Source organism: Pararge aegeria, chromosome 1 (assembly GCF_905163445.1).
Source record: "Pararge aegeria chromosome 1, ilParAegt1.1, whole genome shotgun sequence".
Classification (NCBI taxonomy): domain Eukaryota; kingdom Metazoa; phylum Arthropoda; class Insecta; order Lepidoptera; family Nymphalidae; genus Pararge; species Pararge aegeria.
The window spans coordinates 14786096-15074453 of record NC_053180.1 but is presented as its reverse complement, the minus strand read 5'-3'; the positions used below and the strand labels follow the sequence as shown (position 1 = coordinate 15074453).

The 288358-nt window shown below is 34.3% G+C and overlaps 2 protein-coding genes across 3 annotated transcripts; one reads left to right on the top strand and one right to left on the bottom strand.

Moving 5' to 3' along the window:
* Positions 1-49428: 49428 nt before the first annotated feature.
* LOC120626688 (zwei Ig domain protein zig-8-like) lies at positions 49429-243567 on the bottom strand. Of its 2 annotated transcripts, none has more exons than XM_039894309.1 (8): positions 243290-243567; positions 130331-130497; positions 86147-86280; positions 76866-76943; positions 75831-75963; positions 54874-54993; positions 52589-52786; positions 49429-50450 (listed from the first exon to the last, which is right to left on the bottom strand). In XM_039894309.1, exons 2-8 carry the CDS (start codon positions 130437-130439, stop codon positions 50317-50319), a joined length of 906 nt encoding a protein of 301 aa, XP_039750243.1. In that variant the 5' UTR covers positions 130440-130497; positions 243290-243567; the 3' UTR covers positions 49429-50316. The 2 variants fall into 2 exon arrangements, with proteins under 2 accessions (XP_039750243.1, XP_039750252.1); XM_039894318.1 differs by having other exon boundaries at positions 54874-54990.
* A 14405-nt stretch (positions 243568-257972) lies between these two features.
* Positions 257973-263309, top strand: LOC120633724. The gene is made up of 3 exons (XM_039904089.1): positions 257973-258612; positions 259102-259494; positions 259765-263309. The coding sequence occupies exons 1-3, from the start codon at positions 257973-257975 to the stop codon at positions 263307-263309; spliced, it is 4578 nt and encodes a 1525-aa protein (XP_039760023.1).
* Positions 263310-288358: the final 25049 nt, after the last annotated feature.

Sequence of the window (288358 nt, the reverse complement as noted above, 5' to 3'; positions counted from 1 at the left end):
AATTATTGGGTTATCGATTTAACATGCACCAGTCTAGTTACCGGTTACCGAATTAGGTCACCATTGCTTAGCGTATGCTGACTACACACAGATTCTGAGATTGACTTGCAAATGTGAACAAATTTGCTTATTCCCATAGAACATACAACAGCTGTTCTCCACTGCAAAAGTGTGGCCTAGGAAGTTTGTTATGCCGTTTACCTTGATTTTTAACAACAAACTTATCGCGTTTGCGACAACATCTTTTGCAGGCTTAACTGCAATCTTATCTAACGTTAAGTTACGCTGCATGCTAAGATAAAAATTAACCTGATATTTTACGTTAAATATTGACCTATTCGGTAAACCATCGTGTTAATTGTGGGGATATTCTTTGAACATCCTAGAACCTGTTGTTGTAGTCTGTACAAAATAACGTTTTATTTCATTTATATTCGTATCACTTGTAACACGTATTCCATAGATATTGAACATAATACCCTCATATCGGTAGTAGAGTCGCTACACACAGACAGACTTGACGTTTCAAAAGTGCTTATATTAGGCCTACTTAAAATAAATGATTTCAAAGGTTGTATGAAAATCCTTCATGTTTTGAGATGTTCTAGCTGGATCCACAAAAAAATGTAAACACACGGATTTAAAAAATTATACGTTGATGAAGTTGTTCGTACTCGCTACTTGATTATAATATATTTATATTTATTTATATTATAATTGTGAAATTGTATTTGTCAGTTTGTTCTTCAATCACGGTGCAACAGAGCAACGCATAGAAGTTGTTTCGAATAGAGATAGCATAAATTTGCATAGGCTGGAGAGTGACATGGATACTTTTTATCCTGGAAAAATTCACATATCCTTTTTTATAAGAACAAAGCGCAATTCTGATATAGTCTGGTGCACTTTTAAATTGATAGATTTTAACTTGTTCAGTATACTTTGATTTTTTTATTTTATCACCTGATGACTAGTAGTCCTATTTATTTTATTTTTGTACCTGTTTGCTATTACAATTTGTAGTTTTTTAATAATGCATAGTTTTATTATAATACACCATGCTAATAATATATTTTAATAAGTATAGATAGTTCAGGGAAAAACTTTCACACTATTATTACAAATGCGAAAGTTTTATGAGCGTGAAGAGTATATTTATTTATTTATTTAAGAAGCATCCATAACTTCTTAACAATATGAATATGTAACATTTCATAGTAACACTATGAAATGTTACATATTATGTCATTGTTTCATCATACTAACCGGTAATTTTGTCCTAAATGTTGCCTGCTTTTAAAGTGGCTCGACACAATGATTAGGAACATAATATTATAATTTTTCTAACCATTCATTAATCCTTTTCATATAATATGTATTGTAAAGAAGCTGTTGATTTTTTCAACAAATAAATAAATAGCCTCTATGCAATCATAAAACTTTCACATCTATAATATTAGTGGGAAAGTTGGTCTCTGAACTCTTTCTAAATGGCAAGACCTATTTTGATGTTTATTTTTATGTATTTGTGTGGAAAGTGAATGGTTGAGATTTATTGTGGTAGGTGTTGCAGCAATCACATACCGTTATTTCCATTACATAGACGCAACTTACATTAATTGTATTTTTAGTATGTTCTTCGCAGAATGATGAATTATATTATGTTGCGTTAACTGTATTTTGTCTACAACTTGGTATTATGCAGTACACAGATGGTGCAATAAAAAATACTTTAATTTTCTCCTGTAACTCATAAATAAGTATATATGAATTTTGTCTTACAGAAAATGGCTTCTATTTATTAATCAAATACTTTAAACTCGCAACAAAATTAACTTCGCATTCGTGTACTTGAATGAACAATTACTTGGATAAAATATGTAACGCTACATTTGCGAGCATGTGGTGTTTGGAACCACTGGGAGGGCTGAAATTGTTCTTTGAATAATTAAAACACGCAAGAAATGCGTCGTAGGCAACTTTCTCGCTGGAGAAAGCCCAAATAATGTGTTACATTCAAAATAGCTTTTAAGAAATTAAGGAAAGTTTTTGGTGGTTCATATATTTTATACTGTATCTGGTAGGCCTATATTTATATCATTATTTTCATTCCACCAATAGAGGTCTCACTGATGAGCGCAGGCCACTTCTCTTATATAGGTAAGAGGGATCTAGACTTTGATAGGAGTCTGTTATTATTTATTTATTATCACATAATGAAGCGTGTTAGCCTTCGAATTCGAATTAGAATTTCAGCACGCACCTTTAACTTTTTTTAGTTTCGTGCATTTTAAGCACTTAAAAATATCACTAACTGCAATTGTGAAGGAAAACATCGTTAGGAAAGATGTATGGAGTACACAAATCCGCTCTGGGCCAGGATGGTGGACTACGCCCTTAACCCCTTCTCATTTTGTGAGGAGACCTGTGCCCGTAGGGGGCCAGCAGTGGGTTGATCACATAATAAATGTAACGACCATTTAGTGCTCTCCAAGGCACAAATTTGGACACCTTTCCAAACTTAGGGCTGGTACTCAAAATTTCTTGTCAGAGAAATCCAATACCTAGCAAATTCTGGTCTGATTCGGATTTTAAGCCTTGTGATCGCAAGACAGACTGCTTTAACGAACTCCCTGGTGGAGGGGTGGGGCGGGATTTTAGGTCCAAGGTTTGATCGCTGGTATTTAATTTGGGAATTTTTTTTTGGGTCTCGTGGGAGGCTTCGGCCGTGGCTTATTACCACTGAACTGATAACGACATGCCGCTGAGAGATTTAACATTCCGGTACGATGGAGCGTAGAAGCCGACGTGGGATATAGGTTTACTGCCATACACCTAGCATCTTAGACTGCATCATCACTTAGTAATAAAAAAAACTTAGCTGGAGGGGTCGATTTGCGAGACATTTGCCAAAAGTTATCATCATCGACAGCAGAGTAATTAGGATAATAGAATCAATTAAGTGTGCGGCGAAATCCACTGTGTGACTTCCACAAGGTGTTTGTATTGTTCTAGATCCAACCCATTTACTATATAAGTGATATGGTACATATTTGATTAGTCAAATAAACTATTTATTTCCAAAATCCCGTACTAGAATAAAGCTTACAGTATCATATGCTTTCTGTGATGAGCATATGATACTGTAAGCAGGTGTAGGTTACGTGTGTTTTAATTAATTAAAATATCACTTGCTTCAACGGTGTAGGAAAACATCGTGAGGAAACCTGCATGACTGAGTTCTATATAATTTTCTCAAAGGTGTGTGTGTGGAGTCCACCAATTCGCACTGGGCCAGGGGCCAGCGTGGTGGACAACGGGCTTAACCACTTCTCATTGTGGGAGAAGAGCCGTGCCCTGTAATAGTTAAGGGTCTCTTCCAACAATGAAAAGTGTTCATATGATGATGATGATGATGATGATATATTAGATTGATCGCACACGATACACACCTCATACAAATAATAGAAGTGACTAGAAAAGTAGTCTGATGACGAAATCACGAAACGAAAGAAAATCAAATTTCGAATATTCACCGCATTCAGTTTCGGATTCGCAACGAAGTCTACTTTTTAAACTTATACTGGTATTTTACAAACCCAAGTTTTTATAAATTGTTATATCTAGTAAATCTGTGACCTGTTTTCTTAATAATAAAGGATAAAATAAATGTGAAATCCAGACTGGAAGATCCTTTTCATAGCAACTTTGTAATAATGATTACAGCGATTAAGTATACCGTAAACGCTGGACTGAATGAATGAATAAAAATGCTAAAAACCCTGAATTATTTGAAGAGAAATCTAGGATAAAAGTTCAAGAATGAATAAAATAAAAACAGAATACAAATTTCAGAGGCTTTCGAGATTAGCGTATTCATTCTTACTGAAAGCAAGCAAGGAACTTTTTTAGATTTAAAGATAAAATGGTGAGGGAATGAGTGCGCAAGTTTTTTTATTGTAGTACATTTTAGGTAGTTATGTCAAAAAAAAATATCTTAAAATTCGTGTGTACGATGTCCCTATTTCTTGTTAAACGAGTATTACGTGCTAGTAATAATAACCGGGACCGAAGGCTTAACAGGGGCTTAACTCTTCGAGGAATGGGGGTTGAAAGCGCCAATTTTATAACTCCGAGCTGGTACTATCAATTTTCTTTACAGAATCCAGGCTAAGTCCTCACAGTCTGTAGTTCAAGATACATACATATGACATCTGCACAATACATAAATATAATAATACAAGATATTTATCCCTACCTAATGAATAATAAATCCATAAATATAATTCGACAATACACACATCGCCATCTTGCATCAAAGAAAGCGAAGCTTGTGTTATGGGTACTAATATGACTGTTGAATATATTTATGAATTATATATTAAATACTAATAATATACAATTAAACACCCAGCAACTGAAAAACATTCATGTTCGTCACATAAACATTTTACAGTTGTGGGAATCGAACCCACGGCCTTGGACTCAGAGAGCAGGGTTGTCCATTAGTTAGTTAGTTTCTTCTCGGTAGAATCTTCCTTACAAACCTTCCATACTAATGGTAGAGTTACTACAAATAGACAGACTTGACGTTCCAAAAGTGCTATAAAATATAAATTTCAATATAATGTGCTTTCAATAAAAAATATATAAATATTTCACTATTTTTGGTGGCGGTTTTGATTAACATATTTTCGTCAAACTGTCCCGACTAATTCATCTTTCAAACATAAAACAAAATCAAAATCGATTCGGGAACTACGATGCGCCAGAAAGACAGACGCTCTCACACACCGTCGGTTTTACGGCTTCGGCGTAATGAAAATAAATACATTTTGAATTTCGACTTGTTTTAATTTTATGAAAAAATATTTCAACTTATACCTTGTCCCATCTTAAGAACGCAAGACTAACGCAATGTGTTAAAGCAAATGTGATTGCACCGCGCTATTTTCTAGGGTTTGAAATATAATACTGTTACTCGCTAAGGTTTGGATATTGGAATAACGACACGAATGCTTGGAGCCTGTACCTTTATTAGTAAATACATATAAATATATAATATACTACGACAATACACACTTCGCCATCTAGCCCCAAAGTAAGCGTAGCTTGTGTAATGGGTACTAAGATAGCTGATGAATATTTTTTATGAATTTAATACACATAAATACGTATAATATACAGATACACCCAGAAACTGAAAAACATTCATGTTCATCACACAAACATTTTCCAGTTGTGGGAATAGAACCCACGATCTTGGACTCAGAAAGCAGGATCGCTGCCCACTGCGCCACTCGGCCGTCAAATACACATACAACATTTACATACTAGCCAGAAACTTCTCGACTCGTATACTTCACAGTATCCACAAAGTTCATAACTTCCTAATATTTCTTCTCTTCCACTATTGCTTATTTTGGTCTTTCCTGTCTGCGCTTTTAAATTATAATTATAAGCTGAACATGTCTTTTCAAGGTCACCTATTTTAAATTACACGTCAAGGCTGAATTTTATATTTAAACAGAAATATTTCGTTCTGTATTTAAATTACGAACGTTCTCTGAGTTTTCTCGAAAAACCTGACAAATTATTTCTCCCATTATTATTCTTGTTGTACTTCACACACCTTTGAGGACATTAAGAACTCTCAGGCATGTAGGTTTCCTTACAATGTTTTCCGTTACTGCTAAAGCAAGTGATATTTTAATTGCTTTAATTAAAATAGATTATGTTTTTGAAAAACACAATATTTTTCCATTATAAACTTTAATTGTAGGTATCCATTTATCGCAAAACTAAAAGACTCCCGCGTAGTTTTCAAGAGATACTTACAACATTTGTCACTTTAACAGCGAGCCCGCCGCTATTTGCTCTATTGTAACGGCAAAACCACTCATAAAATTAATTTAGAGCTTCTATTTAGTACGAGAATAATGTGAGTGAAGAGAAGAGTTATTGGAATCTTAACACAATGCGTGTTTTGTATCCACTTAAAACGGTACTACTAGCTTATTCGTATTTGAATCTTCATTGAAAAGAAATGTATCTATGGTGTCGTTACAAACCAATCCAAAAATGTATTTAAGAATTCAAACGACGGTCACTGTGGGCTCAGAGTCAATGAGGGAACAGTGAAGAGAGTGGGGAGAAAAACAGAGCACGGGTCTCCTCCCAAAATGATAAGGGGTTAAGGCCGTAATCCACCACGCTGTCCCAGTGCAGATTGGTGGACTCCCCACACCTTTGAGAACATTAACCTGCACAGGTAAACGCAGCATTTGTCGGCCCAACGAGGTGGACAGACGACATCAAACGAGTCGCTGGGACCCACTGGAAACAAGCGGCCCTGGACTTGGATTTTGATAATCGCTAAAAAAGACCTATGTCCTGCAGAGGACTTCAATCGGTTGAAGTAGCGATAATGATAACAATGATGTCAAACGTCTATTGTTCCCTAATTATAATAACGAAAAAAACGTATGTTCAAAAATTAATTCACGTGTCTTGAAAAGGCCCCAAAAAAACAAGAGTATGTGGGAATGTACTTATTGTCCTTCATAATATAAAAGGGCAAAGGTATAATAATATATGACTACACGTGAGTTCACTGTGAAACGGCAAAGAGCCACTTGCTCAGACCAGAGTGCTCTTAAGCCTCTTCGAGCTGAGCAAGGTCACAAAAGCTTGAGTGGTGTTTGTGAATGCTATTTAAATTTAACGGATTTACAGAGTTAAGCCGGTCTTAGCTGACTGGATGATTTGAGTGGCCTTTCAGTTTAGTCGTTTGATGTCCAGTATCTGGTACATTCGTGTGTCAAATACTATTACAGTTTGTTGTCAGGGAGCTAGTAGTCAGGTAGGTGGGTAAAAAAGCTAAACTTAAGTAGGACAGTTTTTAACATTAATATTATTTAAAAAAGACGATATAAAATAATATCTGAATTTGGATAGAATCCGGCAGCGGGGAGAGTTCGAGTCACAATAACTCAGTAGTTAAAGGTTAAAGTTTTCAAATCGTTCGTGTTTGCCAGGATGACTTATAGCTCCACAAGAAGAGCGCTAACTATGGGCCTTGTTAGAAAGTTTAAGGTCACTCGATGGGGGATGCAGGGAGCTATGCTCGGTTTTTCTCTGCGTGAGAGTAACCTATGGACAGCGGTCCATCGGTTTATAATATGATGCTGATGAATCGGTAAAGTGTAGCGGTGATAGCTTAGTGATTAGAACGTCAGCTTCACTTTTGTTGGACCGAGTTCAAATACCAGCACGCACCCCTTACTTTTTTAAGTTACTTATATGCATTTAAAACAATTAAAATATTATCGCTTCAACAGTGGAACAAAACATCGTTAAGAAAACCTGCATGCCTGAGAACTTTCCTTAATGTTTTCAAAGGCTTGTGGAGTCCACCAATTCGCACTGAGCCAGCGTGTTGGACTACGGCGTTAACTCTTCTCTTTATATGAGGAGATCTGTGCTCTGTGGTGGGCCGGTAATGGGTTGATGTGACGAGCTATGTCGGTAACTCTGGTTCTTCTACGGATCTCCACATTTCTCCCTACATAGCTCCTTGTATTAGGAGACCCGTGCCATGTAGTGAATCTATAGTACTATACTATAGTGTAGTACTATAGATTGATATGATGATGATAAATATCATCATCATATCAATCTATAGTACTAGTCTTATAGTCTTGATAGTCTTTTACTGAAGTAGAATTTATAATGAAGAAACTTTAAGTTTTATCAAATACCTATAAAAAATTCCTACCTGCTCTGGAACCCCCAAACCACAACGCGTTGCATTCCAAACATACTCCTTTGATAGCTTTTGTGCTCTGAACGTGCGATAAAAGTATTTTATGAATTGGTTTTTTGGGTCCGCGGTTCTGTATTTTGGACCGAAATAATTGGCAAACCCTGTTCAAATTTCGAAATTGGATTAGAGCTAGCTAAAGGTTGCTATTTATTCTTCTTAGTCGTGCACTCTTGGCAGAGTGGTCGTGGCTGCTGAGATGAATTTCATGGCGCTAGACATCACTGGATTGCACGGCTTCACGCGCGAGTCTTCTCCACTTTTGGCGGTTGGTAGCATGTCGAAAACATTCTACCACAGTTTACACATTAAACATTACACGGAGGAGTAATTCCTCTGAGAATAGGGCTTGGGCCAAGGGTCGATTAATAAACTCCACACGCCTTTGAGAACATTCATGACTCTAACGCGAGTAGGTTTCTTCACGTTGTTTTCCTTCAGCTATGCTTATTCTACGTTACGATGGTACCACGATATTTGGATGTCGGTTGTTTTGTGTGTTCTCTGCATGGTTTGCAAAGCGCTGCCCTTGGCGATTGTTTTCCACTATCATATATTATGTATAAGGTAGACCATCTGGTTGTTCCGTTAATTAATACTTAAAAATAACCCTTATAGTAATTACCAAATGACATAGTAAAACTAATAAGTTTTTCGTTCCGCGGGTTCGGAACACTAAAATCCACAATTTTTACCACTCACCACTGCCACTTCAGCGTGCTAGACCTAAGAGTTCGATTACGTTCTTTGGCGAATAAAACAACTAAATTTAATTACCTATTATTACCTTAATAGAATTCTTATTGTTATATCTATATTAACTTAATATACTTATTATTGTTAATTTTTTTTTTTTGAGACATTTTAAAAAACCCCTAAAGTTGTGTCACTAATTCTTTTTTTTTCAAATTATTCCTCCATTTATCGTAAATAAAGGCACTATTCTTTTACTATCTTTAGAAATTCTCAGAAAAGGAAAAGTGTAGATATCTTTATTTCTTTAGAAGCGACAGATTATACAAGCATAAATACGCTAATCCCAAAAGCCTCTAAAATCCGAATTCGTTTTCCATTTTAATTCTTAAACTTTTTGCTATCTTGTAGCTTTTTCCTTTGAACATTTAAGTTTTTCAGAATTTTTATTCATTCCACTGTATTTACGGTAGTACTCTCATAATAAATGTGTTCATTTTTGTAAGTTGCTTTCAAAAGAGATGTTCAGTCTGGTTTTATACAGTTTTGTATTCTGTTCTAGAAAACAGTTCACTTTAGCGAATAAATAGGGAAGCATGTTTTACATTAGTAGCTATTAATTTTTCTTTATTGACTACATTCATAAAACTGTGCCGGAACTAAAATAAAAGTATATTACTTGAAAATGTAAAACTATCTATGAACTAAACAATTGATAATATATACCATAAATAATTATTTAATAAAATAATTTATCGGTATTATTTTATCTCTTTTAGTACTCAAAGGAACTGCCGAACAAAAATTTTTTACCAAAAAAAACCGACTTTGTGAAACATCTAAAAAGCAAGAAATAAATATTTTCTACAACATTATTAAGCCGGTGCCAAGTGAAATGTAAAATTACCGAGTTTAGATAAAGTTTTTATACGGTTTCCTTTTTAACAGTACCTTTCCTTTTTTACCTTAATTTTCTACATTTTACTTGGTGGTGTTGTTGAGGAGTTCTCCCAGCTCGTGAAGTGCTGCTTCAGCTTTTTTATCGTGTCGAGCATAAATGGCTTCGCAGCCATAGACCATAATCGAAACACAACCCTTGTTATACTTATTATTTTATAGTTCCGGTGGCCGTGCATGATCTTGATCATCAGTTCCACCAGACCATATGTTGATTTTGAAAGAAAATGTATGAGTTCTTCAAAGTATTTAAGCCTAAACGGCTCAAGTTCTTTAATTATGATTTAGCTTAAACGGATTATGAGTGTTTCGGAAATTACTATCACCTTATATGTTAGAGCATTTTTTGCGTGCACTTAATCGCCCGTTTCAGACAATCTTTTACATTCAAATTCAAAATGACCCAAATAGCGTTGAAAAGAATTCTTTGCTAATGCAAAAATAGCTTCCACAATGTTTACAGTCAAGTGACCTGTTTAACAGTAAAGGATACAAAAGTGTATAAAAACCGGGTTGAAAGCTTTTAAAAACAACATACAAAAGTGAATAAACTTATTGAATACTGAATGGATGAACATTCAGTTTCTAAACAAGATAAAACCTGCTTTTTTGATATCTACTATTTAATATTTTATCACAATATTTTAATGAATAACTAGGAAAACAATTAAGAAACTGTGCTGTGTGGTGACAGATTAGAATAGTACAGTTGTCACCACCCCTCCTCTTTCCGCGGGTGTGTCGGCAACTAAGGAATATAACGGATAACGGGCAGCGTTCATTGTACTACTAATGCCGTCTAATACTTTATTGACCTCGTGCTGCGGTGAGCGCTGTGGTTTTAAGTTCGAGGTCTCGCGTTCGAATATGGGCAGGGGAGATTTTGGAATGTATTATTTCCAAATTTTCTCTGGTCTGGTCTAGTCTGGTGGGATTCAGGGGTCAGGTTTCGGCCGTGGCTAGTTACGCCACTGACAAAGACGTGCGGCTAAGCGTTTTAGCGTTCGGTTATGATGGCGCGTTGAAACTTATGAGGAGATTTAACCTAGGTATAACCTCCATACTCCGTAACAGGTTAGCCCGCTACCATCCTAGACTGCATCATCACTTACCATCAGGTAAGATTGCAGTCAAGGGCTAACTTGAAGTAAATAAAAACATCGTAACCGTTTTTATTTATATTCAAATCCAACCCAGTAGGTATATTTAAAAGCCACGATTGCTTTTACCTTTTATTTGCAATCTGCACATCAACCTTACACATACCGTAATATATATGATACTATAGTTGAGACAAAATATACCACTAAACACAAGTGGATGTGCGTTTAAAACTTGGTCTTGGCGTTATTATAGCATTATGGATGTGAAAGTGTGACCATACATTTGTTAGTTTGTTAGCTATGTACAGCGCAATCGCTGCACCGATTGTAATGAAATTTAGCATAAAAGTTGTTTGTTCCGGATTGGGATCCCGGGGATGGACATAAAATACTTTAATACGAGAAAATACCGAGTTCCTACAGATTCATAATGATTTAGTCAACATTGATTTTGTGTTTTTTACTCGTATATGTTACCTATTTTGTTGTGTTGTCAATGTTACCCATGTTTGGTTCTACTGCTAAACAAATCTTTACGTAATTTAGTACAGAGACAGTTCGCATTGTGGAGGCCGATAAAGCATACTTTTAAACCTCATAAATTAAGCACAGCTACACTTTATGCATAAGTTATTTTTTTTTATTTACAACAATGGTTAACACTTTTGCTTGCTGGTATACTAGTCTCTATTTATTTACGTAAATGTCCTTCTTAAATAAAATGTCCAAATGCAGGATAGATAGCCGGCAAGAAGGCGAATCGGACTTCTAGTTGACTCTCACGACAAACTTTTATTGTATTCCACTGTTACAAAGCTGAATTTACTGATATCACGTATGCCTTTGATCTATGTATGCTTAGGATCAAAGTAAACCGGAAGATATATGGAATGGAAGTATTGACCCTTTTGCAATTTTCTCGGTACTTAACGACATGAGAACTTTTCTGTTAAATAACCTTAAAGGAGGTTTACCACAAGAGCTGTCTATAGGTTAGTAGCGTCCCCTGTGCTACTACAATCATCTAATGCGATCACCAACTGTGCAAAATGATTATGGGCAAATCATCCCTGTAGGAGAGGCGTACTACTAATGCCAAGTTAAGTTGAGTGGATAGGACTTTACTTTCGGGAAGCGAGTTCGAATCCCATCACGCATCTATAACTTGACTTATTTAAATGGCCCCACTGAGCCCTATTATAAAACACATATCCCTAATCTGACATGACACTAGTGACATGGTGCTGGAATGCTAAATTTCTTGGTTTGTTGAAGTGAGACGAAGTGTAGGTAAAGGAACTGAACTGAACTGAGTTGAGCTGATCTAAGCTGAGATGAGATGAGCTGAGCTGAACTGAGCTGAGCTGAACTGAGCTGAGCTGAGCTGAACTGTGCAGTGAACTGAAGTTGAACTGAAGTGAACTGAAGTGAATTGAAGGGAAGTGCAGTAAAGTGAAGTGAAGTTAAGCGAACTGAAGTGAAGTATAGTGAAGTGAAGTTGAACTGAAGTGAAGTGAAGTGAAGTGAAGTGAAGTGAACTGAAGTAAGTGAAAAAAAATTATGTCAGATATTTGGATATAGTGTAGAAACATGTTGTACACAACCAATGCGCCAGAGTTTTTCTAAACAAAGGCACAGGTTGATTTTTTAGAGCTGCATCTAATTTATTGTAGATTTTAACGCACATAGCAAAGGGGGATTTTGCGGTTTGTTTTAATCTATATTTAATGTCGCACAACCGAATTTTCTTCCCCGTTTTACAATGCCTAACATTCGAGAAAGTTTTAAATTCTCCATGTGGCGCTGAACCGGTAAAAATACTCATCGCAATTCCAAAATAGCATTGAAAGTGTCAGCTTTATAGCTTTAGCAAGTGTAATGAGTAGTATATACCAGCAAAACTTTAACTTATGAAGCTTGTTGCTTGCTGACGTCGCACTTGCTTTTAGTTACAACTCATTAAGATGTCTCACACCCTTGTACGGGCACAAGTTATAAGCCACTTACTTTAATGAATGTGTTCAACGTATGTCGAATGCTTGTATTCCTGGACATAGCACAGCACATAGCATAAGCACATAATGAATACATACCCACATATCTGCGCAAGCATGCATACACTGATTTATGGATGAAAATCGAGGGTCATGGTTTTAACACTAGCACTGCGGCTGGAGACAATTATCCTTCGAGGCGAAGGATAAGAATGTATCTTCTCCCACAGCTTTATCAATTCTCAGAGCATTGGCGCACCAGTGGAAATAAAAATAGTCATAAAGTCATCATCTCCTGAGGATGCTTCCGTTTTGGAGCGAAACGTGGGAAGAGGGTACATTGCCGAAGATCTGTTTGATGTGGAGTATAAAGATATCGATATAGAGAGTATACAGATTCTCTTGTTCTTCGCGGTGTAGGTATAGAAAATTGAGCTTCATTTTCATAATAGACAAAGCAATATAAATTAAGTTACAAAAAGCTAAATATAAATTCAGATCGTAAAAATAAATGAACAAAGTATCACAAAAACAAATTCATAAAAAATTGCTTCGTTATTGAATATTCATGCAAAACTATTCAAAATGTGATTTTCCATATTTGTTGATATTATCTTTATCTTTATCTATATTTGCGTACACGATATTTTTATGCAGTGCGTAAAATATGTCATGCGATACCGAAGACGTTTTGTCCTGACTGATCTATAAATGCAAAGCCAAAAAAATAACAAAGTAAAAAGTTTAACAGTAGGACCTTTGAGGTCTGAGCAAGTATTTTTTGAGCTACCTACCGAACCCCCTAGCCCTGTTTAAATAGGGGTGGAGAAGATTTGTATTTCATTGTTATTTATGCATGGATCGAATGTAATTCATGACATTTAAAAGTGTTACCAATTATTATATAATATTATACGGATTTGCTTGTGTTTTGGGCCACAAAATGAGCCTCACGTGCTCCTGGAAAACGTCTCACTTATAGCACGCGTGAGCTTTCAACAGTGCATAATACACGTAACATGTGATATTTTCAGATTGCGAGAAACTGCACTGTAGGCAACATGGTGAGCTACAACGAGGTAAAGAAACCTGTGTTTGTAACTAGAGTAACTGGTGAGTTACGAAGTCCGATTTTGGCTTTAAGATTTCCAGTAAGTTAATCACAATTATCATCATCGTCATCATCATATCAACACATTACCGGCCAACTACAGGAAACGGGTCTACTTCCACAATGAGAAGAGGTTAAGGCCATAGACAACAACTTATGCCAAGTGCGGATTGATGAACTCCGCACATCTTTGAGAACATTATGGAGAACTCTGTAGCATGCAGGTTTCCTCAAGATGTTTTCCTTCCCCGTGGAAGCAAGTGATTTTAATTGCTTAAAAAATACGCACATAACTTTTTATACTAATAATTGAAGGACCAAGCAGATCGTCCACCTCGTATGTGAGTAAACATCGCCTATCAATAGCTATCATTCGCAGGGCATACAAGTAACACAATGTGCCACCTTGTGTCCATTAACCTAAAGCGCAGGTGTTAAGCCTAATGTGCTTATAATTACACCAGCAACTACGTCCTTCAGACCGCAACAAAGCAATGTAGCAGCATTGCTTTGTTGGGAGGAGTAAGCCTGGCGTTAGTGCTTCCTCGGACTAACACTGTCACAAAAAGCTCTACCATTACTGTATCAGCGGAGACCTATTCCCAGAAGTGGGATAGGTATCAAGGCAGAACAGCTTAGAACAGCACTGCCAGTCACAACTTACAACATATATATTACTACCAGTGGCGTGCATAGAGGATATGCACAGGGTATGCATATGTATATAAAATGCAGAAAATCCCCAGTACGCGTTCTAACTACTTACTACTTTAATTAAAATTGAAAATTCTTATCTAATACAAGTAAAAAATAATATCGTCAATATCATGTTTAAACCCACAAAAAGCGAGCTGTAAAGATGCTGGTAAGAACATAAAGATATACGGTATTTTAAATCCAACGATATTCAAATAAAAATAATCAAACCAACAGCGAAGTAGAGGAGAAAAGTAGATCAAATACAGCTACAATGTTCACAGGAGCGTGCGGCCAACTGTCCAATAATTCTTACAAAAAGCGCAGATATCATCGCCGTGTTATCTCCTTGTTGACAGAGTTTTCTCGTCAATAGGCTATTTTTTGTAGAATTTTCCGGATCTATATTTCTCCTTTATCTCTCCGTCCGTCCTTCGTTACGGCTAACTGGAGAAATAATAAAATTTTATTACGTCTAAGGATGAGGCACAGCCATTTTTGTTATTGCAAATTGAATAGAACATTTTTGTACGGTATCGATAGTGTAGCGTTTACTAATTTCGAGAGATTAGTGGGTAAGGCTTTGGCTTTTCTTTCGGAAGGACCTCTAACTTTTAGGAGTTATGTGCGTTTTTAATTTAAGTAATAATAATCACTTGCTTTAACGGTGAAAGAAAAGATTATGAAATCTGCACCCTTGAGTGTTCTCCATAATGTGGCCCGTGCCTTGCATTGGCCAGTTTTGGGTTGAAAAATCATGATGATGAATTTCGATAAAACGAGTAATGAACCTGATATTTTTGCTTCATAATGCGGTAGTGGGTGAATTTAATTAGAATTTATTTCAGAAGAATACCATAGAAGAGATAGATTTAATGTCAAAGGATAGTGAGATAATAGAAGATAGTAGAAAAAAGAAGAACACATGTTGTGCAGATCGCACGCACTTAGCGTAGAGTAAGGGTAAGAAGAAGATATCATTATATAAACATTAAACTCCCAGATATCTGGAAAATATCAATATTATCTGGGAATAATAGTGTGTATATACACGCAAAAATAAGAACCATTTCCATTTGGTCGTGGCTCAAAATAGAATATCGCAATTCGATTGTTTTGAGGGATATGCAAAAGTTATTGAAAGGTTTTTGATAGAGTTTTTTGTTTGTAAAATTTTGCTAGTATGGATAGGATTTTCCTATGTAGTTTATGGGGACTAACGATCAAACAGAAACGAGTAAAGTAAAATAAAAAGACAACAGATAACTGGCGACTATAACGAGTATACGTTTGCAGCAGTTTGATACCAATTACACAAAACAAACACACATCTTGTTAGGAAAATCTACAATTGCACTAACATATTGGTAAGGTTGATACTGCAATAGTCATTATCATTTCATTTTAGCAACCCATTACAGGCCCACTACAGGGCACAGGTCTCTTCCTACACCAGCTGGCCCAGTGCGGATTGGTGGGCTTGATACGCGTATGAAAATTTTATGGTGGTTTCCTCACGCCGTCGCTCAAAGCCCACATAACTTAAAAAAGTTAGAGTTCCTGACCACTAAGCTAACTCCACTACCTACTGCTAAAGCAAAATTCTGTAATCTGTACAATCATAATATGAAGTCGAAGCATGGTGACGGTAAGCAGTGTGGTGACAGAAAACAGGTGTTACTAACCCTTTCCGCGGGTATCGTATGCTAAGTCACCACGTAGAACATTAGAATGGAACAGAACGGAGAATGGACATCTCACTACCATGTAATTCTCATGTCATGTACGCATCAAAAGTGCCATCTATGGACCGGGCCTACTTGAATAAAGATATTTTTGTCTTTGACTTTGAATTTGGACAGCAGCGTCTCCTATACTGCTACTTAGTGGGTACCAACAGCAATCACCAACCAGTCTGTCAAGCGTGGTTATGATGGCTCGAATTACGTTTTTAGTCGCGTAAGTTTGTAGGAATAGACCATTAATGCACTGGTCTTGTCTGTGTATGAAAGTTTAAAGTATTTATAAACTTTGCCCTAAAGTTTTTTTATATAATTTCTGATTGTTTTGTACGTACCTTTGTTTGTAGTTTTAATATTACCTACAAATAGATAAGTTGCAAATATTCTCATTGAGTGAAATTGAGATGAGATTAATTTCTTTTGAGGAAATAAATGTCTTTAAGCACATTATTGCACTGCACTGAGAGCTACGACAGTTCACAACCAATAAAAAATAAATTGAATTGTTTAGGGTTACTTAAGGATGTACTGTAAAAAAATGTTTTCCATCTACGAGTATATCAGGAAAGGTCGAGAGTCACTATTTACTGGGCCAGGCTGATCGAATAGCGTAAGGGTGATCGTAAACGAGACGTACGGCCCGATATAAGAGACACATAGCTCCTTAATGTTGCCCTTCTGTATTGAAATGCGTTTCAATCTAGATTACACTATAATATATTTAAATAAAATCTTTATATACATATGTATTGTGTGCGGGTGTATGTCGCTGAACTCCTTCTAAACGGCTGGACCGATTTAAATGAATTTTTTGGTATGCGTTTGGGTGCGTGCGTGTGGGTCATCTCCAAGCGGCCAATAGGCCGGTTGGGGGTACGGGCCTCGAGGCAACGCCTCCTTACCCGGGTCATATTCGCAGGGCAGCTATGCTGCCCTGGTAATTGTTGTTTTAGCCCCTGTCTAGGGGCTAGGGCCCGCCATCATTGGCTTTGGGCCTGTTGGTTTGTCTTGTCCGTGAAATGTCGGCGTCACTGTCAGCGTAGTCGTCGTCGGCGCGCGCGGGGATGTTATTAATTCCGATGCGTTTGGGTGGCACCCTGGATGGTTTAGATTCACAATTCAGCCCGACAGATAGCGCTAGTATATATATAAATATAAAGAGAACATATATGTTCCAATTCTGCTGTAAACAAATCTGTTAACTGAAATAAATTGACAGGTCTAGTGCTCTTTTCGCAATGTGTGTTTGAAGTTTGTTTCGTAGAAATGGTTAGCACTAATTTTAAGACGTGTCAAAAAGTAAAATTCAGAGATTTATGTGCAACAAAATTGGCACTAATATCCCAAGGTGACGTAAGTTGAGTTAATTGTACAATTCTGAAAAATAAAGAAGACTTTTGTTTTGTCTCTTTTCTACATTACAAACATATAGATGAGCTTAGGAGGCGTTAAGATGCTTCTAGATGTGTTTGTGTAGTTGTTTCATCTTCAAAATAATATTATTTCGTACTTGCTACAGTTAATTTGTCTGGGAGGCTTTGGCCGTGGCTAGTTACCACCCTACCGGCAAAGACGTGCCACTAAACGATTTAGTGTTCCGGTGAGATGTCGCGTGGAACCCTATTAGGGGTATGACTACCATACTCCCTAACAGGTAAGCCCGCTATCATCTTAGACTGCATCATCACTTAACACCAGGTGAGATTGCAGTCAAAAGCTAACTTGTAATGAAATTTGAAAAAAAATAGAAACAATTTTTATATTTATTCTATTCTGGCTCGTTAGTCTAGTCGTTAGGATGTTTGAGTACGAATAACGAAATACTGGGTTCATTCTTAGGTGTAATGAGTTTATTATCTTCTTAATATTAAAAGTTACTACTGCCCATATTGTTTCCTACGTTACCGTTAAAGTTATATGCATCGTTGCGCTAGGACGACGCGAGAACGGCAAACTTGGATGTCCGCTACAAGAAATAACTTGTTCAAGTAATTTGTAAACTAACTATTTAATCATCAGCTCTGTAAACACGTTCACTTAACATAGTTAAACTTCGTGATAAGCTACTACTATCAATCCCTATTAAGGAACTTTAAGCATAATACGTAATTTGAAATGTATCCTTGTTTAATAACATACCGTACAGCTATCAAGTTAAGGTCCATATTACAAAATTGGTGTAGCATCAAACGTTCCATTTAAAGCTTATGAAACTATTTGGTCTATATCACACGAACTATCATGAAGTTTTTGGTCGGATATGAGGAAGATTATATAATAAGATAAGTTAGTTGATATTGTGATGTCTTATTAAACCAAATGTAATGAATAAAAAATTATTTAATTTATGTTTTTGTATTAGGTACGATAACCATTTTTTTCATGTTTATAAACATTTTTCTTGGGATCTCACGTTAGAAGCCTTAGTAGGTACAAGATTCTTTCGCCCTCAATGGAACATTCGTTTTCGAGTATAGAAATACTTGAACGTCAAAGTAAAATTGGTCTTATTTTTCATAGCTCAAATTTATCTTTAGCGACTATCGATACCGTTTGTAAAACAAAAATCAAATTACTGCGACTCTATAGTGAGTGAAAATAGATCTATTTTACTTTGACGATACAGAGTTTTATAAGCGAAAACTTTAATACTTAGAGAAATTACAACATTGCAAGGACACAACTAAAAGAGCTTACGTTAACCAGTGTTATTTTTTTTAAACTGTTTACGTAGTTTTTTTATAAATTATCTGTAAAAACCTGTTATTAGTTTTAAGTTTTTTCATTATTAAGTTTGTCATTATTAAGTATTAACAACTGTTGGTTTTCCAATTAAAGCAAAAATGAAATTAAAGTTACAATTTAGTATAACGGTGTCTGACTGTCTGCAATCAAATCTTACAAATATTACCCACATTGCGGCTTCCGATGGAGCTAGAATTTCGTATGCATAAGAATGACTATATGTAGACACTAGACACGCTCTTGGTTGTATAGACCTATCTAAAAAGTACTAGAGTAATATTGGGTCATCCTGGGTAGTTGAATGCCTTTCCTCAAATCAAATCCCCTGCCTTTTGTAATTGCAAAAGAGCATCTCACTCAATCAGTCCCAAAATAATGTGACCCATATCTATTGCGTTCTTATACGGATCCCTTAAGGATTTTGCAGATACATGTATTCTAGATATGTCAATTTTTTTTATTTAGTTTATAATATAAATAAAATCGTTAAAAACTATCGGCAGAAAGTTCGTCCACGTTTTAAAAAATTCTTAGTAGAGTATGTACTAACGTAGTAACCGGGATAAAAAGTATCATATGTGCGTGACCAAGATAAAACTCTATGCTTAGCCGTGCTTAAGTTAGAATTTTAGTTACGGTTCTCGAGGGCTTTCGTGATAAAATAATCAGTTTCGCAATTAAAAATTACATTTAAAATAAAATTAGATGCTTTAGTTGAATGGAGATAGTTATAGAGCTCAATGATTAGGTAAAATATACCATCCCAAGAGAACTAATAGAGCGAGTATATTGAGCACTGCATTACTAGATACTTACTTAACCTCTACTAGTAGCATGAATAAATTTTTAATTTAATTTTCTTTATTTTTTAGATTTCGTAAAAATCGTTATATTCGCAGAAAGGGCCTCCTTTCCTATGTGAATTAACAAAGCCAACTTTACTATTTGGCCGTGAGGGCTGTACTGGATTACTTAGCAATAAGGAAACCTTAGTCATGTTTTCTGGCACAATATAAATAATCACTACAGACAGATTTTTCTTTTGTACTATACCTTTTTTTCATCCTAGTGTTTCCCCTGTATTGGTGGTTGACCGTCGTCTCGTCTAATAATTTTCTGTCTTTTGCCAAACGGAGAGGGTTATACTAGATGACCTGGTGAAAATTTGTAAACACCTAAAGAACACCCATTAAAATAAGTCGAAATGGCATTTATCAAAAAAAAAATTGTTTTTCTTAATTTTTCTTTATACAAACAAAATAAAAAATCAATTTAAACCGGTCCACCCATTTTCTAACTTTATCGAAACACACACACAACAATGCATTTAATAGGTATATTTTTAAAGATAAACCTAAAACCCCTAATCTAATTATTAACACCCACTATTTCAACCACATATAAGATAGTTATCTTAATAAATAAACGTAATAAAATATAAGTAATTACTTATATTATTTTTATTTGACACATCTAGTGAAACAATGTTAAGTGAAGCGAGCGGGTTTCAGCTATCAGTGGTGCGGACAGGTGAAATAGTGCGAAAAATTGGTCCAAGGTCCCAGGGATGAGCTTTATAATAACCGGCTGTGTGTAATTGATTTTGACGCTGAACACTTGGCTGCATACTATTGATGATGATGTTGCATCATATTTGATGTTCTCCATGACGTTTCCATCAACACCGACACTTTGACCGATATGGCTAGCGTCGCCAAATTTAGATTTAAAAATTCGATTGCGCGACTTGCAGTATAGTTGACCGCTATATGAATATATTATATTATAATTATAACTATAGGTAGGCTTTGGCTCTTTTCGTTGTGGCACTTTGAGTCAAAAGTTTTACAATTATCACTTATCATTTTGAGTAATGATAGGTACGGAGTAGTAGGTAGGTACTTTGCTGGTCACAATTTTGAGCTGGCGTGAGTGGTCCTCTATCGTAAGTGAGATTGTTCGAGCCACGGCTGTAAAAATTAGAATAACTTGAAGTTCGTAATAAATTATAAAATCGAAAAACATCTGTCTGTAAACGGTCCTACTTTTCATAATAGTTCAGTTTTTATAGGATGGCAGGATTAAGTATTTTTTAAGTTATCATACACATAACAAACATAATGCCATCTAAGGGTTGTGTGAAAGTTCTATTTGTTTTTTTTTTAAACCTCTTTTGTTAGAATCCACATGAATTTATTATGAAAGCTTTAGTCTTTTTTTTGTTTTGGCTACATATACATGTTTACGAATAAACTATGAACTGATCTTAAAATCACACACCGATAAAGTTGCGTAAGTAATAACTTTAAGCTAAATAGAAAAAGTAGTATGATTATCAAAAATGTATTCTGGCCTGTGACATTAACTAAGTTATTTTTTTAAAAAACACTAATTTGAACCGTTTTTTAACCAAACGTGCATGTAATAATTATAAGTTGCCTTCGACGTATTACCTAATGTTACCTAACGATACGTATTGCCCGTCTTAAAAGTATACTACCAGAATGCAAGCTATATTGAAGAAACATGTTGTCAAGATAATTAATTCAAGTAATATAATATAAAAAAATACCAAACAAATAGGTACACTTTCGTATCTTTAATATAAGTATGAATTTCTATATTATTTATTATTAATATAAAATTATCTATCTCTTATCTCCCCTCATGTAGGATTGGTTATTGGTTGGTTGGTTGATTTGTTTCTTTTGGTTTAGGTTTTGGCATATTTTTTACTGGTATTAACAATGGTGTAATAACTGCCAACTATTAGTTTAAAAGGTGGATTTCGGAGTTCATTCAGTCTTCTTGAGCATGCGCATAATATAATTTTTTTATTTTGAAAGATTTTCGAGATTCAAAACAGATTATTTATCTATACTTATCAAAAGTGTATTTGCTTGTCCTTACTTTACGGCCTAATTAAGCATTCAATCGACTTGATTTTTGGCATAAAACTAGTTGAAAGGATAAAAAGTGACCTAGTCTAGAAAAACCAACGGCTCCCACGGGATTTGTAAAAACGTGAAGAACGCGAACAACGAGTAATTAATTTAATAAATAATGAATAATAAACATAACTATTCCGGAATATGCCCGTCAAATGTCCCCCCATAATATTCAATGATCATAAGATGTCCGTTGCAAAACGTCCATGAATAAAACAGTGTCAATTTATCATTCAAGGCGCGTTACCGCCTTATTATGTAGATTGAGTGCAAGTGGCCATTTCCATACTTTCCTCTTTTCCCCAGTGAAATACAACTTATGCTAACACCTTGCCTCAGTTTCCAGAGTCGCAATTTACGAAACGAAAGAATTTCTGTATAATATAGCCCTTATTTCATGGGGAATTGACCATTTGTTGATTGAAATTTTAGCGTCTTAGCACTGAAAAGTTTCAACTATGTCAGATGAAACGTTTACATACGTAAGAACAGTTCAGAGAACTCACCATTTGTAATATCCCACTGCTGAACACAGCTCTCCTCTCGTATCGGCTCGGACTTTCTATGCTGCTGGCGGGAGGGTTGGCAGGCGTGACGTGCTCTCGAGGCATGGAGTGTAATTTTGCCAAATTCCTTAACTCCCGACTGGTATTGAGAATTGGTTGTCAGAAATCCTATCCCTATGTAACAATTTTTGGTTTGAGAGTCCAATCCAAGACCTAGTGGCTAGACCGATGAGGTCATTACGGTAATAAACAATGTTTGCTGGCTTAAAGTACTTAACAAAGTACCTACTGCAAGTTTCTATTGAGTATTGAGTACCTGAGAAAAAGTTTACCGATTAGTAGCAAGTAACTTACGAGCTTTAATTCAAACAAGATGGAGTACCTAACTAATGAAGCGGAACCAAATCCATCGTTGTTAACCAATCAGAAATTGTTAATCCTTTGATTGTTTTGTTTGACGGCCGATTGGTGCAGTGGGAACGACCCTGCTTTCTGAGTCCAACCGTGGGTTCGATTCCCACAACTGGAATTTTTTTGTGTGATGAACGTCAATATTTTTAAGTGTCTATATGTACCTATATTATAAGTATTTACGAATATTATTCATAAAAATATTCATCAGTTATCCGACTCCCCATAATAAAAGATACGCTTACTTTGGGGATGCGATGTAAATTGTCGTAGTATATTTATTTAACATCTCTCTCTAGCTCTCTCCATCGCCCGTCCCATGAGTGACTCTGAGCCTTGAGTTAGGAGTATCTCAACGTGATCAAATTAGAAATGAGGAGATCCGTAGAAGAACTAGAGTTACCGACATAGCCCAGCGAGTCGCGAAGCTGAAGTGGCAATGGGCGGGGCACAGAGCTCGGAGAACCGACGGACGTTGGGGTCTTAAGGTGCTGGAATGGCGACCCCGCACCCGTAACCGCAGCGTAGGTCGGCCCCCTAACGAGGTGGACAGATGACATCAGGCGAGTAGCTGGGAGCCACTGGAGGCAAGCGGCCCTAGACCGTGTATTGTGGAACTCCCTACAAAAGACCTATGTCCAGCAGTGGACGTCAATTGGTTGAGGTGATGATCACAGCATAGCGGGTCTATGCTCTAAAACCGTCTCGCCTAAGAGACGAGGCCTGAGCCGAGCAGTGGGGTAACGTCGCTGTAATAAACGTGTTTTAAGACATCGTTTATACTTATGCATCGTTAAGTCCAGAATTACCTTTGAAATTATGTTATAAAGGCATTTACTCAACCCCATAAAGGACTTAATCTCCTTTTACAGACGATATTATTATGCAGATATCACTAATCTGTACCGCTTTTTTTTATTCCACTATAAGTTAGTGCAGTAAGGTGGTAGCGGGCTAACCTGTTAGGGAGTATGGGAGTCATACCCCTAATCGGTTTCTACGCAACATCGCATTGGAACACTAAATCGCTTAGCACTAAACCTGCGACTACGCCTGTGTCGGTATTTTATTTTCAATAGGTTTGTCATTAGTAAACACTTATAATGTTTTAAAAAGATATACAAAACCTGCTTAAAGAAAAATATAATATACCTAATAATTACGTTTAATTTCAGGCTTCATATTTTTCTATATAACTAAAAGATAATTAAAAATAATAAACAAAAATTAATGCAAAATCCATTTGAAATAGCACAGCAGTGTCTTAAATACCCGCGGTCCAACCTGCCAGCGATCATCTTCAGGATGCTATTGCTTCTTCCCTGGAACCTTCGCACCAGGGAGCCACATCTTTTGCGTATGTGGCATAGAAACAGTCAACTCTCGCTTCCGCAATCATCCCTGATGCGCTACAAAAGCGGGGCAGCTTCATCCACACCCTGAATGCATTATTATATTGTAATCGAAGAGCGTTTCGTGCGTGTAAGTTTTCAGAGCGTACTTGACCCACAGGCAGCACGTGTAAAAATTAGTGCAATAGGCTCTGAACAGTAGAAAAGTATAACAAAACAACGTATACAATTTGGCGGCCTTATCGCTACATAGCGATTTCTTCCAGGCAACCAATGGCGAAGATAAAAAACAGTTACAAAAAAAAGTTAGGTGGTGCATATTTACATATACCCATAAAAACATATTTCATTACTTAAATATATACATATAATATATAAAAAAACAATATTTGTTACTAAAGACAAATAAATAAATAAATGACTACAATTATATATATTATATAAAAATAATATAATAGATTAAATATGAAACAAAATATATTAAATAAATAATTATCCTCAAATAAAAATTATGCAAAAATTAATAAAGAGAAGAAGGGAGCAGTGAACTATCCCGGAACATCAGTTGATTGAGACATAAAGTGATCTTTCACAAGATTTGGATAGATTGTGCCTCTCTAATGGCCAAAGGCAAGGCATTCCAAAGCTTAACAGCCTGAATAGTGAAAGACTTGTGGTAGAAAGAAGAATTATGAGAAGGCACCTTTAGGATCAGTGTCCTTGCAGTACGGAGAACTTCACCTGGGCGACCTTACAATGAACCCAACCATGTGACTTTACAATAGTTTGCTTGGTATTAGAAACCTGCCTGTCAGCATATTTGCTCTCAGTGATAACTCCACTCAGTTTTATATATTAAGTTGTTTCCGATTAACCATAAGTGCACAATTTGAAATTCAACATAATATTAGTTCGGGTAGGGTTCTTTCGAATAAAAGAAAATACCCACTTTATAGCAATTGGGATAAAAATAAGGGATAATGTATTCCGGGCTATACGTGTCCCGTTAACGGACAAACGGACCTTTTATAGGCAACCGTCGATAATATGTGGGATGTATAATGATCGGAGTTTTTCCCTCGTGTTAAGCGTACATTTAGATTTTTATGAAATTGGAAAGCACTCAAAACAATATTGTTATTGATGAAGACAGTTCACCAATCAATACCAATATAACAGTCAAATCAAATCAACAATAATCCATTGTAAAGTCAACATCTCCTGAGGATGCTCAGACGTGCGTAGAGGGTACATTGTCGAGGATCTGTTTGGTGTGGAGTATACGGATTGAAGTAATTATAAATTACACCATACAGATTCTCCTGCTGTTCAAATCAAATCAAATCAAATCAAATACACTTTACTGTACGCCAAATACAAAGCATTAAAAAAAATACACAATTAAAAAAAGAAGAACAGGTTCCATAGGCGGCCTTATCGCTTAAAAGCTCTACCAGGCAATCTACAAAATCAAATTGAGTACATGAAGTTACGACTTGTAACTTAAAGCGAATTTTTGATGGTTTGAACATAAGCACAACGCTGGGCAGACGGGTTGGCGATCGATGTGATCAGTTAGAGGGTTTACACGTTCTTCGTGATATTTATTAAGTCGCCTCGTACGACACCCTCCTCCTCCTCCTCGCCTCCAACGAAGAGTTGCGGTGGCAACTGAATTCTGATCTGCTGTTACCACAAGGCACCATAGACAGTGGAGTGCATACACGGTATGCACAGGGTATCCACTAAGCGGGCTGATAATATAAAATGAAAAAAATCTCCTGTACGAGTTATAAAAAACTTAAGTATAGGCTTTGTAACAGTTATAAAAATTTGTTATTTGTGTTTATAACTCCTTCTGAAGATTTCCTTCATTTTATATCATCTGCATACCCTGTACGTTACCTCTATGCACGCCACGGACCATAGACTGCCACCGCTCCGAAAAAATCCAATCATCAGCATATTAACCCATTACCGGCTCACTAAAGGGCACAGGTCTCCTCCCACAGTGATAAGGCCGTAGTCCACTATGCTGACCCACTGCGAATTGGTGGACCCACACCTTTGATTACCTTTTGACACCATTATGGAGAACTCTCAGGTATGTAGGTTTGCTCACGGTGTTGTCCTTCACCGTTGAAACAAGCTATTTCAATTGCTTAAAACGCACATAACTTAGAAATGTTAGAGGTGCGTGCTAAGATTTGAACTCTGCCTCCGAAACTGAAATCCAAGTCCTACCCACTAGGCTATCACCGCTTCAAAAAAATAAAAAAATCAAATCCAAAAAACTACTATATTTATTGGCCAGGGCTGGGAATCGAACCCAACGAAGCAGTTAGTAGTAGCCAATTTAGTTTAAATCAGCTAAACGGATTGATGTTTAAATTTGTTAGTTATTCAGAGTCATTTATCATGACAATCCGGATGTGCGTCCATTAGCGTTCGGTTAACCATCTCATTAGTGCCGTTAGATTTGGACTTATGTTGCGTCCAATGATTAATTATACTCTAGATGGTATTAAGCTAGATTAAATATCTACAATCATAGATGACATACAGCTTCATTATACTAGTATGTAGTAGTAGTACTTAGTAGTAGTATGCACCTAATAAATTAGAACACCTATGAATTCCTCTCGCCAAAAGTTGTCTGAAAGAGATCGCTTTAGCTCGGACCTCCTTTGCACACGAAATGTTTTTTTTTATCAGTACTAAGTATCAAATGGATGTGCAATAGTTTTACAAACAAACATCGTCGTAACAGCAAACAATGGACGCCCACGGGTTGGGTCCAGCGGCTCCCTGCGACTCCTTTGATGTCATCTGTCCCCATCGTCGCGGGTCTACAAGTACCGACGCGTTTACCTGTGCAACGATCATCTTAGACCCCAAAGGTACATCGGTTCTGCGGGAAACATGACCGCTCGTTGCCACTTCAGCTTCGTGGATCGCTGAGCTATGTCGGTAACTCTGATTCTTCTACGGATTCTCATTCCCAATTTGATCGCATAGAGATACTCAAAGCATAGTTCTTATGCCAGCTGAGTGACTCTGAGCCTTTACAAGACCCATAGTTAGTGACCACATGATAATAGTTATATACAGATGATAAAAGATTTTACAAAAGTACTCTTACTACGAGTTTGCGAGTATGAAAATACTTGGAACTCAAAGTAAAATTTATCTAGTCAAATTTACAATTCCTCAGTAAGGGTTTTGGAAGGAGGTTTGTGAAGTAAATACCATAAGTACAGGATTTGTGACTCTGAAAAGAGTTACATTATAAATAAATAAATAAATAAATATACTACGACAATACACACATCGTCATCTAGCCCCAAAGTAAGCATAGCTTGTGTTATGGGTACTAAGATGACTGATGAATAATATAATATATAGATAAACACCCAGACACTGAAAAACATTCATGTTCATCACACAAACATTGTCCAGTTGTGGGAATCGAACCCACGGCCTTGGCTCAGCAAGCAGGGTCGCTGCCCACTGCGCCAGTCGGCCGTCAAAACCTATTTTACTTTGATGGCATTACTTGATATGCCAAAACAAAACCTCGATTGCAAATTTTGTTCTAAAAGATCAATAAAGACTTCTTTATTTAACAAAATAACTCGTTAAATTACCTAAATAAAATGGTACGAACCTATGCTGCTTCTAAATAAAACAACTAAATATATTTATTTCAAATAGGCCTTATACAAGCGCTTTTGAAACGCCAAGTATGTCTCTTTAATGGCTTTACCACCGGTACGGAAGGCTGATTAAATGTCAATTTACAACTTAACTAAAATTTAATTTAATGTTCTATCCTGTTTATGAGATGTATACGGAGCCTGGGACAGCCTGCTTCGGAGCAACCTTGTCATTAAGAAATTCATCAATTGCATAGTGCACCTTGATGTATAAAATTTTTATACAGCGTACTGAAGCAGTGGTCATTTACTACAGGAAATAGTCATTATATTGTCCAGTCAAAGGAATATATCATGATATATTGAGATTAGTAATTGACTTTGATAGTAATCGGAAATTTGCCGCGGAAATTGACTTAGTAATGGTGTAACAGTGTAATTTAATTGATACTACGGAATGAGCGATCTCTATACATATATCACACGTTCCGTAAGCGTTGGCCGTTAATAAGTTTGCTTATTTTACGAGCAAACAAAGTTATTCATCATTATCATCATATCAACCCATCACTGGCCCACTACAGGGTGCGGATCTCTTTCTCTCTCTCTCTCTTTCCTAGAATAAGAAGGATTTAGGCCGTAGTCCACCGAGCTGGCTGCGTGGGGATTTGTCAAAAACACAAACCTTTGAAAACATTATAGAGAACTCTCAGGCGATATTTGAATTGCTTAGAACGCACTTTTAGAAAAGTTAGAGGTGCGTGCTGGGATTCGAACTCGGTCCTCCGAAAGAGAAGCCAAAGTCCTAATCATAAGGCTATCAATTTACAAATTTATTACTGTCCACTTTCTATAGAAGTGACTATAATATTTGAAGAGTTCCCTCGATTTTTTCAAGATCCCACTAATGATCGTAACCCGATGACAATGGGACTAGAACCGTTACTTAGAAGCACCGTTTTAAAATCGGAGAAGGTATGTAAATGACAGAGCTCTCAGATAACAAACAAAACAAACAAATGAAATGATAACATATCTCTCTCTCCTTCTTTTGAGCTCTTTGTTTTTTTTTTCATAAGTCTATTAATTCACAAACAAACTTATTACCGTCCAATTTCTGTAGATGTGACTATAATATTTGAAGAGTTTCTCGATTTTTTCAAGATCCCACCAATGATCCCAACCCGATGACAACGGAACTACCTTAGAAGCACTGTTTCAATTAGGAGAAGGTATATAAATGACTGAGCTCTGGGATAACAAACAAAACAAACAAATGAAATGATAACATCTCTCTCTCTCCTTTTTTTTTGAGCTCTTCTTTTTTTAAGTCGTTTGAAAACCGACACGAACGAATGATTGATAGAACTTGGTCTCTACAAAAGGGATGTTGAAGTGTTAGCCAAAAGGTTACCATCTCTGATGATGATGATGATGATAGGATAGAATTCGTATGATGTGATAAGTATTGTCTGATGGCCACAGCAATCAATTAGGACAAGTAAATTGCATTGTGCTGCCGCAATCAGATTCAGATTCCATGGCAGGTGTCCGTTGACGGCTGAAACGTCTATTAATCATCACCGTAATAATTATATAGTTCACAATGACCTATGTAATGATGTTTCCATCGAGTGATACAATGAATTACGGTTTACTTGAAATGGTTAGTCAATTACTGTCATAATTAAATTTTTATATTCGAGCCAACGAATTAAAGGTATTTCAACATCACCATCAGATACTCATCCACGACATGGCTAAATTAGGACGATTAACCTTAACGTATTCAAATATTTGTGGGTTATAGTAAACCTTGTTTTTATGTAAATTAATAAAAAAAATGTGGATTCGATTCCCACAACTGGATTTTTTTTGTGTGATGAACATGAACGTTTTTCAGAGTTTATATGTGGTGCCAGCATGGACTTAACCATCTCATTCTGAGAGCAACCCAGCGCCCTTTTGTGTAACGACAATGGGTAAGTTATAGCTTCTGCTGAGCACCCAAAACGGTGTGGGTCATTAATACCAGTAAAATAACCTCGCAGAAAGCTGAATAAATCGTGAATTAATAATAAATCAGTAGACAATCTTGTACGATATTTGAAAAGAGGATATACTATACAGTGAAAAGTAGAAGCGACTTAACAAGAAAGCGGAGTCTGGCGTAAACCGGGATAAAACAAAAGGACACCTAGGAACAAATTAAAAGAAAAAGAGTAGATAGGTATGAAAATTTGCGCGTAGGAATTTACTGTAGAGATTCGCTTATAAACTAGTTTTAAATAAGTATATTCATTATTACAAACAATTGGTTGGTGTTTAGCTGTATATTATAAGTATTTATGTATATTATTAATTAAATTATTCATCAGTCATTTTAGTACCTGTAGGATCTGCTGATAGCGTCCCCTAGTCACTGGCTCGGCCATGCCCACGACCAACTGTCACACGTCTATTCTCGCCTGCGGCTCGGGTGATACTGACGCAGTAACATTGCTCAGGATCACACGAGACAGTGTAATCACATACCACAAGCTACGCTTACTTTGCGGCTAGATGGCGATTATTTATTATTTAATTGTAATACAGTAACTAATATAAGTAAACAATAAAATAGAATTATGATGAATAAGCGGTTATAGGCTTATTATTGGGACCTATATTTTATCACTTTACCGACAGTCATGCAGCTAAGCACTATTTAGCTTTCAAATACAACGTCACGTAAAAACTGATAAGGTGTATGGGCTTAATACAATAATTTGATAAACCGGTTAGCCAGTTACCAGCATAGGACTGCATCATCACCTACTAGCAGGTAAGATTGCAGTAAAGGGCTAACTTATCAAATGGCATAAAAATATTATGTAATACACAAATCTCTAAACTATACTAAATTGACATGTGTTAAAACAAAAGAGAGAAAAGAACAGCTCTACATTTAGACATGCTAATTTAATTTTAATATCTGAATTTAATAACGCTAAAAAATAATATTAATAACGCTATAATTATTGTCCGAGTGAATTGTGGCAATATGACTGACGTGCTGTATCGCCGATATGTCACTTCTAGTAACACACTAATTTGATTGTGTAGCTTAACTTAACTGTGATTATTATAGTTACTTATAGTTAACGACATAATTACCGAAGTGGTGATTAATTGACGCTACACCAGTCAACGTTTACCTGTCACGGACGCTGAATCTGTTTCTAGCGATGACAATATATTATTAGAATCATCTTGTTTGATAAGGCGTACGTAGACAATAATATTGTTGACAAAGCATTATATTGTGTTCCATTCCGAGCAGAATAGTATGCTTATATATATAAATAGCTTTTCTATGATTTTAATGTCACAGTAAAATAAGAATGCATTAGTAATTAGTAACTATAAGTTTTTTTTTACATACCCATAAACAACTCATTACCGGGCTACTACAGGTCACGGGTCTCCTGTCAGAATGAGCACAGTTTAGGTCGTAGTCTACCACGCTGGCCAAGTGCGGACTGGTAGACTTCACACGCCATTGAGTACATTATGGAGAACTTTCAGGCATACAGGTTTCACCAAGATTTTTTCCTTCACCGTTAAAGTAAGTAGATATTTAAACTGATTAAATTAAAAACGCACATATCTCCGAAACGTCAGTGGTGCGTGCCGGTTTTCAACCTCGGTCTCCACGAAAGGAAAGCCGAAGCCTTACCCACTAGGCTATCACCGTTTTTTCAGAGACATTACAATTTCCCAATTCGTCTCCTCAAGCCAACGGCGTTCCTAGGGTTTTGAATTTGAGCAAGCCCAGTTACCTAAAGGTCAAATTTAACTCGTCATGATCTCTAAGTCACCATTCTTGTTGTGCTAAATGACAAACCGTATCAACAAATCTTTGAAAAACACTACGGTTAGGGTCAGCACAAGAATTATGATAAAGAAGTTTCTATGCAATGTTTGCCAAAATTAAAAAGTAATCATAGTAATCCCAAGTGTTTCTTTGAGTTCTGCTCTCTTTAATTCTTATGATGCCTGGTAATTTATGTCGTAACCAGCCGCGTTCCAACCATTATTTCCATTAGAAAAAAAAAAATGCAAATATTTACCTGTTGTTCGCCAATTATTTTTTGATTTCGCCACAGAAACAATTTGCACACAAATTGAGCTCATATTTAACAATATTTACTATAATTTGTAAGAAAACAAACCAGTAAAATGCACTATACAACTCAAAAAAACAATAATAAACTCCTAACTAAGTAGTTACTAATCAATAATAATGAATCTGTCAAGTGTCAACTAGTTGTAACGCAAACAATAACACGCGTGAAGTTGTTTCAATTCGCTCGCTGGTCATCTTCACTAACTTCAACTAGCAATCAGGCATTTGATCTCCATACTAAATTATTAAATAATCTAGATTGTCTCTGCTAAATACATTGAAATTTCTATGAGAGGGAGCAGTGAAATAAAAGCCCCATATAAGCAAATGAGTGTGAGCGAGACAAAGCGGGGCCTCCGGTCGCGTACGAAGACCCGCGAAGAGCGCGATAGTGACAGTTCGGCGCGGCGGCGCGCCGTTCGGCTGGTTGCTACCACAGAGACTACCTGCCAGAGTAACGTAGTGCTTGCAGTAAAGTAGACAAAGAGTATATACATTACTAAGCAAAAGTTAAAACATTGTATTTATATCCTCATTGCTATCAAGTTTTAATTATTTTGTTAATTTCATTTCGGAATAGTCGAGAAAAATTTTAAAGATATACTTATTGTAACGCAAGCCCGGCTTTTCAGCTTGTATGGTAGTACCGCCACTGCCTCAAGCTACACAGAATAAGCACCACATTATAAAAAATATATAACACACTAAGTAAAAATAACAATTAAAATACATAATATTACTTTATTTTTAACATTTCTTTGATTTTCTTCGTGAGCTGAAGTTATAGGTAGAATTTAAGCTAAATCATTATGGCACAAGTTCTCCACCTTGCGCTGTGGTAAGAGGGATAAGTGAGAGATCCTAGGTTAGAACACTGGCCGGAGAAGTTTGGCAATTTATAATTTCTGATAAATCTCTCGTCTGGTTCCGTTGGAAGCAACCGTGGCTGTTTACAACCCTACCGACAATGCTAGGCCGATATGGCGATATTACGTTTGTATAACACAGATCCTCTCTTTGCTTGGACTCTTTGTACCCCTCTATGCCTTTGACAATTTATTAGGACTTTCTTGAGACAGAGCTCGTTCTGGGAAGAACTACAGCCATGCTTATGACAGCAGATGGCAAGCAGCATTGCTATGTTTCGGTCTGAATGCCGGTGTAATTACAGGCACATGAGCATTAATACCGACTCAGACCTGATGGACACAGAGCGCCCCTTTGTAGAATATGGTCCTTGAATTCCCTGTTGCCATTACACTTTGTGTTGCTCAGCGATGGTTTTTAACTTACCATCGGGTAACTTACAGGTGGGCACGGTGGGTTAACGGACACTGGGCGGTTCGCTGCAGAATGTGTTTCTTGCAGGCCCTGCTATGTGTTGCTCTGTTTTATAACTTACCAAATACTTACTACATGGTTAGTCCTTTAATTAATATATAACTATAAATAAAAGAAAATCTGCAACGAAGTGCCCCGTATTATATATTTTTTAAATGGTTAGTAACCAGCGACAACTTATAATTTTTATAAAAAATTGTGGGTAAAATAGGATACAAGCGATACTGTCAAATAATGCGTATTGTTTAAATGTGATCTACAAAAATAAAAATTAGTCCATAAATACTACAAAAATGAATGATGAAGTGGTGATGAAGAGCGTAGCTATAGTGAAAAAAATATAATTTCTCCAACACTGTTTTCAATGCTTGGAAGCGTAAGCCTCTAGAAACTTTTTATAAAAAAAAAAAAAAATTCAATCACCGCTTGCCAAAGTTTCACAAGAGAGATTGTTCGTGGTTAATAAAATGTAGATGAAGGAAATACGATTTTGAAGCGGAACTTTTTGCGAGCATGGCCCTCGCCGTGGCTTATTACACTTTTTTGTGCAAATTATTAAAAATGCAGCAGAGGTGAAAAGTTTGGGCACCTTGGAAGGGAATAGGTAATGATCTTATACTCCACTGTCATATTTTAAGCTCATTTTGTTCCTATCCCAGCTTAACTTTGAACTAATATTATTAGGGAGATTGGGCAAATCATTTTAACTTTTTGTTGTAAAACAACGGAATTATTACCAAAAATCTTTATCTAAATAAATACGACTACAATGCAGTTTAGCATTTTGCTTTACGAAATCCAAATGTTTTAAAAGTAAATCATTTTTATTTCATTATTCACTGTGATATAGTTTTTTATGTGTCAATATACTTATTCATACACCGCATAGTGTATAATGACCGTTTTCACTGAACCTAGGCATCGTCTAAATCGAATGCCTCATGCCTCACCAGGTGATTACCATCTGTGAACGGTAGATGTATGCCTAGGAATCTCCTTAGGTTAGCCGTTACTTATTTAGGCATTACTCATATAGGGGATATAGCTATGACGTGATTTTTTAAGTGAAACATGTTTAGCACGTCTTTTAATACACATTGTTTATTGTTACAGTAATTTTATAGCTCAACACATCATGTTGGTGCGTGATTTACGGACAACGTAAACGTAAGCGTATCTTCCCACGTATCTTAAATTTTCCCAGGATATAAAGTAGCCTATATCACTCTCCGGCCCATAAACTATATTTATGCAAAAATTCCCATCAATCCATTGCTCTGTCACTGCGTTATTGATGGACAAACAAACACACTTTCGCATTTATAATATCAGTATGGATAGTATGGATTTGATGGCCAATTGACTTCTCCGGACGAGCTAGTAGAGTATTAATGTTTTATGTTTTAGTTTTTTTTTTTACATATCGTCTAATTATACTTCGACAATATACGCCCGCTTCCTATATTTATTTAACTACTAAATATACGATACAAGAAAATGGGGAGTAAGGCAATTTGGGCAAGGCCGAGAACCTAAATCTTTTTAGATAAATGAGGACATGCGGCAATTTTAATATCTCAAAAATTCACCGAACAGTGGAGAACAGTGTAAGTTATGTACAGCGATTTGACCGCTTGGAGGACTGACTTGATTAAACTTTAATTATAATATTTTTCATATCGTACAATCATCCAATCGTACATTTAAAGAATCTAACATTATAAATGTGAAAGTGTGTTTGCTATGTGCTCCTAAACTAAAGCGAAGCGAAGCGATATAGATGAACTTGTCGTGGTAAATTTTGGTACAGAATTAGTCAGCATCCTGAAAACAGGCATAGAATAAATTTTATCCCGGGAAAAATGTGTTTCTGCGGGATATTTAAAAACCCAAAATAAATGCAGACGAAGTAGCGGACAATAGAATCATTTTCACAACAACAAGCTGTTGTTAATAACGGACGGAACGAATTCTATTTGTTCGTTACCCAAAGCTTAACTACTGTACCTACCAGTCTTCATAGAATTCAACAAACTTATACCTTATCCAGGAAATTATACTGTATCCAGGAAAAGCTATCGGAAATTTTTCTCGATAGCTTTTCCTGGATCTACAAATGGTTCGTGAGGTTTTTTAATGAATAAATAAATAAAAAATATACTACGACGATGCACTCATCGCCATCTAGTCCCAAAGTAAGCGTAGCTTTTGTCATGGGTACTAAGACGACGGTTCAATATTTTTATGAATAATATATATAAATACTTATACTATACAGATAAACAACCAGACACTGAAAAACATTCTCCAGTTGTGGGAATCAACCCCATGGCAATCAGGAATCCACACACAGCAGGGTTGCTCCCCACTGCGCCAATCGGCCGTCGAAAAAAAATCGAAATATTAGAAATGATCTTAGCCTAGCGATGTATACGAAGGTATTATTGCCCCGCGTTGAATACTCTATTTTTCACGCCACACACATGTATTGATAGATACTAATAGGATGGCAGTAGATATGTTAGGAGTTACCTATTACGTTATTTAACCACATGAAATTTGTACTGTAAATAATATTAGGGAGGTTTTAAGACTCAAGCTTAAATACTACATTCAGCTCGTATTGCACGAACCCTTTTTCGAGAAAAGTTCATAAATAATTGTGCGTTGTGTAGTCAATATCTCCAGAGCAAGCTCGAGTATTGTAGCGAAACGTGCCTAGATAGTCTATTATAGAAAAATCCGTTAAAACATAAAATCATAAATGGTAGTTATAATATTATATAAATAATAGCTTTTCTTTTTCTCTGTTTAAACTACCTTATGTTCAATCTAAGAAAAGGTAAACAATAAATTAAAAGAAAATATCATTCTTTTGTTCAAAAATGCAGCGATAGCTTCGGACTTATTTTCGCGGGGACATAGTTAGATATAATTCCCTGCACGCACCTCTAACGTTTTGGAATTAAATGCGTTTTTAATTTAAACAATTAAAATGCTTATCATTTGCATTAATGCTGAAGGAAAACATCGTGAGAAAATGCATGTCTTAGAGTTCTACATAGTTTTCTCAAAAGCGTGTAATTTCTATCAATCCATACTGGGCCCGCTTGATGCACTACGGTCTGAACCTTTCCTATTCTAAGAGGAGACCCTGTAGTGGGTCGGTAATGGGTTGATAATGATGATAGTTACGATAACTGGAGCAATATTTTTTTTTTTTTTATTAGTGTTTTTACCTACACTTGAATTTTTTTTATATGCATTTTAAAATTTATAAAAATTTATAATTCCTCCAAGCATAGGTAAAAACACTAATAAAAATAATCTCTACTAATATTAAAAATGTCAATGTAAGTTTGTTTGCTACCCTTTCACGCAAAAACTACTTAACCGATCCTCATTAAACTTTGTACATATATTCTTGGAAGTGTTCGAAGTAATATAGGATACTTTTTATCTCGATATTAAGCTAGGTTCCTTTGGGAGAGGGGATAAGTGTTTGGCGATTTTACACCATAACTCCAATAAATTATAACCGATTTAAATAATTATTTTTGTACTAAAGAGGTTATAATATGTGTTTAATTTTGCCCAAAGACAGACAAGCGGACAGCAGCAAACCCCTCATGTAAGGCTTAGCGATACTGTAACTTAATTTTTTTTTAGATCTACAACTAAATTTAATGCCACATCAGAAAACGAACGCAGACGAAGTCGCGGGCAACAGCTAGTAAAATTATCTCTTGTCGTGTCTCATTGTAATATGGACCTTTGAAATAGTAGATCGAAACTGCAACGTTTCCTACTAGATGACGCTACAAAGTAAAGGCATACAAAATTTCAAAGTCCACAATTATACCGTTTTGGTACGAAACCCGTAATACTAGGAGAGTAAAATATGTTGGGGCATAGTGATCTCAAAATAAATACCTACTTTTAAACAATAACAACAAATTAAATCAACCTTACTGAACACACACGCACGCACGCAATGCCACCTCAGCTTGCCCTACTAATTAGTAACTACCTACTTTTTCTTGGACATTGGAATGAATATTCGGCCATACAAATTTTTATATTTTAATGATGACTCACTTTTCTAAAACTTCCTTTTCATTGTCCGTTTTACTTCGTTTTAATTTAAGAGTGGGTGACGTAGCTCTAAATCTATAGTATTTCGGCATATTTCAATACAAATTTAGAAAAATAAAATAAAATTTCATTATTTTTGTGGTTCAGGTTTAGGTTCAATTGGGTTCAGTTATAAAATGAGACTATTTGGGTTTTGACTTCATTTTACTTTTTTATGGGAAATCAGAGCAACCAGTATTGTTGATTAAAATAAGGTGTTTGCAGAAAGTACGCTTGAATGCCTTGCATGCTGTGTCTTTTTTTTTGTTTTTTTCATGTCTATAGACGAACGCTTGACTGCAATCACACCTGATGATAAGTCTAAAGTCTACCTCTGAATATTAAAAAATAATAATAAACATATGACTGATGTAAAGGCATATACTAATTTCGGCATCGACGGTAGGAGAGCCGTAGCTTAATTGGAGAAAGCGCTCAGGCGGCGATTGCCAGAGAGTCGCAGGTTCAAATCCTGTCGGTTCCGAAATTTTTTATATGGATTTTGAAATTTATAAAAACTTGAGCAATGATTATGACTTCTACCTCTAGGTCATTAGGAAGTTAGTTTAAAATCAGTTACAATGTTTAACCTGAACATACGTAACGTTCTTTGGTCTTCAAAACAAATTATTAAAAACGTGGTAAAAATGTGGTAAAATGGTTTTAAATTAATATTGGAGCAGAATAAGAAATAATATTAAAGACAAACGTCAATTATCTGAGAAAATAAAGAGGGTGTAATTAAATGAAAGAACGTCCTTGTCTCGTAAACGTAAACAACAGACACTCTGAAATCAGAATTACGAGGAGTGGCTACATTTATAATATTCTTTCTACATTTTAATTACATACACGATGTACTTCGTCAGTATAAAAAATATTATGAAATAATAGTTGCTACATCTTAGATGTGGGGTAGGACGTAATAACTATAAAATATAGTCTCAACTAGTGAACGGTTTTGTTTATTATTACACGCACTTCGCTGTTGATCTTGGTATGAACATAGCTTTACTAAATTACTTATTTAGTTGCGCGAAAATCCTAACTTGAATTTAAGTTACTCAATATACTATATATTGAGTAACTTAACTTAGTTGCCGATTTGATTAGTTAATATGAGTAATTAGGGGTGGACTAAAATCTGAAAAAGTTTCAAATCGTGCTTTACCCTTCAATCTTCTATACCTACGAACTGTACACTAAGTTTGAGGCAACGAACACTATAGAGTACTATTTATTTAATATTACATTTGGAACATATGAACCATTATTTAAAAAGACCTTCTAAAAAATAGCTGTTGTTATCGTAAGTAAATAAATATGCGTATTACTCAACCATCCGCAGCTTTATTACAAAATTGAAACATGTAATAACAACTCTATACAATTATAAATACAATATTTTGGATTTAAATAAATGAAAATTAATTTTTGTTTTTCCTAATTTTATAAAATTATCCTAAATTAATAAATTTATAACTTTCATTAAATGTAATTTGTGAATTACCTCCTTCATACAATTAAATTAATATTTAGAAAATAAGAAATCTTCAGATTTTTATTAATTAAGTTGTTTTTAATTTAACCTCAAAAGCTTCATCTAGGTATATTATTCAAAGTCTAAACATAATCTAAACCGATGGGGTTAAAAACTTGGAATTGTGGCAATAGATTTCATTAATTACACGTGCATACCCCGCACTAAGAAAGGACTTTTTAAAATCCACTTTTTGAGTTCAATACAACTGAAAAATTTGCGCAAAGCTTGGGCTGCTAATACTAGAAAAAAAAAATCGAGGACCTTTATTCTTTATAAAGTGTAGGTAACTAAGAAAAGATGTTTGAAATTCCACCCCTAATGAGTGAAATGGGTGGTTGAATACTTTTAATAAATCACGGGAAGCTTAAATCTCGGTTTTTTTTTAATTTAAGTTCAATAACTAAATTTAACTTAAGTTAGACACTACTCCGGGTTTACATTTAAGATGTTTTATATTGATGTGAAAAACAATAGGGTTTTTGAGGGGTAGGGGATGAAAGATTTAGACGACTTTATACAATAACTCTGTCATATCTCTACTGATTTCAAAGATATTTTTCTATTTGAAAGGATGTATCATAGGTATAGCTATGCCAAAATTTATTTAAGATCTGTTAAATATTATTAGAGATAGTGAACAGAACTCCTCAGTAGACATCAGTAACCCACTGACTTAAGACTTATCGTTTCTTTATACGCACAACATATTATTTGGGGGCGTGACCGCTAACGCTTCATATAAAATAGTAGGAATATCCCTAGCTTACAATTTGCATCAGATAATTGCAGAATCTAAATTTAACAATAACTGTTTGTCGAAATTGACATACACTAAATTCTCCTTCTAACTAGTAGAAGTAAAACTATTTGTGACATCTCATCCGGGGAGCTACTATTATTTTTATTATTAGGTAGTAAATTAAAGATTAGTTAAGTCGTAATACTCACTTTTTAGCCAAGCATTGTACGGGTAAGACATACGCTATATTTCACCAAGGTGAAGTGTTATCTAGCCCAGTCCTGTATAGTCCAGTACGGTTCGCGTTCAGTCTTGATCTTGATCTAAGATCTCTCCAGGCAAAATCCACTCAGAAATAAGTTTCCATCCACTCAGTAAGATGAAATTAAGGTCACTATTGAATTTTCTTTACAAAACTAGTTGAACTTATTGGCTTTCTAAACATAATATAGATCACCGGAAAATTATTATGATTCAACGCTTAAATGTCAAACCTGTTAAAGAAAAAGTGATAAAAAAAAATACACAAACCTCTAAAGCATTTCCATTCTGCGGGACTTCGGGACGAGTACCGCCGGAAATATTTTAATATTGGCAAAACATCTTTTGTGTGTTTTCAATTTGTGGGAGTAATTTCACCTTTTAAAAGGTTCTATTGTACTTACCGCATTGTAAGATTGGATTGCTGTATTGTTTTGGTCAAATCAAATTTTAATTATAATATAATATTAACTTAAATTATATTTTGTATGAGGAAAAAATACGAGAAACTTTACTTTAACATATCGATTTTCAATTTAAATGGCTATACTAATAACTAGACTTACATGACTAACAATACCTCCCAACCGACAATAAACAGATGGATCTTAAGGTAGCGCGGAAAACCTCTGCGAGAAGGTGAAATATGCAAAGGTGGCAGTGCTTCATAGGGAAGTCTCATCAACGTTCTCGAGGGAGTCGCACTGAGTGCCGCGGACCAAACAGCGTTGGCCGGCCTTCTCACGAGTTATCGGATTGTGGGATGAGTTTGGACTTAGAAGGTTTCGTCGCTGTTAAAGGGCAGCGTTTTCTTAAGTGGCTTGGCTTAGGCTATGGGACCCGCTAAAACCTGACCCGTGGGTCAAAACCTATCAGAGCGGAGTGACTATACTAGTTTATCCCGTAGTCAGGCTATGATAGTATATCAAGGAATACATAACGTTTTAAGCCCACCTAACCACTGTTTCCCTTATCAGGGCCGTATGCTTGAGGGAAAAAAGGTGGAATGTCTCTTATAGAGATTCAAAGAGAAAACATTTTAGCTTAAGTGTAGCAAAAATTACGTATTGTGTATCACTTTTCTACACTTGATTTACCTCAAGGGCACAGAACTACTTGCAAGTTTGAGTTGAATTATCATCGTATTTTTAACAATCCGCACATCCAGCACCCATATGGGATTGTTGTCCCAGTATAAATAATTGTTTTACTGAAGCATATTATAGACCTTGATCATCATAATCGTCATATAATACAGGGCACGAGTCTCCTCCCACAATGAGTAGGAGTTAAAGCCGTTATAGTATAGGCCCAGTGAAGATTCGTGTACTACACATGCCTCTGAGATCATTATCGAGAACTCTCAGATATGCAGGTTTCCTCGCGATGTTTTCCTTTACTGTTTAAACAAGTGATATTTTAATTGCTTAGAACGCACATAATTTAGAAAAGTTAAACCTCTGCGTGCTGGGATTCTCGAAGTTGAAGTCTAATTCCACTGGGTTATCATCGTTTCTGTTTAGACCTGGATATTGTATCTGAATTTTGTCTGATGAGTCCGTCCCGTGTTTTGGTGCCTGTATACGATTACAAAAGCTTTAAAGGGCGGGGCTGTACGTGTTGCCTGACGGTGTAGCAATGTATTATTATACAATGGGCTTTCCCCTAACGAATATTTGACTTCCACTTCAGAGTCAAAGCTCGTTCAATACCGTGGAAATAATTTGGAAGTCCAATCTCACAATGGTACAGGTACAATGGGGCTTTTTAAAAAGGTAAAATTGCTTTCACAAATTGAGGAGTTATGACAGATGTTTTATATTAAATTTTTTCCCCATTGAAAGCGTCTTTCATTAAAATAAAATTATTGTCATCAACGTATTATAAATTATTGCATACTGATGATGATGGTAAATGGAATTTCATCTCTGAAACTCCCAAGGATAAAAGCTCGCAATTTGTGTTTAACGCTCGAGGTTAGCTGTCGGAGTGCTAAAATTAAGCTGCACTCCCATACCTTTTGAATATCACTTTCTATATTAGTTTACAGAAAACCGTTAAACGGAGATTACACAATTCCTATCCGCGGTTAAGCGATTACGGGAGCGGAAGCACTGCCATCCCAGCTCGAACCTCTTTCTTAAGTTATGTGCGTTTAAATAAAATAAAATAAATAAAATAGCCTTTGATTCCACAATGTCTCTTCATATATACTAATAAACATTTTAATTCTTTTAAATTTAATAAACATTAATATATTGATTCGTTAGGTTAGGTATCGTTTTACATTAATATTGAGTTAAAATTATGTACTTAAATTATTAATTTATATTGCTACGCGTTTCGGATTGCCTGTTGGCAAAGGCCTCCTTTAGCTACCGCCACTGCTTCCTGCCGTGCGCTACTCTGCGGCAGTTTGGTGCGTTTAAAGCAATTTAAATGTAGCTTGCTTCAACGGTGAAGGAAAACATCGTGAATGTGTGAAACCCAATGAACTCATTTGCTATAATACGTGTAAACTAGACAAATCTGTGTGGATTGTGGATGTTTTTTTTCATGTATTATAATGACCACAATTAAGAGCTGATCCACCGATTCAGTCTGGCAACTCGGTGTGCTACGCTTTGAGAAAATCTTGTCGGTGACTAGAACCCGCGCGTGCTTGCCGGCGAGATGTTGTCAACTTGTCTGGGACTTATTTGCGATTTTCCGCTAACACATTGGCACAACTAATAGGCTCGTACAGTTTTCAAACTTATTCACAAGACCTAAAGCCGTCAACAAACAAACCGAAAAAAGCCGAGGCGGCGGGTCGGCGGACTGTATGTAGACTCCTTAACATTGAAATAACATAAAAGTATATTCAGAATAACTCGAAAAGATTTTCATAAATATATTTACATTGTGTTACGCAGAAAATATTCATAATATTATAGTTAACACCCACACGTGGAAAATAGATTTTCAACTAATTCTAATAATAATAAAATAGGTACACAAACTTGAATATGTTAAACGTATGCAAAGCTAAGTGGGATTCGAAATTGTAATTTGCGAACACCTAAGCATGACGTATATATATGTATTGAGTATTTTGCATCGCATAATAATATGGTAATGTGTTATTATTATTAATGATATTTGATAACAAAAATTATATAAATCTTTCATTATATAAGTAGCACTATATATTTTTAGATTATCAACGTTACTTCTATAAGCGCTATTTGAAAGGTGGTGAAAAACTGCAGTTGTGCAAAGCTTTTTTCCCAAAAAGATATCGAGCTTAATAAGCCCACAATGCTTTAATGGAAGTTTGGCTAAGTTTTAGTAATATAAACTGGCCGATTGGTGCAGTGGGGCAGCATGCTTTCTGAGTACAAGGCCATGAGTACGATTCCCACGAGTGGGAAATGTTTGTGTGATGAGCATGAATATTTATCGGTGTCTGGGTGTTTACCTGTATATAATAAGTATTTATGTATATTATTCTTGAATTTATGTTTATTTTCATCAGTCATCTGTCACAAATACGAGATATGCTTACTTTGGTTGGCTGGCGATGTGTGTATTGTAGTAGTATATTTATTTTATTATTTATTGAAACTTTAAATGAACTGATTGCCACAGATAAAAGGTAAAGGTCGGTTATACAAGTCACCCATCCAGTTTCAGATTAAGGACTCCATGGCTTTACCATCGAAATCACTTAACTTGCAAAGTAACGAATATTTATTTTTTGATGCGTACAGTTATAAGAATTAACTAGCTATTACGTTAGTAGTGCTAATTGTAGCTTATTGTGCCAGAGCTTCTCCGGGGTCTTGCTTTTTCCTGCTGCCAGTCAACATTGCTGTGTCTCGATCTTAGAGGGTTGTTGTCTACGTTATTACAGGTATATAAGCCTTAACACCTACGCCTCAGGTTGATGGACACGAGTGGTACTTTATAGACCGTGTTCTTGCATACCCTTAAGTGTTGCTCTGTTATTGGCCATAGTTTTTTTACTCGGGTCACCTGCTTCGTTCATTTATCATAACTATAAAAAAATCCTGTGCAATTTATTTACACACGGCAGAAGTGTAACTTCTGCAAATCGCCTACGAGAGATTGAGGTGGATGTAGAGAATCATAACTATTAGGATAAACGTAAGGTTTATTATTTAGTTTCTATAGTAACTAGAATAGTAAAAAAATGTATATATGTTTTCTATCTCACTCTGTCCTATACATTTATGTGTTTGTTTCTTTATCTGGATTTTATTCGGTTTCATTGGTAACTTAAATACGAAACAATATGTGTCATGTATTCTATCTCATTCCCCATACATGTGTCTATAAATCTGTCTCTTTCTTGAAGCATTGCGTTACATCTAGTTTAATATCACAACAGTTCTAATTTCCCTTCAATAATTATTATAAGATAAAGCAATACAATATAACTCAATAGTGCATTGCGTGCGCGTTTTTTTTTTTTAACTTTAGTTTTTTGTATAATTTTAAAGTTCTTTTATCAAAGATATGATTGACTCAAATAAAATTTCATGAACAAACAACACCCGTATACTAAAACTTTCTTCTTTCTGGTTCTATCTCACTCTCTCGCCGACTGAATCCTATACATTTTTGTATTTGTGTCCCTTACCTGTAGTTTTTCCGTTGCATCCGGTTTGAAGGCACAATGATTCTAAAGAAGTTTCACTTCAAAAACAGGTATAGTTATTCATAACTAATGATTACGTTGTTTTATACTGCTTCATGATGGCGAGACACAAGTTCTTAATATATATTATATGAGTTTATGTTCTCGTAATACTATACCAGCTACTACTATAGCAGCAGAGTACGTTAAACGAATGCATAATCAATGTTAAGTGATCTGAGATGGACATTTATATGTATGGTGTACGTATGATATTCAGATTGCATGCAATTTGTGTAATAATATCTGTGATTTGACTGCATCGATTTGCCGTCCCTTCTAGCGCTTTGAAGTGCGCTCTTGTAAGTAGGAGGTTATTGAATTCAATGACAGCTAGACCCAGCTTTTGAATTTGGAAACATATTATTATGCTTTTATTATATTAGCTTTGCCTATTATAAAAATTGCCTAAATATTTTGTTTTTTACCTCTAACGCAAAAACTACATACTCATTGTTATTTTGATGTGTCTGTGAATGTGTGCGTGTGTTTTTCTGTGACATCGTAGCTACCGATGGATGGATCGATTTTTAATAGTTCAAAGTTGTTGTTAGCTATGTTTAATAAAATTAATTCAAGATAGTCGCATTTTTATTACCATATTTACGCCTTTGGTTGCCTTGAAGAAATCTCTATGTAGCGATAAGGCCACCAAAATATACTCTCTTATTCCGTATTTATATCTCTGTAACTACTTTTTTTCTTTGGTGCACAATAAAAGTGTATTCATTCATTTATTCATTAATATTGAACTAAGCAATTACCACTTTATTAATAAACTCAGCTTTTGGCAACCTCTTTATGGGCAATTTTTCATTCTGCTCCAATATCAAACTGAGCAAATAACAGCATCGCCCGTTGCGTTATTTTATAAATAAATTAAAAGTTAGGAATTTTAATTAAAAATTAGAAAACAAATAAAAAAAAAGAAAAAAAACAAACGAACACAATTAGTACATATTTAAGTACTATGGTAAATCTAGACAAAAAGAAAAACAACTAATAATTGATGAACTGCATTCAGTTCACCATCATCGAATATCATCACCGCTCTTCGTTCCGCGGGTGTCGTACGAGACGACTAAGAGAATATAATGAAAAACGGACAGCAGCGTTCTTCTACTACCATCTGCCCAGCGTGGTGATTGGGCCAACCCTCTGGTTGGGAGAGGTCTTAAGTCCAGTAGTGAACTGTTATAGGCTATTGATGACGTATGTACTTGATTTTAGAAGTTCCCTGTAGAACCAAGCTGACTGTTTAAGATTCCATATTATTCGGCATTATATTTTCAAATAGCGTACGTAGCTTATCGGATATGGGGACTATATTGAGGGTTTTATGATACTATTTTATTACGAGACTTTGCTGTCTTTTGAATATAAATCCGTATATATTTGCCTATATTTTGCGAATAGCATGTATTATATATAATAGCATAAACTTGCGGTTTTCAGAATGCGGCAAACAATAACTATAACATACTTAACTAAATCTTTGATATTGTAATTATTGCCATCTTAAAGCTTTAATGTTGTTTACCAACCAGTAGGTAAAATACTGAAGAAAATTCTAACAGCAGGCCTTTGAAACACTTACCTTGCAGTATTTTTTAAAAAATAATATCTCTGTTTATAGTTTATATCGATGTCGGTATTTTTTTTATTAAGTTGGCAACGAACTCAGAGTACTATTTGTTATAAGTAGATACTGTGTATTTTTTTATCCGTGGCCGAACCCGCAATGTTTCAAGTATTTCGTCCCCGAATATATTTTTTGTATTTTTTTTACTTCGGTTAACGAGATTAGAGTCTACGAGGTTAAATTAGAGACTACTCTATTATATATATATATATATATATATATATATATCATAGATCGGTCATATATTCAGAGCGGTGATAGTGTTAAGGGCTTTAGGTGCTTTTCGGGGAAGCAAGTTCGATCCCCATCACATACTCGTATCTCTAACTGCGGAGTTACGTTCGTTTTTAATTTAAGTAACTAAAATATCGCTTGTTTTAACGGCGATGGAAAACACCGTGAGGAAACCCGGAATACCTGAGAATACTGTGTAATATTTCCAAACGCATTTAAACTCCACATAATATCCGCACTAGGGCTGTAATTAGTTGTAAAAGATATTTTATAATTATATTTTTTTGTTATTTATTTATATGTAATATATACATGTGTATGTTTCTTGTTTTTATTACTGTAGCAAAAAATTCTCTTCCTCTCTCAAACTCTACTACTGCCTAGAGTCACTGGTAGAGATCTCTTAAACTCATTTAAATGTTGCGTTGTAATATTTTCGCAGACCTAAGCGGCTGCCTGAAGCTTACTCAGTTTATTGTTTTGGTATTGCTATTTTGAACTTAACATTTTTATTTGTGAATATACGTACCTTTTCACAATGGTAATTATTGTACTTTAAATAATTAATTAAGTATGTAATGTTATTTAGTTCAGCTATACCGCTTGATAGACTATCGAATGAATAATAAAAGTCAGTAAAAATATTTACTATATTTATTTGTCAAAGTTTACCTTAAATCTATTTGTTACATAACCCTTCTCTGTTACTGCCTACTTTATTTTCATAATTAAAATTTCCATTTCATTCGATGAGTGCAAAAACAATGTTACCGTAAATTATAATATTATATTATTAAAAATTTACTATGTACATTATATTTACAAATTATCTTACAATTTAATAAATAATTCTAATAATAATCCTCTAGCAAATTAACTACAATTAAACTTTGGTGCTATGTTGAACAGTATTCAGTGGTTTAATTTATTAACATTGTTAACATAGATAATATTTACAGAAAATTCACCTTTATAATTTCACTAATTTAGTGTAAAATACTGCTTTTATAATTTGGTTTTATTGTTTGTGAGTAGGTCCATAATTTTAATACTATTTTATGTTATAAGTTTTATGATTTCTTTATTAATTAACGTGTGCAAATTTCTTATATAATAAATTTTAAAAATAATAGATTAAAGGCGCATTTCAATAAGTCATCATGTTCTAAGTAAGAGCAGCGCGGCTTATTCCAAATATAAGAAGTATTTAGAAGATGAAAATAACAATTGTATACCAAAATTGCCAACTACATATATTTATTATATACGCCAAATAAACATGTCTGATGGGTGCAGCACTACGGCCACGCGGTAAGGTATTTTATTATTTGAGTAGGCCCTTACCCATGACGTCTGATGTGAATGCACCTTAAATTATATTACCGAATACTTATTACATTATTGAATTAAAATTCATTCAAAATGATAGATTTCTTTAAGCTCATTCGAATCGGAATGTGTCTATTTTACTTTAAACAACGGGAATAATTTCAACGGTTATATTTAACTGTAATAATAATAAATCATTACTGCCTGTAAAATATATTTTGACATTACTCTTTGCAAAGAAACAGGATAAAGGAAATAGCGATTATTTTTAACCATGCTATCGGGTATCTCATTATTTTTATGTTCATCTTACCTTTTGTTTCATAAATTAAAATAATACTTTGAATACAGTCGGTAGACAATTTCAGTTGTTATTAAGTATGCCTATGGCTGTACAAGCAAATACTCTTTGAACCTTCTTCCTTCTTTTAAAGAAAATTTGGTTAAATTTGGTAAAAAGTTCTGACGTATTGTGGATATAAGTACAAAAGTTATATTCATTATTGTATTTAAACCTTATTTAAATTACCCAAGTCACCAGAATAATCTAAATTAATCTTAAAACTAAAATAATCATACCTACTATAGCTATCTATAAAGTGTAAATAATACCTAAAAAGTGATTAACACAACATGGAAAACGGAAGACCCTATCGCGCTAGCTAAGTTTAAACACATGAGCGCATTATATACGACTTCCGAAGTTGTCACAACACCAGCTCTAAGGAACATAAGGTCGAGGGTATGAGTATGGGCTTAGCTCCCGAACCCATTCAAATTGAATCCTTCGTACTGTTTTCGTTTTGATATAAAAAACATGCCTGAAAAATTAAATAAACCTAACCTGAAAATACCATATAGATTGACTTTGGCGGTTGAACTCTTATTGATCCGTCTTTGGTTACCGTTAAATAATACTTAAGTAATTTTAGTGTCATGTTTATATTTTACGAAACCAAATACCAGTAAATATTATATGGCTTATAATATCTAGGACACCTGATGCTTTATCAGGTTGGGGTTCATATAATATTTATTTCTTTTGATTTAAGGCAGCTTCTAAAGTAAATATTCAAGACCCTTTAAATGGCAGCATCAACAAAGTATATTTAAAAAAGTAACAGAAATGGTACAAGTTATGGAGTAAGAAAGCTTAAGAGTAACAAAGCTTATGATCGAAATTAGGAAGTGTGTTGTTACTCTTTTTAAGTCGGTTAAATATATTTCGTAAGTGAACGGAGAAATCAGAAATTTATGATTGAAAAAAAATTGAGACGAGGTCAAATTATACACAAATTTCGATTCTAACTTATTATTATACTCAGTCTGATAAGATTCGACCATGAAAATAATGAAAAATCTATTAAAATCTATACCTATATCGACTGATACTATAAATTATCATAACATTATTTCACTTCAATATTTATAAAATTATTTCATTTTTATGAAATCATTTTCATTAAATCATTTTCTATTTTAATATTATTGACAATCGCTTTTAAAATCACTCGCGTACTTAAGACAGAGCCGTACTTCAGGAAAAGTATAAAACATTTGATAAATAAAAATAACTTATAGATAAGAAGATTTCACATTTTTTTTTTCATTCGGAATTTGAATCATATCTATTTGTCTGTTGCGCGCCTTATCATTGTATTTAGATAGACGGCTATACTTTAAGCGATTTAGTTGGGATGTTATACCGATTCATATGAAACATGTTATACTAAACACGGTGACTATTTGTTTGTCTTACATCGGCAACTTTTTCAATCCATCCAGTTTTCAGTTTCGATCAAACAGGTAGAAATGAGCTGAATGCATTAATATTTTCATTAGTGTTACATAATACAACTTTCATATTTAATTTTTTAAAGTCACTTTTCTAAGAGTGTAAAATGTCACCATTTCCAGAGATATTATAGTTTTTCGGCTTTGCTTGTATTTAAATAAAACCAACAAATCGTCAGAATAAGAATGACACTTGGCAGCTGTAATCAAATAAATCCTAGCCATACCCTTCTCATACATTTTATTTTAATAAATGGTAATCCTCTGCTTGGGTATTATATCACAGACAACGCCAACATAATTAAAATAATATAATTTTTTAACACAAGATACAGACAGACGTTTTGACAGAATCATCGTTAATTAAATCGTCTTGTATAAAGAATAATTTCGAGTATGGCTCTGCAAGTTTTATTTCCATACAAAATGTTTTTTTTTTACAATCTGACGTCGATTCAATGCGAAACGTTTAATGTTTAAAATGAGCATTTATATTTAGAAGTTTGTGCTGTATCGTGAACCTGTTTTTTTGGAACCCTCTTGTGAAAATTGTTCACAATCTGTTGTATTAACAATTAAATTCACAACTGTTTACGGTTATTTTTAGTTTTTTAACACTAAACGTTTCACGCCAAATACTAACGAAATAATCTATATAATTTACAATTTTCAATTTATTATTTTATTTAACTTTCATCTGAAGCCGTCCACTGTGTTCGTGTAGAGAGTAGCAAGTGTGCAATACAGAGAAATGAGGAGATTAACTGACAGTGCACAGGGTGAAGCGGTGTTCGCATTTCCATGCTGCATCGCAGCTGGGTGTTCACCTGTGAAAAAACATTTTAAATATTATCTACTTTTTCTATTTTCATTCTTTGAATAAACGCATGAGCATCGTCTGCTTATTAACGCACTGCTGGCCCAAAGGCTTCCTCTTTCAGAGCATCGAAACACCGATTTAGCATTTCAGATCATAATGCGATTTAGCATTGCATAGCACTGCTACCTTATTCCTAACGATTATAGCTAAATCTTTTGCAATAAAGTAGCAGTTTGGAATATCAGCCCGCCTCATTTTAATAATGACCTATACCTAATCTTCATTTAGTATTTAAATAGAATAAAGTAAATTTCGCTCATCAAGGCCAATTAAATGAAACTTCACAAAGAGCTAAAAATTTACCAGGATCCTGTAATTTGATTTTTTTTAAATAAGACTGAACGAAAACTAAAACTTAACTTTCAATGAAGTTAAAGATTTTGAAGTCATTTGGATTTTCTCCATTTATTTTATTATAATCTTTCATTTTTTTCATTTAAATTTAAATTTTCTAGCTGAGAAGCGACTTAGGGAATAAAACGGAGAGAGGGCAGCATTCTCTGTGCTACTACTACTAGCACCTTCTGCGATCACCAACCCGTCTTCCGAACGTTGTGATTATGGGTGAACCCGTAGAGAGATGACTTAGTCCAGCATTGGACTGTTGATTTATTGATTAATTGATTGAACAAATTTTAGCACGTTGAATTTCCAGTTCTAACGTATGGTAGTTTACTATACTTTTGATGCACAGGAATTTCGGCTCAGGTCTTTCTGGGAATTTATAATTTGGCTCTCAAGTCAACGACTTCATAGATGAATATACGAGTAGATGACATTATTCCATCCATCGAGATATTGGTATATTATAAGTTGTCATGCATGCTTGGGGTTAGACACGCTTCATAACTTGACATCGATCAACAATTAAAGAGAAATTATATTGTAATTAAAACGTTAAATAATTTGGGGTGTTAATTGCACTTATAAGTAGTATTTATAGACTGTGACATGGTAACAATAAAACCCAATCGTGTTTAAATCTTATAATATTGAGTAAGATTTTGGATGGCGGTAAAGTAGTGAGCTTTGAAGTAATGTAGGTTGATTAATATCGGTACACGAAACAACAATTTTAAATTTCGATTTCGACCAGCTACGACTAAATAAAATGTTGTATTGTGCAATAACATCTCTATAATAATATATTTTCTACCAAAACAAAATCCATGTTACATTCATAACTATTATTTTATCCGAAATAAGCTAACAAAAACTAAGTTATCACGTAAGCCCATAATATTCCATAGCTGGAATCCGCTTTCCCATAATATCTCTACTATATTATCTATACAAACTTTTCCTGAATCTCATCGAAGAACATAAGTCTTTATACAAAGTCCGGGCAAAAAACCGAGTTTTCGTGTAGGTAACTTTTCTGTACATATTTATCATCCTATTCACAATAGGTATTGATGCCTTTGAAGATACGCCGTAAGTAGATTTGTTTTAAGTGCTATTTACTTACACAAATACATTGAGTAATCTATCATATTTGTAGTAACCCTTTAAAAGCAATCTTAGTAATTTCAAAATACAAGTGAGGAGTATATTAAAGGTAGTGTGATATCAAATATCTAATAGGCCAAAAGCTAGGCCATATAAATCCATGTAATAAATATTCAAAACAAAACGAGTAATTTTGTGTGCTCGGATTTTTGGTCGGTCCTCTACACCACGAAGGCTGAACCGACTTGGCTAAAATGTAGAATGGTGATTGGCTATATCAACTACCGCACTATTATCATTGCTGTATTATTATTTTTTACTATCCTCACATTTTTAGTTCTCTCTCAAAACGCATACGAAGTTGCAGGCTGATGATAGTGGAACCATAACTATACCGTAGTAGTTACTTCAACAGCAAGAATTCTCTTTATTTTTTTATCCACTTACAAAACTTTTACTACTAAATACTCTACCAGTACTACGCAGCATTTATACGCATGCATGATTATTATACATTCCAATACTTCGGAATACGATATAACATCGGTGAATAACGTTCCTGCTAAAATGGCACAACAATAAATGCCTACGTAGTAAATAAAAAAAAAATTAGATAATACGTCGAAGATACTCTACCGTTTATAACATGTACATTGACGGAGGCGGCTTCAGCCATGGTCGGCACGCAGCTATAATTCCCGCTGTCAGTGGGCAGAAGCTTGTCGATCGTTAATCTTGACGTTAGTTGCTCCGTCCACTCTGTCTTCAAGCGAATTCTCGGCTCTTCAACTACTTCATTTGCCTCCACTTCCTTATATTCTATTAATTTTGATCCTGTGAAATTTCCCCAATGTTACACTCATGTTCTCAATTTTGTTTCATTTTATACAGAAAACCTACTTAATAACTCAACGATAAACAATCTACATTTTTAAAGGTTTGCCATAAACACGGTACGGCTAAACACGGTAGCGTCAAGTGACGGGATACAACGGCGAGATCGAGCTCGTGGCTTAGATACTTTAATATCAACAAGTTATCCCAGAAATGCCTCGTTTGAAAAACAGCTGGAAGAGAAAATAAAGCATACTACTACATAAAACTACTCCTCGTCGTGCTAATAACTAATTCCAGCACGAGAAGGAATTTTCATTCCTCCTCATTCGTCTGAGTTCGGGTACCAATTATATATAACATTTAAATAATAATCATTATCTCGCGCTATTCTTATCAAACTTTATACTGTGGAATTTTATTATTTTATGTACATTTTACGCTGATATTTTTTGGCTGTTTTTTTGGTTTTAGTAAGCAGGCGCAAGAAGTAAGAGGCACAAGTCTAGAGATCCAAAAAGTTTTATATCAGTAGATGAACAGATAAATGCCAGTTATCGCTTGGTCAAATCCCGTTGGTTTTGACTTTGGTTACTTTACCCAATTTCTCTTGAGTGACCTGTCGCGTATCTTAAATGACAAGTTGTAATTAAATAGTCAGATATTGGCTAACAGAATTTGATGGAAATCCCGACGTAAAGGCGGACATCGAGACATAATTTTGCTAAAGGGACGATAGCCCATTTAACGTTACATAATAAATTAATGAAGTTCATGTTGACGAAGTAAAATAAGAATTATAATATCTATAAAAATTAACCAAAATAATTAACACAAATGCTAAAATTGGAAACGCTTAATATAGCAATATTTTATTGTTCCAGTGCAAGCTCGCTCATAAACCGAACAGTTTAAATGCACTTAAAACGCCGCGACTGTAATGGGAAAGTTATCGAATCGGAAATATGGCAGACAATTGAAAAATTGTTCAGTCTGGTTAAAGAGTAATAGAGAACGGATAAAGGGACATAACTACCAGAACGGTACACTTTTACACCGATAGTAACAAATAGGCAATATGCCAGATGATACGTGTTCTGTAACAATTAATGCTTTAAATTCACCCCTTATAAAAGTATTAAATGGATGAACATTGTGGTATATTGAATTCTGTGCAATTCAAGAAATAAAGTAAGTCTTAGTTACAGTAAAAAAATACTATTTCAGGTAAACGAGTCAAGGTAAAAGATCAAAGAAATATTTTTCAAATGGAACACAAATTTAATGGTATTTATTCATGTTACTTCTCAAAAGTTCTTACGATTTATTTAATATCTACTTAAAATTATCAAACTTCTTATCCATCTATAACGACATAAGTAGAAACCGGCATTGTGCCAGAAGATTCGTGTTCGTATAAAATTAATGACCAAAAAACGGTTTTGTTAAATGGTATAAAAATAGATTATAGTAGTTCGAAATTGGATTGCCGCAATCGAATAAATTTAAAAGGGTTACGTGCTAGCGGAAAAGATTCTCTGAAATAGAAAGTGGGCCGAAGCAATTAGTGCACATTATTTTTTTGATAAAAAGTTATTTGGTACAGATAATTGGATCCGTTTGGAAAGAAAAATGTTATTAGACTTATTTTTATTGCCCGAAACGTTTTTCTGTGGTTCGCTAATGAAATATAGAAATGATATTTTTTCAACTCGTGAAAATAATTTAACTTTTGAACTACTAAATAATATTTGAGATATATTAAAACAATTAAATGAATTAAAATAAATTATACTATTTTAACTACGTCAGTCTAAAAACTACGTTTATAAAATTTAAAAAAATAGCTTGGATTGCCAGTTCATAAGTTTCTCTTTTGTTTTAACTGGGAAAGAGATCTAAAATGTGAATTAGGTCGAACTGATTAGAGCATAGACATTTACCGTTAAAGGATTTGAGACTAATGGCTGTTGCTACAAAAGGATTTTTGAAAAATTACCTTAGCAATGAAACAGAAAATGGTTTAATGGTAAAGCAAAAGTAAAATAAGATTTGGTTTACTTTATAAATTCAATTGCATGACTTACCCTTATACCAAAATATTGTCCCCAAGTCGTGTGGGCCCTGACTCAGGATACATGTGAGAGATAGCAGGCTGCCAGTCTTTACATACAGGTCTGCGGGTCCGAGGACTTTTGCTTTTGCTTCTGCACAAAAAAATACCTCGAGTTAAATGAGCAGAGTTTTATGAACATTTTATATCCAAATTAAGTTTGCACTGTCAGTAAGAACAATGAAATACTAAGTAGCGGATAACTAAGGCTGGCCAGTCTTTTATTAAACTAAAAGAAGCTCGTTATTTGATGCTTACTATATATATATGCTATACGTGATAAAGCGATTGACATCATTCCTTTTCCTTATATAATTTTTAACATTGTTCTCAGGGTGGTTACATTTTTGTTTTTTTAAGATCTTCACATCTAGAGGATAATAAACAGTAAATCACTTAAAGTTAGCTACATATGTAGTGACACATGCATAGCGCAACACTCCTGTTGCTGATACAGCGAGTCGTCCGGCCGTGGCCGTTTATTTTAATAGTAAAAATTTATCAAGCTTAAATTAAAAACGCGCATAACTCCGAAAAGTTAGTGGTGAGTACCGTGGCTCGAACTCGGTCTCCACGAAGGAATAGCCGAAGCCTTACCCACTAGGCTATCACCGCTTGATGCGATAATGTATATATTGAAGTTTATTGTCAAAATATTATCTTATATCTTAAAACGAGCAATTCTTGTTTATATATAATTGGGATCTCGGAATCGGCTCCAACGATCTTCATGAAATTTTGTATACGGTTGTTTCGGGGGCGATAAATCGATCTAGCTAGGATTCATTTAAAGAAAATGTCATTTTATTTGTGTTTTCCGGTAATACCCGATTTGGTGCAACGACGTTTGCTTTGATTGCACCTTTTGTATAGTTATCAACATGTTCAGTGTAAATTACAATATCCTGGTTCGATTCTCGGTTTGAGCTAGAAATATAGTTAATTTTCAGAACCTACCAGACAATAGTTTAGCTCTTTGGAATTTTGTCTGGTGGGTAGTGGAAAATTTTATATTTTTACACGAGAGTTGCAATCGGTACACTGCGATGTACATACGGCGAACACGCAGATTGAAGAGAGTTATAACAAATGAAGTGACTTCATTATTACCCTTTACCCGAGCTCCTAAACATAGTTCAGTAAGCTAAATACATTTCAAACATAATTATATACATAAAGAAAGCATATTACTATAGAAGTTTTCAATATTCATACTAATGTGTTATATTGCATTTAAACAATTCTTTCCCCTCATTCGTTGTATATTGAATTAACGCAACAATATTAGTGAGCTACAAATAATTTCTTTGTTGTTTACAATCAAATGATGAATCATAGCATGCGGAGAAAATATTTCACATCATGCAACACATAGGTAATGTTCTATATTTGTATTGATTAATTGATTTGTCCAATCCAGGGAACAGCCAAAAAGATTTAGAGCTTTCGATAAATATTTCTAATTAATCTTTCGCCGCCTACACCGAAGATTAATGACCTTGCCAGAAGTACACCTCTTTATTACGAAATTGCTTATATTATGATGCTTTTGTGAGAAGTAATTTTGGAACTTTTTGTATACTGCAGCTTTACTTATATAAGCTATAAAAGAGTCAAATACTATCTACTCTTTATTGCACATTTCTTTACCGAGTAGCCATAATCCAATAAACTAGCAACTGATCATAAGGCAATTGTAAATTTTCCTGTAGCTTTCTCTCTGGAGAAGGGCATAGGCATCTCAGGGAACTTTCCAAACTTACGGGAAATCATGAATTCCACACAGATGAAGTTGCAAGCAACCGATAAATTCACGTAGTGTACGTACTAATATATTTTTATGCTGTTTTTAACAGTTTTTTTTTACAAATCTAGTGTGAGTGATAACTTATAAATCATGGAACTGATTTTGAGGTTCTGCTGGGGATAGCGATCCCGGGATTTCTTGAAGCAGTGACGCGTAGCCTTGTAAACGAAGGCAGGACGCGTATCCAATCCCTACCAAGCGACCACTGGGGGAACCCGCTACGCAATGTAAGCTGAATAAACCACATGGAAACAGAAAGTTATTATTATTATCGCCCCATCACACCAACCCAACAAAGTATAAGAAACCTGCCCTACGTTTATCATGATATTAAGAGCGGCACCTTATTGGTAATAACTAGGTTTATTTATTTAACTAGAACATCCAGATTACTAAATTCTGCCTTCAATTTCGGGGAATATGTTTACAGCTGTTTTACAAGTAGATAATTTTGGGCTGGTTAGTTTTCAATAGTTAAATAAATTAATCCATACTAATGTTGTAAATACGTAAGTGTGTTTGTAATAACTTTACGCCCTTACTAAGCCTCCAACTTACTAGTAATTTTTTAGCAAAAAGTTAGTTGAAAAAACTGAGTGTAACATAGAGTACTTTTTATACCAGAAAAACAAACGTTTTCTACGGGATTTGACAAGACCGCAATTGAAGCGGACGAAGAATGCAGGCAACAGCTATTTGAGGGATAAAGTTGAGAAGATACCTTTTCCACAAACCGGAGATAAAAACTGTCAACACGGTAAGTTCGTTTCTCAGTTATATAACATTATTAAGTGATTAAAAATCACTTCGCACATAAAATACCTAAAAAAATAGTTAATATCGCTCCTAATTTTATAAATGTCAATCAAAGGACTCCGTTGGAATAAAAATAGAAGGTTCAACGTTCTTAAATTCAACCATAATAGTCCTTTATTATGCAGAACAAGTAAAGTATTAAAATAAACAAGACCTCCATAAAGTATTTGAAACAAGGTGGAATAATAAACAAAGAAAAAAAATCTCATAAAACGCGTACTTTAATATCGTGAAGCACGTATAAGCGCAAGATAGAAAGTGAATAATACCCTCAAACAAATTTTGGATTAAACCGAAGCGTATTCTCGCGACCTTCTCAATATTTATTTTCAAACTGATTTAGCACATACCTAGTCATACAAAAACTTTTTGTCTTGTCACCAGTTCTTTCAGCACACACTCAGCCGATAAAATTATCACAGAAACTGCAGGAAACATGAGATCATCATCTTCATATTCATTATCATCACCATCATCATCATCATCTACATCATCACCATCATCATCATCATCATCATAATCATCATCATCATCATCAACCATTACCGGTCCACTACTGGGCAAAGGTCTTCTCTCAGCATGAGAAGTATTGAGGCCGTAATGTACCACGCTGGCCAAGTGCGGGTGGGTAGACTTCACACGTCGTTGAGAACATTATGGAGAACTTTTAGGCATGCAAGTTTCCTCACGATGTTTTCCTTCACCGTTTAAAGCATGCGATTATTAAATTGCTAAAAGAGACTACGTCATGTGTTATTCACATTTATTATCACCAAACCACCGTGTCACCGTTTCCGTTCGGAACAACGGTAACCAGAAGTGCGACAACATTGCTTAAATTAAACTTGCTTAAATCAAACTTTCGCATTATTGGGCAAATATGACATAAAAATACATAATCCAAAAGTAGTATTAATACAGGTACGCTGATGGGGTGTAAATGGTGAGGCTAGTACGAGTCAGCCACCCAAATTGCTCGTTGTACACGCTGCTGTGCACGCTGCGCTGCGCACGCTGACTTGTACCGACGAAGATTTAGACTCAACAAATGGCAGAGACTGGTGCCGGGCAGCAGTGACATCGGTGCGAGCGGTCAAGATCGGCGATCACTAACCTGCCTGCCATGCATGGTCATTATATTATTGGACATAGCTTTGATGGGAAGTACAAAAAAGCTACAGCCCCTAGACCACAGTGGCCTCGCTGTTCCTGGGCCTAGCAACGGTTAAAGTAACGGCGGGGCAGGGGATGTAAGGCAGAGATTCCGCTGCCAAACGTAAATTAGTAACTATTACGCAAGTAAGCACGTATTAAATATGGGACGTAGCATAGTTTCCCTTGATGAAGCAGATGTTTTAATGCAATAGTATTTCTTTCCACTCGTTCGACAATGCCTTATTACTAGACCTATTTTCTAAAGGAAAAGTACGGCTTGCCGGAAATGTAATGTTATACTGAAATCCAATTAACTATTTGAAATGTTATTTGTATTAAAAAACATTATTATTATAGCACTTCATTTCTACACCACATGAAAAATTCCTAAAAGAAACATGAAGAAAGAAGTAGTATACAAAAGGCGGTCTTATAGCTTAATAGACATATCTGCCAGGCAACCTAGAATTAGATGTTAACACCAGAAGAAAATTCTTGTCATTCTAATATTGCTTTCTCGTTTTGACTTACCTCTATAGAGCGTCCAATTAGGCCAAAAAATTCGCGTTATTTCATGTTTAATACCTAATTCCTTAACATTATGTTAAGGAAGGCCTGGCCTTGTAAGATTTTTTATAAAACTGTAACTTCATCTGGTTTTATACAAGAATATGTCGAGCCGTTTGTCAACAGTGTGACCCAATATCGTTATTTTCCTAGTGGCTTTAAGGGTGTTTTTCTTGTGCCTTTTAGTAATACCCCTAAGTCGATAACCAGTGAGACTGGCACTGAGCAATCTTAGTTGGGATGAGACGAAATTGGTTTTCTCTTGTATTACTTACTTTACCGCCTACCGGTCACCTTTTTTTGTCACTGATTGAATAAGTTACCAGCTTTTTCTTAGTTTTATCATTTTTTGTCATTTGATTGAATTGTTATGATTTGAGAAACTAGTTATTCGTAAAGTGTGTTCGTAAACAATGAGTTTTTAAACTTTTATACTAATTTAGTTGGTAAAATAAAAGTTTCAAAGAAGTTGTAGACTACAAGTCTATAATTTCTGATTAATAAAATTAATATTTCCTCAAAGTGTAGGTAAAAACACTTTTCATTGTTTGATAACAACTACGAAGAGCATATGGGTAGGTAACCAAAATTATAATAGTTCGTTTGCTAAGTAAAAGCATATTTTGCGTAAATAAAAATATACCGAGCAGAGAAAGAGAAAGATATATATTAAAGTAGGTATTGGAGTAGGTAGTATAATAATGAGTAAAATATATAAGCTGTTATATAACTTTGTGCTTAACATGAATGGTAATCAACAATGCATTGTTAAAACAAGACCAAGTATATTTTGCTTATGATGCAAGTACACACACTACTATAACTACTCTACAAGGGTTATCGAAACTAATAAAATCATGGGAAAAAGTAGGCAAATATGCCTTACAAGGTTTAAGGCCTTATAAAATAACGTAAAACATCGTACGTCGTATCGTAAAGCACGTAAAACTTTTATGGCAAGGTAAAATAGGCACTATGAATACTTAAAAAGGTATTGGAATAATTAAAATACAGGAGTATACTAATACGCCGAGGGTTCGGTATATCAGGAGTCGTATTAATCATTTGTGATCGAAAGCAAGTCGGTGATTTCCCAAACAAAAACGCATTGCACTAATTAATTTTTTGATTTTCTTAAAATACTTTTCCAAAATGGGACGGGATATTGTAGTTTATTAATGATTACTCACAAATTATATGTTCAAATAAATGAAGCACTTTCTTGATTATTATGATGTGCTCTTTACTCTTATAACCCTATTTTAAAACTTTTATTGCCAGTTTAGGCTCCAAAAATGAAAATGATATGATATGTTTCTTAAATTGTTACCAAAGTTAGACACAAGTATTAATATATTACTCTTGCAAATTACAGTTTCTAGTAAACAGATATTTAATTCAATCGTAAGACATACAGACGAGATGATTAGACGGGTTTTTTTACCATTTTTGTACCGAACCTTAAAACAGTAAGTGAATAATAAAGTAAGAAAAAACCTCGTAAAACCTGCACCTTAATCTCGTAAAACATGAATAGGCAAGATATAAGGTTAATAATACGTTGAAACAAAGTCGAGATTAAATCTGTGCTTATTCACGCGACCCCATTGACTGTTTGATTAAAAGATTAAATCTTTCCAGTGCCTTTATTACTTACTACGTATTACATTGATAAAAAAATAAGAATCCACAAACTCTTAGTAAAGTATCGAAAATATAATGTCTATGCATAACTCCCCTATCTTTATTTACTTATACTTATGATAAAACTGTAACGTCTGTCTTTCTGTACCTATCTGGGCCGCGCATCAGGCTGAAACTACTGAATAAATTCAAATTAAACTTCGAACGATTTGAGGTCATACTACGAGGTAGAACATAGGATACTTTTTATGCCGAAATTCAGTTCAGTTCCTTTGGGAGAGGGGATGAAACTAACATCATTTGAATGATAACCGATTTATATAATTATTTATGTACTGGATAGGCTATACTATTAGTTTAGTTTTACTAAAATTTCATGTAGATCTGAGGAATATGATTGGAGAAATCCTCAGCAGACAGCAGCAAACCTCTCACTTGAGACGATAATTAATAAAATAAAATAAAATTGGTTGTCTGTAAAGTCGGCTTACTGACGATATTTGAACGTAACAACGTCGTAAGAAAATACTGCTGGAATGATTGCATTTTTCAAAAGAAAATTTTAATTTTATTTGTTTGATAGATATTATCGTTGCTTTAAACAATTGACACCACATTCACTTTTCCCTGCACTTCATCCTTGCCGGAAACATGTAAATGTATTATTGTATAGAAGCTGTCCACGCGGACGCATCGCTCACTCAAGAAGGAGAGAGACCGATGTCGAACGCGGAGACCGACTGTGCCTCTTTGTCGCTCGTTCCGCGCTCTTGTTTGCACTTCAAGCCTTGAACGGAACGCCTCAGAGCGAGGTAACGCCGCATACGTCATGTTTTTTCGTGCAGCCGGCTCCATCAAATTATAAGACGTTGTCACGTCAATAAACATTATTAATGCAGGCATTTACATATGTAGGGAACTCAAAGTATTTTAAAAACGGGAGTAGGGCCTTGGGACGAGCACTCGCGATTTGCATTGTTTACGTCCACCTCAGTCGTTTATTTAAATATGTTAAAATATTATCTGTACTTAATATCATAGGTTTGTACATTCGGTACTTTCAGTGCGATTGAAAAAACTTTACGTTTGGTATCTGATTTATTTATGTAGCAGTACGCAGCGACCCGTAATTAACTCGGGCGAAGACGCAGGGCACATCTAGTATATGCGAAGGACTACTGTTATACTTGTGGTTTATTTCATACAAACTATTGAAATAGTAGGATGTCTCGTATGTATTATTGAAATTCTAAAATGAATTCTTTTTTACAGTGATGCGAATTGTATGTAACAGCGATGAAAAATACTCAAATCGGCTTGCTATCTTCTTTAAATTATCTCTATTACAACGATTTTCTTAGTGGATGCTTTGCCATGTTTAGTAGGTAGATACAATAAATAATACTGAAAGCAAACTGGTAAGCTTAAATTTCAAAATTCAATGTTAATTTTTTGTATATCAATGGCATACATAAGTTTTCCTTGCGAATTTCTATACTTATCTCAAGTTGATAGCCAGTGAGTGCTGAGTAATCCAAGTCGAAGAAAAAGTGAATTGGTTTTCTCTTGTATCGTTTAGTTTCAATATTAAAACCTTATTACGTTTTTAACTGACAGAGGAGGTTCTGTGTTGTATGTTTGACTTTAGGTACTACTTTGAGTTACTTCATATATACCGTCGTTCGTAAAATTATGTATATATATATTTTTATGTTTGTTCACATAATTGTCTGTCAACCGTCGCCCCATTTTAAAATGTATTGAAAAATAGTACGATAGGGGTGGTCCCAATGTTACTAAGTAAGAATCTAATGCGGCGATCCTATGGAAATCAACGCAAATTGTATTGGAAAATAAAACTACAAACCATTCAAGTGTAAGAGTCATTGTTCATGAATACTATATTTGGAAACTATTTGTAAAAAAGTTGTGTTTTATTAAAATTTGTATTGTATGTTTGTAATGTTTTTAAATTGTATTCTTAAAATACTTATCGGTCATTTTTTAGTAAAATAGTGTCATCGTCTATAAATGATAATATCAAACATTTCCTACTACTATTGTGAATGAATTGTTATTGTTCCTTTAAAAAATAAATACATAAGTTTTTTATTAATTAAATCACAATTCTTATTATTTAGAAGTTTAAGAATGACATTTATTTAGAGCTTGAAAATTTCACAGATCGCTTGGCGCGATGACATTTTTTCTATAAGAGAAGATTCCAGGCGAACTTTAAATACTTACTGAAGAAGGGAGCAAATTGCAACGTAGTGTCGCCGGTTAGACTGCAATTGGCGCAAGTTTGCGACAGTTTTCCGAACAATGAGGTTCAAGATTAAGACCGGAAGTTTTAATTATGAGTTACTATAGCTTTTGCATAATGCTAAACGCAGTAATAAAGTATTTAAGTAATAAAATTAATTCTAACTTCAGTTTCTTAATGTTACATGTAATTAAATGTGTTAATTTGATTAGGCTGTAATACTGTCACCACTTAATAAACTGTCTCAGACAAAAATACACAACCAAATAAACCTTATTTTACAAGTTGTGATTCAAAGTTTTCTTTGCTAAAATTGCTATTTCTATCACTTAAAGATATCCCTAATTAGTATGTTATTGTATTTCCTAGTATACTATCTGTAATATTCCTTAGTATTTATCTCTATTTCCTATAACTTTTTCATAATATATATACATATATTTTTGATCCTTTTCTCTTTCTTCTGTAGGTTATCTAATTTCCTTCACTCACATATATTGTTTGCTGTGTTTCAGGGCGAAGTGCTATGAAATGGTGCCAACAATGCTAACCAGAAGAGCGGCTGCATTGCAAGAGCAATTAAAACTTAAAAATGCCCTCAGTGAACTAAAGTCACTGAAACAACTAAATGCTGATTTAATGAGGGAACAAGATGACAGTGAAGTGGAACTGAGATCAATTATTGCCAAGAACTCCCAGCTAAAGGGTGAACTAGCTGAGCTACATAGCGCTCACACTCTGGTCTTAGAGGAGCGCAACCAACTCCAGGAGGCAGTGCATTCTTTTAACCAATGCATATCTACTTATGATGAAGCTTTAGGAAGAATTACTATGTTGGAGGGTGAATTATGTAGCGCACATAAAACTATTGATGACCTTCAGTCACAATTACAAAATGTTGAAATGCAATCAACAAATAACTTGTATGATGAACTACTTACTTCATCCTCAACAATGCCAGTGTGCATCGATCTGACTTGTGATAGCCCTTGTGTTAAAAAAACCAAGCCTCAAATAGATCTCCCCTTTTTAAATAGCCACAATAAAATAAAAAAATACATTAGAATTAGTAAAATAATAAGAAAAACTCAAAAATTAGTAAAAAACCAGAAGAAAAGCAGTGAAAACCTGATACTAAGAAAAGAACGTTCAGTTTTGTTAAATAAGTTAAATACCTTTTCTCTTTCTTTTCAAAGTAGCAGGGAAAAATATGAGAGTGAAATCCAAACCTTAAATGATGTTATTCAACAGCTGGAAGACTCACTTAAAACTATGACTATTAAATATGAGCTGTCAAAAAAGCAGATTGATGAACAAATTCTGGCAGCTGATGAGTTGTTAGCTCTAGGTACCTACAATATGGCTCGTTTTGAGTCATTGGCAAATAAATGTCAATGTTCTCAAGATATACCTACGGCTAACCTAGACTTAAGTAGTAGTATTTTGTCCTCTAATAAGCTAGAGACCTGCCAAGAGCAGTGTGAAAGTATTATTCCTGTCACTACATCCTTAGATTATAATTTATCAAGTAAGCATAAAAAACACACTTTAGTAATTTCAGACAAGCTAGGTAAAGGTTTTGGTCCTATTATGAACTGTTACCTAGATCACTCAGTGACTAATAGATGTTCACCGGGGGCTAATTTAGACTATCTTATTGATAGTTTGAACATAGACAGTTTAGATGTAAATAAAAATGTTATATTTTTGTTAGGAGACAGCTTAAATGTAAAAAAGACACAAATTATAAGATGTGTAGAAAAATTGCTGGCTTTGCATGAAAAATCTAAATGTAGATTTGTTATGTGTGCCTTTCCGTACTGTGGCACACTTAGTTCTAAGCGAAATAAGCAAATTTATAATTTAAATTTATTAATTTATAACTTGACATGCCGTCATAGTGAGGCAGTTTTTATTTTGATGTGAATAAATTTATTTCACCACTGTTATTGACTAGGGATACTTTTTATCTGTCAAAAAAATGTAAGCAACATATAGCCTCATTATTAGCTTACAATTTAAATGATACAGTTACAAGTGTTGTAACTAAGTCTATTGACAACTTTACAAATTGTACTTTAGGTACCAATATTTCTGATAATGACCCAAGTACTTGTTCAAGTACTAAGAAAATTTCTTATAATTATTTAAACTAGATAGCCAGACAATGGAGAAGCTCTCCAATATGAACATTGTACATCAAAATATACAGAGCTTAACCGGCAAAGAAATTGAAATAGAACTGTTTGTGGAAAAACTCAATATACACATTCTGTGTATTACTGAGCATTGGCTCACTGGTGCACATCCAGCAGTTATCTTAAGGAATTTCAAAATGTCAAGTGTGTTCTTCAGAAGGACTGCAATTCATGGTGGGTCCTTAATTTTTGTACACAATAATATAACTTGTAAGGAGCGAAAAGACATAGTTAGTCTTTCTGTTGAACGCACTGTAGAACTATCTTGTGTGGAGCTGGAGCGATTTATAATAGTGTGTGTATATCGTCCCCCCTCAGGTGATTTTAGCCTTTTTGAGGATGTAATGGAAGATGTGCTTAAGCGATTGTCTGTATCCACAAAAAAAGCAATAGTATGCGGGGATTTTAATGTTGATATTTTACTTAGTAATGCAACTACGACTAGGTTGCTAAACTTATTTAAATGTTTTAATTTAAATTATGCTTTTAGTGAACCTACTAGAATCACAGCAACCTCAGCATCGTGTTTAGATAATATTTTTCTCAACTGTGATATCTTAGGTAAATCGATAATAACCAACTTAAGATCAGATCATTGTGGCCAACAAATTACTGTTTTGAATAATATAAACAAAGATAAACATATCGTCAAGTGTAGGCCGATAACTAAGAGCAAATTGACGCGATTCAAAGGTGAAATATCATCCAAAATTCCTGCCCTTGTCTTTAAGAACGGTCATCCTGACAGCATTTATGGTACGCTCTTTAATATTATAGAAAATGAATTTAACAAAATATTCAATTTCAAACATATAGATTTCAATAAAAAAATAAAGTTTAGCGATTGGGCAACTATTGGCATATACAAAAGTAGAGATAATTTGTATGAGCTCTATGGTGAAAAACAATATAACCATACTCCAGCTTTCCTACAACACGTAAAAATGTACTCTAAAACGTTTAAGAACGTTTGCTTTCATGCTAAGTCGCTATACTTTAAGGATCAAATCATAAAATCGGATAACAAAGTACAAACAACCTGGAAAATTGTTAATAATGAAACTGGGAAAGCTAAATCTCGCAACGTAAACTTTGAATTAATTATTAATGATAATAAAGTTACCGCTGACAGTGAGGTTGCAAGTACCTTTGAAAACTTTTTTCAGAGTGTTCCTATTTTGTTGACTGATTCACTTAATTCTTCACCTACTGCAGGTCAGAGTTTATTGAGGAACAACGTTAATGAGTGCAACGTTTTATTTAATTTTAAACATATATCTGCATATGATATAATAAAGAATTTTAAGTTGTTGAAACAGAAAAAAACCGGTGATTTATGGGGTATGTCTGTAATGGTAATATCTAACATTATAGACGTTATTGCCCCTTACATAGCCATACTTTTTAATGAATGTGTTGATAGAGGTACTTTTCCAAATTTAATGAAACATAGTAAACTTATACCTCTATTTAAATCTGGCAATAAAAACGACATTAACAATTACAGACCCATTTCAATCTTACCAGCTCTTAGTAAGGTCTTTGAAAAAATTATATTAAATCAACTTTTGAATCACTTCAATGTAAATAACTTACTACATCCGGAGCAGTACGGTTTTACTAAAGGTCGTAGCACCACGGATGCAGGCGCTAAACTTTTAAAACATGTGTACGATGCCTGGGAACGTTCGCAGAATGCCATTGGTGTTTTTTGTGATCTATCCAAAGCATTCGATTGTGTCGATCATAAAACCTTGCTTCTTAAACTAGCCCATTATGGTATCAAAAACGTTGCACTAAATTTGGTTGCCTCTTATCTCAGTGACAGAACCCAAAGGGTTTGCATAAAAGACATTAAGTCGCAGGGGTCGGCTACGTCAATGGGTGTCCCACAGGGTTCAATCTTGGGTCCCATTCTATTTTTGGTGTATATAAATGATCTACCACACCATGTCAGTGAAACCTGTGACATTGTACTGTTTGCTGATGATACATCTCTAATTTTTAAAACTGATAGAGGTAGAGACAACTCTGACGATGTAAGCCGTGCTATGTCGCATGTGTCGCACTGGTTTACTGTCAATAATTTACTTTTAAATGCAAAAAAAAACTAAGTGTGTGGAATTTATTTTACCAAATGTAAAGAAAGTTAATAAAAATATAATAATAAATGGAGAATCACTAAAAATGGAAGATTCCACAGTTTTTCTGGGCATGACCTTGGATTGTAAGCTTCAGTGGGGTACCCATATAGATACACTAGCAGGTAAACTAAGCTCGGCTGCCTACGCCGTCAGGAAAATTAGACAGATTACTGACGTAGAAACAGCAAGACTTGTTTACTTCGCGTACTTTCATAGTGTGATGTCTTACGGGATCTTATTATGGGGCAAAGCTGCTGATATTGAAACTATATTCATATTGCAGAAAAGAGCTGTACGGTCAATATATAAACTTAAATCACGTGAATCCCTCCGTGAAAAATTTAAAGAAATTGGTATACTTACGGTAGCCTCACAATATTTTTATAACAATATAGTATTTGTAAGACAACATATTAGTCTTTATAAACAAAAAGTGGATATAAACAGTCGACTTACAAGAAATGGTCATAAATTAGTGACATCTGCATATCGTCTGCGAAAGGTGCAGAAGTCATTTGTGGGATTGAGTATACGCTTTTATAATATGATTCCTAAGGTAATTTTGGACCTACCAATCCATAAGTTTAAAGAATGTGTTAAAACACATTTATTACAGCGAGGTTATTATACAATTGATGAGTTTCTTAATGACAAGGTTGCTTGGAAGCATCCGGCTCCGCTTTCATCTCTCACAAGATAGAAAAATGAATGTTAAAATATAAAATGTAAATTTTTGATGTTGGAAAAGAGCAACTGCTGAGTTTCTTGCCGGCTTCTTCTCGGTAGAATCTGCCTTCCGAACCGGTGGTAGAGTCACTACACACGGACAGACTTGACGTTTCAAAAGTGCTTGTATTAGGCCTACTTGAAATAAATGAATTTTGAATTTTGATTTTTTTTTGAATTTTGTATGCTTGAACTATGACTAAAGTTGATACGTCGACAGAGTATTGACAAAAAATCCGCGCCTACTCAGGTACAAGTAGTTTTTGACGGCCGACTGGCGCAGTTGGCAGCGACCCTGCTTTCTGAGTCCAAGGCCGTGGGTTCGATTCCCACAGCTGGAAAATGTTTGTGTGATGAGCATAAGTGTTTTTCAGTGTCTGGGTGTTTATATGTATATTCTAAGTATTTATGTATATATAATTCATAAAAATATTCATCAGTTATCTTAGTACCCATAACACAAGCAACGCTTACTTTGGGGCTAGGTGGCGATGTGTGTATTGTTGTAGTATATTTATTTATTTATTTATTTATTTATTTATTTATTTATTTACTGTATGTTGTGATAGATTTTCTAATTAAAGAAGATTCTTTAAATTTGCAAGTTGAAGGACTTAAAAGTTACTTTGAAACTTATGTAATGTGACTATTTTGTTAAACCTAGTACAGTTGCAGTAGGTTTAAAGTGGACTCATTGTTTTTCTCGTGGTGCCTCTGCAACAAACGACTCATCTTTCGGTAACTTTTGATAGTTCGAGAATCGTGGGCAAAGAATGACAGACATAATATTGTTCCCATATGTATCTTTTCTTAGTTATATCAAGTATACGATGATTTTGATCATCTCTGAGTCGTTTCATAGGGTCAAAAGTTGTTAATTTACTCCAAAAGCTTTAGCAACTGTTCTGTTTCTCAGTCTACGAGTAACAAATTGAATATATATATATTTTTAATATAAAGTAAACAATTTAACTTAATCAAACAGGGAAGACATTAGAAAAGCATTAACAACTAAAGTCGCGAATAAAATTTGCATCGTAATGTTACTATTAAGATGCAATTGTTTGCCACGACGACAAACCTTTTTAATTTGTAAAATAAAACTGGAAACGGCAAGTTTTAAAGGCAGAATCTTGCATGAATGGGGATTGGGCATGACCCCGGATAATAGATTACAGGGGGTGGCATTTTGGTTAATAAAAGTCAGCTGCCACAATTGGAAAAACAACAATGAGAATATTTAAAATATTAAATGTTTTTTGTAGTAAAACTTCTTTAGGCGCGACTAGGGAGGGAGGTCTTTAAAGGAAGTAGCGCTTACGTCAGACGTCCGTGTAGTTTCCGCTGTTTAAAAATAATAATTTGGATTGGTCGTAAGAATATGTCATATACTCCGCGCTACTTGACTTATACGCCAGCTAGTGGCAAATATCATAATCAATTAGGATTATTTATTGCCAATATATTCAAACGGATCAATTGTGAATAGCAAAGTCATTAAAAATTCAACGTTTTAAAAAAAAAATGTTTAATTTGCAAAGTTTTTTGAGAATCTCTAAATATACTTGTTTATTTATTACTTTTGTGATAAATAAATTGTTAAAAAATTTCAGACGATTGCGACATTCTATAATATTCAATAATAAGTGCTCATCTAAACTTCAATTTCCAACTCTCAATTATTCCATTTTAAAAAATGAAATATTTATAAAAATGTGAAAGTGATATTAATGAATTTTAAATAGAATATAATATGAAATGGCGGAGTCCCAGGAACATTTTACTCTTTCATCAGTAAATAATTATAAAAGTTTTACTTCGATCGCTCGTAAAAGTTAAACGCACACACTTTTTTATCATCCATTAGCCATTGACTCTAATCTCGTAACGGGTCTAAGCTGGTAACAGGATAACGAGGCCAGATAAATTGAGAAATTATAAATTCCTGCCAGGGGTCAAATCTCAAACATATTATATGACCACAGACTTAGAGAGGATATGAGAAGACTATTTTCCTTTTATTTATTTTTGTTTGAAATGCCAACAAAATTGGCATCTTTATAAATGCGAAAGTGCTTTGTTTCTTTGTTTGTCCTTCCTTCATGCCCTAACCAAGCAATCAGTTGACTTGATTTTTGGTATAGAGTAAGTTAAAAGGACGGAAATTTTATCCCAAGAAAACAAAAGCGGTCGAAAAACGCGCCTATTCAGAATGTATTTTATATTAAATTATAAACTGTTAATTATAAAAATGTAACAAAACTTTAATACTTTTAAAGTTTTGTTACATTTTTACAAGGAAGGTTAAAACTTAAATTTTTCATGTCTTTAAAGAGGCAAGATGCCAGGCAAGCATAAACTACTAAGAGAACAACCAAAACGCAGTGTAATGTCGCCGAACAGTCTGCAGTTGTCGCGAGTTCACGTTAACTTTTCGAACAATGGGGGCTCAAGATTAAGGTTGGAAGTTTTAATGATTAGGAAATTCCGTCCTCATTTATGCATCACTTGATATAAGTAAACTTATTTTTTTTAATTTATCACGGCAATCAGCAATCGAGGTATAAAAATATCCCTATCCCTATCCCTATCCCTACTAATATTATAAATGTAAATGTAAGTTTGTTTGTTACGCTTTCACGTAAAAACTACTTAATCGATCCTCATAAAACTTTGTACACACATTCTTGGAAGTGTTAGAAGTAATATAGGATACTTTATATCCCGACATTAAACTCGGTTTTTTTGAGAGAGGGAATGAAATTGTTTGACGATTTTACACCATAACTCCGACAAATGATAACCGATTTAAATAATTATTTTTGTACTAAAGAGGTTATAATATGTGTTTAATTTTGCCCAAACTTTGTATAGATCTGAATGTGGTTGCAGATAGAGGACAGAACTCCTCAGTGGACGGCAGCAAAGCCCTATTTTAAGGCTTAGCGATACTGAATACTTTAAATTTTTTAGACTTATAAATTGAATGCATAAAATCAAAAAACAAAATCAAACGCAGACGAAGTCGCGGGTATCGCATATTTTCAGTACAAAGTTTGTTGGAATATTTAACAAATAAATGTGTATTAAATTACTATTTTCTATTAAAATAATTTGGATATCTTTTAACCGATAAGCACAATATATCTCTTATATTCTTGTATGGACAAGGCAGTGGATATATGAGTTAGTTGAAAGTACGGAGAGTAACATAGGTTGTTTTCCCCAAGAAAGCAAACTGTTCCCACGAGATTTTTTGAAAACCGTAATAAACGCGAACGAAGTAGGCGGGCAAAAGCCAGTTTTTAATAATTTTCTAGGCCGCAGAAAAATTAAGCGCCCCGCTTCTTTACTAGTACTCAATTATAGTGGCAAAATTAATGTCACGATTAAATTTTTGTTGTCAGAAGTTATAATTATTCGGATTAATAGAGTAACAAGAAAATTATAGCAAAAAATAATAAGAGTTAACTTAAAAATAAAATAAAATTCATGTTGTAATAATTTCTTAAAGTTTGCTGGATACAATGAGGCGTAAGATTTAGACTGGAAGTTTTTGCGGTGGGATGGTTCCAACATAATTTATGCTTGCAATCTTGTTAAAATTACATAATTTTATCATTTTTTTATCTGGTTACCTACTTAAAAATTTCATGCTGAAGCAATGGCTAAGACCTTTTGAGCAATAACTATATTAACGGAGCGAAATATAATCGTTTACTGACTAAGTGAATGTAATACGTAAATACAATATACTATTAAAAGTAGGTCAAAAATAGAGTAAGTAGTAGGTTTATATACCTTTCATCGATAACACACAATAACGCCTTTTAAGTCATTGAATAATAATTCTTATAATGAAGTTATTATAATCGTCAAGACGATGTTATCTAGATAAATCTATCTTATGTTGTTTGGTCACATAGTGTAGGGTATGATGAAAAATTAAGGGACAGAGTTTACGTCTATGAGTGTATATATCCTCATGGCCAATTTAATAACACTTGACGACGCTTAGTCAACTTGGTTGACACCGCGGGGACCAGCTGGCATTGTTATATAATATCAGTGGTAATAACTGGAACTGATGGCCACGGCTATGGAAAGCGACAATAACTAACTATGGGAAGAGCTGGGAATCGAACCAAAGAGCTGGTAAAGCGTATTCAAATTGTTATTATTTTTTGCGTATTGTATATGTATAGTATTATAGCAAAAAAAAAAAAAAAAATATTTTAATTTTTTTCTCAAGTAACAGTATTAAATACTGTAAGTTCTCCACCACCATCTCAAAACAGAAAAAAATATATATGAACGCTTCTAAAGTAAAGGAGTATTTAAAATAAAAAAGGTTTTACTTTTTTTTAAGAAAGCCAACAAAATAAGGCTAGATGATATTAATCTAAGACTCAGCCATGAGTGTCGGCAAGACGCCAGACAGCATTAATTACGGAGAACGCGACAAATTGCTTGCATTGTCACGACACAGCCATGATATAAGCCAAGGTTATACAAAGTAACATTTTTAAAGAGTAATATAGAGGATTTTTTAAATTTAATTTCGCTGGCCTAATGACATTGAAATGTTTACTCCTCACAAAAACACAAATAAAGTATTAAAATATCTAAAAATGTATGTTTTAAAGTATGCTAATATAAGTTTGTTAAATATTCTTTATCTATGTAGGCCACATGCAAGTGCTAGCGATAGACTTATATAGCATTCATGCATAATACATGTTTCCATTATTATAAAATGGTTGTTATAATGAGTTATAATATATGTTTCCATTTCATTTTATGGAAACATGTACTACTCATGAACGCTATATAAGTAAAAAGAATTGCAACTTAAAGCATAGCTTATGAGGGTTCTCTATGCGCCCTAGTCTAAGAAGAGCCCACAACCAACTTAGCAGGATAATTTAATTTGTTTAATTTTATTAAAATCACCAGCTCACAGTTCATTAATACTCATCTATGAAGTTAGAGCATTTCATACCCCAGTTTTTTATCGTTTAAGTAATTATTTATATCATTATGGGATTTCTTTAAGTTTACGTTTTATTTAAACTTTTAGCTAACTGGTTGGTCAATTTGTAAAACAATTCAGTTTTCCTTGAAACGATTATTAATTTTATGTAGCCTATTAAACTGTACTACAAGTTTATTTTTACTTCTAATAATTATAACAGTCCAATTGCTTTTCAAATTTTGTTGAATTTTATAGATAAAATAATTATTTATGCCATGCTTCATTAGTTCAACTACTTTGGACTGGAAAGGAATGAAGTTCTTCTATTTGTAAAGCTCTTATTCCCCTAATTAATTAATTACAAATTACTGCATTCTTGCGGGAACATGTTCGGATAGTGACAACCGTATGCATTATCCCTATACTACTGTATATTACTTGAACCCATCATTGATGTGATACAAATCAGCAAATTAAACTCAGCCATGACTATCCTCAGGAAGGTAAGGAAGCTCACTAATTTAAATGAGAAACAGAAAAGGTCCTGATGCAGACCCCTCAGGGACACTTATTTTCACAAATAACCCGTTAGACCGCTTTCCATTCACGTCAACTTTTTGAAGTCTATCGTTGAGATAAGAATTCATTTAATCGAGATTTGTACCCCGAATGCCATAGATTGTAATATTCTGATTAACTTACAAAATTACAGTAGAAGCTTCAAATATATTCTGTATTAACTCAACATTAGCGCCGCTTGTTGAGCGATCGCGTGTAAAATTCCTTAGGGTGCATATAATCGTTTTCATTAAATTGGTTAAGTATTTCATTTAATATAAGTTTTTCAAAAAATCTACTTTAATCTTTATTCAGAGTTGCCTTAGTGATCGCTTCGAGTTTCGAAAGAAGGCGGCACTTAAGGAGAAGAAAGATTTTACTGAAAGTGGGTAGTACAGATATTGGTCTAAAGTTAGAGGCGTCGGTAAAACTATCCGATTAGAACCATAGAACATACTGCAGTCTAAATTTAATTCGTTAATAATTAATTAGTTCAGGATTTAGAAAATAAATAAATTGTAAGATATCGTACTTGACAGAATGTAAAGTTCAGGAATACACAGAACCCATAAAAAAGTAACAGTAGTAATGTATTTTAGTAAATTTTATAATAGGATGCAGAACCTTCTCTGTTTCACTGGAAACGTTTTACAACAGAAAAATAGAAGTGAAAAATGAAATAGGGTGAGAAATAAGGCTAAAAAAACAAGCCACTATAAAGCTTCTTTCTATAAATATGTCAAATGCGACATCAACGAATCAACAAAAGGCATTATAATGCAAGTAATGATTATCCGTAATACTCGTACATATGGATATAGGACCCTGAAAAGGCTTGCTTATAACTCTGTCAGCATTTTTTATTGATTTATTATGTAATATGGTCACATATTAAAAGTTAGACAAATAAAATTATTGTTCAATTAACTCGATAAAGCGTTGAAAATAAACCATAAATTATGGACAATTTGAAAAAAAAAATATAGGAAAATAATTCAACAATAAGGGTGCTTCTAAAAAGGTTAACCTGAGTGCTGGCGTTAATTATAAAAGCTTTCTGTCAGTGTGTTTTTGTTTTTGAACTTTTTTTATTACTTCAAAGCTCATTATGGTATAGCTCAGAACAATAATACATTTTTAAATAGCTGAATAGGTACAGGTAACATAATCATAAGATCATTTAGTAATTTAGTGAAAATTACACTTGCAGTTTTAATAAAAAATGCATTTAAGTCATAATATTCATATTAGCATATGCATTTTAGAAAAGAAGTCAACCAAATACCCTTAATACCAAAAAAATCTTAATTCATCATAGAACTATAATACTTCTTTTTTAAATATATTTTCAATTTTTTCCTTTACAGATTTGCACTTTCTAGAGGGTTATACAATTCAGTTTTGATAAGTTCTCATGCCAGCTGCCTTATTAGAGATAAAATTGTTTTCTCCGTTTTCCACACAGGAAAATACGAAGCTTTCTCCAGTACGTAATTATGATGTACGCAAGAGATTATAATTACGCTTTCTTTCATTTAATGATACATTTTTCTTATTTTTCTGTATGTTCTTTATAACTTACCATCTGTTTTGATGTTTTGATGTTTTGATATTGTATTTTATTTTATAAGTATATCTTAACAAAAGGTTTTCATTGAGTATGTTATTTTGTTGGAATAAATGGAGTGTCAGAAAATACGCTAAATGAGATTTTGTATTGACGTAAATTTGTGCGACGTGACGTGAAGCATTTGAAATCGTATTACTTTACAAAACAAGAAATTCGCTTTTAGAAGCAAACGCAAGAAAAGGGGATTTTGTTTTAACAACAGGTAGGTATCCAATTGTAAGAGGTTTTAAATATAATTCAACCTTAAATTATTTACTGACTGTAAGTATTATTTAACTAAGATTGTTCGAACGTTGTAAAGTAAAGTAAACAAGTGATAATAAATTACTAACAAGGAACACTTAACTCCGAAAAGTTAGAAGTGCATGCCGAGGATCGAACGCGGTGCGTCAAAAGGCGAAGAATATCGCGGCCTAATATTTTTAATTCTTGCATTTTCACTTACCGACAACATTCAGTTGAAAAGCTAAGGACATCTTCGGTTCAGTGTTCACTTGGCATTCGTAGATTCCAGCATCCCTTTCTTGCGGAAACTTGATCTGCAAAGTCCAGTTCTCTGATTTGTCTGGCCGGATAACCTAGAAATGAGATATTAATTGTACGAATGGCTACAAGTTTACCCAAAATTTACATTTGGGATTCTTGGATCAACTTGATGTTAATAAATGGGATCTATTAACATACACACATACACATTTTATTCAATACATTTTTGCCTTAAAAATATATCAATAATACAGTTTTATTTTAAGTATAGAGTTATTTTAAGATATTAGTCACAAAATGAAATGGCCATTGAGCTAATAGCATTGCAAATTGCAATATTAGTATTTTATATTTTTCTGCTACAAGCACTCTTCTATAAAATTTCAATAATATTTTACTATGTTAAAATCTTTCTAATGCAGACACATGTACAATAAAATCTTTGAGAAGTTCAATAGTAACGTAGTGACAGTAATATCATAGAATACATCTCAATATATATAAATCTCCTGTCACGATGTTTGTCCGCGATGGACTCCTAAACTACTTAACCGATTTTAAATTAAATTGGCACACCGTGAGCAGTATGGTCCAACTTAAGAGATGGGATAGCATAGATCTTTAATTATAGTCGCAATTTTATTTTATTGCAAATTATTTGTCTATAATTAATTTACAGTCACATGTTTTATATATATACTACTATGCTCATTTAAGGTACGATACTGAATACTTTAAAAACAAAATCAAACGCAGACGAAGTCGCGGGTAAGAGCTAGTTTATTATATTTCCTTATTGGGGGAGCATGGTAAAAGTATGCCTATCGGAAGACATTTTAATTTTTTTTAAGTATGTTACTTGTTGGCAAAACCACAAAAGATTTGCTAATCAAATAAGCACGAAGCGTAGAGTAAATTTTGTTTTCAAATGAGTTACTAAGCTAGAGTTTTACATCGACTAGAGATTGAAAAATTGTATGATGTATTAACTTACTTGAAACCTCTGATCAGACGTGTATGTTAAAATTCCAGCAGTAAGTATATGAAGATCTCTTTTTCTTATCCAAGATACCTGCAAATAATATAAGTAAATTAACTTATTTACATGAAAATATTTAACCGAAAAGGTAATGTTCCGTTTTCAGGCGTTTGCTATAAACTTATTTACGCGTTTACAATTTTCATAGTATTTTTTTTATATAAAAAATATTGTGACGTAACTCCAGATCAATGGAAAAATTAACACGTGGATGCGATTTTAAATAAACCTCAAAATCTAAAACTTTTTACGTTTATGCTTTGGGTTATTGAGTGATGTTACATATCCTTAAATATTTTCCTTACACATTGGATATCTAATTTTTACTTCCGTGCGTAATATCATAACCAGGACTTTTTTTTTGTTAATATGTACCCGGTTGCTCCGAAAGTACTGGACTGATTTTAACAATTTCTTCCCCAAGCAAAATGCGAAACTATCACGAAGTAACAAGCCAAAATTTACTTTCAAAAAAATTGAAGATCCTTTTAAAAATTGCAATAATGTAAACCAATGTAGCAAAATGTTGCTTATAGAATTTATTACTTGGCAAGCGCTGAAAGAACCAGCTGATAATACTTTAAAACTATGCATTGCACAAAAATAACAAGATTGAAATACTCATCATACCTTCAAAAAAGACTGCGAGGGAATATATCTAATTATCACAGTTGTGGCGCATTAGTAAGTTTGTGTTCTAAAATTTTTATAAGATCGCTGTGTCTACACAAACCGTTATATTAGTATCGCAGTATTAATTCTTATTCAAATAAATTGATGGTATTTATATACCAGTAAAATTCCCATTGATTTCGATGATTCGATTTGGTTATTTATTTACTGCCATTTTTAATTTTATCATGTTTTTGTAGTGTTGATTATAATTTAATTTGACATTTAATTAAGGTTGATTTTTAATATCCTCGAACCAAATTAGCGCACCATTAATTTAGTAGAATGCTCTCTAAACTAACTATATTGTTTACCAACATCTTGATATTCAATGTATCAAGATGTTGGTAATATATTTAAAAAAATATTTTTGAAACTACGCCCGATTTTTTTAACAAGAATATACAAACTATAAATGTCAGTAGTCCTACCGACCTAAATTCTTAGTGGTGATAGCCCAGTGGCTAGGACTTCGGCTTCGCTTTCGCGGTGCCCAGTTCGAATCCCAACATTCACCTCTAACTTTGGTAAGTAATGCGCGTTCAAAGCAATTAAATATCAATTGCCCTCACAACGTTTTGAGGGAACCTGCATGCCTGAGAGTTCTCCATGATGTTCTCAAAAGCGTGGGGAGTTCACCAATCGGCACAGGCGTGGCAGACTTCGAGACCTAAACTCTTGTTATTGTGGGAGGAGACCTGTGTCCTTTAGTGGGTCGGTAATATGTTGATATGATGATAATGATAACGTCTTTCAAATAATCTGTTCCTAAGGGATGCTTTCATCTAACTTTTTAATCTCTATGCTGAACTAAACTGTCTGTTTCGTCCATGATTTAGACAGATCTAAAAGATGGTTTGGAATATCATGCAAATCTCGAACAAACCTAGGAAAAAGAACCAAAAAGAAATCATAAAAATCGATACTGATAGTTTTATATTGGACTATATAGCAGATTACTATAAAAAAATCGTTATCTGAAAACTAAATTTAAGAGGGATCCTAACGTGAGAGTCTTCAATGATAATACTACTATAGTGACGGCCGATTGGCGCAGTGGGCAGCGAGCCTGCTTTCTGAGTCCAAGGTCGTGGGTTTGATTCCCACAACTGGAAATATTTCTGTGATGAAAATGAACGTTTTTCTGTCTGGGTGTTTATCAGTATTTTATAAGTATTTATTTATATTATACGTAAAATATTCATCAGTCATCTTAGTACCCCAAAAATAATCTACGCTTACTTTGGGGCTAGAGGGCGATGTGTGTATGGTAGTAGTATATTTATTATGCATCTTCATATTGAAGTTCGGAGGTCAGCAGGTGGAAAATCGTACGATGATGTGTCGTCTCCTTCAATTCCGAATAGGTTTGGTTAGGTAATAGGTTTATTTATTATTTATATTTATTTATTTTATAGATGACGTTCAATTATTATTAATAAATAATCGCTTATGAAAATTATAACAATAACAATTTTTGGTAGTACGAATTTCGTACTATCAAAAATTTCGTCCATGATTATATTATAAATGGTAACGTCTGTTATTTTTAATTGTTACATATATGTTACGCCTGGAGCCAAAAAGCACACAGTGGTATAAAAATAACAGAAACAGCAAACCCGATCTTGAAATAAAGTTTCGCATACACGCTCTATATCTTGCATCGTGAAGAATACATAGGAAACCACTAAACAAAATGGACCTATGGCATAAAGGCGCGAACAATGTTTTTTTTTTATTGAAGAGTAATTGTTTAGAAAGGCAGCCACAGAAGTTCAAGAAAAATTATGAATCATTCAAGCAAGTTGCCAACATTTGTTCCAAATGGTTATAATGTATTTCCGTTCTGCTCTATAGCCGCAAGACATTGACCCCTCTTTTGACGATCGCAACTAGAGCGTGAACCACCTACCCACTTACGTGACTCGTGTTTGTATGGAACACAGAGTAATATGTTTTATTCATTCTTAACAACATATATTATGTAGATTTAGATTTTATCGTTCTATTTTTTTTTTTATGAACAAAAGTATTTGTTTATATTCAGTTATGAGTTAGACCTTGGTTGCAATCACCTAGTGGTTAGTGATGATGCAGTCTAACACAGTGGAGGGCCTAACCTGTTTGCGCTATGACATTTATATTTAACCTACGCCCCTTATCGCTACTTCGCTTGGCTAGTTCTGGGCTTCGTAGAACAGTTTGCAGTTTAACATGATTATAGTTAGACTTTTATTACCATCTCGGTGAAGCGTTGAAATGTTTGGGTCAGTAAAACTCAGTACATTATCTATTTTTCTCAAAATTTGCATTTTCCAACTAATGTACCTCGGAGAGCAAGCTTAGTCGGTCCCGATTATTATCACAATCCATCGCATAGCGTAATTATATTTGTTATAAGCCCGCCAACCCACATTGGATCAGACTGGTAGGTTTACCTCTACTTACCTCTCTACTATCAAAAAAGAGTCCTGTGCCCAGCAATGAGTTAAACACACTTAATCCTTTTTAGTTAAGTAGGTTATATACTAATATTATAAATGAGAAAGTGTGGATGTTTGTTACTCAATCACGCAAATATGGCAAAACGGATTTGGATGAAATTTGGAATGCATGTAGCCTTTGACATGGAAAAGAACATAGGCTACATTTAATCCCGGGCGGACAGCTTTGAAATTTGGTATGCATGTCTTCTATGCTATGGAAAAGGACATGTACTTTCTATAAATCTCTCAAATTGTTCCTGTGGTGTGATTAAAAATTGTTAACGAGCGAAGTTTTAGACGTATTTCTGAAGTCGAAGGCAGAAGTTAGTATATTTATAATAATGATAATATAAATAGTATTGTCAAAAGCGGATGTATCCCTCAAATTGAGTTCTTACAAGCAAAATCGAACTAGCCTCCTAATTTGGTTAAGGTATTTTACGGGTCGGATTGACAAAACAAAAAAGACAAAATATACATACAAAATGAAGGCTCCAAATATCACAATATTGAATTCGAAAAAATCCTCTTCTTGGCTTCAAACGGTCCAATTGTCGTTGTTTGTAAGCGCATTGAAATTTATTTCCTCTTACAAAGCTTTTTTCTCTCAGATATCCTCTGGAGATATTTCACTAAGCCGTTTCAAATAATAAGTATCAATTTATGGCAAGCGACATACAATAATCATTTTTGCGGCCTTTCAATTTATTGAAAGTCAATTCGTAATTTGCTTGTTTGTTTGATTTATTAGTACGATGTACATAGGAGAATATGTATCTATATAGGTAAATAAATAAATAAATATAGTGGAAGGTTCTATAATAAAGTGCAACATAATGAAGCAAGAAATTAATAAATGAAAGTTCAAAATGATAAAAAATTATATGACTTGGGTAAAAAATAAAATAATATATAAATAAATATACTACGATAATACACACATAATTCATCATGTAGCAATTGTAAAAGTCATACTATGGGATGAATCTGCTCCATTTATTTATCCAAATCGGGGGTAAATGAAAAAACAAATGCGTATAGCATATTTTTTAAATAAATAAATTACTATTACGACAATGAACACATTGCCATGTAGTCCCAAAGTAAGCGTAGCTTGTGTTATGGGTACAAAGATGACTGATGAATATATTTATGAATAATATTTATAAATACTTATAAAATACATATACCACCCAGACACTGAAAAACATTAATGTTCATCACGCAAACATTTTCCCGTTGTGGGAACTCAGAAAGCAGGGAAGCTGCCCACTGCGCCAATCGTTCGTCTAAATTTATTACACGTATACAATAAAGCATACCTATAAATAAATACGTTATATATAAATCATAAACTAAACATAATAAACAAATAAAATATTAGGTATAAACATCAACACGTAACTTAATTACTTATTTTATGCCTAAGGAACTCTTTTTCATTCTACTCGTACTTTCGTTTTAACCACTGTGCTATCACCGCTTCATCCTAATACAAGGGAGGAATTCAGTTTTGGATCGCCACGCTCTTAAATGCTATTCAGCAGGCTTTAACCAGGAACATCGGTCTGACGGCCGATTGGCGCAGTTTGCAGCGACCCCGCTTTCTGAGCCCAAGGCCGTAGGTTCGATTCCCAGTACTGGAAAATGTTTGTGTGATGAGCATGAGTGTTTATGTGTATTTTCTAAGTATTTATGTATATAATTCATAAAAATATTTATCAGGCATCTTAGTACCCATAACAAAAGCTACGCTTACTTTGGGGCTAGATGGCGATGTGTGTATTGTCGTAGTATATTTATTTATGGTAAGCCTGATCGCCTTAAAGCCTAGTGTTTTGCTTCCAGCGTGGGGTAAATCACAAGAAACGCGCATTGGAGCAAGAGTCTTGATGTAAAGGACGTGCATGTTGGACGCGGTGGTGTGGCTTTCACTTTAATATCCAGCAGCCATCCGGTATTCAATATCCAGTATTTATTATCCATAAGCTCTCTGAGGCGCAGGGATAAGGGATAATTTAGGGCTGATGATAAAAATAATCTTGACAGAAAAATCTAATACCTTACGATTTTCGCCTGATCTGGTGTTTAAACCTAGAGCTTGTGATCTATAGCTGAACCAGGTCGGCCAAGTAGTAAGTACTAGGTCAACGAGGCAGATGTAGAGGTCTAAATCTATCGTCCAAACATAATTGTTAAACCCCCGTTTTCAATAAACCTAGAAATGTCTTATGATTTAAGTAATGCTTAGAGAGCTAGTATATAACTTTTAAATGATGGCTAACAACGATTAGGCGTAATCTTAACTTACGACACTAATTCGTCGGTGAGTATTATATATTTATTTAACTCATAAACTGACACCAGACGGATGTAAAAATTTAAATACAGTATTATTATTATTAAATTTTAAAATAACGAAAAATTAAAATACAGTATGGGCTAATAAAAACCAAAACAATATCAAACACCAGACAAAAAATGTTTAAACCTTTGGCAATAATTTAGTCTATAAATGATTGAAGAAACTCATAGCATATGGGCTGCCTCGTGAAAATTTTACTTATCAAGCATACTTTTTAAGCATATTTCTATTCGGTGAAAACGGGCTTAATTGTTTAACATTGACGCAAAATTCAGCACAAAAAATACGCGTGCACCTAACATTTATATTGTGTGTGGTTTCATCACAATCTACAACTTTCTAAGCGTCTTACGAATGCATTAGTGGAATTAATGCAGTTGCAAAATGTACGCATACAAGTGCACCATCTTCACAAAAGACACAATTTCTTTTTCGTGTAGTTTTTATGCTATTTTTCTTTTTGGTTATGACAAAATTATCGGGCACTTTTTAATATACTATCACGATAGTTTTAATATTTATAATAACTTACTTTTATCTACATCTTGCGTCTTATACATCCCAATCGATAATAAAACGAAAACAGAAGTTTAATTTAGGAAGCGTAAGAAAATATAACGGAAACACCAGTAAAAGATAATGATACTATTTTAGTCAATGAAAAAACCTGGAACATTGAAGTAGTTACGCAGTGTTTTAACGAGTTCAGACATCTGAAAGGCACTATGACACAATACTGTTGACTATTCTGGAGTTACGCCACGTTTAATAACGAACCTTGTGGTGATGGCAGATTAGAGTGCCTCGTGTGAGATTTTCTACCTACGTTAACTTATTCGATCGCGTGAATGAGTTAATGCAGGTAGGAAACCTCATACTTGGGTACTCTGATTACTGTTGTCACCACCCCTCCTCCACACGCGTATCGTGCGAGGCGATTAAGGGAATATTACGAAGAACGTGAAAATTCTATTTCCCACGAGCTATGGTGTTCTCAAGTGCTATTGGATTTTAAAGAATAAAAGTTGTAGAAGGTTTCAATTTAATTAAGAAATTTTTTTAAGATATCATCTCAAACGCAGGGCCAAATGCCAACAAAAACTGTTGACAACCGTCATACAAAGGAAGGTTTAGTTTTCAGTCACCTGTAGCGAGTTTTAGTAGTTAGCGAGAAAATTACCGGAAATAGAGCACATGGGAGACCGAGGAAGAAGTGGTTCGACGATATAAGAGAGTGGACCGGGCATACCTATTCCGAATTGAAGAAGATGGCACATTATCGAACGATTTTCCAGCGGTTGACCTTCGAACTTCAATATGAAGATGGCAACAGTGATGTCGAAGAACGTGCAATAGCGTCCTCGTGCTAACAATGCCATCTACTGCGATCACCGACCCGTCTGCCCAGCCTAATTGTGATTATGGGCAACCCCTCAAGTTGCGAGAGGCCTTGAGTCCAGCAGTGGACAGTTCCACGCTACTGATGATGATTGATGAATGTTTCTATACCTCTAGTAATATCAATGCGCTAATCTCACGAACTATACCTATTTCCAATTAAAATAGATAATTGTATAGCCTGATAATTAAAAGAAATATATATTTTATCACCAACGACACGTAGTAGTGAGTGAAACTGCGAGTTAAAACTGTAATCTAATGTAATACAACAACAGCTTTTTTATATTAACGGACAATATTTACAATGTGAGTTGGCTAGTTTTACAAATATTGTTCATGAAATATGTAATAAAAAACCTGTTTATACAAAGCTTTTTACATTTCAATGTACATATTATTATTATTATATAACAGAATAGGTATGTGTATTCTATTATATTCGACTCTGCCTTTGAACCGGCTATATAGGCAGTGCTTCAATGCCTCACTGAAAATAGCTCACAATCAATATTGCTGTATTCATAAAGAGCAAGGTTGTATAACTATACCTATAGGCACTTATTAATTTAACTTGATTTTACTTACTCCTCATTAGCCTAATTAAAGTAGCTGTCTTAATAAGGTTAAAAAAGTTTAAACTGGAGCAATTATCTGTCGGTTCTTCTGATAAAGTATCTTTTCAAAGAAAGAGTGTTTTGGTTGTCCATCTAATCTTCCCTAAGTTTGTTTGTATTATTAATACCAAGCGCTTCCTTACAACATCATTCGCCAACAACACAAAAACAAGTTCCGATATATAAAGCCTAAATAAACATTCATGTTACGACCTACCGCTTCACCTCGCCCGCCCTTGGCAGAACTTCTAAGGTATGATATTAAGTAACCTTATAGAATAGGAAGCCTTTTCAGATAACTCGAAAAAATTCGCCGGAAAAATTCCGAAAATTTTCTAGTAAATAGTAATTTTTTTATTTTTGCAGGGTGGCGCAGGAGGCCAGGAAGCACTCCCCGATACCGGACTCGTACAAAATCTGGACTAGGAGCGGCGGTGAGTAATATTTCTAACACTCTATGTTGACAGTTTATCAGGGCTATGAAGCATCGATTTAAAGAAGATGTGTCTTTCGACCGTCAAAAAAGCCTTCGAACTACAGCCTTTTTACTAGTACCGGTTTATTCTTAAATATTTAATAAACGTTAATTTATAGAGAGAAATATTAAAAGAACTTTACAGTTTAAAGTCTAAATAAGTGTGAAATATATTTCTTGGAAATCAAATTCTATTTTGTCATGTTTAGCTAGTTTATTTAAAGATGGTTGCGGGGTAAAAGGTTTTCGTTCGGCCGTTAAAGTACATACCTACCTACGTTACGACAACTTATTATATATATATATATATATAAATATATATATATATATAATATATATATATATATATATATATATATATAATAACGCTATATAGTAACGCTAAATCGCTTGGCTTTTCGATAATGATGTAAATAGAGATCAAGAAAACTCAGACTGGATTCGGATGTCGGTAGTGCACTTCTATTCAATCCCATTCCTAGAAGTACGTGACTGCTCGGAATCGGTTCGGACATATTGAATGAGCGTTCATACAAATAATACGACTGTTAGGTACATTGGTACGTGAATATATTACTCTGAAGAAGATGTTCAAACGCTCGGACTTCGAAAAACTAAACTGGGATCTAGTGCACAGTTACTCATATCAAATACTGTTTTAGTTATAACGAAATTAATCTGCTATCAGACATGCCTTCTTGTATTTTTTTTTTGTTATACATACAAGTAAATAATTCATTTTTAGATTCAGTTCTATTCTGAGAAAGCACTACAATGCTACCGCCTTTAAAAGAGACTTTCAATCCTACAATAACAGAAAGCGTTAAAAGTAGAAGCTCCTTAAATATTAACGTTTTATCGCTAAGCTGACAAATTCTGTAATGCAGAAAAGTGTAAATAACTAGAAGCAGCCCCGACCGTGCAGTTTTATGCCAAGCTTTTAAACTTCTTTTTTATATGAATTAATAAATATACTACGGCAATACACACATCGCCATCTAGCCCCAAAGTAAGCGTACATTGTGTTATGGGTACTAAGATGACTGATGAATAATTTTATGAATAATATACGTAAATACTTATAATATACCGATAAACACCCAAGACACTAAAAAGCAGGGTCGCTGCTCACTGTGCCGGTCGGCCGACGAACAAAACTTTGTAGTACAGAGGCGTGAAAGACTCACACCAATATTAACTATTTAAAATAAAAATCTTACCGCTTTATCGCCAAGCTGTTCAACTCTACAATGCAGGAAGGCGGTCTGCCCGACCACCGTAGTCACATTCCTCGGCACATTGTACTCGAAGTAAGGGAATGACCCCACGCTGTCCTCTCCGTAATGCGCCGTGCCTGCAATGTGAACAACGCTGTAATTATGTTAATAGACTCATTAGTTTACATAGCGTAATTTTGCTTTGAAAATTTGCCTTTAAATTTTAACTATTTGAGCGCATGAAAATATAACTAAATGAGAGTCGCGCTGCTCTGATGTATGACTATGGAGTTAAAAGGAAAACTTTAAGTAATAAACTCATTCCACTTTTCAGTTTCTACTGTTTAAATGGCTAACGAACTACATTTTCGTACATTAATTTTTATTTGCAGTAGTTTATTGACCGAGCGAGGCGAGGTCTTAGAGTCAACTTGGGTGAAATAGAACTTTCTACGTCCTTTCGTTTAATTATATTATCTATATACGAGTATATAGATATATTCTCTAAATACTTATGCATTGTAGAAAGTCGTAACATCCAATTGACGTATTTGAATTATATAGAATCGAATTAAATTTTAAAAAATCCTAGTATAATTGTCGGTAAAAGTAAAGTTGTCTTTTATTGCCAGATCTTAATCTTGACTGTTCTTGGTTAAATGGGGCCGAATTACTATTTCATATATATTGCAACTCTGAGTGTAATAAACATTACAAGTACTAACTTTTTTGAAAAGATTTAATCCTGCAACACTTCATTGGCGAGATATATCGTCTTAAACATTACGTAAAGATATTGAAGATACACAGATATATCTAAAATAATTTTCCGTATATGTTTGAAATCCATTCACGGGCTAATGTTTATGGAATTCTGTTTGTCATTGAGCTCAAAAGGAATGGCAAATGATATAATTAGCGTAAACAAAGGTGAGTTGATTAAGAAATTATGCAGGTCTACAACATATTGTTCACAGCAATGAGGGTTACATCTTACAGGCAAGTGTCCTACTCATAATAAGTCTGGGGTCTAACGCTCCCATTTAACATTTAAGTGTTGGTAAACTGTTTTATTTCGTTTAATATTAATAAAAGATATGTTTGTACGATATAGAAAATCCGTTTAAATATGTGGACTTTTATTCCTCTATAAGTTAGCGCTTGCCTAAAATAATACCTAACGGTATGTTAAACCCATACCTACTCCTAATCAGTTTCGACGCGTCATCGTTATGGGACGCTGAATCGCTTGGTAGCACGTGTTTGTCAGTAGGGTGCTAACTAGCCACTGCCGAAGTCTCTAACTAGACAAGATATTTAATATTTCCAAATTGCCTCTACTGGGATCGAAACCGGGATCTCCTACTTATAAGGAAAAAAAGTATATTAGTTTTATGATTCTAATTGTTTAATTGTAAAATAGTAGCTTATGTTTCTTTTTTTAATTATAAATATTTAGACGTCCGTAACGACAAAATATGAATTTAACTTTATATATTCTTAAGATCTGTATTTGTACCATATTTTTCGAAATAAAATTTGGTGGTCAAATAAATGGAGATATAGGGGTTTTTTACGCTCATATAAAAAAGTATGTTATAACTTGCAAAGAAATCGAAGAAACTATTTCTTAAATATTATAAGCTAACTAAATATCGAACTGGGTATTTTTTATAGTAACTTTTAACAATTTAAGATACAGAGATTTTTTTAGTTTGTATCTGTGATATTATATATATATATATATATATATATATATATATATATATATATATATATATATATATATATATAGGGATATTATATATATATATATATATATATATATATATATATATAATATCCCTGTAGGCAAACAACCAGATTTTCGTTTCTTCCTTAAGCTCTGAGTAGAATACGCCCTTAGGAAATCTAGATTCATTCATGCACCACCACAGCTGACATTTCATAAGCATAGCCTGTATTCTACTTAACTTTGCCCTCCACAGTACTTCAGACTTGGGCACTCGATATTGCCATTAAATACCCAAAATGGAGCGTAACCGCCACATGTGATAGAAGTCTAGCCGCCATATATCTCCTTTGTAGACACCATGTCTCAGTTACATAAAGCAAAATAGGGAGTATAATTGCTTTGTAGACAGCTATTTATGTATGCAACCGAATATCGTGAGTGTCCCAAACTTATCTACGTGAGGAGTTATCGTTTTTCAGACGATTATCATTGCGAATTGGGCACCCAAGGTTTCGTAATTATGAAACCTCCTCAATTGTCTTACTGCCTAGAGTGACTGACGTTGGATCTAATGTCGTTCCATGTGACGGTTATTTTACTACTTGGGTTTTCGCAACACTAATAACTAGACCGAACCTTAGGCACAATTCATCAAGCATACTATAAAGCATGAAGTATGCCACTACAGATGCATGAGATGGGCCTCATAAGACGGCTTAGAGTCACTCAGCGAGCGATGGAGAGAGCTATGCTCGGAGTATCTCTACGCGATCGAATCAGAAATGTGGAGATTCGTAGAAGAACCAAAGTTACCGACATAGCTCAACGAGTCGCGAAGCTTAAGTGGCAATGGGCCGGGCACATAGTTCGGAGAAAGGATGGACGTTGGGGTCCCAAGGTGCTGGAATAGCAGCCCCGTACTGGTAAGCGCAGCGTTGGTCGACCCCCAACGAGGTGGACAGACGACATTAAGCGCGTCGCAGGTAGCCGTTGGATCCAATCGGCTCAGAATCGTGGAACTTGGAACTCCCTACAAAAGACCTATGTCCAGCAGTGGACGTCTATCGGTTGATGTGATACTATAAAGCATGAAGTATGCCACTACAGATGCATTTATTCACATTGCGCGAAATTCTCATGACCACCACGTTAGAGGAATGACGACAAAGAAATGTACAAGGTGGTGATTTCGTATATCTTATGTATTATTTTATGGCGTGAGCAGTCGTTCCTAAATCTTCTGTAAATAGTTATAAACTTGCGAAACACGGCTGTAGTCGAGTATAATAGTTTATTGAATGAGTGTCCCTGTTAAAGGGTTTTGCTAACAAAATTCTCAATTTAGACGCATATTACGGTTTTCAGTGGTTATGAATAAACTGTTTTATGTTTGACCTTTTACTTTCAGAAAGGTCTCGTTGAAGTTCTTGTTCACCTAAAATATGGTGATATTTTAGAATGTGAAAATTCGTGCAGTGTTCGGCCAGAATAGTAAATTGACCTCGATTTTCTGACCTCTTCATTATCTGATAACGTATTCAAGTAAGTTCGCTCAAATATTTATTGTAATTATGAATTATTCTGTTAACATACCTATAAGATTTTCCAAATATTATTAAGTGTTGAGGTATATTTGCCAGCGTTCTCTTTTCTACTTCTACCATCTACTGCGATCACCGACCCGTCTGCCCGGCGTGGTGATTATGAATTCACCCGTTGAGAGAGGCATTTAATATAGCAGTTGAATTTTTTATGAGCAACTGATGAGTGAATTATTCCGTTAAGAATTTTTAGTAGATACCAGACCTAAGTTAGGTTATGATAGCACGCTATGTCATCAGTCATGTTTATTAACACTAAAAGTGATAATAATAATCTTCACAGCCCACCAACCCGTATTGAAACAGCGTGATGGGACTTTAAACTACCCTGATACGAAAGAGAGTTGTGGAACAAAGAGAGTAATAGACCATAGATCGCATGTTTTAGACCTTCCTCGTTGTATAGAAACATCCCTAGTTGTAACGAGAGTTGACTACTCTACATAAATTGGGGCTTAAAAGTATGCTGGGAACAGATTTTATTTATTCATACCACATATTATTTAATAATATTATGGTTAGGAATATGCTATATGAAGTCATAGTAACTAAGCAGCTTTATAAATAGCTCCCTGACCGGTATATCGGAAAAGATTAGCTGTCAACCGGAATATGTTACAGGAAACTATAGCCGCCCTCCCTCGACATTTCAAGGCATGGACAGATGCCAAACAACTTCGGATAATATAGTGTCACCGTCGCTCAATATTTTGGTATCATTTTGATGCAAACCCACATCTAAAAATCTTTACCCGGGATGTATAATTCATTATGTAAGTGTTGTTATTATATATATTAGTTTATTTTTATTTATTAATTATATTATTTACTTTTTATCTTTTTGTGTACACTAGTTTATGTATTAGCATGTAGTTATTCGCATGTATGTATTTTAATATTTGTACCACCAGCAGTCTATTCTCCTCTTCTTTTTTTTTCCTAATTCTAAGGTTGCCTGGCAGAGATCGCTATTAAGCGATAAGGCCGCCTTTTGTATTACTACTTCTTTCGATATGTTTCTGTTTTTGTTATATTTTAAATATGTTAATGTTGTGGTATACAAATAAAGAGTTTAATAATAATAATAATAATAATAATAATATCCTCAATGAAATGACGACATCGTGTACCGAATTTAGTTTAAATCAGTTGATGCGAGATTTAGTAACACACACTCACAGATTATTCGCTAGGCCATAGAGCTTTCTTAAGTTAAATTGATTTTGTCCGCCTGTCAGAGTTATCAGGTCAACCGATAGACGTCGGGCATATTTTTGAAAAACTATCTGGTTCAGTGGTGAGCGCTGTGTCTTATAAGTAGGACGGTCCGGGTTCGATCCTTTGCAGGGGAAATTTGGAAATTTGGAAATTTATAATTTCTAAATTTTCTTTGAACTGTTCTGGTGGGAGGCTCTTAGGCGGTAGTTAATTACCACCCTAAAAAGACGTGCCACCAAGCGATTTAACGTTCTGGATCGATGTCACGTAGAAACTGATTAGGGTTATGGTTTTAATATAACTGCTATACTCCTACTCCTAACTTCCGCTACCATCTTAAACTGCATCATCAGTTACCATCGAGATATAAGCAGTTAAGAGCCAACTTGTAATAAAAAAAGCAGTTATTTTGTAATACATTCTAAATTTCAAAGTCTTGTGCCATTGTGGCTACCAACGACTCAAAAATACCTGTTGTTAGAGCGTAATAACTTCTAAATTAATATTTCTATAAGCTACTAGCGCTTCTCCGCAACTACGTCAATATAAGTTCTAATAAATAATTCGTTGATTCATCATCATCACATCAACCGATTACCGGCCCACTACAGAGTACGAGTCTCCTCCCACAATGAAAAGGGGTTAGGGCCGTAGGCCACCACGCTAGCCCAGTACGGATTGGTAAACTCCACACACCTTTGAGACCATTATGTAGAACTCTCAGACATGCAGGTTTTCTTACGGTGTTTCCTTCACTGTTGAAGCAAGTGATATTTTAATTACTTAAAACGCACGTAACTTAGAAAAGCAAGAGGCTGGGATTCGAACTCGACTCCCGAAAGCGAAGTCGAGCTTCTACCCAATGCGGCTAATTAGTATAGAGTTCATATTATTCGTAGAGACTATTACTCTGCTCGCTTATCGGAACTCGAAGGTTGTATTGTTAAAGGACTGATTGAGGCCGATTGCTATCATCACGTCCCGTCAAATCATTACCTAGGTGCCGAACATAATAACTAGAAGGGAATTATTTGATAGCCCATACAAATTTGATGAAGTATCGGCTACAATAACGTCAACATCTAGGGATCATAATCATAATTTTATGCAAAAAAATGGTAACCGTGAAAACCAAGCGGCCTGTGTACCTACGCTATTTTTGATAAATTATACTGAAAGCTAGGGAATGACCCAACATTGCCCCGTAATGCGACACACTTGCAAAGTGGGCTGTAATTACGAGTATGGTAATAGACTCATTAGTTAGCATGACGCAATTTACCTTTGAATTTAGCTATACGTTAAGCGCATGAAATACAGCCACAGCCTACTCTCTTATGTAAGGCATAGTGAATGAATGCGAGATGAAAGAAAATTAATTTTACGGTTACGTTTGAAGAAATTCTGCCTTACTATTTTAACCATTACGAGAATGGCGTGGCCTAGTTGACCTAAGTTTGAGAGGACGGAGGGCCGACTTCGGCCTTTGCTTTTCCCTAATGTTTCACAAAGTATGTTAAGCTCTCTGTAATTCTCATTAACACAATGAAAATTTCGCTTTATATGACTCTAGATGAGCCCCGCGGTGTTCCGCAGTGAATGTTATTGACAACCTACCTGGCGCAGCGGTGAGCACAGTGTCTGTACATGCGTTAGAAGCTACACTTTGGCTTTACAAGATAAAAATATTTTCAAAAATTTTACCTTTCGCCTTATTCTACGTTTGCAGAAAGAACGACACTATCAATAGCAAAAAGGTATTTAATATATTAATTTTTTTATTATAACGCATTATATAGTTAAATTTAGTTTATTTAAATATTTCTACATAATCAAAGACATGGACATAATAAAACTTATTAAATTTGGAACACTAATAGACAGTTTGTTATCGGAAAACTAATTTTCACTCAACAAAATTTTAGATTTTCGTACAATTGAATCACCCGTATGAGCCCGAATAAGCCCGTAAGATGTGGCGTAGAAGCCAATTAGGGGTATGAGTTTAATTTAACTGCCAGTTACCATCTAAGACTGCATCATCTCTCTTAGATAGGGCGTGAAGGAAAGACAATATTTAATGTAAAAATACGAATGTTTCTGTAAACCAACCTTGGAAAATTTATATTTTTCCAGGATCAAAAGTCGCCTATGTTACTCTCCGTCCTTGCAACTAATTCTATACAAATAATTAAGACGAACAGTTGCTTAGATAGGGCTTTAAGGAAGGACACACTAACAAACAAAAACACTTCCGCATTTATAATGTTAGTACGAAAGATGCGTGAAATCTGTAGGGTGTTATTTACAATTTCACCCAAATCTTCAAAAGTACGTCTTCTACGCAGATTTCGCTAATTCATAATAATTGCAAAGTTTTACCTGAAACACGAACACATTTTGCTAATGCGTTTAAGTTACGACATTGAGACTTGTCAGGGTCGAAACGAAGGAAGCATGTGTATGTTTTTGTTTTTAGAGGATATAAATTAATATTAGATACAAATTATTTAGACGGCCCATTGGTGCAGTGGGTAGCAAACCTGCTTTCTAAGTCCAAGGCCGTCTATTCACACAACTGGAAAAATGTTTTTGTGATGAACATGAATGGTTTTCAGTGCTGGGTGTTTATCTGTATATAATAAGAATAAATGTGTATTATATTCATAAAAATATTCATCACCTATCTTAGTACCCATAACGCAAGCTACGCTTACTTTGGGGCTAAATGGCGATGAGTGTATTGTCGTAGTAGGTATATATATATATATATATAATACGCATAGTATAGGACAGCGTTTTAAATGTGCATTTCCGGCATTATGGCCGGACTAGTTAGTTATGCCAAATTAAAGTGACTTATTTTTTGGTAAAGTCATCACCATGTGGATTTGGGGTTTTTCGGAAATGACATTGGCAGTACTAGCCAAAAGCCGAACTCGGTCCACCCGAAAGGGAAGCCGAGGCATAAACCACTAGACTATCACCGCATTTGGTAGTAAAGTGTATCACATAAAATTGTGTCCAATTTCGTATTCGTTATTGGCACTATAAAATTCTAAAGGTAATTCAGATACCGCGTTATACATAAACAATGTGACAAAGCTGCGGTGCGAAAGGTAAATCTGAAAATAAATTTTAACATACGCGTTTGTAAAACATTTACGGGTTAATGTTTTTTGGAATTCCGTTTGTACCTGAGCCCAAATGGAATGGCAAATGATACGATTAGCGGAAACAAAGGTGACTTGATTAAGAAATTATCCCGCTCTTGACACCATCGGAGTTCTAATATGGGTACGCGGAAGGACGTATATTGACGTGTATTTTGGGGACTGCGCGACCCTTTTTAACGTAAAAGTGTTGTAACAAGTAATAAAATTAGAAAACCCATCCTGAAAACCAACTCTCCGAGCCGGCCTATAAGTACATCTGTTGACTGTAAGATAAATCTACTGTATTTTATCGAGGAGTTGGGTTCTACGTTACAGTAACCATTTTGAGAATTGTTGACTTGTGACCTTTCACCTCCATACAAAACTTGTTGGAGAGCCGTAGCTTAGTGGCCAGTCGGTTCCGAATTTTTTTATATGCATTTTAAATTTATAAAATAGCACTGTCAAATTAAGCACTTTGTATTAAGACAACCGAAGGGTGATTGATACGTATCTCACGACAGCTTTCAATAGGCGTTAATCTTTGCTGTGAAATATAACTTATGTATTTTTTTGTATGCAAAAGTGATGTTTGACAGCAATGATCGCAAGATTTACGCCTGACGCATAGCTTAGCAGTTTCAAGCTAATTATTGCAGTTGGTATTAGGATTATTATGTTTTGGCGTGTACGCCTTTGGCATTTCCTGATCCCCTGAACTACTGCTATGCAGAAATCATGTTTACTTACTTTGTGACACAATTACAAATATTTTCAAATATTAAGAAGTTCTAAGCAGTTTTTCAAAAAGAACTTCAAATAAAACCCCGCATTCTGATCGAATTTTATTATTAAGAGGTACGAAAAGAAAGCCGAAATACATAAACACATCATCATCATCACATCAACCCATTACCGGCCCACTACAGAGCACGGGTCTCCTCCCACAATGAAAAAGGGGTTAAGGCCGTAGACCACCACGCTGGCCCAGTGCAGATTGGTGGACTCCACACACCTTTGAGAACATTATGTAGAACTCTCAGGCATGCAGGTTTCCTTACGATGTTTTCATTTACATTTACACACATGAATACTAAACAGTTAAACTTATAATAAAATAATATGGGTACTAAGATGACTGCTGAATATTTTTATAAATAATATAGATAAATACTTAAAATAGACATAAACACCCAGACTCTGAAAAAAAATCATGTTTATCACACAACCATTTTCCAGTTGTGGAAATCGAACCCACGGCCTTGGACTCAGAATGCAAGGTCGCTGCTCACTGCGCCAATCGTCCGTCAAAATGAGTTCTACGAGTATATATATGAACCCATATTACGGGTTACACATATATATTAGAATCCATCTTATTGGAGTTTGTCATCATTGCTTACAACTTTCTATTAATGGTCTATTTCAATATGGACAAATATGACTTTTAATGACTTCTTAGTTAAAAGGTAAAGATAGATTTCCTATCAGTCATTAGTTAACAAAAGATGACGGGTTTGCAATAGTCAAAAAATTGTTTACTACTCATATTTATTTTAAAATCGTTCCACTTAGAACGCCGGCTGTTAAAGTGTAGACAAACTTAAGCTTTATGTTAATAATTATTAGATCCATATTACTCTAAGGTTACAGTGTTACGATTCTGAAAACCACTGTGATTGTGAGCTCACAAAATATCCAATACTAAGAATAAAGAACTCCTAGATAAAACCTTAAAAACGTTCCCAAAATACATTAGATAAAGTTTAACGGTATAGAACGCGCCTTCCCAGGAAATAAATCTCACAAAAAACAATGCCTATTATGTTTGAGTTGGTCTTTTAAAACACCTCTGGAATCGTAAAAACCGGCTAAATGAGATGTGAACCGCGCGATTTAAGTCGCGCAATTAAGCTAAATGAGGGAACCTACAGTGTAAAAGGGTCGGTAGATGTCACAAAGTTGGATGCGGTATTGTTTGTACAAAGTTAGTTTTATACATTCAATAATGAGTGCTGGGACGAGATAAACAAAACAATGGTGAAAGTAGTAACTTTTGATGTTGGGAAAAGTTTTGCCTTTGTTTTTGTTAGATATTTGATTAAATTTATCAGAATTTTCACAAAATATGACAGTAAACTGTTAATAAATTATTGAATCATCTTTGTATTCCAAGCTGTTGATCAATTTAATTTAACTTAGAATATCAAATACATTTATTTTTAATTTATTGTAAAATCAAAATCTCCTGAGGATGCTCCGGTTTCCGGAGTGAAACTTGCGTAGAGGGTACATTGTCGGAGATCTGTTTGGTGTGGAGTATAAAGATTGAAGAAATTATAAATGACACCATACAGATTCTCCTACATTTCACGGAGTACAGCAAATTAATCTTAATTTTCATAATATATCATGGAATTCCGCAAAGTAACGCCTGTTTCGACGAATACACGACATCCACATCGACACACACGCACAAACATTCACACATTTACTCGTAATTTACTAGAAAATATTTTGGATATTTATGGTCGTAAGGCTCGGAGGGCGTGGTACATGCATTTGTAATATATTGCAGTGCCACCTTTGGCATATTTCAAGTGCCTTTATAACAAAACCAAACAATGTTTTTTTTTATATTTAGTCCCTTTTTAAACACTGTTGTTCTGATATTCTGAAATGTTTCAAATCTTTGTTAAGCTTTTACCCTGCGATTCATCCTATTACCCTATTATAGTGCCTCAAAAACGAAAGACTGTAAGGAGCATGTGTGTTTACGCGACGCTTGAATACTTTACGGCGTAGCTCAAGCATGCCTCGCGCATCTTTCACACACTGCTACTTTGCACATCTCATTCGCTTTGCTTACATCGCTGAGCTGTGAAATTATGTAACCTTTTTCTTCGAAAAAGGTAAGTTGTTCTAGCTTCCAAGTTTTGCATCGTTGTTTAGCTTTAGTGGACATGATCATCTCGACCGATGGTTGCCAATTGGACATCGATTTTTTATAAGCGTTTTCATAATATCCAGGTTTGTGCCGACCCTGGCGCCTATTTTTATACTACCTACTAGAAGTTAGACCTTGACTTCAATCACAGCTGATGGTAAGCGATAATGAATTCTAATGTAAGGGATATGGCAGTTATATTAAACTTATATAAATCGATTTCTAAGTGGCGTCGTACAGAATCGCTATATCGCTTGGCGGCAAGTTATGTCGGAAGGACAAACCAACTCAAACCAGAGAAATTCTGAAATTATAAAGTCGCAAATTGCTTTTAGTGGGGATCAAACCCGGGACCTCCGCTTAAAGGACTTTAGCACTAACCACTGCGGCAGGTAGGTCGTCAAAATTTCTAGATTCTTTATATTTTTTATATTTGCACTCTATTTGTTTCTTGTATCTCATTTTGGAAACCAAGCAAGCAACAGTTATTTGATCTATGTGCAACAAACAACCAATACCGTTTTTGTGTCTCCAGTCTTTATTATATTATTTAGATAATTCTAATTAGTTCTTATCATTGGCCGCTTTTGTATTAGTGAGATCTCGTATGAGGCTCATGCTTGTTAAATAAATAAATAAACTACGACGCTACACACATCACTTCTAGGCCAAAAGTAATCGTAGCTTGTGTTATGATGACAATAATAATGGTGATGTATCAGTGCTTAAGACTTCGGTTCCAATTTTGGTGGGCCGAGTTCGAATCCCAGCACGCACCTCGCACTATACTAAGTTATGCGCGTTTTAAGCAATTAAAATATCACAACGGCGAAGGAAAAAATCTTGAGGAAACCTGCATGCCTGAGAGTTGCCCATAATGTTTTCAAAGGCATGTGGAGTCCACCTACACACTGGGCCAGCGTAGTGGACTACGGCCTTAACCCTTCTTATTGTGGGAGGAGACCCGTGCCCTATAGTGGGCTGGTTATAGGTTATAGGTTGATATGATGGTGATTAATTAAGCATATTTTGGAGCTAGTGGGTGGAGAGCCTTATTTTTGTAAAGTACTTTTAACTTTACAAACGATACGTGAAAACAGAATGACTTTTTATAACACAAGCATAATTAATAAAGAACGTTTACAAATGAATTTGCCCTGACTTTTAATTGAAGTTGTTTCCAATATTGTTTATATTGAAAACCTCTTCAGGTTAATTTTCGCTCCGTTTTATTCCGTGGCACGCAATTTCACTCTTCTACTATTATTAATTTTTAATTATCTCGTAAACATCCAAATTAACTGTCGAGATAAAATGTGATACTTTTTTCGTACTATATTGCGTTGCCGTTAACTACGTAGGTATTAGTATTTACTAGGAATTACTTAGCTTTGCGTCGTGTATGTAAAACGTTTACGTGGTTCACACAATTTTTTTCCAGCTTCTACTAAGGTATGTGAGTTTACTTTTTTTAGAGTTTTTACAACCATCTGCAACCTATCTTTGTTAGGTAAAAATTACGTGAAGATCGGCTCTATGCCTAGATGCAGCTAACCAATAAATCGAAATAATATCGTATCTATAACACAACTGTTATAATATTATATACTTGTGACTTACTTATACTAACATAGTTTATGGTGAAAATTAAAGGAACAAAACAGGTGTACTGTTCGATTATGGCTGACCCGTTGAACCGATTTCGTGAGAGAAAGCTTAAGTTCTGTAGGTGGGCTACGGGTAATAGCTAATCTGATATGTTCAAAGATTGTGTTGCTGTGCTCCCTGGCCCTGGTTATGTATACTTAGACTTCAATTTTGTGTTTCTCCGTAATATCAAGTTATGTTAGGACGATAACGTAACAAAAATAATGAAATCCAAGTACCTAACATGCGAAAACTTTGGTGCTCTTATCTGAGTACACCAATATTCAGATTTTCATGATATGTGTTACAAAAGTGGGTAAATAAATAAACTATTAAACAATATTTTATTAAATTGATTAGGATTTTTTTTTTAAATTCTTAAAAACCAATGTTCATGACATGGACTTGGTGGGCACTTCGATATAAATACGACTGCATTATCGATGCACGGCAGTCCTACATGGACTCGAACGATTCAAAGATACCTCCCGGTGTCTTAGTCGTTGCTACCTTACTATAATAGTATAATGTGGACTATCGTTATAATTTTTAAATCCGGAACTTTTGTGTTCGTGGCTCATTCAAGTCATTAATTTTGATATTTTTCACTGTTATTCCATTCTGCAACGGATGTGACAGCTTACGCCAAAACAATAGCTATAACATTTTAGAATCACAATTAATTAACAACAACAAAAATTTACAAATTAAATTGGCCGATTAACGAATAGTATGATCAATGATTAGCGTTTATTTAACTAATATATAATTACTTTCAAGAATATATTACCCATTAAAGTATGCTGAAGTTGGTATAGTTTTCGAGAAATCCTATTATTCTACTATCATAACTACTAGGTCGTATTATGTAGAGTAGAATGCGAGTACAATACGGCACAAAAAGCATAACAATAGTAGAAATTCTGGCATCTTGCCGCGTCTTGAGTATGTCAATGAATGGCTTGCTGTAAATTTGGGCCGTTTTGAATTGAGCATTACTATGAGGATTTTAAGTAGTCAAATATACGGAGATAATGCTATAAATAAATCGTTAACTTAATAATAGAACGAGTTTAGTAAGTACTCAAGTATGATAACATACCTACAACTTTCAGGAAAAAGTTGTTTAACATAATGGTTGCCATACTTACATTTCTATATACCAACCTTCAAAGGATTTGTAAAAAAAGTTACCAGGTTTTGCCATAGTTATTACGCCATATTACCAAAAAAAAAATTATAACATATCTTACCAAATATTATTAGGTATACATATGTTTTCGTATTAAATATGGATATTAACGGATTGTTGCCCAAGAGTGGCGATGATAATATTTCTTCAGTTTTTGACTGACCATAAGTTAATCGCAATGTGGGTAACCGCACAGTGTTTATGCAGTATTACTAAGTAGTTTAATAGATAGCTCATGTTTCTACTTATGTTTGTTCTTATTTGAGTGTAATGAAAACACCTACGTCATTGATTTATATGTCAATGACTTGGTACTTGCAGTTCAATTCAATATCAATCAACTGCCTACAAACGTTCACTGCTAAACATAATTAATTTTATATTAACTTATTGAAAAAGCTTTTAGAAAAATCCTATACATGTATGATGAAAAAGATTGGGTATGAATTGCTGTAACTTCATAGCTAAATATTTATTCGGCTGTGAAATGATAACAAAAAAAAATAAACCTAAGTAAGCTAAGTTTGTTGTGGGCTCTTCTTAGACCAGGGTGCGTTTGGAACTAGCTTGGTGGAAATAAGTTAATTTAAAAAGGTTTACGTTTTAACGAATATAGTTATCACCTAACATTAGTGGTTAAATGTTATATACATATGAACGCTTCATAAATGCCTATAATAAGGTCTACACGAATAAATTAATTTTGATTTTTTTGAGGTATTTCCATGAGCGCTCCGACAACACGCAGGGTTCTCCATCTTTCTCAACTTATTTTAGCCACTTCCAATATGTCGTCTGCCATACGAGCTGAAGGTCCTTGCACACTACGCTTTTCGTTAGATATGGATTTTTGTAATTTACTAAATTAGCCTTTAAACGATTTCGCGTATTCCAGTGTTATGCAACTCATAAACTAAACTATAAGTATGGATTACATAAACTGGTACAACCAGATTTGTGCGCTTTTATCTACAGACTGGCTAGTTTTTTAACATTACAAGTCTTTGCAGTCAAACAGTAACCAATCATCAAATAAAACTTCTTTAAATCGATCTTAATTGACAAGTCTATGTGAAGTCCCCATCCAGTTCTAATGAAATGTATCTAAACCAAATTCAAACTGTTTTATATCGTTAAACTTTATTTCCTTCTCACAAACAATACAAGAGCGATGCTAATTTTAAGTGTTTTTCTTATTTTCCGACACGGTTCATTTCCCTCTGGCGTTTTATTCCTTTTGTACGGATGTCTGGCAACCATTTTGTAGTACCGCTTTGTGAAGACGCTTTTTAGAGTTCCTTAGAGAGAAAGTGAACAAAAAACCTTTGAGAAAACGAAAAAAAATCCCTTTAATCTTAATTTTGGTTATTCAATTACAAGATATTTTTACGATGTCGATTCGATGAGTCCGGTGAGAGATCCGGTATTTTGATTACCTAACTTTCACAATTATCTGCCACGTTAAACGTTATATTTCTGTTTTCCTGTTTCCCTACCTACCTACCTAAAAATGACTACCTGAAAGGAAAAAATCTGTTCATCTAACTGATTCGATTTAAGTTTTTCCGCGTTAAGAGCGTAGTTGCCGTAAAGAAATTCAACCGTGTCGGGGAAAACAGATAGAGATACGTACGACTAATTTTATTTTATTTTATTATTCCTTTCCCATGAACATGTCCGTTATACATTTTAAATGAACATCTGCTGAAGATGTTTCGATCACAGTGCAAATCATACGTAAAAAATCGTATTTTAGAAAATCTGTGTGGTGTGACGTATAAGGAATAAACAACTTACTAGTTTTCAGAGATATTCTCACAATGACGCCAAATTCTATTCAATGTTATCATCATTATCATCATCAATATCACCGGTATATTACAGGGCCCTAGTCCGCCAGGCTGGCCAAGTGCGGATTGCTACACTTAACACACCATTGAGAACGTTATGGACTACTCTCAGGCATGCAGGTTTTATCACGATGTTTTCCTTCGCCGATAAATCAATTGATATTTGAAATCCCTTAAGTTGAAAAAACGCACATAACTCCCAAAAGTAAGAGGAGCGTCCGCTTATCTAACCGCTTATCTATATATATAAAAATGTTGTTGATTTGTGTACGCTTCAAAAACTCAAAAAGTTCTGCACCGATCGAGCTGAAATTTTAGCATAATATATAATCCGCATCAAGGATTGTTTTTATCTATTTATTGCAACAGTCACATATCCACGAGTCTTTATATCTACGCAGACAGTGGAAAAACGAAAAAAATATTGTATAAATGTTGCAAAATTAAACTTATATGTAATAAATTCTTTGTTTTGTTTCTCGTTTCTCAACCATTCCATAAAAAATGTGGCGCAGCGAAGCGTGGCAGGGTACAACTAGTCTTTATATATATATTTCTTGTGTGCGTTTGTATGTCACTGATCTCCCCCTAATCGGCTGGACCGATTTGAATAATTTTTTTTGTATGCGTTTGGGTGGCACCCTGGATGTTTTAGATTCACAAATCTGCCCGACAGATGGCGCTGGGATCCGCTAGTCTAATATAATATATAAACACATCAAATAATATTATAATAAAACTGTTAAGAATTATGTACATTGAAGATATTTAAAAAAACATTTGGTTGGCCATGTACAATCGATACTGAAGCCAAAACAGATTTTTTGTTTTTGTTCGTCTGTCCGTATCATGGCCGCGCATCACGCTGAAACTGCTAAATGAATTGAAATTAATTTGCACGATCTGATGCCATATTAAGAGGTAAGACATAGGATAATTTTTATGCCGAAATTCACCTCAGTACCTTTGGGAGAGGAGATGAAAGTGTTTGGTTTTACGCCCTAACTCCGTCAAATGTTACACTATTTAATTAATTATTTTTGTATTGGATTGGTCATACTATCAGTTTAGTAACTCCTAAATTTTGTGTAGATTTGATTAATGTGATTAAAGATAGAGGTCAGAACTTCTCAGCGGACAGCAGCAAGCCCCTCACTTAAGGCTTTAACGATAATGAATTATTAAGTGTTGCCACATTTATTAGAACTTTAGCACTAAATAAAAAAAGTTAAAGAATTTTCTGGGTTAACCTCGTAACTAGCATACGAATCGTTTGTAGGGAATTCAGTTATTTAATATAGGCAAAACGGGATTATGTTCTCGGGACGGGCATATGTTATTGGCAATGTTTACGTGATTGAAGGTTACAAATAGTGTGTTATTAAAGCTCCAAGAGCAAGAACAGATATATTATACGCCCGCACCTCAGTCGTTTATTTCAAAATGTTGAAATACTATTATTATTAACCAGTACTATTGAAAAACTACGTCCCGTAATTTACGCGGTCGAAGCCGCACGGCACATCTAGTATCAAATAAAATTATATCAATAGTGAAAAGTAAAAATATGTAATTTCAACATCATTAAGACTTCAATGGCTTTAGTTCATAAATATATAGGTATTAATACTGTATACAGAGGTTTACGATAAAGTATATATTGATATTTTCTCTTTACGGTCTCTACTTTAGTGTACTAATACGTTCCAGTTGTAAACATTAATAGTATGCTTGGAAAGTGTTCCCATATAAATAGGTACCTACTTTACTACCTACTGTATCTAAGCTGCTATGCTAAACTTAACTTTTAAATGAAAATGGTATTCCTTTGACTCGAGTAACTAGAAACCAGTTTCCATACGTAGTGCTTTTGTAGGTTTTCAGTTAATGTATAAAGATATAATATGCCCGTTATATTCTATGTAATAGTTAAAAGGAAACCAAATTTTTGAAGGTGTTGTCCATTAATCTAAAATAGTAACATATATAAGATAAAAATGAAATAAAAAAAAATATACCACTACGATGATGCAGTCTTAAATTTAATAATACCATACCACATAATCGGTTTCTATAAGACATCGTATTGGAACGCTAAATCGCTTAGCGGCACGTCTTTGTCGGTAGGGTGGAAACTAGCCAAGGTTGCAGCCTTCCACCGGACCAAACAAGAGAAAATTAAGAAATTATAAATACCCAAATTAGTTTCCCTGCTTGAGATCAAACCTCCCCACTTAAAAGCACAGCGCTGCTCCAGAGAGGACGTCACTGAATTCGTGGTTAGTTATTTCATTTGTGTCGTTGAGACACTGTTCAGTTTTCGAACTGTGTTACGAAAAGCTCTACTATTACAAAAAAACTTGAGGGTATATTATGTTGTTGCTTAATTATAAATCACCACTTGACACTCAGATAAAGCTATATTTTTATTCGAGTGCGTATTATTCATTAACCCTCTTACAATTTAGTTTAATATTTTTTTATTTCATATGCATGTATTTTATTCATCGATGAATTGGTTTTCAATCTGCATCCTCGATTTGCGATTAGATATTTTTAACCCATTTAATCTTTATATAAATTACTGAGAATGGTGCAACGTCTTACGCCTTATGAGTGTTCCTACTAACGTTATTAATTTAACTGGCTTAACTCTGTAACCGTACCCACTTGACCCTTAAGTAAGCTGCTTATTTTTCTACTTAAGTGAGTAGAAACTTTATAAATAATTTTAACATCTATATAGCCGCACAAAAATAACACAATTATTAGACACACATACAAACCCTCAAGTTGCTATCTAATCTAGTTAAAATCGACTAAAAGAATTTTATTTATCTATTATGATATAGTGTATGTATGTTCTTTTGTATGCTTATTAATATGTATGTTAATATTATAATTATATACATTTAACTTAATTGTATCACCGGTTGCACTATCCCGTTTTCCCTAACCTAATTCTCTACCATAAAGGGTTGTTTGGGGGAGATCGATTAAAGCGATAAGACCGCCTTTGCGCATCTTATATATATATTTTTATTGTTTTGTTATTTCTTGTTTTCGCTTTTAATTTGTGTAATAAAGACTTTAATCTATCTATCTATCTATCTATTCTAAAAGGACTGGTCAGTGATTAATAATTTTAACTATTTAAAGTGATGGAAATCATAATAAAACTATATGTATCATATAATTTTTCCTATTAATCCAAACTATTATAGACTTAATTTAATAATTTTATTAAGTGTTGTAACTCACATTTTGATGAAATCTAATATCAAATACTATTAATTATAATTATAATTATTATTATAAAGCCGACAGGTTTTTTTTTAGTTTATTAAATCTAATCGATAAACTCTGAGGCCACTAAACTTATGATGATTATTATTTTTTGTTATTTTATCATAATAAGTAAAATATTCTCAATATAATAATGTCCTGAGGCATCCCGCACACACGTCAATATTATTGTCAATATTGTGATTATTGTATTGATAATAATATCGCCTGTGTATTGAAGAGGTGAAGTAATGGTAAAAACCATAGTCAATACTTGTATTGTCAGTAATATTGACTATGTGCAGTCAGCCTATGGAATCCGCGTGGCCAGTATGACATTAGGTTATGACCTCTATAGTTAAAATTAAAACAAAAACGTCGGAATTCACAGAATTTAAACATCGTGGCCTGAGTGCTTATCCAAATAAGTCGTAAGTTCGGCATTGGATGTATTACTCGTTAATTAGTTTTAGTTCCTTGGACACTCGTATTAAAGCTATACACTTACAGCGCCAAAATGGCGTCAATCAATTAGAGAAAAACTTCTTTTGAGACGTAACATCGATGTTGATTGCATCATCTGGTGACACAAGGGCTGGCTTATTTCTTGCGCAACGGATTAACTTGGCTGTTCAGCGTGGTTATGCCAGCATTCTTGGTACCATTCAGAGCGGACATGACTTTTACAGCTATAAGTTGAACATAACGTAAAATTTTCAATAAAATAAATTCAGAATTGTCCACATTTTTATCGACATAAGATAAAAATTATTGTGCCATATTCTTCAGTTTCGAATAGGTATGTCCAGTCCACTCGCTCATATCATCGAACCAATTCTCCCTCTGTCTCCCAGGTGCTCTTTTCCCGGTAATTTTCCCTTCCCTTGAAGGGATCTTGATCCTTATCAATCTTGGAAACTCGTCTCTATAGTTGACCGAGAATCGAAACCTTCGTTTGTAAGACGGTTTGTCATCTGTTTTCGTTGGCTTTTGGACCTTTGTTACACTTGAGCGTTTGCGATGAATTTTCTCCATGATTTTATTAACATTTTTCGTAATAATCATATCTCAAACGCAATAACTCTACTCTACAACTTTCCTTCTTCAAAATCCAAGTTTCGCATCCATATAAAAGAGTAAACAAGACATAGCACTTTAGAACACGATACCTCGTGAGAAATGGAATCGGGGTCACACAAAACTATAGACGTTTTGTAAAAAGCTGATTTAGCTAGTTGAAGCAGTAGCAGCCTGTAATCGAGCGGTAATCATAAAGCTTAGTTTATGTTCTCCGCTCTCATCTCTCACAAAACAGAAAAATTCTTAAGATCGTTAAACTATAAAATGAATGTTGGAAAAGAGCAATCTGCTGAGTTTCTTGCCGGCTCTACTCAGTGGAATCTGCTTTCCGAACCGGTGGTAGTCTCTAAAAACATTTAAAGTGCTAGTTTATAACTAGGCCTGCTTGAAATTAATTATTTTTGAATTTTGTTCCTTTACCTAGATTTTTATTTTCTTGAAAGAGTTTCCTAACTTACTTGTTTAAAACTGAATCCTTGCAATATTATTTTGTATAAAAATCTTCCTTGCAACACAATCCTCGAGAGTACCGCATTTATTATTAATGTAACAGGCTTACCAAGTAAACCGCACTCCGCTTGACTTGCTCGTAGCTAAGCAGCTTAGTTGCAGGCGAGGGTTTTTTTTAACTTGCACTACAGTAAAATTTATTTTAAGGTTTCCTCACACTTCTATGGGCAAAAATGTATACCGTTCACATACATATAGTTACTTATATGAAATAGTATGTTAACGTTGTAATTTGCTGAACAACTTCACCCATATAAGCTCCACGTCACATATAAACAGAGCAACAAAATACCGATCAGTGTCTATCAAACTGAGGCGCAGGTGTCAAGCCTCATGTGCCTACACAGGAAGCCACACCTTTCAGACCAGAACTCAACAATACTGCTTGGTGGCAAAAATAAGCCTGGCGTTATTACTTTCCTGCACGGGCTGTGTCACGACTACTACCCTTAAACCTACATCTGTGCAGCCATTGGTGTGTCTAAAATGCAACCGATGTGCTACAGTGCTAGAAATTCATAAAACTTTAATTAAGTACTTATAACAACTATAAATTTGCTGTTTTTTAACAATCCTGTTTCCTAGTATCGTCTATCTCTGCGGAAACTCTTCTTCTTATTTTTCTTCTGTTCCTGGGCCTTTTCCGTACTTGGTTGGTCTGGAACCGTCCGTTGTACGTATAGCCACTGATGCGGCTCACCGCTGGATCACTCCAGCCAGCCTAGCTCACTCCAGAAGCTTAGCAGGCGCCCAGGTCGTCGAGTGCTTCATGGAGTGTTGCTGAGGAGCCAAGGTGTGCTGCGCGTTGTTCTGCTACTCCATTGCATTGGAGCATTACGTGTATCGGTGTTTCTTCCGTCTCCATGCATGCTCTGCGGAGAGGACTGTCAGTTATACCTAAAATGGAATGGTGTTTGTTTAGTGAGCAGTGCCCTGTAATCATGCGGAATAACAATGCGGAAACTCATAAAATACGAATGAAAAGTCAATGGCATATTAGACACTCGATAATACCCTCCAAAATAAAAACAAATCGTGATTAAAATTGGTTCAGATGTTGAAGATGATGATTGAGTCGATAACTTTAGAAAGTAAATTTAATAGTGTTATTTGAGTTGTAGAAGCAGTGGTTAAGGCCACACACACATGCAAAACAGTCACATCGTTTACCAATACCAAGAATTTTGTTTTCGAATTGAACACAAAAATGTTAAGAATGTATGAAGTAGAAATCGTCAAATAGTCAAAAAACTTTTAAGGAAGTTAAGCAAAAGCACTCGTATCACTCATCTCCAAATGCAATCCACGGGAACGTCGAGAGTATAATTATTAATGTAACTGGTTTAAGCAGGAAACCCCACGACACTTGACCCAGTCGCAACTAAGCTGCTTAGATTTAAACGGATGTGTTATTCCTTTGACTGAAGCAAGGGGAATTCTTTGCCGTTTTCAAGACGATGTCGCTTACTTTAGGTAAACAACAGGTTTAAAAAAAAGAGAACCATAATAAGTTTTCAATCAGTGCGATTTTTAATAAACTGGGAACTTCCATTACGTATTCAAATCCTCAGTCGGTTTTCTCTTCTTAGAGCGGTCGTGGTCGTCATTTAAGTGTTGCAGCACGCTTGAGTATCCGTCACCACTCATCACGTTATTGAAATTACTTCAGTGTTAATAGTCATTCGTTGAGTTTAAGATCGCGCTTGTTAGGAACACCCTATGTCCTTCGGGACGAAGTACGTGTCAGTATGGCCGTGTTCAAATATAATGAAAATAACAACTTGATAGTTATCATATTTAATTATGATTTATTGTAAAAGTATATTTAAAGTTAATATTAATATCCTCTCATTAAATATACAGACCATTGTTATTAGTCAACATACAATGATGTCACTGTACTTGAAGAATTAATAAAGGTGTCACTATACCCAGTGGCGTGCATAGAGGGTATGTACAGGGTATGCAGATGATACAAAATGAAGGAAATCTCCAGTACGAGTTATAAATACTTAAGGATAGGCTTTTATAACTCTCACAATGCCTATGCTTAAGTTTTATTTTAACTCTTACTGCAGATTTACTTCATTTTATATCATCTGCATACCCTGTGCATACCCTCTATGCACGCCACTGACTATACCACTGTTAATACACAACTGTCATTATACAGTTGAGTACCTAATTATATTTTAAAAATAGTATTTAGAGTAAGTGAAACTAATATAAAACCATTGTTGATAAAGTCATCATACAATGATGTTAATATACTTAAAGTATTAATATTTATTACACACAATTGTCATGACACCAAAGTACCATTATACTTTAAAATTAACGATTTGTGGAAATTAGTAAACCACGTAATGTCGAAAAGTATCAAACTAGTGTGCCTTGTCAAACAAACGACAGTCTCGTCATTATCAGCAAACAGTTGATTATTCACGTGGGTTACTGAGGCCGTCACGCTGGCCGAAATACTAAAGTTAAGTACATACTTAAATACTATATTATTTCATTTCTTTTAAACAATTCAAGTGTGTACTTATAAATTGGTAGTAAATTGGTTCATGGGATAAAATATAATGTTTATAAAACATCAAAGAAATCATTGTAATAATATGAAAACATCATATTTAAAAGATGGGTTGCTCTGGAGTTCTGCCACTATGACATATGACCCCTTTCGAAGTTGTTCGAAGTAGTTAGTGGTTGTAGTTTAAAGAGAAGATAAAAATATTAAAGAAAAGATGAGTGTATTAAATCAAAAGAATAATAGTCCATTAGTTAAATGAAAGTTCAACTAATTAGTTTATTAGTTGTTAACTAAGACCATATATAAAGACTAACCTGACTAATTAAATAAATCTTTTACGCTCGTCATATAATCTTACATCTTCTTTTTTGGTTGGGTGCACCAATGATTTTTTGAAATTGCATTATTTTTGGAATTTTTAGTTTAAAACATGCTAGTGTCGATATTATGTAGGTGCTTCACATTTATTTTCATTCGAATGTAGGAATAAATTGAGCGGATAATCTCAATACGAAATGTGTGTATACTTTACCGCTAATTTACCCCGTATTCATAATGGCGGCCTTCACAAAAAAATGAGTTGTAGTCGCAATGTAAGCTTAATTCAAAAGAATAAGATGATTGATAACTTATTCATGAAAATCCAACAAATCGTTTAAGCTACAGGGAGCGAACAAAGACTAACATACTGTACACTAATCCATACTTCCATCCATACTAATAAAATGAATAAGAATGTGCGTATTTACGTTTGTTACCTATGTTTTTTGGCTCAACTACGGCCTGCGTAAAATGCGTCTTGATAAAATTTGGCACATTTAATAATAACTAAGAGTTGAACGTATCATACTTTTCATCCCAAGAAATCACCAGAGCCCTTTGTACCTATGCAAACACAAATATTTAGTGCCGCCAAGGCGAACGGTTTCGGGATTTCAAAAGCGAAAACTTACTCCGATAATGTCACTGGTAATGAAATACATACGGGTCATCTGTCTTAAGCCTAGCATAATAGGGGGTGCGGTCTAATAGCTGGGAAATTACAGTTTATAAGCTCTGCTTCATGACCTGGAGGTAGTGGTATATTCTGTTGTTGAATCGCTAAGCCCTATACATCATTTTCCTCATCGCCACTGATGCTGATAGTGTTTGCCGTTGGTCATTGAAAACAAGTTGGAAAATATATAAGAAGGATGTCAGACATAGCAACACCAGGCCGGTTGCCGATATCCGTGGAATCGTTTATATATTTTGATTTGTATAAATGTCCCGTAGTCAAGGTGTAAGTTAAGACCAATTAAAAAACATGCTCATTTTAGCAAGAGTCTTGCATTGGATATTTTTGAAATTTACAAAAGAAATCATAACATAAAATGTAAGAAGCATGCAATAAAAACATTTTGATTTGATATTCACACTGAGGGAGTTGTGGAAAAATATGTTATGTGCCATTTCGTGGTAGCGGCCATCTTGGACCGATTTTCATCTAACATATTTAAAAACACTTCAGACTCACTCACCTTTCGAGCATAAAAAACAAAATCAATGCAACGATGCCACAGACAGACATATTTACACACCCACGGACACGTGAAACCTAAAACAAACCATCGTTTTTGCGTCGGAGGTTAAAAAACGATTCAAAACCGAAAAAAACTAAGAACATTACATTCAGTATGTCAACTGGCAGTGATCCTCTCAAGCATTATAGTAGATTACTACTTTAGTTTACATTTGCATGAAAGCTTAACATTCAGTCGAGAACATTCCACGGTATTGTTGAAAACCCATTAAAGCATGCACTTTACAGCGTATTACTCTGCTCTAGTTTACCGGATAATTTCACCTACCTACATTTTTATTCAAATAAATATCAGTTTTGTCGTCAGCACGTGCTAGATTCAGCAAACGTGATTACTTAAAAAATTATTTTAATGCGAATACTAAAAATCGTAATCAAAGTAGAACTAGTTAATCAATTGGGTTTTCCGTACTTAACCTAACTTTTATATTTGAAGGAGCTGTAATGCACATCAGCATCAGGGCCGGTGGCAGGTGGCCTAGACCATGATATACAACGTGTAACGGAATTGCGAAATACTGTTGAAGGGTTCATAAATATATTTCATAAGGAATCACCCTGTAAAAATATTAAATCAAAAGAAGCATATTTATTTTTCCATACAAACTAATTTAAAACATCATAAGTGTTTACTTATGACAACCCTATTGAAAATTAAAGTCCTACACGTGCATAGTAGCTACGCTACGCGACGCGTAACTAATAAAGTGATAGGAGTAACTTGATTTTACTTGTGCGGGTTATGTTAGGGTTGTATCTGATCTCTTTCAGTAAATCTATGGGAATGGTTTATTCAAAAATTATTAGCGTTTCGGTTTTCTAGGTAAGTCTCAGAGACAGTAAATAACCTCTAAAACCTCTGAAGTATTATTTCGGTTTTCAGTTACACACAAAGTTTACTAACATAGTTTAAAAAGTAAATTTTTACTAAAATACAAATTTTGATATAAAAACTTTATTATTATTATTATTTATAAATTCCACACATAATCTGCAAAGTATGCACAAACCATAATCTTTACATATTTACATATTATAAAACAAATTCACTTGCCGCGTCCGTCTATCTGGGCGCGAAAAACTGAAAAACTACTGAACAGATTTTCATACGTGTTTCACAAATGAATAGAGTTACTCATGCCGAAGGTTTAAGTGTATATTTATTATAATTTTCTGTCAATTGGCTGAAATACGAATATAATGATGTGTGCTAAAGATGTCATACCGACTAAGAGCATTACTGGCGAACGCCGCAAAAACAATTGATGATACATAAAAATAATATGCTAATTGTTTAAAGTTATCATTATTATCTAAAGAAGAAGTCCGTGTATACGAGTTTGTCTAACTGTTAAGGTTAAGTCACAATAAGGCTTTTCGTCAATTTGTCAATCAAAACACAATCGAAAGAAGTTAACATTATCATGATATTAATCGTTATCCAAATTATATCGTTTTGTAATTAGGATTGATTATGTACCTGCAAGTTACTTTTAAATTATTCAAATTGAAACTATAGTTTAGAAGATACGACGAGTATTAAAATGCCAAAAGCAATAAAATTCCGCGGGCCGCTCGACCTCTGGTGATAACCGATCTGGTGCAGACAAAGTAGAACTTGAAACTTGTGTTATTGTAAAATAAACGTATTCGTATATGGCTTTTTAAAATCTAACTGTGGTAGATAGAAGACTTCAATATTTCTACCCATCTTTTAATAACAACTTCAGACTCTTAAATTTTGAGTTATATGGCGTGAAAACGATTACCCGGTCATGCGAAAGCGCTTTGAATATAGAGCAAAGCTCCTTAAAGTTTAGCTCTGAACTTCAGGTGGTATAAGGGTCCATAAAACAAACTTTACCGGGAACATTCTCTCACACCGTACCGTAACCCGTAACACTGAAGATTATTGTTAAAAGTGTTGTTAAAAGTGTTGTTAAAAATACAAAATTAAAGATATTTAATTAATTAAAGATGATAAAACTTTTTGAACTACTTAGAAGGGAAGGAGGCATGTTTTTGTTTGTATATTACGCGATGTACCCGTCTTTCATACATCTTACGTCTTAACCCGAGATTGCGGAAAGATAGAGTATTAAATTATAATTTATTATTCTTCTAAATAGCAAGATATTGGAATTTTGTTTAAAAATAATATTATAAGAGATCAATAACAACTAGGTCGTTATTTTGAGGTCACAGGCATAAACTTTTATCTTATTTATTTAAAAAGAAGTAAAGATTTTTACAAATGATGTCAGTATTAAGGTAAATATTGAAAATATGTAGTAGGTATAAATTATATATTTAAAAAAAAATCACTATCTTGCAGATGCATTTATAAGTGTAATGTCTATTATTACCATTTAGCTTTGTAATAGGAGCCACTAAATAAGGTTTTGTTGCCAGATGCCTGATCATGTTAAGTTTTAACTTTATGTAATAACCTATAATCTGCATAGTTCATCCCTTTTTAAAATAAATAAATCTCTGTGATCAGAAAATGAATCAACATGCTGCAGTCAGTTCGAGAAGTTTAGGCATTTACAATGGGGAGATTTCACTGAAAAGGTTTATTCTTTGATTTATAAACTTTAATTTGATATTTCCTCAAAGCGTAGGTAAAAATTATAAATATATTCTTTGATGTCGGTGTGATAACCTAGCTACGTAATACATCTCCATATAATAATATATTTTTACTCAAGAACTATTAACTTGACTCTAAGCTTTAAAATATACGGGGTGATAACGATTAAACGCTCCTGTGAAAGAGCTACAAAGCGCTTTGAATATAGAGCAAACCACCTTTAACTTTAGCTGTGAAGTAGAGATGGTATATGGGTCTATAAAACAAACGTTAACGGAAACCGTGTCTCACACTGCACTGTAAGCTATAAAAGTTACTGCTTTGTTGATTCTGCAATTCACGCAACAGGAAAACGATCTGGTAAACAACTCCTGGGTAATAAAAATATATGACCTTGTACCACAAGAAAGTGTGCTTTCTTGACTGATCGCGCTATTTAAAATAACTACTATCAGTGTTTTCTCTTGTTATAAAAGTGTATCATATTATTATGTTTATACATATACAACGACAATACACACATCGCTATCTAGCCCCAAAGTAAGCGTAGCTTGTCTTATGGGTACTAAGATGACTGATGAATATTTTTATAATTAGCATACATAAATACTTAGTATATACATATACTTAAAAACGTTCATGCTCATCACACAAACTGGAAAACATTCATGCTCATCACACAAACATTTTCCAGTAGTGGAAATCGAAGGTCTAAGGCCCCTTAGATTTTCATCCTTAATCTTAGTCTTCGTTTTGTACTCGTATCTCAGTGTAGGCTGCTCGACAAATGACCAAGAGCTGGCCAATTTTCACTAATGACATGTGATGCTGAACGTGTACAGGATATTATTTATTAATTTTCAATTAAAACTGTTTATTATTAAATTTATTAATTTCAAATTAATTTATTATTAAATTTACTCAGTTTGAAAACATATATTTGCGAAATTGATCCTACTAAGATATAATAAAAGATAATAAATTTTTATGATATAATAAAAGTAAAGATTATTAGAGAAAAGGAGCAGTTGGATTTTTCGGCACATATGTTGTTGACAACGTATTTATAAGACTACATTTTTTATCTTGTTAAAATATTATTAAAGAAAAGGCCTAAAATAACAGATACCCTGAAATAAACAGAGACCTACGTAAACATTACTTAATTCAAACCGTTATGACTTGTTTCATGGATTAAAAAAATAAATCCTTATACGGTGTGACAAAAGGTCTGAGGATTGTTCGCAAAATTATTTCTCTTTCTCCAACATACGGCAAAATGAGCTTTCAAGTAAGCCGACGTATAAAATATTATAACACGCGGAAAATGAAAAATTTTAATATTCGCTTAAGACCGCGCAAAATTTAATAAACAAAGAACATTTTGGCTTTGTATATAAAGTAAACGGAAAAGATAACATATCTTTTATGGTAGCTTTAGCTTCCTTAAATTGCTCCTAACTTTACTATTAAAATGAATGGAAACAAACAAGGTTGGAAAGTAACTAAACCGCAAATCTTGCACGTTTGTGTTTTGTGCTAAATAAAATTTACACTTTCATTAAATCAGAAAATTGCAATCCAGCCGATTGAAGTTAATAGTACTAGGTTTGCAACGGAATACTCCAGCATTATTGAGCAAATGGATAATAGAAGTCGCTGGATAGTTGTACAATCTAACTTTTTCTTTAAAAAAAGTTTGATGTTTATAAGAACGACAGACATACAAAACTTAAAAATAAATCTTTCTGTGTTCTCTATCGATGTTTAAGATTCTCCGGGCCAAAATATACAAAAAATACTGAGCATAGGACAGAAAGTTTCAATATAAGTATTCAAACCCCATTTCACTTTATCAAATTTCAAAATATCCTTTCTTAGTGGATACCTACACTTTATAAAAAATACAACCTCCAAAATGCAGGTAATTTATTTCAGGCATTTTTCCTTATTACCACTTTAAGGGTAGAATTTTTAAAAACTGTGGCACATATTGCTTTACTTAATTTTATGAGCTAGAGCGAGCGACTTTCATACAAATATTAAACCCCGATTTAACCCCCTTGGGGATCGATTTTCAAAATATCCTTTCTTAGTGTCCGGTTATGTTATAACAGAAACCTACTGTTAAAATTAAAAGTTTCTAATCCCAGCTGTTTGGACTGTGCGTTGATTATCAGTCAGTCAGGACTTGAAATTTTATATATATACTAGCGGACCATAGCTTCCATCGCATCCAGCGAATCCAGCTGTCGGGCTAATTTGTGAATCTAAACTATCCAGGGTGCCACCCAAACGTATACCAAAAAAAAATTCAAATCGGTCCAGCCACCTAGGTCCCTTCAGTGACATACACACGCGCAAAATAAATATATATAAGATATATATAGATCATGATGCATACACTCTACAGTATCATTCAGGATAAAACACATTTTAACTAACTTCCATGAGGTCGTCAGTTTGATGTGTTTTTAACGATTCTTTGAGAAATTCCGTTTGCAATTTACTGAATAATTTTGTTCACTTATCCTAACTATTAGTTACACGTGGAAGTAAGTTTAGGTTTTTTAATTCTTTAGTAAGAAAAGAAGGCGCTGATCTATTAGTGATAAAATGACGTAATGACATACGTATTATTTTCACCTTGTACCTGATAATAATCCTACTGTGCAATCGGCTCGCCATTAAAATTTACATAAAAAAAATAGGAAAACAAACACTATCAAAAGATATGCTGTAAAATTCAGTCAAGTAACATCAAACTGCACTTAAACGGGACTACTATTGTATTTAAAAGATCTAGCTTGATAGACAGTAAAACTAGAATGGGGTCTGTTGGACCCAAGTAGTCGGTTGCATATCGTAAAACAGTTAATGCTTCCGGACAAGTTTATACGGCCTTAAAGTTTGAATGTGAAATCCATGACTTTCTGCAGAAGTTTTAGATTTAGAAGATTAAACTTTAGAAGCTTCTGTACAAACAAAGCATGATTGTGCTCAGGAAGTTCACAATTTTATTGCTCCAACGTTCTCCTATCACAGAACCCACCTCGAGGTGTGATATTTTTAGGTTGTTTATCGTAAATCAAACTTGTATGAAACATTTTTCAATCAAGTTACTCATACGAACTATTAAGCTGCGGAACGTTTTTCCGGCATCTATATTTCCTGCCACGTATAACTTGAGCACCTTCAAGGCAAGAGTGAATAGGTCTTTACTAGGTAGTCACGTCTTAACCTAGACCTCATCATTATTAGTCGTGACCTCATCATTAGTAATGCTATCTCAAATAAAACATGCAACACGTGCCTTTTTGTACAGTATTTCAAAACGATATATTATTTAATTGTATATATACTCAGACTAATCATATTATAAACTATTTATACTACAAATTTATTGGTTTTTAGAAGATCTTTTTTTTATATTTAATAATTGATGGAAAACTATCGCCTATAAACCGAGCAACGTGGCTAGTTACCACCCTACCGACAAAGACGTGCCGCTAAGCGATTTAGTGTTCCGGTGCGATGTAGCTTGGAAACCAATTAGAGTTATGACTACCAAACTCTCTAACAGATTAGCCCGCTACCATCTAAAACTGCACCAGGCATCACTTGCCATTAGGGGAAATTGCAATCAAGGGATAACTTGTAGTGGAATAAAAAAAACACTTGGGCATGCGAGAAACAAATCCTGCCAAGTGTTGCCATGTGTCCATCAACCTGAGACGTAGATATAAACACAGCATTGCGATAATACTTCTAAGTGGCAAAAATAATCTTGCTCTTCAATAAAATCAATTAATTATGAACTACGAAGCTATTTCTTAAAGATACCGAACAATAACGCATTTTATATCAAAATAAGTTAAAATTTAAAAGGGTTTTTGTGTTGTGACATATCTGATAATAATAAAGATAAAGAAGTCTTTTATAAATACCATGGTCCATCATCATTACAAAGATGGCTTCAGAAGCCTCTAAAGTAATAATTCAGAGAATAACGCACTACGTTTTTAAAATGATTGATAATTGAATGTTCTAAATATACATCATGTATCATTGATAGCCTGTAACAATCCACTGCTGGACAAAAAACCTCTCCCAATAGGTTTTGCAATCGCAGCGCTGGGCAGATTGGTTGGTGATCTCAGTAGATGGGCAATAGCAGCACTGAGAACGCTGCTTCCCGTTCTCCGTTATATTCCCTTAGTACACATACATACATATGGTTCATCATTAAATTACCAAATTTAAGGTTCACACATTTCTATGACTTGTTGCTTCGGCAATACAATAATATTATGTAAGTATTTGTTGTAATATTTGGTTTTTATTTTGTTTAATCTTAAGGATCTCATGTGTAGGTTACGATGGGGCTGGCATGTCTTCGAGGATAAAAGTCCCCAAAAAAAAGAAGAAAAAAAAAAGGTTCACACATAAATACTAACATCAATATAAAAATATGACTTTTCTATAATAAGTGCTCAATTTTCTACTTAGCTGGATCCAATTATAGTTTATAAGCTTGCATATTAACAAGCTGTCTCTCAAGCTTATAAAAAAATCAAAAAGTAGTGGTAAGGTACTGCTTTAGTTTCCTTCGTAATAAAGGAAAAGTTTTTTAATCGATACCACTCGTGAAATAATTAATCGTCTAGAGAGGTTCTCTTAGTTTATGGAGTAGTTGCTAAGTAGAGTAAGTTTGAGATGGGATGGTCGTGGTACCTACTGTTGTTTAGTAACTTACAGCTGCCTCGTTTGTATAGCTATTAGAATTTTGGATATAAGCAGGGGTTACTTTGCAGAATACCATGATATACTGTAAAAAAATATGCTTAATTTGCCATACTCCGCGAAAAACAGGAGAGTCCGTAAGTGTTGTTGTCATTTATTATTGCTTCAATCTTTATAATTCCAACCAAAAATATCTTCCCCATATAATCTCTACGCACGTTTCACTCTGACGTCGGAGCATCCTCAGACGTTGATTTTACAATAAACAATTGCTACTTGACTTGTAGTAATAAGAATGTACGTTTACGAATAACGAGATCCTGGGTTGAATTCCTGGGTTATTCCTGGGTGAGTTAAGCAATCAGCGTAGTTTCACCCTTGTGCTTTGAAAAGCACGTTAGTCGTCAGTTTCGGTTATTTTCACTAACTTAGTAATAATCTTTAGAGTTCCCAACACATTTTGGAGCAGCGCGGTGGATATAATACTCGTAACTTAGCCCTTCTTTCTAAAGAGAAAGGAGGCTTATGTCCAAATGGACATTGGGTAATAATGGCTAAAGGATTAAGATGATAAACAAATGAGTGGGGTTTTAGTTTCCATAATTATCCTCGTAAGTTTATAATTATCACCCTTATTTAGTATGGTCATAAAGTTCACAACCTTCTTCCTTTGTCGCCATTCTACCACGAAATATATAGCGTAAAAGGTAGCATCCTTAATCCTTATGCAGTTGTTATTTACGTAAAGAGTTTATTGTAAATATCAACTGTATAAGGATTATTACATGGAATGTTTCTTTCACCCACGTTTCTGATAAGGAGTGGAGTCTACCAGCATTTACCCTTTGCCACGTATTAATTCGAGTGTAGGAGTAGGTAACTTCAAGACATAAGTGAATTGGTATTTTCTAGGCCATCGTATTTCAACCTAGACATAATTATTGCTTTCCATGCATTATCATCATATCAACCAATTGACGTAAACTGCTGGACGTAGTTCTTTTTGAGAGTTTAAAATCCTGGTCTTAGGCCGCATGTTTCCAGCGGCTCCCAGCGACTCAGTTGATGTCGTCTGTTCACCTAATTTCTTTCATTTCTGTGTCCTAGTTATATTATATTTTCATCTAAAATTTAGAGTTATTTAGAGTGCTGAGTTCTTACTGGGTGAAGCAAAACATGAGCATCAGACATAGTCTTCTTAAAAGCATTTGCTATAATGACCACATCATCAGCAAACCTTAGTTGAGTGATGTACTCCAATGCCAATTAAGCTTAATTTACAGGTTGGTGTACCACAGAATTGGCACAATTGCTTATAACGAAGTTGCCTTGTCTTGGAATAATCGGCATCTCATGCACGGCCACAAGTGTGTAATATTGATAGAAAAGAAGAGATTCAGTACACGCAACGAGTACACACAAGAGAAGCCATTATTCCTTTTATTGTTATCTGAGGTACATACTTTTTAGTTAGTGAAACCAAACTGACAGTACCTTACATTTTACATTAAATTTGCAAGCATGACTACGTCTCTAAGTGCAATCCGTATTTGAAATGCATTTTGTTAGTCCTCAAACGTTTCAATCCACTCGGTGTCTATGCAAATCTAGATTCGTGTAACAAAGTTTGAAGCAGCTGCTGACAATCGACTGACAAACTAGTTACTAAAAGTTTTTAACTTACTCAAATTTCAGTAGTAATATATTAAAGCAATTTCAGTGATGGAGCCATTTCTAGAGTACGAAACTTTTCTGATACAGAATGAGCTGTGGATTTCAAGTAAAATTGCTTCGTCGATCAGAGTCGCGAGTTCGATTTTTATGCGCATTCGGATGTGGCTCATTTTGGAATTTATTTCAATTAGTTCAGTCCCATTTCACCGTTAATTCTTTACACTTAAACATTAACGTTATTTGAGACATAATAATTTAAATCTCTTGTATGATATTATTAATTATACATTTATTTTATTTTAATATATTATTATTATAGATATACACCTGGTGTTTTTAGCGATGTTACCCAGATATCAATTTTTACACCCACACTTAAGGACTTTTTTAAAACCATTCTCTAGTTACAGATTAGTTAAAGAAAAATAAAACGTATTCCAAAGAAAATAAAGTTCACTATCCATTTCAATTAAGCCTCGTTCAGAAATAAACTCTTAAAAACCTTATAACCTGTACACAAAGCAAGAATTTCTCGAAAACAATGCAACAAAATTAAACCTCGGCACAAAGTTTTGAAATTAGCCACGTTATTGTCGACTTCACATCGCACTCCTTTCAAGGACCATTGTTCAAACAAAGAGTTAATATGCAAATGGAAGTCGCAAGCGCACTACTGCGAAAGTTTACTCGATTCAAATGACTCGTATCGTTCGTGCGTAGTCATTGGCTTAACGTTACTTCCCTATTTGTACAACGCACGTAAAATGTTACGACTAAAATCTTCGCATTCTTCTTTGTATAAATGTTCATCTCACGGAAATCTGAAGTAGCAAGCGTAGCCCTGCGAATATTTGCTCTGTACGTTCGTACATTATATTTGCTTAATAAATATAAAAATAAAACCGGCTAAGTACGAGTTGTATTTGCAAACGAAGGTCGACATACCAAGGTGTATTAATGAATGAATACACTTTTACCACACAGAAAAATCATAAAATACAAACTGTTGCTACTGGTACTGGTGCAATGTAAAACACTATGTATTACTACCTATTTATATTCACTATGATTTTTATACATTTTTTTTTTATTTTCAACAGTGTGAATTATAACAGAAAAACAAGAAAAAATTTAAAAATTTACAAACAAAAACCTCTCTTCCGCTCGCGGGCTTTTGAGTACCCAAGCAACCCGCGGTTAGGGCTTCGAAGTGAGGAACCTCCTCACAATACGGCCGTTTCAAGAATTACTGCTTTGTATACTACCCTTGGTCCAACAACCAAGCGAAAGCTTCTTAAGATATTGGTCGAAGCTTTTCGCGAGAAGACCATTGACTGTAACAACTATCGGATTAATGACTGTTGACTGTCTTTTATTATTTGTAAGATCATTTCAACTATTTTAATATCATCATCATCATATTAACCCATTACCAACCCAGTACAAGGCACGGGTCTCCTCTTGCAATGAGAAGGGGCTTTAACTTTTTACTTATAAGGATAGCCTGTCGATAGAGCGGAAACTTATAAACACCTATCGGAACCATCAAAATATTCACAAACTAATGAAAAAAAAATATTTTAAACCACTTATCGACTTAAAACTGTTACTTTAGAAGTGTTTGGATTATTACTGTAGTTAAAAACATGATCACAAAATTATAATTAATGACCTTTGTAGTATTGAAAAATAAATATCGTTAGTTAGATTTTTAATAACTAACTAAGCATTAGAAGTAATTTTTCAAATTAACCGGGTTCGCGTACCGACCTAAGCACTACTTTCGGGGACCATTGTCTAAACAGGGAATTAGTATGCAAATGGAAGTAGCAAGCGAAGCTTAAAGCTTTTGGCGTTTATGGTAAGTTTAAAATTACCTGTAATGACGGTGCGTTAACTTAGAGTGCTTTTACATTAGAATTTTAACCGCACATAATTCAGCCAAGTAATAGGTATGTATACTGTGTGAAGCGATATTAGTCTGATTAAAAACGTGTGAGTGATATATTTGGATCTATATCTTGCGAATAAATAAATATATATTAGAGCTTTTTTCTTCTGATATCGGACAAAGAGCACTAAGATGAGGTAACAATCGTGCAAGAATCGCGTTTCTTCCTTTCTAATTTATTAAAACTTCTCACTGCACTATACCTAAGAACTAACTAGCGTTTCGGAATTCAACAGAAACACAACATGAAAGCCTACAGTGAAAATCACATGACTTTCTCGGGACCTTAAATTTCCGGGATATGAGACAACTAAAATTACGAATAGTCCTGGCACTTCGAGACACGAGACTTCCTGGGACGCAAACCACATGTTCAGCCTTAGCAAACAACCTTCAACTGTTGTGTGTGCGATGATGCCTGTAAGCTAGATACGATTACGAGATTGATTGCGTCTCCCTTAAAGTATTTACCAAATCATGCATACATTAGCCGTAATCGTCACCGATGATGAAGAGACTGCATCAAGCTGTGATTTTCAAAACAATATAAGGGATGTTAGATGACTCAAGAATAAAATGTTTTGGTCTTATTACATACTAACACTAACTGCAGCCGGTGACGTAGTCCAAGTTTTTTTTGACTTTATCAAAATTGCAATGTAAGCTATCTCTATGCAAAATTTCGTCAGAATCATTTTAACTTTGGAGCCTTACATTAGTTAGACAAAAGTTTATTTTCAAATGGTCCTGGAATTGCTTTTCCGGATATAAAGTATCCTATGTCCATCTCTAGGATTCAAGTATATGTAAATTTCATTTAAGAACAGAGAGGTGCAAATAAACAAACAGACACCCTTGAGCATTGTTTGTTTATTTCTGCTTTTGCTTGTTGTATGGTTGATGAGCAATAGTTTACCAGACAAGATCAGCTTGTCTGGTAAACTATTGCTCAACATACATTATATAATCATCATCATCATCATATCAACCCATTACCGACCCACTACAGGGCACGGGTCTCCTCTCATAATGGTTAAGGCCGTAGGCCACCACGCTGGCCCAGTACGGATTGTACGGATATTAATCCTTATCCAAATAAATAGTTTTATTATTAAAATTGGTTATGGACCTGCAGATTCCTCTTTAAATTATTTAAATTAGACCTATGTTTAGAAGTTACGAGGGGTATAGAAATGCTAAAAGCAAGAAAAATGCAGAGGGACACCTGGCCGCGTGTTATGTAGTTTGGAAATAAAACTGAACCCTGATGGCGCTGCAAATAGGTTCTTGTTTTTTAAAGATATTAAAACAGATAATAACCAATTTGATGCAGACAAAGTTGCGCGGGTCAGCTAGTTATTTTATATCTGCTCATAAAAAGTCTAGCATATCTAAAAAAAGATATATACCTATACAAGCGACAATCCGTATTATTTTTATATCCACATGTTTAGCTCAAATCGTCAGAAACGTAAGGTTAAAAATTATTATTTTACGTGCCTTAGAATGAGATTGCCCCTCAACAATTATGGTTTACTGTTATGATATTTATAATAAGACGTAACGTGAGGAAGAAGGAAGTCTGGGGATGCCTACAAATTTAAAAGAGCAGAAGAGAGTATTTTAAGTGTTAGATATAGTAAAAAGCTTAATGAATGATGAACTCATTTGGTATATGTTTGATGAAATAAGACGTGCGTTTTACACATGTATTTTTACTGCACTTGCAGCTTGCCAGTCGCATAGAAAATAAGACGTTCTTAGTGTACAATAATAATTGATTAACATGAGGTTCAATAAAATTATTGTCACAATGTCTTTAAAATTCTAACATAGTCTTCGGTATCCCAAGAAGATAAGTATTTAGAAATTCTAACGTAGTTTTCAGTATTCGTAAAATGGCAAAATTTTGGACACTAACGCATCAAGACTTTATTGCTGTTATAGCCAATCCTAGTAGAAAATTAAGCGTAAAAAATCTATTTGTTCCTGCGCCGATTGGGAAGTTCTACCTGCTTATTTCTGCCGCAAAGCAGCACTGCTCTGTTCCTGTCTGTGAGGTGTGTTTACTGGTGTAATTACAGGCTCATAAGGTTTAATACCTACGTTTCAGATTGATGGACCAGGACGGCGCTTTCCAGTACGTGCCCTTCGCAAACCCTGCGGTTTTGGTCTATTTATAGGTCATGGGTTTTTGGGCCATCTGCTGGGTTTTTAATTATAACCATAAAAATTGTCTCTTCCAGCAACCATATGCATGTTAACGCCCTAATGAAGATATACCAACGATACACTGTATTATCATTAATCATTTTACATTATAGTTTATTGTCCGAGTACAGTTATCACTTACAGGTGTATACACAACATTGAAGAGAAGTCCGGTTAAAAATAATTAAATTAAGTCAAAAGCAAAAATAGTAAGAATAAAAGAATTAATATTAAACAAATGAAAATAAAGATTCAAATAAAAAAAAAAGAATTTAAAACAATTAAAAATATTACTCTAACTTTAATTTCGCCTTAAAACTAATTAACGTGTCATGAAAAATGTCAATGTCAGGGTAATTTAAGTTGTTAAAAAGATTAGTCATTCGGTTAATAGGTGAAAATTGTCCTAGGTTAGTATTGGAAAATTTAGGAGCAAAGGTTTTTGACTCTGGGTATCTTGGAATACGACGGGGAACATTGATACTTGTCTGATAAAGCAGGTCAGGGGCATCCAATGTATTACGAACAATTTTATAGAGAGTCAAGAGCTCAGTCACTTGCCTACGTTTTTCTACCTTATCAAGCATAATATCGTGTTAGCTAAATTAAATACTCCGTTGATTTTCCGGACTTAACTTTTACCAAATAATTCAATGTTTATATTGTATTTCTAATGATTAAAAATTCAAACTTAGTAATTTATAAACAAGAACCTATCCTAAATAAATTGATTATGATACCAGTAAACACCTTCAATAATGGAAATAATTATGTATGAACGCTCGCTCCATAGGCATTATATGCCTGTACTTTTTTATCTACTAAATTATAAGTCTTATATTGAAGTTCCTGTGTAAATAACGTCTGGTCTTGTAGAAGGCTTCGGCCGTTTCTAGCTACCAAGTTACTGACAAAGACGTTTCGCCAATCGATTAAGCATTAAAGTATGTCCACACGTAGTAACTGATAAGGGGATGGGTTTATACACCACCGACTTAGGCTGCTTTAAGAGCTTACTTGTAGTGGAAAAAAAAACATACAACTCCTACGCTACGTTTCTGAGAAAACCTGTTTTTGCATTTTTTTTTACTCCGTAAAATTGATTTGGAATCATATTGGATGCACACATATCCGAGTAAACTCAACGAACGTGCTTTGCTTTTGATTCACCAATGTTTCTTGATGCACAAACTAAAAAAAAATTACCTCGAAAAACTCGCTAATTTTTTATTTCCACAATGAACATCCATTCATTTCATCGCAGAATTAAAGCATCGAAAGTTAGCGGTGTGCCCTTCGCTGCATTCATTTTTAACCCGGAGTTCTACCGAAAATAAATGTTTCTCTCTTTAATTTCGGAGTGACGTTATCCAATTTTACCGTAAACAATACCGACTGTAATTTTTGTATGCCATCCAATAACTATATTTTGTAAAACATACTTGAGTTTTATCTGAAATCCAATTATGCGGATATATATTTTGCGAATGAAACTTTTGTGTTTTTAACGACAAGTACATATTCCTTCTATAATCACCCTTTCATGATTTTCCTAATAAATGAGAAACAGATATCAATAAAAAATATAGTTTTAATTTCTTAAAAATTTATGGTGCATGTGTCTTTTTAATAATAAAAATTACCTACTTCTTCAGAAAATGATTTAGGTACTCTGAATTTCACTTTTCACAGAAACACACGTGGCTTTATGATGGTGAATGAATGAACGACAGAATGACACTGTTCCTTTTTAAGGTTCATAGATATATTCTTTGTTTGAAATGTATGCAGCAGTGAGCAGTAAAAATGTGGCTGTCTGTTGATTAAACCCTTTGCGCAGAAGGGAACGAAAAAAAAACTATTATAAAATTCAGTATAACATAATATGGATGATTATTATAAGGTTAGCTAGAAGCCAATGTCCTGGGTGTTTTAATGTTGGCCAAGTGATTCAGAATATTTCATAGAGGATTCGAAGCAAGTGAGTAGATAAAAGAAAACGCCTCATATTTGTCTTCATTAATCCAGCACTTGCAGATTAAAGCCAAGAGTGTGTGTATTCCTATAGTATCAAGGAGAAAAATGTATGTTTAAACATCTTGTAACATGAACTTCAGTATCAAAACTACCATTTTATTTAATGACACTGCAGCAGCCAATTATCTGACGTCCTGACATATGTGTGTCAGTGTTGCCACCTTTGAGTTTAGAAATTCCTTACAGGATATTGACTACGTGAAGAAGACTTAGGCCCTACCACCGCTACTCTGACCAAGCGTGGTATTCTAAATCCCCTATGAATAGGTCAGGTAGTATGGGAACGTATTTCTTTATGTAGATCAAAGCAAAATAATGCTGTTATATAACCAGTAATTATTATTTACCAAACAAACAAAACTTACCAATTAAATAAATTTATTGACGAATTAACGTGTTGCAAACCAAATCGCAATACCAAATATTTGACGTACTAATATTGATAACTACATATTCCGGTATACGATAAATCTATTTGCCCCAAATAATCGCATTAGTAGGACAAACATTTCTGAACAAACATTAAAATTCAGTGTATTTGGTAACGGAGGGAAGGTAAAGCAAAGTAAAGCATGTGAGAATAAAATGTTATTGAACAAAAACAAAAACGAATAAATAATTTTCCGATACTGATACAACATTGGCTATTCCATATTTTCTAATAGAAATGGGTAAAAATTTGATAGAGAGGATAACCTAAGCCAAAATAGAGTACCGAAATAATAAATAGGAAGAGCTAGTATTTGTCTAACTTCACTAGGAATTTGATACGGCTGTTGAAAATTTAGTGTGAACAGCTGCTAATGATACTACGGTCATAATAATTAACGCCAATGTTAACATATCTGGTCATGTACTGTTTAGTGCTTCCAGACCGATAATTGTAAGTAAATCAATAAATGCTTCCGCTAGAGTTCCGAGCAAACAAAGTTAACATCCTGCAGTGCGAGTAATATGAAACAATGCACATAAAGTTACGTGGTACAACCGCATATTGCAAACGGGCTTTTAATATTTGCTCCCCGCTATCATTCTTTGCTTTGCTTTGCTTTAAAAAAGGATTTATGAGAGTCGTAAAGATAAATATTATGATTTGAGTTCATGCAAATACTGCAGAAAGGGACAAAAATAATACACGTCCCTCCAAAGGTTTGTTAAAGAAAAATATCAGATGATTTGAAATGTTTGTTTAGTACAACTGCTCTTTTTCCTTCAATTAAATATATAGGTTACGTTGGTGAGGTGAATAAAGTCAGCTCAGATGTTATTTGGTCGATGTTCTTTTTTCTTTTCTTTTGGCATCCAGAGTTGATGGCAAAGCAAATGTCAGTTATTTTCTTCGTTTAAGCAACTCTCCATACGCAAATACATTGAACACCATGTTTGCTCGCATCTGTTTATTCAACTAATGCTATTACTTGGGGAAAATAGATTTATCGCATAACCGAATATGGTATTACCAAAGTTGTCATCTCAAATATGCAGTATCACGATTTTTTGCAATAAGTTTTTGAAACAGTGATATTATAACAGCTACTAGTAATAAGTATTAAAATAATTACTAATTTCAAAAGTTGTAGGAAACTTTAAAATTTTTGATTATGCTATTCAGTTAAGACTTACGACAAAATTTCAAAACCTGTTTGGTTTGAAGATGCGGATATTATTATTTTATTAGATACATATAATTGTTTCGACCTGGATCATTAAAACGCACTGCAAATGTGGTGTCTAAGGTAAAAAACGTATTCTGTACTATTTCTAGTAGACTTCATATTTATCTAAAGTTTTGGAATTTGTTTGTGTTTATTATTTTTTTGTATTTATTAATAATATAATTTCATAGTTTAACCCAATCAAAGCAAAGCAAAGCTAAACAAAAACTAGCCTTTTCCATAGTTTTTAGTTGATTTAATTTTTTTTTGTTGAAATATTTTATAACACCATAATATATTCTATATACTTATTAAGAAAATATGGAGTGATAAATGAAAATTAGTAACATGTGAAATCTTGGATATTGGATATTGGATAGAAGCAGGCGTTACTTTGCACTTACTACACTTACTTAGGCGTTACTCTTAACAATTATTCATTGTAAAGTCAACATCTCCTGATGATGCTCCGGTTTCGGAGCGAAACGTGCGTAGAGGGTATATTGCCGAAGATCTGTTTGGTGTGGGGTATAAGGATTGAAGAAATTATAAATTACACCACACAGATTCTCCTGCTTTTCGCGGAGTATAGCAAATTAAGCTTAATTTTGATAACATGTGAAATCTTTAAAGTTTGCTGACCCGCATTGAGGCAGACTGGAGGATATACCTAATAACAAGTTATGCTCACATGAGGATGACTATGGTCACATATATGAAAAAAGGCAATATGTTCGATGGAACATCAGAACTAATAAAAGCAAATGTGGAACCAATGTGCATAGTTGAAATCCATTCATAAGTCAATATTCAAATATTCAATGATTTTACAGTCAGCTATACCAAAGTGAATGTGATCGTAAAGACCAAGTAATGGTCAATTACTATCCTATTGCTAGCGTCACTAATTAGGTTTATGCGGAATATGGTAATTCGAATAATGCTAGCCGTTTTGAACGGCAAACGCTGTTTAGACGTTTTGGCGCTAAAATTAGATTTTCGCTAGACACTGCTGCTATATAGAGCTGATATTGATTTGTTTAACTCCAAAATTAGATTCCAATACAAGACAGATTCACTTAAATCTACGGTAAGCCCAGAAAAAATGAAAAATATAAATATAAATTTATTGTGATTAATCTCTACATTAATGTGGTATGAATAGAGGACGTTACAGAAATTGTGCATCCATAACAAAATAAGCGTAAGCATAAGTCGGGTCAATGTTTGCAAAAAATTCACGCTTTACTGTAGGTATTCGACATAAAATTGTCTCTCTGTATTAACAGCTATGGATTTAAATTCAAAAGTGCTTACGTATTTTATTTTAATATCATAATTATTATTATGCTCAATATGGCAGACAGCCTATTTGCTTAATCAGACAAGCAAACGTTTACTTCATGTGGCCAAAATTTGGTGCAAAAAGATTATATAAACAATATTGTATGACTTGATGTTTATATTGCTATTGATAACCTGGCCGAGGACTTTGAGATTTTTTTTACAATTGTCAAAAAGTAAATAGGCTCTAAACAATATATTCTTTAGAGCCTATTTACTTTTTCTCTATTAATCTATAACATTAAATTCGTTTAGACTTTAGGAACTTACTTATTATCTTTTTAGTATAACACTGTATTTTTACTCTAAGTAAGCTGACGATAAAATATTAACTGTATTTTACCATGTTTCGTTATGTACTTTCAATAATTATTACGTTCATTTTCAATGAATACGCATTTGGTCATTGTAATCGCAAGTTTACATGATGATTATGGATCTGTTGCTGAATTATCTGGTACAGGCAATAACTAATTGCGTAATCAATTTGCGTAATCTGAACAACTAGAATAATCTCTTCAATTATTTAGATCTGAGCCTCCATTTCATCAATAGGTATCTATTGAAACCCTTTAAATATGAAACTGCCTTATTAAGACTTTCTGCATTACGATATTGAATCCGTGCCTGGCGCAAAAGTGAGCGCTGTAGTATAAAGTTTCAAGTTCCGGGTTCGATTCCTGGCAGGGCAATTTGGGAATTAATAATTTCTAAATTTTCTCTCGTTAAATGAAGAATGAATAAAAATGGAAGATTCCACAGTTTCCTTGTTCTTGTTTTATGACCTTGGATTGTAAGTTTAAGTAGAGTATATAGATACACTAGCGGGTAAACTAAGCTCGGCAACCTACGCCGTCAGAAAAATTTGACAGATTACTGACATAGAAACAGCTAGGCTTGTTTACTTTGCGTACTTTCATAGTGTGATGTCTTACGGGATTTAAGTATGGGCCAAAGATATTGAAACTATAAAAAAAACTATATTTATATTGCTATACGGTGAAGATATATACTTAAATAACGTGAATCCGACAAACGTTAAAGAAATAGGAATGCTTACGGTAGCTTTACCATATATTTTTATCAATATAGTAATTGTAAGACAAAGCATAAACAAAAAGTGTATATACACAACCGCCTTACTCGAAATGGACATAAATTAGTGACATCTGCACCTGCAAAAGGTGCAGAAGTCATTTGTGGGATTGGGTATATGCTTTGATAATATGATTCCCAAGGTAATTTAATAAATCTTGGTTACTATAAGATTGATAAATTTCTTACGACCAGGCTGCTTGGAAGCAGGCTCCGCTCTCATCTCTCACAAGATAGAATATTTTGATTGTAAACTGTAAAATGATTTTTAAAAAAAGCAACATTTTGAGTTTTTTGCCGCCTCTTCTTGGTGGAATCCGCCTTTCGAAGCGATGGTAGATTCAATATAAACAGTCTAACTTGACGTTTAGAAAGTGATACTATATAAACTGGGCCTACTTGAAATAAATGAATTTTTTTTTTTTTAATAAATGAATTAGTAAACACAGAACTCGGAAGCGCGTTCCGAACCTCAGCCATACGTTACTTGCTTGCTGTATAGCTTTGCAAATCGCTTCGTGCGAAATATTGTTTTCTGTTACTTACCTTGACTTTCGTTGAAAAATCCCAGCACCATACTGACGATCACCACCAGAACAAACTTGAGCCGATAGCCCATGCGCGCTCGCATACCTCCTAGCCCTGACACCGCCATGCTAGCCCTGTCGCATCCATTCGTTATAAGCCAACCGAGGGTCTATGCGATGCATTGTCTGAAACAAAAAAAAAATTGGGATAAGCAGATGCTACTTTTAGGAAGTCCATCCATGAACAATAGGCTGTAAAAGTTCACTGGTAGACTAAAGGCCTCTTCCATCATCATCTTCATCCTTAGTCATTGTTATCCAATTTCAATTTGGGCATAAGCAAAATTGTATACGTTGTTTTGTTATACTTTTCATTTTTTATGTACTTTTTGTGGTTTGCAACAAAAGTATTCATTCATTCATTCATTTATAAGACTCTTTAGAAAGAATAGCTAAGTTATAATACCCATACATGGAAGGTCACTGGTTCCATTCTCGGCAGGGGCCATTTATAATTTATGAATTTCTATTAGGTTTGGTCTGGTGGGAAGCTTCGGCCGTAGCTAGTTACCACACAACCGATAAAGACGTGCCTCTAAGCGATTTCCAGTTCCGGTACGATGTCGCGTACAAACCGATTCGGAGTATGGTTTTAATATAACTGCAACTCCCTAACAGGTTAGCCCGCTACCATCACTTACCACCAGGTTAGATTGCAGTCAAGCAAACAACCTGCAACCTTATTCGTATCTCGTACAGAAGAACTAAAAAAATAATGAATATTACGATATGGTTGTTAAACATCCACACTTAAGTTATGAAAATCACCCAAGAACAATTCTATGGTTTAATAGAATAAAATAGGCTATACAGCCAATTTGCAAAATTAGGTATTTATATACCGTATGATTGTCTCGCACGAGAATAAAACGGTACTTAAGGCGTTTTACAAAACCAGAATAAAAGCAGACGAAGTCGGGAGCGACTAGTGCATAGCAATAAAAATAAAGCTTTTTAAAACAAAGAACAGGACACCATGTATAGGAATTTTGCTGACCGACAACTTCTTCTGACGTGACCTATCAGTTTTCCAAAGCATATCTTGATGGATGCTTGACATTTAAACCTCTATCAACTTTCCACTTAGTTTAATTGCCTTTGACGTGCCCTAACGTAGAGAGAAATTTGACTTAAATTTGGGTCATCCTTGATTAAATGCACTAATTTATTTTGACAATATTATGTTACAAACGTATCCTATATAGACCTAATTTGGTTATATAATAGCAAACAAAGCTATGTTAAATAAATTAATACTTAAAACGTCATGTTTTCTTAGCTATTTTGAGTAAACAGTATGTTTGAAGTTCAGGCCGGTTATTATATTGAAGTCTTAAGTTGGACTCGGATCTGACTTAGTGGCCAACTCCTTAACGCACCAGTAGCAATAGCAATAGACCTTTTTGTGACAGACTCGCCTGGGGAAGTACCTACTATCTAAGCAGCATGGTTGCAATGCTATGTTCCGGTCTGAAGAATGTGATTGCCAGTGTCATAACATGCGCATGGCTTTAAACCTCATCCTCAAATTGATAGACAAAATATAAAGAGTTATTTAATAGTAATAATATTATTGCAAATAATAATGCTCTAAATTCAGCAACATGGGTTTTTATAATAACAGTTCCACCTCACTCGTTTATTGGTGGATTTAATAAAAACATTTGAAAACATTTACCTACCTTCTAAATCTTGTGTCACCTCTAAGGTCTCTATTTTGATAGGATAAATATAGGACTGTAAAGAATATTCCAACCCCCTTTCAACTCACTAAGCAATCCTTTTTCAGAATCATCAACATTACTATATTATTATTATTTATTTTTTTGTATTTGAATTTTAGTAGATTATATTATTATTTAGGGGTAATGTTATTTAATGTATTTTGATATCTTATTTGTATTTATATGTGATACATATATTTATATATATTTATATATATATGTATCACATATAAATACAAGTTAGTATAAAATGGCAGTGTTTTCAAACAACCTTCTCAATCATATATCTCTGACTGTCCCGCGCCGGTACACCAGAAGTTGCAAATCCACAAATTTTTTTCATATACCATTTACTAAATCCCATCTCGGAAAACAAGCGCCTATTATACGTATTTGTGTGAAATACAACGAGTTATCTAAAAAGATACCTGGCATCGATATCTTCCATGACTCACCCATAGCTTTTAGAAATAAACTCACCGAACACTTATCGGTGAGTTAAATTTTGTGTTAATTTTTTTGCAAATAAAGTTTATATGACGCTTTGTCAATGCTATGTGCACTTGTCATTGACGTGCATATCAGTCCATGTGTTTGTGTGCGTGCTATGTTTAAAAAACATTGTAATATGTTGTTAGTGCTCTTAAATAAATAAATATTGGTGTAATGTATATTTCTCATTGATTGCACCACATTTCTATGTTTTTTCCTTTGCATCTTTGGTTGCTTGGAAGAAATCGCTATGTAGCGATAAGGCCACCAAACTGTACTCTATGTGTATATATCTGTATCTACTTTTTTCTTTGGTGTACAATAAAAGTATCCAAATCAACCCATTAGCGTCCCACAACAGGGTACGTCCTCATAAAGAGAAGGGTTTTACACACCTTTGGGAACATTATGGAGAACTCTCTCAACTCAGACATGCAGGATTTACTCACGATGTTTTCCTTCAACGTTGAAGTAAATGGTATTTTAGTTGCTTAATAGTGGTGCGTGCGTGCTTGTCGAATCGAAGTCATACCCACTTGGGTATAACTGTATTTTTCAGAAAAAGCGTATAATATCACTACTTGTATAACTCACAACCTGCATTTAAGCTAGTCATCCAAATTAGTTAGCAGTGCGAAGATTAGTTCGAATAAACAAACAGATTGGCACATCAATGTGTAATCTGGTTATGTTTATAACTCAACATAAATCATACGAGCTTAATGAATGTCTGTTACTTTGAAATCACAGACGTACACTTCAGTTTTATTTATTTGTATGGAAAACTTTACCGTCTCGTGTTACTTTATCGCAAACATAAACCAGCATAAGAAATAAATATTTTCGGTATAACTTTTATTCTCTTTGTGATAAAAGCTACATGTAGAGATCTAGAAAGGGCATTGTAGTAGAATTTATGTTTTCATAAACCGTTCACTTTACGAACTATACCATTGTGGTAACGCAGAAAATTGTATTACTTTTTGGCTTTTGTTAGCATTTACTTTTTCTTATGTTACCTTAATAAATGAAGTCGTAAGTAACCATCGATAGTGAGCATTTCTTAAATTAAACATAACAGAAGAACAGTATTGTAGTAATATGAAAAAATAAGGAATATTCTTTTACAATATATTAACTCACTTAGCTAAACAAATACACTTATACACTCATATATTCGGATACTCTAGATAAATCTAAACAGTCTTAACATACGAGTATCAACCTACTTAAATATAAATCTAGTGTCAATTTGTGATTTTGAAACTATCACTGACTAAACGTATATATTGTTTTCTATAATAGCGCAAGTATATTAATCCAAACACATTTTTTTAAACTGCTTGTCTGTTTTGTACCAATTTCGGAACAGGTGAACATTTTAGACTTCCACATGCAGGTAAAAAAAAGACTTTGATAATTATCTGAATAAAATCTGATTGTTAATATTTATTAGTAGATCTACTTTCCTCATATTTTTTCTATCTATCTATATAACTTAAGTTTTGCATAGCGACGACTTCAGAATTCGTAGTTTTCCACTGCTCTTGACTGAACCTGATAAGCTTCCCTTAGTCATTAAAACGTCTCCCAGGAACATCTAAGTTGGAAGTGTCCAAGTTTTAATATCTTTACAAAGAAAACTCCCTTTTGTTGCGGCCACGTTCGCAAGGGCAGTAAAAATTGATCGTACATCTGAGAGTGTACGCAAGTATCGCAAAACGCTTACAAGTCCCAACAAACTACTATATATATGTCAAGCGTAAGGAATTTTAAGTTGACTTTCAAACTTAGGAGGAGAAGATCATCATTTATACTTAGAGTATACTTACCATTTTCGGGATGTTAATTCATATACTATTGTAGTAGGATAGTAGTATAGAGCATGACATAAATATATAGCATAACATAACATCGATAGCGAATAAAAACCCACAACAGTGTCAAGTCAAATTCTGATAAAGAATATTGAAAAATGTGTCTTGGAGTAATGTGTAAGCAATTCTAAGCAATTCTTAATTTAAAGTAACATGAAAAAGTTAGAGAGATTTAAGAAATTAATATTATTATGTCATACTGTTATGGATTTGCCGTGTGGTGTTTTTACCACCCCTGTTCTTCCCGCGGGAGTCGTACGAGGCGACTAAGGAAATATAACGGAGAGCGGTCAGCAGCGTCTTCTGTGCTTCTACTACCATCTACTGCGATGACCGACCCGCCTGCCCAGCGTGGTACTTATGGGAAAATCCTCCAATTGGGAGAGGTCTTTAGTCCAGCAGTGGACTGTAATAGGCTGTTGATGTGGATGATGATTATAGGTTTATCGAGGCTAATCTTGAGAATGGCATCGAACCACTTTTCAAGTGACCTTAACAGAAGGGCATCAATGAACAACTAACATCTAGAAATACATAAAATAAAGTAAACATTGCTCTGATTTGTGAATACAAATTCATCAAGTTCATCATCTTCTAAAACCACACAAACATATTGTGTGATATGGTGAGCCAAACCATTATTCATTATTTATCTCGAACTTCTGAATTAGCAACTTTTCCGCTGGCAAGGGGTCTTGACAAATTTCTTTGAACCATCAAAACGTCTTTTTAAACACAAAGTTGGTAACGAGCAAGTTTTAATGTCTTTCAGGAAGAAATCTTTTATTACTGCCGTGGTTACAAGGGCTGTAAGAACAAATATACATAATTAATTGTTTCTGAAAAAGCTTTCTTTTTACTGGCTTTTTACAATTTACTCAGATTGGTAATGGGAAGGTTAAGACCACAGTTACGTACCACGGTTGAGCACTTTTTCTTTCATTAGAAAGGCTGTAATAACTAAATAAAAAAAATAAAAAAAGGTTTTTATAAAAAAGCAACTCGAATGGCCATGTCGGACTGTTTGTTGTACAACAAAGCAATGCTAGTAAGATAACAGTCATAAGATTGTAGTGCAGGAAAAAAAAAGTCAAGTTACCATAAATTTCTGCTTTTAACAGGCAGGTGTGTTCTTCGTGGAACGTATTAAAGATGACTTCAAATCACTTGAATTGAAATAACTCCCAACTAATTCCTAAAAAAAAATTCTTTGTTTTATAAGCTAGACATTAAGACGACTGTACATGGACTGAATAAGCTATTTTGTAATGCAGGAAACGGGAAAACATGAATTATATTCTGTGCAGACAAAGTCGCATGTATAACATAGTGACACAAAAATGTGTGGTATTTAACATTAAAGTATTTCCTATACCTAGTTGTTTTTAGCGTTCAACCAACCGAGGTTGCAACAAAGGGGAATTTTCTCCCAGAAGACATTAAAACTTGCCCGTTACCAACTTGTGTATTTCTAAAGGACGTTTTAATGGTTTGGGGAAGTTTCACAACTTCTTTGTTTGTGGTGAACTTGCTGATTGGGAAGTTGTGAATAGATAATAAAAACCTAACAACTCCGATCTGATAATTAATGGTTGTTCGGTATAGTCTAAGTAGACTTCAACTTAAATAACTTCAAAAACATATATTTCTTCATTATATAAACGAGAAAACACCTTATTAATACTGTTTTATAATATCTGGGTCACTTGGTAAAGGAATATAATTTAAAAGCCCCTAACGTATTAATGCGACTATTAACATATAAGCTGAAGGCTTTGATATTTAAATAGGTAATATTGTTTTTGGGTCACTGTGATTAGCTGTGACCCAGAAACTCAATCGACATTTTTTTTTTTCAAAAAAATTTAAATTTTTAAAACATTTTCGATAATGTTGTCGTCTTGGCTAAGCTTCAATCGGAACTGATTATGAATTTTGCTTTATTTTATTACTAATTAAAAAAAATACTATCAGAAAATCATAAGGCCTAAAATAAATTTTAAAATTATTGACAAGTGACTCAAGTTATTCTTCTTAATATTTTTCACATGATAATTTAATTTTTTAGTTCTGCAAAAATAAACTTACAGTACGATATAATATATCGGCATATTATAAATGAAATAAATAATGTAGCAATCAAAGTACTTTCACAAATGCTTAAATTAACACGCGGATTTTCTTTCCAAACTTATTTATACTAGATACTTGTAAGCAAGCACTTAAATCTCCGTGTTAACGAAGGAGAACTTTTAACTATTACATAATAAAACTTGTACCTTGGTTAAAGTAAACTTTCGTATATCTAAAGATATCGCCGAGAAAATATCGCCAGTTCTTTCGTCTTCAAAAACAGAGGAGGTGTTAATATTAGTATGTTTCTAATTAAATAGACAACATTATGAACATTCATTGATTGATACAAACTAAAAGGGTAGTAAAAATTTATGACCACTTAATTTTTACCTAACAGCAAATGTTTTGAAACAATCATTTAACTATTACTGTATTAAAATAGTGTTGTAATAAATAAATACATACACTTTTAAAGGACTCCGTAGAGAAAAATTATAGAAAGTGGATTATAAAGCACAAGGACCCGTATTAAAGATCTCACTACATTAATAACACCCCAAAACTGGGAGCAGGTATCTCTGTCTCTATAGAAAGTTTTAGAGAATAGACCCACCACGCTGCTCTTATGTGAGTAGCGTATATTCATTCCGTACCGTCTGGATTGTTTGAATGGAAAAATAATTAACGGACGTTAGTGTTCTTATAGTATAATTGATTAATTAAAATTTCTCGTTTGTGTTTGTATTAACATGTAAGTTTATTATTTTATGTTCTACTTATTTATAACTAATTGATTGTTAAGGTTTGCTAAAACAATAAACACCTAATATATACTTATCAGCTGAAAATCCGAGGTTGATTTTTCTTACTTAGGAGTCACACAAAAATACGGCCAAAAATTATTTAATAGGTAATAATTTATGCGCGTGTTAGGAAATAGGGAATTACAGCACTTTATCTATGATAAACCCGATGATTATATTAAATATATCAACAAATAATAGTTTGTATACTCATTGATAATGTATTGAAAATAGAATAATGGACTTTAGTAGACTGTCAAATAAAAGTATAGGATCTATGGCGGGAGACGCGAGTTTGACAAGTTAGATTGGCGGCAAAGAAAAGGGAGGACGGATTTAAATTAATGAATTGAGAATAGAAGATTAAGTAAAGTATTGTGGATAGAACGTTACAAATTGGGAATAGATGATTTATAATGGAAACGATAAACGTAACGAAATACTGTTGTGGCGGAACAAGAGTTGTATATACTGGTGATGGAGTTGAGATAAGTTGTTAAAAGTTGTTGGTACTATGGTTGTACCTGATGTTGCATCAGATAAGTATATCTCATCCTTTGGGTTATTTATTGGTATCATATATGGAGCCCTAGCATTATTTTACACACACAGTTTATGTAGCAGAGGTTGCTCTATACAAACAACTTGTTCCAAAAGTCCTGATGTTATAAGTGATCATAGTAGTTATGTTTTAACTGTCTTAAAATATGTCTTGTATCAAAGGGCCTAGCGTTATTACATATGATGTTGTAATTGTGTTTATAAGTTGTTTTAATTGATTGAATAAAAGAGCAACGGTAGAGTTTCTTGCCAGTGGTCTTCTCTGCCGAAGACAGCATTCCGAACTGGTAGTAGAGTCATATGAAGGTAACAAGTAATATGAATTATAGAGAAGCCTAATATACAGTATTAGAGTCAGTCTAGTTGTTTTATTTCACTCCTTGGGAAGTCAGGTTTATCTAGTACCGACCCACAACACTGCTCTAAAGCAGGTTGGTGGGCTTTAATGATGTCTTTTATAAAATGAATACTTTAATATGAGAAACTAGGTATTTAGCTTCAATAATACTGTTAATTAATGAAAGATCTAAGTGCCATCCTGAACATTGTTGGTATTGAAGTGAATATCTGAATACCTGGGCCTTTCCATTCTTTATATTTTTTTAGCACGCGTATAAAATTATTTTTTAAAACCTTGGCTGTAAGTGGGTAAAATGTATAACTAATGTGTATTTACAATAAATAAATGAATAGATATTACAATTATTAATTTTATGTAGGTGACAAAAATGTAAAGTGATGCATTCTGCTTTCGAGAATGCCGCGAAATGCGCGGGATAGAAATGGAATTTCTCTCCGGCATCCATCTTTCCTGGCACGTACTATCTGGGTCTTTCTAGGCATGAATGAATAGGAATTTGGTAGGTAAGACCGTGTTACCTGCACAGTTTCTTGCCATCAGATATATTGTGTTCGTAAAATATAAGCTTTCGTGATAAGAGGTAAATGAAAATTATTAAAAAAATCACAAAGCGCTGGCACAATGCGATATTCTAGTATTTTTATAAGTCCTAATGTCTATCTATGTTAAAATCTTGTAAGTTTAAATTTCACCACTTCCTAGTTTCAGATTGTACTGGAGTTTTTCACGCATAAGTGAATCGGATGAAAAGCATTATTATTATGACATGGAGCCGAATGGTGGCCATGGTATTTCAGTAATAAAACGACGCAGTCTTGCTCGTTTGATTGGTCCTGACAACAACATTGATTTGGCTTTAATTTTTTAATCGGAACATTAATATATTAACACACATCTTTAATGACCTTAATGAATAAAAAAATTGTTAACGTATTTTTTTTTTTATTTGGGAGTAACAAAATATTAAATGGAGCAAACATAAGCTACTTGTATTCCCAGGAAAAAAAAGGTTCCCACTGGATGTGTAAATCCGTAATTAGCGCGGCCAAACAAAAGGGGCAACTGCTAGGATTGTAAATAAAAAAATATTCACACTTTGGCATTGGTTCAGTGTATTATATGGATGGTATAAATCAAGGAGAGTCGAATAGTTGGGGGAATGGTCTAACAAGGATATATAGCCATACATATTTCATACGAACGGAGAATCCTTGAACATCCTCAGTGGCATAAAACGGTAGGTTTACATTAGTAAGCGGAACGGGCTTGTCAGCGAGCCTGTTTTTTTTTCTTTTACAGTTCAAAGCTTATGATCACAGCAATGGCAATGAATACACTACAATACTACATTTATAATGTATTTAACGGAATTATTAATTCAATGTAAATCAAGTGAAATATTTAATCATCACTATCAACTCATTATCGGACCATTTTAAAGCACGGTTCTTCTCGGAATGCAAAAGGTTTAGGACGCACCACCACCACCACGCCGACGTCTTTGTATTTCAATGGACTAACTCTGTTTAACAGTTAGTCCACTATACGAATTATCAGTATGCTATAAATAAGTATTACTATTTAACAGAAGTGGTATTTTTTCTTGTTTCTGTGTTATCCTCCTAAAAAAGTCATGGGTACTTTCTCTTTGAAAGTATTAGTCTTCTTACCAGCCTTTCAATGATGATTCTTTGAATGATGTAAACGTTGGTATAAATTTTGTTGGCCACGAATCTTTAAACTAAACTATATTAAATGAAGTCAAAGAAGGATAGCAATACTTTTAGACCTGCCCATTTAGTTTAGTTTTTGATACATCTGAATAATTTTGAAATATCTAACACTATCGATATTTCCTTAAACTATTTTTTTTTCTCTTGTTGGAGAAAAAGAAAGCCTTCAATGATTTTAAATACGAAATAAATACCCCGAATAAACTGAGTATTCTAATAAAATTTCTAATCCGCCATTACTTCCGCTTACAGAAACATCTCGTCAATGTAAATAGGGCTTAAGAGATTTAGCGCAAACTTTGTGTTCATTGCGAAGTCGATAGAGGTCAGTAGAAATAGGTCGAAAAACAGGATAATCCTTCATTTTGATCGTTCCACAATAATTGTAAAAGAAAAAGTTGTGAAAGTCGATACGATGAATATTTATGAGGAAGCTTCATCACCACCTCTACTAATGTCTTAATGTTGAACACAAATTTAAAGACAAGAAAACGAGCAAACAGGTCACCTGAATTTCAATGAATACCGCCACTCTCATGAAGATTTCTTCTCATAGGAAACGAGGTTAGAGAGCTTTAGTCAAGGAGACTGCTCCTATGAGTTTATAAGAATGAATAATGAACTTTGACTCATATGTAGCGATCATAACCATTCATTTACTTGTTTAGCTTTCTGTTGTAACCGAGAAAAGCAAAGACCGAGTTCGGATTTCCAAACACGCCCATCCAGTTTTCGTATAGTCCACTACAAGCTAGCCCTTGTTGGTAGTCATAACCAGCAACGGGCTTAGCCTGTAACCAGACCAGACTAGAGAAAATTCAATTACCTCGAGGAACGAACCCTACATATAAGACCACGACGTTTTCGTTACAAACCAGTGCAAATGACTGAATGCCTGTCTGTTTGACATCTACGTCACACAACCCAGAAAAGCATATGACATATCTTATTCAATATGTAAGGTATAGTACTTTCTGATAGGTTGATTCAATATGTCACGTTGAATATAGGAATGTCAAATAAACCTATATACTTATATCAACAGTTTCATCATTATTAACTCACCAGCTGCTGTTGGTCGCGGCGTTGTACGTTGCTTTTTGATTGTCATGAATCCTACGGGAACCGTACATATTCCTGGGATATATAGCAGCCTATGTGTTAATCCAGGGTATAATCGATCATGTCAAAATTCAGTCAAATTGGTTCAGTAGTTTTTGCGTGAAAGAGTAACAAACATCATTTATTTATTAGAAGGATGGGATTACCGGCCCAATATAGGGCATCTCCTTTCAGAAAAAGAAGGGTTTCGAACATACTACACCTGGCTGGTAAAGTGGAGCTTGGTAGGCAAACGGTAGATATGCCATAGTAATGCTGGTAATGATTACTAATTTAATACCTGAAGGAAATATTGAGAACTATGTTTATAAAAAAAAACAAAACAAGTTCATTTTAGTATTTTAAAAATAGAACAGAAAGATAACCCAGGTTTTCTTAATTACTTAATATTAAAAAGATACTCTGCGTTTCATTTCAATCCTTAATAGTCAGGTCATATCCCGTACCCTTTGTTAAAAAGCGCTAACATTTCAAATAAAGTCAGATCAAATATGATCCGGGCATATATCGGCTAGAATGCAGCGAGTTATTTCCGCAGAAACTTGACAGCGACGCGGTTTCTATTGTCAGCATTGTTAGACAATAATAGATTTTTATTTGACTTCTGCATGCAATATTCTGTGAGCGAGCTATAATATAATATTAATATCATGACACACTTTTTGTAACGTGATTTCTGAAGGATAAAATCGAAATGAAGAGATCCGTTGTGTTCCAGTCAATATAGCAATAAACTTACTTTGGTACACTCGCAAGGAAAAGGAAAGAGAACAAAGGTATCACTCTATTGAGTTTTTTATATTTGCGGAAGTATCAAACGAAATGGACCATGTAATACCAAATCATATATTTACTTTACAAGCGGAACCTTTTATACATATGGTGTTTTCTCATGAATCTCCCATGATTTGTCTTAATTGATAAACTTTCACTCGTGAATACAGATCTCTCGCATTTCTACCATTCATGACCTGCTGCTTACGTGTCCAGCGGTTCTCTGCTCTCACTCTTGTTCGTTTGACGTCGTTTTTCTATTTAGCACAATTCTACTAACCCAGCGTTATCCAGTGTGGAGGCGAAGTTAAATACACGCTAACGAAGATATGTGACGTCGTCCATCAACGAGAAATATATTTATCAGGCTTCAAAACTGTTATGAATCTTTCGACTGACGTGCAGATATGAATTATTGATATCGTTTAGGTAGTTCCGACCATTTTGTATAGTAAGGATAAAGTACTACCTGCATAACTTCAATTTCCTTTTTTTTAAATTATATGGAAAATATCGTAAACACAAAACATAATCATAAAACATTATCGGCCCTCTATAGCGCACGGGTTTCCTCCCAAAATGAGAAGGGGTTAAGGCCGTAGTTAAGCCGTAGACCACGCTGGTGGACCAGTGTGGATTGGCAGACTCCACACACCTTTGAAAACATTGTGCAGAAATTTCAGTCATGCAGGTTTACTGACGATGTTTTTCTTCACCGATATTTAATTGTTTAAAACGCACATAACTTAGAATATAAAAGTTAGAAGTTGAAATCCTAACCGCTGGGCTATCACGCTAAAAATAATATTTAATTGCTATTATTAGTTGTAATAGTATTTAAACACGCTATTAGGAATCAATTTATTTATTATCTATTTATTATTCTTAATATATTTAATAATATTAAACTATACAGAATTTCTACGCTTTATGGCCTCGCCCGGTTCTCTCTTCCAATGGTGCAAAACTTCTCTTTAACGGATAGCTAAAATTTGTCCATCCGATCTAAAGAGAAGATGATTTTTTTAAATAAAATTTCATACTGTACCAATTATGCATTTATTAGAAATGTACGGAAAAGTTGACATTTATCGCAAACAATTTCGAAGGACGCTCATTCATTTAAACCGTAAAATAAAAAGTCCTCTCATTGAAGTATTCACGATTTTCTATTCAAAAGCGAACATTCACGGGGGAGATAATGGATTTCAAAGAACTATCGGATTCGATGTAAAGCGACTTGCAGGAAATTGTTTTCCGAAAGTAACTTCTATTTCGTATCCAAACTTACTTTTACTGACGCGAATGTACTTCAGTTTTGGACGTATAGGTTTTCTTATATTTTTTTATTATCGGATTCATAAACTGGCAACGAAAACTTTTAACGAGGTGGAATAATTACAAAAAATGATTTGGAATAAAAATCATAGGATACGTTTTATCCCGGAAATACAGAGGTTACGATGCTGCGTAGAAGCAGATTCAGGCCTTGGGTTTATTATAACTGCCGTACCTTTTACTAAAAGATAAGATTGCAGAAAAGGGCTAAAAGTAGAAGAAGTAGAAAGAGAAATAAAAAGCCATTATGAAGGAAAAATACTGCTATACCAAATTTATATTTTGCAGAACATTTTTGAACCTTGCGCAATTCTCTGCGATACCATTCGTCGATATGGTTTCCTGTTTCTGTTTTCGTTTTGTGCAATTGCAATCACATAGTGTGAAAGTACCCAAGAGTGAAGGTGAAAAATGGAAAATTAAAAAAAGGTAAATTGATTTTTACTGGAGGATAGAGTAAAGCTGTCTTGACTAACGTATACAAAAAGTTTATGAGTAATGAAAGATATGAAACTCGTTTCATATAAATGTCTCTCGTTTAATTCCTTTGTCAGGTTACTCAAACGTCCACAGACTAGACTTTCTTTTTTATAACCCTATTATATCTACATCGCTTAGTACAATATTTTACTTTGCTTTCATTCTTATAACGTAAGAACCGTAAGGAATCCCGCGGTGACGATATATTTTAGTATCATGAAGCTTATTCCTTTCTACATTAGATACTTACTATTAAGTTTGCCTCTTCGAAATACGTGAGAGTTTTCTTAAGTTTTGGGAGCAATTTGTTATCCTTTATAAAGTAGAATTGACATCTTTAAGAACATAGTAGTCTGAAATTTTGGAACAATTTTTGTTTGCCTTAGAGGAGATGATATTTCTCCGTAAATAAAAAACGCACTAATTGAGAGGTATATATATAAAGGTTTTATCATATCCACTACCAATTTAAACTACTAACGTCCTAAAGTTAGGCATATGCCTCGTTTTTAATAGGAAAGAATATTGTAGAGCATAGATCCACAACGCTGATTTAATGCGGGATGGCAGGTTTTAATTACGTTAGTGATAAAAACCGGATGCGGCATCGTTCCTAACTAGGCCCACGCCGACATTGCCTACTTGCGGACTGGAACTGAGATGTTTAGAAAGAAATACCGAATACAAATTATTGGCCTGACCAAGTGAACCTCTTAATTAAAAGCTGAACATGCCAGCCACTAGACTAATGATATTTAATAAAAAAAAAACTACCTATGAAATTTTCTCTGACTTTGGAAGTTTATTATCATCGTTACAAGACGGTGAATTGTGAGTAGACACACTAATCCCGCAGTTGATCTCGGCTTTGTAAGTTAATATTTCTTGCATGCCAATAAATATTTTTTTAAACATTTAATTAGATGTTTTGTTTTAAATTTGTAGAATTTGAAATGAATTTGAAATAAAGTATATCATTGAATCTTTTTTTTTCATCTTTTTTCTTTTGAAGTTTTAAGATCATTATTATCTTGGATATTCAAACATATTACTTTAAACTTACTTATTATTGTTCTTTTCTTTTTTTTTTGTACTCTAAACTAATAATAATGATAATAAAATTCCTTATTAGACACCAAAACAAAATTAGGGTGTAATGGCAACCTTATCAATGATAGCGATCTCTACCAGGCAACCATTAAGTGGAAGGAGAACAATAGATACAAAGTAGTGGTTTGTGTTTAAATTAAAAGATACATAACACATACAATAAACTTACATAAATTTACGTATACGATAAGATACACACAAATTCACATAAATTCATATATATTAGTGTATATATATAGTATATGTTTGTATATGTACATATAAAAATTATATTTCGGGACGCTGTATATTATATACGCTTTAGATTTTAATAATAATAAATAGTTTTTATACATACTATACATTTTGTGATCGCCTTTTTCGGAACATTACCAGTACATCAATTAGGTAATATCAATTCTACATTTTATTCAAAAAGAAGACTCCCTTCAGAAAAGTTTTTTTTTTTTATACATCCAACCCCGTCTGAACGGTAAAGAGGCCCTTGCGTGACATTTCATCACAATAAAATAAAATCGCCTGTGATATAAACCCCTGAGGACCCATTTTTACACCTCGCGTTTCAGTTTTATTTTAATATCTTACGAGTGACTATAATATCTTTCTTTATATTCTACTAGCTGTTGCCCGCGACTTCGTCTGCTTTTGATTTTGTTTTTTGATGTGGCATTAAATTTAGTAGAGATCTAAAAAAAATGAAAGTGTTCAGTGTCGCTAAGCCTTAAATGAGGGGTTTGCTGCTGTCCGCTGAGGAGTTCTGTTCTCTATCTCAAACCACAGTTTGGGCAAAATTAAACACATATTATAACCTCTATAGTATAAAAATAATTATTTAAATCGGTTATAATTCGTCAGAGTTATGGTGTAAAATCGTTAAACACTCATCCCCTCTCCCAAATGAACCGAGCTTAATGTCGGGATAAAAAGTATCCTATATTACTTTTTACACTTTCAAGAATATGTGTACAAAGTTTCATAAGGATCGGTTGAGTAGATTTTGCGTGAAAGCGTAACAAACAAACTTACAATGACATTTACAATATTAGTAGGGATAACAAGTCAGATTGACTACAATGCGACCTGATGGTAAATGATGATGCAGTCTTGTGGTACCGAACTGACCTATTAGGGGTACGGCAGTTTTATGAACTAAATACCGTATTAGAATGCTAAACAGTTTTCAGCACGTCTTTGTCGGTAGGGTGGTAACAAGCCACGGTTTCTTTTACGCAAGCTTCTTCTTATTTATAAATTCCCATCAACACATCGCTCCCGACTGCGCCAGAGAGGTATTTAATAAAGTACTCGTATCCTATACCGATTTTTACCCTCCTTGAGAGTTTCAGTCGCAACCTAACCAGGTTAGGTTAGGTTAGTAGGTTCTAACCCTTTGCGTTTAGGCATCCCTGCCGGAGGCTGCGCAGTTCGGCCTCCAGCAGGGTATGTGGGACTCACTGGCTGGTGAAACATCAGCCAGAATACCCACTAAAACCCAGCGGAGCCGCCTGCGCCCAAGTTGGGGCGTCAAAGGATCACGGTCGCATGCAACTTTGACGCCCCGGCGTGCTCGCCGAAGGTACACGATGGTGTCTACGGGGGCGGCATAAGATGCGCATATCTGCGCCTAGTAGGTTCTAACCCTAAGTTTAGACATGTTGTTAAATTATAAGTATAGTATGTTATTATTATTGTAGTTAGGTACATGTTATCATAGCATCGTTCATCATCAACCTTATATTATATTTGCAGTTTCAGGTTATCTGCAAAAAACGCGAATGTAGTTAAAACGATTTTTAAACAATACAACTTGGGCCACATTATTCGCTGATCGCCATTTATTTTCAATACAATATCAGCGTATAAAATTGACAGCAGCTTTTTACGCAACCGATAAAATATATGGTAAATTTAAAAATTCACAAGGGAACTGTAGCGAAATTCACGTAAAATAAATTTGTAAGTCTCTTGTGAAAAGTTATTGGTGTATTTCTTTAGTTTGGTATAATAAAATAGTTGATATAATAAAATGTAAAAGAAAGATTTCTCTAGATTTCTGGATAATTTTTCTGTTTTCAATGCGTCCTAAGATAAAATAACCACTGTTTTATCCGTCCCCCTGACTTTCTGTCTGATCTTCTCTCCATCTGCCCTACTAGAGGGAACCCTCAAGCCAGACTAATCTAATTAATGTGAAAGTTTGTCTGTTTGTTGTAGTTGTTGTTGGGCAGAACATAAATAATAATAATAATGAATTATGTTCTGCTCAACCGTTGAACCGTTCTTCGTGAAATTAGGCAAACATGGCCAGGCCCCTGGTCATATTTAGGATAATATTTATTCATCCCGAAAAAACTCCTGAGTTCAATAAACTGCAGGACCGCTTAACTTATTATCTTGGTTAAATTTTGCACAGAAAAAACCTTGCATCTTTGAGACGGCCTTTAAGTACATTTCATAAAGGAAAGATAAAAGCCCCTAGCTATTTTTATCAACCGAAAGTAACCGTGTTGGAAGTCGCCGGTATCAGCTAGTTCATGCTTTATACACATCTAGGTGTCACTTGCGTTTTTCGTTCCTGATATAGTAGCCTTTGTTACTCTCCGTCTTTTAAACTAATTATTCTATGTTATAAAATCATATTGAGTAGTTGCTTGGTTAGAAAGTGGAGGGAGGACAACAAAACAAACTTTTACAGTTGGGATTTAGCCAATTAACTGTTGGTTTGAAGGCTTTTTGAAGTAAAACTTCTTTAGGCCCGACTAGGGAGTAATTCAGATTTTTTTTCTGACGGAAGTAACGCTTTAGTCAGACGTCTGTGTAGTTACCGCTATTTAAAAATAAGAATGTCATATATTCCATGGCCCACGCTTCATGACTTATACGCCAGCTAGTAGCGAATATCATAGTCAATAAGGATTATTTATTTCCAATATTTTCAATCGGATCAATTGTGAATAGCAAAGTGAATAAAAATTCAAGAAATGAAAAAAAAAATTAAAATGGCACAGTTTTTTGAAAATCTCTAAATAAATATTACTGTTTTAATAAATAAATTTGTTGTAAAAATATTAAACTAATCAAATGAAGATAACAATAAATATATGAATATTTAACAAATGAAAATATTTATAAATGTGAAAGTAATATTAATGAATTTAAAAAATAGAATATGAAATGAAATAGTGAATATTAAATGAAATGGCGGAGTCCCAGGAACATTTTACTCTTTCATCAATAAATAAAAGTTTTACTTCAATCGCGCGTAAAGGTTACTCGCTAACACTTTTTTTTATTGAATAGTTTTATTTTATCATAACTAGCTAGATGGTTTTATTTGTGTTTGCATTCTATTCACAAAGGAAAATAGACAGAGACAAACGTAACTCAACCGACAAAGTCATATTGCCAAGTAATTTTATCACAAGTGCAATACGTATACGTTTACGTGCGATAGAAGGCAATTACGGTTAATAGTCAAAACCACTTTCGTATACGATTGCGAAATTAGTGCGTTCCATCTCTACGTATCAAGACAGCCTTGCCTCGCCACTTATACTATGTTCCAATTAGGCTCAGTTTGTGAACCATTAGTTAGCACCCAATATTATTTGGCACAAAGCAAGTTATTTGTTGCGTCGTCGCTCTAGTTGTTAACATGTTCAATTACGGATCATAGGAGTCCTGGGTTCGAATCCCGAGTCTGCCCAAAAATTGTTCGTAGTTGTATTTTCTGTTAAAGAATTTTTATAACCAGCTTGTAGTTAAGAAATTGGTGTATTCATGCCCGTACCTCGGAGAGCATGGTGAGCTGTCAGCCCCGGTTATTATCATTTGTGATAATAGTCGTTAAAACCAACACGCTTTGTTCAGCGCGGTGCAACGAAAACATTTTTCACAGTTTGCATGTTCAAGACAAGCTTCAGATACATTATTAGGAAAAATATACATAAACTAATTCACAGGCATTGGCATACAATGGGCAAAAAATAAAATGAGGTAAGCAGTGCATTATTGCATGTAGGAGTTGCACGCCATTGTTTGGCAATAACAGTTATACCTATAATATAAATAAATCACGGAATTTGGTCCAAAAACCTCTAAAATAAAGGCAAGTACACCTACATAAATAAACGCATAGGAAACAGTGAAAAGCCAAAGCAGCTTGTATTCAAATAAAATATTTCCACGCTGCACCGGCTTCTGCGAGAATAAAGCAATATTTGACACTGACATTCTGAAACAAGCTTGACATCGCCAATGCTCCAATCTTTATATGTGTGGAAAATTGATTCTGCGGTATGACCATGAGTTTCAGTCAAGCTAGTACAGAATATTTTTATTGGCAAGATTTATTTGTGCACAAGTAACTACAGGTGTGATAGGGTAGTCGTAAGGTAAACGTTTAAATGAAAGCCTGATCAAATAAAATAAATCGCACAAAGTGTTTCTGAAAACTGAGAAATGTTAACAGTAATCGAAACACTAACGCTTTGGCGTTAGATGTCATGCTACCAACTTCAATTTACAACTGATAAGTCCACAGACTGACAGAGATTGGCCGGGGAAGTCCTAAAGCTATGTCAACCGTCACACAGCATTGCTATATTCCGGTCTGACGGACGTGGTTTCTGGTGCATTAACAGGCACAAGAGGTTTAACAAACGTCCTGTGTCCATAAACCTGAGGTGTAGGACCTCAGGTTTATGGACACAGGATGGCACTAAGTAGGACGTGCGATGTCTTGCACGTTTTATAGGCCACGGGTTTTTACTTAGCATCTGGGGGACCATCTCCTGGGTCCATCAATTATTCCTAAAGAAAAAAAAATAATTTTGGAACACACATAATTCCTAAATAAGTAGTTCTAAAAAAAAAAGATTTCATGGTATCATGGTTCTTACAGAAATACTTTTCTTTCTTTAAGTTGTGTTGATTTTTTTTTGACATTAGGTACGATGGAAACCTTTCATTATAATTCAAGATTCAGCTTCACATAAGTCTCTATAGTCATAAGTTTAGAGAAATATAGCGTATAAACCTTATATGGTGCGGTTCTTTCGCATTATTAAAGTAAGTATTTCAAAAAACAAATCTGCATTGGGGGAGTCTATTCTCCTATTAGAGAGGAGCTTAGCAGTTGAAAGATAATAGGATGCGGTTATTTACATACCATATATAAAACTATGATTTGGAATTAGTGGAGGGCTTAAACTATGTGTTACAGTACGACCTGTAAATATACTTATGTTTGTTCACCCAATTGTTTATTTCCCAGACTTAACAATACTACTATAAATATACCATAATAGTTTCGGTAATATTGTTATTCAATCGTTTACATTGCTAGCCTATCGCTAAAAGTTTTTTCCCGCAATCCCTGATTGAGAAAAAAAAAACCAGTTTACAAAAATATTCGCATTTATAACATAGGTGTAGATGCAGAGAAAGTCCTGTAACGAGTTTTTATGTGGATACCTTACTCTACAGTGCACATCTCGGAAACCTTAATAAAATGTATTTGAATTGGATTCCATTCTAAATTCTTCCTAGGGATAACATATTATATACCTGATCCCTCCATATATTAACGAATTTGTATTGTTGTACTGTAGGCATGATAATTCCAATATGCTATCTTCATAATTATATAAGTATGTGTATATGTATTAGTGACTAAATATTAAATCTACTATTCCAAACCTCTTCCTGTTCCTGAAAACATTCCTGTTTTCTAGGTCGTTTATATTTGTTTGTGTTTACAAAGTACTTTCAATATCGCATCAGAGAATACAAAATGTGTATGAAATGTTTGCAACAGTATACACTCTACAATGCACTTCAACTCGCTACAGAAAAATAAAATGATCTGTTAAAATAATACAAGAAATATATAAATTGAAAATTTACACACACACACACGCACAACATACACACACACACACACACACTCACACACTCACGCGCACACCCACGCACAAAAACAAACACAATACAAATTTAAATTCAAAAATGTTTCATTCATGTAGATCTTATCACAGGCAATTGTGAAGCGTTGATACATTTAATATTTTAACCACTTATGGTTAGGTGATGGTAATAACTACATTTGTGTTTTAAAATCTTGACGATGTAAACATATGTCTCGCTAAAGTAGTACAATGGTTTGAGGCTAATAACTTAGCTCTTAACGGAAAAAAACGAAGAGTATTAAATTCACACTACCGAATGTTAAACAAGTAAAAACCATTGTACAACTTAATAATGAGGAGTTGGATTTGGTGGATACGACAAACTTTTTAGGAATAACGTTAGATGCTAAGCTTCAATGGGGCCCACATATAAATAATTTAGCGAACAGACTTAGTTCTGCAGCATACGCGGTAAAAAAGATTCGTCATATGACAAACATAGAAACTGCTAGGCTTGTTTATTTTCACAGCATTATGTCCTATGGCATTTTATTATGGGGTAATGCTGCTGATATAGATTCTATTTTCGTCCTGCAGAAAAGGGCTGTTCGTGCGATATATAAAATGGGCCCAAGAGAGTCATTAAGGGATAAATTTAAAGAAGTTAAAATAATGACGGTGCATAGTCAGTACATATATGAAAATTTAATTTATGTCCATAAAAATATATCAAAATTTAAAAAGAAAATGCACTGTAACAATATTAATATTAGAAGCAAAAATAAACTCGTTGTGCAGTTTACTAGGCTACAAAAAATTGCAAATTCATTCAAGGGCAATTGTATATTATTTTATAACAAATTACCAAATGAAATCTTTGAGTTGTCTCTCAATAAGTTCAAAGTTTATATAAAACGTAAGCTTACAGAAAAATCCTATTATAACATTAATGCCTGTGATAGGCCTACATGAATAAAGAAATTTTGAATTTGAATTTTGAATTTGTGTACTTAAAACTAAAGCTAAGAGGGTTCGAAAGGCGCCCTGGTATAGGAAGAGTCCACAATAAACTTAGCGGGGTTTTTTTTTGTTATCAGAATCACACAGCCGAATTAATATTTAGCTATGAAACAAACTTATTACCCCCCGTAGTTTTTACGTCAGGGGTTAAAAACAAAGTAGAAACGTAAAACGTACAACATATTGCGACCAATTTAAATTTGAATCCCAAAAGTAATCCAGTTTGAGACCGCTAAATTAAGTCATCTCCGAAAAATAAGGTATAAAGAATGCAATTTTAAAATGCAGTAAAATTTTAAACTCGACATGGTATTCTAAAAGCGTGCACTTAAGCGGCTTAGTGGATTACGTATGCTTCCAAATTAGGTACTTCATCTTTATAAGTAAGCTTTTATAGCCTGAACGTGTCCTTCATGCTTAACTGCTCCTTTAATTCCGTGTCAACGTTTGTTTTCAAGATCATTTAACCTTGGCTATCTTGACTTTCCTTATTATTTAATATTTTGGTAGTTAAGACAGAAGGTTTTTTATTTTATCCTCGTAGATGGGATTAGTCTTCCAATTTAGAGAGGTCATTGCGACAGGACTCTGGATACAGTGGGCGATCTATTTCATTATTTATATCTATTAACTTGATGGCATATTTATGTTTGTAAAGTTTAACTGTGGCTATACTGAAAATTTGGTGGCCGGTTGACTTGTGTAAGTGATGTTGAGTTATTAATTTAATATCATATTATGTTTTATATTTTAGTCCGAATATATGCCATTTAATAAAACGAATGGATCGGATGTCATCTGAATCTATTTTGGAATTAACAGCAGCAGAAAATATCACTTTCTTTAACGGTTAAGGAAAACATCGTGGGGAAACCTTTATGTCTGAGAGTTCTACATAATGTTATCAAGGGCATGTGAGGTCTACCAATCGTCACTTGGCCAGCGTGGTGGACTACGGCCTAAAGCCTTTTCAATCTGAGTGGAGACCCGTGCCTAGTAGTGGGTGGAAAAGGGGTTTTTTAGTCTAATTATGGTAGGATTACAATACATTGCCTCCTAACGATTATTTAACGGATGAACGACATTACCATTGAAACAAACGGGTTTATTTGCATCAATGCCTTTAAGATATCGTCTCAATTTAAATAGACAGTGAAAAATTACTAAGCATATGATTGATGGACCGTTTAAAAAACGATTCGGATACTTAATTTCTCTGTTGTTGGACGTCGAGTGATGGATTGTGTTTAAAGTAAATAGGTATTGACTTCGGTGCAACGTGAAACTTAGTAAAACTGGATAAATAAGAAAACCTCTCATTTTATAGTCGATTGGCGCAGTGGGTAGCGACCCTGTTTTCGAAGTCTCAGGACGTTGGTTCGATTCCCACACTGGAAAACGTTTTATGTGATGCACATGAATGTTTTCAGTGTCTTGCTGTTTATATGTTAAATACTTATAAAACGTATTATACTTTGTTTATGTAAAATACTTATAATATATAGATAAACACCCAAACACTGAAAAACATTCTTTTTCATTACACAAACATTTTCCAGTTGTGGGAATCGAACCCACGGCCTTGGACTCAGAAGGCAGGGTCACCGCCCACTGCGCCAGTTGGCCGTCAAAATAAGCATGTCTGTCTATTTTCGCTTAGGAAAAGCACGAAATCACTTGCTTATTAAAAATAATACATTTTAAATGTAGTAGTATGGACTAGTTAGCAGTAGGTAAGTTTGTTTATAGTTTGTGCGACCAAGTTTCGTCAGTTTCATTTATAAACCAGTTCATATGGGATTTAGTATTCGCTAGACCACGCACATAAACCTAGTTCTAACCGCGTTCATAATTAATATACACACGCCTCTATTCGCGCGTGGAATGAGGTCTAAATATAACCGCAAACAAGTCTCTTAAACTTTCGAAATGTAATACAAGCCTGGATTATTTTATTTAATCAAAATTAAACTTTGCTACTGGTTTATCAACATACAAATAGTAGCACGTATTTTTTTTGGACTATCACTAACTATATATATTGATTATTTTACAAGTAGTACCACTAATGATATTACTATGAAAGTAACTGCGTCAAAAATGGACAAACCAATTAAATAATTTTCGCATTGATTGTACTATTCCAATACCTACTAATATACCAAATTATATACCCAAATAATATCATTAAAATAGACTCAGCTAACTTAGAATAAGGAGGTTAAATGCCAAACTTTTTGTCTCAAATACAGCTGTAAACTATATTAAAGCAAAATCATGTCAGTCCATTGATTTGTATGACGTGGTTGGAGCCAAAACATTTTCTTTCAAACACTTTCTTTTTTATAATAATAACATTTGCATCAAAAACAGTTTTTTACCGACTCTTAATACTTAAAATCAGTTAGTCTGGAACTTCAAACCTAATGTAAATTTTGAAGTGTGTAACATAACGTTTCATTCTCAGCGCACTTAATTTTACCAAAAGTAATCTCTAGACCGCTGACCAAAAGTCAGGCTCTGGCCGCATCCATAATGAATAACCTCGCACCCATATTTACGTGTAAAATTGGGCGGGAGAAAAACCGCAGAATTACTTATGTAAGCCGATGCCTTTCTGATTATAACGAGTCCTTTTTTCTTTTCATTAAAAGAATTTTAGGCATTTCGTGTTTCAGTGAATAACTTTGATGAGTTATGATGAAATTCTTAGGATTTTTTTAGTGAAGTATTAAAAGCTAAGATTTAAAAAGTAAACAATTTAAGTAAAAATAATAAATATTGGAAATGAATCTATAAATATAAAATCGTGTTAAAGAAATAAAGGAAGGAAGGTTTCTGTAGAATCAGTTATGCTAAAAAATTATTAAAAAAAAAAGGTATAGTACCAGTTCTACTAGCCAATTTGTGTTAGATGTGTTCAAGGCTCATAAATACATCACGGATTTCATTCGTTAGAGATTTTTCACGCATATGTTATAGCTTCATATGACCCAGAAGATACAATTATTAGATATTAATATATCAAACATATAATACTGGTTTTCGAAGGTTACTGGTATTTGAGATAGCTATTTTATTTATATCATCTTATCACGTCGCGTTAGGCCTTCCTTTCGGGAGGGCCGAGTTTAATTCTGGCTTTTCAGAGTTATGTGCGTTTTAAGCAAATAGAAAGGCGTGTGAAGTCGCGTGGTGGATTACAGCCTTTACCCTTTACATCCTGTGAGGAGACCAGCGGGCGGTAGTGATAATGTGTTGGTGATGTTCCATCATAATATTATCTCATTGTCATAATTAATGAGAATTCAAGTAGAAAGGCGAAACAATTTAAGATTATAACCTGAATTTATATTTCTTAATTTTTTTTATTTTTATAGGCATTCCAGAACATAGCTACTCTAAAATACTCCAAATAGGAGAGGCACCTAAATATATGAAGCATTCAATTCCTCGTAACATTTTCCTGAAATAATGGAATCGATTCACCCGAACCCAATTGGGAATTCATGCATAACTTCCGCACCTGCAATACGCTTCGTCACACTCAAAAGGGGAAATTCTAGTATTATAATGCTGGTACGTTCATTTCTTTTTAGACGTTGCGTGCAAAATAACGGTCATTACATATTTCTTCCACAATTCATACGTAATATAGAAAAAATATAAATATACCCCGGTTATTTTAATAATTAAAGATTTTAAACCAATATTTTCGTGGTTAATCAACATTTCTTAAATACAACGGGTACATACTACGATAATATTTTGGATTTGTCGATATTTAGACCCAGTTGCATGGATCGTGGTCACGACGGGACCGACATATTATCGTGGTATGTACCCGTAAAGAAATATTTAAATAATATATATTAAAAAAATCCGGTTTCGTATATTTGTGTCTGCAAAACTCAAAAGTAATAAACGGATGGATTATCGCAACGTTGCATTTCTAAAATACGAGTGTTTTAAAATGCTTATTCTAATCATATTATATCTAATAATATTTATAAGTAATATCACTGTTTCTTTGTATTATTTCTGTGTGCTTTGTTGCAATAAAAAATATCTAGTCCAGTCTAAGGTTCGTATGGAGATGGAAATCAATATAAGCTGTGAACCTCAGCAAAGTGTGGTCTGCATCTAACCGGCCCGTCTTATCATATTCTGTGCACCTGTCAACGGACTTTTATTTTAGATACAATTTATTTATTTTTAGTGATCATTCTAGACATGAGGAATTCAATAATAAGAGAAAATGATTAATGGGTAATGTAGCGGTCTCCACATTACTAGGCGACTGTCAATCCGTTGGCGTCGCTACACGACCACTCAGCACGTCAACAGCGACGGTCGATTTTCGCAGTGCTGAACACCTCAAGCAACACTGCTTCACTGGTATGACTTCCAGTCTCGGAGGGGAATACTGTAGCGGTCTCCACACTACCGAACTAGATGGAAATCGTAATCGGAAATCCTACATCGCGCTAGCGAAGTGTTCACAAAAATTTACTATATATACAACTTCCAAAGATGAATGTTAGGACCTCTGTCCCCGAGCACGATCACCCGCTCGGAGGAAGAACTTCCTATTGGTACGGTCGAGCGTATCACCATAGCTCCCGTACTGTAAACTAAGCATAGTTTACCATATATGACGCTATATATAACAGCTTTTGACAGCTATTGAAGCGACCTCATTTAAGTAGTAAGTTACTGTAAAATGTGGTTGCACTCGCACTTTTTAGCTGATACATATGCACTTGAAATTTCGACAAAACTCTCATGTAACATACGAAAACATAAATTTCTAGTAAAACAAAGTTGCGGGCTGTCGCTATTCCACAATATATCCCTTAATTCGTTGATGACCCTTAAAGACGTGGTAATGTACTGCTATAATAGTGGATTACTCACTATACTTAAATAAAGTTAGTTAAAGTGCACACAAATGGCAGTTGAATGACGAAAATGCAAATCTATCGCTACTATACAGATTTTCTTAATATAATATGCACTTTCTCTCGCTTTTTCTACTACTACCACATTAAAAAGAGAGAGTTGATCTCGTGGTAAATGACAAAATATAGTTAGAAAATATCGTGACATAGTACCCGAGTGGGGGAGGGGAGGATGTAGTAGTGGCAGAGCTTTTTATGACAGAGTTTTTGTGCCACCACGCTGCTTTATGTATTCCTATCTGAAGGGTATGGTTGCCGGTGTAATAACTGACATGATATGAGGCTTAACACCTAAAGTAGATAAACTTAGGGTGGAACTTATAGGACGTGTTCCTTGCATGCCCTTGTCAAGTATTTATTTATTTTACATCTTGTTAGTACGGCACTAGGTAGAACTACATATTTTGTAGATAACTATGAGGCAAATAAATGAAAGATGACATAAAACATTATACAAGTCATGATATTAAAATAGAGTGTACTATAGTGATACTCTGCGAATATTACAGTCAAATTATGCTGCTTAGCGAAGTATTGCTGTTTATAGGCAATGGCTTACCACTTCAGGTGTGTCATTCATTTGGTCCATTAATTATTACTATACAAAAGAACCCTTACTGGCCTCCGTAGTAAGAGTAAGGATGGATGAATTAATCTTTTGGAGACCCCCGATTATGGAATTCAACCGAAAGCTCATTGCAGTAGTCGCTCGGTTGAGAATGAAAGAACTTCTTACCGGTTAAAACCAAAATATCCATAGCCTCTACATTTATTCATCCTCTTTTCGATTATACAGAAACATGCTATTCAATTTTGCCTCAACTTCTTGTCAATAAACTTGAGCGCCTGCAAAATTTCGGATTAAAGAAATTCGACCACATCACTCCATTTCGCTTACAACTCAAAGGGCTCACTATAAGAAAGCGTCGTGATTTCTATATTCTACATCTACTTTATATTGAAAGGAAATATTTCGCTTCCTTGGTTCTGCCATCTTTGCAACCACCAGTCTCTAAACTGGCTGTAATATTCAGCTCACTCACCGTTATGATGCGTCTTTCACAGTAAAGGTTGTAAATCTTTGGAATGCTGTGCCTCGAGATATCAGAGAACCCAAATTGCTTCATTTACTTAAACGTCGTAGTACCTCTATCACAGTGGCTTCATACAAATATATATGTACGTTTAGTTTAAATATGTATTATTACAGTATATATATATTATTTTGTAACTATATATTGCTTAATACACAATATATATGTAAATTTGTGTGTATCTTACAGTACACGTAATTTTATGGCAGTTTATTGTATATGTTATGTATCTTTTAATTTGTACACCAAAAACTATTCTTTGTTAAAATTGTTCTCTTTCCACTTAATGGTTGCTCGGAAGAGATCAGTGAGAAAGAGATCAGTGAGAAGGCTGCCATTACACATTAATTTAGTTTATAAGAATTTTATTATTATTATTATTATTTATAAGTATAGATTATTAAAAAAACTAATTAAATAAAAGGAAAAATACAAGGAAAATAATTGCCATAAACATTAATTAAAATTAAAATAACTAAACTAACTTAACTAACTGAAGCAAAAGCGGCATGACTATTGAGAAAAAAACATATGTTATATATAACTTGTGTTGAAAATATCTGCAATGCAACAAATTTAATTAGGAGGCGTGCAAAGAATTCTACGTTTATTTAGCGGTAGATTCCATTAAATTCGAACGGCTCTCGCCAAAAAATCCTGCTGAACGAAATGATTTGTTTCGTCAACAGTTCCGTCAGAATTATTTCCCTCAAAGAGTTTCAACAGATTGAACAAATAGAGTTCTAACTTTAAAATTGCCTCAGGGACCGTAGAGTTGTTATTGTGATTTCACTCACTATTACTTCCAAGTGAATGGTCTGATTGTTTTTGGTGGACACTAGATACAAACGACCAGCTGAGTGCTGGTTTGACATGTACACGAAAAGTTCGATACAAGTTCCATCCAAGGGGCAATATTACTATATACTAATACATCTATATATTATTATTATCTTGTCTATATTTACTTGTAATAAAACTGTAACGGGTCAAATTCTGTACATTAAGGGCTCCAATATCCATAACTGTAGTTTTTGTTATTTATATCGTCTGTCTCTCCGTCTGTGTCTGGGCCGCGCATCACGCTGAAACTACTAAATGAATTCAAATAAAACTTTGCACGATTTAAGTTCATACTACGAGGTAGGACATTGGATGCTTTTTATCCCGAAATTCAGAGTAAATTGTTTTAGGAAATTCAAAGTGTTTTAATTAAGGCAAAACAGGCGTAGATCCTAGGGACGTTCATTTGTGATTGGTAACGTTTACGTATAGAGTATGTACAAATAGTGGGTAATTAAAGTCCACATCTCAGCTGTTGTTTGTTTAAATATATAGATATACTATCTGTACTTAATATCATGCAAGTTATGTTCCCCGCAATGGACACATAACTTGGAGTAGTGATGGATGTTGGGGTCTCAAGGCAATGGAATGGCGAGCGCGCTGGCTATGGCTAGGTAAACGCACCCAACAAGGGGGACAGACGGTGGAAGCCGTTGGGAACAAATTGTCTAGGACCCTAGATTTCGGAGCTCCTATGTCCAGAGGTGGACGTCATTCGGTTGAAGTGATGCAATTGACTGTTATAGTGGCAAAGAATACATATTCTGTCTAAATTTCAATTAACTTGCTACTTCCTGTTATAAGATACAACCTGTTCATAGACAGATAGACAGACAAATGGATGGTTACGGAATCTGTTAACGGTATTTTTGATAAATGGGGAGAATTATCAGCTCTTATTTTGTCAATATTTGTAATTGCCTTTAAAAATATAGGGGAAAATAGAGCTGATAAGTTTTCACAAAAATATACGGTCTCGTGAAAGCGAGAAGTATTAGAACTTACTGTCTGAAACTTATTGTCTAACTCATAAACTCTGAGTATAGCCTGCCTGTAGGGTAATGGGACAGTGTTTGTAAGCCACCTTTAGAGAAATAACCTAAGTACCTTCTAGTTTGAGTAATTAGCTAATCCACATGGTGGCAATAGATTTAATAACTAATCAAAGAAAAATTATGTTATTTTGCATTCAAACTTAGAATATAATGTGTGCTTATTAAATATATTTATTCTCTAAGAAACCAATTTCTACTAAATTTTAAATAATCTAATTTTGATAGTATATATAACAAGTAGGCGGCGCCGCCTGTTTGCCATTGGCGTAGGTACGAGGTTCTCATAAGCCTTAAGTGGTACTAAGAGTTTGCATCAACAAGTCTCGATGCTATGTTACCTAAAGTAAAGATACCGTAGATTCCCTAGTGCCTGTAAATGGCATAAACATGTAGCACCAAATGGAAAACCGACTCTCTTAGTTGTAATATTAAGATACAGCTGGGATATTAATAATTTGTCTTTTTACTTCACATTGCTCGGCTTTACCGCCGTTTGTTGTTCACGCAGATTCCCACTTTGTTTTAGTACGATCCTTTTTGTATTACGCTTTCCGTATCGATCACGCGTCAGTTGTTTTGTAATTTTTTATTGCTAATATTTTAAGATTTATTATATCATGTATTCGCATATTTAGGAACAGTTAAAAACTCTTATATTACATTTATCTATATGTATTATTCCACGCGGGAAATAAATCGTGCATGAACCCCGAAACCTATTTGGATAGTGTCCAAATGCGAATAAATAAGACTCAGTTCACCGTTAACGATAACAATACGTATTGCAAAGAAGTTACGGCATAAGTTTGTGCGGCAGTTTTAACGCTGACAAGTAACACTACCTATTTTGCTCACTTTAGAACACAACAAAATTATTATAGAAGCTCCCGTATAAAATAAAAAATTATGCTATGAATCGTTAAGATGACCGAAATCTCCTTCAACATTATTGTCTCCCTTGTAGCAATATTAATTTTAAATTAGTGGAATGCTTTTGTTGCGTCATCTTTCTATCTTTGATTATGTACGCCTCGACGCGCCTCGAAGAAAAAATACTTTCTTTAACAGTTTCAGTAGCTTTTCGTATAAAACAACAACCTACCCAGAACTAGTCAAGAAAATCTTACCAAACACGTTCTAACCGAAACCTACTTAACTTTATTATTGTGATGGTCGTCAAGAACAAAAATAACGATTCTGTTTTCCGCTCCTAATGAGATAGAGTTGTATAAGGCAAATCTCTAAAGTTACTCGAATAAATTTCCTTATATAAAGCGAAAATTTCTTGAACTTAAGCGCTCTTGAGATAAACGGAAGGGAGAAAACACATTAAATGGAGTTTATTTATAAGCATGCCTATTATTTCTAAGGCCTAAGTAAGATTAGGGTATGATAATAAAACTATATTTGTATTACTTAGATGTTTTTATATTGAAAAAAACGCTATTCTAGTTTATTATTATTTAATAGTGGATTTCAATTTCGGTTTGCTAAAATTTGCATAGTGAAACTGCTATTCTTATTCAAATTTCAAACCAGCTAAATTTATGAGAAAATGTAATTTAATTTCGGTTAAATTATTTACTACTAGAACTCTCTAGGTAAAGAAAAAACTTGGAAAATATAACCGGAAATAGTCCTACTAATTAGTACAGTATTAAATTTGGGGTATTGAGGAATCATTAGTTTTACACATTAGTTAGCTTAAATAAATTTTGTGTTATATTTCGGTATTACGTACTATAATAATATCGAGGCAGTTTAAATCAAAATGATTATAAGTAATATATTTTTTAGAAAGCGCTCGATTAAATATTTTACGTATATTCCTCGTATGTATAAGTGTCGTTTGTAAATTAAAAGCAGATTAAATATTACTCTACTTGATTAATTTAGTAAGCTAATAATCTAAATTATAAATATTAGTTTAGCGGGATCATTACAATGTTAACCACGTCTATCGGAGTTTAAGGCAGGTAAGTATGTAATTAATAGCACCATAGATCGAAATCGGTGGTTTGTTTGAAAGCAAAACTTCTTGAAAGCTTCTCAAATTTCAAAGTTGTTAATTGGGCAAATAGACTAATCACTTGTAGGGGGTTAAATGTAAAGAAAGGGGAACGAGGCTTTCTAGAGTAATTGTTGTCAAATTGTTTAATTAACCAGATTCAACTTACTTAACATTCGATACCTAACGCTGATTTTGTATCGTAACTAAAATGTTGTTAAAATCTTAATAGTTATATACTGTCAGTTTAGTCTATTTTCAAAATATAAACAAAATCTTGAGATATTTTTTAAAATATTTATTTAAAAAAAAAAACTTGATCCATAAAATTAAGAACAGCAATTATTGCATGCAGTGAAAACGCCGCGCGCACATCTCACTTCACATCCGTGTAATGTTGCTAGCTCAAAAACTTTTGCATTTTCCCCATGGTAAACGTTTAGAACATCAGAGGTAAAATAATTACTGTTAGCTACTAAATATAATGTAGTAACTAGATGCCTATTCAAGAAACACTTCGAAAGTTGAGTTGTTTTGATGATTAGGCGTGTACACGGTTTCTGTATATTCTTAATTCTATGACTTGAAGTTATGACAACATTTCGTATAATTAATTACATAAATTTGTATATTTTTCGTGTTAAACTAGAACCAAAATATATTTATTTCACATAATAACTAATAATAACAAGCGTAAATTAGATGCCTCAAACGGTGACTAAAAATACGTAAAGCGAAATTGTATCTTAATTAAAAAAAAAATTGACAGAACGCCATTTATCGACCCATTTTATTATTATGGGATCCAAATGACCACTGTTTCCACTATACACTAACAGGCTTTTAGCCGAGATGACAGGCCTTAGCCTTAAAGGCTTAATTACCAACACCAGGGAAATAATTTTCCCTGTGAGTATCAGCCCGGGTATGTGTACAGGCGAAGCCTCGAGGCCCGCACCCCGATAGACTTCGGCTTGCCGAGAAGATTCCACAACCAAAACCGTATGATTTGATGAACAACAAATATTCCGCATCAGTATTACACCAGGCGTAAGGCCCATTAGCATTGTATCTAGGTAAAGTGCAAAAACAAATTGCTACACGATTTGTTGTCAGTGTGCTGAAAATTTTAATAATATTTTCGGTGCATAAATTGATCGGGCTGCACGCAATAAATAATTCATATCGCGAGCCGTCACTCAGAAGATTCATTACGCTGTTATAGCTGTCCATCAATGGAAAAACATTTTCCAAGAGTCTTTGTTGTGCTATGTCATGAATATACCCCGCGGACGGATCACTGGGTCTTTTTCAATAACACTGCCCATATATCGAAAAATATGGCATCGTAGCTACAGTTTATTTCTAACTGACTGCAAAAAAGGAGGCTTTTCTACTGTTGTTTTTTAAGGATGCGGTGTTTTCAATTTAGTGCGTATTTAACCGTCTTAAACAAAAGGATGATGGTTCTTAACACACCTGTTGCATTTTTCGACCCTATGTTCGACCATAACTTTTTTGTCAATGTCACTTATTAGTGCCACAAAAGTCATTGTCTAAATATTGTATTGCCTTTTTATTTATTTTTTTCTAAGACAGAATTTAATTCCTACATTTGAAAAACTATTTCATTAGAAATGAATTTTAAAAGATAATAATTTCTTGACCTTTTTGTTCTTAGTTCTATTTATTTTTATTACTTTCTATTGGCTTTGAAAACGGTATAACGAACCAAGTCCCTATGAAGCGATAAGGCCGCTAAATTGTATACGTTGTTTTGTTATACTTATATTTTTTATGTACTTTTTGTGGTGTGCAATAAAAGTATATTTGTCGTAGTATATTTATTTCTGTAATTCAAAGCATTCATTCAATTTCTTAGATATCTTAATAATACTAAATATGGCTGCGGCTGCACCCGCACCCGCTTATATAATTTTTTTTTATTCCTCGGATTTTGAGGTATTAATTGTCGTGATAGTCGTCTTCGAGATGCGAGCAAGCTCTGTGTAAAATTTTATTAAGATCGATACGGTTGAGTCAAACATAGGTCGCAAACAAACAGACAAAGTTTCACATTTATATTATTAGTAAGGATTTTCGCTATAATCGTCCGATATTGTGAATTGACGATATAAATGGTTTCTTTAGTGATTTAATTTAGAGATGAGATTAAATTAAAGTTAAATCAAAAAGGAATATGAAGGGAAGGATAGATGGTACTGGTGTATCCGGCATATATTTTGTATCGTGGTTGTCATTCCGAAGATTCATTACGCCTTATAGCCGTCTATCAATGGAAAAATATTTCCCAAGAGTCTTTGTTGCACTATGTCATGAATAAACCCAACGGACTTATCACTGAGTCCTTTTGAATAACACTTCCCATGTATCAATAAATATGGTCTTTTAGCACTGCAGTTTTTTTTTATTATTTCGAAACTAACTAGCTGAAAACCTTTTAGTGCCTACTACATTTGCGCGGCGAAGGGATCACTATTTTCATTTGTGCTGATTATTTTAGAACAAAAACGTCTATGCTGACTAAGTTACCAGACAGCGGAAATGAAGGTAGCCAACCAGCTCAGCCAGATCTCAATAATTGTTTCAAACAAAATAATAATTTTTACCATAGTCACTACTTTTTTTTAAATTTATACACTAATGTTACTTTTTATTAATTTATTTTTCTAAACATTTGAATAAGAATTAATGAATGAATGAATACAGTTCTATTTTACACCAAAGGAAAAAGAAGTTACAGCGATAAAAAAAAATAGAACAAGAGGGTACTATTTGGTGGTACCGCTACATAGCGATTTCTTCTAGACTTGGATGTCTAGGCATAAAAGGAATAAACGTAAATAAGAGGTAGGATATGCAATAAATAATAAATAAGATATAAACATTACACAAATAAATAAATGTAATATATATATAATATATATATTAGAAGATATAAACTAACATTAAATAACTTCTTTATTAAATAAATTGATTCAAGTTCAAGCTTCGCAACAAAATCTTTGTATGTATCAAACAACCGTTTCGTTAGTATATCATTAAGTTGCACTGCAAGATAGTTTCATGGGATTATTTTGAGTATTAGAAAAGAAATTATAATATAATTAAAAATAATTTAAATTTTTATATTGAAAAATATAAAAATTGTCACTTAATATGCTGTTAAGTAAATTATAAATCATTCTTATAAGCATATTATGTAGTTTGCTAGTTTAAACTAAACATTATGCATATTGGGCCTTGAAAAATTTAAAGCTGCCTCTAAGTGTTGCAGATTCAGTGAAGCTACTGTATAATAATGACGTATCGTTATTCTGATATGAGACGCTACTCACCCCCTTATTCAGAGCGTGTATTATATTACAAAAAATTTTTTTTCCAGACACACATACCTACTAATGAATGATGGCATCAAAATTACAGTGTCACGAATGCCTCGAAATATTCAAGTTCATAATAAAATTTATAATTAATAAAATCAATAAGGAAAATATGTTTGAAAATAGTAAAAAAAGAAAAAGTTTCTTATTAAGTCAAGTCAATATATTTTTCTAACTACTCTTATTTTAATAATAACTACTGAATAATATATATTAAAAAAAATATATACGCGTATGTGCGCACATACAAAATAGGGCAGAGACGGCACAAAAGCGTTATGCCGTTTTTCGTGATGGCACACAAATCGATTTTCGCAAAGCCCGCCAGTAGAGGTTACACATAAGGAAAAGATAGTAATCTGTGAAAAGATGAAAAGATAGTAAAATACCTAAAAATTACATTCGCTTTTAAACAAACCAACACTTTGTAGGGAACACGTTTTGCAACGTTCTAACCCGTGCCCATCAACCTGAGACGTGGGTGTTAAGCCTAATTTGCCTATAAATAGACCGACAACCACGCCCTTCAATACAGAATACAGAATTATCACAAACCAGCTTGGTGGCAGATATTATAATGGCAGTAACACTTTTCCGTACGAACTCTACCTAATACTTTTACTTAACTAGATGTGGTACTTGCGGTGTCGTAAGACCTTAGCCTCAGTATGATGATTATAAAACATCGTATTTCATCTTCAAAATGTAAGATGGTTCCTCCTCCAGAAATACAACTATTGTATCATCATGACCGGTTGGCGCAGTGGGCAGCGATCCTGCTTTCTGAGTCCAAGGCCGTGGGATTTCCACAACTGGACAATATTTGTGTGATGAACATGAATGATTTCCAGTGTCCTGGTTAAACACCCGGACACTGGAAATCATCTATATATATCTATATATTCTAAGTATTTATGTGTATTATTCATGAAAAATTTTCGTAAGTTATCTTAGTACCCATAACACAAGCTACGCTTACTTTGGGACTAGATGGCGATGTGTGTATTTTCGTATTACATTTATATAATTAAAAAAAAAAAAAAAAATATTATTCGTTTACAAGGACAAATAAAATTGTTTAGTCTTCAGTCAATAACAACATGATATGAAATGCAATATGATTTGTTATATTTTAATAGAACATTGACTCGTAGTCTAACACGGGCGTCCATGCTATTGCCAAAATGCTATTGATTATTGCTTAGCACACCCAACCTTGAACTTGATAAATGATCCCCAAACATCATAATAATATGATCTGTGAACCCCCTTAATATAATAGGGGTCAAAGTCCGCGTTACTATAGAAACTTGAATCAATCAAAGAAAATGGAAAATAATTTCCCGTACATTATTTTTTGAGCGACTCATCCTGAATTAAGTTAAGATGACCTCTGCTCATAAAATCTTTGATGGAAGGGAAATGAAAGTATTTCTGAACTTACCGTCACATGTTTGGTAAAGATTGCGATAGGTGTGTCTCAAACACGAGTTTAAGGGTGCAGGAACTCCGGTTGTTGATTATTTTTTTATAATATGCTAAAGCCAAAGCGCTTTCGTGACTTCTTCTCATCTAGATTCCTTCACTTCTTGGAGACTTCATTGGGCGTAGAGCACTGCGTGTGTGTGCCCTTGTGAGCGTGGAGAGTGGATTATCTCAATATTAAGTTATCTCTACGTTAGCCCCTTCATAGAAAAGGTATCCGTATATGTATTACTAGAATCAATTACAACATCTTTCTAGCCTTAAGGTTGGCTGAAAGAGATATCTGAGCTCTTTAGCGATAACACCACTTTTGTGTTGTAACTTACTTATGAAATATCATCATCTTCATCATTAACCTATTACCGGTCCACTACCGGGCACGGGTTTCCTCTCAGAATGAATAGGGTTAGGCCGTAGTCTACCAAGCTGTCAAAGTGCGGATTGGTAGACTTCACACGTCTATGAGGACACTATGAAGAACTCACAGGTATGCAGGTTTTCTCACGATATTTTCCTTCACCGCTTAAAGCAATTAATTTTTGAATTGCTTAAATCAAAATGCACATATCTCCGAAAAGTCAGTGGTGCGGGGCTCGAACTCGGTCTCCACGAAAGGAAAGCCGAGGCTTTAACCACTAGGCTATTACCACTATGTAATGTATGTTCTATTATAACTTGTTGTGACGTATATGTTCATATAACCATTATCATTAAACCATTACCATCCCACTTCACGGTTCTCGAGTCAATTTTTTTATTAGTCGATTACAAGTTAATAAAGTTGAGAACGGTTTATGCCATAGTCCAGCACGCTGGCAAAGTACCGATTGGTAGATTCCGCACATCTTTGAGAACTTTATAGATAACTCTTATGCAGGTTTGCTCACGAAGAAAAACTTCAACGTTAAAGCAAGTGATATTTACTTATTTAAAAATTATTGACATTTCCTTTATGCATGTATTCATACAATTATAATATATGCATATATACGCATACTTACATTTAAAGCTTATAGCATGTCATAAAGCAAATGAGACAGAATATGCGGTACCTAGCTCGAAAGACCGCTGGCCGTTGAGGTACCTTGCTACTTGAATAACAAAAGAAGAATCGGTTACATTTGCTACTAGTAGACAAATATCAAATCCATTCATCCCCTTGCTAACGCTGGGAGTCACAAGACTGTAGAGTGTGAAATTAAAATTCAATTTATTTACCACACTATTCCATATCCATGTATTTTAAATTAATTTTTAATGCATATTTTTTTATAGAATGTAGCATACAAACACCCAATCCTGGCGTAGCTGCAAACATTTATATCTTATTTGGAGTCGTTCATCCAGAAAACGGCCATGAAAGCATTATGATGAGGTAAGAATCTGCTTATTCTTGTACAATACTTAGTAGCAAAACCACACACAAATCAGATTAGACAAGTGAAATACTAGAACACTGCTGCTGGCACTCGATTTGCATATGCGTTCAGTTTATGCATGTGCTGTCGCAAGCTCTCATTAATGTAGGTGCAGTTAACAATAACAATAGCGGGCTTGTTCTATAGCTGATGATGTTAGTCTTGTTAGTGTCTCTAGTTCAAACCGTATCTAACCTAGTGCAGACGAACGACTTTAGTTAGTTTGTCCGATAAAAAATACAAAAACTTATATAAGACATAAATGCTTGAGCCAAATCTAAAGATTTGAAGTAATAAAAATCCATCATTTTTCTTTTTCTTTTTTTTTTAAATTCTTAACAATGCTTAAAAAAAATAAAAAACTCTATTAAAAATGTATAAATAAACATCCACCCTCCGCTCGCGGGGCTTTTGAATGCCCAAGCAACCGGTGATCAGGGCTCCAGAGTGAGGAACCTCCTCACAATACGCGCCGTTTCAAGGACTACTGCCTTCTGTATCTGACCCTTGATCCAACAAACAAGCGAAAGCTTCTTAAGCTGTTGGTCGAAGCTTTTCGCGAGAAGAACATTGACTTAGACGGCCGATTGGCGCATTTTGCAGCGACTCTGCATTCTGAGCCCAGGGCCGTGGGTTCGATTCTTACTACTGGAAAATGTTTGTATTATGAGCATGAATGTTTTTCAGTGTATGGGTGTTTATATGTATATATTCTAAGTATTTATAAATATTATTCATAAAAATATTCATCAGCCATCTTAGTACTCATAACACAAGCTACGCTTACTTTGGGGCTAGATGGCGATTTGTGTGTTGTCGTATTATATTTATTTATTATTTAAACGGCGATCGGGGCAATAACGGTCGACTCAACATTCCACATGGCGGTAGTATCGTCCAAGTATTTAGATACTTTTTCCTTTTCAATTAAAAAAAATATTATTATACTTGTAATAAACTTGAGAATATTCTGATTCATCTAAATATTGCAGCATTTTACTGTTTTTGAAAAGGGCAACTACTGTGTTTCTTGCCACCTTCGTTTGGGTGCCTCAGCCTTTCAAACCGGTGGTAGAGTCACTACAACCACGTACTTGAGTTCCAAAGTGCCTTTTTCTATTAGGCCTACTTGAAAGAATTGTTTTTTTTAAATATGTGGTCTTTTAGTTTTCTTTAAATTTGATCGATATTCTAGTTTGGGAATCCTGGGTATTTAAAGTAACAACTTTACTTTTGGTCAAATAAAAACAATTCATTGTACTGTTTTAACTCAAAATTAGCTACTGTCCGTGACTTCGTCCGATTAGTTTCTGTTAACTTGACATACATTGTTTTTCCTGTACCAAAATCCGTGCTGAAATGAAATGAAATGAAATGAAATGAAAATACACTTTATTGTACACCTAACAGAAATTAAATTATAAACAAAAACAACACAATAAAACATAGGTACAATGGGCGGCCTTATCGCTAAAAAGCGATCTCTGTCAGGCAACCCAATCAAGGAAAGGAAAAAAACAAAAAAAACACAGACTTAAGGGTTAGGTTGTACACAAGAGCAGAGCAGTTAACAAATTAAAAATAAATATATATATCAATTACTATATCATACAAAGTACAAGCCAACAACACAAAGAAAAGTGGCTCCGAAGCAAAATAAAAAAAAAAAATTACTAATCAGGGTGGCATAAAATGTTTTTTAAGGAGGAGGAGTTAAAAATCGGTAGTGACTGCGCGCGCCTAATTTGAAAGGGGAGAGAGTTCCATAGCCGAACAGCTTCAACTGAAAAGGATTTAGAATAGAAAGAAGTACTATGGGAAGGAATTTTTAGTATAAGATTATCTTTAGAACGGAGAGAGCGACAGTGAGAATCACTGAGAAACTCAAACCGTACTTTAAGATATGGAGGAGTGGCTGGATTGAACAGAACACAGTATAAAGAATATGAATATTCCTGCGAAGGCGAATTGGAAGCCACTCGAGTTTGTCGCGAAATTCTGAAATGTGGTCATATTTACGAAGGCCAAATATAAATAAATAAATAATAAATAAATATACTACGACAATACACACATCGCCACCTAGCCCCATAGTAAGCGTAGCTTGTGTTATGGGTACTAAGATAGCTGTTGAATATTTTTTTTATGAATATAATACATAAATACTTATAACATACATATAAACACCCAGACACTGAAAAACATTCATGCTCATCACACAAACATTTTCCAGTTGTGGGAATCGAACCCACGGCCTTGGACTCAGAAAGCAGGATGCTGCAAACTGCGCCAATCGGCCGTCTAAAAATATGAACCGTATGCAAAGATTTTGAATGCGCTTGAGTTTATTAAATTGCTCCATAGTTAAATCAAGATAGCAAGTATCAGCGTAATCAAGAATTGGAAAGAGGAGAGATTGAGCTAGCGCAATTTTAGTTGGTATGGGAAGGAAATTACTTAATCGCCGAAGAGAACCTACAGCTGCAAACATCTTCCTGCTCACCTCACTGATCTGGGGAACCCAAGAAAGAAATCTGTCAAAAACAACCCCAAGATTCTTGACTGTGTCACTAAATTGTAATTGGACTCCATCAAAAACAACAGAAGGTAGGGTAGTCCAATCTATCCGTGAAATTAAATTCTGACTGCCTATTATAATTATTTTTGTTTTAGACGGATTTACCCTGAGTCCATAAGATCTACTCAATTGTACAACAGCTTCTAAGTCCTTATTTACTTGTTCAATCGCTTGGGGTAGATCTTGCAACTTAGATTGGGTATATATCTGTAGATCGTCTGAATACAGGTGGTAGAGAGAGGATAAATTCTGAGTAATTGAACTAATGTAAATTGAAAACAGGAGAGGAGACAACACGCCACCTTGGGGCACACCGGCATTTATTGGACACCATTCTGAATATGAATTTTCAATCCGTATCCGCTGCCGGCGGCCGTTCAAGTAACTATGAAACCAGTCAATGACAATAGGAGATATGTTAAGAGAACATAAAATAGTTAAAAGTAGATCATGATCAACATTATTAAAAGCATTAAGTACTGAAATCTAATAATGCTAATACAGTTACAGATTGATTATCCATCCCGAAACGGATATCTTCAGTGATTTTAACTAAAGCAGTAGTCGTACTATGACCGGAACGAAAACCAGATTGAAATGGATTTAAAAGGTTACATCGAGTAAGAAACAGGGTCATTTGTCTATGAACTATCCGCTCAAAGACTTTGGACAAAAAGGGGAGAATAGAGATAGGCCGATAATCAGAGAAGCATGCGGGATTCCGATTTTTAGGAATTGGAGTTACCTGTGCATTTTTCCAAGAACTAGGAAAAACGCCAGTATTATTATGCTATGCGTCCGTCATAGGCTGATTTTTAATCCGGGGAACCTACTCCTATATCTTTCTAATTCTAAGTCTGTCTCCAGAAGACGTCATCTTACGTCACTTATAACCTAAATCGGTAGTATGATTTAGACCTTATATTCAATGTTCGTAGATGCATACATCAATATACTATATATAGCTGCATAAAAGTTATAGAGAAAACGTAAGAAACGCAACAAAAATAACTAAAAACTAGAAAAATTACGAAATTAAAAACAAATTTCGATTTTTTTTTCTATAAGCTCACAGACCATGAACGCAATCAAACCTGTAGCTTTGTGGTATTTCAAAAGCCGAAAAAGTCAATTCATCCTCTTGTTAGGAATATAAAAAGAATGAATATTAAAAATATGAAACATATTTTAAGCTTTTATGTTTAAACATTGAATGTACACACAATGGTTGAACAGTGGAAATATAAAGATTAATGTTCCGCCCACGGCCGCCTACGCAACTTGAAACCAAACTGACCTCATAAAAGACCCGCATTTTATACAAATAAATCTAGCTCACCATAATGTTCGCAGAATGTGAAAGTCCCGCAGTGCGCATAGTGTATCAACGTCAATTTATATTTTATCGACGGCAAGCAAGCAAGGTGCTAAACAATGTATTGTGTTTACGGGTGACATGAACTATGAAGGTTCTTTTTGACGTCACATCCCATGGAGCATATTTGTGGTGCGCGATATAGGTCAAATTTAAGTGAACGTGCGACGTCACACGTACCTACACGTATCGCGTATGAAGAAATTCAAGATAATTTTTTTTTTCATTCTGAACTTTGCGAGTAATCTTGCATGATTCAGACTACGATTCAGTGGCGTGCATAGAGGTTATGTGCAGTGTATGCAGATATATAAAATGAAGAAAATCTCCAGTAAAAGTTATAAATACTTAAGGGTAGGTAAGGATAGGTAAATACTTTTTAAAACTCTTACAATGCCTATCCTTAAGTTTTTTATAACTCGTACTGCAGATTTTCTTTATTATATATCATCTGCATACCCTGTGTATACCCTCTATGCACGCCACTGGTGATCTAGGTAGGAGTCTTACGCCAAAGAAGATACAAACACTAAGCTTTAGCTGAAAAACAAATTGACATAATATTAATCAATACATTTGCATAGAGTTTCGTATTGAAAAACCATACCTACATAATAAAACCTACATGATAAATAATATATCAACCAACAGCGATTATTGCTTGTTAATATTACTCTTGTGTGATGACAGGCCAAAGTGACAGGTTATGCAAAAGCATACTTATAGCATAGGCAGTAGCAGATACGCCTGATAGTATGTGATGAAGCTGGTGGAGTTAAGCAAACTCCAGAGAGAGCCTAGAGGATGCCAATTCATTCTTTATTTAAGATAATCACGACATGTAATATCCAGGGCACAGACTCTTTGCATGCCTTGCGGTTTGACAGTTAATTGTAGGTATGGTATATGCTTCTGAGCATATAATCCAAAATATATTATGTGGAATAAAACTAGATAGAGTTGCTGAATATGCTATACACTTACGGTACGTCTCCCACGTGTCGTGGTTTCACGCTACAAGCGCTAACCATTTGACCAAGCTCTGGGCTATTGAATTAAATATACATAGATTCCGCTATGCGATAATACCGCATCTATTATTTTTTTTTATTATTATTGCTATTATACAGTAGTAAGTATCAGGCAGCACGGCTAGTAGGTATATATTCCACTTCCACTGACAAGGGATAAAATTTACTTGTCCAAGTGAACGGCAACAGGTAAATGATTTTAAACTAATATTTTCGTGGTTAATTAACATTTCTTAAATACAGTTCAACGGGTACATACCACGATAATATTTTGGATTTGTCGATATTTCGACCCAGTTGCATGGATCGTATGGTATGTACCCGTTGATCTATTCTATTTAAGAAACAGGTAAAAGGATATGTTACGTACATGAGATATACAAAATAAGTGCAACAATATTTAGTTTTTAGATTTTCTGGGAAGACTACTTTTACACATAAGAATAATATATATCTTTTTATCACACAAACCATTCAAGTTTCCACAACAAAGCTTACTTATATTAAAATAGATCGTCCAAAAATACTAGCCATATAGATGGTGAAGACACACTTTGTTCAAAGAAAAGATATATAAATATAAGTTTATAGAACCATTAAGAACATTTTCCGATATAAAACACAAAGAGGCCTAACGTCTCCACGACATTACAATCCAAAGTTATCGACGTATTCCGCGGTAGTACATTTTGTAAGATACCGAAATTAAATTACAGACACCTGCGGAATTAACAACCGGAATTCCGGAGGGTTTTAACAACCGCTCGATATCGGTCGACAGTAAGGCTAGAAAATTCACGTCTTGTTCCTCTGAGAGTCTCGGCGTGTATCCAGAAAATGCACTCTGATATGGTTGCATAAGTATTGAATTCACATATGCTTACTTACACTAAGAGCAGAGTTGCTAAAAAGTTTCTGTGGATATAACTCGCAGCATTCTATCCGGATAGTCCCGGATCATATTTGATCAGAGTATATATGAAAGTTGGCAGTTTTCATCAAAAGGATTGGATGTGACCTAGCGTATCGGGATTGTAATATAAATTTAAATCGGGTCAGGCAAATAAACGTTCAAGAGGTTATATTATACGAAACTTAATACATATATATATATATACATATGTTTAAGATTTTTTAATGTTTATATATATACATCAGATCAGAATACAGTTGTCACCATCCCTTCTCTTCCCGGGGGTTTCATACGAGGAGACTAATGGAATGTAACGATTGACGGGCAGCAGCGTTCTGCTACTACTACTTTCTACTGAAATTACCCGTCTACCCAGAGTTGTATTATATACCCAGCTGTTATAGGCTGCTGATAGTGATAAAAAATGGTTATTAAAATACTCATATTTGCTACTTATAAGAAGTCATATTTCTACGGAGTTAATAACAAAAGCGATTGGTCAGGGTGTATTTTGTACAATAACGGAAAAAAAGTTTTCATGGCAAACTTATCAGAACTTTTACGTGCACGAAGTCCAGTGTACGGCTACTTCTCAATATGTCGATTAATATAATTAAAATAGTATATAAGGTATGGTAATGTAATGTTAATATAGGGTACATACTTCTGCAATACCCCTACTAATTTAGACCGTAGCGGGCTTAGACTACTGATTGCAACAAGGGCTGTGGAAGTAAAGCAAACATGTTAGGTATATTCTTGATTAAACTAAGTGCAGCCGGGTATACTCTGGCTGAAGGCCCTTCCATCCAATACCGCCAAAATGTTAATGCTGAATCAAACCTCCATAATTACCTGCAAAAGATATAAAATAATGGTATTAAAATTTTCGGACGTAATTTGAATATGGAAATCCTATTTTAGGATTGTAATAAAGAGAGTAATTTACCTTCCCAAGTTGTTAAAATATATCGTCACCTAGGGGAATCTTAAAGGCTCTAATTTTAAAAGAATGATAGCACTGAAATATAAAGTTTTTAATAAGTAAAATACCGTACAATAGTTGGTAAATAAGGTATAAAATATCCACTATGAATAGCATACTGGAATTGATGATTCTAATAGCCATGCAATGTAGATGAATCTTCATATAAATTAACTACGTGCTGCCTGCGATTTTGTCCGCGTTTTTCATCTTTAAAGCATTCATGTAAAAAATAATCGGGTGTAGTTTTTAAAAATAACTTTTTAAATTAAGTGTTTCTCTAAAAATAACTTTTTTGTTTAGTTGTAATTGTATATTTTTTAAACTCGTGATAACTTCTACATTAAATGTTCGGTTGGAATTATTAAAAAACGTTTTACTGCTATATAAAAACCCTTGATGATAAAACTATTTATATATAAGGAATTAATACTGCTATACAAATATAACCCAGTTTTGTTTCTACCAGCGATCTAATTAACTTTTCGTCGTCCTCTATCTGCAACCACATTCAGACAAAAAGTTAAGGCAAAATTAAACACATCCTAACCTCTATAGTATAAAAATAATTATTTAAATCGGTTATAATTTCTCGGAGTTATGGTGTAAAATCGTCAAACACTTTCATCCACTCTCCCAAAGGAGCCGAGCTCAATGTCGGGATAAAAAGTATCCTATATTACTTCTAACGCTCCCAAGAATGTGTACAAAGTTTCATGAGGGTCGGTTAAGTAGTTTTTGCGTGAAAGCGTAACAAACAAACTTACATTGACATTTATAATATTAGTAGGGAGGATTGTAGAAGTAATGATTATTTATCTATAAAGCGGAAGCGGTGATAGCTCAGTGGGTGAGTGAGCTCGACTTCACTTTTGGGGGGCGAGTTCGAATCCCAGCACGCACCACTTATTATATTACCAGCTTATATAGAGTTCTATATAATGTTCTCATGGGTGTGGGGAGTCCACCAATCCGCACTGGGCCAACGTGGTGGACTACGGCCTTAACCCCTTCTCATTGTGGGAGGAGACCCGTGCCCTGTAGTGGGCCGGTAATGGGTTGATATGATGAATTCATGAAGAAAAATACATGATTTTTACATCATTACACTTCTATTATAGAGTGATTATTGTGTTTTCCATCGCTTTGAATACCATAACGGAGGAAGCTCAGCCTGATTTAGCGAATCTAAGTTGAGATCAGCCAGTTATAAATTTAAAAAAATAAAAAGGGAAATCCGTTATATACCGGGTTGCTCTAAGTCCAATATTACAATTGTTTAAAAGCATTTTCTTTAACTATGATAGTTAGATATACGAGTATTCCCATGCGAACTTTTTTGTAAGCAGTAATAAGTATTATATATACTTTTATCATGTAATACATATTTTTTTATGTATCAGCAATAGTTTTCTCAGTGCAAGGCAAGTAATGAATTTTATAGGAAAAATGTTGCTACTTCTGAAACTGTTATTTTTTGAAAAAAGGAATGATATTTGTATAGCCTATGTAACTATATATATGATAGTTTAGCTTTCTTTTATATAAAAAATGGTTAAAATCGATCCAGTGGTATCGAAGCCAATTGGGTGCAAACAAACAAAAAAATCTTTACTCTTTATAATATAAGTACCCGTTTCATACGACATATTTAGTTTGATATATGTGTTACTGGTAGATACAACTGTTACTGGAAACGTATTAGAGATGTAACTAAGAAAACATAAAAAATACCGTGTTTCACATGTTATTTAGTTAGTATTGTCTAGTGGGAGGCTTCGGCCGTGGCTAGCATATCGGCGAAGACGTGCAGCTAAATGTCTCGTAAAAATAGATAATATTGGTATATTAGGTATAATTGCAGTTTAGCAAGCTAACATCTCAAATTTTCAAGGGTTTACTTATATCTGCATAACATATAGTGTAAAAGAATACCTTAGTGACAGCAATATACCTACTTGGTTAACTTTTATAACTGTATAACAACATTTGTAATTGTATTATTTGCCTAATTAATTTAAAATGACATTATTACTTATTTCTGAATATTGTATTTTTATTCTTTAAATTGTAATGTAATTTATATATAAATATTTTTTTAAAAAACATTAGCACACTGTCTGTGACAGTCGATTGTGAAGGGTCTGTTTAATGAAATGTGTTCTTGTTATGTACCCACAATTTGGCAAATAAATAAATATTATTATTATTATTATTTTAAAAAATAAAAATAATAGGTGACTCTGTGAAAAGTATACCTATTTTAAACTATAAATGTAATATTAAAAGTTTTATTTGCCTGATTACGAGAGTTTTTTTACTAATGGGCATCAAATGTCTTCATCCTCATCACCGAAGATCTTAATCAAAAATTCAAAATTCATTTATTTCAAGTAGGCCTAATACAAGCACTTTTGAAACGTCAAGTCTGTCCGTGTGTAGTGACTCTACCACCGGTTCGGAAGGCAGATTCTACCGAGAAGAAGCCGGCAATAAACTCAGCAGTTGCTCTTTTCCAACATCAAAAATTTACATTTTAACATTCATTTTTCTATCTTGTGAGAGATGAAAGCGGTGCCGGATGCTTCAAAGCAACCTTGCCATTAAGAAACTCATCAATTGTATAATAACCTCGCTGTAATAAATGTGTTTTAACACATTCTTTAAACTTATGCATTAGTAGGTCCAAAATTACCTTAGGAATCATATTATAATAGCGTATACTCAATCCCACAAATGACTTCTGCACCTTTCGCAGACGATATGCAGATGTCACTAATTTATGATCATTTCTTGTAAGTCGACTGTTTATATCCACTTTTTGTTTATAAAGACTAATTATATGTTGTCTTACAAATACTATATTGTTATAAATATATTGTGAGGCTACCGTAAGTATACCTATTTCTTTAAATATTTCACGGAGGGATTCACGTGATTTAAGTTTATATATTGACCGTACAGCTCTTTTCTGCAATATGAATATAGTTTCAATATCAGCAGCTTTGCCCTATAATAAGATCCCGTAAGACATCACACTATGAAAGTACGCAAAGTAAACAAGTTTTGCCTTGTTTCTACGTCAGTAATCTGTCTAATTTTCCTGACGGCGTAGGCAGAAGAGCTTAGTACCCATATAGATACACTAGCAGTTATCTGCTAGTGTACCCCACTGAAGCTTACAATCCAAGGTCATGCCCAGAAAAACTGTGGAATCTTCAATATTTAGTGATTCTCCATTTATTATTATATTTTTATTAACTTTCTTTACATTTGGTAAAATAAATTCCAAACACTTAGTTTTTTTTGCATTTAAAAGTAAATTATTGACAGTAAACCAGTGCGACACATGCAACATAGCACGGCTTACATCGTCAGAGTTGTCTCTACCTCTATCAGTTTTAAAAATTAGAGATGTATCATCTGCAAACAGTACAATGTCACAGGTTTCACTCACATGGTGTGGTAGATCATTTATATACACCAAAAATAGAAAGGGACCCAAGATTGAACCCTGTGGGACACCCACCAGATTTTAATGCAACCAGCAAGATTATTATAGTGTTTGCCATTTGAAATAAAAACAAAATATTGGAATTTTATGGATGAATTAATCAAAAATCACTAAATAATAATAATATAAGTCTAAAAGGATTTTGAAAGAAAAATAAAAATACCAATAAGTCACATATATATAAAACTAACTTTGTAAGTAACAAGTAAACAGTCAGTAGCCAAAAAAATACGTAATCCTTGTCGAAGTAACTAACATCAAACATTTGCGAATTCAGAGCGCGGCTGGTGCTTTGTTTTTGCTGTTAAAGCTTCACTTTGTTATCTGTCAAAAGTTTTGGGTTCCCAAACAATGGATTACCAACTGAGGTGTACGTCCAACTTCGGTACAAATTCATATCGAATGGCGGTTGACGTGAGGTTACAAATATATATAAATAGAATTTAGGGTTAAACTTAATCTGTATATAAACGTTATAAATATATTATGATATGTGTCTCTAATAACTAAGCTTCTCTTTAATTTCCTACTAATAATTATCCTCGATCCCATTCAACTTTGATAACACATTTTTCTGACACGAAATTTTGTAGTAATTCTCATTTGTTTATCTTTACTTATTAAGTATTTATTTTTTGTAGCAAATAGAGACTATTTTTATTAAAAATTTCAAATATTGTTTTTATTAAAAAAAAAAAAAAAAAAAAAAACTGTCATAATTGATGATGAAAAGTGATGTAAATTGATACGTAATAAGGAAAACCCAAGAAATGTGAGGTACTCGGTACCAATGTTACAGTGCATCTCTCTAGATAAAAAATATATATAGATAGATACACTATCATACATCTGTCTATAAGAAAATATTTGAATATGCACTTATAATTCAATCAAGGCTCGGGAAGAATTCTTATTTATTTACTTGTTATAAATATCTAGCGGTGATAGGCCATTGGGTTGGAGCTCGACTTCTCTTTCGGGGGGCCGAGTTTGAATCCCATCATGCACTTCTAAATTTTATAAGTTACTAGCTGTCCCGGTGAACTTCGTACCGCGGATCATTTTTTTATTATGAATTTTATATTTTAATAGTTATTATCCTATTCAGGTCTAAGAGCATTCCAAAAAATCAAATATCATAAAAATTGGTCCAGCCGTTTTTGAGTTATAAATGGTGTAACAAACACAACTTTCTTTTATATATATAGATGTATGTGTGTTTTAAGTAATTAAAATATCACTTGTTTCAACGGCCAAGGAAAACCCCGTGGGGAAACCTGCATGCCTGAGGGTTACTACATAATTATCTCAAAGGTGTGTGGAGTCCACCGATACGCACTGGGCCACCGTGGTGGGCTAGGGCCTTAACCCCTTCTCTCCACTTGTGGGATCCCGTGCCCTGTAGTGGGCGGGTAATGATGATGATGATAAATATATATATAGTATTGGTTGGTTTATTTTGTTTGTATGGCTTGAACTTCATCCAATCATCTCCAATTTATTTCGTTTATATTTCAAATGGCCGAGACTGGTAATTGGTTTAAAAGTCACTATAACTTGGAGCGAAAAGTAGATCACCACGATCCAGTTCTTAAAGTTAGGTTTGCTTTCACGTCTATTCCCACATGAATTGTTGCCATTTATTTCTTGCTATGCGAAAGTATCACAATTATGTACTTTCTTATATTTTATTTTCATGTCACCGCAAATAAATACGACTGTATAGCTTAGTAGCATGAATTAAAAAGTCAATCTATAATCTGATTTAGATATTTCATTTATTCAATAGACTTATTACATTCACTTTGAAAATTTCAAAATAGAATTTTGAATATTTATTAATGAATATTTATTATATTCAGGGTTGTGTTTCGTGGTAATTGTCGACATAAAAATCAACGACGTTATGTTTGCAAAATTATTGCTAAAATTTTATCTATTTTAAAATGTACCTATTGGGCATTGTTAAAATGCTATGTAAAATTATTTAACAAGTGGAATTTTATGTTCATTAATTTATTTTGTCAACAAGTTATTAAGATGTAACCATTATTAAAAAAAAAATTAAAGTTAACAGATTTTTGTCAATTTCCAAAGTAAAAACTCGTAAATTGGCTGAGTTATTAGCAAAAATGTGTCAGCAGAAATTGGTATTCGAGATGAGTATTTTTGTAAACATTGACGATCGATCCCCGGCGACCTATTTAAAAGAGACTAATCAACACTTCTACTAAGTAACAGTCTCAGTTGATATCACACTCTGGATCGAATGCCTCGTTTTTATTAAAAGCGATACAGAGAGCCAGATACGATTTGCGAAGCTCTTTTTAATGTCCTGAATCATTTCGTATAAATCACTTGACTTTGCGAAGTATCTTATGTTGCTAGCAAAGGTTTCTATTTTCCTGTTTAGCTAAAGTTATTTCGCAGTGTAGTTTTAGCGGTGCCACTGAATTTTGAATTTATTCTCTGAAAATCAGTTTGGGACTTATATGGTGATAGAAAATTTTCTGCTCTGTAGTAAATAGTAAAACAGTTATTTCAGCTTAAGTTCTAATTAGATAGACATAAATTATAGTTCAGTTTATTCTAATTTTTAATATGCATAGTTGCAGCCAACTATGCATATTAAAAATAACGTCAAAAAAGGATCAAAGTTCTAATTCTTCCTGCTTGTGTCGTACGAGGCGACTTAGCGTCTTCTGTAATACTGCTACCATCTACTTCAATTATTAACCTGTCTGCCGAGCTTAGTGATTATGAACAAACCTTCTTGTTAGGAAGGGCCTATAGTACCTACCAGTAGCGTGCATAGAAGGTATGCATAGGGTATTCAGATGATATAAAATGAAGAAAATTTTCAGTACGAGTTATAACAAAGTTAAGAATAGGCATTGTTACAGTTATAAAAAGCCTACCCTCAAGTTTTTATAACTCGTACTGGAGATTTTCTTCATTTTATATCATCTGCATCCCATGTGCATAACCACTATGCACGCCACTGGTACCTACGGCAGCAGCTTTTGATGATACATCATTTTAATTTACGGCTTGTTCTATTCAGAGTTTAAAAAAAGATTAACCTAAATCGAAGCCGCAACTAGCTTTGAAGTTAGCGATATTTTATGGACAATTGATATTTTATTTAATATATTAATTTTGTATTAGAGTATATACTTTCGCACAAAATTAATATTCTAGCTGTTAATATGGATTAAATGGAAGAGTTCCAATGGGCATGATGACAAATTTTGAAAAACTGCCTTATGATGTTCGGAAGTTCTACTATATATATATTTTTGCAGAAATTAAACGTTTTGTTAATATAAATTGCAAATAATATAGAAAAAAAAATAATTTACCGCGAAAAAGCTCGCCGGATGTCATGGCGGTACTCGTGGTATCATAGGAAAATTAGAGTTTTAGTAAGTCCTTGCTCCCTAGTTAAATATTACTGATTTTGGTATTGATTACAAAAAATTTAGCAACTGATAGTTTGAAATCAAAAAATACTTGAAATACCCAGAGATTTTCATAGTTCTAGTGGTACAAAAACATGTTTATATACAAATGACGTCTTAATTTTGAATTCGGCGTTTCCCCTGTCATGGCGGGTCGCTAGATTTTGCAGTTTTGTTATTGAAAATAAATACTAATCTCACTTCGAATTTAAATAAAAATACGATTTTCATAATAATTATATTTATCACATATCATGCCTAGTGAAAAGGATAACGATCATCGCGTCAGTCAAAGTTCCTAACTAATTCATCCGGATTCTGATACGAAAAACTTTTCCCCCGCAATTCTATTATTTGAGTTTTCTGCCAATAGCTTAGCGAGTGTCGGAATGTGATTCCTATACAAAATTCATAGTTTGCCAGCAGCGAATAGGTACTCGTCTCACGTTTTGCATCGAGATGACAGTTAGGAACTGTCAGAAAAGGAAACAATAAGAGGCCAGTTCAGTGAATGGTACAATAGTAGTATCAATCCGACAAAAATCCTGTTAGTCCGTAACCTTTTATTATTTTTAGACAGAATGTTTCTTTTTTTGTTCATTTCCTTAACTTTTAGAAGTGTGCAAAGAAAGAGTATTAATAAATTAATATAACCCTCTTGTTCGTCCCGCAACATTTATTTTCTCCTAAATTATTTGACCGAATCATCTCATCAACCCGTTACCGGCCAACTACAGAGCACGGGTCTCCTCCCAAAATGAGAAAGGGTTAAGGCTGTAGTCCACCACGCTGGACCAGTGCGGGTTGATGGACTCCACATACCTTTGAGAACATTATGTAGATCTCGCATGCAGATTTCTATTGATATTTAAATTTAAATTGCTTAAATTGAAAACGCACATAACTCCGAAAAGTCAGTGGTGCGTGTGCCGGGGCTCGAACTCGGTCTTCACGAAAGGAAATCCGAAGCCTTACCCACTCGGGTATCACTGTTTCTACTAGATAAATTATAGCCTTGTTACTCCCGAATAAAATAGTTTACTAAAGGTGAAAGAAATCGGTTCAGTAGTTTCTAAATATTTTAATTTAAAATAATCAAATAATATCCACTTTATAACATTAGGCGCAGTGGGCAGCGACCCTGCTTTCTGACCTGTGGGAAAATTTGTGTGCGTTTGTGTCATGAACATGGATGTTTTTAAGTGTCTGGGTGTTTATCTGTATATTATAAGTATTTATGTTCATTATATTCATAAAAATATAATAAACATAAATACTTATAATATACATAATTGTAATATAGTGCGTGAAAATATAATGAACATAAATACTTATAATATACATAAAAGACAAACGTTAGGTAGATTAGCCTGAAACTAGCATAAAAAATCTTGAACAGTTCTCAAACGAATCCACTAATAAAGTTGGGGTTAAAAACCAGCAATGTCAGTTACAACGAGTTTCACTTACAGTTGGTTTGTACGACACAAACCTTTTACTAACAATTTCCCCGATGGCCGCTCTCATGCTTTATACAATTTAACCTTAAATAACTTTCCCGACCTGCTTGAGACTTTGTTCACTATAAAATATTAGGATTCGTTTTCCAAGATTTAACTCTCAAAATTACATCATGTTTTCAGTAGTAGGTACAAATGTTTAATTTTTCATACAATTAACGATGATTTTTCTGCGAAATGTTACTGGGGTATACTTCTGCTAACGCTTTATAATCTGGTGTTGGAACCCATGTCTTCAGAAGCTTGTACATTGGGAGAGACGTCCAAATAAATTTAATAAAAAGATAAAATTGTAAACAAATTTTGAACGATTCGATTGCCAATAAGAAAGTTAAGCAGCTGTTTATTTAAAAAAATATTTTTTTAGAGATAAAAATTATAGTGTTACAAAAGTGTTTAGAGTTAAAATGTTTGATGATTTGAATGTTGCTGACCTGAGTTTTAAACTTTTTAGGATTTGTTTATATATCTCTTTTAGACGGTGTATAATACAATAAATAATAAAACAAACACTGAGAACAGAATAATTTAGTTTAAGTTCCTGTTTTTCAACTGAATGCTGCATGATACATTGCTGTCTGCTGGTTTTATACATGCTCTATTGCGCCACACGCATGCGTGACGGGAAGACACACGGTTGAGATGGAAGTGTACAAGTTTGGACACATCTATTGACCTTGCCCTCTGCAATCACGATCCGGATCAATTACAAAGTAGGATAAATGAACCCGCCAACCCATATTGAAGTCGCGTGGTTAGTTAACGTTCACGAGTGGAAAGCCCAGTGCCTAGCGTTGGGAAATTAATATTTTGATGATGATTGTGCTTCAATCACAACTTGAATCAGGTAGTATATAACTGAGCTTAAATTCTATACGAAAAGTAAACTTGCTTCAAAAATCGGCGTTTTCGGCGGATTCCTGTAATCTTTCTAATAACACCTACTCTTGTACCTTCTGTTATTATAAAAGTATTTAAATTCACATAATTTTTTGCGTAGTACCTATTACACAAACAACTATGCGAACTTGTCAAAAAACGTGCATAGAAATGAAATAATTATTTTGTAATGTCAATATTCGATTAGAAAAAACTAATTTTGCCGGATTAAAAACCTCCACCTTTTTGGAAGTTAGTTAAAAATACGTATTATACCACACGACGTTATCCAATAGAAACTCGATGAAGTATATAATGAATAACATTTGATAGGAAATTTCTTTCATATTAGACGTCATATTAATAAAATCAGGACGAGTACACGTCAATATGATCTTGGATAACTTTTAGATCGTAAAAAACCAAAGCTTCCGTAATGGAAAATCGTCTTAGTAAACATTCAAGCATGATATACGTGAGCAAGTGATGTATTATACGAGAATGATTCTGACAATGTTCATACAAAAGCGATCTGGTTATGATAATTTCTTGCAATTTCCTTTTCAGACTCTTATCTTGTTACATTATATAGACTTGGCAATTAACGCTACTTGCCGAGCACAAATTACACTAACTTATTTGGCACAGGACTTAATGCTGAACCAGATAAAATTATTTTTGTATTAAAAAAAAACCACCTTCAACATACGCCCAGAAACGAGCAAGCAAAAAAAATACTGCGATACGAGTGTAGCCTGAATATGATAGTAAGATATATTCCTTCACGGACTTTGTTGTAGGTAATAATGAGTACTTTAATGATGTAGTACATCATTTTTATGTATCATCAATACTTTTCTTAGCGCACACCAAATAATGAACTAACTTTATAGGAAAAGATTTGCTACTTTGGGTTACATTATTGTTGATTTTTCAATAACAGCCTAACCGATTTCGATAAAATTGCAATGGGTCCACCTGGAAAGTATGTCCTTTAAAACCATTTTTGAAATCAGTTCAGGCGTCTTCGAGTAATCGGAAAACATAAACGTTCTAGAAATAGTTAGATCTGTACTTTTAAGTATAAACTAATGCAACATTTTTCAATAACTATTTAAACATACACTGCTGGGCATAGTTTTTTGTAGTTTTTTCCGCACACTGCGGTGTTATGCCGCTTGTATCCTCAGACTCCCTGCGACTCTTTTCATGTAGTCTGTCCATCTGGTTTGGGTATACCAACTCTGCGCTTTTAATTGTTTAAGTTACGAGCTATTTGCCCTACTCTTGTCATTTGAATTTCACAATTCAGTTAACTTTGTTGGTAATTCTGGCTGAACTGTTCATTTCAGGTTTGTTCACATATTGATAATGCGAGCAGTAGCTCTTTCTAGTTAAGGAATCACGAGAAGAATAAATTAAATAGAATGCAATTCGGAGCAACATTCTTGTAGAGGCATCTCATCAACCACTTTACATGACTTTTTCCAAAGATTTTCATCAGATATAAATAAACTTAATTTGGGTTTTCGGAAACAAATAATAGAACCTGCAAAGTTTATTTAGAATTAACAAAAATTTAAACAGAACAAGAAGCGGGCAATCACTAAGAACTAAATTTCAAATAGATACATAATATATGAAGGGGAATATACATACATACCACTAGAGAATAGAAAAACTGTGCCCTGTATTACATTATCATACGCAAATCGTTTTCGTTTTCTCATTGTCAGAGGAATTTGCGAATAACGTATCACGCGTTTACCTAGGAATATCATGCACGACGTGTCTTGATCTTGGGAGCATAAGAAATATCATTGGCAAACATATAATATTTCGGAGCAGACTAAAACATATCAGCCCACAGACTGATATATTTGAGTCTGCTCCGAAATATTTCTAAAAAAAAGTAAGCGTAGTAGTCCTAAAGTAAGCGTAGCTTGTGTTATGGTTATAATGTGTACTAAGATAACCGATGAATAATTTATGAGCAATGTAGATAAATACTTATTAATATATAGATAAAAACATTGATGTTCATCACGCAAACATATTCCATATGTGTGAATTGAACCACGGCCTTGGACTCAGAAAACAGGGTAGCTGCCCACTGCACCAGCCGGCCGTCAATATAGCTCGATTGACGCATTTTGTTGTTTTGTCTTGTGTAGATTCTGATGCTGATAAATGATAATTATATATACAAGAAATTTAGCTGTGCATAAAATTGGACGTTGACAGAAATCTGCGAAATAAGGCTATTACGAGTACAGGCGTGTTATATCGTCAAACTCTCTAATGCGCGTTTTCGTCCTTTGCGTTGTAACTGTGAATTTGTTCACATTGCCTTTTAGTCAGTCAATTATGACGTTATGTTATGACTTAAAAATTATTAGAAGAAATATCTTTTAATTAAACGTTCTGTGTTGTAGAAGTACGACATATGTTTAATAGCTAATGAGTTTCTCCAGTCACCAAAAACCCAAACAGAACAATTTGAATAAATTTTAATGTGTTCAGTTAGTCAATCATGCTCATTTTTTCCGCGACTGTGAGAATTATTCTGTAACTTGATTCAATATTCACTCACCATGGATGCGAGATAAAAGACACTTTCAAGTGGGACTTCTTCTTTAAATAACTTTTCATTTATTTATATAAACTCTTTATTTGCACACCACTTTGAAGTTGGAGACATAAAAGAAGAATGGAAATACCAAGATGAAAATGGATAAAAAAGGCGGCCTTATCGCTTAGATCACTGCCAGGCAACCATAAATTTAAAAAAATATCGCTATAAATAAAAGTAAGATTATCTTCCGACTATAAACGAATGATGCAATGGAAACTCACTTGGGTTTTTATTCGTGTAGCGTTTTCCTCCAAAGGGCGTAATCATGGTGTTAAGTATGCACAAGTGATTTCGCCTGTTTCCTTTGAGGTATTCATGGATTTCATTTCTTAAAGCTTATGCTTCTGCTTATTTATTATAATTATTCAACGGTATATGTTTGATTGAAACTTGGTCAATTGGAAATGGATAAGTATCTTTTAGTACTAAAAAATTAAATAATATAATTTTGCAAGGTACATGCACGTGTTTAAAGTGATAATTTAAATTAATAATAAACTACTAACTATTAATAATTTAAATTAACTGATAATTTAAAGTATTAATAATTTACTAGTGGGCGAACACAAGTCAGTGCTACGATCTCTGAATAATCACAGGCAGTGATGTCGATAACACTATTTCTTCTGTAGTTTAGAACATTTAAATTAATGCGTTTGTTTTGTGCACTACCTACGTATGATAAGATATGTCCCAAGGGAGCCATTTAGTTTTTTTAGTTATATTTTCATCCAAATACCTCTTCTGAAATACCCGTAAATCATTGGATTATACAAATAAACATTAACATTGCCATTACAATTGTTTTCTTTTAAATCGTTACAAGGCTCTTACAAAGCTGAGCTATTGACTTCAGCACAAAGGAACTTTTTCTGAATCGAATTGTTTTAACAGTCGCCTTTACGTCGGAAGCACTGAGATGCAATTTGCTTAATAACTCTCTTTAAATCTTTCAATCTATGGATATTTAAAGAATGAATGCAATATTGACTTAATGTTTTCACTTTTATCTGGAAGTAAGTTACAAGGTAAAACGATACAATGACTAATTTTTATCTTAAATTTTGATCTTATAAGTAGTAGGTATCTTGATATCTTATAGGTAGTTTGGTTTATGTATATGCTCTGATCTCCTCTGGTGCTAGTTACCACCCTAGCGACACAGACGTATGAGCAAGCGATGTGTGGTTTGGTATGCGAAGCAATCAATTACGAGTAAATATGGGTCTTATCAACTTTCATACCCTATTATTCCGTTTCCATCTTGGGCTGTATCGTCTTACATCACTTACCACTTTTTTAATAAATGAAAAAAAAACCATTAAGATGATTAATCAACATTGACCCAAGTTAGTTACTTGATGGGTTTATTAGTTTATGAATTTTGATTTGAGTTTTAACTCACATGTGATGAAAATGCGAAATTCAAAATTCAATTATTTTAATTAGGCGTACCTTATAAGCACTTTTGAAACGTAAAGTATGTCTGTTTGCATTGACTATACCACCGAATGGAAAAGCAGAGTCTGAGTCAAAGTCAAAGTCAAAAATATCTTTATTCAAGTATGGGCCCATAGGTGGCACTTTTGATGCGTACATAAGAATTACACGGTAGTGAGATGATGGCGATAACCACATTCGTAAACTTAAAACTAAAGCTACGCGGGTTCCAAACGCGTCCTGGTCTAAGAAGAAGCCCACAACAAATTTTTTTTTTTTTGTTATCACCATCTCACAATGTCATTTTAAATTATTAGAAGAGCAACCTGGTTAGAGCAATAATTTACACCCAAGCTTTTTTTGAGTCTACATTAGAAGAGAGTTAATACGTTATCTGAATTAAAATTCCTCGTCAGTCTTTTAGTTTGCACGTTTAAATAAAAATCACGAAATTTGGTTCTTCTTTTTGGTTAAATTTAAAAAAATTGCGCTATCTTATTGCTAAGTACGTCAGAAAGTATGTTAAGCCACCCGAGGTCCATTTTAATCAGTGACATGAGATAACGATTTGAAATCACATATTGAAGCACCGTGGTGGGTTTTAAATATATTTCTCTCTCAACCTGTGAAAGAGGTGGTCTGTTCCCAGCATTGAATTTGAATTTGCAGTTTTAGATAAATGGCTTTAGATGGCACATACGTTTTCGTGAAAAAAACGTATATAATTTAACGAATACGTACAATTTATATTGTATTAGAAAACTAAATCGGCTGCAAAATTATATAATATTTTTTTTGATAAGTTACACAATATATCATAAATTCTCATTTATTTCTTATATCGATTTGGTACTACTTTCGTACTAAAATATGAGGGCACTTAATAATATTATGATATTTCTACTCGTAATTAATGACACTGCACTGCGCTTCTACGTCGAGTTTCTAGTTGCACGGGTAATTAATCTTATATGTCATTGTTCTACAACGTTCTATGCTGATTTAAATATTATTTTATTATTTAATTAAATAATTATACCGTATGTTTTTCATATAATTAGAACTTATAATAACCCGCACAAACATAATTAATGCGCCTCGTTTTTTCACTCGACCTCTGATTTCAAATATGAGAGTAGTAAATTAAATACAATTGCCGTGACCGAGTCACTGAAGACAGTCAATGTCAAACTTAATATTTTTTTTATTTATAGCTATATATTTTTTTTTTATAGAACTGTAGGGTAAGTTTAGCTTTTTCACTTCTAGTTTCGAGGACGTTTTAGATTTTATTTAGTTTTAAATAGTTTATTTTAGGTTATATTTATAAAACATTTATTTTAAAGAATAGATAATAAAGATATACGCACCGCAAAGATCTAGAATGCAATATATTTAAAATGATTACCATCAAATCGCGCGTATAGGCACACGTTCTCCACCTTAGAGTAACTAACACTCATCGTCAAGTCATACTGCAGCCAAGACTAGTATACATTGTGGTATTGTAAAAAAAATACAAAGCTTCTTATAATTGTGTGACAGAGCTCGCCGAAAAGTATTACCGCCATGCTAATTTTCAAAAAATTTTTTTTTTTTTATTTCTAAATTTCCAGCAGTATTGCTATGTTGCAGACTGAAGGACATGGTTTCTAGTTTCGTTACAGGTACATGAAGCCTAGCACATACGATTCAGGTTGATGGACACAGGGTGGAAGTTTGTGGGTTGTTTGTGAATTTGTTAATAATGCTCTGTTAATAGTCGATGGTTCTTATCTTACCATCAGGTGTGCCATCTGCTTTTTCTGCCAGTATTATTAATACTTTAAACAAAAAAACCTCGCTGAGTACCTACTGCCATTGTATGTAGTATCTATACAGTGTACCTAATGTGTGTCTGTAAAAAAAGTGTCTATATTCTTCTCTCTGTGAGTTGTGACAATACGGCTGAAGCGAAAGAAAATTCTAAAATTATAAATTGAAATCCCAAATTACTCTCACAGGGGATCGAATGGGGTAACTTTTTTATTTATTCCACTACAAGTTAGCCCTTGACTGCAGTCAAGGGCTAATTTGTTGTGGAATAAATAAAAAAGTTACCCCATTTGTTAGTGATGATGTAGTCTTAGATTGTTGCCGGCTAACCTGATAGGAAGTATAGCAGTTATATTAAACTCATAGCCCTAAACGGTTTCTACGCGACATCGTATCGGAACGTTAAATCGCTTAAAGGAACTTCTTTCTCTGTCGGTAGGAGATCCGTGCCCTGGAGTTGGCCATCAATGATGATGATACGTAAACAATTATTGATTTAACGTAACTAAGTTTTTTAATCGATTCAGTTTTAGATAAGTTACATTTTATTACTTTAGCAATTTAATTTTTTTATACTTAACAATTTTAATTCTCTATTTTGATTTAACATTCAGTTATAACAACAACATGTGATGAACAATAAGTTGTTAAAAGGCAAGTCTCGACAAAGGGAAAAATTTAAAATTGTTTAGCGAGTAAACGAATTGCCTCCTTTTGCCAAAAACAAAAATTTTCAGCCGCCATAAAATGTTGAAAAATAGGGCAAGTACCAAAATTTGCGCAGAGATGCCAAGATCAGTAACAATACCTATCTACTTTATGTTCATTCATGCTATTTTAAGGGATAAGAGTTCCGTTTTATAGCGTCGTTTACTCGAAATCTGTCTTACTATATATATAATTTGACTATCAAATGCGGTGTGGTCGTTGCAAGATTAATTTCAAACATTTGATCCTTGTCCCACTGGGCGCAGCACCTATCAACTGTCAATCTAGAAGTTTCGACGATGGCTTTTCGAAGCTTCTAGAAACGGGCGCCCAAACTGCTCTCAGTTTCTTTACCATATTGTCAGGCGAACGAGCTCATAGCGATGATCTTAGGGCGGTCAAATAAACGTCAGACGTCACGTAATGTATAAACTGCGAGGTTAAAGCCGATTTTTTAATTATAATATAAATTTTTTAATTTCCAAATTGAATCATACGGGTTTAAATTATAGACCAAAAGTCAAATATATCCTGAAGTTACGTAGTTATAATAAATAAATAGTTAGAAAAGTAAGTTAAGAAGTCGATTATTTACCTAGAGTATAATAACATAAGCATGCTAGCTTATTGTGAATAGTTTAGTTTAGACCCTGCTTTCTGAGTTCAAGGCCTTGGGTTCGATTCCCACAACTGGAAAATATTTGTGTGATGAACAGGGTCTGGGCGTTTATCTGTATATATTATATAAATATTTATGTAAATTATTTATAAAAATATTCATCAGTTATTTTAGTACCTACCCATAACAACACAAGCTACGGTTACTTTGGGGCTAAGTGGCTATGTGTTTATTGTCGTACTATATTTATTTATTTTAAAAAAAAAGTTTTATGACATAAAGTTCCTTGTTAGTTCAGTTGTATCCTTCAGACTCTCCAACAAGCAAAAAAAAATACGCACAAAAGAAAATAAATGAGAATATTTAAAAAATTTAATTTTGCTTTAACAAAAACCGCCCATAGACCAATTCCAGAGATAAGCCGAGCCTGAACATTTCAGTTATCTAGATTACAGACTATTGTAAGATCTGGTGACCCTTGAGTCGGATTAAAGAAATGGAAAATTTTAATGAATGCAAGAAGTAGGTTCTTTTACACACAGTAAGGAATTTAGTAATTTGCAGCCTATTTGAAAATAATATTGTACTAATATTACTAATATTGTATTTTATTCATTTACTAACTTACTATTGGTTATGTCTATCAAATAATATAAGTTCAAAAATTCAACACAGCCCTGAGTTAGGAAATTGACGCCACCTAACCCCATGCCTCAAAGAGCACGTTAAGCCGTCAGTCCCGGCTAAAATCACTAAGGCTTTAATCAACCACGTGTTTTTCTGTGACAACAAATCCTGAACAAATTGACCGATTTAGACGCAGTTTTCTGTTTAAAATCTGTAGGGTTAGTGCAAGATGTTAGTTGTTAAGTTGCTCGCTCACAAACGAGGAGCCGTTTTCGAGTATGGAAATAATTGAACATCGGAGCAAAATGGATCTTGTTTACATTTGATTAAATCTCAATTTGACTACAATTCTATAGCTCGGGCTTTTGACACAACGTTTAAAAACGAAAATCAGAAATATAGGATTTGCGACTCTTAAACGAGTGACAACATTCAAAAAGGTCTATTTAACTTTGATACAATGTGAAACGGCTCCTCGAATGCTAGCGAGCAAATTTTGTACTTAGGCTACAGACTTGGTCGACATGGCCGGAGCTGTTAAAGTTATGCAAGATGGCGTAACAAGTGATTAATTTTGTAGCAAATAATGAGTTTAATGGCTTGGTTAATTATTACTCGTATTTCTAGATCTATAACAGACTTCGTCTTCGTCTACTATTCGCTTGGACTGTAACTCTAACTTCCCGATTTATGTTATTAATGCAAAGTTGCTTGGTGAAGGACAGGGCACTGTTACACTAATATATTACTTTAAAGGGTTTTCCAAATAAATAATATCCTGTGTTTTCATCAAGATATCTTAGTGTGAAATTTTATGTCAATTTACAGCTATTAAAGCATGAAGAGGCATAGTGCTTGGTTTGGATCTATCTCATAGGAACCATGCAACCGTTAAATTATACCATTTTTCATTGCTCATAATAAGCTATCGCTAGGCCAATCAGGCAGCTATTAATATTATTCTTATAATCTTAAATGAAAAATTTTCGTGTGATGAGCATGAATGTTGATCTGCATGTTCTGTCGCTTCTGTACTGTGTGTTATTTAACCCTAAAACTCCCTCTTACCTAAAGGAGAAATTTAATTTTCTTGGAGTGCAGTCAGATATACGTTCTTGTCGTACGCTGACTTTGAGCATGCCGTTTCATAAAACTAAGTTTTATAAGCATTCATTCATTGTTCAAGCTACTGAACTGTGGAATGCACTCCCAATAAGCATACGACAGTCAAGGTCACTAGACATATTCAAAAATGCAGTTAAAGCCCATTATCTTGAACAATAAAGACGACAGTGATTAACTCTTACTCATATTTAAGTATGTTTTAGTATATATTAGTTTATTATTTTTTATATTTATTATTATTAATATTTTATGTGTGTAATCTTGATAAGTATTAGTGTGTAATTGTTCGTAAGTATGTATATAATAATAATACACCCCACCAATCGGTTTCCCTTGGTTTTCCTAATCCTAAGGTTGCCTGGAAGAGATCGCTACTAAGCGATAAGGCCGCCCTTTGTATCCTACTTTTTAAGTTTATTTTTGTTGTGTCCATTGTTTTTTTTTTTTACTATATGTAGTTTACAAATAAAGTGTATAAATAAATAAAATAAAAATAAATAAAATGTTCTTCAGTGTCTGGGTGTTTATATATATATATTCTAAGTAGTTATGTATATTACTCATAAAAATATTCATCAGTTATCTTAGTACTCATAACACAAGCTACGCTTTCTTTGGCGCTAGATGGCGATTTGTGTAGTGTCGTGGTATATTTATTTATTATTTATTTATTTATTAATAAAGAAATGAAAAACGTAACTGCCCAACACAGTACGATAATTAGGATTTGAAAATGGCACTATACAGCCGCCATATTTTACTCTAATTGCCAGTGTAATTTGGGATGATGTGAGGTTTTTTACAATACTTCATAATAAATTTATGTCTTAATTCATGTCCTGTTCATGGTCAAACGGTGTATTATATTAGTAGAAAAATTTAAAAAATCTACTACTATACTATACTAGTAGGTATATAAAACGTAAGCTTATAGAAAAATCCTAAAATAATATTAGAGATTAGGTACATGTATGATAAAAAAGCTTGGGTATGAATTGCTCTAACTTCTTAGCTGAATATTAACTCTACTGTAAAATGGTTCTAACAAAAAAAAATATCTGGCTTAGTTTGTTGTGGGCTAGGGCGCGATTTGAACCCTCCTAGTTAGTTTTAAGGTAACGAATTATGCCTACCAGTTGTCACCATCACCTAACATTAGTCTGATGTATGAAACTAACATTAGTCTAATGTATGAAACCTTCATAAGTGCCTATGATGACATTTTTGAATTTGAATTGATGAAAAGAACATACAATACTACAACCAAACAAAAGAATTATTTGGAATGGACTGTGGCGTCGCTAATTATCGTGGTATTAACGTACAGCATTGATTAGCTTTGGTGTTAATCACTATGATATTTATTTAATTAACTAAATTCACCCAAATTTCGAACTGATCAATATATTATAGTAATTTGGTTTCAAATAATTTATAAACAGGTATTTTAAATAAAAATGCTGAAATAACCTAGCTACTTCAAACCTCCTTTCCAGGAGGGGATGAGTTCGATCCCACGCACTTCTAACTTTTCGAAGTTATGTACATTTTAAAATGTCACATGCTTTAACGGTGAAGGAAAACATCCTGATAACAGCTGCATGCCTGAGAGTTCTCCATAATGTTCTCAAAGGCGTGTGTAGTCTACCAATCCGCCCTTGGCCAACATGGTACCTAATCCCTTTTAAATAGGAGCGGAGGCCCGTGGCCTGTCCAGTACAGAGCACGGGCGTCAGCCCAGTAATGGGTTGATAATGAAGACGAGATTTTAAATAAATAATATGAATATATTATATAGGATACTGAGTGTTCAACATATATATTATTTGGTGGTGGAGAAAAAATATTTTATAACATCAAAATATTTAAGTAGATTGGATTATTTCTTTAGATTCCTAGTAATAAGTTTATTTGCCCCAGCTACCTGGAGACTGCGGTATGGTTTATGGATATATAAAAACACTTTTTAAGGCTCTTTGGGGAGATAAAGTCGGTATAGTAAATTCAGATTTTTACGGCAGAAATAAAATGTGTGGCTGCTAACTTTATCATATAGATATTTTCACTACTTTTCTTCCAGTACTTTGCCTATCATACCTTTTTTACTTTATCTGTTGTTTATTGGTAGTTAACATATAAAACGTGCATCTTATATAAAATATACCATAAACCAACATGTCCCTGTTTGAAAGACGGATAACCAATAATCGAACCCTAGTCTTAATAATGCGATAATGTCAATTATAAAGATTTATATTCATTCGAGAGTTCATTACTAAGAACAATATATACTCATTAATTCATCTTAAGTTCATTAACACTTGTTATAGACACAGCTGTCTTGTTAATTTTTCAAAATTTGCAGTTGTTTATCTCTTAATAGGCTGATAGCATTGATGAAAGTTGACGTCATATCTTCGTTTGCTGTTATCCTTTCTCAGTTTGAAAATGACACGATTTAATGACGCACAAATCCGCTATTAACCTTTCATCACCATTCGATAATAAGTATCACTTGAATGAACATGCGTTTAAAAAGTTATACCTACATATTCTAAATTAGGGTTGCATTATTTGAACTGTTTACTTATTTGAATATAAATCACTGCTAAGCATTATTCAGCTTCCCTTAAATGGTTCTTGTCTACAATAGTTTTACTTTTCTGTTCGTTTGCCTCATTCAAGAAACAACAATAAAAGCTCACGAACTTGGAATCTGCTGATACAACTTCAACCGAAGAGTCTAAATGCTAGTAAGTATCTACTTTTTGAACAAAACAAACTGAGTTAAGATGTCTCTGCGAATTTGGACACTAGACGACAGTTTAAAGTCTGAAAAATATTTTCAAAACAATTACTCTAAAAGCTATCAGAAAGTGAAAACAATATTTTTCGTACTATATAATGACTAGAATTTAGGCGGGAATAAGACTATTCTATGTTTTGGACTAAAAATCAAAAAAGTAGTTGAAAAATCTACCAAGTTTATGTTTTTCTTTTATTCGAAAACATACTTTGCTACTAACGACTATTTAATCGGCGCGGCGGTCGATATAAAGCAATAAAAAATAGTTATTAAAGTATTTCGAATACGCTGTTTCTTAGAAGTTGGTAAAAATAAAGAGACACGCACTTCGCGCAACTAAACACATAAATAGTCAGTAGGAACGATGTAGCCGTATTATTTTATCGCGATATCGTATCGCATATTTTAATATATTTTTATATCTATCAGACATATCCATGCGACGTAAAATATATGAAATGTGAATCCGATATCCTTCTGAAGGCTATACATAATAAAATATGTCCATACATTTGATGTGCCTCGACGATTTTAGTACACTGAACACTGTTAATCATTTCCTTCTACTCAGAAATCCAAACCAGGAAGTTTATGAGACACGATAGGTGTTCCTTAGAGATAAGCGCACAGGGTAACGCAAATTTAATCCAATAGACAGTTTACGGTGCGATTTGTTAATTTAAATACGCTATTCCCAGCACTTTTTCTTATTTATTTATTTTGTTGTATTACGTTTTGCGATGGAGAGAGCTATGTTAGGAGTATCCCTACGTGATCAAATCGGAAATCCGTAGAAGAACTAGAGTTATCGACATAACTCAGCGAGTCGCGAAGCTGAAGTTGCAATGGGAGGGGCACATAGTTCGGAGAACTGATGGACGTTGGGGTCTTAAGGCGCTGAAATGGTGACCCCGCACCGGTAAACGCAGCGTAGGTCGGCCTCCAACGAGGTGGACAGATAGTTAGCGATGCGAGTAGCTGGGAGCCGCTGGAGGCAAGCGGCCCAGGACCGTGTATTGTGGAACTCCCTACAAAAGACCTATGCCCAGCAGTGGACGTCAATTCGTTGAGGTGATAATGTGATGATGATGATGATGAAGTTTTGCCGTGTGGTGACGGCAGACTTGAACACATTTGTCACCACCTCGCCTCTCCGCGAGTGTCGTAAGAGGCGATTAAGAGAATATAACGGAGAACGGTCAGCAGCGTCCTCTGTAGTACTACTACCATCTACTTCGGTAAACCACCCGACTACCCAGCATGGTGATAATGGGCAAACCCTTGCTTTGTAAGAGTCCTTTAGTCCAGCAGTGGACTGTTATAGGCTATTGATGATAACTATTAAAATTAAGCTTAATTTGCTATACTCTGCGAAAAGCAGGAGAAGATTCTCCTGCTTTTCGCAGGTGTAATTTATAATTTCTTCAATTCTTATACTCCACACCAAATAGATCTTCGCCAATGTACCCTCTACGCACGTTTCGCTCCTAAACCGGAGCATCCTCAGGAGATGTTAACTTTACAATGAATAATTGTTAAGAAAATAAATTGAAGGAATTATAAATTACCATACCATACATCTCCTGCTTTTCGCGGACTATAGCAAATTAAGCTTAATTTTCATAATATTACTTAATTTCAAAGTAACGCCTGCTTCCATCCAATTGATGATTACGTTTTGTCGTATCATGAAGTATGTGTCGTATATGTCATTTACACGGAATACCTTATTTACTGGTAAGATAATAAGTGGTATCAGAAATCCTGTCGGTTCCGAAAAATTGTTATATGCATTTTAAATTTATAAAATTGATAATTCCTCCAAGTGTAGGTAAAAACACTAATAAATTATTAAAATATTAAAAAGCAATGTGTCATCTCTTGTTTCAAACGTGTCTCATTGTAATATGGACCTTTGAAAAAGTAAATCGAAACTGCAACGTTTCCTACTAGATTACGCTACAGTCGCTATAAGACTGATGTGAAAGGCATATACTAATTTCGGCATGGACGGTAGGAGAGCCGTAGCTTAATTGGTAAAAGCGCTCAGGCCGCCATTGCCCGAGAGTCGCAGGTTCAAATCCTGTCGGATCCGAAAAATTTTTATATGCATTTTAAATTTATAAAATCAGAAATCCATACAATAATTTAGTATGGATATGGTATGGATATGGTGATACGTATATAATTTATTTTATCACTAACATTAATTTAATCATAACTTCGAAATGAAGTATAATATTGAATTATTATTGTAATAATTTGATAATTATCTAATTTATGACGTTATTTAATAGTATTTTCATTTATAAACGCCCTATATGACTGTGTCTTTATTTTATACGCTGCTTTTGTACGCAATGTTGTCACTATGTATTGTACAAATTAATTTATTTGTGTCAGTGCGTCTGAAACTTTATACGTCCTATGCTTGTAGGGTAAGGAATCTGCGTTAAAACTCGTCAGTAATAATTGTTAAACTAATATTGATGATTATTTTATACGCATAATAAAAAAATCAAATAAAAAAGTTATTTTGAACTCAAAACAAATAATTAGTGGAAAAATTGATAACAACTATTGTTTTCATTATAGTATGTAGTTGTGAGAGGGTGGCAGGAAGGCTACCGCAGTATAAAAGCTTTTATTCAATAGAAATGTTTTTGTGGAAATCCAAAGCTATTTTCCATAAATCGTTCTTAACTAATAAAGCGATAACAAGAGGAATGTTGCAAAGCAATGCGTCGCGAGAAATCGCTGAGTGTACGAGCTATTCTAGTCTATGAGCCTGCAACAAAATATATGGCATGCTATTTTAGGAGAACAGAAAAGATGTATACACTTAAGTCTGATATCGGAGATTTCCGAAACTAATGTCCATAGTAGCATCCCATACGTTACTAGCAAAACTGCGACTAAGAAAGTATTCTTGTTTTAGCAGATCCATTGTAACCGAATACTTCAATGCCCCGCTTAAGTGCCAACCATATTTCACCAGTTTGGTCATTAAATAGGCCGAGCGAAGATAAATAAGCGCCCAAAACAAACACGTCGGACAAATGACGCGGACCCTGAGGGATGTTTCAAGAATATAGCACTTGTTTTGACAAGTTTTAGTGGTAGTTCCTTTGCGAGGGAAAATTATTAGAGACATAAGTATAGGTTGTAGAATTTGAGAAGTTTATTCTCCATCAACGGTTTAGTGTTGCGGAGCTTTCTTAGGGCCCATAGTCAGCGACCTTATTACAAAGCCTTAAGGTAGTTCCTATGCGAGGAAAAATGTATTAGAGAAATAAGTATAGGTTGTAAAATTTTAGAAGTTTATTCTCCATCACCGGTAGAGTGTTGCGGAGCTTTTTTAGGGCCCATAGTCAGCGACCTTAATACAAAGCCTTAAGGTAGTTCCTTTGCGGGGGAAAATGTATTAGAGAAATAAGTATAGGTTGTAGAATTTGGGAAGTTTATTCTCCATCAACGGTAGAATGATGCTGAGCTTTTTTAGGGCCCATAGTCAGCGACCACACAGTTATTACACAGCCTTAAGTTATTGATGACAACAGGCTGTTCCAAGACTTTGTTCTTTAGACCCTGAAGGATTTATAGGTCGCGAAGTTCCCCAAAACACTTGGTTTAAAACTGAAACTTAAAATCGTCTAATAACTTTAGTTTAACTCTATTAAGATTTTACTTTATTTCTATTCGTAGTAAAAGCTATCTATTCTAAAATTTTATCGCTTGAAAATATGCTTGATTTATCTCTTCACTTTGTACTTAAGGTGAGTCCACCTGGTGCTTTTTTTAACGTTTTGCATAAGCAGTAAAATAAAAAAATAGCTCCTTTCCTTAAATTTCTTGAAATTAAGTAAAAAATAAAATTATAAAAAAATTAGAATAATACGATTATTTTTATAATTCAGTCATAAAGTAATAAAACACACATAACATAGAGTTTCACTATAATGGTAAAGATATACCAACTTGAAAGCAATTTATTTAAAATACATGAAAAGTGACTGACTTTGATTTTTAAATTAGCTTTTTAATTTGTTACTATGTAGTAAAGTGAAATTTTTTGCTGAGTTTCTCGTCGGATTTTTCTCGGTATTAATTTGTTTAGGAAGCTTTGGAAGAGACAACCATTTAGCATGAATTCGGGAAAATGTCTCTAAAGCAAGCCGACTGATCTCATAACTCATCCAACCAAATAATATTACAAACTGCTAACAAATAATCACAACCAACTACTAAATTAAGTAACATTTAAATTAACTGAACCGCGACCAACTTGTTTCTGTCCAAATGCTGTCTGGTTCATAAAAAAATCGATGAAAACAAGCTTGTTCGATTTTCCGGGGTTTTATTAAAAAAAATGCACGGCCCTTAATACCTTATTAAGGAATACTCAAATCGCTTTACTACTTCTAAGGTGAAACAACGAACTGCATTTCCTATTTTAATAGAGCATCATAATAATAATAACTTAAACTTTGAGTGACTGCGAAAATGCTTTTAAAATGACATACCATATCGCGAGGATCATATCGTTTGAATTCTTGGCAACTCTCCCCGAATTTTGCCCCTTGGCCTATTTTTCACAACTTTATCGCAACTGAAAATTTTTGTAGAGGCAATTTGCAAGCTTGCTAACGGTTTTTTTGCTAATTTTCTTTTACATAACAATGTGTTGGTAACGAGCTTTTAAAATTGAGATTGTTAATTTTAATCGAAGTACTATGAATTTTATAGAGGTCATCACGGAGTTTTAATTCCTTTTTGTATGTCTATTCGTCTATATTTACTCTGAAAGAGTATCATAAATCGACACCATGTGGCATTTCGCGCCTTTTAAAACTCAATACATAACGTAAGTATATCGCTAATGTATTGTGGTTGGATTTTTTACATCGAGACATTTGACATCGAGGTTTCTGATGAGTTTCATTTCTGGACGAGCTTCGTTACAAAAAAATAATTACTTAAATACATTTTGCATGTCGCATGTATCACTGATTTCTATGGTTTATTATAACATACTAATAACTTGACGTTTCAAAAGTGCTTTTAAAAAGGCCTCCTTGAAATAAATTTCTGATTTTTTTTTCGCGCAGGCCTCGAATTTTTTAATTTTCAAATTTGAATGTAAGTAAGCTAAATGTTTATTGTTTTTCATGAATTGTCGTAAAGTAACTTGCTCCACTCTAAGACCTTAACGATTATTATAGAATAGAATTATTAAAAAAGAATACATACAAGTCAAATTAAAAACCTCCCTACTTGAAACCCATTAAAAATCAGAGCATCGCTGCAGACCAAGGCCTTTGTTATTTCGAGTAAAATATTTGCAAGTTCGTCATCAAACAAATAAACAATACACCGCGATATATCCTCACGTCAGAGATGTCAGGAATGTTTTCGTGTTTTAAATCACAACTACAGAGTAACAAATTGGAGTGCTGAAAGTTGTTCAATTATTCAAAGAGGAGACATTTTGTACGAAACTCGTAGTGTGTTCGCATTGTTTTCTTCCGTCTTTTATGTCATAGCATCTCCAATTGTTTGCACAGTTTATAATGATCTCGTTAGACAAGCGTGCTTTAGTATGTTAAAACTAAAGATTATCTTTTGAATTTTCGATGTTATACCTACATATTTTAGATGAACGGTGTTAGTAGACCTTATCGATTATTATCATATGTTACTGAGAATATACGGGACCGATATCTTAAAGTGCTCTCCGAGATATAGGAGTAAGTAAATAGCTAATAACCCTCAACTCCGAACTGATCCGTACCCTACAATTTTTTGTTATAATCTGCAATTTTTCATATTAACCACGCTAACGAGGCAATAGTTATACAAATACTTAATTTTTGAACTATACAAAATCTAAAGGTAACAGAGATTAGAAACAGTAGAATGTATGTTAATGGAAATGTAGATGAAAAAGCAAGATGAATTAATTAGACGTGTCTTATTTCCGTTTGTTATTTATATGACTCTTTCGTTGCATAAAGAAATACTTTCCATTACTTAAGTCATATTTTGCTAAACTGGGACACCCGTTACATAACATAACATGTATCACGTAATGTTGCATGACATTATTAACAACATCGCGTGCAGACTTACTTGTACATAGATGCCTTAGAAATACATGTAATTAGGATGATTGAATAAGATTTTATATTATTGTTTTTGACTTAAAAAGAATTACAAGTGGGTATTAGGGCCTGCTTTTTTATTGAAAATACTTTATTAAAGCGTAAGTATTATAGATACATAAAATTAGGAATTATGGTGAAGCTACGTTGCCTCTATACAAAAAGATGGGATACCTCAATACTAATTTTCCTCATACCAAGCTTAACTAAGGTAGTAAAAACTTACCTGGGAGTGGCTGTTATAATCACGCACATTAATTGCTACCAAATAAATATCATGACACTTCTAGTCAAAGTCACAACGCAAATGCTGAAGTATTCACTAGCTTTTTGTTTTGCACGGTATTTGTACGTAATTTACTTTTACTTATAATTCACAGACTATCCTAACCTATTAGTGACACATCGTAACGACTTTGTGGACTTTCTTGCCTAATAGGTTTTATGGTACAGAAAAATAAAAAAATCCCTGCTGTTTTCAATTACAACATGGATTGACTATTATGTTTCTACACTAGGATAAAATGTACTGTATCACCAAACCAAAATTTAAGTTATTTTTTTTAACTATTGGATTTGTAGTATGTCTGTTGCTGCTTAGATACGACAACTAACGCAATTTAAAGCGCACTTAGCCTTCCTCTAGTCCTAAGTAATCGTTAAAACAAGTTTTAACTATTTGTCTTATATAAATCTGTCTCGTATTAAAACTAACTTCGGTTGAGTAATTCTCTATACATTCCAACTTGTTTAGACGGAGTTGACTGAAAAAGATCAATATTTTTATATGACCTCCTTCACACCTCTCATGAATACGTGTGCTTTTGTTATCTATTGTTTTATTTTATTTTATACTCGATGACCTATTGAACTTTGCATATTTTAAAGAACATCATCTATTGAAATCAATCCAAAATGGCAAGTCCCATACATAACTAGTCAAGATTTTTTTCTTTTATTCAGCTGTTCCTTTAGGTTCTTCTAATTTTCTTTTCTCGATTATCACTATCATCATTATCACATCAACCCATTACCAGCCCACTATAGAGCACAGGTCGCCTCCCATAGTGAGAAGAAGTTAAAGCCGTATTTCACCATGCTGGCCCAGTGCGGATTGGTGGACTCCACACACCTTTGAGAACATTTTGGAGAACTCTCGAGCATCCAAGTTTCCTCACGACGTTTCCCTTCACCGTTGAAACAAGTGATATTTTAATTGCTTAAAACGCACATAATTTAGAATAGTTAGAGGTCCGTCCTGGGATTCGAACTCGGCATCCCGAAAGTGAAGTCGAAGTCCTACCTACTGAGCCATCACCAATCCTAATTAATTCCTAGAGCTGGGCACCTGATTATCTCATAGGAGATACGGATGTCGAATTTAAACCCACCACACTGCTCCAATCCAGTATGACAGGCGAAAATCCCTTACAATATGGAAACAGACACAGCCTTCGCCTTAATTATACAACTAAAGATTACTGAGGAGCAGCCGTCACGATAAGCAAGGATTATTGTTTGAAATGTTAACAGTTTAGACGTAAGTTCATGCGTTTTGACTTGTATTTTGTTGTTTGAATGATCATTGTTCAATGAACGGGACGGCGATATCCAGTTTAATACTTCAGTTTGGAACGCGATTCGAATTATCAAATACCACAAGTTCAACAATATAATCCCTACTAATATTATAAATGTCAATATTAGTTTGTTTGTTACCTTAACCTATCCTCATGAAACTTTATACACATATTTTTGGAAGTTTTAGAAGTAATATAGGATACTTTTCACCCTGACATTAAGCTCAGTTCCTTTGGGAGAGCGGATGAGTGTTTGACGATTTTACACCATAACTCCGACAAATTATAACCGATTTAAATAATTGTTTTTGAACTGTAGAGGTTATAATATATGTTTAATTTTGCCCAAACTGTGGTTGAAGATAGAGGACAGAACTACTCAGTGGACAGCAGCAAACCCCCCATTTAAGGCTTAGCGACACTTTAATTTTATTTAGATCTACAAATAAATTTAATGCCAAATCAAAAAAAATAAAATCAAACGCAGACGAAGTCGCGGACAACAGCTTGTATTATAATATACGAATACGAAAGGGTCTACGCGACTTAACACTTGCGATGGTGATTTATTGCTACATTATCTTTGCTTAGAATTTGGTTGACAGTTTCAGTTACGGCTTTCATAATTTAAGCTTTTAGCCCATCTTTTATTTCTTAACACCGACGGCTGGGCACAGATATCTCTCGTGGCTTACCGTCATTTCAGATGTACGTAGAAGTACTAACATTGTAACTCAGGGCATTTTCGGCATAACACGGAAATCGAATCCAGGACTTCATGATCCCAACCACGTTACGATTAATCGTCGATTAACCGCTAGGTATTGAAGCACTGGAATTGTAAAGGTAATTTGAACCATTACTATCTCAATTACAATAATTCAAGAGATATGCAATCCCCGTCGTGCAAGCCTGATTTATTGTTATTCTCCATTAAGGCTTTCATGCCACAGTAACTTAATTAATGGTTTACTTATCACTAATCATCGATTGTTGTTAATCAACGTATAAATTTCTTGTTAATTTAACACCGAACTTTAATGCACCGATAATAAAGATAAAAATTCGAGTAGTTTTAGTAGTAGTAGAGTTTTTTGTGACAAAGTTCGTCCGGGAGGGGGGTTTTCTATCGCCATGCTTATTGAACTGCCGAGTCTTAACACCTACGTCTCAAATTAATGGACACCGGGCGACATGATGCAGGATGCGCTCCTTACATGAACTGTTGCTCTGTTTATAGGCGATTGTTTCCACTTACCATCAGGAGGGCCTTCTGCTTCGTCCATCAATCATTACTTTAATAATATTGCCATAATGGTTAATCAGATAAATTAGGGACAAATAGTTGAAAAATCCAAAAGTGCACGCTTCATAATCTCATTCATTACAATAAAATTGAGATCTACACTACATCTAATTACACCGTGAAAAGTAATAGGCTTCTATTCTTCAAAATACTGAAGCCTATAAAAATAAAACCTTATTTCGCGTATTATCGTGACCACAAGATACGGGATCCACACATACAGACACACGGACATCCAAGACAGAACGTTTTTTAAACATTTTTTAATTAGTTTAAATAATCAAGATATTTAAAATTATCATGAGTATTAAGAATAGAGTTTTTTCTCAACATTTGTCTATTCACTTATAAAAGCAATAAAGAATAAAAAAGTGACGTTTTAAGTTGGAGAATCACACGGTGTGCGTAAACTGACAGTAATACCCACCTCAACGCTTCGCTTATGAGGCGTGCAATAAATTAGGATAGTCATTATGCTTTACGTCTAACCAAACGGATTTGCGGGCATAAACCTTTAAACTAGCTTTGTTAAATACTTCAATGTATTGATAACTCTTCTCCATAAATTCTTCTACAAATTTTTGAAAATTTTTGTCCGCAGTTTTTTTTGTAAATCTCTTAGCTTGGCGCACTCACTCACAAACTTGTGATATAGATAGAGATGTATATGAAAGCGTTACCCACCGCAATACTCCAATACGTGTTGGTGGTCTTTTTGACTAGAGTATTATATTATCTTACGTCTTATATTAAAGAAAAACGTTGCAAAGTCCAGACTCAAGGCAAAGCAATCTGATGAAAACCAGAGCAAGTATATTAAAATCAGGAATCGCTGCAATACATTGTGTAGAGATGCACAACGACGCCATATTCATACTTCAGTCGAGGACGGCAACTCATCCCGGGTCTGGAAATTTCTTGAAACTGTTGGAGTTGGTAAATTATCCCATAATTCATCTCCTTCTAGTGTTGATATTGAACATTTGAATCAATATTTCTCATCTCCTCTTAACTCTTTTAATAGTTTAGATAAAGCAAATACTCCTTCCTCTCCCTAAACAGGTTAATCCTACTAAGTTCTGCGATTTCCGTCCTATCTCTATCTTACCGTTTCTCTCTAAAGTCCTTGAAAAACTTACTTACCAACAACTAAACCTTTTCCTTAATAGGCAGTGCTTACTTAATCCTCTCCAATCTGGTTTCCGTTCCGGTCATAGTACGGCTACTGCTCTGATTGAAGTTACTGACGACATTCGTTGGGGCATGGATAATAAACAACTAACTGTGTTGACCTTGCTGGATTTCAGCAATGCTTTTAACACTGTAGATTTCGATGTACTGTTGGCTATTTTTCGTTCTCTTAACATATCTCCATCTGTGATTGACTGGTTTCGTAGTTACCTTCAGGGACGTCGGCAGCGTATTCGCGTTGAAGAGACTTATTCATCTTGGTGTGATATCTCTGCCGGCGTGCCTCAAGGGGGCGTGTTGTCACCATTAATCTTTTCTTTTTTCATTAATTCTATTACTCAAAAACTCTCTTCTCTCTATCACATGTATGCGGATGATGTTCAAATTTATACTCAAACATCTCTTGAGAATCTTCCAACAGCCGTTTCAAGGACGAATAAAGATTTAAGTGTTATCCTGGAATGGAGTAGATCCTATGGCCTCACTGTAAATCCTAAAAAATCTCAGGTGATTATTATCGGTAGTCGGAACCTAATCTCAGGAGTTTACTGGTTTTCCTTGCCGCCCATAGAATTCAATAGCTTCATAGTTCCGTACTCTGACAGCGTTAGAAATCTGGGTGTAACTATGGATTCCACTCTAAGTTGAATCCAGTCACTTAAAGGAAGTCAGCAGGAAAACTTTTGCATCTCTAGGCTCTTTGCGTCGCTTTCAATTTTTCCTTCCGATTCCTACCAAGATTATGTTAGCACAGACTCTCCTTCTTCCTATTCTGGAATACGCTGACGCAAGCTTTGTTAACCTAACTGATGATCAGTTAAATAAACTTGAGAGACTTCAAAACATTAGCATTCGGTTCATATTTGGGTTACGTAAATATGACCATGTATCACAATTTCGCTCTCGTCTCAAGTGGTTACCTATTCGACTTCGCCGGAATTTGCACATTCTTTCTTTTCTCTACTGTGTGTTGTTTTTTCCTTCTTCTCCACCTTATTTAAAAGAAAAATTTGAATTCGTTGGTCGCCCTGGTGAAGTTCTCCGTACTGCAAGGAAGTTGATCTTAAGGGTGCCTTCACATAATTCATCTTTCTTCCACCGATCTTTCACTGTTCAGGCTGTTAAGCTTTGGAATGCCTTGCCTCTAGAAATCCGAGAGGCATAGTCTATTACCATTTTTAAAAAAACTTGTCAAAGATCATTTTTTGTCTGCATCTGCGGATCTTTAACTGGCCTATTCCCTTCTCTTTTACTTGTGGTTTGACAATATTGTATATATTTATTTATTATTGATAATATTAATTATGTAGGTATATATTAATTATTATCACTATCTATATATTTTATTGTAAGTTTGTTATATGTACATATTATATTTGTATATATAGGTTTATGCATGTTTATTTGCAACACAGTACAGTTAAATGCACCACCTACCTCTCTTCTTGAGCTGTTTTTAACGCCTTTGGTTGCCTGGAACAGATCGCTATGTAGCGATAAGGCCGCCAAATTGTATACTTTTTGTTAAATTTTTACTTTTAAATTGTTATGTTTATGTGGTGTACAATAAAAGTGTATTCATTCATTCATTCATTATAATAATTAAATGATTACAGGGATCGATAAAGTACCTACTCTTTTAATCAACTCATAGTCATGGGACTCGAAAATGTTTAAATTTCAAAGTTAATTTATTACGAGTAGGCCTAATATAAGCTCTTTTTAAACGTCAAGTCTGTCTGTTTGTAGTGACTCGACCACCGGTTCGGAAGGCAGATATTACCGAGAAGAATCCGAGAAACTCAGCAGTTGCTCTATTCAACTGTTTCTATCTCTCAAGAGATGAAAGCGGAGCCGGATTTTTTTTTGGATTGGCTGTATTTAATGGAATATTTACCTACTTGAGTGTATAAAAACAATTGATCCGTAGTCAAACTTGTTGTCCTGTCATAATAATTAAATTAACTTTGTTATTAATGTTTGTATTAATGAGTATCTAGTGATAATTTGCTCAAGATTAATGTAACCTTATCGGTCCTCTCTCAAATATGTGTCAACAATGTCGGCACCTACCCTCTTAGCCTCTTTAGCATTCATTAGTCAACACGGCTTTTACTTCCCCTACACACGTTATATTTTGACAGCACTTGACAAGTCTATTTCGCACGAAGTAGGTAAGGAAAATTTGAAGCTATTTTGCTTTAAAGGGCCACCAATTTTGATTTGCAAGGTTGTAAGGGACTTCTTGTACAATTTACAAGAACACGTAAGTGTATGACACTTACAGAGTTAAATAGGTCTGTTTTACTTTCTAAACTCATGTCGACTATAGTGTAAAGCTGAATACTGCTGAATGCGGATGATTAAACGTTCACAGCCGCAGATACGACCGCACATTCTGCCCTTCCATTTTAATAAGTGAGAAACTATCATGGAGTAAAAACTGTAATGTATGGTGTTTGTCTCTTGCAGTGCTGTTCAGTTTTAGTGGTATCTTTTGAAAAATCACAAGACATACTAATGCCTTCGTATATTTTAGGTAGGGTAAAATTTACTATGCAAACATGTGCAATATACTCATATGCTAAGAAATAATTCTTAGCAAGCTGGTGACGTTATCAAATAAGCGATAACGGTACTCCCGCCTCGGTTGTACGGGGAAAAACATTTGCAACATATATCGCAGTATTGCACTACATATTTCCGAGTAACTTACTGCATGTTCTCGAACAATATGTTTGTATAAATATGCAACTTTAGCTCACTGCAGCCTTAATAACTTTGTGTTTATGTAAGTAAAAGATTTATGAACCGAAAAAGCTAAAAAGCTATGAAGGAAAAAGGAGTACGGTGTTTTTATAACTTTGAGTAGTCAATTTCATTAACTACAATTTTTTTATCACGGTAGGTGGGCTACAAACACACTAGGTGGCTAGATTGAGACCGTAGTGGCCAGGTATTTGACAAACAGTATGACCTCGTGTACGTCAGGCTTTATCTCACTTGTGGTTAGATAGATTCCTTTTTAATATTTATTAAAACTAGATGATCTCGAACCACAACAAAGCTCCATGTTTGAAATGGCTATTTGCATACAATTTGTTATTATAAATATGTAATAAAAACTTTTTTTAATGTTTTATATTTTTGACCACCATTGTATTGATGTTTTTCTTTAAAATTATAAATAGCTTGATCTCGCTGGTCGCCGCGATCCGACTGCCTAGTGTATTTGTTGTCATAATTGTAGATATTGCCGGCGTGCAATGGCTACTAACTGATATTATTCTGACAGCCAATTTTCCTAGTGTTCAATTTCACACTAGTGACTAAAGTATAAAAAACTAGATTCTATCTAACTAGATGTTGGCTGCGTGGAATTTAGTTAGAGTTATTCCTACGGGAACTCTTCAATTTTCCGGGATAAAATATTGCCTTAGTTTCAGTGTATAAGCTATGTAAGATACATTCATTTAGAATTCCAGCCACACGGTTCAGTATTTTTTTCGTGTAGGTGTAACAGACATCCAAACTTTTAAAACGAAAGCATATTATTTAATATAAATTTTGTTATTATTGTCGATTATTAAAAATTCTAATTCATTTATAAAAATTACCTACGCCTAGTTTAAAAGCACTTTTGTAACGCCAAATCAGTTTGTTTGTAGTGACTCTACCACTTCATCATTTTATAGTTTAAGTCTTTATAATTTTTATGTTTTGTGAGAGATGAGTGCGGAGTGGCCTGCTGTCCAGCAGCCTTGCTTGCTTCAAGGAATTCTTCAATCGTGTTAATATATATAAATAACCTCGATCTGTTAAATGTGCTTTAATATATTGTTCAAACTTCGGTAAAGATCCAATATTATCTTGGGTATCATGTTATAAAAACATATTGGGTATATGCTTTTATAACATCCTAACATCCTCATAAAGTAACTATTGAATTTCTGTACTTTTCTCAGACGATATACAGATATCACAAATTTATGTCCGTTTCTAGTAAGTCGATAGCTTATTTCGACTTTTTGTTTATAATTATTAATGCTTTGTTTAATAAACATTATATTATTATAAATATATTTGAGGCTACTGTAAGTATTCTTTCTATTTCTTTAAATTTTGCACGGATTTGCGAGGATCTAAGTTTATATATGAATTGCACAGCTCTTTTCTGTATCACTCTTTTTATATCCAAACGAAGTTTTACTCAAAAGGGTTAGTTTTAATGAATCCAGACATAGACAGGACGTAAACCTAGTGTAGTTTGATTTTAATTTTTCAGCGCGTCATGTGAACTTCGAAGTCCTGATAATAACTTTACCTACGATACGGCGCCAATATACAGCAATATGTAAATAAACGCAAGTATATAAAGTTTGATTATTATTTTTATTTATTGGACCAACTTCCTCCAGCTACCATATAAAAGGAAAGTTGGAAACTTCAGCGTTGGCTTTCATATTTCTTTCTTTAAATTCACGCGAGGCGGTTCTACATAGCGAGTACTACGTGAAGTGATAAAGACACATGAAGTTCGCTTTGCTGAATAAAAGAGCAATATTGCTGGAACACTGGTGACTATAAATCTTGCTGTACAGATTTTATATTTTTGGCGTACAGCTATTACCTATAGCTCCACGCCAAAAATCGGATTAAACGTCAAAAGCTTATTTAAGCCTTAAACTCATTCGTTTGGCGCATCCGGAGTTTCTTAAACTCCGATATTTCGTTAGATCGATTTAAATTATAGCCAATGGCCTTTTTTATTTTATCTAAATTGACCGATTTGAATTCGTATTTTTCGCAGTCCACATTAAAAAAGTTACCTTGAACGTAAAATATTCTTGTCTTTGGACGGTATCATTCATAGTTATATCAGGCAAGTAGTCAATAGGATGGTTTTTTTAAACATACTGTATAAATATCGTAGAATTATTGAATAAATGGACTCTGCAAAAAATCTATGAATTATAAAAAATCTGCCACGCATATCAGTCCATAATAATGCATAAACCATGTTGTACTGTTTGGATTCACCTAAATTTAACGGATTCTAGCAAATTAAGCTAAGTTACCGTCGCGAATCCCGAACTCTTGCAAAGTTACGACTGCTTCCATCAAACTCTGGCTTTTTTTTGTCCGCGATACTGACATTATTTACATGTAACATCCTTGACTCGTCATGTTAGATACTCTGATAATATTTGTTTTTTTTTCTCTTTTTATTGATTTTGAGGTTCGTTGTTTTTCTATACATACTGCGTATATATAATACATACATTCTAAACCAAGAAAAAATCTTTCTAAAATATTTTATTGTACAGAAACTTTATCTCTCGTGATATCATTTAAAGGGTATCTTGCATAAACAAAACCTTACCGAGAAAATTGTCCTAGATGTGCGAAATCCTTTACCCGACTGTATGAAATTATACTATCTTATGTAGTGTTTAATTTGGGGAATTTATTGTTAAGGGTCTACTATGTACTTTACAAGGGTTGGAAGTCATCTTTTGATGTAAACATGGTTAAATTGCGTACTACAAATGTTTGTTAAGGATTTGCCGGTAAATTGTTTATCTCTGACCGCTTAGTTTCTGAATCTTAAGCGAATAAACTCAGCGATATTCTGTTGTAGTTCCTTACCAAAGATATGGATGGCTATTTGTGGTTTGATTGAAGAACATTTCAAAACGTTTAGGAATCATAAAGTTTATGGGAGCTTGACGCACGTAATCGTTTGATATAACTACTTGGATAAGAGTAGGTTAACTTTAGTACACTCGGTATTAAGGATATTATCTGTTTGTCTACTTAAATCACTTACCGTGGTTGGCAATCCTATGGCCGACTGGCGCAGAGGGCAGCGACCCTGTTTTCTGAGACCAAGTCCGTGGGTTCGATTTCCACAACTGGAAATATTTGTGTGATGGACATGAATGCTTTTTAGTGTCTGGGTGTTTATCTGTATATTATAAGTATTTATGTATTATAATAATAATGTAATTCGTACAAATATTCATCAGTCATCTTAGTATCCATACACGCTTACTTTGGGGCTAAATGGCGATGTGTGTATTTTCGTAGTATATTTATTTATTATATGCATAAATTGAAATTATCATCATTTTCATCATATCGACCTTTTACCGGCCCAATACAGGGCACGGGTATCCTCCAACAATGAGTAGGGGTTAAAAGAAAAAGTGACATTTTAAGTTGGAGAAACACTCGGTGTGCCCAAACTGACAGTAATACCCACCATACCACACGCTTCGCTTATGAAGTGGTAGTAGTACTTCCCCGGTCGAGCTGTGTCACAAAAAGCTCTACGTCTCTAAAAAAGTTACGAAAATGTGGATTCATTCATAATATCTTGAAAGGAGAGATCTTACTATTAAGAAATCACACTTCCATAACTAGGTCACAGCAACTCTCATAACTTTTATTAAATTCAGAATTAAATCACGAGTTTTGACAAACTGGATATAACTTTCGTCTCCAAATATCTAGTTTACTTATTTCATACCCGTAGCTTCATATATTAGATGGATGCTGAAAAGATACTGGGTGACGTTAAATCTTGCCAAGTGGGGCACCGCGTATGCCAAGAACGAGGACAATGATATTTTGACGGTGCTTCAGTCTTGAGCGACAATGGCAAATTGTCTATGGAGTGTATTGTATTTGTCAATCTTTTTGTAGTGCGTAAACTCCCTCTTAAATATAACGTTGTATTGTTATCTGTTTTACGAACTAGATTTTCACCCGCACGTAGGTTAACTTTTTGTCTGTCTCTGTCCCTGTATCTCAACTGATGTAATGATTGCGAATGCTATTTGAAAACATGACAAAATAAAAAAGTCACTAGTGCACACAGAATTAAAAGCATTGTGTTAAAAAAAGTTAAAACGTCCCTCCCCCCCCCACTCACATCTCACTTCAAGTCCGCAGACTGATCCTAGCTCACAAACTCATCCCATTTTATGGTAAGCGTTAGAACATTAGAGGTAGAATAATTGCAACTGCTAAACGGAATGAGCTGACTAACCTCCTGTTCGAGAAACAGTACTAAAGTGGAGTGATTCTTGATGCTTCAGTGCACAGTGCACGGTTTCTGTATGTTCTTAATTCTGTGCTTTTGAATTTATTAACTGATCTGATGCCCGCCACTTTGCCCCAGTTATAATCAGTTGTTATTTATATCGCTCAAGAACTTTTATTGTTCCCAGTATAAAAATCCATGTACAGGATTAGAGCGTGAAAGACGGAAAAGTCGAGAAACAATCTCATATTTTTATACTATTACTAGTAAAGATATTTGGCATTTAAACTCGAACAATCTTTTCTTTCCTGGAAGATTTATAGAATTCCTCATAAATTGACTTGTTAGGAATTCTCTAAAACTTCCAATCCCAACTCCTATAAAAAAGCATAAGAGCGGACGATGTAGAACATCCAATCCTATCCGATCTTATCGAATTTTTATTTGATTTGGGATTTAGAATCGGAGGGTGTAGGGAGTGGTTTAATGTAACTTGTACTAGGACTGCACTGTATCCTTAAAAGTGGCAGTAGTAATAATCTTGTGACTTTCAGAGATGGCAGCACTGATACAACACGTTAAGACGTCATGTCATGTCATCGACAGTTTAGTTACTAGTTTTATATTAAAACGAAGCGGTGACACTTGAAAACGTGACCTTTTAAAATTTTTATATATAACTCAGAAAAATATACATGAAATTTTAGTTACTTTGTATTTTATTTCTATTAATACAAATTTTACTGAACCGTGCAAAAAGGTAAATATGTTCTTCATCATTTTATAAAAAATAGGTATTAAAGTGCAGTTCCATACTATTGCTCATGCTGTGAACGGGTACGCAAATTTTTGATTTAGAATTTTAGACTATTAATGCATGTAAATACTTTTCGCAAGTGCATAGTGGCACGAAAAATAAACGCACAACTTCCGTCGTAGCACCCGCTGCCACTCTTATGCTACGAGTTCAGCAATGATCTACGTAGATGATTTAATTTTAGTCTAGCGAACTACGCGTATGCAAAAGTAATCATCAACCACGTAAATACAGTCGTGTGTAGTTTATAGGATCAACGCACACAAGTCAATATTGTTGAAAATAATCTGAATATTGCCGGTGTTAAATTTGTAGAAGTATTGATAAAGAATATTGTGAATATTTATATTGTCAATAATATCTTACCTACATTTCTTGAAAATTCATCATCGCGGTTCATCAGTTTATGATGTAAAATGTCTAATACGGAAGCTCAGACAAAGATGTTGCAGTGTTCATGTTCACGTTTACGTTCACTGGGCATAAAAAAGAAATTCCTTTTTTGCAAGTATATGTAATCAAATGATAAGAGCTTGAAAATTTCAAAAAAATATACATTACTCATAACTATACGATGTGGCACGAAATCCAAATACCCAGTGACGTCTTTGGTTTAATAAAATATTGAGTAGCAGATTGGAAAAGCATGTGTACACGGTAAACTTTAGCTATTTACAGAGCTTAAGCCTTTACTAAAATAAACACGTGCGCAAGTGTTAACAAAGTAATAGAATTGCACCTTACTATATATTATGTGCTAATATTAACAGATGTGTGATATCCAAGTTATAAATTCATAAAACATCTTAACTGTCCCTGACTTCACTTAGCTTGAAGGTCGTGTAAAAATAAGACAAAGCTCACTTAGCTGACAAACAAACAGTACGTCTATTGTGGCAAACAAAACAGATACGAAACAAAAACAAGTCTCGGAGGTAAGTTTTTTTACAAAAAATTACAAACTTCTTCCTTGTTGACATAACATTGTGTTAGGAAAACTTTTATGCTATATTCCAGTCTTCTTTTAGGTTCCATCCATTATGTTATGAGCTTGTCTTCTTACGGGTACGAAACCTACATCAGGTTGATTTGAAATATCCTTATCTAGCCACAAAGTAAGCGAGCTTGTGTTGTGGGTGATTATAATATACGAGTACATAGAAACATCCATATCTACTCTAGAAGTGAACAACTTCATGTGCTAGACTATCTAACTAGTTCGAAGAGCTTTCATAAAAGTAAAAGGTGTATTCATCAGCATCACCCATTCATATTCATTATCAGCCATTCATCATCATCATCTTCGTATCAACCGATAGACGTCCACAGCTGGACATAGGTCTTTTGTTAGGAGTCCCAATTTCCACGGTTTCGTGCCCCCAACGAGGCGGACGGAACGCAAGTTCCGTCCGCCTCGTTGGGGGTCAACCAACGTTGTGTTAACCAGTGCGGGGCTGCCGTTCCAGCATCTTGGGACACGTATGTGCCCCGCCCATCGTCACTTTAGCTTCGCGACACTTTGAGCTATTTCGGTAACTCTGGTTTTCTACGGATGAACTCAATTCTTGATCACGTAGAGATACTCCGAGCATAGCTCTCTCTATTGCCCGCTGGGTGACTCTGAGCCTTCTTATGAGGCCCATATATATCCATTGCATCATATTTATTATCATATCATTATCTTTATACGGGCTCGCTAAAGGGCACGTGAGGAAACCTTTAGAAAAGATTTTCACGCTCGCAATCGAGGAGTCGTTTCCAAGTATCAAATCGTATTAAAAACGAATCCTCCATCGCAAGCGAGCAAATCCTGTACTAAAGGTACTGCATGCTTGAGAGTTTTCGTTCTCAAAGGCGAGCGAAGCCTACCATTGCGCACTGGGCCAGTGTGATGCTACTACTCTGGGAGGAAAGCTCTGTAGTGAACCAGTAATTGGTTGATACTAATAAATGGCTCTTGTTTAGTCTGTAGTACGCATTATGGCTATTATACAGCAATATGCAAAATGTTATCAAGCGTTTCATGAAAGTTGGGCGCCAGGTACTAATAAAAATAACAAACGCTAACTTCAATAAACGATTTTCAATTAATCAAGCGCTAGAACTGTTACGTAAAATGTAGGATGAAATCAAAATAAGCTCACCATTATTTTGCTTTAAATATGTAGAAGACTGTTTGGTGGCTCGTATAACACATTAACAAAACAGGCCGATATAGTTGGAAAATTAATAGTTGTTTTATGAAGCGTTAACGTTTATTAAAGCCTGTTTAGTCCTACGAATTAAGTGAGGCGAAAAATACTACAATACTTTATTTCAACATTATTATTCTGATAAAAATACGTACTCGTACATTATTTTACAGCAGTTTCCATGTCTTTAAACCTCAAAATAAATACCATAACAATAACAATGAATACTTTTTTTTTTGACGGCTTTTTGGCGCCTTGGACTCTGAAAGCAGGGCAGCGACCCTGCTTTCAGAGGCTGTGGGTTTAATTTCCACTACAGGAAGATGTTCGTGTGATGAACATAAATGTTTTACAGTTTACTGGGTATTTATCAGTATATTATAAGTATTTACGTATATTATTCATAAAATCCTTCATCAATCATCTTAGTACTCAGAACACAAGCTACGCTTACTTTGTGGCTAGATGGCAATGTGTATTTTCGTAGTACGAGTATATCTATTTAATTTATTTACTTTTGCTGTTTTGGATGAGTGACGGTAATATTTTAAGAACAAAATATATAATACTTCTAATTACTTTATAAATTTTTTGCTTACAATAATAAAATATAAAATATAATTTATTTAAGCATAGGCAGGGTTTAAGACCGTTGTTTTAATCACAAAGTAGATGCAGCAGAACAAAAGTTTTTAATTATTTACCAAACGAAAACCATATTATATGGCTGTATTATTTGGAGTACACATATTAAAAATGCGGTTCTATTGTTAGTAGAATTTAAATAATGGAGAACTCTTAAAAAGTCCGTCCTCCCACACAAAAACGCTGCGAAACTTTTTGTAGAAAACATTGTATCTTAAAAATTAAAAAAAAAAATACATATTCGATGCACGCCTTATGAAGCGCACACAATTTTTAAAAACCAGATTTGGGATAAAAATTGTAACAAAAGAATACGAGCACAAATTAGCTGCAGTATTATTAAAGGGAATATCAAACAACCTCGTGCACTTGAAATAAATTTACACGAGGAGAAATTAGTTCGGTCGGTTGACCAACTAACTAACCCGAAATATTATCCACATGGGATAACCATGTGAATTTCTCAAGGTAGCCTATTATGTTCATGGGCATACCAGTTTCTTCACCCAACTTCATCAAACGTGAATCAATTCATCGCAAGACAATTTTTTTTCGGTTTCCTAATGAGATTTCCTAACGAGCCAACAAACCTATATGTACGCTGTCTAAATACTCATGTGCTACGAGCACATGAGTATTTAGACAGCCGGTTGGCGCAGTGGGCAGCGACTTTCTGAGTCCAAGGCCGTGGGTTCGATTCCAACTGGAAAGTGTTTGTGTGATGAACATGGATGGTTTTCCGTGCCTGGGTGTTTATCTGTATATTATCATTTCGTAGTATGTATTGTCGTAGTATATTTATTTATATTTTTTTATTTTAAATCCTAGGAATGCGCATTTGTATTTTTATACGACATGTATCCGGTTACGATTTATATATATTTATTTATTGATAATATATTTTCTAATAAGTTTTTTTGATGTTGCTGTATAATTATAATCCATTGCTTGTTGCTCCTTCAAAAGTGTTACAGTCAAACTCTCCTCATTATCACTAAGAACAATCAATAAACTTGTTTTTAAGCTACATAGTCGTAAGTAGATTTGTACTTAACTCCGGGAGTTAGCAAGTAGCCTAAGTAGTAATAAGCTAAGCCTAACTGTCCCGGTTATTATCACTAACAATTGTAAACAAGTTAACACATAAATTATTTATCAATAAGATATTAAGATATACGTTTAATTACACTTACTAAATTAAGGAAAATATGGTTCGATATTTAAATCTGGAAATCAAAATTTATTTTACTAGCAAGCTTAAGAAACAACTGTAAATATAAACTATAATATCCTGTATGAAAACCAAAAAATATATTCGTACATCATGATGAGGGCAACTGTCAAAATAACATAATAGAATAGAATTGGGTTGCGTACAGCTCTCTTTACGGACGTGATCCAATCAAGTTAACGCATCGGTGCTTGTAATAAAATAAGCTCGCAGTAGCGTAAAGAACTGAAGCGAGGCATGTCTGAGCTGAGTAAGACGTCAATTACGACAATACTATGAACTTGTACGAACTCAAGATAAGACGTGACTATCGACAGAAACAGCTTTATATAACCTACCTGTTCCCCGCCGTTTCATCCGCCTATAAAACCTTCCTTAATAAACTACTACCATTCAAACTCTTTAGCTTTTAAATTTATAATAATGAAGGCATAGTATGGAATTACATAATGTTCAACATCTAAAAATGATATCGTATACAAAATCGCTTGTTTACGTATTTATAACTGAGATAATAATATAAAATTTTAATCGATTTTTGACCAAATGTTACGTTAATAATTTAATATATAGGTTTTTAGCGGACTTCATCCAATCATTTTAAATATATTTGAAAACGATATATTTTAAAACGTTTGAAATACTCTTAATATATATAATATACGAGTATATATATCATAATGATATATACTTATCATCATGACACAACACTTTTCATAGGAATTTTGGATGCTTAATAAATACTGGGGATTATTAGATATACAAACTATTTAAATAAAATGGTGTGAGACGTTTATTAAGTAATAAAAATAAATTTACTAAAAGAAGAATAGCTTTATTTAGATCCAATAAGTATATTGTAACTAAATAAGACTACTTTTTTACATTTATTAACCACTTTTTAAAAAGCTGCTGCTCACGGTGTCCGCGTTTAATTCGGTTTTGTAAAAATCCAAAGCGTACCGTTAATTTTTCTAAAATATAAAGTATCCTAGGTCATCTTCAGAATTCAAGCTTTATAATTATATACCAAATGACAACAAGATCGGTGTAGTCTTGCGAACAAAGGTAATAAACAAATACACAAACACTCTTTTATATTTATAATAACATTAGTATCGATAGGAATTAAAAGGGATTTAATGGTAATAAAAACACAAAATCCGTCAAAATAATAACAGTATAATAATTGAATTGGGTCATATACAGGGCTTTTAACGGACGTGATCCAATCAAGTTAACGCATCGGTGCTTATAATAAAATGAGCTAATGTTATCTTTTAGACGCAGACGCGTCTGGGAACTGAAGTGGGTCACGTCTGCGCCGCGTGAGATGTGACATAAATGATTGTGTGAGAGGCTTAGGAGGATACTTTACTTGTTTTAACGCATGTCAGCACCTCCATGTTGCTATGTGACGTTACAAAATCCAATTTGACATATAAATTATTATAAAACAGCGATTTGGTGCCCAAACTACAAATATGTAAAATAAAGTCATAACATATTTCTTTATTCAAATTCAAATTCAAAATTCATTTAGGAGGCCTAATAAACAAGCACTTTTGAAACGTCAAGTCAGTCTGTTTGTAGTGACTCTACCACCGGTTCGGAAGGCAGATTCCACTGAGAAGAGCCAGCAAGAAACTCAGCAGGCTTATTGAAATAGGCCATTGATTTATTTTTTCTATTTGTTTGACTTTTAATTTTTTCTATATTTAAAAAAATACTGGATAGTCATCAAAATCAACCCATTACGGGCCCATTACAGGGCACGGGTCTCCTCTCAGAATGATTTAGGCCGTAGTCTATCACGCTAGCCAAGTGCAGATTGGTAGACTTCACACGCCGTTGTGAACATTATGGAGAACTTTCAGGCATGTTGGTTTCCTCATGATGTTTTCCTTCACCGTTTAAAGCAAGTGATATTTAAATTGGTTAAATTAAAAATGTACGTAACTCCGAAAAATTAGTCGTGCGTGCCGGGGCTTGAACTTGGTATCCACGAAGGGTAAGCCGAATCTTATTCATTAGGCTATCAGCGCTTCTAGTTCTATCTAGACGATCACTATTTATAATATTCTTATTATTTTGTATTTGAATACTTATTACTGGTAAACTTAGTCTACTTAGAATACTTATATCATACGTCTACAGATAGCGCTCTTACCGAATTGAATCAAAGAGTTATTTTAAATCACTCTATGAATGAATGAATGAATGATTTATTTATTTCTCCACATTACTTATAAGTATAAGTACAATATAATGTTGCTTACGGGCTATTTTGTTACACTGTTATAATGTGGGGACTAATGCTTGAACTAGGTAAAACCAGTATCTCCACCAGGCCCTTTCCCCGGGATGAAATAAACAACGATAAATAAAATATGTATACATAAATAGATTTTAAACGGTTGTCACCGTCTTGAGCATGAAATGAGATCGTTTTGACGGGAAATAGATAAAACCTCTCGGTGCAATGTCTTAGATCGAGACATTGGTCTCTTAAAGATAGTTATTTTAAGTTTTATAAATTTGTTGGAGTTTACTCCTTAAGAATCGATTTTCATATATAAGGCGCCCGGTATGAGAAAAATGTGAGGAGTAAAATCTACTGATGAATGACCTCGTTACATTTTCGCTTTGCGACGTTGCATGCCCGGCAACTGTGATGTGCAAACATGCAACGTCGCTATCGTTTAATTAACATATTTTTCCTATTTAAGTTACCAAGGAAACCGAATAATATCTAGATAAAGAAACGAACACATAAATGTATGGGACAGAGTGAGATAGAAAACATTATACATTTTTTTACGTATTCTAGTTACCATGGAAACTAAATAATAAACATTACATTTATCCTAATAGTTCTGATACTCTACATCCACCTCAATCTCCCGTAGGCTACTTTTAAGAAGTTACACTTCCGCCGTGTGTGAATAAATTGCACAGGATGTTTAACCCTTTCATATGGTATTAATCTTTATTCGCCTAAATAAACTCTTTTTGTGTATGTTTCGGCAATCGTACTTAAGGAATAAACTCCAGTCGTGCGTCGAAGCTGACATACACTTTTTTTTCAATTTAAACTTTATTTTTAATACTTCTTCTTCTAAAGATCTTATTTTCATTTAAAAACTGTATTCGTACCGAGTTTTATTTAGTCGGCATACGTTTATTCGGGTGAGCGAAAACATTGTTTAATGCCTTATATCTATTCATAATAACTACATTGATGGTACTACTTGGTTTATCGTTATGATAATTTTATTGATATAGTTTTTTCTTAGTACTGAGCGGCTTTCTTATTAATTTACCGGATATGCTTTTGATGTAATGTTTAGTGGATACTAATTGTACATAAGTATTTAGTTGAACATATTATGCCTCATCTTGAAAAATTTAGTCATTCCTATAGTTAAAACAAAGGCTAAAGTGAATATTACTACTTCCACTGAGCAACTATCCTACATGGTATTTGCAAAACCAAACAGCTTCAGTGATTAAGCTAAATCAAGGAAAACAAATCTACGAATTCGTGGGCGAATGCTTTTCATCATCATCATATCAACTCTTCTTCTCTTCTAACAAGATCTTCCAACTCACTCTCATTTTTAATTCAAATTCAATGAAGCGTTATTATGGAATAAAAAACTAAGAGAAGAAGAAGAGAGACCTTAAAAAGTCGCAGTAGATAACAGCTAAAGAGACAAATAAAGTATTATGTGCGAAGCTAAACTTGTGCTTTAAATTTGGGATCATCCTCACCAGCAGGCTATCTATACAGACAATGTAATTCCATGTAACATAGCCATCAGCTGGTGTTCAGTCTCCGAATGGGCTGATAGCGCATATTGAATTACAAATTATGTCAGCACAGCCGTTGTTTTAAAGGGTGACACTGTGATTTTGGTTGATAGAAGCGTTATGTATTCACATAGTTATATCATAAGTATTTTTTATTTTGTATACCAACTGCTATTCTACTTTCTTATTACACTAAGTGCTCGGAAGAGGTCACTTTAAGTGATAAGACCAAAATGAAACAATAAGTTAGATTACAACTTGTTTTATATGATGTTTTCTTTTGGTTATTTACAAAGATTTCTTGTAAATATAATATCTTATTTGTTATTAGTTTATTTATTTTATGTGTCCGAAATTTTTCGTTGCCGTTGTTGCAAACGGAAGTTGCCGTTGTTGACCCATGTCTCGGTTACTTTTTAATATCTCGGGTAATAATCGTGTGAGTATATTTTGTTCATATTTTTGGAAAGACAATTATTATTAGCATGATATTAGTACAATTATAAGCGTTTGAACTGAAATTAAATATTCGATTCGAGCAAACCCCAAAATGAATATTGATTGTCTGTTGGTCAAATAAAGGAATTTAAAAATGTAATACATTGAAAATAATAATTTATTCTCTCAACAATGACCGAATCATTAACCAGCAATAAGGAAAACATTCATCCATTATCTCACACAGTTAAACAACTTACTGTTGAATAGAACGATTGTTATCCCGATTTGAGTTATGGAAAAACGTCAGATGATACGTAAGAATGAAAGTAGGTCGTGTCCAGAAAAAAAAACAAGGAAAATGCCGGAGTATTTGTAATCAGCAGAGCGGCACGTAAACAAAACCGTTTATCCGTCACCAGACAAGGAGATTAGTATACGGTCTATAATAAAAAGTTTGTTTGACTAATAATTCTTGCAGGCGTCTTCCTCCAATAAAATATAGGTTATGGCCAAGTCAGTACCGTTGATAAATAGTAATCCACGGAACCGTGTCGAGCTTTTAGAGGAAGGGGTTGTTTTTGTTAAAGATTTAGGTCAAGGGAATATTGAAAATGATGTATGCATATTTACATACGATACGCGAGAAGTTCCATTTTTCAATACAATTTGGATAGTTTTATATTGGCGTACTAAATAAAATATAGATGTGATTTTAACTCAGATATTTCATCCGCGGAAATTTTAACGAGAGAGTTAAACTATTGTAAACACAAAAACAGAGAAAACTATATTTACTATGTCATATTACGACGAAATTTGTACTATTATTTATCTAAAGTCCAATTTTTCTATATGACCTGTCTTATAACGTCAACAATCTTTATTTACTTTTTGGTGTAAAGTTTATTGTTCATCATTAAAAAAATAAAGAAAGTCTCTTATTTGTTTTGTTGGGTTTTATATATTTTTAAAACATACTTTACATAAAAAAGACAAATTAATGACAAGTTAGAAAAAATGGATAAATTAAAGTGTATAGTTTAAAGTGTTACATTTTAAGAACGAAATACTGTCATTTACTTAAAGAGATGTTTCTTGAAATTTTAACGCTTTATTCGATAAATAAATACGGCTATACTAAAACATGTAAAAGTTTAATTTATGATTACACAACATTTAAATTGTATATCTTTTACAAAATTGGTAATATTAGGTGACGCTAACCTTTAAAGAGTGAGTTTTTGAGATGGTCAACATATTAAGGCTGCTACCTCACGTTCAAGATAGAAAGATTTTATCTAAGAGCTCTTGAGTTTTTCAAACGTATACATATTATAATAAAAAAGGCCTTTTTCATGGAAATCCAAGTTGAAGAACAAAAAAATGCATGACTCTTTTGATAAGTTTGCTACTTTATTTAAATCGCCTTATTTAATTTCCATACATAATGTAGACCGCATTCGTAATCAGTAGGGGCCAGATTTAACGTCTTACATTAAGCTTGTAAAAAAAAAAATAGAATTATTTATTTGTTCTTAAGAGTTCAGTCACATGTTAGCACCACAGAATTAAGAGCAAACAGAACCCTCATTTAGCCATTATTGTATGCAGTGCATTGTGTCCAAAAACAGTGAAAACGCCCGCACCAGTCTCACTTCACACCCGCGGAATTTCGCTAGTTTACAAACTTTTTCCATTTTGTTTTGGAGGGTTTTTTGATAGGAGTCGTGGACGTGGTTTCTATATGTTTGCTAGCTCACAAACTTTTCCCATTTTATGGGAAACGTTTGGAACATGAGATGAAATAATTACTGTCAACTGCTAAATGCAATGAAGTGACAAATCATATGTTCGAGTAACACTACTAAGGTGGAGTGGTTTATGATGCTTCAATATTAGTCGTGTACGCGGTTTCTGTATGTTTGCTAGCTCACAAACTTTTCCCATTTTATGGGAAACGTTTAGAACATTAGAGGTGAAATAATCACTGTCAACTGCCACATGCAATTAAGTAACTAACCACCTGTTCGAGTAACTTTTTTCGTTTTTGAGACTTCAATGTAAGTCGTGTACGTGGTTTCTGTATTCTGTTTCTGTTTTCTCAATTCTGTGGTAAGCACACACCCGCCACACGTTTGGAGGGAAATGATTTATTCCTCTTTGTTGCCAATAAACATAATATTGTTAATAACACTTGTTGGGTAGATCTTGTTTGAACCAACACTCGTTGCGTCATGGGAAAAAGCAGGGTGCCACTATGCTAGCAGCTTAACAACATATCGTTAAAGCATTCACCATGTTTACGTACATCTATAAACTAAACTATATTGGCACAGATGCTCCTCTTAAAAGCACTTAACAAGCTTTTAAAAGTCAACACACCGGCCACTTCAAAGCAATTTGCGTTTACGATCGCAAGGCCGTCCAGCCATCATACTTTTATTTGCTCTGCTAATAAAATAACTCAGGACCCGTCCAAATTTATGACCCAATAAAGCTGTTACTCGTCACATAACCAATTTAATCTGTGGACCTTTGATGGCCATTCGATTCGCAGTAAAAGGGATTAAGGGCGGGCACCTCGTAGATGTATCCGTAATTCGAAACATACATGATCATTTATGTAGTCTAACTATACCCTAGATACAAGAAGACAGTTTTGTCGTGCGATACTTTAACTGCCCGTAACTTCGTCACTTTTTCCCTATCAATGTTATTTACAAGAAAGAGGAAGAGTATACTGCGTAAGTATACTAAAAGTGAAGAAGAAGAAGAAACACTTTATTGCACGTATAACATACAGTACACAATGTAGACATGCAAAGGCGGCCTTACTGCTGCAAGCAATCTCTTACAAGCAACTTTTGTAGATAGGACTTTGTAGAGAACAATATTGACAAGAGTGATTGTTACTAAAAACCCTATTTACTTGACTAAGCTTACTTTTTTACCAAACAAGCTATTGCCATCGAGTTTACGCGCGTTTTTAGGTTTTTAAAATTCCCACGAGAAACATCAGCTTTCCAGGATCAAAAGTATCCTAAGTTCGCGTCCACAATACTTTTTATACTACTCGTATGTCCATGCAAAAAATCGCCACTACATTTAGCTATGAAGTCGTGCATTTTTTTTTATTCCACTACAAGTTTGCACTTGACTGCAATCACACTGGTGGTAAGTGAGATAACCTGTTAGGGTTTATGGCAGTTATATTAAACCGATACCCCTAACGGGATTTTACACGACATCGTACCTGAACGCATAATTACTGTTAGGGCCTTTGTCGATAGGGTGGTAACTATCCAAGGCGGAAGCGTCCCACCAGACCAGACAAGAGAAAATTCATAAATTATAATGATACCCAAATTGCCCCAGCTGAAAATTTAACTCGGGACTTACAACTTAAAATCAAAGGGCTCAACGCTAGGCTAGGGACGCAATCAAAACACAAAACATTAAGCAAAACTTTAACAGACCTATGAATAAATAATAATAAATAAATAAATATACTACGACACTGCACACATCGCTATTTAGTCCCAAAGTAAGCGTAGCTTGTGTTATGGGTACTAAGGTGACTGTTGAATATTTTTATGAATAATAAATACTTAAATAATAATAGTAATATACAAATAAACACCCAGGCAATGAAAAACATTCATGCTCATCACACAAACATTTTCCAGTTGTTAGAATCGGACCCACGGCCTTCGACTCAGAAGCAGTGTACCTGCCCACTGCGACAATCGGCCGTCAAATATGTACACAAGGAATAAAAATCTATATATTTATTATAATTTCACTCTTTCATATCGACGTACTGACACAATGACATTGTGACACGATGTGTACCGTTTCAGCGTGACGTTTTAATTTGCTGAAAATTGAAAACGGTTAAGCTTTGTTTTCGTTTTACGTTATTTCCAATACAAAATTTTACGGCATGGACTGAATTTGTCACCTAAAGACGCAAAGTTGGTAATTGATGTTTAAACCATTCAGCAGTTGACTATTAATGACCATGTTGAATTTTTATCTATATTATCCAAATGAAGAAAATGTTTAGGCTTTGTTTCGGTTTACGTAGTTTTTGATACAAAATATACTTTACACAATTTTTGATATTTTAGCTAAGATTTTAACCTCACGTAACTCCGATGGTCAAAGTTAGAGGAGATCGATCTCCTCTCGAAAGACAAACCGAAGCCCTAACCGTAGGTTATAAAAATAAAACTAATATGGAAAATTAACATTGAAGATGCAGTGTAAGATGGTGCGGCGGCTAATATAGCAGGCTAACCTGTTAGGAAGTTTGATAGTCATACCGCTAATAGGTTTCTACGCGACATCGCACCGGAACACTAAATGCCGGGAATCGAACCAGAGGCCTCCTACTTAAATTCACAGCGCTCCTCGCAGCGCCAGGGAGGTATTTCAGTCATCAGGTAAATTTCTATTCAAAAGTCAAGGTGTATATATAATATAGGTGAAAATTTTAGCTCTATAGTGCATTTCCTACCGTCATGAGAATACGAAGACAAGAAAAAAGATAGTGACTACGCCTTAGAATTTTCCTTTGTTCTAAATTTAATACTCGAAATATAATATTCCTTTATCGTTTGCTTTTAAGAGGAAATATTAGACAGCCTCTTTTATAGCAGGAAATATATTAAGTTCTTGTTTATTCGGTATTGGCTTTTATTATGCATAGTGTTTCCCGCGCGGAGAAATGTAAATAATACAAATAATAACGGACAAATATATAAATTACATGTAGTTAGGTATATGGTATACTTTCAATTCATGCAAGTCGTTCAAATTCACTCTAGTGAAATTTTATCATCCCTGAGAGAACACAAATAGAGCATTATAGTGTAGAACTATCGAAGTAAACATAATTAATAATTCTACCATTTTTTTTTACATTATTGGCTATGTTGCTCTCGCTCTCTGTTGCAAAGCGTTGAGATAATAAAATATAACGACAATACACGTCGCCATCTAGCCCCAAAGTAAGCGTAGCTTGTGTTATGGGTACTAAGACAACTGATGAATATTTTTATGAATGTAAAACACGTAAATAATTATAATATGCTACACACATCGCCATCTAACCCCAAAGTAAGCGTAGTATTATGGGTACTAAGATTGCTGATGAATATTTTTATGAATATAATACACGTAAATACAGATAACCCAGACACTGAAAAACGTGAATGTTCATCACACAAACATTTTCCATTTGTGGGAATCAAACCCTCGGCTTAGGAAAGGAAGCAGGGTTACTGCCCACTGCGCCAACCGGTTGTCAATGTCAAAGAGAAGGGCTTAAATATTACTCAGATTCACTTAGACTAAACATTTTTTTGTTCTAAATTCAAGCAGTCTTCGGATGGTGCAATGCTTATACTTTTTTACGACACACATACCGTTTACAATCTTGACAAAAAAGGACCGATACCATTTTGATATATAACTACTGGACTATTTCATACAATAAAATATCGTGAATATTCTATTTGGAAAAACTTGAAGTATTTAGATTACAATTTTAATGTAAATAATTTATCGAATAGATTTTAGCTCTCTAGTATACGCGGTTATAAGATACATCATATGGCAGGTATAGAAAGTGCCAGGTTTGTTTATTTTTGTATTTTAGTTACTTGCACAGCATGAAGTCCTACGGCATATTTATGGTGTAGTATTATGATAGGTGTGTGTCTGCGGAACAGAAATAGAATCAATATCCAGCTGATATTGATTCTATTTCTGTTCCGCAGACACTATCTATTCCGCAGACGCTATCTGTAAAAGTGCAATTTATAAAAATGGGCAAAAGAGTCTTTAAGACATAAATTTAAAGAAGCTAAAATTATGACGTTGCATAATCGATACATATTTAAAAATTTATTTTATGTACATGAAAAAAATAATTATTAGAAGTGTGAATTTTTAGTGCAATTAACTAGGCTGCATAAAAGTAGTAATTCAAAAATTTTGTAATTTATGTTAATGTATTTTTTTTATTATGATATTATATGTGTGGGCAATAAAGTTTCCTATCAAACAAATATATTTGAAAAGCGTTTGATTTATTAAGCATTCTATAGAAACTTTACAAAAATCAATATTTTACTCACTGATTTCGGTTATAAGAAAAGCATTTAGAATTCTTAAAATAAAATGGCAAGTATAGATGTTTGAACATTTGCAAGATTTTTCGCAATTTAAAAAAATAGTCACGCTACGTGAAAGCAAGTCATAATCAATATTCATAATACATACTGAGAACCTAAATCTAATTTGTCGATAGCGAGTACACAAAACCCGAAGACGTTCAATTTCGATTATCGTTCCGAGATTGCTGATACGCCATTTAGGCGCGTTCTCTTGAAAGAAAATGTAGCGTGTCGGTTTGAGTGCCTAACATTTAATATTTATGCTATACAGAAAAATAACCGTTAGCAAGTATAATGGAAATATTACGTTTTATACTTACCCTTACAAGCTCGCTTAGCAAATTGTATGCAACACATTATCCTTATATTTTTTTTATGTTATAGGTTAGTGATTTCTCAACTTCGTCTCTGTTTCATTTGTAACCTACGTAAAATTATCCTATACAAACTTTTATTCCCTATTATACTCACTAGACCATTTGAAAAAAAAACGTACGAAATATCTGCGTAATTTTAAATAAAATATCTCTAGTATTACTTAAATATATGCAGATTTTAATTAAAAAACGGGAAACTCCTTAAGAATATATGCGAACCCCTAAAGTATTCATAATTGACCCTTTTTGCTTCCTGTATGATCTTTTACCTACTTGTGGAAACTCCGTCAAAATCGATCTAGTATTATTGGACATTATGCCAAACTAAAAGACGGCTGATCATACAGAATTGTTTTTGTATGTGTGTGCGTGGGTATTTCCGTGTGTATTTTCGTGTGTGTCTGCGTGTGTGTGTGTTTGAGTCTGTCTTTCGCCTCGTCTTTCATAGAGCAATAGAAACGGAGTGACGTAAATTGTTGCTTAGACATACTCGTAGTATAGTTGATTCGTAAATCAATACGTTGTGCGTCTTGATTAACCCCATCCATCCAACGAAGCTTTGGCCGATACTTACTAAACCGTCTGAGTGCGATGACATTTGTTTCTATAGTGATCGATTCACTGCAGAATAAGTTTACGAATAGTCCCCATTATGATATCGTAGACTTTAAATGTGTGTTTTTACTTAGCGCAAGTATACGAATCATTATAATTGCTTGGCACAAATTGTTATTATTGTGGATTTCAATTAATGTAAAAAAAATTACCAACCAACCAACCAACTTTAAAAAGGAAGAATTTCTCAAATCAACTATATGTTTTTTTTTTTCTTTTTGAATATTTATTATTGTTGAAGCGGTGAGAGCGCATTGGGTAGGAGCTTGACTTCACTTCCGGGGGGCCGAGTTTGAATTCCAGCTCGCACCTCTAACTTTTCTAAGTTTAATGGGTTTTAAGTAATTAAAATATCACTTGCTTCAATAGTGAAGGAAAACATCGTAAGGAAACCTGAATGCCTCAGAGTTCTACGTAATGTTCGCAAAGGTGTGTGGAGTCCACCAATCCGCACTGGGCCAGCCTAGTGGACTACGGCCTTAACTCCTACACTCCTCACTGTAGGAGGAGGAGACCCGTGCTTTGTTGGTGGGCCGGTAATGGGTTGATGTGATATTTTCTACACGATAAATTCGACAATTATAAACCAATTTTAATTTTTTTTATTGGTTTTTTTGTACCTCAGAGGTAGATCTTTTGAATGAATCTTAGATAAATCGAGTGAACTCTCCAAACATTATGGGTGGGTGGGTTAACCGGGTTGCACTCCGATTATGGTATATGGTTGATAAGCGATTTATCCTCCTCACAATACAGGACCTGATGGTGAAGTGCCGGGAGAACTCCTCAACCATTAACGATCCTGCCTCTGGAAAACCATTTTTTTGTAAAAGGTTATGAGCATTTGACCTCACACAACTGCAAACCTACCCACAAAAAACTTCTTCGTGAACAACAAAAAAGCAAGAAATAATATATTCAACTTCAAAATATTGTAGTTATTAATGAAGTATATTTTTTGCTTCTTAGTTGTTTAAGAAAGTCTGAATTTTTTGGAAATAATTTTTGTACTAAAATATCCTAAAAAAATTTACTACAAAAGTTACAAAAAAACTAATTTTAAAACTAAGCTATGCAAAATCTAGTTCAAAATACGATTAGAAATTAATTTATTTACTTGTGGGTGTACTTAGAAGTAACTTTTTACAAAAGATTTATATTTCACTGAAATGCATGTGTTCAATACCTAAAAATGTATATGAAGTAAATGTTATGCTTAATTTAAGTCTCACGCTAACATTTTTTTATAAGTAATACGAACAGCTATTTATCGGCGGAGAATTTGATACGAAACCTTTATTTGCACAGAACGGTCTCTCTTCAATCTTCATAAAAATACCTCCTTTACTCGTCACTTGTAACGTCAAGAAAATATCCCTCTGTGAAATAATAAAATGTCATATAAATGTTGGCAGCGGGCCAGACTTTGTCCTGTATTTCTTTAGGCGAAGTACTTTTTTTACTTTTTTGTAAACTATCACCCAATGTACTAAACATACACAATATTTATTGAGCTTTTATCTAACCTGACTCTATTTGGTCGGCTCTTTTGTAAGGTCCTGAAATTATTAGCTATTAGCTATTGAGTAAATAAAGTTTTATTTAATTCCGTGGGACTCCTATTAATTTCTAAGAGCAAAAGGTTTATTTCTTAAATTCAACATTCAAATCTCATTTATTTCAAGCACTTGAAAATTCAAGTAGGTCTGTAGACACCGGTTCAGAAAGCAGATTCTACCGAGAAGAGCCGTTAAGAAACTAAGTAGTTGTTCTTTTCTAACATCAAATTTTCTATCTTGCGGGAGATGCGAGTGAAACTGGCTGCTTCCAATCTACCTTTTCATTGGGAAATTCATCAAATGTATAGTAACCTCGCTGTATAAGATGAATTTTTACACATTTTATAAATGTGTTTTATCCAGGACATGGTTAATCTGGAATCCAATACTACCGTTTATGCTTGATAGAGTACCCTATCCACACGTCTGTCACCATCATCATCATTATATATAAACCTATAACAAGTCTACAACAGGGCACCAATCTCCTCTCAGAATGAGAAGGGGTTAGCCCGTATTCAACCACGCTGGTCAAGTATGGAATAGAAGACTTCACGCGCCTTTTAAACATTATAGGGAACTCTTCAGGGACGAAGATTTCCTCACGATGTTTCCGTTTAAACAAGTGATTTGTTTTTGAACACATTACAAATAATTCTAAAAAGTTAGAGGTCCGTGCCGGAAATCCCACTCGGTCTGAAAGGGAAGCCGATACCTTAACCACTAGACTACTACGCACATATCTGCTACGTATATTCATAACGTATTAGCGTGAAGTGTGATAAAATTTTACGCTAACCGCACATAAGCGATTTTATTACATTTCAAGAAAAAAGTTTTGAAGCGATCGATGTGGATTGCTCTCCAACATGAACTCATAAGTACACACTCGTAACACTCCATACGTACGCTGACGAGGCATATTTAGGTAGGCTATTATCAACTTAATTGGTAAAGCAGTAAAGCCTATAACTGTTTACGAATTTAAGCGTACGTTTATTACCAGGCAGGGTTGTATCAACAAATCATCTGGAGCAACGTTACACAAAGGGACTGGCAGTATCTAACGCATAAGACAGCCTTGTAACTGTAAATTACAGCTATTAATAATTTAAGGTAAGACTAATAAATCGTAACTTATCGCCTAGTTGTATCTGTGGGTATTCATCATGAGCTTTACTATTTAATTCACAAACAGGTATGCTTGTATTTTTTTTACTTTTTAATTTTGTACTTGATCTTTCCTGTTCATTGGCGGAAATGGCGTAATATCAAATGTTACATTTTGTGGTTAAAGACTCTCTCTCTCGTTAAATATCGCGCAATGGTCCAATCTTTGGCTTCGGCAAAATTTTCATTCGAGAGATACAACTTTACGATAATCAACATTTGGTTAGAAAGCTAGACGTATTGCATTAGAGGTTTATATTATCAAGCATTTTTTATTTCACATAAGTGGTATCTTGGACGGCCGATTGGCGCAGTGGGCAGCGACCCTGCTTTCTGAATCCAAAGCCATGAGTTCGATTCCCACAACTGGACAATGTTTGTGTGATGAACATCAGTGTCTGGGTGTTTATCTATATATTATAAGTACCTCTTTATGTAAATTAATCATAAAATTATTCATCAGTTAGCTTAGTACCCATAACACAAGCTGCGATTAATTTGGGGCTAGATAGCGAGGTGTGTATTGTCATAGTATATTTATTTATTACTAGCGTACCCAGCCCGCTTTGCCGGGCTAGATTTTGCTTTATTTTATTTAAGCAATAATCTTACATCATTACATTTTTAATGTAAGTCTCATAGTATATTAAATCATTTATTTCTCTCCATATTCATTCTCTTCTATTCTCTCTCGAGCGGGTGAAGATCATTATCTACACCCATGTACACCCAACAATAGAATATCGTCATAGTAAATAAAAGCTGTATTTGACAGTTCAAAAATAGGAGTGCTCCGATGGTCTCCAAACTTTACAGGATTACTCGCCAGGTCAATCTGGAGATTCCCTGAAAGTTTCATTGAAATCAGTCCAGCCGTTTCGGAGCCTATACGGAACATACCCACACACTTTCTCTTGTATATATATAGATTTATTTATCTATGGACACCTGAAACTGGCCTGTTAATAATTCTACTCATCACACGGCTAGCATGGGCAATTCCTGCACGGGGAAATGACAAATGTATAGCTTCTTCCACAGACATTTTATCTAATCTTCGAGCATGAGCACATGGGTGGAAATAATATCCTCACATTTATCAAAAGCTTATAACAAGTAACTATTGGGCTAAAGGCCTCTGCCAACGAGAGGGTTTGCCCATCACCATCATCATCATCACCGCGCTGGGCAGACGATTTGGTGATCGCAGTAGATGGTAGTAGCAGAGGAAGTTGCTTTCCGTTCTCCGTTATATTCCCTTAGTCACCTCGTACGACACCCGCGGGAAGAGGTCGGGTGGTGACAACTGTATTCTGATCTGCCGTCCCCACACAGCATACATGACAAAATAAACGTTTTAATCCTCATAAACGTTTAATACCTTTTCCGAATGGCGCAGTTTGCAGCGACCCTGCTTTCTGAGTCCAAGGGGGTGGGTTCGATTCCCACAACTGTTCCCAAAATGTTTGCGTGATGAGCATGAATTATATGCTTATTCTAAGTATTTATGTATATTGTTCATAAAAATATTCATCAGTCAGCACCCATAACACAAGCTACGCATACTTTGGGGCTAGATGGCGATGTGTGCGTTGTCGTAATGTCGTAAAATATATATAAAATCAACTATGGCAGGTAGATATGGCATTATGTACTGGCAAAGGGGATAAAAGTAAATCTTATCCTTGCCAGTAGATACATTAGAAGGATTTGGGAAATTTACTTTGTTACAATTCCTGAGGTACGTACTGACGTATCGAAGGTTATGAACTCGTTGTTGTATTTAGCTCACAGTTTGATTACATCACGAAGCATCTACGTGTTGGATCGCATCGCAAGCTTAAAATGGAGGGCTTTACGTTTGCTAGCTGACAGCACCTATATAACTAATTATTATGAATCTATAACACAATTGTAACGGTTTTAGCTTTTTGCTGGCAACTTCGTCTTAGTGTCGTTTTTGTTAAACAATTCGGTCTGTCCTTTCGTATTATTTTTAAATTTGCCTTCAAGTTCGTCCAACTGGTTAACATACAAAATACTTACATTCCAATTTTTAATATCACTTAGGATTTCTTGATAATAATAATTCAAGGTAAAGAATACCTTCTAATTTTAAATTCGTCGTCAATACTTTTCAGTACAGTTCTTTTTTACGTAGATGCTTTTTGTGGTGTGCAATAAAAGTATATTCATTCATTCATTCATTCATGCATTCATTCATTCATTAATTCTTCAAGGTTCTGCTAAATATTAATATATTTATATCAGTTTACCTCAAACTTAATACTTATGAAACGTAGCGGAGTAAGCTAATTTAATTACGTTGATTTTCAGCACCGAGGCACATAAGTTTACATTATCCCATATTGTATAGCTAAAAGTCATTATTCAATTAACCAAGCAGACCTATTACGCCCAGCGCTATTTAAGACCTTAGTTTTACCTAACGAAGGGTTGTGGTGATAAATCATCTCAAAACATCGGTACACAAAGGGCCCAGCGATATCTTACATCTTAGGTGATGTAACTGCAAATTACACCTATTTATTTGGGAAAGCTAAGGTAAACTTAATAAATTAATACAATTTATCGCGTTCGGATATTATCTGTTTATCAGGTTATCAGGACTGGGTGAGATCGGTTTAAAGATATTTATTTCTCAAAAAGAACATACTGTTCACTTAAAAGAGGTTTACAATTAATTCTTAAAATCTACACAGAACGCATGCACACATTATATTATGTCTAACAGTATTTCTATGGTGAAGTTACAAATTACGAATTTTAGAATAGTGAATGACTAGCTTATCAATATTTTCTAAGATATAATCCTTTAGCCTTTTAAAATGTTAATGTTATTGCATTCTTTTATTGAGATTGGTAATTTATTGTATAAATGAGCACCCTCACACAAAATGTTTTTATTACCATAGGTCTTAGTTCTTGGCCGCCAAATATTTATTTTGTATTTATTTCTGAGATTATGTACATTGGCCCTATGCGTAAATGTTAAGTTTGAGATAACTTATTACGACTAGTCCAATATGCATATGATCAAGTTCTATTAAAAAAACACCAGTGCTTCTCACCAGTTTAAATTAGAAAATGGCGCCATAGAACCGGCATATATTGAATCGAACAATTTACAGTCGATGTCACGGCGTCACTTCGTATTTGTCTCTAACGATATCTCGGAGGCTATGGTAAAACAAAAAAATTATTAAATTTTATTTACATACATCAATAGCCTATAACAGTACACTGCAGCTGGACCACAGATCTCTTACCAAACGGAGCTTTTGCCCGTAATCACCCCCAACGCAGTATATGGCAGTAGTAACACAGAGGTCTCTGCTGCTCGTTCACCCTTCATATTCCGTCACATACATACATACATACATACATACATACATACATACATACAAATATACATAATATATTTTCTTTTGTTCCTATGCCATGTTATAGTGGGTCATCCCAACATATCTTCTTGAACTTGAACTTCTTAAAACTTGACTCGTAGGTTTTGGCATATTCTTTACAACCAACCGTCTGCCAGACGTCAACCCCCGTTTTGAAACGTTTTTTTTTTTTGTAGAATAAGAACACTTCCCTTTAAGGATGTAATCACTTCTTAATCACAAAGTCAGTCAATCTCTGAGCATCCACAAGATATTATTCCGAACCCTCTCGGAGAATTTCCTCTTCGCATTAGCCTTTATACAAGCTTATAACTTGAAAACATTGCACTTTTCTGTGCAATTAAGTATGTGAGAAACCTAGTGGAAATTGCTTTGCAATATTCTTTCTTCTTTTTTTACTCAAGAATATTGTGTCACGCTTTTATTAAGCACACTAGTTTTAGTCTTTGATCTGATTCATTGAATTTGCAATATCGGTAGCACAAACGATGGCGTGTTTAATTAAAATTTGTCTTAATGACTATTCAAAGTAGTAAAACAAATTAAATATTTACACGTAGTTGTAAGAAATACTAGGAACCAACCGAAATGAAAACTCGAAGAATACGAGAAATCTAATATACTGCTGAAATTCGCTACGCTTTTATCCTAGGTACTTAGAAAGTGTATAGAATCAAAGCAAATTAATTCATTTATTCAATTACTTTTAGCTGGAGATAAACTAGTTTTAATAAATTTATATTAATGAAATACAATTGAAACACTTTATCACAGTTCAAAGCATAAATAAATATAAAAATGTAGGACCCAAATTATCATCTTTATTGACAATATAGATCACAGTAGCTTGTGTGTAAATTTTTAAGTGAACATACGTTACGCCACATTTAACAACGCCATAAAATTTTTTCAGATTTACGTTACTCCGAAGTTCAATCTGCTAACTTGTAAGTTATACCATGGGAGAACCCATCTTAATAAATTGGTAAACTTTGGATAAGTAATAATTTCTGTTCCAAAATTGTTAAATGCGGGTTTACTGTATATGTACTGTACTAGTCTAACTACTTTGATACACTAACATCACATCCACTATGTATAAAGTTATTTTATATACGAGCATTATAACAAAAGTCAAAATTTGTCAAATCCATACTTTCACAGAATTACTTAACTTTAAAGTTTAGTTTGTTAACTTGACAGTTAACACTACGAGCTCTGGATGTAGTTTACAAACCATAAGTTCTATAAGGTCGGTTTATAGGTAACTACTGGTTTTGTAACCATTTACTAGTATATATTGATGGTTTGAAAATTTTCTCCTTCAATTTCAACTTTGTATAGAAACAATTTATTCTAACATTACTATGCATCATATCATTATTAAATAAATAACAAGTGAAAATATTATGCTAACAACGTTAAAGGGTTGACACGTCAAGTCCGAACCTCAGCGCCAAGGAGAGACTAGCCGAGAGATACAAATTCAGGCCTATTTGGAAATCGGTCAACCGTCTCGAACAGGGGTGGATAGGTCCAAGTTAAATCTTGCAAAATGGGGTTTCATCTCGGGACACGGAATGTATCTGCCGCAATCCGAAACAGACAATCGCGCGCATGGCCGAATGCCCCGCGTGCCCGACAACCAGGCCGAGTAAGAAGCTGCACGAGGCTACACACCAAGCTATTGCGGTTGGGCTACCCTTATTTGAGGTGACCGATGACTCAAGAAGGCAAGAAGAAGAAATCAAAGAAGTATTTTTTATAACACTACAAGGAAGCCACACTACTACAGTCTCATCTAGTGGTAAATTTTGATATATTCTTAGATGAAAGCGGGCTTGCCTCTTAGGGTTCCTGTGCGGCATCGTACAAGGATGATAAATCGTTGTGTCAGTAGCTTGGTAGCCAAAGCAAGACATAAAATACTTCAATGTTGTCGGGCTTCTACATTCAGTCTTAAGTACATCTGTCATACGTTTCATCTTACGTTTAAACTTAATTATCTTAAAATATAAGACCATCGACTTTAGTATTCAGTATAAATTTCACCTTCATGCTTAAGGCAATTGCCGCTTGAGTGATATAGTGATTTTTCCACTATAAAGTTCGGATTCCTAAAAGTATCCTGCCTATGAGAGTCCAAATAAAGAAAAAAATATTTAAAGGTATTTAAAGGACTGACCTTAACAATATATGTGGGAACTTTTACAATTCATCCCCATTTCAATACCAAAGCAAAGACACGTGAATGTTAAAAAAAATCATGCTTTAGGACGCTTTGTGGCTTTTGCATTATTTATGTTTTATTAATTTATATTTTGGGTATTTGTGGTGAGAGAAAATGTCTGTCTCCAGAATGCAAACTATTTCTTTGCAACATTTCACAAATATAAGTTAAGCGCCAAAAAGGTAACAAATGACATTTGAAATCCTGCGGGTTTCTCAAGAAGCAGCTTTTCCGGGATAATCCTAAGTATTTTCAGGAAGCATACGTGTGTACGTACGAAATTTTTTTCATTTTTGCTTCCACGGTTTAGCTAACGAATAATTTTGATAATACAGGTTTTTAACACGGATTTTTCAACAAACAGTTTATTACATTTAAAATGATGGCAGGTTGGCGCAGTGGGCAGCGACCCTGTTTTCTGAGTCCAAGGTCGTGGGTTCGATTCCCACAACTGGAAAATGTTTGAATGAATGAATGAATATACTTTTATTGTACACCACATAGAACAAAAAGAAAAGTATAACAAAACAACGTATACAATTTGGCGGCCAAATGTTTCTGTAATGAACATGATTGTTTTTCAGTGTCTGGATGTTTATCTGTATTTTATTAGTATTTATGTATATTATTCATAAAACTATTAATCAGTCATCTTAGTAACCATAACAAAAGCTACGCTTACTTTGGGGCTAGATGGCGGTGTGTGTATTGTCGTAGTATATTTATTTATTTCTTTATGTATATATATAATTCATATTTAAAATTTAATTAAGTTTTATATAATATAATGAAGCAATCATCATCATCTTCATCCCATTACCGGCCCACTACATGAAATTTCAGAATGAGAAGGGTTTAGGCCGTAGTCCACGGCTCAAGCCAAATTTGCATTGGTGAACTTCACACGCCTTTGAAAACATTATAGATAACTTTCAGGCATGCAAGTTTCCTTGTAATTAATTTATTCACCGTTAAAGCAAGTAATATTTTTATTGCATAAAACGCACATATCTATGTGTGTATATGTGCGTTTTATGCAATAAAATGAATAAATGTATTTTCTTTCTTTCAAAGATACAGGAGCGTTCCAGAGATCATACTTGGTACTATGGACATGGAGCCCTATCACTGCTTCCACAGAAAAACATATTAGGTGTAATATTTATCACGCTTCACTCCAACTTGACGAAAGAGAAACCGTTCGGTATAGATAGTTGTACAATAATTCGCCTCCAATTGTTACTGGACCGATAATCAAAACACTATTTTATTATTCATTTCCTTTGACTACTAAATAAGCTTTAACAGAATTTTTTGCTTGAATATCTTGGATCATTCCGGCTGTCCCCTATCTGTACAAAGGTGAGTCGAATATTTATTCCCTCGCCCATTTTTCTTCTCTGTTAAATCTATCTTTACAAACGTAACAAGCTTTACTCTTGCGGTAGCTTTGAATAATGTATTTTCTTACGAGATTTCTGTTTTATTGCATACCATTAATCAGAGATTCTTATAAAAATAACTTATGAATACGTAATTAATATTATTTTCTACACTGATTGTTTTATGAGTGTAGAAAATACATACTTGGACACTATGGGTCTTATAACACCCATAGTGTCCACGTTTAGCTTTACAGCCTTCCATTTTTATTAAAATTTATCAAAAACAGAATATGACTCCTTGTTGACCGATGCTTTTAATATTATTTTCTACACTCATAAAACAATCAGTGTAGAAAATAATCGATGTGTTATTTTTCTTCTATGGAGTCTACTTTTTACTACAGGAAAGTTCACAATTCCTTTGGGTTATATCTAATACGTATTATGAGACGGCCATACTGAAATGACTGGAAGGTTGTAGATAAAATTTAGTACTGTTGAATCTATGTTAATGGAATGGCACGTGATTGGTTTACACCGCGAATATCCCGGCAAATTTATTAATATAAATGCGACAGCTAGTTTGTTGATTTTATTCTTCTTTCTTGCAGCAACATTCGCATATAATATACCTACTAGGTAGCTACAGTTTCACCCGCGTAAGTTTCAATTCCATAGGATTCGAGAGGAAAAGTAACAGCTGTATCTATAAAGTTTCATTGCAATCGGTTTATTATTAAAACTACAAATATATACGACTATATACGATTTATGGACCTAGTGCAGAGTCTGTGAGAGTAGCACAAATTTGGTTTAAGCGATTTCAATCCAGAAATTTTAATGTCAAAGATGCACCTCGCTCTGGTCGCCCTATTACGGATAAAATGGATGCCATTTTTGAAAAAGTGGCAGGAAATATAGCGAATTGAGCTTAATTTTCAACCTACTGTTTATGACTTTTTTTGATGAGTCAAAAACAACTGTTATTACTGATTTTATGTCATTCCATTTTATATCTGCGAAGATCTTTAGATAAAATATAAAATTAACAAGGTATCCATCCACCATTCCTACAAAAACACCGATATTGGAAAAGAGCTACTGCTGAGTTTTTTACCAGCTTCGCCTCAGTAGAATCTGCCTTCTAAACCGGTGGTAGAGTCATTACAAAGCTTTCTGACTTAACGTTTCAAAAGCGTTTTAAAATAAATGAATTTTGAATTAGAATATTAAAAAAGAATCGTTAACGTGGGTCAGATTTGACTTATATTCACTAGTCTTATCAATAAACGTGGCATAACTTAGGAATGGTAAACGCAGTGTTTTTTACGCTACATTTGAAAGGTGCTGTCATTTGAAATGTGACAAAAAAAGGCATTTTAACTATCCCGACGTTATGTGACGTTAACTAATTAGGCATTTTTAAATAAAACAAAATATACGCGTCTAGTTATTAACCTTCCCCCTACAAGTCGCTTATAAATCTACCAATTTTATAAAAGGGAAAACAAAGTGTTAAGATCGTAACACCAATAAGGAAAGAAATGTATCTTTTCCCTTCGCTGAAAAAGGAAAAAGTTTTTTCACAAAAATATTGAGAAAGACTTAAAGGTTACTTTCAGAGAAACCCAATTATCGAAGTCATTTTTGGACCGTCCGTAGACTGACTACAGAGCAGATTGAAAGGTTTTACCATCTATAGGCGGAAAATTAGCTATCTTTTTTGATGTGGAATGTTTCAAATAATCCCGTAAAATTAAGTTGATAGTTATGCTATAATAATTTCTTTGATAGCCAATAGATATTGTAAAACATTGTCATACATCTTAAACTCATGACTTATTATATTTATAATACATTACATGCATGCTATTTTCTATTAAAATATGTAAAATCTGTAAATCTGTTTATTAAGTAGTGTTGTATTTATGTATATTATATATAAAAATTATTTATCAGTTATCTTAGTACGCATAAAACAAGCTAAGCTTACGTTGAGGCTGGCGATGTGTGTATCGCCGTAATACAATTTATTTATTTTGATTAATTCATTATTCACTGGGCACATGTGTTTGCTCAAAGCATCATCATAACAAACAATGGGCAAAATACAACATTGGATTTTAATTTATTTTTATCCCTACTGGTTAGCCCTTGACTGCAATTCTATTAGGCGTTAGTGATGATGCAGTCTAAGATGGTATTGGGCTAACTAGTTTGGGATATGGAACTCCACACGGTCTCTACGCGGCATCGCACCGCATCGAGAAATCGCTTGGCGGCACGTCTTTATCGGTAGGGTTGTAACTAACCACGGCCAAAGGTCCCATCAGACCAGACCAGAACAAAGTCGGAAATTATAAATTTCAGATAGCACTTGCCGGAAATGAAAACCGGGACCTCTACATCAAGACCGCTATGCTCATAACTGCGCCAGGGTTGTCAAAAATCCAACTTTGTTAAGCCGCTTGCGATCATCAAGTCCTGTGTATCTTTATGTTCTAATATCTTCCGCAACTAGATCCAGTTTTTCCTTCCTTCATTTTCTGGTGCATGATCTCTTTTCCAACACAAATTATTATGGGACTTTGTCTTCTGAGATAGCTACTTTGCCTATTGCCACTTCAGCTTCGCGACTCGCTGAGCTAGATATGAACCTTTCGTCCATCTAGCGATCTGCTCATTTGATCACGTAACGATACCCTGAAAATACCCTTTTCCATTGCCCGTAAAGTCATTCAGAGCTTTACTTAAAGGTCCATAGTAAATTAAAAAGTTTCCAAGCAATAAAAGTGAACAAATATTGGTACTGTAATAAAGTCATAACTAGGAATTAGAAATAAGCCCCTTACAATCTTAGCTGATGTTAGATGAAGATGCAGTCTGACACGGTAGAGGGCTAATCTGTTATGTTATGACGGTTATAACCATACCCTTAGTTGGTTTCTGCGCGTCATCCTACCAGAACGCTAAATCGCTTGACGGCACGCCTTTGCCGCCAGGGAAGTAACTAGCCACGGCCGAAGCCTCCAGACAATCTTACTCAAAGACCGATTACGTGCTAGCCATGGCATTGATGATACGTAAGCGCGATATTCTGATTTAGTTGTAGATTTGGCTAAGTTTTTTAAAAAACGAAAGTTTATTAACAAGGGCAATCAACTATTACAATCTGTGTCACTACTAGGTCACACCATCCACAACCTCGAGTAAGAAAAAATTTCCAAATTCACAATAATTCTTTACAGAAACGGCATGTTGTAGATCACTCCTAAGGTCTCCATTGAAGCAGTTAAATAAAAAAAAAAAAACTTTAATTTTTCATTAATCTTTTAATAATTCAAAAATTCGAATTCCAACACAAGTTTAAACATTCAACGCGGACCTGGAACATTTCTACGTGAATAAATTCATGCATCGTCGTATAAATCTCAATTAGAATAGTTCAATAATTAAATTTTAATTTTTTTTTTCAATTAATTTACTTATGTATTTAATTAGTACCACAAATTAAAAAGTAACATAAACGATATCACGTTATGCATGAACACAAATTAAACACGTAATATTTTTCTAAGTGTAATGAACTGAATTTAATTATCATTATTGAACGGTAAGATATTGTAATACACAACGTATGAAATACGAATCCACATTATTTATTTATATTTATTACGAAGAAAAAAGCAAATTTTTATTAGTTGTGTAGTCAGTTTAGTTTTATTTAATCAGGAGGATATAAATACTATTATTTTGTTTAGTAAAATAATGACGTTGTTCTGTGTTATAAATATTGTATAGTGTATTTTATTAACACCCAAGTAATCACACATGTAATTAAACAAATATTATTATATACTAATCTTACCTGGTAAAAATCCCAATCAATGTTGCAAGTCTCAATCAATGTTAGAACTGTATCAAACAAACCACTTCACTTCACCCACGAACTTCGTAAAAGTTTGTTTTATCAATCCACAAGTTCACAAACTTCGGATATCCATAAACTTTGTAATATTTATTTTTGACACATCAAAATAAAATTATCACTGAACTTTCAAATTATGAACGATGTTTCAGAAGTTCACATTTCGATCCACTCGGCGATACAAATTAGCGCGAGGGCTGCTAACACACCCTCTTACCGCGCCGATCTGCGATAGACTAACGTATACAGCAAAGCCAGGGTAGGATTTTCGCAGTGTGCGCGCCCCGTATCCGTATAGTGTCTACACGGAAAATGAGCCATCGATGTGTGAGTGATTTCAGATGGTTGTGCCAGTGATTTCAGACGATTCTGCGCTGTTCTGATAGTCCAAGATTACGGTTGTGTTGGTTGCGGATCACCTACAGCTGTGTATGTGGTAGTGACCAGTGCCGGGAAAAATGCTTCGTTTCGCGCATGCCCGTGTAACTACGTACGAAAAATAAAATTGTGTTTCGCGCTACTTAAATGCCGATTTCAAGCGACAGATTTATAAAACCTTTATTATTATATCGATGACTGAGACCTTCTTTGAGATGGGTCCGCTTACAAGCCTATGTAAATTTTTGTTCATAGCTTTCGTTGTTTTGTTTTGTAATTTGCTGCGTAGTTACTGTTTTTATATTCGTAAAATGTATTGTGCTTTTTGAAGTGAAACTTCTGAGGTGACGCTTGGATATTTTTATAGCGAGACTGGTTAGTGAAATTTCAAGGTCTCATAATTTGGGATTGAGAGGGAAATTTCTGAAAAATAAGAAGATATATATATGTTCATTGCAGTGTGTCGCTGCTGTGTTGAATTATCTTTATATGAAATAAAGCGTTACTTTATACAACAACGACTGTTGTCATCGTGTAGATGCAGAAGTGTAATGCGACAACGATTTTGATTTTAATTAAAGTTTATCAAAGAAGTTCCACAATTATTGTTATTTTAGCTTATTTAATATTGTTAATTACTATACAAAGTATAAAAGAAGTTTATGTATCAGAAAACTGTTTAAAAACTTTTACCAAAAGTTATAGATAGTAACCAAAATAGTTTGTACACGTTCTTTCTAGTTGAGCAGTCGCCGTGCTCAGTTTTCAATAGCTTTACAAGTTTTTTAAGGCAATCAATTTAGGAAAAGATTTTAAGTGTTTTAACCTACATATAGGCCAGGAATTCCAGTTTAAATTACAGTTATCATTCAAAATTCCCGGCCAATAAATGCCCTATATAAAGCTAATTATTACAAAGTTGGAAAGAATCCAAATCGATGTTTTACTATCTAGTTTTGTTGAAACAACCGGCTACATGATATATAACTGTTCATTAACGTATTAATGCGTAGTTTATGGAATACGGAATGCAGCATAATAAAATTAAAAAGGGAATGTGTTTTTCAATACAAGAGAGCGACGGAGTAATAGGGTCACCTATTTTTTTAAATCCTTACAGTAATTATATCTGTATTAATATTATAAAGTGGAAAGTAACTCTTTTTGTCTGATAGCTTTTCAAACCTTCGCTAGTTAACCGATTTTAGCAAAGATATACGAATAGCTCGCGTTTTGGGCAAAAATAACAAATGGTTCCCTAGGAATTTTTAAGTACCAAAAAAGACGCGGAAGAATTTGGCAACAGCTAGGGTTAATCAATATATATATCATAAAAGGAATCTCTTCCTTCCATAGAAGTCGGTTAAATGTTTATAAAATTAGACGTAGCTCTTGATAAAATTAGACGTTTCATTTCGGCTTCGATGTTTAACGCTTCATCGAAAACAATTTTTTTTTTACTTTCTTTTGTTTAATGTGCCTACGCGATGAACTTAACTGATTCCCGAATAATTTCATCACCCATTTTTTAACGAACGACGTTAATTTCACGGCCGACTGGCGCAGTGTGCAGCGACCCTGCTTTCTGAGTCAAAGGCCGTGGGTTCGATTCCCACAACTGGAAAATGTTTGTGTGATGAACATAAGTGTTTTCCAGTGTCTGGGTGTTTATCTGTATATAATAAGTATTTCTGTATATTATTCATAAAAATATTCATTAGTCATCTTAGCACCCATAACACAAGCTACGCTTACTTTGGGGCTAGATGGCGATGTGTGTATTGTCGTAGTATATTTATTTAATTCATCTCATATACGTTGAAAGTTTTACTTCTTTGGCATTCATCACAATTTTTTGGGTTATCGATTTCAAATAATAGATTTTGTTTACAAGGACATAAAACAATCCTCAACGTAAATATCCCTCACTTTCGGCTCGTGTTAACCATCTTGGTTTCATGGCCATGATACACACTCTGCTTTTCACTTCACCTGTATGGAAATTAGTTAAATATACTACGAATATAAATATAAATATACTACGACAATACACACATCGCCACCTAGCCCCAAAGTAAGCGTAGCTTGTGTTATGGGTACTAAGATGACTGATGAATATTTTTAGGAATTATATATAAATAAATACTTAGAAAATACATATAAACACCCAGACACTGAAAAACACTTATGCTCATCACACAAACATTTTCCAGTTGTGGGAATCGAACCCACGGCCTTGGACTCAGAAAGCGGGGTCGCTGCCCACTGCGCCAGTCGGCCGTCAATATAGTTGGAGTTATAAGGTTCGATTCCCGGGTTAGCGAAAACGGAAAAACGTAAGAGAACGATAAAATGGGTTTAATTGTTTCTACTTAAACACTGCTTTTTATTTCGACTATGAAGAAATAAAATTCAAAATTTAAAGAAAATAACACATGTCTTTGACAATGCTAGTCTTATGTTTTTGTATCAAAAAAAATTATATAGGGGAGATCACTGATATCTATAGTACTTAGTTACATAGTATTTACTCAGTTTAGGACCAGTGATTCAACCAAACATAGTACTAAGCTATGATTTCTGTCACTATTTAATAATTGTGTGAATAAAGGATTTTTATTATTATTTTTATTAATGCTAACAAAGTAATAGAAAAATTTAAAAAAAGAAGACAACTAGGTATTTATCTTAGATAAAAATCTCTTGGAACTGATTAAAAAAAACTTTTACATTACATGATTTCCCGCCAATTGCTCATCTCCTAATGTATTATTTTATGTCCTTGTAGCCCAATTTACTATTAATTTAATTACTGTTATAAACAGTAACTTTATTAATTTTTTTACTATAAAGTTGCGCTTTTTGTTGTTATATTTACACTATTTTGGACCAACACATTTCGGTATATGTTCCTTAAGCGGTAAACCGTCATGCTTGTAGAGAATATGGTATTGGATTTATTAGTAGTGCTATGTTTGAAGTAGAAGAATATATCAGATCCTGTACGTTAATATATTTACCAAACTGATAAAAATTTAACTAGCCAAACTACGTTTAAAGTTTGTAATTTAAAATTTTCTATAACAACAAACCTCATTCTGTTTTGTTTTGTGGTAGTACAAAATAATTGCTCGATTTTTAACAATACACAACCATAATCTGGATATGAGTATTGAAATTTGAACAATGCGAGGATTGGAACAAATGTTTGGTGTTCTTTATTCAGACTTTAGTAGTTACGAATTCCCAATATTTATTGCTACTTATTATTATAAAAATGAGTGATTATTACGAATTGTTAAGTACGTTTGATTTATTTTAACAATTTCTATGGATCTGGGTCGTGTTCAGGATCTTAAGAGCCGGTTGTTAGTAAATCCAAAAATAATCAAATCCCATCGTAATACAAATCTTTTTTACACCTAGATGTTTCCAAGAGCTAAAGAAACTGAAGGAGGCCATAATAACTCGATGATTGAATAACGTAGGCCTATCATGTAGGCCCCAGACAAATAGTCAAAGCATATCCTATTAAAAGACTTTTAAGTAAAAACTTTGAAATCGAATTATTGAACTATCTAAAAAGTTCTTGTTTAGAGGCAGAATAATCTTTGATTTTCAGTTTAAAATATTTTTATACTGTCTTTTTACTATAAACTAGAGTTACCGATATGAGTCAACAAGACTATAGCTCGGAGAATTAATGGACGTTGGGGTCATAAGGTGCTGGAATAGCGACCTCGCACCGGTAAACGCAGCGTAAGTCGGCCCCCAATGACATGGACAGATGGCATCAAGTGAGTCGCTAGGAGCCGCTGGAGACAAGCGGCCCAGGACCGTTGATTTGGAACTCTCTAAATAAACACAAAATTGATGACAATTCAACCGATTGAAGTCCACTGCTGGACACAGGTATTTTGTAATTTAAAATTATCTATAACAACAAAACTCGTTGTGTTTTGTTTTGTAGTAGCACGTAATTATTGCTTGAGTTTTTACAGATTGACGTCCACATTCATCATGGATATATTGTAATATCATAATTGATGATACAATACATGTATCTAGTTCCAACATTTTATTGTTATTGTACATACGAAGGTTCATTCGGATTGGAGAGTGGTTTATGAAATGAACATATTTCAGGCTTCCGTAAGTTGAGGTGAAAAATGAAATTTGATATTAAAATACATGCTTTTTGTGGGCCTGTAATCAAACCAGGAATCCTTATAGTTCTTAATGATATATGTCTGTGTGTCCATCTATTGATACATCTGACATTTTGTTCAGAACTAGATGTACCCTGCGGCTTCGCCTGCATAAATTACGGGCGCAGGCAACTGCTTCGTACAGTCTACACCTAATTCAATAAATCAGTTGAAGACCTCCCTGGCTCAACGGTGATCGCTGTGATTTTAGGCAGGTCCCGGGTTTGGTTTCCGGCAGAGGCAATTTGGGAATTTATTAGTTCTGATTTTTCTCTAGTCTGGTCTGGTGGGAGGCTTTGGCTGTGGCTGGTATATTATTTCTAAATAATATTAAACAAACGACTGATATATGGGTGAGTAATATATCTGTTCTTGCTCTTTCACTATTTGAAACCTTCAATCAAGTAAACAACGTCCCGGGGACCTACTACCGTTTTTCCTTATTTTAAATACTTTGGATTCGCTAAAGAAATTACTGCATTCATAATGTGTAACATAACAGCAGAACTAAGTCTGTAGATGGATGGGTGCCCCTCTTTGGAATTTTGAAAGATAATTTTGTTTCACAGAATACTAATCTTTAAAGGAAGGATCGAAATCGCATTGTTAGTTGATTACTATGCTAAAGGTTAACCTAGATTTTTTTAAATATTTTTTACATAGTCCTAGTAGCAAAGTCCTCATAAATGTGGCAACACGTTATGTATTCAGTATCGTTTATCTTTAAGTGGGGATTACTGAAAACTGATAGTATAACTTATCTAATACAAAAAATATTATTTAAATCGGTTAATATTTGACGGAGTTATGGTCGTAAATCTTCAAACCCCTTCATCCCCACTCCCAAAGGAACTCAGCAAAATTTCGGGATCAGCGTGATGCCCGGTTATGATACAGATAGTCATACAAACAGACAGACACGAATGAAAATTACAGTTTTGGGTGCAGATATATAGAGATAGCCTTTTAAAAAAGTTTTTAAAATCTTCAATATACAGAATTTGACCTGTTACAGTTTATTACAAGTTTAAAGGAGCCAGACCTAAAAATTTGAATGGAATTATTGTAAACGACTAAGTTAATGTGTAGTTGCTTTTGCCTTTGGAATATCTCTATTAAAATCAAGAATAGTCATCTGCATTACTACTTTATATGATTTTAATTTTACCACACGAATTTTTTTTAGTAAGTCTATTTACAATCTCAAATTGTTATTTATTTCACATAATGTTTTGGTGCCCGTTGCATGTGTTTGATCAAATAACATAAATTATACCAAACACATTTTTAACACTTCAATTAAAAATAACTTAAAAGTACAAGGTATTGATAGATGAATCGAGATAACCCATGTAAAATAAGCACTTTTCCCTTTGAAGAAAATATAATATTTTTAATAAATTGAAAAGGTACAAGCCTTACCTCACCTCAGCCGAATCTCGAGAGGCGTAAAACAAGAGTCTCTTGAAAGTTGCTATTACTAGCAAAGTGTTTTGATTTAAAATATCTTGTTTTACCGATACTTGTTTCAAATTATTTTTATCGAGGTATAAAAAACTCGTTGTTTGTTACAAATGCTAAAATAAGTACAGTAAAAAGTACTCTTACTGTACGTAGTTATCTGTGACCCAGGCTCCGTGTGTCATCTTCATTATCATCAAATCAGCAGATACGTTCACTTTTGGCATATATCTTTTGTTGTTTAGAAAAAAACGGTCTGTGCCGCTTGCATCCAGCGGTTCCCTGCGACTCGGTGTGGTTTTTAGACCTAATCGGGCATCTACCAACGCTGTTACCTATATGTGTTTGTCATTTTAGTACCTCGAGAGCCCAGCGTCCATCGGGTTTCCGAACTGTATGTTCCACCACTTCACCTTTGTTATTCATTGAGCTATTTTTGCTAGCTATACATCACATAGATATATTCCGTCCATAACTCTCCATCGTCTAATGCGTGACTCCCTTCTTATGAGTCTAGTTAAATGTGATAACTTTGACTTTTAACAAAAAGCATAGGTATATACAATTAACTTGAAAAAAAGTACTATAAATGGAGTTTGATGTATTGCAGTTTAATTGGCACTTAAGCACTTACTCCAATCAGTTACTATTACGCACAAGTAAATTCACATACTAAAGGAACTCAGATTACGTAATGATCTGCCATCGATACTAATCGTATGAATGCTGAAGGTTGTATGTTTGTTTATAAAAATGATAAACAAACAGACACCGACAAACCGACCTACAAAAAAGGAGGAAGTTATAAACTTGGTTTTTCGTACGTTTGTTACCTCGGAACTCCGTCGTTTATAAATTGATTTGATAATATATTTTTTTTTGATACGTTTTTCTTCCTATCAGATGCTATTTTCATCAGGTCAAGATTTATTGAATCAATCTTAGAGAAATCAGGGAAACTCTACAAATATCACAGGAAAACCTATACCGTTTTTAAAATATTTATTTCTTGCTTTTTTACCTATACCGTTTATTACAATCTAGTCTTATTTCTATAAAAAAAATGGTTACCTTTGTTTATGTAACTGCGCATAAGTAGCCTTGGATCCTGGAGATGGACAAAGGATTTCTATATTTTAAACCATACACATTAACATTTTAGACACATTCCTGAAGGATTTAAAGAAAACCTTTTACCCAAATCTGCCTTTACAGATAAACCGATCATAGAGTTATTTTGCAAAGATAATGAAATTATCTTTGTAAAATTATTAAAATAATATAATAATAAAAAACAAACCAAACTTTATGTCGCCCCTGCAGAATAATCTTACAAGTTACGAAGCTTTAGATGTCCATACGTTAATAATAATATCATTCCAAAATGACGAGATTAAAATACTCGCATAATTATAACTAAAGCACTCACAACAAATACGTAGTTTACATCTATTGTTTTCATCGCGATCAGTGTTTTGATTAGTCTTTACATTAAACCGTACTAAGGTTTATCAAAGTTTTTTAATAACAAAACTTTTTGGATTTCTCTCCTTAGAACTTTTTAATTTACCTTATTTTAAGGCGCTTGAGGCGTACACATCGCGTAAAGCAATCAGTTAAGTTTAAGGACTTTTTATGGTAAGTTAATTAAATATGAACGCTGTAGTTAATGATCATCGTCATCATTCGTCAAACTAATGTCCATAGCTGGGAAAGGCATCAGCTTTTATAGGAGACAATAATGTAAAGTTTTGTCTGGTGGGAAGCTTCGACCGTGGCTAGTTACAAACCTACCGACAAAGACGTGCCGTAGCGATTACCGCTTAGCGATTTAGCGTTTCGTTACGAAGTATCGTAGAAACCTAAGAATAGCTAGAAGAATAGGTTTAATACAACTAACAGGTTAGCCCGTTACTATCTTAGATTAGCCAATACCCGTTACTATCTTAGATTCAATCATCACTTACCTGCAGGTAAGATTGCAGTGAAGAAAAAGGCCCAATAGCAAAATCCACAATGCTGCTCAAATAACCATAACCTGTCTCATCCGTAGGAGGTATTTACAAAGTTGAGTGGCACACAAGCTCTGATGCTGCCTGTGACGTTTCTACCACACTGTTGCCATGCACCTAAGTTCTAAGAAACGAATGCCCGTTTTTAATAAAGCTAAGAATTTTCTAAATCGTATGCCTCATAATATAGGCGATATTTATTGTAAAAAAACGTTATAACTAATGGTGGTGAAATGTAGATGTGCCTAGAAATATTCTTAGATTAGGCGGTACTTATTTAGGCAATTTCTTTATAATTTAGGGCTAGATAGCTTATCTTTAAAAATAAAATGTTGGCGTGGTGTTTAATAAAAATAACGTGGATTTCTGCATTCTGAAGGTATTAGTATTATATTTATTTATTTATTTATACTCTTCAATTTACAAGCTATACATTAAACTCTATGTAGCGCTGCCTGGAGGCAGAAATTCTAATTTGTGATTATTTTGTGTATTTAATATTAATACCTCATGTAAGTTTTTTTGGTTTAGCTTTTGTTGAGTAAATGGGTGATAGTTACTAAATATATAATAATTATTATTTAAAAACAAAATACTTAAGATGTTAGAACCTAAGATGTTTCAAAATTGTAAAATACAAATTATACAATTTTGAAACATAAAAAACACAAGTCCTTTTTCAGATAAAAGCAGATCTTTAAATTTAAAAATTAAAGTACTACCCATTAAAAGTTTAAAGCCCCGTTTTTATCACAAATATCTAACTATATATTAATAACTTATATATTAATTTGAAACGATGGTACTTTGTTTTAATTGTTTTAACTACAAATTGACAAAGGACACATCGTCCGCATGAAATAATTTAATTTTGAAGTATTACACCACCGTCTAAAGGTAATTGTTTGTAGGAAACGGAACAAGGGTGAAATAATCCAGAGCTGTGTAATTGGAGCACTGGACAATAAACATAGACAGTTCAACTATGCCGTACGTATGACAAAAGGTACGCTGTCAATTGCCGGAATTCTCACAAAGTTCCACGGGGTATTCAACCATAAACTTTCTTAATTGCTAGGTTTTGTGAGAGTAGCAAGAATATCAAACAAGCAGAACTGGTATGAAATAAATATATATTATTTACTAGAGGATGCCAACCACATCGTCTGCGTAGAATTTCTCATATTCCGTTTAAATCAGAAATTTTCCGCGAAGCTTACGCCCGTCTACAGATACTAAACTACAGGTAAATAGAATGAAAATGTGGGAGAGCTAAAGGTGTGTATCAAATTCCATTTGATACACACCTTTAGCTCGATTTGACCCACACAAACAAGCTAAATAAAACCTTTTAATAAAAACTGAAGGCCTAGCACCAGGAAAAGAGGAACTTTAAATAACTTTCAACAACACTGATTAACGCACCTTATATTTTTGAATTTTTGACCAATCGTGTTCACAAAATATCGTCTAATAATACGTCCGACCGCCTTATCGTATTACATCCGCATTCCATCTATAAAACTACCGCGCAGATGTACCCTTAAAAAGAATAGTTGATTTATTATGTTATACCTAGTTTGTGTTTCTACATTTTAATTACTATTAGTATCATTCACACGTATATTTATTGGAATTTCGAATGAGAAAATAACAAATATTATTCCCTTCTAAAATTATAGTCTATAATTCGGTGGTTTGTAAAGTTTAGTAAACTACCACTTGATAGATGAAAAAAAAATTAAATTGGGTTTTTTTAATTACCTTATATCCATATTAATAAAGCAAAATATGATAATACAAACACAAAATACCACACCCTGTGGCAAGAAACATAGACACGTTAGGCTGTATGAGTTACCTAGTGAAAACCGAATGGTGAAAGGTAAAATTTTGACTAGGAATCTTCTTTGATTACGCGTACTTACTTGGACACTGCAGTGTTCGTCGTTAGTCAAAACGAGCTTAAGTTGCTTATCATCATCATCATCACTTTGACGTCCTCTGCTTGGTATAGTAGCAAATAATTAACCGCGGTTCTGGGCCGCTTGGCTCCCAGTGACTCGTCTGATGTCGTTCGTCTGTATAGTTTGTTGGGGCCGAACAACGCTGCGTTTGCCGGTGCGAGATCGCTATTCCATCAGCTTGTGACCCCAAAGTGCATCGGTTCTCCGAGAAATGTGCGAATGGCTCCTAGAGGATTCTTATATACTCTGAAATGTATGTGAAACACACCTATTATCATATCGATTTGTTTAAAGGTTAGATTAGATAATAGAAATTGATTCGGTATTGTTTACCAGCTTAAGTTTGGTCTATCGCATCAAATAGCCACCTCACATATCGTCGATGTAAAGGCAGTTGTAAACATGGCATTTCTATTCGGTACGGCACTCGCCCGGGGGATTAGCGTACTGCCCAGGAAAATTAAGCTAAATATGGTACAAACGATTGGGCACATACATTATCGGTTGGAACTTGCAATTGAAATCTGGTTTTATTTGTAGTACTTATTCGGTTCTTAAGAACGTATTTAATATAAATCGAGAGGTAAGGGATACATAAGGCTTAGGAGTATGGATATGACTATTTATTTATTTATTATTTATTTCATATCTTGTTAGTAGGTACGGCAGGGCCACTAACACTAACAAGATATAACTACATAATTTATGGATAACATGATGACATGATATTAATATAGTGTACTATATGGATTCCACTTTGACTCGACACTGATTCCAAATAAATTGGAGAATTGAGCTTAATTTTGTCTGGCGTAAAGTAAGTTGCTCACTCAGGCTACTTTTAACCACCTAGTTATATATAGTTCGCTTAGCACCGCAAATGAAGAAGCAGAAAAGATAACGCAAATTTGCAATTACCCTCCATCTCGAATATAAGTGACAGTGCATAATAAGTCTGCACTGTCACTTATATTCGAGATGTAACTGGAGAACCGTTAAGTTGGTATTAGACCGCTTCGCGATCTGACGTATGACGTTTGTGCCGTATTCGTGTAATCGCACCCTGGAATGTGGTTATATCGTGAGTACTTCTGCTGTGCCCGTCGGATCTCGTAAGGTGTCTTCGTGTTGCCAATAAATGTGCTGGTGAACTGTGCTTGTTACTAAGGTACAGTAGTCCAATATTTGCTCGCTAGAAACAGATGCATTTTCGCATATCTAACTATACACCGTTAAGGTCTAATGCCCCTTTTTTTAGGGGCGCAAATCCTTAACTTCTGGTTTTTATAGTATGCCAACTTAGCCACTCCACAACACTAGCTGAAAAATTATAGGCAAATTTGAAGATTAATACGTCATGAATAAGATCGATCTTACTCTGCTGTTCACGTATTTCGTTACTCGAAAAAAATGTTTTGATTGCGAGCGAGCAAATCTTGTTTTAAGACTAAACGTTGCGACTTATGTTAGTGCAACATCCCAGTTTCCTTGCGCCTAACTGCATAAAGCGTGGATGCCTAAATTCTAGCATACCTAATACGTGAATATTGCCAATCGCAAATGCCCGTCCCGAGAATCTTATTCTACTAATCATGTGTGGCTTAGTAACAGCAGTACATATTTGTTGATAGCGCTGGGTAAGCAACGTTTAACAAAGTTAGGAAATCAATTGGTGCCCGTTTTTGAAAGTTTGAAAGATGATTAGTCTCAGTTCCTATCATTAACAAAGTATAGCAATTGTTAAAGGAGGAATCGAAATTAGTTTGTTGATTCGAATGTTAAAGGTTGACCGAGAAAATTTCCAACATTTTTTATTTAGTCCTAGCACTGAAGTCCTCATAAATGTAGTAACAAGTTTTTTATTCAATATAGTTAAGCCTTAAGGGGTTTGCTGTTGTCCGCTGAGGAGTTGTGTCCTCTGTCTTCAATCATATTCATCAGATCTAGACAAAATTTGGGCAAAACTAAACTGATAAGGTTATAACCTATCCAATAATAATAAGTATCCGTTGTAGAGTGCGCTCCAAATTTTTTTTTAAATATCTTCAGTGTACAGAATTTGACCTGTTAGATAGCGCGGTTTATAAGAGTGATATTACAACAATGTTATTACAAAAACCAAATTATATTCATTATGTCAAATCGTACTAAATTTTTTACATATTTTAACTATACTCTACGTAAAAAATAATTTACATTGTTCTAATCAAATACATCAAACTTATTACGAGAAAATGTTGCGTGATAAGTACCAGTTACTGACGAAAGTATGTGATTCCTAGGTTATGAGAACATAAATATAAGCGAAAGAATAAATAAAATTTTTATTTATTCTTTCGCTTATAATATATAATTATTATATGGACAGTAATAAAAAAGTTGATTACTAGACTGCAAAACACTTTAACCCAATACAACAGCAGCTGTGTCAACTGCAGTAGCAAAGTGGTTCTCGAATTACAAAAGAACTGATCCCCGAACAAATCAAATAGATCGATCAAGCGGAAGATTGACATGTCCCTGTATTTTGAATGTTTTCTATTAAGTTATCTAACAATTCGGAATTGAATTGTAATTTTTTTATTCATTCATGCATTGTACACTTTTTTCATTAATAATTTCTATTATGATTTTTCCTATTGTGTTTATTAGGTCATTATCAGTTGTTTCGGTATCCCTTGTAAAGTTAAGTTAAAAAACAATAAAATAGGTGTTCTGGTTTCTCACGTAAAAACTAGCAAAAGGCCACAACGTTATCAAAATGGAGTGATCAACTTAACTGAGACTTAAAGTAAATAGTTCTCATAGTGAAAACTACTACTAAGAACTAGTCTCATGCAAAAGGTAATTTATTTAACAACACAAAATAGATTCCGTATGTTATCACAACTGCCTCGTTAGTCTAGTAGAAGATATGCTTAACAACGGGTCCCCAAGTCCTGGATTCGATTCCCGGGTCTCAACTACTTAAAATATTGCTTTTTTTGATTGCACTGAGCAATGAAAGGTTGGTTCACATCACAAGCCATGTTACCAAAATTGATGACAGTGTTTAACGTCATTTTCATCGTTACACTAGCTGTTTTGAGCGTTTATAACTGCTTTTCGCAAATCCCGTTGGAACCGTTTGTTGTCCTGGGATAAAATGTAGAATATATTACTCTATGTCCTTTCAACTAAATCTGTATCAAAATAAGTTGATTGATTGCTAAGTTAGGGCTACAAGGTATGAAAAACAAACAAACTAACACATTTTCACATTTATAATATTAGTAACAATAGAAACAGTATTAGAATAAATTTTGCGGTTGTTTACAAAATTTTAAGTAATATGATATACCTATAGGTGATAGGTATATCATTATTTTTAGTAAGCTTTTTTTCGGCTGATATACGAAATTACCTATGTTATGTTGGTTACACATTTTTGGATAATCCACCTGGTTGCGCCAAGTTATAATTAAGTCTTAAATAATAATTTAAAATTTCATTGGTGTTCCTATTCTCCCATATCCAACCTAAAACAGCACTGAACGATTCTCCGTGAAGAGACTGGCGCCCTCATACGCCTCAAAAACACTAGAACGCAGAGCTGTCACTTAAATTAACGGAAGCAAACGATTAAGACGTTTGCGGACGACTTGCTTTCCGATTGCGAAAAGTAACGGGCAATACGAGTTTACTGGCTGCCTGAAAATAAGCCATAAAATATCATAATATACCTTAAAAGTTTCAATGAGATCCTTTTAAGCATAATTCCTATATTTATGTGTGTGCCGAAATATAACATAAGTGGTGGTGTTCGAGAAGAGAGGACTTCGTGAGGAATATTTGGATCAACGGACGGCGTGCTCCTACCCATGAAAAATAAGGTCAAGTAAGTGCTGTCTTCCTTGTGCTCTGATTCCTTGTATCTTTCTTTTGTACACCAATTTACCGCAAAAAATACAGTCCACTCATTCGAAATAAAAATCTTAAATAACTTAATATAACTTGGCGCATACATATTTATTTGGTTCCGTCGAGACGGATATTTACAGCATTTCCTTCATATTAACGTATTGAAGCATTAGTTTCCTTGTTAGAATACTTCTATAGGCTCTAATAATTGAAATAATATAATTTTAAATAAAATAGGTCATTGCGTCATCTATTTTCTTTGTCGTAATACTGGCATAAGCGGCATTATAGCATTGAGCTAGCTATTTCCCCAGTTAGACATACTAATTATCTACACATATTTATGTATATTTCGATAAATATTAGTGTATTTAAATTGAATTAACAATTAAAACAAATCTTAAAACTTGCAATTATTAATTATTGTAGTACCTTCGGTTGTGAAACATTTACTCAAGAGTCGTAAGACCTAGCATATAAGGTCGAGATTTGTCTATACGAACCTCTGGTCGATCGAACATTCGATATAACCCGACCACGCGTAATATCGAACGAAGCGCGCTTGCGCATATTATCCGCACTCCGCGCGACCTACTTAATTTACCAGTATATGATTGGCTATTAACCTATCATACTCACATAAAAATATAGGTATTTCGTGATTGTTAGATAATTGTCTCACTTACACTTTAGTAAAATGCCTCCTAAAGTAGATTCTAAAACTAGCGAAAGTGATAAGGAGATTCAGGATACTAAACTGTCTATCTTAATTGCTAAACGTGAAGCTATATTCGGTATCATGCAAAATGTCTTTGACTTATCTCGTGAACCCGATGTTCATACGAACGTTGAAAAAAGAGAACATTTTCTAGACGAATCTTCACAAATTGATTCATTGCGTTTAAAGTACGAGTCTATTGTAGACGATTATAATACACGTTTATTAAACTTAAATTCAGATGCAAAACCTGATTACAAAAGTCTGTATGCTTTTGAGACTTTGTATAATAGGGTCAAACGAACTCATACAAAATGCTCAACTTTAAATACGACACCAGAAATACATAATGCGACCTCCGCGCTGCTAAAAGCCAAGCCGAAGCTAGCTCCCATATCGATATTAGAATTCGATGGTGACATTAAATCTTTTCAGATGTTTTATACGACCTTTAAGTCAGTAGTAGATAATAATCCATCACTCACAGATGCAGAAAAGCTATTTTATCTGTTACCGAAGCTGACAGGGAAGGCAAAAAGCGCAATCGCTGGAATTTCTCCGTGTGCTGAGAATTATCAGCTCATTTTACAAACACTCGTCAATAGGTTCGATGATAAACGTATGTTGACTTCCGCGTACCTACATGAATTATTTCGCTATAAGGGTTTTCAGACTCCCTCTGCGACTAACTTTGAAGATTTCATAGACCGGTTCGCTGGCGCAGTAAGCGCTTTAAAAAACCTAAAGTTAGATAACCTAGCTGATCTTATCATACTACATATAGCTACACAAAGGGTCGATACTGAGAGTGTACGCGCGTTTGAAATTAAATGCGGTAAGAATATACCTACTTTCGACGACTTTGTGGAATTTATCACAACACGCGCGAAGGTGTTTGAGCGTACGAATACGAATGTCACAAACCCTTCTAATACGCGTCATAATAAAAATATAAAACATTTGAATAACGGGACTTCTGGCAATGCGCCGAAGTATCAGGCCTATATAAGCACTGTTGATAAGCCTACGTCCAAGTGTCTATGTAGAAATATAACACATGCGCATTTATATAAATGTGTTGACTTTAATAAATTATTAACTCCTCAAGAACGTTTTAAGTGCGTCAAGGAGAAGAATGCCTGTGTGAACTGCCTGTCTATAAAACATAAAGTCGGGCAATGTGAAGTCTCCCCGCACTGTTCGTGTGGTCAGAAACATAACAAAAGGCTGCACTTTGACCAACGCGAGGAACATTCCCGCGCGCCTCAGTTGAATACCGTCATGCCGCCACCGAACGCACCTACCGTTACCGCGTCATCGCCCGTAGCGGATGATCGCGCCGACGTAGCACTGTGCGCTACGCGCGTAAGCCCGTCTACAAGCGCTACGCAGGTGTATAATAGCAATTTGATGAATCGTGTGGAAGACAAGCGAACTACTGTCTTATTGGCTACCGCACAAGTTGCTGTTTACGACTGTAATGGTGAACGGCAAGTTATACGTATATTGTTGGATTCTGCTTCGCAGGCCGATTTCCTCTCAAAAGAATGTTGTGATCGCTTGGGTTTGCAAACTAAATTCACAGAACGTACTATCGTGAAGGGGTTCGGTGGAATTGAGAAGGTTGTACAATCCAGCTCGGTTGACTTGACGTTTTATTCGCGTTTTGATGATAACGTTAGTTTTAATATCTCGCCACTTGTTGTTGATAAAGTGACAGACAAATTACCTACGGCTGTGATAGATACGGCAGTCCTATCACACCTTAAAGGTATTCCGCTTGCCGATGCGAGTTACGGCGTACCTGATAAAATTGATGCTTTAATAGGAGCTTCCCTATTTCCACATTTGCTTCTCCCCGACGACGTCCATACGTCACGTCGCGACCCGTCGGTGCCCGTTGCATTGCGCACGGTGTTAGGTCTGGTGTTCATGGGCAATGCGCCTACGATACCTACTATAAATACTCATACGGCCTTGACATGTTGTTTCGTTCAAGAGCCTCCTGCTATTGACTCTTTAGTCAAGCGTTTCTGGGAACTTGAAGAACTTCCTTCCGCTTCCATTCAGAATCCTGATGATAATGAATGCGAAGACTTCTACACTTCGACTACTGTCCGAGATCCCGATACGGGCAGATACGTTGTCGGCCTGCCATTTAAAGAGGATCTATATTCCCTAGGGAATTCTTTGGACATAGCTAAGAAACGTTTCATCTGCCTCGAAAGAAAGCTTGAAGCTTCGAATAAATTGAGGTCGGCATATGATGACGTCATAAAAGGTTATCTCGCGAAAGATTATATTTCTCCCGCGCCTTCATATGATTCTAAAGATCCCGTTCCGATTTACGTGATGCCACACACGGGGATTTTACGTGAAGACAAACTCTCGACGAGACTGAGATTAGTCGTCGATGCTTCTTGTCGTTCTAGTTCTGGAAAGGCACTGAACCATCTGCTACATTCCGGTCAAAATTTACAGGGAGATCTTTTTAAAATAATTTTGAATTTTCGTCTGCATGCAGTGGCAATGACAGCCGACTGCCGAGAACAGTTTCTACAAATCGTTATGCGCGAAGCTGATCGTCGCTATCAATGCTTCTTATACCGCTTTAATCCACAAGACCCTCTTGTGCTATACCAGTTCAATCGAGTCTGTTTCGGTCTCACTTCCAGTCCCTTCCATGCACTGCGCACGGTAAGACAGCTGGTGAATGACGACGGCGCAAAATATCCACGAGCGAATAGCATTGTGCTACCCGCGCTTTATATGGATGACGTAGCTTTCTCGCTTCCAAGCGAACTAGAGGCAGTCACTGTGTCGCTGCAGATGATCGATCTTTTTAAGGGTGCACAGTGGGAATTAGTTAAGTGGAACAGCAATTCTCGCGAGGTCTTAGATAACCTTCCTGCGTCCCACAAACTTCCGACTGAAGTGGAGTTTGACAAAACCATGCACCATAAAATACTTGGTCTGCATTGGTCTACTGGAAATGACGCTTTCTATTTTAAAATTTCTATGCCCGACGATGTGACATGCACTAAGCGCTCCATCTTGTCGACTGTTGCCCGTCTGTGGGACATAATGGGCTTCGTTGCTCCCACAGTCGTGTATGCCAAAATATTAATTAAAATGCTTTGGCAATTAAATCTTGATTGGGACACTGTAGCTCCACCACACATCATTAAGATGTGGAGACAGTTTTGCGATGAGTTGCCAGCTCTAAATAAGCTACACATACCGCGTCATGTGGGCGTGACAACAGACTGTGAGGTCACTCTCCTGGGACTATCAGATGCTAGTCTCGCAGCCTATGGTGCTGTCGTTTATTTACACGTTAGCTCCCCTACTGGTAACACTGTGCGTCTTGCTTGTGCGAAAAGTAAAGTTTCGCCGACGAAACCTCATTCAATTGCTCGTCTCGAACTATTAGGTGGCGTCCTACTGTCGAAATTGCTTCGTACAGTACATGACACTTACTCTGAGCGTATCCCAATCAAGGCTACATATGCATTTCTCGATTCCAAAGTCGCCCTATATTGGATAAAAAGTTCACCGCATAGATGGCAGACTTTTGTCGCGAATCGCGTTGTACAGATAACTGAGAATATCTCACCAGACAACTTTTATCATTGCCCTGGCACTGAGAACTCTGCTGATATTCTATCGAGAGGTGTAACTCCTGAGAAGCTTCTCTCACACCCTCTGTGGCTGCATGGTCCACCATGGGCATCAATGCATCCGTCTCAGTGGCCACTCAAAACTCTAGAGGGAGAGTCTATTGAAGACGTACCCGAGAAGAAGGTTCTTATACACACTGTGTGTAAACCTATACTCCCGAACGACTTACACGAGCTTGCTCTCCGTTTTTCTTCGTGGAGCAAACTTCTACGTATAATTGTATACATTTGTAGATTTGCTAAATTACTGCCTCGTCGCGGCACTAGTGCAGTTACCGCTGACGACTTAAATTTCGCAGAGAATAGAATGCTTCGCGCTCTGCAAAATCAGCATTTTGCTGAAGAATATTCTCTTATTAAAAATAATAAAACATGTTCACCGGCATTTAATCGCCTAAGACCATTTATTGATGATGGACTTATCCGCGTTGGCGGTCGTCTCGCCAACTCTGGACTTAGCTTTGAAAAAATACATCCGGTTATATTGCCTCGCAATGGCCACGTGGTAAATATAATCATTGATTATTACCACATTAAACATTTACATGCTGGACCCGAACTCCTAATGGCCCTGCTTCGTCAGAGGTACTGGATTCTGTCGGCACGCCGTATTGTCAGGCAAAGAGTACATATGTGCAATACTTGCTTTAGATTTAAACCGCGTCCAACCATTCCGCTGATGGCGGATCTTCCTGATATACGTACACGTCCAGCGTTGAAAGCCTTTAGTTTCACCGGCTGCGATTATGCAGGTCCTATACCATACGTTCCTGTACGCCGCCGTGGCGTACACAGCGAGAATGCTTATATTGTGCTGTTCACGTGTCTCACTACGAGATCTACGCACATTGAGGTTGCTACCTCACTCAGCACCCCCAGTTTCCTCGCCGGGTTTAAAAGATTCCTATCACGTCGTGGTCCTGTTCAGGTGCTGCATAGCGACAATGCTAAAAACTTCCAGGGTGCTGCTTCTTACCTTCGGGACCTCTATAAATTTCTAAGAGAAGAATATTACCCGAAGCTAGAGCAGGAATGCGCTGAAAATCGCATAACTTGGAAATTCATCTGTCCCAATTCCCCACACTTTGGAGGTTCATGGGAAAGTATGATCAAGGTGACTAAGACGATCCTGTTCAAGGTCATAGGGCAACAGCTCCTTTCTTATGAGGAACTTTGCACTGTGCTCATTCAGGTCGAATGTCTTCTCAATTCGCGTCCGCTAACAATACTAAGCTCTGACCCTGCCGAACCTTCGGCTCTTACTCCAAGTCACTTCCTACATACTGCGCCTCTATTCTCCTTGCCTGCGCCTGATGTCAATCCAGACAAAATTAACTTGGTTGACAGGTACTCGTTAATAGATAAAATGGTCCAATCGTTTTGGAATCGTTGGAGGATGGAATATTTGCACGGATTGCAAGTTCGTTTGAAATGGAATACGCCTTCCGTACCTATTACGCCGGGAACTGTCGTCGTAGTTATAAATGACAACGTACCGCCTCTGGCTTGGCCTCTAGCAGTAGTAGAGAAAGTGCATCCCTCGAAAGACGGCGTCATACGCGTAGCGACCGTTAAAATTTCCGGGAGAACTTACGTCCGTCCGGTAGTTCGCTTATGCCCTCTTCCGACGCAATAAGCGTAACAATTATAGTTTCATAATTTAGTACTAAGTAGCTCATACGTTAAGACTTTATTCTCTTTTATAATAATTCTACAAATAATTAATATTTTTTAATATACTTTCGTAAATATACACATACTTATATGAAATACGCCCATGCGCAATACGCGTTCTTAAAAGAGGCAATTCTACCTCATACCTTATGAGAGCTTTTCTTAAAGGTGACCCTTTAAGGGCGGGTGGATGGTTGCGCCAAGTTATAATTAAGTCTTAAATAATAATTTAAAATTTCATTGGTGTTCCTATTCTCCCATATCCAACCTAAAACAGCACTGAACGATTCTCCGTGAAGAGACTGGCGCCCTCATACGCCTCAAAAACACTAGAACGCAGAGCTGTCACTTAAATTAACGGAAGCAAACGATTAAGACGTTTGCGGACGACTTGCTTTCCGATTGCGAAAAGTAACGGGCAATACGAGTTTACTGGCTGCCTGAAAATAAGCCATAAAATATCATAATATACCTTAAAAGTTTCAATGAGATCCTTTTAAGCATAATTCCTATATTTATGTGTGTGCCGAAATATAACATAAGTGGTGGTGTTCGAGAAGAGAGGACTTCGTGAGGAATATTTGGATCAACGGACGGCGTGCTCCTACCCATGAAAAATAAGGTCAAGTAAGTGCTGTCTTCCTTGTGCTCTGATTCCTTGTATCTTTCTTTTGTACACCAATTTACCGCAAAAAATACAGTCCACTCATTCGAAATAAAAATCTTAAATAACTTAATATAACTTGGCGCATACACCACCCTTTAATAGTTTCATGCACGCTCAAAAACTATTTGGTTATTATGTGGTTACACGGAAGCATTTCAAGCATTGTAATATTTGGCATTGTTATGAATTTAAGGCACGCATTAAAATGGCGGCGGCCTTTGTACTAAATCTAACATTTATTTACAGTTATAGTTAATAAAATGTATATTGAGTGAGTCTCTTTTATTTTCAACCGACTTAAAAAACGGAGGGGGTTCTCAATTCAAATGTACGTTTTTTTTGACGATTTTGACGATTATTTTTTGTTTTGCAGGTATGTTATACCTTAGACGTGGTCTCAATGTAATTTGGTCAAAATCTATTAGAAGAATCCTTTAAAAATCTGCGGAACTCTACGAATATTATAAACTGATACTATATAACTTCGAATATATCACTTGACCAATTTCTTTCGAAAAGCACCATTTGGTCAAGTGAAACCAAATGGCTCTTTTCGAAAGATAAATTGTGAGAAATTGAGTCTCTGAACATGATATGGTAATTTATTAAAAAAAATGTATGACCATTCAATAGCAATACCCACTCTAGAGGCTTAATAACTGTCTGGGTAAACTAATGTTTTGGGTACCCCTTACTTTGGTATGGTTGAGAGAATGAATTTTTAAATAAATTTAACAGCAACAGCTACCAACAAATGAAGTAGCTGTCTACTTCATAAATATATAGACACAGAAGCGGCATTTTTTTGTTGATTTGAATAGAGGTTTGTAACTTTTTAGAAAAGCATTACACAGTATTCTGATTTTCGTACTCTGATTATATACGGCAATTCAACGTAATTAATCTAAATACTTTGATTAATTATGTTGAGTTGCCTTATATAACTATGCCATATCGGATTAAACTTAGGTTGTTAATGCAGTTTCTGAAGATACAGTTTTCTTTAATCTAGACATTAGATACACAATTAAATTTATCGATTTTTGTGCATTACTGAAGTAATGCTTCTTCCAATTTAACATTCTGGCAATTAACATACCCAGAAATTTTGTTGTATTTCATTCTTGTAGATTTAAATCCTCCTTAATAATTTGTATTACTTCACCTTGAGATCTTTGGATCAGAAATTGTATATGTTTTTGTTGGGTATATGTTTGGATTATTATTCGCTTACCGGGAAGGCTTTTTTAGAGTGTTATTGCTTTAATTCCTATGCGAATGTTTCTAATAAGCTTTTTATCTTTTGTTCTTCCGTTAATTTTCAAAGGTGAGAAAGGTGAGAAAAGTCAAGCGCTCAACTGTCATGATAATATTTCAACGTACAATTGTAATGCACGGTGAAATATTATCAGTTAATCACAATGGTCAACCACTTATTTTCCAATTTCGGTTGCATTGGATCACCGCAGGGTTGAAATTTAAGTTTTAATCTGACCTGTGCCCGCAATGTTGCAAACATTACTTTGGAGAATCGTAAATCTCTCAAATTTGTACGGAGCGATCAAATTTTGACGTTTGATCCTCCATAAAAAATGACAGATTTACGCTAATATGGATGTGACGCTTCATTGTTCCTAGGACGCTATAGCTTGGCTGTTGGGAGTTGACAAGTTGGGATTTAATAGCTCTGAATAGCAGAAGTTCCGATGTAACTCTTCAAACATACATTGATATTTTTTTTTTATTTGCCTTTCTAACGGATGGTTTTATCTATAAAATCAATGTCTTTAAGGTTTTATTATATTTTGATTACTTTAAAAATTCGATAAATGATTTTTTTTATTTAACTCATATTGCACTGTTACAAGGCTATGACACACAGTTAATAATACTCCGTCGTTTTTGCGTCAAATGCAAAATAGGTTTGTTAAATCCAACTGATAGTCCATAGATAATCTTGTTCAAACAAACAAACATAAAATGAATTCTACCAATAACTATATCACCAATTTTTGTATAGTGTGATAGTGTGCTCGTCTCTGTCAGATCAGACCATCCCAGGTTCAATTCCGTAAATTTACAGCGCTCATCGTTGAGCCAGGGAGGTCGTATTCAAAGGCCTTGTCTTTTACCGGAGCTACATTAATTGTATCGATGATCTTTTATTAAAATTACGGTGTCAAATCATAATTAAATTTTCCCGTATCGGCAGTAAACTAACAGCGAGAAGAAAATTTGCATTTAAAGCCTCGCCGCTCTACGGAACAATATGAGCTATATTATTTTGCATGATAATACCGACTGGTAGCTATCGATCTTTTGAGAACGTTAATTGGAATCACTTCACTATAGTGTTTGTATCCTCTGTAGTCGCTTATTCATCGATACGTAACTTTCTAGTTTTATTCATTATGCCAAATTGCAAATATTCATTTAGTGGCTGGTGTTTGTCACTGTGTGTGAGTGGTTGTTTGATACCAAATTTGATACATTTGTAATTTTTTTTAGTAATGACTCTATGTCTTATCACGTGTGATGATAGATAGCGCCGAGTAAAACAAGCTAAAATTTATATTACATTTTTTTATGCCAATTACATATTATATTATATAAAAATTTTAAATTAAATTTATTTATATATAAATAAATAATAAAAAGTCTACCTTCATGTTGCATGTTATCCTGATTTCTTATATTTGATTCTTATTATATTCAATACGCAAAGATAACATACAATGGAAGTATGAGATACATAAATAACAAGTTAACCTTCGAGTTAGCTAATATTTTGCTGTTCGTGCAGATTTTCATATTATTATTATGCATTAACTGGTTAATCCTCAGTTAACTTGACAATTTATGTCGTGCGTATAGAAATTCACCCCAAAAATCTCACACAATACACGATTCGGCTTATCGACGACGGGTGAGTGACACATGTCAAAATTAATTACTTGCCTAAGGGACGTTGGTAAATTTCGGGCTACTCAGACTCTAGACTATACATTATCATCAGCATCCTTACTTAAGTTTATGAAAAACTACACGACACTATGACATGAAAAGAGTCTCTGGGACAAACAAGTGACGCAAGACTGTAGAACTCTGGGCCCTTGCAAAAGACCTATGTCCAGCGGTGAACGTTTATGGGATTTGATATTATGATGAGGATCCAGGAGAGATAAGCTAGAGCTCTAAAGCGCTTTTTCAAGCCGCGCTTTCAGCTTCCATCAAAATAATAATGCCAACCGAAAGACGATACATTCTTGGTCTTTTATTAAAGATCTTTTATCACCTGATACTGATGTTCAGCGATTCCTTGCGACTCACTCAATATCATTAGTCCACTTAGTTAGAGGGTCTACCAACGCTGGGTGTTTCAGCAAAGGGTTGCCGTGCCTGAATATTGTGGCCCTAATATCACCAATGTAATTGGGACTGCAGGCACAAGGTTACAAATCAAAATTAATCTCAGAAGTTGGTTGCCAATCAAGTTACTCACTTGAGTCAACGTTATTGACCTAGAGAACAATCGACTGAAATGCACTGTCTTATTTAAGGCATCACATGTCTCTACTGATTACGGACTACATCAACCTCCTTAATAAATCGAAAAGCATCAACATGATAAAAACAATTATTATTTATTTATTTTTCTTTCATTGGAAAACCAACAGTTGTAATTACTAAATAGATAACAAATTGGTTGACTTAAAACTAATTACATGTCCACAGATATGTTTTATAAAACAAGGGTACCTGGTTAAATGCATTATCATATTACTTAGCTCAACTTTTAATTTTCATTTTTGTCTGATGTCTGCGTCTTCTATGTTTGTGGTATATACCAACAACAGTGTGATTCTGTGGGGAAAATAATATTTACATCGGTCGCAACAGCGCATGTGTCTTTAGAAACATCGCTCTTTGCTAAAGAAAACATGCGATGTTGCAACCGTTGTCAATATTTGTTTGCTTAGGTAATTAACACTGCAACTATATCGTGGAAATATTAGTTGATTGGGAAGAGTCACCAAAAACATGTACAATTTCCATAAGCTTAGCTTATAAAACTAGGGTTAGCAAACAATGTTTTAAGTATAATTAAAACATTGTTTGCTAACCCTATAATATATATTACTTAAGTCTAAGATTAAGCTTATATTATGCACATACTAGTACAAAAACTTATACCTTACTAGGTATAAGTTTTTGTACAAGTATGTGTAATATTATTTTGTACTAAATATTAAAAACATATAACAGTACCCTTTTTAATATTTAGATGTAAAAGGTGTGGTTACCTAACATCGAGCCAAATCAAATAAATGATTAAAATTGGGTATTTAAAATTTCTATTTTAACCAGTTGACACTAAAACTCGCAAGTTATTAGAATCAAAGCAATAATCTGAACTATTTTACTTATAAATTGATATATGAAAAAAATTACAGCAGGCACTGATATTTCACAAACTTATTATAAAGAATACGCTTACCCTCAACAAACTCTAGCGATAGACTTAAGTGGCTGCGGTTTACACTACAAAGACTATCGGTTAATACTCCATTTATCTAAGGAAAGAATATTAAAATTTCGCTAAGCTTCATAGGGAAAGTTTTTAAAAGAATTTGAATTTTAAATTCTTATAGACGCCGCTTGACTTTACTTAGAGAAAATCGGAAGTAGTGCAATCACTTAAATTTTAGACTGGTTTTTTTTTAACAAATCAGCACTTCCTTACATTAATGTAAATCGAGTGGCTAGAAGGAAAAGTAAGTTCAGCAAATATCTAATTACTCTCAGTAATACTTTTAGGAGCAATAATTGTGAAATCGAGATTTTTCACGTTCAATGTTTTTTAAACTATTTGTTTTCGTGCTTTGTTTGACGAGGCTGAATACCGAAAACGAGGTGAGAGGTCGCATGGACAATGAGATTTTATATACGACATCACATTAGCTTGTTCAGGACTTTTAAAAGCGGTTGGAAATCTAAAGATACATAGAATCTCCAGTGATTGGTTAATTCCTCAATTAACGAAGGCTCAACGTTAGAGGTAAAGCATGTGGTATTTCTGTTCTTCAAAAAAGTGAGGTACTAACCTATATGGTAGTACCATGCTTTAAGATCAAATCAGCCATGAGGACAACATGAAAAGAACCAGAGGCTGGCTCATCTCAACGACTCCCAAAGCTGAAGTGGGTGTGGAGGCCCTACTGTTCAATCCAATAAGAGAAGCGGTCTGTGCCAATTAATGGAAAATGTAGTCTGAGCCTGTAAATAAAAACCAAACACTACGTATCCGGCTTGGTTTTGATTTATACTTAACAGATTACAAACATGTAAATACTTATATATTCACTAATTATTTAAAAGTGTATTTAGTAAAAAACTTATTTATGCAAATTAATTTAAAACCCCCGGTACGAAATGAAGAAAACTTTCCACAAACATAATATTATCCTGTTATGAATTAAATAATTTTGTTACAGTACTTCAACGCTGTAGGATACTTTAGTTAGTAAAATGTTTAAAGTTTTAATAGTCGGGATTGAGCCTTATTATGAAGGGATCGGGTGCCTTTTCATGAAACGAAAACAAAATACGAGTGTTTTTAAGGTATTTTCAAACATTTTAGCACTGTTAATTAAGCTGATAAATATTAAATCATCATTTTAAGCCTATTAAAATATTTCACTAATTTATATCCAATTCTTGGTTAAAATTCCGGATCTGGCGAAAATTTATAAGGTATTGTTTTTTTTCTGTCTAAGAATTTTCAGTAGGTCCCAGCTCGGAGCTAGGAAATTGGTGGTATACGTGCTTCGAAGAGCACGTTAAGCTGCAGATGATATATAATCCACTGCGTAGCACACGTCCTATCTTATCACAAAGAAAATTAATTTGGAGGGACCGTCCACGCTGTTGCAGCGAGAGTTGCACTCTCCATCGTCATATTTTAACTGTCGTTGAGAAAGTTGTCATCATCTCATCCTCATCTCTGATAACTTTCTAACTCCTGATTCGTAATGATAATTTCTTGAAAGAAAAACCAATAGCTTACTATTTTTGTTCTGAACTAGGAATCGTGATCGCCGGGTCTACCACCAGGCAGCTAGAGATACAAAAAAAAACAGTATCAGTGTTGTTGGTCAGTGATTGCGAAATAACTGACTCTTGAAAAGTTAAATTTTAATGAAAATCGGTTTATTCCAGACACTTTTGCTTTTAAATTTTGCCTGTCTCTCAGTCTTCTTAGGTTAATCTTATGACTTTCATATAGAGGGGTTTCTGCGGAACCTTTTCCTTCACTGAACAGTAACTTTTTCTGAAGTAAAAATTGACAGACCAAGCAGATGGCCCATCTGATGGTAAGTGAAAAACCATCGCCTATACACATAGCAATACTGCACAGGCATGCAAGGAGCACGTCCTGCAATATGTCGCCATGTGTCCATATATTTGAGTTAAGATTTTTGTGCCTGTAACAACACCGGTAACCACGCCCTTCAGGCAGAAATAAACATGGCGATGGAACTACCCCGGACGAGCTCTGTCACAAAAAGCCCAACTACTACTTCTATTGTAAAACCAAGTAAGTTTCGTTTCGTATCACGTTAGATTAATTATTTTAGCTTAGGGCTCTTTAAAAGCATAGAGCCCTATAAATAAAATTTACATTTTAAACGATGGAAGCCGCTTGGTGTCTAGTGAATTTATTAGAAAAATGTGGAGGTAACTTTGCTCATTAAAGTTCGCGCCTTTTTAAAAATAAAATGGGTATAAAGTAGGTACTATTTTAATATTAATTTAAAGTACTTTACAGTCCAGTCAGGTTCTCCCGGCAGAAACAGTAGAGGTGGGTCATTCTCATTCTCAAGTTCTGCTTGCGTGAGTTTTGGTTCGTAGATGTTTACTTTAATTACTAGATAGTTAATCGTTAGTACCTGTCCGAGTGTATTTAGCGTTGTAGACCCACGTCCCTCAGCTACCTACAAGCTTATTTTTCTATAGCTATTTTTCTCAGTACCAGTGGCATTTTGACTCTGATGCCTCTGAGAGCACTTTAAACTATGTAACTCAAGGTTCTCCTGGAATAATAATATTATGTTTTCCTGCATAAATGAAACATGGAAATATTGTGAGGAGTTTTCTGACTGTAAAAATTTTATACAGGAATTGTTAAGACAGAATTTCCGCAAGAACCAAGTTGCGGGTAACTGCAGGTTCGCAATAAACTCTGCTTTATAAATATGATAGCTGAATCGCTTCGCTAACCACCCTCTCTGCCTGGGAGCCGCAACACGAGCATAAAGTTGAATTGACGATTCACATTTTGTTATTATGACATAAAAGTCCATTTGACATAAACTGGTTGGTGTATACCAAGAGTATGCCCACAGTTTAATATGCAATCATATTTTTATAAATGATTCTAGTTACGTTGGTTGCATGTAGGGTTGTCACAACATTAAACAAAAGCTAGACGCTAGGTAGAGTCTAGGCTTTTAACAAGCCACTTTTGGTATAAATATTAAAGTGAGGTTATTTCATTGTCCTTGCTAAATACAGCAATCATCTAATTATTCGAACTGCAAGTAGGACTTGCCTTTTAAGGAGTCTGTCCCCATGTAATTCTATATCTAGCGAGTGGTTTTGAGAAAGGTTAGAACTTTATGTATTAAAAATATTGTGTTTCTTGTTCTTACTTCTCGTAAGTACATTTACACGGTTAACTGCGAAGGTTTTCCAAAATGCAGCCTAATGAAATCGTCTCCAGCTCGACCAGCATATTTAAGAGATAAAACAAGTTGTTAAAATTACTTATCCACCAACCAAAGCACGGCAATAAGGGGAGGGAAAAAGAGATTGTGTAGGGGTCATACATTATGTAATTTCCTCGTCGAGAAAATATCTCCTGCCCATTAAAGCCATGCTGGTCTTCGAGCCTTCTAATTCCGTCTCGCTTCCTCTTGCTGTGTATCTCAAAAGGAAACACCTTCTTTTTTTGTGTTCCTTAACGCGGTTTTCGCACATGAACAATGTGATAAACAACCCAGTTCCCAAGACATCTGAATTTATTCCAAAACTATCTCATGTTGCCCTTTTTTTTGCATATAGAGAAAACGCCTGACGTATACCCGCAACTACTCCGTTTCCCCTAACGGAGTGGTAACAACTATGTAGCGCGTACTAAAAACTCTGTGTGTCTCGATAGACCTATAAGTGAGACTACGGTATTAACGTGCTGGACTATAGCCTAAACATTTTTTATTCTGAGAGAAGATTTATGCCCTGTCGTTGGCCGGTAACGGGTTGATAATAATATTATTAGGTAACATAGAACTTCTGAACATCAACACAATAACCTTTAATAAACTTTAATTAATTGATTAGACTCAAGTAACCCTCAGAAATGTTATTGTATGGAAATAAGCAATAAACGATGTCTACCTCTGCCGCAGTCAAAGTTAAAATAGGTAAGTTTTCCACAAACACATCTCACGTACTCGTTCTCACTAAGTCAGCACTATCCACCCTATAATTATGTAATTACCAACTTCGTAGATCGTTACTATAAGAGTCAGACTACTTCAACTTTTGTAGATACAGTTTTGCAGTGTGATTAACTTCTGAAGATATCAGAAGTAGTTTGCATAGTTACCTTATCATTAATTTACTTACTTGGATCGCTGTGATTTTAAAAAGCTTGTAACCAACAATATCAACAAGAGATACAGGGTAAAGCATTTTGTGATAAAGCTCGTCGCTCGTCTGGGGAAGTACTACTACCGCTTATTTCTTAACGATTGATCAATGTATAGTCAAGAACTCCTGAGGATTCTTCGGTGTCGGAGTGATACGTGCATCAAGTGCAACAGATCTTCTGCAATAAATTCAATTTCAGAAGATCTGTTTGGTATGAGTATAAAGATTGAAGGAATTAAAAATTACACCATACAGATTTCTGCTTTTCGCGAAGTGTAGCAATTTAAGCTAAATTTTCATACTAATCATTGAATTCCGAAAAAAAAAACGCCTTCTTCAAATTCAAATCCATCGCAATCCAAATAAGACTTATTATTCCTGAAATTACTTAGTTTAAACACAACATACGCTTAGAAAAAAACCTTGATTATATATTTCCAGAACCATGAATTTCCCGACTCGAACTTAGGACCTAGTCATCCATAGTCCATGAACGTGCTAAACACCAGATTATACTTCATCTTATATTGGGGGAGGGTAACCTATATTCTACAAATGTTTCTCTTTTCCAACTAAATCGGCATTACATTTGCAAAACCAAAATCATCGTTTAATGCACTGTAGAATTGGATAAAGTTAATTAGACATTATGCTTACTGCTTCACGTATTTTAATGGAAGTGTACACATCGCGTTATAAAGTTAAGGAAATCCCACAGAGAGCAGGTGCAATACAAGTTAATTAAAGAGTTTAACAAAACGGGGACCTTAACTTACCCAGTTGTGGGTAAAGTTTGTTTGATATGTAGGTTTGTGGTATTCCTTTTAGTTTAAGGCAGATTTTCTACTGAAACTGTGTGACGTTGGTGTTGAATGCAAAGTGAAGCTTTAAACTGTATGATGTTTTCCACTAATAGGGCCAATGAGATTATGCAATTGCGAACATAGAGTTTATATATACCTAATCCTCCTACTGCAATTTAAACGTGAAAGTTTGTGAGAATGTATAGATATTACGATGTTTGTTACTCTTTCACGCAGGAACTAAAGAACGCAGTTATATGAAAATTTGTCAGTAATGAATTCTAATTGCGCACTGGAATAATATATAAACTGTAATTTTTAAATGTATTGTGTAAACTGTTAGACAATACCAGATGCTTTTCGCGTTCTTCGTCCACGTTTATCACGGTTTTTTTATGGGGATAAAAAGTAACCATGTTACTCTCAGTTTTGTCAATTAACTCTCATTCAAGTTGATAAGTTGCTTGGATAAGACGCGAAGAAAGGAAAAACAAACAAACACACTTTAGCATTTATAAGTTACAGACATGACAAGAAGGTCCGCGCTGAGAAGGTGAAACTTTTGTACGGATCTCTTACGGGTTTCCAACTTGTTTCTTTACTAAACAATACAGCCAGTGTTTAATAAATAATACAGCTAGTGGCACCCACAAAGGTAAACCTGCCATTGCAATCTCAGAGGTCCCTGTACAATGCAAAAAGTGAATCAAACACACAGCTTGGGTCTTTCCGCGAAACTTATTTCTGAAAAACAACGGGACCTACCTAACCATCACCTTGCTCTAGCCGATTTGTCTTAGCAATGGGATAAGACATCGCGCTTTGTTTGCCAAAAAATAACACTATATCGATATGTTTGTTTGATATATTTGCTTGTTATTTTCTTGGCGATATTTTTTTTAATATAATATATCTATAAAAAAAATACGTTTCGCTAATGCTATTGGAAAACTAATGTTTATCATATTTGATAAATATGATAATTATTTTTTAATAAAATAATTATAACAGTATATTTTTCCAATAGCTATACCGTTGCCAACACCAAGGTACGTCACTGGAATTCATTGAAAAAAATTGACTATTTTACATAAAAATTCCAATTCTAATTTTCGATATCAATATATATTGTCCCTTTCCCAGCGTACTTCTTTTTTTTTGCAATTTCTAAGATAATAGTGGGCTAACCTGTTAGGAGTATGGCAGTTATACTAAACCCGTATAGTACCGGAACGCTAAATGGTAACTAGCCGGAAACCTCCAACCAGACCAGACAAGAAAACATTCAGAAATAATAAATTCCGAAAATTCCTACGCCGTGAATCAAACCTTCAACTTAAAACTACTCCACTTACCTCTGCGTCAGGGAGGTCATCAAAACGTGGTTTTCCCTCAAGAATTCCGCCGCCTGCACCATTACAATTCTTGTAGTAGCTAACCGTAGGTTTATCAAAACCTATCAATACCTCTTATTAGCTTTAAGCTTAAAATAATATAGCTAGTAGTAGATAGAAGTAAAACAGAAATGTGGCTGAACCTCCAAAATAATGAAACCGTTAGCCTTTGTTTGGCCATAGCTTGGAAACACCATACTTCGAACATTTAACGCTTGAACCAACCTTAAGTATCTGTGTGAGTATCACTAAAGCAAAACCTCCGGAACACAACACCTACAAGCTAACTGCCACTTCCCAACTTCTTCCCAACTACAAAAACAATGTGTGCATTACTGAACTTGTTGGAAATTAGGGACTCTCTCCACGTCCGTGCTCTTGTTTACCAAACTATATTTTTAATCATAGTTTTTACTATAATATCCAACTTTACTCTAACCGCTTAGTGGAAGTTTAGGAGCAACTCTCTAACAGTAATTTTATCTGTTATTGATAATAGTCAATGCGTAAAAAATTATATGCTTCATATGAAACGCGGTGGTTCTTTTACTGAGATATTACTACATAACTTCTTGAATTCTTTATTTAATTTTAAAGGAGGCCCTCTTTCAACATTTAACTATAACGTTTGTTTCAGTATTTTCCTTTTTTAATTTAAGATTCAGATATTTTTAACCTGCGAAGATCTTCGAAGATAGAGAGTAGATGTTCTCACTACAATTTTATTAATACACTTGGATAGATAAAATTAGATACAAAAGGTACATATATTTTAAATATTTTGCTTTTTTCCACTACAAGTTAGGCCGTGACTGAAATTTCACTTGGTAGAAGACTAACTTTTTAAGGATAAGGCAGATAAACTCGTAATACTAATCGGGTTTAAGGAGAAGCATAACATAACGGTAAATCGTATATTGGCACGTCTTTGTTTGTAGATTGGTAACTAGCCACGGCCAAACCCTCCCACCTTACCAGACCATATAAAATTGAGAAATAACTAATTTCCAGATGTCCTCTGCAGGGAATTGTACACGAGACCATTCTGTATTCCCATCCTGACCATTCGTATATCCTTATTTTTATTAGAGGGAGCTTCCCAGATTGCTCGTTTTACTATTGACTTAACTCATAAATATTTTTTTTTTAATTACAAATCATTGAATATTGGAAACAAGAATAATAAAAGTAAATTATGGTAGCAGCCAGCAAAAGAAGATTCACGTACGTGGGAAGTCCAGCAATGGCTTATTGTGGCCAAAGCTGTATCTTTTCTCAAAATAATAATGTGCAGATATAAAGTCTCAGTAGTATATTATATTCGAAACTTTATTTAAAAATTAAATTGTTAAAATTACAATTTTTAAAATTTGAAGTGGACTTTATCAATAAACAGCCTTCTATTTGCAAGCCAGTTTGAAATTTTAATAAAACCTTTGTTAAGTTACCTCCTAGATTACCACAATTTGGAGTAAAATGTCGTTCTATTCTTAAATTACTCGACAGATATGAGTTTACTATGTAAATAATTAAGCCGCTTATCCACCGCCGCTGTTCGCATGTATTTGGCTAGTAGAAGAAAGTTGTCAAATTAATGCCTTAATTTTCAAGCATGTTTGAGAAAAAGTATATAATAGGATACATCTCCGGTGGAAAATTGTTGCTTTAAATAACACATGTTTGCTCCACGACATAACGATTTCGGCACAATTTCAAAAAAACGTACAGAGAAGGCGATAAAATAAATCTGCGTTGACGAATGGGGGACGAACCTATTGTTTAAGCGGATTCTACGCACCATTAATCATCAGTATCTAGCCTTAATTTGTTGTGGTGATCCCTTTGTAATAAAACGGGAAGTGGCCATCGTTAGCTGTTTGTTCCTGAGTTTAATGCCTACCTCGGACCGACCAGAAAGTTATAAAGGTTTTGGAGACCACATATTGCATTTTGCCATTCGAGAGGTAATTCATGTTCTTCGGCCTATCAAGAACCCGTTTGCAGGGTACAGGTCTAGTTTGGGCAGAGGAATTAAGATTTTAGACTGAATACGCTGCACCCCTAACTCCTTATCATTATCTGAGGACCTGGAGACCCGTGCCCTGTAGTGTTCCTACTGGCCCACTACTATGAGTTGATATGATGACACAGTTTGCACTAATGAGGGGTGATGGGTGTCATCATAGTTTGTGATAATATCCAGTTACAACGGCTTAGCGTGACGTAACGGAAATTAAGTTAGCCAACAGCAGAATTTTTGATTTTTTTTTCCTTAAAAGTACTTGACATAAAATCCCAACACCTAGCAATTATTGACCTGAACCGGAAATCCAACCCGGAACCTCTCAATACTTAGTCAAACATGATAACCATATTATCTCTGAGGAGACGGTTATTAATTTTTCGTTTTTGAATAAATTTATGTATATTTTTATTTATTTAATTGCCTCAGACAAATAAGGCCGTATAAGAAACATATACAATACGATACTTGAATTAAAAAGACAAAAAAAACTCACTAAATAAATAACAATCTTAAGGTACTGAAAATTTTTAAACCTAACAAAGGATGTATGATCTTGCTCGTTACGTTACTTTTGCTAAAAGATGTCAACGCTAAGACACTTTTCGAGATGCTCCAGGGAGGCTCCGGGATAATACTATTATGTACAACGCGATGTAGAAATGCAAGTAGCGGTCAGCCAGTTACAAAAATAAATGGCGAAAATGATTAATCAAGACTATATGCACGTGTATCTTTTTTTTAAATATTTATTTTAAGAGATGTGGGGCGAATATGCCTTAATTAATTTTACAACAATCATACATTTCCATATAGATTTCCATTTCCATAGAGTTATCGTACAACTACATACAGTAAGCAGTAGCTAGGACTGTCATCGGGAGATGAATTATTAGTGTCTTCTCGATACCAATTCCAACCAAGCGCAAAAGTTCCTTTGCTGTCATTGAACGTGGGTTGGCGAGCACATTGTTAAAATATCCATAGAACCGTTCAATATTAAAGTGCTGTCGTCTGTAATCTTCGTTCTGCACATACTATTAGAATATGGATAACATCTCCGACCACACTGCAGATACTTCAATTGGGTGTATTAACCTTTTTCATAATGTAAGCATGTATCATAGTCAAAATCTTACGCCTTTATGTAACGTACACTATTAAGATGAAATACTCGTATAAGCTTACAGTGCAGTGGACTCTGGAAGCTGCGGTTACTTTGTGAGATGGTCTAAGACGTCAGCTTCGATAATTTAATCCGAAAATAACTCAGCACTTTAATATTTACTCTATATTTAGCGGGTTCTAGTTCGAGAACTCATAAAATTTAACCAGGTCTTGGCAGGAACTGCTTTATTGAAGTCCAGGTCTACATCGACATCGACCATGTTGACCTTTTAGTATGCTTTAAGCGAACTTATTTGTTTATTTAATTTTATTTTTAGAAAGCAAAATCTGCTACACCACGTAAACAGAAGTTTTAGATTTGACGACCTCCCTGGCCTTATAAGTGGGATATCCCGGGTTCCATTCCCGGAGGGGGCGAATTAGAAATTTATAAGTTGTGAATTTTATCTGGACTGGCCTGGCTACGGCCATGTCTAGCAATTTTAGTGTTCTGCCATGAAGAAACCTATATAGGGGTATGAGAAAACCTCTAACAAGATAACCAGCTGCTATCTCAGACTGCATCACCAACAGGTGAGATGGCAGCAAAGGTCAATTTTGCTTCCTTAAACTAAAGAGCTAACCTCATGTTGGCGTAACCCTCTCCAATTTCCTCTGTCCATGGCACTCTTCTTCACCTCTTTATATCCCAACCCAATGTATCGTTTTATTTGTGCCTCAATATCCAGTCTCGGTCGTCTTCTTCTACTTAAAAAACCGTTTTGCACTGATACAGGATCATCAGGAGACCGAAACCGGAGCATCATCAGGAGATGTTGACTTTACAATGAATAATTGTGACTTTAACTTTCGGAGCGAAACGTGCGTAGAGGGTATATTGCCGAAGATCTGTTTGGTGTGGGGTATAAGGATTGAAGAAATTATAAATTACACCACACAGATTCTCCTGCTTTTCGCGGAGTATAGCAAATTAAGCTTAATTTTGATAATATATCATGGATTTCCGCAAAGTAACGCCTGCTTCTATCCAATACTGATACAAAGGCCTTTACTGGAGGGTCCACTTTATAGGACGTTGCTCACCAGGAAGATTCGCTTAGCAAACTTCGTTATTCGTGCATTAGTTGCACGAGCTTTGTCACGCAAGCAAATTCTTTCGCGAAACCAACATAGTTTAGTTTTAGAAATTAATTAAGTCTGTTGCCCAATGGCTGCGGGTTTGAAGGAAAAACCAACAAATTCAAATACAAATATTAACTAATCGTACAATATAAAAAATATAAATGTGTACAATTATTAATTATTTTGCAATTTTTTCAAATCTGAAGTATTAATAAAGTGGAAAAATTATACAATTTCAATCTTAAGCATCACTTTTTATCCAGTTACACAGTTTATTTTTATTGTATTTTCTAAGTATTTATGTATATAATTCATAAAAATATTCATCAGGCATCTTAGCACCCTTAATACAAGCTACGCTTACTTTGGGGCTAGATGGCGATGTGTGTATTGTCGTAGTATATTTATATTTATTTATATTTATCCGTCCCTAGTCCAACATTTGCGGGAGTGCAATCTCGCCAAAATGGCGTTCTAACTAACAAGAAACAAAAAAAAACAATCATTTTATCTACAAAATCGTAAAACTCGTTTAAACTATTTAATTTGTTTCTGTTTGTTTTTAAAATTATTAAATTTTAACATGGACCACAAAATATATTGAACAAAATGAATTCAAACTATACAGTTACACAAAGAGTGTCGAATCTTTTATGAAGAAGGTTTGCACATTTCCGAGTGAGTAAATAGTACAAAGAAAATATACACGCCCACAAAGTACTAAGTATCGATGCCGTCTGCTGATATCATGCCGTCAGTGTCCACTGGGACTAAAGGCAAGCAGAAAGCTCTCCACATTTCGTCTCCAAGATCCCCAACAATACATTATTCATCAAAGGCCAGCATAGTGTCAGCAATGCCCTCTCTACAGCTATCCATGGACAAAATGAAAAAATACACGTATTTGTTATCTAAAAAATAACAAATGAAATATGTAGGACATATTTCCAATACTCTATTTGTAAGCTAAACTAACTCAATCAGGTCAACAGTAAATAGCTAGGCCTAAACAAAACGTATTTTCAGGTTTCCTTTTATGCAGGGAAGTTATTAAGATACGGAGTAAATCAAGCTGTGATCTCTCTTTATGTTTCAAGAATTTGAAACCTTTATAATATTTTATTGCTACTCACTTCTGCAACCTTGTATAAAATATGAGTAGACTTAGATGATGGTACAATACAATCGAGCTATGAATGAAACCAATCGTCATCCTTAAAAATGTACCATCAACCGTGTACTGACCATAAAACTGACCAGTAAATAGGTAATATATTATGTTTAAGATATGCAGACAGTTGTTGATCGTCTGTTCGCACACCACAGAAAACCTATAAAACGTATTTGAATGCATTTTTATATACTTATTTTCTAGGTTAGAAGCATTTATTGAGGAAGGTGTAGACACAAAAATCTTAACAAAATGTAGCTCTGGTGTTTTTCCAGAATAAAAATTCATCTTTATTTTGCATTCATAATCAGTAAGCATATTAAAAACTTCGCTAGCATTTTATACTATAATTCGTTGTTTGAATAATACGTGGTTCTTGTTCTCAAAGCCCCAATTAGTTCTATACAACTGTTTACACTATGGCCTTTGCTGATTTAGGCTATTACCGCCGATCATGTAAACAATAATTATAGTACCTACCTATATTGAATAATAATAATCCTCCTAACGGATTTAGCTAACAGCAACAAGGTTAAGCTGAAACCTTACAGCTTGTTGTGCTAACTATATTAACCTTTACTGGCATTTAACAAAATCAACTTTCATATTTCCATTTATTACTAACAAACTTTAAAAAGGATTAGTAAATGGTCACACTTCATTTTCACACAATATCACGCCTGTTGACTCTGAAGATTTAAACATAAGAAGCTTACGGAATTAAAACTCGGACCAAAATTAATATTTTTCCATAAATATACTTACATGATAATAAAAATTGCCGTACAAAACCGAATCCAGACAACATGACCCGCACTCCATACAACCGCAAAAGAACTACCCTACTACTAAAATTTTGTTTAGATTTTTAGTAACTCTTACTGAAAAAAAATTCAACTTCAACAAACTTATAGATAGAAAATGTGGGTGTAACCTATAATGTAATTGGCTTGCACCAGTTATACCCCCTGTTCACAAGTTCAGAATGTATTCTTATCCGATTGATATTAAACCTGAAAACTGTGATATTGGTTTCAATGCCGGTCTAAAATGTATATGTTAGATATTCCAAGAATTGACAGAATAATATTATTAATAACAAATAATAATATGGATTGTTAAATATTAGTTAATCTCCTGCAATGATTATATTACTTTATACTCCAATATTCCCAGCCGGTTGAATACTGTCACGTACGCAAGCCATAAATTCAATTACGGAACATGTCGGCCATTACTCAAGTTTCGTTCGTAAACGTTGAAAATTTTACCCACTCAATTGTGCAAACTCGCTAATTTAGTTTATAACTTGTTGATAGATGACTCTCGACCAAAAATTTCCCGACAGGATACTAGGTCGCTGTATTATTTAGCCTAAGCGATAGGCAAGGGATTTTGTTTTTGTCACTTTTTACGTATTTCTGTTCCCAAACTTAAATTAATCGTTTTGTCTGTAACCGCTCGTTGATTATTATCAATTAAGATAAAATACACATTTTTGGTATTTATATATATATTTCGTTTTGTCTGTAAATGCTCGTGCATTAGTATCAATTAAGATAAAATTACACATTTTTGGTATTTATAAACTTGATAAGCTATGATTTTTTTAGAGACAGCTAGAACGTAATAACATTTGACGGCCGATTGGCGCAGGGCAGCGACCCTGTTTGCTGAGTCCAAGGCCGTGGGTTCGATTCCCACAACTGGAAAATGTTTCTGTGATGAACATGAATGTTTTCAAGTGTCTGGGTGTTTATATGTACATTTTAAGTATTTATGTATATTATTCAAAAAAATATTCATCAGTTATCTTAGTACCTATAACACAAGCTACGCTTATTTTGGGACTAGATGGCGGTGTATGTATTGTCGTAGTATATTTATTTATTTATAATTTATTATAATAAAAACTCTTCGATATTGTTTCATTCAAGATTAAAGAAGTTTTATTAGGTATATTTTAATTTAAACCATAGCATACTACTACTCGTAGTTCGGACTACAATGACTTGCGTTGTTGTGAGTTGCTGGGAGACTAAAATATATTTTTGACCATTATAAATTTAGCTCAAAGTCAGTCAGATTTCTTAGAACGTAGATGCCAGATGCCGTAAGAAATAGACACAAAAATTATTCTCCCTTCTACGCCAGGAAATAGGAAAGCGGGTCACACGGTGGAATGACAAGGAATGGGGACATACATATCTAGATACTTTCACATACCTCACGGTACTGTACTTTACTCGTTCTAATACATGCGCTGACCTCTTTATTTTTTCTTGTTTTCAAATATCTTCCTGAGCTTTAATATTTCTACTGTATGCATTTCAATACTTGTGCTACGTAATACTCATACTAAAGTAGTTTTTTTTTTTATTTAAATAGGTAACCAGCAAATAAAAAGGAAAGAAAATATCGTTCAAGGGTAGGGCGAACTCCACCTATCGACTTATGGATTGAAGTGCGATTTTATTTTTATCCTAAATAACTATTAGTACATTAAAAACATCATCATCATCATTTCTATTACAGGCCCACTACAGGGCACGGGTCTCCTCCCACAATGAGAAGGGGTTAGGCCGTAGTCCACCACGTTGGCCCAGTGTGGATTGGTGGACTCCACACACCTTTGAGAACATAATGGAGAACTCTGAGGAAAGCAGGTTTCCTTACGATTTTTACGAAATAAAAAAGGTTAACATAAATTTTTACTAATATTAGTAATGCAAAAGTGCGTTTGCTTGTTTGTTTGTTCGTCCTTTGCGCTCTAACTAAGCAACCAATAAACTTGATTTTTGACATGTATTACATTAAGCTTGTTTGTGCACTGCTTAAAAAAAAAATTCTAATAGTACCACAAATTATGTAAAGTACTTACTTGTATAGGAGCCTATTGGAAATGTATGTTTACTATTAAAAATTCGGCTTAGGGCCATTTTTACCAGACATAACATTAGTGCATATGAAATAAGGTAATTTATTAGATTATTAATATTAATATTACTTAAGTAAACTCTTACTTAGCTTTTTGGAGCTAGGCATAATATGTTACTCCGATTTTATCTCACAGGCAATCTGTAAGTTTACAGAATTTTGCTGGCGAAATCCTGTTATATATCAGTATCATCAGTATACTTTAGGCACTACCACAAAAAACTTGCGATATCGTTTTAGTAAGCTAAGTAACATTAACTTTCATCTTGTTCTTTTGTATGCGGTATGTATGATATTTTTTAATGCCTGAATGCACAACGTTAGGTTACATTATCCTATTATCCTCGTAGTTTGTTTTCTATGGAAGATGGGTTTGCGCCAACAATTATACAGAGATAATAAAATATTGCACATTACTTATGTTATACTTTAGTATATTTTACATGATACTTTTTGTTACTTGTCGAGTCAAAATTTAAAGACAAATATTATTTTTATAGACCTGTTGAAGTGACATTCGAGGACATAACAAAATTTTACAAGTTATTGAGATCATGGTGATAAGTTATAAGTTACGAGGATTCCAAACGCACCCTAGTAATAATATTAATAATATTTAATAATATATATATTTTTTTTTTATACCTTAATAATATTTTTTTCTTTAATAGATCTTAAGATTCGAATATTTCTTCATTCAAATAAGCACATAGATAGCACTTTTGATGCGTTCATTACATAAAATATGTATTAGGGAGGCCTTATAGTTTAATTAAAGGATTTTCATTGTGTTATATCGTATTATGTACCTACTCGTTTAAAGTTGGTCCATTTTTTTACTGTATAATTCGGGTGGACGCATATGCGTACGTATGAACTATTACTGAAACAATTTAAAACGTACTGATGATGGAAACATCGAATAGAATTATTTAATGTCACTTTAATCGCTACAGTGAAAACTGGCAGTTATCGTTCCCGAGTAATGATAATATCTAGTGTCGAACTTCATGCCGTTTTCCCAACAGACAGCTCTGAACTAGTTCTATTTTTGTTACACAGAGTTAAGATCATGCAGAAACCTTGTACACGACTAATATTGAAGCATCAAACACCACTCCACTTTAGTAGTGTATCACGAACAGAGGCGGTTGGTCACTTCATTGAATATAAAAGTTGACAGTAATTATTTTACCTCTAATGTTCTAAACGATGTGAAGTGAGATGTGCGCGGGAGTGTTTTTGGACACAATGCACTGCATGCAATCATGGCTGAATGAGGGTTCTGTATGTTCTTAATTTTATGTTTTATTGTAATTCTCACTCAGTTCAAATATTTTTTTTCACTTCTTATGTTAGAGTTTGTTTGTAAGCTTTATGTAAAGTTTATGTTGGGCTATCAAGAGCTTATAACTTTACAGTTGTAGCTGATTTTCCGGCTCTGAATTAAAAAAAACATGATTTAAAAAAACTGCTATACAGTAGAAGACCATCAACGAACTGTGAAACAGATTTTGAAAAGCTAGGGGGTAAACATCAAACGGGCGAATACATATTAAAAATTGTTATTCGAAAAATAAACAATTTGAACAGTTCAAATAATATTTTAATGTTCAGGGCATTACAATATGTACTTAACGTAAAACCAGCAGCGTCTGTTCGATATGGCCGTAGCAGAAAGAGCAGCAGCAAAAATAAAAGTGGAATGAAATGCATTTCGTACGATTGCGGCTTCATTCGAAATACGAATTCGAAATTTGAAATTCGATTGTAATCTCACCGGACGTGTCGCAGACGTATCCGGTCTTTCCCTGCCAATGGAACGGTGACCGATACGACGATGTGTTTGTGTGGAATAATGGAGATTAATTTCGTTGTACGTACATAAATAGCGATAAATATAATTGGAGCGTCTGTTTGTGATTTTCGAATAATTCCCTTTCTATATTAGGGCCATATCGACGATGGGAATCTTAAAAAAATAGTAATGATTGGAGTTTAGATATAATGCCGAAAAAATAGTGCAATTTTCTTACTTGTACAGTTTTCTGTGCAAAACAGGGCAAAGTGAAAATTGGAAAGAGCACGTTGTAATGTGTAGCAAAAAATAATATACAAGCCTTTTCAGCTCAATACCAAACGAATACTTTTTGTATACTCGTATATATTTTAAATAAGTTACCTTTCTGCAAGATATCATTAGATAGTTCTTTATATTATATTTTTTAAGTACCTATTTTAAACTGTCATACAAATGCATGGATTGTTAAATACATTACCCTCCCATAGTCAGATAAAATAGAACGAGGTTTTTAGCTACTTCCATATTTACAGTAATGTATTTTCCTAAAAGGGTTCTCGCTCTGTAATCTCTATACCTAGAGAGAATACTCAAACAGAAAAAAAGGTTCGCCAGGGTACGAATTTGAGCCGCGCCGCAAGCAAAATCTAGTTTAGGATGAATTAGATCATTTTTGTTCACTCTCACTGTCCACAGTACATTAACGATAATTCTATTTTTACTAAAATAAACCTATCGAAGATATTTATTCCATTGAAAATATTTTTTAACGTCAGCAACAATCAAAATTACAACCTACATTTCAAATTACTCAATAGTTGTTTTAAATCCATGGCATTTATTCAAATCCCCATCGACATCGTCAATAACATACTATCGAAGCTGCAAAAACAATTGTGATAATATTATTACACCTTCTAGAAAGTTCAACAATGTAACTTCACTTGAAATTATTTCCAATCAGTGAGCGAATGAACGGAAGAAAAAGAGCGGTGTGTTGAACCAGCACTCCACATTTGTGATTTTAAGAATCAGCGGAAATTTAGTTCTGTAAGTATTGGAATTCCATTTACGAATAGAATCTTTAGGTGTATGGAAATAAGCTCGCGTTTTATGAGATCCCTTTCAACTTTCTTACATAATTATTACGTCGTATTTTTGGAACCGTATCTGTGGAACCGTACCGTATATCACTGCTTGTTCAGCTAAATATGTAATCCTGGCAAGGGAAAAAGGTCACCTTTTAAAAATCAATTTAAGGATATCCGTACTTATCTTTTGGTAGTCTTATCATTTTAATGTACCCGTACCTACTTATCATATTTTGGTAGCCGAATAATTCATGCATGCTAGAAATATAATATTGTTATGGGAATTTTAATATAGTCTAAAGCCTGGCGCAAATGAAATAATATTTAGAAATTTGAAACCAGAAAGAAAATGGAAATGTACTCCATAATAATGTACTTATTATTATTATAACTCTTTATTTGTACACCACATTAAGAATTATACAAGAAAAAAAGATATATAAAAATAGAAGTAGAATACAAAAGGCTATCGCTATAGTTATAGGCTAAGGCTATCGCTTAGTAGCGATCTCTGTCAGGCAACTTAAGAATTGAAAAAAAAAGAGGAGAAGTAACTGCAGGTGGTACAAAATATAAAATAAATACATACGAATAACTTTATACTAATACATAAACTAATATACACAAATTCATCTAGTATATAATCAATATTTAAAAAAAAAAAAAAATAATAAACTATATACCTATAATAGATACGTAAATAAAAGTAAATAAATACTATTAAAAATCGCCTTCAGTTGGACAAATAATAAAACTTAACGGCTTTTTTAAATATCGCCAGTGACTTTGACTGCCTGCCATGTTCATAGGAAGCGCATTCCACAATTTGATGGCTTGTACGGTAAATGAATGTTTATAAAATTGTGTTTTGTGGAAAGGCAAACAATGCTACTTACAATGTTTTGACAATTGATATGACAACAATTGATACAATTACAGTGTAATCAGATAAAGAAGTTTTAGTTTCTCATCAATTGATTGATAGACCTGCCTATATAATATAATAATATATGATTTCTTTAATCGGAAAAATAATCCAAACGTAATACTATAAGAGTTACGTCGGGTGAAGATGAGCCAATAATCCTGACACCATTATTTGTTCGTCGTAGGTGTAAAACGTTTGTGGGTTTTTATCCGCACCACTCGATTTCAATGTGACATGACCGTAACACATTGTCACGACGAAATTCAGACTCTTAATTAAAAGCGTCGTCCAGCAAGTAGGGTGTTGAATACCAAATCAATTGCGTCACGATCTGTTGGATTAAAGGGTGTCAACACGGGAAGTAATCAAGTTCGATCGTCTGCTGACGCGCCGGTCGACAATCGTTTGTACGGACTCAGAGATGAGAGAGGTAAGGGCCAACCAGGGCGTTGAATGGCTACAAATTATTTACGAACGTTTAGATCTATGTATAACGTTGATTTTTTTTCTAAAGTTCTCTTCTTCTAAATGTATTTTTATTTGCAGCACTTACTTATGCTTTGTAAAGTAAAACGTTACGCATTTTTACCAGAAATTAATGACTCGTCATATTTTTAACAAGAAATAATTTAAAACAAAAATAATCTATTTTTACGTGTCATTAATAGAAGGTCCATAGCATTTACTAGCTTAAACATTAAAATTAAAAAACCTCCGTTGTATATAGCAAAGAGAATAAAATTTATGAAATCATCGTGATATACCTCCACAAAAAATGTATAAATTTTTTTAACAACTGGTCGACTACTTTACTCATTATCCCTAACCGAACATTTCCTGTTTACTCGCGAAGCTTTCCGCTCCACACATTTGCAATTTAGATCGTCTTCATATTTATGGAATACGCTTCGCAAAGGCCCTGTCTAGATTGCATTTGACATACTGTATCACTTATTTATTCCCGTCTTCGCTCATTCGCTCTTTCCGATATAACCTGGAATATTTACCTTTAGGAGGGAGAAAAAAATATTACGTCGTTTCTTGGCTAGAGTTTGCTCACTGGCATAGTTCTTCTGTCTTACACGAATACCGTATAAGTAATTTGTACTTTCGTACACAATTAGTATGCTTGTTGTTTTAGTGACGTGCATTTTTTTATAAGAGTGCGTTTTTATGAGATCTATGGTTTTAATATCCGCAGTATTTAACCTACCTATTAATAAACACTTAAGAC

What these genes read in the sequence shown, in the direction of transcription:
- LOC120626688 (XM_039894309.1), bottom strand. Translation starts at nt 130,439, where the DNA reads ATGGCGGTGTCAGGGCTAGGAGGTATGCGAGCGCGCATGGGCTATCGG. An exon ending in ATTTTTCAACGAAAGTCAAG is followed by an intron (nt 86,281 to 130,330) that starts GTAAGTAACAGA and finishes TTCACATTGCAG; the next exon opens with GCACGGCGCATTACGGAGAG. An exon ending in TTTTCAACTGAATGTTGTCG is followed by an intron (nt 54,994 to 75,830) that starts GTAAGTGAAAAT and finishes TTTTTTGTGCAG; the next exon opens with AAGCAAAAGCAAAAGTCCTC.
- LOC120633724 (XM_039904089.1), top strand. Translation starts at nt 257,973, where the DNA reads ATGCCTCCTAAAGTAGATTCTAAAACTAGCGAAAGTGATAAGGAGATT. An exon ending in CAATAGGTTCGATGATAAAC is followed by an intron (nt 258,613 to 259,101) that starts GTATGTTGACTT and finishes TAACTCCTCAAG; the next exon opens with AACGTTTTAAGTGCGTCAAG. An exon ending in TGGTGAACGGCAAGTTATAC is followed by an intron (nt 259,495 to 259,764) that starts GTATATTGTTGG and finishes CACACCTTAAAG; the next exon opens with GTATTCCGCTTGCCGATGCG.